The 288358-nt window shown below is 28.7% G+C and overlaps 1 protein-coding gene and 5 long non-coding RNA genes across 39 annotated transcripts in view; 4 read left to right on the forward strand and 2 right to left on the reverse strand.

Moving 5' to 3' along the window:
* Nucleotides 1–10071: 10071 nt before the first annotated feature.
* Nucleotides 10072–14068, reverse strand: LOC147816107 (uncharacterized). Of its 2 annotated transcripts, none has more exons than XR_015431734.1 (3): nucleotides 13878–14068; nucleotides 11241–11327; nucleotides 10072–10207 (listed from the first exon to the last, which is right to left on the reverse strand). It is a non-coding gene; the product is annotated as an uncharacterized LOC147816107 (long non-coding RNA). The 2 variants fall into 2 exon arrangements; XR_015431733.1 differs by having other exon boundaries at nucleotides 10101–10218.
* A 780-nt stretch (nucleotides 14069–14848) lies between these two features.
* Nucleotides 14849–80315, forward strand: LOC122272739 (uncharacterized). Of its 26 annotated transcripts, XR_015431736.1 has the most exons (16): nucleotides 14852–15095; nucleotides 17051–17153; nucleotides 19062–19160; nucleotides 26635–26765; nucleotides 32536–32644; nucleotides 33309–33371; nucleotides 48035–48149; nucleotides 57478–57671; nucleotides 60495–60597; nucleotides 62348–62411; nucleotides 63883–63998; nucleotides 65388–65511; nucleotides 69645–69723; nucleotides 69805–69855; nucleotides 72840–72988; nucleotides 80015–80315. It is a non-coding gene; the product is annotated as an uncharacterized LOC122272739 (long non-coding RNA). The 26 variants fall into 26 exon arrangements; XR_015431735.1 differs by lacking the exon at nucleotides 63883–63998; XR_015431741.1 differs by lacking the exon at nucleotides 60495–60597.
* Nucleotides 80316–95875: 15560 nt separating this feature from the next.
* On the forward strand, nucleotides 95876–181523 carry LOC147816108 (uncharacterized). 6 transcript variants are annotated; one of them, XR_015431766.1, is made up of 12 exons: nucleotides 95876–97629; nucleotides 105650–105763; nucleotides 119070–119187; nucleotides 126961–127049; nucleotides 135531–135567; nucleotides 141428–141540; nucleotides 160618–160685; nucleotides 162616–162749; nucleotides 166690–166801; nucleotides 169212–169333; nucleotides 171744–171860; nucleotides 181228–181512. It is a non-coding gene; the product is annotated as an uncharacterized LOC147816108 (long non-coding RNA). The 6 variants fall into 6 exon arrangements; XR_015431765.1 differs by lacking the exons at nucleotides 160618–160685; nucleotides 162616–162749 and adding an exon at nucleotides 163760–163911 and having other exon boundaries at nucleotides 95887–97629; nucleotides 119067–119187; nucleotides 181228–181507; XR_015431763.1 differs by lacking the exon at nucleotides 160618–160685 and having other exon boundaries at nucleotides 95898–97629; nucleotides 119067–119187; nucleotides 181228–181504.
* Nucleotides 181524–221743: 40220 nt separating this feature from the next.
* On the forward strand, nucleotides 221744–236980 carry LOC147816109 (uncharacterized). Of its 2 annotated transcripts, XR_015431768.1 has the most exons (5): nucleotides 221744–222363; nucleotides 223924–224113; nucleotides 227254–227372; nucleotides 230002–230174; nucleotides 235299–236980. It is a non-coding gene; the product is annotated as an uncharacterized LOC147816109 (long non-coding RNA). The 2 variants fall into 2 exon arrangements; XR_015431767.1 differs by lacking the exon at nucleotides 235299–236980 and having other exon boundaries at nucleotides 221748–222363; nucleotides 230002–231523.
* A 12659-nt stretch (nucleotides 236981–249639) lies between these two features.
* On the forward strand, nucleotides 249640–254231 carry LOC147816110 (uncharacterized). The gene is made up of 3 exons (XR_015431035.1): nucleotides 249640–249734; nucleotides 253199–253388; nucleotides 253943–254231. It is a non-coding gene; the product is annotated as an uncharacterized LOC147816110 (long non-coding RNA).
* A 26732-nt stretch (nucleotides 254232–280963) lies between these two features.
* The window catches only part of LOC147816111 (maestro heat-like repeat-containing protein family member 1), an 8587-nt gene continuing 1192 nt past the window's right edge, over nucleotides 280964–288358 (reverse strand). The window contains exons 2-5 of one of the 2 annotated variants that reach the window (XR_015431036.1): nucleotides 288144–288222; nucleotides 285004–285110; nucleotides 284849–284919; nucleotides 280971–281087 (exon numbers count right to left, since the gene is read on the reverse strand). Coding sequence is in view for 1 of the 2 variants with exons in the window: in XM_087156231.1 (XP_087012357.1) it covers nucleotides 285016–285110; nucleotides 288144–288222 (174 nt within the window). In the remaining variant the exon portion in view is untranslated. Of the gene's footprint in view, nucleotides 281088–284848; nucleotides 284920–285003; nucleotides 285111–288143; nucleotides 288223–288358 lie in introns of both variants that reach the window. The other variant, XM_087156231.1, reaches the window with a different exon arrangement.

The raw sequence follows: 288358 nt of genomic DNA on the forward strand, positions 1-288358 counted from the left end.
TGGTACCCTATCTATTAAGGATAATAACAATGAAAAAATGTTTATCTATAATTTTTACTCCGATACTTAAATTGCAAATTATTTTATTTTATATACCAATAACAGCGATCTGAAAAACATTTTTGTCTGTTTTTCATAGCGTGTAACGCGAAATTTGATAATTTTAATTTCAATTTAATCTTGATTATAATTAATTATTTTTACAACTTAATTATTTATTAACTTAATTATTTTAACTTAATTTATAATTAATTAATTAAAATAATTAATTAACTTAATTATTTTAACTTTAATTTATTTATAACTTAATTATTTTTATAAACATAATTATTTTTATAACGTAAATATGGTTTTATTCCGATACTAAAATAGCGAGTTACTTTGATTTTCGGTTAAAAACTACAAAAATTTGAATAACATCTCGTTATAGTCACAAAGAAGTCTCTCAAAGATGCTGAAAAATGATTCATTATAAAAAAAAATTCATTGCGATTACTGAACTTCTAAATGGAATCAAGCCACCTGAAAGATATTTTCGTGGTTTCCCTTCACGTATAATGCAAAATATGATTGTTTTCTCAAATTTTTATTCAAGCAAGGAAGAAAAATATTTATACCATTATTAACCACTCCAAAAACCAGAGTAAATGCTTTATTATAAAACTGATACGTCCAGAATTTGGAATTATGATGAACTTGCCTGTATAATTTGATTCAATAAACTGATTTATTTTCTGCTTCCCTTCTTACCATTATTATTATTTTTTCTTAAGTGAAAAATGATTCTTCTACATTACTGTTAGAAAATTTGACGGTTCATCAGGTTGTTTTTTGTCAACATCTGAATAAAATTCGAGCAAATAGTATTATATTTGTAATGGCGAAAATATCCAAATGATAAAATAAACATGAACTTTTTTTACAGTGTTAAAATTAAAAAACTTAAGTACTCGGGTTCCTATGATTTTATTATTTTACTAATAACTTATTCTAGTATGTTATATTGAAATATCTGATATATGTTATATTGAAATATCTGATATATGTATTTTGAAATATCTGATATATGTATATTGAAATATCTGATATATCTGGAGAAAAAAAAATTTCTAACCAAATGTTCTTTGAGTCAGGAAGAGACAAAAAATACCTGTTGATTTTTTTGAAATATGCTTTCTATCACAAACGCCTTAAAACTTTGTTCTCGATAAAAATAATTTCAGATGATTTTAATCCTTCATCTCTTATTAACCTCGTTATATCATGCTTTTGATCAAAGTTCAGCAGCGTGTGCGTTCTTTCTCTCCTAAATATTAATTTGATCCCTACACACGTTTTTTATTCCATTACTTATAAGGATTCGTAAAATATATATTAACTGCCCGGATTAGAGAACAACTGAATTATCTTCTTCAAAAATGGCAGTTATTTAATTTAAATTTGATACTTTTGTGTGTGATCATATCTCAGTGTCAACCATATCGGTGTCACGTATCAATGACATCCATTAAAAATCTAACTGTCAATGAACTTAACTGAGGAGAAGGAATTAACTGAATGCTTAATAAAATAAGAGCTTTCTTTGATGATATGTTTTTTAAATTAGTGGTGAAATCGTCTAATAATTATTTTTAAAAATCGTTGCAAGAAAGGTTTGCAAGCGTATTTTTTTTTTCAGACTCATGCGAGTTAATTCAAATCAAATAAATATACTATATGTACTCTCTTTTTCTTTCTTCCGGATTCTAACGAATTAAATAGTATTCATACTTATCAAGGTATTTTACAACAAAGTGCTAACATAGTACAAAGGTACATATACTTGTATTGATTTCTGTGTATAGATTTTTTTTTCCTTCTATATTTGCTTTCGGAAATTTAGCTGTATAATATTTTATACCCAATTATGTAATTCTGTTGCGATCGTAATTTTTCTTAGAAAATTATTATTTAGATGATTAGTTGAATATTCATAAAGTACGTTAAGAAGAGGTTTGAAAAAAAAAGTAATCAATTTCATGCGTAAATGCTTTGGTTTTTTTTCCTTCTTTTTTTAATAATGTGTTACGTTTGTTTTTTTAAATCATTTATTGCCTCTTATTTAATTTAATTACATATAATGCCAGGATAAAAGCATATCTCAGTTTTTACATAAGCACGTGAGAATGTTTTTTTTCATGAAGTTTTCCTGCTGGTTTGTGTTTAGAGTGATAAATATTTGTTTCAAAACTATAATTTATGTATCTGCAACTGTATCTCAGGACTGACGTTTAGCAGTTAATTCAATAACTAGCATTTTATTCAAGTGTTCCACACGCACCCGTAACTCTCTAGAAACTACATTAAGAGGCACTACTCATGCTTGTTCGTATCATATGCTAAATGAACACCAGTTATTTATTCTTCTAAGAATATGGTGTTTGTTTTACTTGCAAATTTCAGATCCCCATTTGTAGAGCACCCTGTTGACATGAATGAAATATTGTAAAACTCATATTGAATATAACTGTATGATATATTCTATATAGTGATTAACTCTTCTTTACTTGAATTTTTTTTCTAGTTAGCTAACTCTAGCAGAGATGACTTATGTGTCTTTTTTTTAGAATTGAACCTTTATCAATAATAATGATTTTTTATATGATTGGTCTGGGCATTAAATGAAATAAATATAAGTATATCGATTATCACTAAATGTCAAGTTTACTACGATGTATTGCAAATTTATTCAATTTCTTTTATTCGTTATGCAAGTCAATTTCCTGAAATTTTGAAATTTTTTTTATTCAAATTGACACTATTTAGCGATAAAAAAATCTTTGGATGCATTCTCAGATGTATAAAACAAGCTTTTAAAAATTTTATATAAATATTACTCAGGTATTTGATAACTTCTTTAATATTTACATGATTTCGCTATAATTTTTTTCTACAAATAACTAATTAATAACTGTTGTTATATTCATTTAGTAAAGTTAATAAACAGTATACGATTTGATAATTAAGAGTTCATTTAGAGCAGAAAACATAACAGGAATAAATTTAACTTCATCATAGTTATATTCTCTAAACAATAACTGCCTTTTTTTTTTCCGTAAAAAAATCACTGAATTTTAAAAATAAAACTATTTTTTTTAAGAAAATAAGATCAAGGCAGAAGAGATTAGATAAACAATATATAATTGATTTTAACAAATTAAATTTAGATATTAAAAAAAAAAATGGAAAATTTCTTTCTGAAATTAGATATTTGCGTAGATAAACTATTTCAGCTTAAAAATTGGGTTTTAACTTCTAAAATAAATTGATATAAATTAATACATTTAGTTATATTTTTTAATCAAACCATTTTATGTAAAATAATATGTTTCTTAAAAATCTAGCAAATCTTTTTCGTGCATAACATGACCCTGTTTAATCATAACGAACAACTGAAAATGTGTTTCGCTCATTATAATTATGTAAAGTCAAGCGTTAAGGCTAAATTAAATACTATATAAAAATATTTAAAAAATTTTCGCTTTTTTTTTAATTGTTATGTCTTTCTGTCTTGTGCATATTCCACAATGTGGTTAAGCACTGATTAATTCATTGTTTGCTTTTTTCAGTCCATACGAAGAAAAGGTATTCTGCTCACATGCTATAAATAAAAAGTGAATTTTGCAATCGTTCTTGAGGCACATTTCAGGATTTAAAAAAAAAAAAAAAAAAAAAAAAAAAACGAGTAACTCCTTAAATTTTCAGAGTACAAAGAACAATAAAAAATACATACTCTAAATATTCCTCTACCGGTAATTTAAGAGTTTACGGTCTTCAGTAACACGGCTGAAAAGGAGACATGAAAACCTTTTTGTAAAGTTATATCACAAAAATTTTACTACATTTTTAATTAATACTAGAAAGACTGAAACTTAGTATTACCTATATTGCACTCTGAAAAAGTATTACTATGCATTCTGAAGGAGTAACTAATGCGTAAAAAAATTAATTTATGTAATTTTCACCCATACTGCCCTTTTACCTATAGTATTTTTACCTATATACCTATATTGCCCAAAAGCAGTCAAAATGATTGCATTCTGAAAGAATGGCTAATGTGTAAAAAAATTAATTTATGTAATTTTTATAATTTTTTATATTATCTACAGTTATATAACAAGCTAATAATAAATATTAAGGGAATAAAAATTACTTCACTTGGGAAAAAAATTTATGCATTATTATTCGTACAATTTTTGAAAATGAAAAAGCGGTCAAAATGACTTCCTTAGGCAATCTAGTGTTAAGTAAGATTTGTATATGCATTTTACACGGCATGAATATTACTTTTTTATGCGCAATGAATCTGAAATAAAGTTAATTAAGTTTTAGTGCTACTTAAAGGGAGAAAGAAAAAAAAATTTTTAATTAAGAAATTTTCTACTTTACTATTAAGTTATAGTATAATGTTTAAATTTAGGATACATTTATCCTATTAAATATTAATAGCGGATTGTAAATTTGAGATGTTATAAACTGGTTAAAATCACAGAGCTTAAATTAACTTTGTATATACACAGCGTGCGGTCCTCAAGTTTGATTTATTAGATTTTGCTATTTTTACTAGCACTATTATGCGAATAAAAAGATGTTAGATCAAAATTCTAAATCTTTTGATTCTTCAAATCGATTTTTACAAAATCTTTGAATTGATATTTTCTATCAACAAAGATCTTCTGAAGAGATGACTGAAAACTAAATATCAGGACAAATGAGGATAGTTTTATATGCAACCAATTTATCAATTTTGTTCGTATCCATCCTTTTATTATTGTTTTGTCTTAAATTTCTCCTTAAATCATCTTAGAGGCTATGTAAACAAGAAATTATTGGTTGTAGACAAGACATTAATATATAATTTATTAAAGAAATACATAAAATAATAAAAAAATTATTTAAAATTATCAAGATTTCTGGAGAAGTTTATTTTTTATACACTCAAGAGCCAAAACATTATGACCACCCCTACATTTTGCAACGAACTCTCCTGGATGACGTGGAAGGTACGTGATCAGGTGGAAGTGGTATTAACTGTTGCTGGAGAGTTTGAAGAATCATTCTTTCACTTACTTCTGTGTGTGATAGGAAAGGCTGCGGATCTAAGCGACTTTGATAGAGAGCAGATTGTAAGGGCTCGAAGGCTCGGAACAAGTATTTCCGAAACTGCATGACTCGTGGGTTGTTCGCGATCTACAGTTGTTAGTGCTTATGCAAAGTGGATGAATGACGGTGAAGCCAGCAGTAGACGACATGGTGTTGGACTTTCACACGCTATCAAAGAAAGAGGTCGTCGGGGATTGTTTCGCTTGGTGAAGCAAAACCGGAGCCAGACAGTGGCTCAGCTGACAGCCCAATACAATGCAGGGTCAAGTAGAGTAGTATCAGAGCACACTGTTCAGCGGGCACTGTTGGATATGGGGCTACGCAGCAAACGTCCCACTCGTGTGCCTTTGCTAACCAAGCGTCATCGCCAACTACGCCTGCGCTGGGCCCGGGAACATCGCGACTGGTCCATGAATCAGTGGCAGAGAGTTGCCTGGTCAGATGAATCACGGTTTATCATTCATCCCACCGTGGCAGTGTCAGGATACGCTGTCTTCCAGGCGAACAGTTGCTCCCTCAATGTACTGTAGGTCATACACAGGCAGTGGTGACGGTATCATGCTTTGGGGGACGTTCTCTTGGGCGTCACTGGGGCCCGTGGTTGTGGCAGAGCAGACCATGAATGCTACAGGGTATCTGAACATCATTGCGGACCAGTTGCACCCTTACATGGCCTCTGTTTTTCCAGCTAGAAATGGAATTTTCCTACAGGTCAACGCTCCGTGTCACAAGGCTCAAATTGTGTTGGACTGGTTCCAGGAACATGACGCTGAATTCCAGTTAATGTCCTGGCCACTTATCTCACCGGATCTCAATCCGATAGAACACATTTGGGATGTCATGAAACGGCAGCTCAGAGTTCAAAGACCACTGAGTCGCAATATCTCGGATTTGTGTGACCGTTGCTTAAACATCTGGTACAATCTGTCTCCGGCCATCTACCAAGGACTTGTGGCATCCATGCCAAGGCGGGTTGCAACTGTGTTACGGGCTAAAGGTGAGCCAACTCGTTATTAAGAGGTGGTCATAATGTTTTGGCTCTTGAGTGTATCATTACAACGTTAATTATTATACCGGTTGTTCATTCATTAGTTCGATAACGAATCCGTAAAAACTTGTTGCAACATTTCCCATATTTCAATAGCATTTCGGAGCATACTTCTACGAATTTGATATCTGGTCCTAAACTTTTTGTTACAATAAATTTCAGTTGTAATGTAAAATTTAATTTTAAATGAACAATTTTTTTTAAATTAGAATATTACACCCATAAGGAAATTCAAACATTGATAATATAATTTGAACTTTTATTCCTTAATATTTATATTTTTCGTAGGATGTGAAAATATTCTAAGTCTAATATTCTAACTAATATTTACAAATAAATTCATTCTAATGAAACTCTACATAAAAGGCATTGTATGCTATTTTGTAATATTATTAAAATTTTTACCGTCCCGCAGTGGACGTTAAGACACGGTTCCCAGCAGATCACCGAAGTCAAGCATCACTGGCTACGGTCAGTGTGCGGGTGGGTGACCACTTGGATCAGTCTGCGTAGGGACCGAGGGTGTGCGGTATTGGTCCTCGCTAAACTGTGCTACCGTAAAGTGCTCGACTTCGCGCGCAGGTCGTCGGGCTACCGAAGCGGGGTGCCATCCCTTCCGCAGAGGATCAAAATTGTGATGGCATGTCTTCGGATCATCCTCCGGGATGTTTCCCGACCGTCGCCAATAGCCCATTGTGCAGCTCTAGTGCGACGTAAATTAACAACAACCAAGTAAAAAACTTTATTTGAATTAAAATAAATAATTTAATTCTTTGTTAAAACATTTAGCAGTTTTTTTTTATAATTCTATTTTAAAACAGAATAGGTAAATCCTACAAAGGTAATTGGACCTTTTTACTCTCATTTAAAATAGTATTGTTACTTGTGACTAATGACATAGATAATGAAATGTTTAAATAATTATTATTAATGGCTTGGTTAGGAATAAAATTTATGGTATTTATTTATGCAGCAAGACTAAACTACAAAAATTTAAAGAAATGAAGACAAAATCAGACGAAATTGGAAAAACCCATTCCTTGAAAAAACCTGAATCGGTTCTTTCAGGGATTCGATATTTTCTTTATTTTTTTTTTAAAGTTTTTTAAAGTAATAAATGCATTTATCCAATACTGCATTATTTATAAGTATATTGTGTTATGCCTAAAAGTTTCATAAGAATTTCCATGTTCTTTAATATTAAAACTTTCATTATGTCAAGAGAAAAATAAAACAAGATATCTTTAATTTATAAGTAATTGAACTATATACCTACCCTGGAAAAAGGACATTATATAATTCTGAAGGACAGCATTTTTATGTATAGAACTGAGGAGCAAAGAGCCAGCATAACTCACTCCTATACATATGCTTCCAATACATTTATATTTGTAAGTAGACTTGTTAACATAATGTATAGGAAAAAGGGAAATTTCTTACTTTTTATTAAAATATTAATGGTAGAAAACGTTTTTATGAAATACTTTTTAAATAGTCCAATAAAACAACTTTAATTAATTGCCTAAAATATTTTACCACTGAAAAAATTAAGTTAAAAATTCCCAACCCTGGTTTTTTGCTCCATAATTAGCTGAATTTCATGGCCCTGATAAATTTTTTTAATAAATATTTTAGAACTTTCGTTCAATCATTATGGAAAGAGATACACACACACACACACATATATATTATTTATAAAATAATTTGTGGTACATTGTTAGTATGCATTTGCATTTCATATTAAAATATTGATACTGATAATATTGATATTGAGCTAATTGATAATGTTCATGAAAAATCATAGCAATTGTTAAATTTTCTACACTTTAATTACAGCCTAGCATAAATTTTTATAAATAGTGAAGCAAACAGATTCTTCTAATTAGAAGAAAACGATCACAGTACAGCTTACAAAAAAGTCACTTAAGTTCTAAAATTCCACTCATGATAAGATTCCTGAAAATTGTAATAATCTGTAAAAAAAAAAAAAAATTAAAAGCATTATATTTATAAAGATAACCCTGAATCAATTTTCTTAACTCAATCAAATTAATATAGAGTCAATATAAAATATACTACTATATAATATATAAATTCTGTAAATAACCCATGCATTATTAAATATATCTTTAAAACTAATTTAAATGTATACTAAATCAATATTTCCACTTCCTTCATAATGTTGATTTGGAGTACCCAGAATTTTTGAAGAATCAAAACTAGAATTTCAACAAGCACTGACCTGGCAATTCTGATAATTCTCAGGTCAGAGTAGTTAAAAATTCAGTGGATGAAAGAGCCTTTTTTTCTACATTTAAGGATGCATCACATTAACTGATGATCATAACAACCTGGAACAAAACTATTAGCATTGCAACTGCATATACAAAACATGAAACACAACTTGTGCTTTTTCAATTATTAAAATTAATGAGCTCTTAATATTAATTTAAAAGTATTATTTATAGTAGTAATGTAATCATAGCATCATTAAACAAGTAATGAAGTATGTAAACAGAAAACTTTAACACATGTAATCTAAATTTTAAAAAGTAGCAATATAATAAAATGTAAAACAATTTTTTATACCATTTGAAGATATTTATACAAAGAAAATTGGTAACTTATTAATGGTAACTTTAAATTTAGGGTCTAATATACTAATTTAACCTTCAAAAGAGGAAAAAAAAAAACTGATTTCTTCCCAACCGTGTATTATTAAAGTATAACTTATTAGTCATTCATATTTCCTTTCAAATAATATTCAATATACACAAGTAACTAATTCAAATATGCATATTTTCATACTATGATAAGTAACTATATCCAATATAATAATTAGAAGCACAAAAAATTGCTTTACCCCACATAGATATAATGCAATGAAAAAGATACCTAATTAATTATAATGTAAGAGATTAAAATATCTACAAATATAAAATATGTCGGAGGTGCATACCAATTTTAGATTTATGCAGAGAGGCAGCAACAATAAATGACTAGCAAGTGAAATTGTCACACTAACAATTATTTAGGCAAGAAATGTGACACTTATACTTACTCAGCATCAACACAAGTCTTTGACAGCATGTATTCCAGTAGGTATTTCTATTCCGACAAATTATGGTCATAACAAGCAATTTCATCACTCCCATTTAAGACAAAGACATGCTGAAGGAGCTTTTAAAGGATACACCTGATTAGTTGATGAAAAGAAAGTCTCAACTTGCAACAAATCTAGATATGCAAAACACGAAGACGCACAAATTACAATTTGTGATACAATTGCTACTTACTTGTGCTTCTTCTCAACTATTCAAATTCTATACTAGTCTCTCCATATTATTCTGAACTATAATATTAGATTTAAAAATGTCATTTACAGAAATGTTTAATAAGTAGAATCTTACAAATAATAAAAAACGTAAACACAAAATCTAAAACTTTAATGTATGTAAAATTTAATAAAGGCAATAAGACATAGTAAAAGTACATTGAAATTCTTCATATTTCTTGCAATTAATTGTTTTACTCACTACAACAAAAAATAATTTGGACTTTTAACCACAAAAAATTTGTAAAAAATAATGATGCGACAATAATGAAACAAAATTTGATGAGATACCATATTAATAATTATGTAAGATATTAAAATACATATAAATTATATATACATATATTTTTAATAGAATTTTCTTTATATAAAACTATAAATATTAATAATAGATAAGGTTAATATAAAATATAGTACAACGTAATATATTAACTCCGTAAACAAACCAAGATTAAATATATCTTTAAAACAAATTAAAATTTATACTTATTCAATATCATAACTTCCTTCTTAATGTTGATTTGACAGAAAACTGGACACGACGGATCAAAACTGGAATTTCAACAAGCACTGACCTGGAAATCGTAATAATTCTCAGGCCAGCATGGTTGAAAATTCAGTCGATGAAGGAGCCTTCTCTCTACATTTAAGGATGCATCACAATAACTGATGATCATAACAACCTGGAAGAAAACTAAAAGCATTACAACTGGATAAACAAAACATGAAGCACAAATTGTGATACAACAGAACTTGTTCTTTTCGATTATTGATTCATGAACCCTTAATATTATTCAAAATTTTAATATTAATTTAAAAATATCATTTTGATTGATTCATGAACCCTTAATATTATTCAAAATTTTAATATTAATTTAAAAATATCATTTATAGTAGTAATGTTATTCTTGCATCATCAAACAAATAATGAAGTATGTAAGCATAAAAACTTTAGCACATGTAATCCAAATGTCAAAAACTAGCAATATAATAAAATCTACATTTTAAATTACCAAGTCCATGATTAATTCCAAGAATTTTTCAAAACTTTACAAAACACAACACTCTGACAAAAACACAACAGCAAATTTAAAAAAGCATTATAATAACATTAATTGAAATGATTGGTATAGCCAAAACTGTTGTAATCTGCATCCTCAGTTGATTTTTAATTTAAAAAACAGAATAAATAAAGAGTTGAAGCAATAAAATAGCTGAAAAATACAAAAGCAATTAATTTCTTTTTTGCAAAATTATATTCTAAAAATACTTTTCTTGCTCATTGATAAGGAAAGAAATACTTGATTTTTCAGTTCTAATTTTAGAATAAAAAAAATAAAAAAATTGCCAATGACTGGCTTGCTTCAACTTGCTAAATCAAGGAAAGTTGATAACTTCTTATTGGTAACTTTAAGTTTAGGGTGTAACATACTATTAATTTAACCTTTTATTCAAAAGAGAAAAAAAGGGGCTTCTTTTCAACTTTGTATTGTTAAAGTATAACTTAAGAAATAAATAAATAATGGTTTCAAGAGAAATAAATAATGGTTTCTACATCTAAACTGCTAGTAATAAACTGTGCTACTGGATAACTATGCCCAAACTATGTAACTGTAGTTTATTTGAAAACATGATAAATATTTGTGTTATGAATTATGCTAATACTACTAAATCAGCAAGTAAAATTTAAATAGAATCAAATATTAAAAAACAAACCTCATATTTCTTTTAGACTGCCTCTTATACCACACAACTTGCAAACTTAATTCTGGTTTTTCCGATCAGACAGTAACAGACTGATGGCTGAAATAAGAAATTTTTAAAAAAATAACATAAACAACTAACTTTCTGATACAAGAACTATGTTAACCTTAAAGGGGAAAATACAAATCTTTAAAAAATAACCACAGCATCAAACCAATATTAACAAAAATATGGTTTAATAATAAAAGTTTATAAACTTTTCATTGCTTTTTTTTTCTGTTTTCTTCTTTAGCCCATATGTCATTTAGGGAGAAAAGAGAGACCTTACATTACTTTGAAAGTTTTATAAGTAAAAATCAACCATGTTGAATACTTATGCATGATAATTCATTTATTAAGAGGTAAGATTTAAATACTTTTAAAATCTTTCACCATTTTTAGAGATTGAATGCTAAAATAATAAATTTCTAAAATTGATAAAGCAAATAGAATAAATAATTTTTAAAATAATTAATATAAAAAAATATTAATAAATTTATTGTTTAATAATAATAGAGGAAGATAATAACCAGCAAAACATTGACTTTTTCTTAACCTACATTTGATTAAAGACAAATACTGATAAACATTAAAAGATATTTATTTTGACTTTTATTATTTTATTAAAATTTTAATTTGCAAACAGAATACTACAACAATATAGTTGAAGAAAAAAAACTAAAACACTTAAAATGCCACAATTAATATACAATTAGTTGAATAATCAAAATAAAAAACATTATACTAGTAGCAATAGTACTAACTACTGATACTAACTGAAATACTCGTATTGGCTCCTCTTAATCTGTCTGTCATTTAAGCTAAAAAAAGAATAAAATTAGATGAATCTCTGTGCAATAGACAAATTTTTATTACAGTAATCTCTCTACTTAGTTTTGTATAAAGTTACTTTGTATATACCAAATATATTTAAAGTGAAAGAGTATTTATAATTCAGGGGCAATGTTCTTAGCGATCTTCCCTCTGTCCCTCAGGGGCAGAACCACAACCGTTGTGAGAATTAGTACTTAAATTAACTCATAACATTCTATTGCCTCTAAACATTTTTCTCCATTGTGTAAAGTAGTACAAAGAAGAATATCAGGGAAAAAAACACTTTCTACTGAATATTTTTCCTTACAGCATCAAAGTGCTAAGTCTGATGCAGTTCTTTGACTACTCTCTCTTGTTTGAATGGGCTGAGTTGTGGTGATCAGGCTTAAATGTCAAGACAAGAGTACAATGTTTTCATGAATCTAGTTAACATATATATAAGTAAACATAAAGTCGTGTATACATACACTTTCTTTTTAGCAACTTAGTCATGCATTCTTCACAGACTGAATATTGCCCTGTCAGTTTTAATGAATGCCATCTTTGCTAATACATTCATCTGCGACAACATCAATATCTCAATAAGGTTAAACATTTAAGAAAACAGTTAAATATGTCACCATGGAATCCCTTAGTAAAAAGAGTAAAGGGGACAGAAGTACAGAAGAAATAAGCAAGGTTTGGTTTACATAGTAGTTTTTGACTTAAACATTAACTGTAAAAAATCTTGGAATTTTGAGAAAATAAAAATTATAGATAGAAAAAAATATAAATAGTTTGTAGTAAATGAAAAATTTAATTTCAAATTAAAATCTAAATAAGTTAATTTAAATTGTTATTAATTTGTTAATATGAGTTATATTCTAAAGAAATATAATAATTTTATATGCATTTGAAATAAAAATTAAATTATGTGTACAAATTGTTTTGCACATAAATGTGATACATATAGAATAAAATTTCTTGATTATAGTATGCATGCTCATAATTTATGTAATAGTTTAGACAATCTAAAAGAATAATAAGAGCAGTAATTGTGAACGAAAATGATAAATATTATCTAAAATTCAAAATAAGAATTTTTCTGTTTCTTTACAGATTCATATTTAGAATTTCTTTTTAACATAAGTTTATAATAAAATTGAAACAAAACTATTTTGAATATGATTTAAGAACTCTCCCCTGTTATGAAGAAAATTCAATACAAAAGCTTCCTATCAAAATAAAATTTAATTAATATATTTTCTAGAAAAAAAATCTCTTTGTATTATGTCTCTGAAATAAACGTAAATCAACTCATCATTTAAATTTAAGAAATTTCATTACTAAACTGCGTTGCTAATTTTAGACAATCTAACTAAAGACTTCTGGAAACATGGAAAAACTTTGACAAATGAAATTTTTTTCTTTTGGTTTATGAATTTCAAAAATACATAAATTTTACACATAAAGGAAAACAAACTATGTAATTTAAATTCTAAATCTTTGCATTTTCAGGAAATTTAGTATGATCTCTTAATATTAACAAAATCTCATGATTTTTTAAAATATAATGCTTTTAAAACATACACTTATATTATAAATCTTTAATTAATAAGAATTACCTGTAAATAAAATTTTCATGATGACAAAATATAAAATCCAGCTCAATCAAATCTAGAAAATGGCTTTGAAAACCAAGGCATTTTGAATTAATTGAGCAAATGGTGCAGCTCTTAGCATTCGAAAGAACATTGGAGATAATATAGTAAATTTACAATTAAAAATATGACTTACCTAGCGAATTCGTTTCATTGCTTAATCATTCCGAGTACGTCCAGCTCAAACATTTTCGCCATTTTCAATCACGTTCAAAAAGCGGGCATCCAAGCAGTTGGCGATAGATTTCGTTTGGCAATCACCCATTTCAGCTGATCGCCAAAGTTTAGGGTTATAAGAGGGCGGTCAGCCAAGACAGTGCGTTAAATTTTAGTTAGAACACCCCTTTCGACATTTCTTTAGACCAAGTGTAAGTGTTTGGAAACTTAGAGTTAAAAGAAAAGTTTTAAATACGTTTGTAAAAGTAAGTTAAATAAGAGAAAGTTAAAAAAAAAAAAAGAATAGTTTTAATACCACTCTTTTTGAGTGAAAATTGTGAACAGGATCTTGTTCATAATTTTTAGATTTTAAGTTTCAATAGTTTTCTGCATTTTTTGTAATAATTATATTTGTGAATTTTTTTGTATTAATGTTCTAAACAAGTCATGGAGTGACTCTTCAAAGGTATTTCCCTCTTCAAAGAAAAGATAAATTACAATTTAATTACAAAAAGGGATATTTCTAGGTAATATATTTTTATTATTAAAAAATAAAACGTAATAATTTATGTCATTTTCTTTAATCTTTAGGTCAGCGAAATCCCCCTACTATACTCCAAACCACCTTATTTCGATAGGGCTGTCAAAAAGCACGCGAACCTATGATCCCAGCCAGTGTCATGGAAACATCTAACCCCCTCTCCAAAAGGTCCAAACTGTGATGGCAAGTCTGAAAAACTTTTAAATACATATTTTCGCTGCCTCTTTTAGTACTTCTCTATACCCAAGTGTTTTGTTTTAGCCTTTCCCGCTAAAAGATTTCCTTTACCAGGTTACGCTTCAAATCTCTGTCTCCCATTCGTGAATTTTTCTTAATCAGTGAGAATGTCCCTTGAGGGTAAACAACGGGTGAGCCAGTTGCTTTAGGTTAGGCTGACCATATAATTTAAAATTAAAGAACTCATGTAACAGAAATAGAAGTTCAGAAACGTCTTAATCAAAACAAATAGTATATAAATTTGGCAAAATATTAAATTTTTTGTTTTTTCAATAAGTTTTGAGAAATGAGATTAAAATGTTCTCTTTTTAAAAGTCTATGAAGAATGGACCTCATTTAAGAACTCCTTAGACTGCACCAAAACTATTGCTGATCAGTTATGAGATTTATCTATTTATATCATGATAACATCATATGCAGGTTTGAGTTTTTGTATTTTGAAATAAAAAAAGTTAATTTTAGAAGTAAATCATCTTTATAGATAAAACAACAAAAACAATCAAATTACTAAAATCAACTCTTAAATATAAATCATTTCTAACATTTATGTATAGTTTTTATGTTTTGTAAATGTATTTGATTATAACGAATCTTTCTCCAGGTCAAAGGAAAGGAAAAAGACCCTTAATACTTGTTATATTTTCTTTTTAATATAGGATGCAAGGGAAGACAATATTTGTTCAATATATGTCAACAAATAGTTCGCAGCCAGTAGTACACAAATATTTATTTCACAATTTTTAATAAATTTATTTATAATTTTTAAAATAAATGTTTATTTTACTTTATCTATTTACCTATATTTTTCTTATTTCAAATTTTTTTTTGTGTGTGTTTAAATTAGTATATTTTTATAAAAAATACTCAGAACTTTGAAAATTTTTTTAAAAGTTTTTATTTTAAATATTTTTCATAAAACTTTTTTTCAACTTTTTAGTACTTATTAGTAATTTCTTAGTGTGATCTATAATGTCATTTCATTTTTAATATATAACTGTGTTTGTTTCAGTTTTTTTCCCTTTTAATATTATGAAATGAGAAAAAGGTATTGTAGCTTTTTTTTATTTTACATATTTGACCCAATTTTTCGCAACTTTAATTTGTCTCATATGAAAGGGAAAACTGTTCTTTTCTAATAAATTAGATGTAGAATTTTTCTTTAATTTATTTTTCTATTTCGATCCTTATGAAACATACACTTAATTGTAAAACTTATACTTAACATTTTAATTTTATTTATTTACTTTTAGTTTTTCTTTTCTTGATATTTATAATGCATATCATTATTATTAAAAAGATTTTATTTTTCATATATTATGCACACACAAAGCCACCAGAACATCATAGTGGCCCCACTCTCTTTCTTTTTGTTATCCAGCACAAAACTTGTTGAGAATAACCAAGAAAACCTTTCAGGGGCCTCAAACTAAATAGCACATTTAAATTCAGTGCCACATAATGTAATAAAACTTTGTTTGATATTAAGATTTTACACTCTACACACAGTGTGCGATTATTATTATGCCTTATTAGTGTGTGAAAAATTAATCATTAGATCTGAAGTTATTCAGTTTTTTTATTTATTTTTTGTAAATGTTTTTCTTATTTGCAGTTACCTAAAAAACTGCATTATATTTTCTGAGACTACTAGCTTTTGGGAATTAGGTATTAAGTCTTTTTTCTTTTCTAAGTGCATTAATGTGTGGATCCATGCACACATTTTATACAACTCCCAACACTGTTTCTTCTAGATTAGCAATTTTGTAGTATGAGTGATGAATAAAAATGTCATGATGAATAAATGCGAAAAAATTCACAATTATTTTTAAAAATTATAGTTTGTATTTTAAAAAGTAAAATAAAAATCACCTAAAATTTCCTAGAATTAAAAAAATTATTGTAAGACATCCCACAAAGTCAAATTGTTTTTTTACTTTAAAGTTCATTAATATTTTTAATCATTAAATTGTTTCATTAATAACTGTTTTAATAATATGCCAATTTTTTCTAAGTTAAAACTTGCCAGCCATTTTTCAATAATAAAAAAAATTAATTTTAAAGTGTGTTCATCAATAATTTCTACAGGAAGTTGTAACTAACTTCCTAGAAAAATTTTTATGAGTATCTTTACGAAATCTTATGTTCCAATTTTGTTTTATAGTATTTGTGGCAATGATACTTTTTTATGCTAATATGCTTGATTTGATACTATATCAATATTCTCAAACCAATTAATGTTGCACCTTAGTAAGTGAAAATCTGTTCACCAGTTCACACAATTATTCACAGTCTTCTTTTTGTGCATTCTCCATAGTCTATGCTAATATATTCTTTTACTGAATTGTTATTAAATTGTTAGTATGAATTTTTTACAGACTTATTCTGAAGCTTTGTGTGATTTTTGGAAAAATTTGTTTAAGCTAAATGAAAGAAGAAAAGAAAACAACATAATTGTTCATTCTAATCCAGTTAACAAAGGTATTAATTCCCTTATTATTTTAAATATTAAAAGGGAGAGTAGGGGGAAACTGGGTACCTTGATTGTGTCAAAATTAATTCTGTTTTTCAGTGGGCAAACTCTGAATTACATGTCACTTGTCAAAAAGATGCACCTATCATATTGTTGGTGATTAATTCAATGCATCTGTGTAGATAAACTTGTTTTTCTGTATCAACTTTAATGTTCTTTTGTTTTTAAATCTAGCGTTATTACAATTATTTTTAGTACAGCTTAATGAACGTAATTATTAACGATTCATAACAAACAATAAGGTTCATTAGTATCACTCTTCAGTATACTCTTGGCGGGGTTAGACAGGGTAACACCCAATCTTTCCCTACGACAAGCTACAAAACATTGAAGGAAGAAAATAACTGCATTCAAGATTGAACAAAAGTTTCATGGAACAAAGTTTATTGCTTCTATTTTCATATTTTGTGTAGTTTTTGAAGACAGCAGAATTGTAGTTTATGCTTTGATATAAAAAATTCTCTGCAATTTTCTTTTAAAAAAATGCTATAGTTTTCGTAATGAATTTTGGTCAGACCCCTAGATGTTTTGTCCCCCTCCCTTGAGTACAGTCTTGACTACATCACATGTAAATTGCCTGCGTAATTTCCGTAAATTTCCTTATAAAATGGAAATGTCTGCTACTTTTTCATTGAAATTCTAGTATTTCTAAATTTCCCATAGAGTTAGCATTTATTCCTGGTCTTATTAATGGGGTGATTTGACTTTTTCTAGAAAAAAATCATTTATAACATAAGTTATATATGTGTGACTTTTCGTGACTGTTGTCTTGTACAAAACTAAACAAGAGATATCTGACAGTTTCTATGTTGAGCAGATCAACTCCAACACCCTTTAAATCTTAGCTAAGCGATCTTTCCCCACTTTTCCTTATATCTGAGAATGAAACACTATGATATTGAACTAAATTTATGTATTATCTTTTTAATTATCCTTTTTTTTTAATAAAGTTTTATAATTTAATAATATCTCACTGCCATGTATATTTTTTCCATAAAATTTTAATTCTCTATTTTGGTTGTGTTTTGTGGATAAATTTACAAATTAGGTCATTGAAATGTAACATCACAAAATTACTTATGTATGATCTTTTGTGATGACTACTTGTTGTCATTCTGTAATCTGGTCACTATAAAACAAAGATGGCAAACCTACAGCATTCGTGGCACTAGGTGTTCAGATGTAATGGTGGTACACAACAAGTATACTATAAATTACTTTATTTGCTTACATTTACTGCAAAGCGTTTTTAAAAAATCTTTAAGACTGACAACAGCAAAGGTAGATTCAGAAACGAGCATTATTGTGTGCATAAGTTAATATGCATTTATTTTATGATCTTTTGTCTATTTTAACTGGAATTCTTAAAATTTATATCTGAATGTGCTTTAAAAAATCACAAGTTCTCTGAGTAGTTACATGACATAGAATCTCAATAGGACAAACTTTTTACGTTGTATACAGTTTCTTCTCAAATTTGATTTTTCATACCAAAAAAAGAATTTACTTAATTTATGGGTTCAATTAAACTGTGTGATTTCATGTTTTTTTTTTACATTTGCAGCACTATCAACTGATTTAAATTAGAAATTGAGAAGAAAAGTTTAAACTGGAAATATGTTGTTTGAGATCCCTGAAGTGCAAACTTGATAATTCCTGAAAAGAATAACGAGTTTCGCTGATTTATCTTCTAAAGGCAGAAAAATATTTTTAAGAGCTGTTTGGATATTATAAAATTCTGATGAAATATTATCAAAGCTATTTTCTCTATTTTGTAAATTTTAGAAAACATAAAAGTTTTGTTTTAAGATCTCCCTTTGCTAAAATGAATGATCATAAAATGTCACTTTTTTTAGTGGTTTGATATTTTGGAAAGGAAACTGACAGAATGGTCTTGGTAAAGCATTAGAAAAACTTGAGAATGCAGATTAGAAGAATTGAACACTAAAAATAGGGTAATTTAATCCTTAGAAAATTGAATATTTTCATACTTGTTTTTAATGTGATATTATATATTTATTTATAATGTAATATAAATGCATTTTGAAATGTAATAAGTGCATTAAGTTCTTAAATTGAATTGAACAAAATTTTTTTAGAAACTGAAAGAAAATAAAGGAAGATTAAAATAATATTTTCAGCTGTATTGATGCATTTAATTTTTTCATGCTATAAAAAATTCAAAACTTTAAACATTAACTATTTTTTTCGCTTATAACTGTCTTCTTCAGTGCAATTTAAAAATCTTAATATTAAATTGAAATATTTTCAAAAAAATTTATTCAACTTATATCTGATACAATTTAACCCTTAAACAGAAAATTCAGTAATAAAACATAATTTGATAATTTAAAATCACAGTAAGGGTTTAAATATGAGTTTTAAAACGAAATACAATTTGTGGTATACTGAACACTTAAAAATAACAATCCAGAACCATAGTTTTCATTGGTAAAAAAAGATTCATTATCCATGTTTATAGCTTAATTATGAAATATGTTTTTCATGGATCACTTTTGAAATCACCTTAACTCTATTGTTGAGATTTAAAAGCGTTTAAGTTTTAACAAAAATTTTTAACCATTCATTTTATGAATTTATAATTTTGTTATGAAAATTTCTTATTTGAAATTTTGATTAAAGGATTTAAAATAAGGAAGTTCTATAATTGCAGAAACTCTTTATTATTATTTAATAACAAATGTATAGTATATTGCACATTTACAACATCATGAGTATGCTGAACATATTCTGTGGAATTCAATTTGCATGAAAACTATGGAAGCAGCTCTTATTCTTTGTGAGGTAAAACCCACATTTAAAATTCCTAATTGAGACCCGAAGACCATATATTGGACACTAGATGAACATTTTCAAATTCAAGAGGATTGATTCAAACATGATACACAATGAACGAAACAATTGTTTCATTTATATTCAAATGCATATCATTAGTATTGAAATCAGTGTTATAAATTTACAACTGCATAAAATGAAGGGTTGAAAACTTTAAAATGCTTTCAAATATAATTGAAATAAGCTATGTTAGGCCAGAAACTGTAATTGCCTTATAACTAATAGATAATAAGTTGAGTATCTACTGATAGGGACAGCTTTTTGTTCTCTCTTACATCAAATATGCTGCAATTTATTGTTAACTAAGTGATGATCAGTCAAGATCAGGACATACTTCCTTTATATTCTATTGAAAGAATTTCTTAAAATTTTTGAATTATCATTGATAAAAGTAATGTTAATCTAGAGGGTCTGATTCAGTAGCCATTTCAGCATTCTTGCTCTTAATTCAGACGATAAAAAAATTAGTTAAAGATATTATGAAATTGTAGGTTTGATGAAAAAATCCTTCCATCTCAATTGTCGAAGGGATTGATTGACTTTGACAAGAAAAACTGTTAGAAATTAGATATAATAAATATAAATTCAGTGATGATGAGTATAAAAACATTTGGTAAAAACAAAAAACCCTTTCTTATGTCCAAGTGTGTAGTATATCGATATTTCCATGAAACTATTTATTTTTAGAGAATAATTAAAAGTCAACCACTAAAGGGTTTTCTTAAGGGTACTTGACTTTACATGTTTCAAAAGGATAAACAGAAATTATTGTATTTCTCTTGAAGGTGACGTTGATGAGAACAAGTAAATGAGACATAAATACAATAAGCAGAATTTTATTTAACATCTGCAACTACTTGGAATCTCCCTCTATATTAACCACAAGTAAAGAAAGTATAGTTGTGAAAGAAGTTTTTTTTATAAAAAGAAATCCAAAAATCCTATCTAAAACTATATGAAAAATATCCATTTAGATTTTTTTATATACAGTACCCTTCCAAATTATTAGGGACACTTAAAATTTCTAAAAAATTGTCATTTCTCAAAGTGTCATAACTTTTTCAAAAATGAATCAATTTTCATAAAAATTTCAGGATATCATGTTCAGGTCTTCTACTTTCACCTAAAAATTACTAATTTAATTTATCTCAATTTTTTGCAAAATTTTACATTTTTGAACAAAGCAATTTTTTTTTTAAAAAAAAATGTCAAGCCTGACAAGTTGCTTCTTTGTAACAAAATTTTTTGCATGAAAATTATTATTTGAACATTAAAGTACAAGTCATTAACTTTAAAACGCGCTAAAGTAAATGACTTTATGATTTTATTTGACCGAGATATGAGATTTTGAAAATTTTTTGTCATTTATAGTGAAAACGAAATTATTGTGAATTCGAAAATTTATTTAGTATTTATTCTTCAGCTTAAAGAGATCAACATATTGACTATTTTCTGTTGAAAATTTGTTAGTTATCAATTATTTATTTGTTACGTAATGTTCGCATAAGTTTATATTTATCACAGTTGAGAAAAGTGTAAATTTTGTATAAAAATAGGTGGCAAAATAAAGTTAAATTTCTTAAAAATTTCTTGAGTCGTTCTTTAAAATTTTTATTGCAAATTTATAAATAATGTTCTTATTTGTAATAATGTTTTAAATAAAAAACTTAATTAATCCGAATAAGAAAGTTGCAAAAAATACTAAATAATTTTCGAATTGGCAATAATTTCGTTTTTACTATAAATGACAAAAAATTTTCAAAATCTCACATCTCGGTCAAAAAAAATCGTAAAGTCATTTACTTTAGCCCGTTTTAAAGTTAATGACTTGTACTTTAATGTGTAAATAATAATTTTTATGCAAAAAATTTTGTTACAAAGTAGCTACTTGTCAGATTTGACATTTTTTTTTTTAAAAGTTGCTTTGTTCAAATGTGAAATTTTTTCCAAAAAATTAAGATAAATTAAATTAGTAATTTTTAGGTGAAAGTAGAAGACCTGATCATGATATCCTGAAATTTTTATGAAAATTGATTCATTTTTGAAAAAGTTATGACACTTTGAAAAATGACAATTTTTTAGAAATTTTAAGTGTCCCTAATAATTTGGAAGGGTACTGTACATATAATTTTTTTATGTAGTAGATAAGCACATTTTGTCAATCTTCTTTGTTTATGGTGCCTTGGGCTTCTTTAAGCCATGCATTTGGCAATCTCTGATAATAAATCCAAAACTTTTTCAATAAATTGTTTAAAAATTATTCTTACATTAAAAATATTTTCTTGCATACAAATTACTTATCTTTTGAAATTGTAATCTTGTTCCCAAACTGTTGAGCTGTAATGTATCTTAATTTTAAGTGAACTGATTGTTCATATTTTAGTGTTTTATCTACAAAGTGCTTGCAAAATTCAATTTTTAAACTCTATTAATTTACTATTTGTATATGAGCCCTGCTAATGTGTCTGGAATATATTTATGCTTTGAAATTAAATCGAGTGCATACCTGATAGCTCTTACTTTCATAAAATTAATATAGTCATATTTGCTTTTTGTAGTAATGATCTTGATGACTTTTTTCTTTTCATCACAATCTTGTTATTTCAAAGGTTCAATATATCACAGATTTTAGATCATAACTGTTATTATAGTTTATTTCAACTGTATGATGCAATTCATTTTTATGATACATCATACATTCATAACTGCAGTTGTATAAATGTATAAGAAGGGTGCAAAAAAGTAATGCAAAATAAATTTGTAGCAACTTTTTGCAACAAACTTTTTTTAGCTTACTTTTTTCAAGCCTTTTGTGTAGTGCTAATAAAGCTCTTCTGTTATGTGTACAAATGAACTGTTCTTTGAATGATATTTCAGTCCTCACATACTTGGTGGATCAACTATGTGATTGTTTTCCTTTCTATTTTTTACATATAATGGACCAATTACTATGTATTCTCCAAAATGCTATCTTACCTCTTAGTATAAACTAATTTTTGTCTCTCCAGTAATTTTTTTACTGATACTGAAGGATTTTAAAATGAAAAAATAATAATACGGTTTTTTTATTCCTTCTAATTAAAAGAAATCTTAATTTAGAAAAATATGTAAAATACTTCTAGTACACTTTTCCACAATAAAAAACATAAATGAGCCATGCAAGCACATTAATTCCTGTTGCCATTCTTTCCTTTGGCTTTGAAAGAATTAACAGGTTACTTCAAACTATTTAGTCAATTGCAGTCTGTGTGTTGTATCCTTTTACTAAGTTACAAACTCACAAATAGATTTTCTATCTACAGAAGAAAAACTCAAAAGTATATTTTAAGTGTTTTATTTTGCTAATTTTGTGTTCTGATTATTTTTATTTCGTGAATTTTTAATTATTTTAAAATTTGTTTGCTGGTTTTAGAAAAAAAAAAACATTTCACACTATTGAAATGGTGTAATTATTAGTTGTTGTGTATTATTGAATCGAGATTATATATTATTCATTTCTAAGAATATGTAAAAATAAACATTCATTATGTAACAAATGAAAGTGCTGTCGGAAACTTAAAGACTCATATCAATAAGAATACCTATGCCTTATCAATTCAAAGAAATAAGAAATATTAGTTATTTGTACTTTTTCCTAACTTTGTCATTTGAGTAGTTGAATGATTGTTCTGGTAACTGAATTTTCTTTTTAAATAATTTTAAATACAAAAGGAAAATTTAAGACTCCTGCTTTTTATATATATTTTGTTCTAGTGTATATCATTGAGCAATATTTTAAAAAGGTATTAAATTTGTCAAAATGTATATTCCAACATTGTATTAATTTTTCTAGGCAAAATTCCTTTAAATGTTTTATTTTTTTAAATTCAATCAAATTAGATTATAGATGTGTGCAAATAATTTTTTTACAACTCATTCAAGTTCTTTGCTAGATTTAATTGTTATTCAACAATACTATTCACTAAGCTGGCAATATTTAATTACATATTTTTTAATTAAAATTACTGTTGTTTAAATATATTGTACATAGATTGTACAATGTTGTTTTTAGTTAATTTTTTTAAAGAAATTCTATAATATTGTATTTGAAAGAAAAATCGTGTAATTCTTTGCTTAGGTGATGATAGTTCAATATTATGATTTTTACATTACATTTATCTTTTTGCATCTAGTTTAAAAACTTGCTTAAACAACTTCAACCAGCCATTACTGGCAGTACAGTTTATTTTATTTACGCTTTGAAATTTACAATGTGAGTTAAATATTATAAAATAGTAACCTGAAGAAATACAATAATTTATATACATATTGAAATCAAAAGTTTTTATTTTAATTAATGTTACGAAATTTATCCTTAAAATATAAACTAAATAATGTGCCTTCACACCATAGTTACCTCTCAAACTAATTCCGAAACAATGATTTACATGATATATAAAACTATAGTATGCTGGTATGATGAGCTAGCTAGGTGAGGCATTGTTTCAGACCTTGCCAGAAGTTCGAGAATGGCTTACTTAAAAGTATTTTTAGAAAAGTGGGACAAGAAGATAAAAATGCCTTAAATTTGAGCTTTTTTTTCTTGAATTCTTAAAACTAGGGATTGTAAATAACCACTGTTCTCCCAAAACAATACCATTACTATCTAAGTTTTGTTCTTTTGGACTTAAGTGGAGAAGTCTATGATACCCTTATGAAAGATCAAGGCTGGCTGTCGAAAATGTATTTAATGAAATGTTAGCCAATATTTTAAAATCTATGTATTGATTTTTGAGATGTCAGGCATAGAAAATTAAAAATCTCTACGTCAATAGAGCTGAAAGTGAGGTATATACACTGGTGGACAAAATTAAGACAACATCAGAATTGGCCACAGCTTCAATGGGCTAATGTTCTCTTCACCGATGAGTCCAGATTCAGTCTACAACCTGATTCTGGATGGTTATTGATATGGAGGGAACCTGGAACCTGATACCATCCCAGCAACATTATCGAAAGGGACCATTATGCTGGTGGAGGACTCATGGTTTGGGCAGGGATCATGCAAGATACCTGCACACCGCTCCATGTGTTTGACAAAGGTTCCGTGAATGCCCAGAGGTACAGGCAGGAGGTCCTAGAGCCCTATGTGCGTCTTTTCAGGGGTGCTGTTGGCCCTGAGTTCATTTTTATGGACGACAATGCGCGATCACATAGGGCTCTCATGGTTGACGAGTGTCTGGAAAGCGAGGATATTCAACGAATGGGTTGACCAGCCAAATACCCTGACCAGATTTACAGTTACAAATCATTCATCACTCAAAAATTATTCCAATAATTTACTTTATTGAAAGTAAACAAAAAATGTAAACTACTTTTCTTGTAGCAGTTATTTTAAAAATTTAAACAATGGTGCATCAAACTTTGAGTTTTTGTTTGATATCTCAACTTTATTAAATGAATGAAGAAAAATTGAATAAAACTGGGTGACAAATTTTATTTATGTGTAACCATAATTTAAGTTAAATATTTTAAATTTTAATTTAAGGAACTTTTGTCATTTGTTTTTCAAAAGCAGATTGCTAGCTTATTTTTATTTGCTCACTCCCAATGAAATATTATCCATGTTGCTCGATGAAAATGAGAGGGAATGTTGTTTATAGGTCTTAGAATTTTGTTAAAAAACTATCTGTTAACTTTTGAAAAGAAGCATAATATTTTTACAGAAATAAAGATTTTGAAGTTATATAAATTTTGTACAGAAAAAATAAAATTCTGAAAACAAATAAATTATCCACTTTTTTCAATGATTTTTATTACTGTAAAATATGTTTTATAAAATAATTTTTTGATAATCAAATTTACAACATCGAATTACTGTGTTTTATAGAATCAACCTCTCTTTTTTAGTAATTTATAAAATAGCAACCTCCTGTGTTTTTCACATTTTGTAATAATTATGAAGCAACAATACTGTGAATTCTGTTTTTTATTTAATTACTTAAATCAGGTTGGAAGATAAGACAAAATAATGATAAGTGGATAGTTGAAACCCTTTGAATGTAGTAATCATTGATAAAGGAAGGACAGTAGAAGAAAGTGAATTTTTATTTCTGTCTAAAAATAACCTTTAAAAGAACATTTTCTTTTCTTTTTTATTGTGGGCACCCATTTTTTCTTATTTAGATAAAAAATACAAAAATTATTAAAGAGCATTATGCCTGAAAACTGAGATAAAAGCACATATATTGATAGTTATGATGTGATAAATATGTGTTCAGTTATATATTTAGATTATTTTATGGGTGAATAAACCCTTGATGCTTATTACAGCTTAGAAAATTTTAAATTTTGACTTACTGACCTCTTGGTAGACACTCTAACTAAATGTATCATTAAGAATTAATCTTCTCTATTCTGGGATTAAAGAAAAATTATATGATTATAGTCATTACATGTTTATAATCACTGTTAACTTTCCACTGCAATAAAGTTTCTCATTCAAACTTTTTATTCTTTCACGGGAATGGACAGCAGGTGAATGTATACCAGAATTTTTTTCTGATCCTCTGATTTTTAATTCTATTCACTCAGACTTAAATGATCTTGGCATTCCATGGTGTGATAGTCCAGAAGATTTTGTGGCAAAGCATAGAAATGCTTTAGAAAGTTCTCATGTATCTGAGTCGCTTCATCACTGGATGGATTTAACTTTTGGTTGTATAGTATGTATTCTTAATATTTCTCTTTTAAACTAATGGATTTATGTTTTTGGTGTGTTGAAAATTGTATTAATTTTCTGTACTGTGATTTTTAAGTAGCTTTTAAACTTACCATTATTTACATACATCAGTTTTTCAGCTAAAAATTTAAATAAATAATGTGAGAGTACTAATTTTAACCACAAATCATTTTTTTTTTTTTTAAATTGTTTGTTACACATTTTTTCAAAAAAATAAATAAATAAATAAAATAGGAAAAAAAAAGATTAAACTTAATAAAAGTAGATGTAAAATTTTTACTGATATTATAGCCTTTTTGTAACCAATGAAAGAAAATTAAAAAAATTTTATTAATTTTTTCTATTAAATTTTTAAAAACATTCTGGGAAAATTTTTTCAACCATGACTTCAAAAAATTTTTCTATTGTTGGGTTATTAATTTTTAAAGGGTAACCTAAATATCCTTACATATTGTTGCAGAAAATCTGGTTTTGTAAGCTCTAATAACTCAAACAGTGAAAATGATGCAATCTTAGTTAAGACTTGGAACTGAATTGTCTAAGTTTTTCATGTGATCAACATTTAGTTAACATATTATGTTACTTATTACTTTTTACATTTGATAAACATATTACGTTATTTTTTTAAAAAAAAAAATCTATTTTTTTAGTATTTAAATATCATTTTTAAGTTTATTTTTACTGTGAATTTTAACGTTTTATTTTAAACTGCATACATCATAATCCTATGAGACAGGAGACTTAAGCTTTTTTGAAAATGTTTATTTTTTAAGGTCATTTTTCATTGGTGAGGTAGAAAAGAAGTTTTACATAATGTTGCTTAAATGTATCATACTTGTTATTTCTTATTAATTTGCTCTATGATGCAAATAATGAAGGGTGTTGCCCTTAAAAATAATAGTATTGAAATTTTATTTCTAAAAGTATTGAGACCTTAATTCCTGAAAGTTGTATATTTGTAAGGAAATGAAAGAAGGGGACAAATATTTCCTTTTGAGGTAAACAATGAAATTAAAAGGAATAATGTATACATCTACTAAATATTTCATGACAATATTATTCTAGAAAACATAGAAGAGAAAAACTAAATTCTTTAAAATAGATTGAGTTTGTGCAGTAATATTGTAAAATTATATAGTACCTAATATAGTAATATTATAAAAATGGCCAAGCTGTTGTTATTCTTAATATGCAGAAATCGTGAAAAAAGGGAGGGAGTGTAGTAAGCTAAGGAAGTAATCAACATGTATAACTTCATTCTTGAAAATTGCATGTATTTTTTTATTTGTGAACCTATCTTTATTTTTTTTTAGTTTTAAAATAAATTTTTCTTATCATTATTTAAGTAATTTTTTCCATTCCAATGACAGTGCAAACACATTAACTGAAAAATAAATATGTCAAAATTAGTTTCCTTTTATTTTTAGTATTAAAGCGTTCAAAACAAATCTTTGTGAGAAAAAAAAATTCAAATAATTTTTGGTTAAAGCAAAATATGGATTGAGCTAATTTTCGTTTAAATTTAGGTCTATATAGTTTTAAAGTAAAATCTAATAGTGAGCTATAAATGGATGAATTAATTTATCACTCAATCTGACTGCCTTGAATTCTGAGTTTTATAAAAAGTCAATTAGCACTGCTTTATGCATATTTAGAAGTCCAGCATAGACGCAATGTTTCAGATAATTGGTTTTTAACTATAGCAGTAAATATTAAAAACAAAGTAATCTTATTTTGGTTTTATTAACATTTTAAAATAGGTAGGTAATTTCTTTGTTGGAGCAATGAACTTAATATGGTTAAAAAATCAAATATGCTTTAAATATTTTTGTTTTGTTCCATAGGTAATCTAATTTTTTTTTTTTTTCAAGAGATTTTTCAGATCTCATAACGAGTTATCTTAAAAATATGAACTCTCCCAAATAATGTCAAACACCTCAATGAAAATGAAAAATAATCTTTTTGAGTGCTAAAAATAGATAATAAAATTACGATTAAGAATAAGAATAATCAGGTAATTTTCCTTACAAATATTATTATTTTTCTGTTCTTACAGTTTCAAACTAATATTGTTTTAGTAATGTTGTAATACTAAAAAATTATAGTTAGGCAAAGAAAAAAAAAACATAAGATAAAATTTTAAGTTCAGAAGGCGAAAGTTGATTCACATTATTTAATAAATTGATTTAAAGATTTTAAGTTATGAAAAAGCAATTTAAACTTTAGGTGAGATTTTTGGGTGTGATTTTAAAATTCATTTAAGTTATAGAACTGCCAAAGTCTGAAATTGCTGGGGCTTTATTTAAAAAGTATAATTTTTTTATTAAAAAAAGTACTTAACAGGACATTTTCTTGATTGTAGCAGAAAAGAGAATATACTCTTTTCGTTAAAATAATAACATTTTAAGGATTGGCATCTGAAAGCTATAAATATGACCGTGTTATTTATTTATTTATTTTTTTGTATCTTACTAATTATTTAGGAAAACTAAGTGTGAAATAAAATTTGCCTAACAAAATGCTTATTTTTCATACCTGGCATGTATCATGATATTTTATAACTAAGATTAAACATAAGAAGAAAATGATTTCCAGATGTGAAAAAATATATAATTTGGAATTAAGTCTAGTCAGAGCTTATTCTAGGCAGGGTTAAGAGGGCGCAGCACCCTGTTGCCCTTTTAGTCAAAAGGATCCACCCTGTTGCCCCCTGAAGTAAGTTAATGGCTTGATGTAAAAGACTCTATACCCTTTTTGCCTTTCTTTCCTCAACCTTTCTTCATTTTTTCCCCAAACTCTACAATGGATTTCTTAAGCTTTTGTTATTTTCAACTCTTTTTATTTAGTTTGTCAGTGCTGTCAATACATAGATTTATATGGGAAAGGAAAAATAGCCATCACGCCCCCCTGTTGCACTTGTCTTTGAGTTGCCTTGAGTCCCTGTTGCAGTTACTTCCACTATCTTCCAGAGCAGAACAGTTCAATAGAGGCCTCTCAGTTGCCCATCAGGAATTCATTAGTGGGGAGAGGGATAATAAGATGCCTTTCTCTAATTCTTGGTTTACTCTTTTCCCTAAAAGAACATAAATCTTTTTTTCTCAAGCAATGTTCTATTGTAAGATTTGGAGAGTGGTCAGCAGGTGTGGAAGGGCATCCTTTTGGTATACCAGAACTATCTTTTGGAAAACTCACAGTTTTAGCAAGCAATCAAAATTCTTATGACTGTACTTAAACTACCATAAATTCAGGAACACCACTTACAATTCAACTCCACACAACAAAATATCACTATAAAATATGTTCATTTGAGCAGATTTTAGGTTCAGGCTTATCTAAAAAATGGTGGAAATGAAATAGATAATTTTTTTAATAGGTTTAATGTAATTATTTAAGAAAAACTTTTTATTTTATTTTAACAATATGCTTACTGTAATCAAAAGCATAAATGGTAGTAAGATGCTTTATTGAATTTTGTATGTTATTTTTCAATTAATCTTAAATTTTTTTTAAAAAAATTTGCATGGTATTGAAAACTGTTTTTATGAAAATATTTTTAATAATTTAAATTCTTATTTCTGTTACTGGCATAAATAGGTTTAAATTTAATATAATCAAAGAAATATATATATATTTTTTTTTTAAATTTGAACTTTACTACTAAATATTACTATAAAATGTGTTCATTCAAGCAGATTTTAGCTTTAGACTTATCTAAACAATGCTGGGAATAAAAATAGACCATCATTAAGGCCATGTTTTGATAGTTTCTTAAATTAGTTTAATATAATATTGAAGAAAAACTGAGTAAGATGCTTCATAGAGTTTTGTATGCTATTTTTTAATTAATCTTTAGAATTTTTTTTTGATTTGTATGGTATTAAAAACATAAGTTTTAAATTATTTTTAATGTATAATATTTTCAATGTATATTATTTAATTTAATGTTGCATTTTTAATTATGTTGTTATACTATTTAAAGCGCCTATAATAAAATTAATAACTGAAAAGTTAATTATTTATTAAATCATAACTACAGACACTTAAAAACATACATTTATTATTTTATTAATATATGCATGCATTTTAAATAAATTACTATGCTAATTAGCTCATTAACTTGATTTATATGTTAATTTATTAATAAAAATTAGTAATTAATATGTTTTCTTTGCTACTTTTTGTAAAGTAAAAAGTTTTTCTTCTTCTTCTGACAATGTTTTAATGACAATAATCTGACAATGTTTAAAGAATTGACAATGTTTTTTAATAGAACGTGTAAAGTCATAGAAAGAAATTATTGCCTTTTTAAAATAATAAACTTTTGCACCCTGCCCCCCCTTTTTTTTGCCTAGAATGAACTCTGAGTCTAGTAATTCTTGTATTGGACATTTTTTGTAAATTTTATATATATTTTTAATTCTTTTTTTAGTATGGATTAGAAATGTTGTGTAAAGCAAAGGCTTAAAAATATTTAGCATCTTTATAATTAATTATTTGTTTGTATTTAACTCTTATTTTGAAAGAAGAAAAAAAACTTATTTCTTATACTTTTTGCAAAATTTTCAAAAAAGTTTTTTTCTTTTTTAACAGAAAAATATTTAATTCTTGGTAGTACCATTAGTTTTAAAATTTCCCTTTCTGTTGTTTATTTAGAAAATTACTAGACTTTAAAAGTTAAATCAACACTTCCTTTGCAAAGTATTTTAATGAAAACTATAAAGTCTGTGAATTTTGTTGCTAAGGCTCTTTTGAGTAGTTTTAGTATTTAGTAAAGTTTTGAGTAGTTTAGTAAAGTATTTTCAAAAATGTTGTAGTTTTATATATTTAAACTAGTACTTCCTTTTGTAAAAAAGTTTTCAGGGCATGTTTTTAAATGTATTGAAAATCATTATGAAATAAGTTTTAAAAAAATATGAAGGATGAAGTTCTCTTAAACATATTCATTAAACAACTTTTTAAAGAGTGAACACAAAATTATAGAACAGTCATCTTTAATAAATTTTATTTTAAATTTTAACTTCATGCATAAAACTTCAGTTTTGTAATTTTGTTTACCCATGATGAATTAAAAATGGTAGACTTTTGACATCTAAATTCTAAAATAACATTGATTTATGAATTAATATTGGGACAGAAGATTTCCTTATAATATAGGGTACTACTGAGAGTTCAAATTATATTTTTCTTATCACGTAACGCTATTTCTTTCTCTTATTTATTTTTAAAATTTTGAAATGGAAAAACTAGGAAAATAATTTTTTTTTCTTTTCAAAATTATCTAAAATTATTCACGTACACTATATTTGAAAAATCATTTCAAAATTTGAACAAAAGAAGCTTAAAGGTACAATTTTATATCTGGTGAAATTCAATTTTATTTAGGGAGTTAAAAAGAAGGATGTTAATTAAAATTTTGATGCAATTAAAAAACGAAAAAGATTTTGTTTTTTAAGGAATATTAAAATTTTGTATATGTTTTAAAGTTATTCATGTATAAAAACCAAACAAAGATATTGTAAAACAATATATTTGTAGTTATTATTGTAGTAAAACACTTTTTAAAAACTATTCAGAGCTATTTTTTTTTAATTAATCAAGCAAGCCTCCTTAATATATGCAGGTCCAAGGCTCCTAAAAGTGGCCCTTTTGTCAAGCTAAAAAAGTATAATCATGAATGTTGGTGTTTTATCTTAAATTAACATTCAATATCTGGACAATAAAAAATAAAAAAATTAATTGTTTTTGGCTTTCAGGTTCAGCTGCTGTCAAAGCAAAATATGTCTGCTTACCATTCGTTGATCAGCATACAACAGTTCAAAGTTATGGAATGGTTCAGTTATTTACGCATCCTCATCCCCATAAGTTGATCAAATCTTTATTTTTGAGAACTCCTTGAATTTTAAAAGAATTCAATTTGTTTAGTTTTATTATTTTATAATAATTAGATTTCAGCAAAAGAAACATCGGTTCAATACGATATAAAATTTAAAAATATTTAAGTTTCTGAACTGTCATTATGAAAAACTTGGGCTCGATCCCCTGTGATGTCTTAAACTCCACCCAGCTTCAGATTGATGGGTACCAGCTTGTCTGGGAAGTAAAAGTGACCTGTGTGCAGTGCTGACCACATTGCCGCAATCATGTCGTTGGTCACAAAAATTAGAAATTAAAACATATTTATTGCATTTAAAAGTACTATTAATTGATGAAAAAGAATTGTAAAGACTTCTAATTACATGTTTTCTAATTAGAAAAAGCTAGTTAATTTTCAAATTAGAAAAATAACATGTTTTCTGATATTTCTTTACTTCTAGATTGTTACAATATTAATTTTTTTCAGGCACTGCTATCTTAGGACCACTGCATATTGTTATCTGCAGTGTTATTTGCCTTAATTAAATCCGTGAAATAAAAATAATTAAAAATTTTCTGGTCGAAGCTTAACAAAAATACTTTCTGAACGGTAGTATGAACGTTAGTTTTAAAATGTCGACATCTGATTGTATACCAAAATAAAATGTTACAGGTGTCTGACACAAAAGAGAGTGGTGATGAGGAAGGACAAGTCCAGCTTTTTTAAAACATTTAGGTAGTATAAATAAATATTTTAATTTTAAATAATACATTTTTAAATTGTTATTCTTTGATTACTATTTGATTAACTTGTATTATAATTATATTGATTGAAATTATGTAAAATGTGGATTAAGACAATTTCAAAGAATAATTTTATAAAAAGCATTTTTGTCTTGAGAGTAAATATGTTGAATTGCTCTGAGCATGTTGAATTTTTATCGATTTCAATAATAACGAAAATAAGAATATTGTTTTTAAAAGTATTTTTTGCTATTTTTGTTTTTAAAAGTATTTTTTGTATTAGTTTTCTTGAAATTATTTATCAAATACAGTGTGCTTATTTGTGTTCAAAACTAATGCAAAAAATAAACAAAACATCCTGAATTACTTTAGATGTAATGGTTGGATTTTTACATACTGAAACTTAATCCTTTCCCAATGGGAGAAGTTCAAATCTATTGGTATTTGAAATCCTATGGAGATGCAATGCTATCATGTGCCTAAAATTACAGTTTTTAAAACATTCTAAGACACTGTCAAAAATATGGGATGGTCGGAGCTGCCACCGTCATGTTCGCTGCCACCGAGGCACTAGCGCGTAAGAGCGGCAATTCCTGGTATGCCGTTGGCGCGCTAGCGCGTCAATCGGCTATGATAAGTTCTGTGCTCTGTGTTTAGTGTGGCTTTGGGAGTTTAACGGAGAGGTTGTTTTGGCACGTTAGTGAAGCATTATTATTTTTATTTTTTGTGGTTGGTTTTCAAAATTTTTGTTTGAATTTTTTTATGTGCGTGACTGCCAATATCTGCATATTGTGCTTATTATTTGTAAATATTTTCAATTCTATTTCATACATGGTACTTCATATACTTGAATGGTATTCCGCTTTATTCCTTTTAAACTGCTATTTTATGCAATATGCCATTAATTTCTGAGAATATTGGTCAGACGCGCTGGAGCATCAGTGGCACTGACGAAGACAGGTTGTGTCTGTGTGCCACTGACGCTTCGGAGCATCGGAAAAAAAACGCTCTCTAAACAGCAAAATAATATGTTTCTTCGTTTTTCTGGTTTTCCTAGTAAAATATAAGGAACATTTGAACCATTAAAACCCTGTTTTGTAATCCGGCTTCTGAGAATGGAAATATCATTTTTAGTGGCAGTGAATGTGTTAACGAGAAAGTGCATGGCAGTGTGTCGGCCGGAAAATGAGAGCGTTTCATTCTTTCTTGTGTATATGACAGTCAGATCCAAACTGTTCAAGGAAGTGACTTCAGATATCTTAATTAATTAATGCATATGATTTTTTAGTTACAAAACCAGACACAAAACATACTCTCTCTGAATAAACTTACCTTTTTTGGGCAAATTTTTACCTTGTCCTCAAAATATTGGGGGTAGTTGTTATCTTGGAATAATGGTCAGGAAAGTGGTTAAAATTTTGGACCCTTTAATGTTAATTTTACTTTTTGCTTAGTTTGGAATTTGAGAATTTCTTAAGTGAATGGAAAGATTTTTGCACACAATTATGGAATTGGTTTATCCAGAACTGATTTCTTGCAAAAGATAATTTTTATCCTTATTAATTGTTTTTTATTGTTTTATTTAATAATAGTTGAAAACATTTTGAATGGTAAGGTGTAAAATTTTTTTTATCTCTTTAAGAATGTAATTGTATTTAGAAACATACAAACTTGGAACAAAATTAGTTGAATAGTTCCTGAGAAATGGAATTTTAAAGAAGTCTTTTATTTGAAATTCGAATTTCTACCGAAATATTTGACCAATTTCATTTAAATTTTGTATTTTATCATGAATTACATTTTTTAAAATGATGTAAAATTGTGTTTATCTTATCTATCTAACAATGTTTATCTTATATTTCTGTATCTTATATACCTTACACTTCAAAATTTTTCAACTCTTATTAAATAAAATAATAAAAAAAGACATAATTATTAAAAATTATTTTTGAATTATTAAAAATTATCTTTGGAAGTTATCTTCAGTGGATCGATAAATGAGTACCAAGCATGCCTGGGAAATAAACACTGGGGGTTTTGACCACTTAACCAGAACATCTGTTCTTGCACCTCAGAGCCCAAAGGTCAAGAAAACTGAGATGGGCACAGTAGGCCTTGGCCCTCTATGGGCTGCCACGCCTCTGAGTTTATCTTTGGATAAACAAATTTATTACTGTGTGCAAAAATCTTTCAATTCGCTTCAAAGAATTCTCGAGATGTAGCAAAATACGCAAAAAGAAGAATTAACATTGGACCGCTCTCCTAACTTGGACCATGCTCCAAACTTTGGACTGTTCTCATGGCAAAACTGTTGGGACCATATTTTCTAGATAGTGGCTTCTCCCTATATTCTGAAGGTCAGAATCCAAACCAATTGGAAAAAAAAGAGTGTTTTTATTCAGAGGAGGTACATTTTTGTATTTGTGTCTGGTTTCATAACCTAAATTGTCATCTGCACTAACTAATTAGCATAATAGAGATCATCCCCTTGAACTAATAAGATTTAGTCCTAGTGATGAAAATATGATCATTGGGTAAGATATTCAGGGTATTTCATGTATTTGTTATGCACTGCACATAGCTTTTTCATTAATGCAATTTGAATGAAACAGCAATAGCATATTAATTAAGGACCAGCATTTATGTATAGTTAAAGCAGAAGTACTTTTAAGGCTTGTCCCATGGGAATCCTAACTAATCCTATAATGCAGTATCTTCCTTAAATAAAATTTGCGAAACTTTTTTACTTAAGCTTTTTTCTTTCAAATAGTTTTAAAAATTAAAGAGGAAAATAAAACGAGCTGCATTTGTTTATCTAGGAATTTATAAAAACTTTTTTAAAAAAATGAAATTTATAATATAATTTTTTTTAAGAGTTATTATCTTATCTGAAATCCTTATCTTATTTAAAATTGATTTTTCTTTTAAGCAATATTTTTTTTTTTTAAATGTAAGTATGTACTATTTATAAAACTTTTCATTATAAACTAATGTCAGAACATGCTCTTTAAAGACAAACATATTTTTGTTTATAATCGACTTATATATTTATTTTTATTATTTAGATCAAAATCTTCATCTGATCGCTCAGAATCTTGACCGGAAAACCAAATTATTGTTTTACCCAAGGATCCATTATCTTCCCATCTTGAAGCTCTGCATACTTTTCTATCTTGGTTTGATGGAGAATATCATCATTTTAATGAATTTAAGGTCAGTCTTTAAGTACCGATTCAAACACTGAAAAGGGTTTATTATATACTTTTTAAATTAAAGGGTTCATTAACATTATAAGTTGAAAACATTCACCTTTTCATGTTTTTATGCTTCCCTTAATTGGCTCGTAAAACAGGTATGTCATTAGGAAACGTGGCTTAGCATGCATTCCCTAAAAATGTTTGGTTATTGCTTAAAGCTCATTCTAGATCTGGTGTTAACTTTAAAACTAACGTAATTTCTTCTTCCTTATTGACGCTACAGCCCAGGGTGAACCTTATCCTGTTGCACAATATTTTGCCAATCAGCTCTGTCCCTGACCTTGATCTTCCAGTAGGAGATCTTGAATGTTTTGAAATCATCCTTCGGTCTCTCTCTTGGCCTAATGTAATGAAATTCAAACAATGTATTTTTATTGTTTGATAATATAATCTCTGTTATTCTGCTATACAGTTTTCCATCTAGGCATAAGCATTGTCATGAATGACAATATTTATTTAAAAGAAGATTGTTCTCTATATTTATTTAACAGAATCATTTCGCCATGTTGTAGTTGGTTAAAATGAATTATTTAGTTTGTCTTCTTAATGTACCTTAAAAAATTTAAAGAGTTGTCCAGCTTTTGCAACCAGGTTCTTAATCTTCACCCTCTTTTTTCACTGTTCTTAAGTGCTGAATGTTGTTTTATTTCATGCTATTACTTGATTAAAACTTATTTTATATAGGATGATGATTGGGTTATGAATGTTAAGTTTCTTGCAATATACTCAGTTGCAGGGAACTTTTTCCGTTTTCTTCCTCTGTAGCACTCACATTACTAGCATAAATCTCCAATAGTTGTCTTGATTTAACTTCTAGTATAAAAGCACCCTGCAAAAATTTATCAAAAAATTTTGAACAGTTTGTAGTGTCAAATCACTGTCTAAATAAACTGCCAAATTCCTCTCGTGTGTAGTTACATTACTCACACATTTCTGAAATTCATAGAACATTACAAATTGTAAATTAACCTTTTTATTGTCCATTTTTGGAACATCAATATTCAATCTTCTAGAGGCAAAGCACACTTTCCAGTACTGGCAACACAACAGCCAAACAAAAAAGTGTCCACATCACCTAATAAAATATACTCTAGCGCCATCTCTAAGCACTGGACAAAAACTTTTTAAATGACCTCACACACGCATACTCATATATATCTGTTATATATGTATATGACAGTGGCGTGAAAATTTTCGGTGGTCATCGCAATTATTTAAGCTTGTGGTGAAAAATTATTAACTCTAAAATGCAATGGTTGAATGTTCAAAAAAGAAACTTGAAATCTTACCTTCACTTATAAATGAACTCCAGCCTTCTTGTTTTTGAAGCGAATTTGTTAGTGATTTTGATGTAGAAGTCTTCCTTCTCCTTTAAAGACATCAACAGTTCCTTTTCAATGTACAACAAAGCCAAATTACTGAGCCTGTCTTCTGTTTGTGTGGACCTCTTGCATGTATGAATCCTTTTAAGGGCGGAAAAACTCCTTTCTACTGGTGCTATTGTTGCAGGAATGGTCGAAATTAATTTGGAGAGTTTAAAACTTTCCTTGAAAGAACAGTGTAAATTTTCTTCTTTCAGAAATTTTATTAGTTCTTGTGGGCATTTGTCGTTAAATGTAGAAGTCCAGTAAAATACAATCAGTTCATTTTTCCACCCTGTCATATCAAAGGTTTGTGGATATAATTCTCCTAGATTAGTTAAAAGTTGTTCAGGGAAGCTATTTTTTTCTGAAAAATTCTTGGAACTGTTTAGGATTTAGTAAATCAAAGAATGCCAGTTTTTTTCAGAGAAGAAAACCGGCTGCATAAGTGGCTAAGTAAATTATCTGTTGCTTCATAAAACAGCTTTCTATATAGTTGCTCTAAAGTCAGAGAACTTTCGTTGTTAGCATGAACTTTTCTTTTTCTTTTCAGTAATCCTGCCACTGAAACAGTTTTTTTTCCCAAATTATGGGAAATCCGATAATGTCACTTTCTTGCATTCTCCAAGACTTCTTGAAAGTCTCTGATAACATTTAAGCAGGACAATATATTGATACTGTCTGCCTGCAACATTTGAAATAATAAATCTGTTCGGGTAAACTCGAACTTCTTCAAAAACAAGGAGTACCCATTGGCAACACAGCGATCTGGACCATCCCAGGTATCATCAGAACTTTCATAATTGCTTTTAAAAAAATCAATAATTTGTTCACGGTACTGTTCTACCGTATTCACCAGTCTTGAGGTAAAGCGCCATCTTGTAGTAGCAAAAGAAGGAATACTTTTTTTTAAGTATTCCTGCATTGGAAATGATCGCTTACTAGAAGGCGATGAAAATTTTGCAATAGCGCTTAGTGTTGAAAAGAATGTGTTGCATTCTAAAATATCTTTCATGCCCTGAGATAAAACCAAGTTTAATACATGAGCATAACAGTGCGTTAATAGAGCTTTTGGATATATATCTGTAACCTTTTTGTGCAAACCTGACAAATGGACTGACATTACAGCAGCACCATCGTACGTCTGAGCAATGAATTGATTTGCCAGTTTATATTCACTTACGGTTTTCTGTACATGCTCGAGCAAACCATTAGATGTACGGTCTGCACTTACGTCGGTAAATCCAACGAACCTCTCTGTAACACTGCTGTTTCCCTTCACTACATATCTCTAAACTGTAGAGAGCTGTGACCTTCTTCTAATATCCAACGCTTCATCTAATATTAAAGCTACAAAATCTGCTTCCTCAACTTCTCGTTTAATAGTTTCTATCAGTTCTTCACTAATAATACTAATTAGTTCGTTTTGTATATCATTTGAAGTGCCTTTAAAAATGTTCTGCTAAAAATGTTCTGCTAAAACTGGATCGTAGAGTTTTAAGAGATTTAAAGTTTCAACATAATTTCCTTGATTCAGAGAGGAAGTTTTTTCATTGTGCCCTCGGAAAGGTAATTCTTGTTTGGCAAGAAAACATGTCACATCTATGAGTCGCTTTAAAACTTCACGATTTTTCTTAACTGTTTGGTTATGCAAATTGCTATTAACTTTGAGGGTTTTGTCTATTCTTTCATCTATTCGTTTGCTTTCCAAAATTATACAGGTCTGCTACACACTGAAGATGTGATTTAGAATTTTTGTGTTCCTTGGTTGATTTGGTTAATCCATTCAAATTACTGAAACCACTAAAATTCCAAACGTTTTTGGATTTGGAAAATAAAAGACAGGGCCAGCAAAAAAGTTTGGACAAACTTTCACTGCCACAGAGCCAAGTATGAGAATCATAATTAGAAACTGTAAAGTGTCTGGTATATTCTCTGCCTCTTTCTTTTACTTTAGACGATAAATTTTTGAGTGATGGACAAGGTCTACCATTTTGGACAATATTAAGTTTATCCTCAAATCTTAAGTTTTTTCTGGAGTTCTTGTATAATATCCAATTCAGCCATGTTTGAATCAGTAAAATGGGCATCAATGGGGAAAAAATTTCAGTTCATTTAATGAAAATACTGAATTATCACATACGAATATTCAAAGAGGATGCAAAAACTTACCAAAAAATAATCAAAGCACCATCTCAATTAATAAAAATATCTATGACACAGCAAGACAAAAAAATCACTGAACAACAAACCCGCCAAACAAACAGAAATATTTAAAAAAAACTCGTGCACATCGGTAGTTGGCTGTTCTAACTTACGATCTAACTCCCTCGCCAAAACTTTCAATCTATTAACTAAGCCATCTCAGTTAAAAAGCAGAATATACAATACAATGAAAGAGAAAAATTAATCAAAAAGTCCTGCAAAATAAAAAAATACCCTTTAAGAAAAGAGAAATTTTAATTGAATAACATTTCATAACAACAGGGAAGTACAGCGGATAACGGAACAGCAACGCTGTTCTAGTTTGAAATCCAACCCCTTCACTTGAAAGTGCGAGAGCTTCTTGGCTTCTGTCCAACAGAAGCGCAAAAATCTGCGGTGAGTAGCGTTACTTTTAGTTAGGTAAAAAGATACGGTGGGGACGGGGGATGAATGACTGAGGCAGGTAAAAAAACGTTATTTGGATGTGCTAAAGTTTGCGGATCGCACAAGGTTTCTCTTTGGTTTTTACAAATTTTTGATCTGGATTTTTTTTTGTTTTTTGGAAAAATCATATTTTTTAAATTATATTTAAACTCAAAATACTCTATCTAATTCTCTGAAATATTACTTGGTCATCGCCGCATCGTCCGATGATCGGACGCCACGCCACTGATATATGAGTATATATATATATATATTATACAGACCTTCTAACTGCTATTTTTTGCAAAACTATGTTATAGAGTAGAGGCAATCAACATTTAAAAACTATAGCTTCCAAAAATTTTTTTGGTAATTTTGCTAACATCTTAAAAGCCTCCCCATGAGAGAGTCTGAACAAAGTTACATTACGTATGAACTTTTAAATCATTTATATGTAGTAGTTTTGAAAATAACTTTGAATCAAATTTATAAAACAAAGAATCATACATAAAACTTAGCTACGATCACCATCTCTGGTGACACAACAGCCCTATGTCGCCTTCTTTAGAGTATTTTTCCATTCCACTCTTTTGCAGGCAGCTGTTCTCCAGTTCCTTACTTTAATTATAGAAATCTGAACAGCTTGTCTATTGTTGTTATTCTTATCTTAGCCTTTTATTACCGTAATTTCACAGAGAAGCGCCGCCCTGGTATATATGCCGCACCCTCAAAAATCGGCTGAAAGCAAAAAGCTTTTCACCGGACACGACGCGCCGAATTTTTAACAATTAACGAATTTTGAACTTAACGCAGGTATTGATTAAAGACTTAACACATGCTCTAAATACGCATATGTATATAATTTAAATAGTTAAACCAAAGCCAATAAAAGGATATTGAATATACAAAAAAAATAGAAACAATCCTAGTATATAAATTAGATTTCAATAACTTTCTAAGTAAAAGTAAGCATTTTTAAAGTGAAGTAACCATTAAAATATAAATAAAATAATTAATATATGAAAAACTATTAAAATAAGTATGGAAATATTTAAAACTAAAACGATCTTACTTTTGAATCAACAATTCAATATCCTGTTTTGGAAATAAACGATAAATCCAAACAAATCTTGTTCATAGAAAAGCTTAAGAATAATTTATTTAGATATCACCTATCACTATATATTCATATCACTGCATTTAAAAATCCCTCAAAATCAGAACTCTCTGTATCAGAGCAAATTAGGTTTACTAGTTAATTGTTTATTTCGGGTTAGTCTTTGTCACTCACACTTTCAGCCTCACTTTCGGTTTCATTTTGTCCCAGAATGATTTCTGCTTTTTTGAAGTCATATATCACAGTTTCTTTTTCTCTTTTAATTGCTGACAGCTTAAACTCAGAGGTATAATTTTTCCTCTTTATGGGAGGCATTTAAAATGGATAACTTAAATATAACTTATGTTAAAACGAAACAAAAATAGTCTAAGCGAAACAAAATATTAACGAAAATAAAATATTAGTAAAACAAAAACTTATCAGAATTGAAGATTAAAAAAAATCATAAGTTGAGGAAGATGATCGAAATCAGACAGAAATATGAGCAATGAAAAAAAGCTCTCTCCCAAGCATATAAAACAAGTTTCTATTTTTAGAAAATTCCTCCCCCTATTTTCTCTTCTCAAATCAGGTTTCTTTTTTTAACTGAATCCGCCTAGGACGCTCTTTCTTTTATCCCTGTCTATAATTCTCACACACTTTGCTTTTTTCCCTCTTCACTGAGCCTCAGTTGAAAGTTAGAAATTCTTTTTGAACATTCTAATTGCAAGATTATTGAAGGTCATTCCAAGCTCAACAGCACCCTTTATTCAACAAACATTCACATGTTTGTAACAACCAGCTGAAGAAAAAAGGGGAGTGGAGAGAGGCATCCATGACAAGTGGAAGAGACATATTTCCTGGAAAAAACAGAGGGGGGGGGGAGTGTTTGTTTTACAGTTGAGGTTATAACTGGCCCCACCCTGATTTTCTTCATTCATTCCTTTCTGATTTATGCTTCTCCACTCCGCGCCCATTTCCTACACTCAACAACTGTTCATATGGCAGAAGGGAAAGAGAGACTTTGTTCTCTTGTGGATAGTGGTCTCCAGAAAGTGATTCCAAGGAAGGATTGGGGAGTGTGGGGAGGGAAAAATTCCAGGTGCACTGACTATTCCTTGGAGTAACATTAGGCATGAAAAAATAAATTAAAAGCACAGTAACAGGTGGAAAAAATGATGATGAAATTTCCAGTGGGGTTTCTAAAAAGCAAAATTTTTTAAAGGAAAAAAAGTAATACTATATAGGCTGCCCCGTTAGATACGCATTCCTACTAAATTTTCAAGCTTTATATCATAAACGCTGTGGCCAATCTCCGTGAAATTACGGTATATTGAGTGGCACTTAAAACTTTCAAGGCAGTTCTGTTTGAGTTCATCCTTACCATCTCCTTCTGTTTAGTCTTATTAATTTTATCATATCTTTTTCATATAACTTGTATATTTCCTAGATGTATCTTTCTCTTCAGACACCATTGTCTCCATCAAAAATAGTTCTGTGGACTCTTCTTTCAAATATCAAGATAGCATTTTCAGCTTTTCTTATGAGTAGACAGCAGATTATATGCACTAAAAAACGGACAAAATATGCATTTCAAATATGCACTAAAAAACTTGAATATATGCTCTTAAAACTAGAAATATGCATTTAAAATAGAAATTAAAAGTTCAACTTATTTAAATACTACTTACTTACTTTTTCCAACAAACACAGCTAAAACATTTTTTTGTTAAAAGAAAGAAAATCAAAATATTTCTTACTTGAATCTACACATTTCTGAAGAAAAAGCCTAAAACTGAAGTATGATAAATGAGAGAAGAAAAATCATCGCATTTTCCGGAAAGATTTTATTAAACTGAATAATTTTTGTTGCAATACACAACTAAGTGTTTTTCCAAATTTTCAAGGTTGAATTGATGTCGTCGGTCATCAAAGATCATTTTGAAAGCAGAAAATGACCTCTCCACGTCAACCGATGTTATTGGACAAAACTTGTACAATTTCGTACTCGTTGGTTTTACTTTCTCTGGAAGTTCAGTTCTGTTTCCATTAAGAAAATCTTTTATCTTCTTCACTGCTTCAAAACCTGAATTTTTGTTTTGAACGAAACACCATTTTTCTTTTACTTTCTTCCCAACTGAGTCTGGAAGAGCATTGATGCACTGTTGAATTTTTTCAATTTCGAATATGGCCTCAGCCAGGGGAAAACCTCATGTTTCGAGCTTTGTTATTGCTCCACTTAAGAAAGAAAAGTGAGTGTCAATTATGGCCAAGTCCTTCTACAAAGAGATATCCTGTAGTAATTCTTTTGTGACATAAACTGAAGAAGCACAGGAACTGTCAATTGCATCTACAACTGACTTTATTAAATCAAAATTATTAGCATAAAAACGTGCAGCTTCAATCCATGTACCCCACCTAGTTATCACAGGCTGTGGAGGTAGGGGCAAATCAGGATACATTTCTTTATACAATTTTATGCACACAGGTGCCTTGAGAAAAACTTTCTTGATACTAGAAATTAAATCATTCACAGAGGAGAATACTTCTCGAACAGTCTCAGCCAGTCTGTGAACAGTATGAGCCAAACATGTAATATGAAGCATTCTGGGATAAAAAAAATTTCCTGTGCTGCTGCAGATTTGACCATATACGGAGCGACATCACTGACAAAAATCAAAACATCTTCAGAACCATCTCTATCAGGCCTTAATAATCTGATAGAATCACTGACAAACCTTGCTATGGTTGAATGATTGACTTTTTCAAGGGCTTTGCTTGCTAGAAGATGTGGTCGAGTAGGAATATTATCCATTTTTCCACAAATAAAATTAGCAATATAGCGACTGCACTTATCTGTCGTCTCATCGACTTCAATCCATATAGGGCCTCGTCGAATATCATCCAGTACTTCGTTATATATCGGTTGAAGGTAATTCTTTCTAAAAGTCGATTCATCGGGAATGATCTGATTGTTTTTTTTTTATCTGAATATTTTTTTAAAAACTGTCTTAAGTTTGGATTATTTAACTTTTTTAAAGGAATATTGCTGCTTACTAAGGCTTTGCATAAATCACTAGAAAAATCACTTTCCTTTTTAGCTGCTTGAACAGGAATAGTTAATAAACTTTGAACAAATCCTTTTGTATTCTGCTTTTTCTTCGCGGAGTGAGCATTAGTCTTTATATGTTGATCGATTTGGTACTTTTTTCACAGAAAATGTGTTTTTGACAACTCACACAAAATACTATTTCCCCATCGGACGTAAAGTCCTTCCCATAGTCCGAAATCCATGTCTTCATTAAATTTGATTTAGTCGACTTAATTTTTGGCATATTATGAAATTCAGCAGTCAAAAATCACGTCCGAACCTTCACTAACTACGTATTCAACTGATGGATGTCAAAACTATCTATCGGATGAACTATCGAAATATGTTAGAATAGCAGCTCTCTCCGAAAATGTATTCACTCCACCTTTTAACTAATCAGTCTCAGGAAGGGAGGTCATTTTCTACCTACCACAGAAGTCTTATTTTTCCCACACAGATTGACAATTATTAATTCCAGGAAAAGACATCCCTTCATAGAATATCTGACCATCCCTTTCTGAGGTTTCTATGACGAATATCTGTTTGGGTGGGCCCTTTGTACCCCCCGTCCCTACACGCACCTCATTTCTACATCTTTTTCACGTGATTGCAATCACTCCCAGCAACATCAATCCAGCTGACCCTTTCTGGAGATGAAGAACGACAAAATAAAATTTAAAGAATAGTGATATGGTTTTAGGAGGGAAAAGCCATAAAATGCTGAAAATATGCATTTATAAGAGCAAATATACCTTTTTATGCATTTATATGCACAAATGGCAAAAAGTGCTAAAATATGCAATTGCATATGCACGTAAGCAGTTGCATATTATCCGCTGTCTACTTATGAGGGTCCATATTTTCGAAGCATATGTTAAAACTGGTTTTATAAGTGTTATGTAAAGTGGTACTTTAGTTTTATTTTGATAAAGTGGGATTTTAAGAGTCTTCTGAGTCCATAAACGCATTAAATAGCTGTTAAAATTCTCTTTTTTATTTCCATATTAACTTATATTTTGATAAATTAATTTTTGATTCTAAATCAGTGAATGGTATGCAGGTTCAAATTTATGGTTCCAATTTCAAATTACATTTCCAATTGTACATATATATTTTTGTGACAAAAATCTAGGAGTACTTTTCATTTTGGCAAAAGAATTTATTATTATATTTTGCCAAGTTGAGTGATTTTTATGGTATTTTTCAGTTCCCTTAAAAACATTGAATTCTTTTTTATCGACACATGTTAAATTAGCATACTAAAATTTGTAAGAAATTATTATTCATCAAAAAATGTGTCTACATTTTTTTTAAAATTAAGTAATTTATATAGTAATGCTAAACTCTAAAATTTTTGTTTGCATTGAGAATTTTTTTGTAATAAATTTAATTATTGCTTCCTATGAAAATAAGTTTCAGTTAATCAAGTTTAATAATTTATCATCAGTTTTTTCTTAGGTTGTTTTTAAGTTTTCAATGTAAATAAAAATTACACTTTAACATAAAAAGATATATGTTCTATTACAATAAGTCAAGCATTGAAAGCAATGACTGTCTTTAAATCTTATACTGATTAGTAAGTATTTGTAATCAAATATTATTATTTCCAACGAGAAAATGAAGGAATCAACTTTGTTACACTTTTGTGGGATTATTATCAGTATACAAAGTACATTTTATTATTGTAAATGTAAAAAGAATTATATTATTATAAATATCAAAAAATTGTATCTGTTACAAATTTTGTTGCTTACATATTTATTATTTTAGTTTAAAACTCCTTCACTGTTTCTTATATGAATTTTTAAACTGTATTTGTTGTTACTTTTTAATATTATTCAACTTTTTAAACAAACAAAAAAACGGGCACACAGTATTAACCAAAAAATCTGGTTTAAACAAAAAAAATAATGTTTTTTTTTTTCAACTCTGCTTTAAGAACTTCAAATAAAATGTAAATGTAAATTTTTTTTTTCTAAATTTATTTATACTGAGATGTATGGGAAATATATGAAAGATGGCTAATACATTTAACAACAAAAAGTAACAGCAGAATTGCATACAATTCAAAATTCTTTATTAAATTGGTTGTCAGCAAATCAATGATATTTATGTTGCTTTTCAAACAAAAAACTTATTGCAGTTTGTTTTAATATTTATTTTTCATAAGTTTCTTTTTTGCAGTTTTTGAGCAGTCATAACTTCTGGCTACAAAATAAAATTAAACCTTTGAATCAAAGACAGATGTTTTACACCAGACGTTAAACCTTCCTCGAAATTGTTGACCGAATATTCTCAATAATACTCCATTTTTATTTTTCTTCACTCCTAATAATGCTTTGTTTTCCTTTACTGAAAGCTATTTCTTTGCTAAGTTTTGCTTTGCTAAGTTGACAAAAATCAATTCAACTGTTAAATATTGTATTAAAAACAAATTTATGCAATGTTCTTAAAAGCAGCCATAATTTCCAAACATAAATTATTATTTGAAGGAAGGGAACTGAATTTAAAACAGAGTTCAATAAAGAAATCATAAAATAATAATAAGTTACTTAAAAATATAAAAAATTGCTGACAGTATTGATGAAATGAATTTTTGTTTTCGATTAAGTAAGCGTAAATTGATTTGACTATAATTAAACATTCCTATGCTCATCACCGTATGATCATTGATACTTTCCTAAATATTTAATTAAATTATTATCAAAGTATTTGAAGCCAATGATATTTTTAAATTTTTAAAAAAAAATTTTATTAGCGTGGTAGTTATTTGTTTTGTTCTAAATTCTCATCCATTTTTAGAGGATTTCAGAGAGATTACTGTGTAGTTGGATAACAGAGATATTTTGCATCATGCTCTGTCTAGTCAACTTTTTTCATCCACTGAACTAGCTTAATTATCTACATATGGACCCGTTATCCATAATTGAGTGTTTCTTATGTACTTCTTTTTTATTTTAAATCCAATTAAATCAAAGAATTGAACTGATAGAACTCATAGTTTAGTAGTTATAAGATTTGTATGTGAAAGAAAGAAATCCATACTTATTAGAAATTTAAAAAAAGTATCTTTTAATAAGACTTAGATAATTCATTTAAATATTTTGAAATGGAACCTTTTCTACCAAAAATATTTTGAATATTATAGTTCAAATCTTAATTAATTCGAATTCAATAACAATTATATCTCAAAATTAATATCAATGTTATGCTTTTTTCTAGAAATGAGGAGTCCATACAAATTGAAGAAGAAACATTTGAAAAAGGATGTCACGATACAAATGTATTAGATGGAAGTTCAACTGTTGAAAATAACGAAATAGATTTGAGTGAAGAGGTATTTTAATGTCTTAGCACTGTAAAGATTATTTCATTACCCTTTCGGTCAGGGGTTTCCAACTTACATGAGGCTAGAAGCCAAAATTAAAAACGCAAATGAAATGGCGGGCTGCAACTTTATCAAAATTTTATGTAGGACTCTTTTATGTTTGAAGGAACATTAAATATTACAGTCAGATTTTAACCAAGTTGTACAAAACAAAAGTATTGAATTACAAATTAAAATAAGAAGTAGATTTTTAAAAATACTTAATTGTTACTAATAATATTTTTTAAAATATTAAATAAATAATAAAAATTCGGGCTACAATAACTTTAATGTGCACCTATGTATTAAACAATGAATGTGCAACAGATATCTAATTGTTAAGATATAAAACTTTAAAAAGGTTGGTATTAAAATTTACATAGTACCACACAAAATGTTCAATGAGAAAATTGAGGTTTGTCTGCTGGAACCACCAGAGAATAGATATTTACGTTTAAAATTTACAAATGTGAATGTAAATATTTTCGTTCCAAAATGAGTGGTTTCAAAAAGTTAAATTGGAGAATTTCTTTGAGAAAATTTATGATATGCACACGCTGAATTATATTCACAAAATACAAAAAAGTGAAATAAAAAAGAGCAACATACATGATTATTTTGGTATTTGAATAAATATTTTCTTGGCTGCAAAACCCAAGAAATAAATTTTTTTGCATCGTTGGTATGTTAAATTTCACAGAAACGAAAAAATTAGGTTTCTATTAACAAGAAAACTATTTTAAACCCATGTTGATTTTTAAGAAAATTGTCTGCAAAAAAAAAATGACAACTAATATATTTTAGTTCGCGGGCCACAAAAAAAGCGAGCCGGATGTGGTCCTTGGGCCGCCAGTTGGAAACCTCTGCTTTAGGTTATTAACCTGTTAACTGATAATATACTTTTTGTTATAACTTTAACTGTCATTATAAAACCAAAAATATTTAATGTTATAAATATATTGTTGAATTATATTATAAGACTTTGAAATGCCTTTTTCAGAAATAGTATCATTAAACTCTTTCATTGCGACAGACAAGATAATTTGTCTTCTGAGAATAATAGCTCTGCTCCAGTGTTGTACATGGTTATTGATTGCAACTAAATATTATAATATAATATTATTTATTAAAGTAAAATAATCAAATTTTCAAGGAATATGCATTTTATTTCAATTTTAGTGCTGCAGAGGGTGGGATGCATCATTGCCGCAGTGCAAGTGTTTAAGTTAAAACTTAACCAACACAAAAACATTATAAATGTAACCTATAAATAATATTTCAAAAACTAAAAAAATATCAGAAATATCAGTTTTAATTATAAATACTTCTTTCAGAGTGCACAGAAATAAAAAATGAACACATGTATTGCCAAGAAATATGAAAACTAAGCCATTATCTAGTTAGCTGCTTTAACTGCTATATTAATATAACATTGTGTGTTCCATTCACATATTTTTTTTCAACCATTCTGAAGTTGGAAACTAATGTTTTGTTATGAAATTAGCTTATTATTTTATTTTGAACAGAGAAAAGTAGAATCTAAATAGAGAAAAGTCAAAAATAGATATCGTAGTTTTTAAAACTAAATTTTTTACCAAAAATAGTATGTTTAAAATGTGCATTTAGTAATTACTTTGAATAGCTTAGATTAACTCCAAAAGAAATAAAATAACATTTAATGCCATCATTCTAACATTGAACTGGAAAGATATCTTAGCAAAACTGTCCATTCTAGGGAAGAAATTCCATAAGTGCTTCCTGTAGTGTATTTTCACTTTCAGCTAATCATAAATCTTTGTTTTGAAGTTACTTCAGTTAGTTATGACCTTAGAACAAACAAAAGAAAATTGGAAGTGATTATAAGAATACCGGACAAGTCCATGTTTTCAGATTGTTAAAAAAGGATAACTTATTTCTTTATCTACTTCAATAGAACAGGTATCAAATAAAATGTTTCTTACCTTGTTCTTCTACCCGGGTCGGTACGTACCTAAATAAATCAAAACAGTGACCACAAACTCAATAAATATACTCCATCGAATTGGTTAACATGTGTATATTAACAGCACTAAACACTACAAAAACAACATGATCTCTCCAACGACAGTAACATAATCAAACTAACTAAAAAATTGTTGTTCTTAAGGAGTTCTAAATCTCGTCGCGCCATCTAGTTTGTTTTCTATCAAAGGAAAATGGTATTCTGTTTTTAACACTCCCCTTTTTGAGTTTCAAGGCATGTTGAACCGAATCTCAATACTTCATTGTCCAAATCTGGATGGTGGGCGAACAACACATCCAACTCTGGTAGTAGCAGGAACTGAATCAGGAATGTCCGATGATGTTCTTTCTGGCTCATATTTGGAAGTCTCTGGCAACTGATCTTCGCTGTTGAGATTCTCCTCGTCCAGTTCTAATGGGCAGAGATTTTGAATTGGTCTGATCAGAATTCCGGATTTGGTCTTAACTTTGGCTCTTCTGATCAGTCCATCTTTACTTGTGTAAACTGAGAGTATTCTTCCCAAGGGCCAATGTATTCTTTTGAGACTATCATTCCAAATCAAGATGATATCTCCAACTTTAGGATGGTATGTTGGTTTTCGAACTGTCAGTCTATGATGTAGCTGACTCAGATATTCACTACGGAATCTTGCTCGTAAATCTGTCATCAGTCTTCTTCTATACGCAAATCTTTTGCTTAATTCCGTCTTGTCAGTTAGCTTTAATCTATCCAAGTCCGTAGTACTACTAGTACGAGTGTCTTTCAGGAATAAATCAGGTGTTAAAAAACATAAATCATCGGGATCATCGCTAACATATGTTAAAGGTCTTGAATTGAGTTGGCTTTCACAATCACACAAAACAGTTTCAATTTCCTGGTAATTTAAGGATGTATGACCTAGGACCTTCCTCAAAATTGTTTTCAAAAGTCCTATTAACCTCTCAAAAAATCCTCCCCACCATGGAGCAGTCGGAGGTAGGAATCTCCATAAAATTGGAGAAAAGGTTGTCTTTAGTCTTTCTAGGTTGATATTCTTCAGAGAGTTGTTAGTTCCAATAAAATTAGTACCATTGTCGGAGTAGATAATTGACGGACGTCCTCTGCATGCGATAAATCTTCTCAGGGCAAGTATGAAATTATCTGTGGTAAGTGATGTCAATAGTTCTAAGTGTACTGCCCTATAAATCGCACAGGTGAAAATTGCGATCCACACTTTCTTGTTGTCCTTCGTAAGCAACGGGCCAGCAACATGCACTCCTATAACTTCAAAAATTGAGGCGTTTTTTACTCTGTCTTCCGGGTGTATTCCTTCTGGTATTTCAGGTCTTTTCACATTAAATCGTTGACAAGTTATGTCAGGTTTTCAGTACCTTTTTTACAGTTCTTCTAGCATTCAATATCCAATAATCTTCTCTCAGAGCTACCATTAAAGATTGTACTCCAGGATGTCCGAGTTCTTGGTGTTTGTGTAAAATAAGGCTCTTAACAACATGATGATCAGATGGTAAAATAATTGGAACTTTAAAGTTTTCATTGTCTTCTCGCATAATGATTTTTGTTTTAATTCTCACAAGTCCATTAACGTCTGTAAATATCGACAGGAGTTTCAGACTCTTCAATTTTTCGCCTTGCAATGAGTCCTCCTGAACCTTTTTCAAGATTTTGAGTTCAGCTTTAATAAGCTCTTCTACAGATAATTTTCCGGTTTTCTTACTGCTTGCTCTGGAATTTTCAAAAAATCTATATATCCAGCCTGTAATTCTGATTATTTTCTTGTAGGAAGATATGTTGTAGTAAAATTCGTCATTTTTCATACTTAAAGATGGTACAATGATTTTCTTCTTCTCGGCATACACTATTTTTTCATCAGGAACTAGATCAAAATTAGGCCAGTTTTCTCTTGATTCTTTAAGCCAAGATGTTCCTTCGTGCCATTGTCTCTTCAATAGGGTGCAACCTCTTGAAGGCAAATCTGCTGGATTTTGAGTTCCCGGAACAAACTTCCAGTCACTAGCTTTTGAAAGTCTTCTAATTTTGTCAACTCGATTGGATACGAAAATCGTCCAAGGACCTTCTTTCCTTATGCAATAAAGAGCGTCCATGGAGTCGCTCCAAAAAAATGTTTCAATATCTTCCAATCTTAAATCCTTTTTTACTGTATCAGCCAATCTAGCTCCAATGTTACATGCAAGTAATTCTAATCTTGGTATCGACACTTTTTTCGATGGGGCAACTCTAGATCTTGCTTGAATAAGTTGGCAAGTAACTTTTCCATCCCTTTCAGCCCTCAAAAAGATGCAAGTCGCATATGCCACCATGGAAGCGTCACAAAAGATGTGTGCTTCATTTAGAAAGATTTAAGCTTGAAAGTCTACGAGGAATTTTGAAGTTGCTCAATTCTTTTAATTCTTCTTTCCATTTTTCGAATTTTTTAATTATTTCGTCGGGCAATTTTGAATCCCAAGAAATTCCAATCTTCCAGCATTCTTGTAGAAGAAGTTTCGGGACCAACGTTATAGGACAAGTGAACCCTATAGGATCGAATAGCTGGTGTGCCATAGATAGGATTTTTCTCTTGGTAACTGGCTCACTATTGTTTCCTTCTTTAACCAACTCACAGGATAAAGTGTCATTTTGTTTGTCCCATTTTAGCCCCATACTGACACTTCCTTTTCACAGTTGGAATTATATTGCACTAATTCGTTCATCTCAAGTAGGTTGTTATTTTCCCAGCCACGTAAATCAAATTAAGCAGCTTTCAGAATTCTCTGAGATTCAGATCTAAAATGTTCCAATTCTGAAACTGAGTCTACACTTGCAATGCAATTATCAACATACATAAAGTCTTTGATCTTCACTGCAAGACTTTTCAATGGCTCTTCTACCTGATCTAATACATGATTCAGAACAGTCGCAAGTAAGAAGGGGCTACATGATATTCCGAATACTACTATACTGTCTATATGTAATTATCTTTTGAGGATCTCTGTCTTTCAACCACATGAATCGTAAACAATCCCTATCAGATTCGTTAAGAGATATTTGTAAAAATGCCTGTTTGACATCCGATATTACTCCGATCTTTCCCCATCTAAACCTATTACATACAGCTGGGATAATTTCTATTAGATTTGGGCCCTTTTCTATGCATTCATTTACTGATACGGAGTTTTTGGTTTTAGCTGATCCGTCAAAAACAGGACGTACTTTAGTGGTTGAATTATCTTTAAAAATTGCCCTATGTGGCAAATAATGCATTCCAAAGCTTTTAGAATAATCATTACCCTCATTAACTTCCTCTATTATACCTTCTTTTTCCCATTGGTTAAAAACCTCTCGATAATCATTTAACCGATTCGCTGATTTAACTGTGTATTTTAGTCTTTTATAAGTAAACTCTTTGTTGTCGGGTAAAGGAGGATGACCATCTAACCAGGGTAAATTAACCGTATATCTGCCCGTACTGTCTCTACTAACCGTTTCTCTGAAATGTTTCAAAGCAAGTTCTTGGGTCTGTGTTTTAGAGCGCTTTGCACTACTATCTTTAATACCCAAGGTATCTAAATTCCAGAGATCTTCAATTTTTGCATTATTTACATGCAATGACAATACTAACATTGAGCTAGTTGTAGATGTTCCCTCTACCTCAGATTTACCCATTACTGTCCACCCTAACAAAGTGTGTACAGCAACCAAACCTCCCTTAAGGTGTTTTACTTTTCCCGTCAATATCTTTCCAGCGTAGTCAGCTCCAATGAGCAAATGAATCTCGCCAGAATCTCTTTCATATAAACAGGACCTATCATTAATCATCGTATCACTAATAGAAATACCCAGATCTTTTAATTCGTTTAAACAATATGCATCATTCATTTTGGGTAAAAAAGCACAAATCTTTTTCTCATCTAAAACCTCTAACTCACAATTATAGCTTCCATCGACATTTAATAAGTTTAGACAATATTTTTGATGCATTTCAGTATGTTCGATTCCACCGAATAATCCATGATTCACGGATTCTTTCCCGAACCCTTTTAAACCCATTTTGTGACATACGATCTCTGACTATCTTGATCGATTATTACCCTTACTAACTGTTTCAAATTATTTTCTTTAACGCATACTATTAAAGTTTGAAGATAAACTTCCCACGAACAGTTATTATTCGAAAGTGTAGTATTTTCTATTATTTCTTTATTTTCATGTTGTGAATATTTATTATCCTGAAAACAAATAATTTCAACGTGTCTTTTATTGCAATGAGAGCATTTAACCTTTGCATTGCACATTGAGCTCATGTGATTTTTCCCAAGACATCTAAAACAAATGCCCCTTTTTAATAAAATCGATTTTCTTTTATCTAAAGATAAACTTTTTCCATATTCACAATTTAAACCAGAACAATTTAACTCACCGCAAAACGGACACGACCTTGCTTTAGAAGTAGAATCATGAACAAATAATTCATTGGCAGTAGGATTTCTTTCGCGATCATATTTCACTTCCCGCTCCCCCCTTTTGTGGTGGCGCCAACTACCTTCATTAATATTCGGATACAGCGACGAATTTTGTTTTTCTTTCACTCTCATTAAATCAGTCTTCTCTTTTGCTATCAATTGCTTATTCAAAAAATTTATCAAATCAGTTAAAGAATATTTTTCTCTGAATTCTTTATTAAATTCAAATATTAAATCGTTTGGGATTGACTTAAGTATTACAGGAGATAATAAAGTACTAAAAGTATCTGATGAAATACCTAATGATTCTAAACTTCTTATATGGATTTGTATTTTATCAAATAATTGCCGAAAATTTTTTACATCCCCAGAACGCTTTAAAGGGGTAATTTCTAATAATTGACTCATGTGGTTGTTTATCAATATTTCCTTTCTTCCGAAACGCTGTTCTAGCAAATCAATAGCTTTAACATAATTTTCTGAGGAAATAGCAAAACCTCCTATCGCTTCTAAAGCTGTTCCACATAGATGAGCTTTTAAATAGTTAAATTTACTACAGACAGATAGTAATTTTGCATACCTGCTCAGTTATTTATTATCCCTAGGTAAAAAAATTAAGTAACTTGTCTTGAAAATTATTTCTTATTAACTTTTCAATGATTTTCATCATCTATAAAGCAAAAAGTAACATAATAAGCAAAAAAAATATTTTTCTTGGAAATATTCTTAAGATTAATACATTTTTCCTTCATTAATATTAATTGGCGAGACATAGTTTTGAGTACCTGCTCACTTTTTTTTTCTAAATCAACCAAACTTTAAGTGCTTGTGTTTGCATATTAACTTAAAGTTTATTTTTGCTTTTAGCTACAGCAAAAGAATTCCAGCTCTTATACCAAACGTTTAAAACGAAACAGAAAAATATTTTTTTTAGTTGGAAGATCTTTATTTCTGTGTTTTATGTTTTGCTTTCTGTTTCAATTAATTTAAACTTTAAATCGTTTTGTCTCAAATTGTTTGTTTTTTGTTCAAACTATTTCTTTCTTTTTCTTTCTATTTATCTAAGCTAAATTTTAGCATTATTTTATAGAAATTGTAGCACATTAATTAATTCCAAGCTTGGCAACAAGAATAATCAGATCATTGTTTTTATCCTAACTCAGTGAAGGCTCAAACTATCTGAAATTTAACTGACCAGAGTTTTTAAAATTTAAGTATTGTTATTATTTGCAAAAAATCAACCAGAATAATATGTTTTAGTAAAAACTACATTATGAAAAATTAATCACACCAAAACTTTCAGAAATATCAAAACATGAGATCATTTTCAGCATAGTGAACTTTTGTTTAGCTTTTATAACTGATAAAAATATCTGAAAACAAAAGCTTTTTTATGGTAAGTTTAAATTTTTATAGTTTGTATGTTTGTTAAGAATTTCATATTTTACTATAAAATTTTGCTATGTATTTTTTATTTACAATGCACCAAAAAAAACGGACCATCCTGAATAACTTTTGATCCAATGGTCAGATTTTCACATTTTAGGACTCAATTTTGATGGTTTGAAGGCATGACCTCAAATATGCTAATTAATTGGTGCAGACGATATTTTAAGCTACAATATGAGTCACAAAAACGTATCTTCTTTAAATAAACATACCTTTTGCAAATTTGGCCATATCTCTAGAACTTTTTAAACAAACTAAAAAATCTTTCCAGAAGACAAGGAACTCATCTCCAGAAGAAACTCATAAATCAGTATCCCCAGAGGTATGATTTATGGGAGAATGAAGAACTTTGTAACTTGACAGATTTAATGTGCACCAGTCACCATTTATAACGCGGAGAGTCTAGGGTTTGCGGAGATCGAACCCATGACCTCTTGGACATGGGCCCGGTGTCCTACCAACCTGGCTTTCTGGCCCTTTGGTATAAATCTTGTCATTTTTTGGAGTGCAATTTGTTTTTAGGTTTGTTCAGTATGAAATGAACTAATTTATTCTTCAGATTGTTTTTATCTCCCCAGGATCTGAGATGAATCACCAGTTAATGTTTCATAATAAAATTAATCTTCATTAATGTGATAGTGATTTTAAAAAATTACTCATAGTTAATGGTGTTCTAACTAGTTTTGCTTCCTTTTCATTTAATTAAAAGTGTCTTCTGAAATCTGTTACTGTTATCTGGAGAAAATCTGTTGCTGTAATATTTTTATTAATCTTATTCAGGGTTGCGAAAAAAAACCCACTTGCCCAGAGAAACCCGGTCAGGTTTTACTAGGTAAAACCCACCCTGAAAAGCCCAGTAAAACCCACCCTAAAGTGGGTTTTTCTAAGATTGATTTCTTTTTTATCCTCTGTTATATTAAAGAGCTATTCTATTGAAATATATATGTAGTCTAGCCTAAGAAAATGAATCTATGGTAAAAAAAAACTAACAACAATCTGCAAAGAAAAATTATGTGTGGAATTCATGAAAAAAAATTTATTTAAAAAACAGAATAATTTGACTATAAATCATACAATAAAAGTTATTCCATAAGGGTTTTAATTAATTTTAATTAAATTTAAGGACTGAGGAAATACATTAAAAATTCATCAGGTTATCAGTGTTATAATTCATCTATCTTAAATGTCTATGTATTTTAACGCCTTTTGTACACCCAGATTTTGTATCCAAGATTCTTATTAAAATTAATGAAATAGAATTTGGTAAATTGAATATTTAGAGCAACTTCAGTTAGTGCAAAAAAAAAAGATGGCATCTCTGAACTAGAATCTACTTTTGTTTGAATAAAATCTCTTTTCCTGTTTTGTTTAATGCTACTTTAAATTTTAGATCTTAAAGGTGGGAGATTTTTCTTCAATGTGAAGGAGGAAGGTAATAGCGGACTTTATGCCAGTGGCGATGAAAATGAGTGCCATCTATGGATCATGGCCATGTACAGGGCTACAGGACTATCTCGTAAACCAATTCCCCTCGTTTAACCTCAAACCAGCAAAAACTTCAAACCATATCTAGGTTACAAGGAGGTATGTAGCAATATTTGGCTTCAAAAATTAGCTCATATGATTGACACTGTAAAAAATGGATATTTTATCTCCTCTAACGTTTAGAGTAGAGATAGGACATAACTCCTTCCCAATTATTTTAAGATAGTTCTCATCTCACAAAAAAATATTTTAATCTACTGATAAGATAGACTTTAAGCAAGTTTTTATACAAAATACATTTTTCTTCAACTATGGTAGAAAAACCTTTTAAATATTTGTTTAGAAAATTAAAGAATGAAGAAGAAAAAAATCTGAGTTTGATCATTTTTTCTTAAATATAAGAAAAAGCAGCTGTTTTTAATCAAAACTGTTTTTAGTAAAAACTACTGAATTACAGAAACAGGGGGAAAAGAGTAACTGGTTCAAAAAGAAGTTAAATATTATTAAGTTTATATTGTATTATTAGGCATATATATGTGTTATTTTTCATTGAAAAGCATTGCTTCTTTTTCCTTTTTAGAACTAGTGCCCCCTTCAATATTTTTCAGTGAAATGAACTTATACAGGTTTAAAAAATTAGATACAAAGAAACTTGTTTTAGATTGACACTTATTATTTAATATTTATATGTAAAAAAATCTTTAATTTCTTTCACATGGTAGAAAAATTATTTTATAGTATTATGTGATATTGTTTATCCTTTTACGTGTCTACACTCTGCCATCAAAGCTTTTTATATAGTCCAGTCACATGTCTGATCACGGTAAACTGAAACAAGTAGGTTTTAAAATCAGTTTTACTTGCAATTGATTACAATTTACTCTTTCTCGTTCCCCCAAAAATAACGAGACAAAATTTTGCCTTCTAAAGTTTTATTGTGATATTTCTAGGCTGAAATAATGTTCCAAAAGGATTGAAACAATCTGTTGCTTATGCCTGTAAACATGTTGATTTCTCTATGTTTCAGATAGCAACACTAGACTATTTTTAATGCGTTTTGAGAAAGTTTATTTTAAACTAGATATCAGCATGCATCGAACATGTAGATTTGCAATTAAACCATAAATTAAGAATGAATACATATTGTAAGTGCAATTCGTTTTTTATATAATTTTCTTGAATAAAAAAAATTTGGCAATTATATGATTGTTTTCAAAATTATGCAACCATTACAGGGTTAATAGACAGATTAATAGCTATGTAGATTGAAAAGATTTAATAAAATTTCTCCAAACTTAATTACTTTTCTAGTCTTTTAGTTACTGATAATCTCATAATTTCCATTTATGCCTCTAATTTTCCATCAGCTGTGTGAGCAACATCTAAATCTACTGTGCCAATAAGTACCTAAGCTATTATTGTTGCATAAGTGCTTGAAACAAATTTTCTCCTGAAATTTAGAATCACTGATTTATATTTAAAAATCAAATTTATAATAAGTTTTATTTAGAGTTATTTCAAACTTAAATTTTGTTATGGTATCCTTACCTAGTGTTAAGAATTAAACTTATCGAGAAAGCACTTTTTTTTAATAAATTAGTTTTTGGATGAATAGGAACTGTGATAAGGAACATTAAAAAATAGTATTTATTGTAAGGAGGGCAAAAAAGCAAAACAAATTGGTAAAATTTTTCCTTCATTATATTTAATTTTTGGGGTAAAAACAAAAATACTTTTTTCCTTTATAATAATTTCATGTTATTATTTTCGTTTGAAATCTAATAAAATAATGTACTTAATTTAAATTTAGGAATTAAAGTTATACTACACAACATTTTCAAAATAATGTTTGTTTTTTTTCTTTAAAAAAATTATCAACACCAATAAATGTATTCCAAAATTATCATTGTTGATAATAATTTCACATTAGTTTTTTCATTTAACAGCTCAGTTTCTTTATATTGTATTCTTTTCTATTGTAGCTCATTAATCGATTATATGTGCTAAAAAAATAAACATTTTTTTCCATTATTCTGTTAAGTTCTAAGTACTTTTAAAGAAAAAAAATTCTTTTAGAAAAGTTATAGTTGTACTGCGCTTTTTTTTTTTTTTTTTGGATACATCTTTAGTTTAAATATTAAGAGAAGAAAAAAAAACTATTTAGCCTATTAGAACCTTGATAATTTTGTAGTTCTTTAGATTTATACTGTGAGTTTTGTAAAATAAAATGTTTTAGTTGCATAGGTTAGTAGTAGAGAACAATTGCAGTGTAAAGAATTTTTTACAAAAAGTTTTACTATTCTTTGAAAAGTTGTTCAACTAATTAAACTTCTTTTTGCAATGAAGTTTTATTGTGCGTATTTATTAAATATTGAAAACTGATTTAGAAATCGGTGGTAAAAATGGAAAATCATCTCAAAAATATAAATTATTTACATTAATACTAGTATCGTTTTCAATTTAATTTAAAATTTGCATTATCATTCAATACTTTACATGAAAATAAATTGTTATACTATAAAAGTTAATTTTTCTACTTATGCATTACATTTGGATAGTTTGCTCAGTGTCTAAAATATTGTCGAAACATACCTAAGTTATTTTTAAAAGCTTAAATTGTATGAAACAGTGAGACATGAATGTATAAATTACATATTAAAAGAAATCTAAAGCTTTTTTATGTATCATTTACTTTATATGAATGATGCTTGATAAAAATTTATAAGAAACAATATTTTTTTAATTAATTTTTTAATTGTTAGCCATTTTTAAATACACTTCATAGCTTATTATGAAGATTGTATCAATGCTAAGAACAAGTTTATGTATATTATAAATAATTAAGTATACTAATTTTATTGTAATATTGTGTGTGCTTTACGAAAATAATATTCTAAAAAAGTGAGTTATTTTCTACCTAAGGCCGGACGGCATTGGAACTGCGACTGTTGAAGAGAAAGATTTTTTTTGCCGATATTAATGAACAATAAAGAATACTTCTCGAAAACCAAATTACTCATTTTAGGTAAATATATTACTCTTTTCTTTATAATTTACTCTAAATTAGCTTATTGTTTAAAATCCACTCTCAAATTTGTTTTTCAGTTATCCTCTTAGAGGTTTTCTCTAATATACTCACTTTTTTTTCTCGCTCTAGACTTAGTTAATAGCAAACTTTTATCAGTTTTCCCCGAAGCAGCTAATATTGTTTACATTTCATTCAGTATAGCTAATTTTTGAAGCTCTTCTCATAACTCAACTTTTTTTTTAAATTTAAAATATTGTATATAAGAGAGCCATTCACTCTATTCAGAAGTTATTTTATTCATCTATCGTAACTTTTGATTTAGTATCTGCTGTGGAGCTGCAGAACAAGAAACTTTGTGGATTTTTCCTTGAATTGAATTTCCCTTTTCTTTAGAGTTCATACGTACCTTAAATGTGCTTAATAGAGTATAATTTTGCATCATGGAAATTAAGCACTGTTAAAAGTGCTTAAAAGTTCTTACTTGTTCTTTAAAAGAAAAAACGTAAATAAAAGCTTAACTTTTAAGTTATATTTTGTATTATTATTTTTTTCCCTTTTCAAAAATTTGATTCTTTTTTAATAAGTTGTTATTATGTCATGCAAATTTCTGTAATGTATTTTTGACACATATTTTCTAGCTTTATAATATAAAAAAAATATTTGCTAGTTTTAGATTTGTTCAATCCAAGCTGTGCTGCTGACAGGCTAAACGTGGGTGCTATTCTAGGTTAACCCACGAAAAAAAATCTGCATAAATCAAAAATCATAAATCTGAAGGGGAAAAAAATTATGGCTTTTGAGAATATCTGTAATAATCTGTTTCAAACCAAATTTTCTAAAGTTATGAAATTTTATTGTTTGCAACTAATCTACGATAATTTTTTCTACTTTTTGCGTAATTTTAGAAGGAATTAATAAAAAACCAAAACAATTAGATTGAAACGACTGTATTTTTGTATGGAAATACTGTATTGTTTTTATGGAAATTAAATCATCATCAAAATTAAATAAATGCTGAACATTTTGTTCTTTCATAAACAACAAATCTTTCCAAAAAATAAACAAAGAGGAATTTCATTTTTTTCTAGCTTTCATGAAACTAACTTTCTCTCTTTATAATGTAAACTTAAATCTGTAATTTTGTGAGGGAAAGTTTTTAGTGCTTCAAGTATAGGATGCTAGAGAGACTAATTTAACTTTAAGTTGCAACATTGGAACAATTTTATATTGAACTATAAGTTTTAATTTTCAATATAGTACCGATATCTAAATGTTACTTTTTTTATTTAATTATAAATTCATGCATAATTTTATTAATATTACATACCTGTGAAGAATTAAGCTGCATGTGCATCTTAAAATTGTGCTGAATTAAGCTTCGTAAACGCTAACTAGTAGATATTTTTGTGTTTATTTATTTTTTAAAATTTATTTTTTAAACCCTGAGCATATTCATAATTACACAAATATACATTTAAAAATTAGAAGATAGTGTCTACTAGCATCGAATGATTGCTTCCCTATTTGATAAAAGTGGGCTTTTTCTAAATTAATACAGTTATAAGTACAAAAGAAAAAGTTTTAGTAAAACGATTCACTGTTTATTTTGTTAATACTTATTTTATATAAGTATTTAATTTATTTTGTGTAATTGGAAAATGTTAATTCAAAAAATTTTGTTGTTAAGCTTTGTGTTTTTCTTGTTATTAATAATCTGTTTTTAAAATACTTTTTACTTTTTTTTTAGTTTTGATGCAATTGCCCCTACCTTGATGATGAAAGTGCTTACAAAAATTAATAACTCACCAAAGGTAAGGGGTCTTTTATACTTCAGATCTCATTGAAGGAGACAAATGAATATGTTTCATTTCTTTTAAATTTTAGGTGTATTCCAGCTACAAAAAACTAAGCAAGTCTGAAATTGAAAATATTGTTGGATGTATACGGAATGCCATAAATTCTATGCATCTCTTATACATTATTTAGATAATGATTCACATTTTAATAAACATGTGATTCTCATTTTGTGTGCAATAAAGACACTATGGAATTGATAGGGTTATCTTGGAGTTGACTTTTATTTTTATTGCAATTTTTTGAAATCACTTAGAAACATTAGTAAAGACTGTCATTTAAAAATAAAGAAACTTTAAATTTATTCCCTTAAATGTTTTTATATTTCTAAGAGTTTTTTTTCCAGTTAGTACAAAAACTTAGAGAGTGCAATACAAATGTTTGAGAGTATAGAGTGATATGAATATTGTTTGTTTGTAAAGTGCAAAAGATAACTTTTTAAACTTCATGCCTATGCAGAAATGCTATGATACACTTATTACATAATGACTAAAACATTTCAGAAGCTCTTAGCGATATGTTATCTAAAACAAAAAGAAGAAGAAATGTGTGAAAAATCTTAAGTTGAAATTAAATATATTTAAAGCATAAAAAATATTAGATAAAAGAAGAAAATTCTCTAAATTACTTAGTTTTTAACATAAAAGAGAAAGAAAAGAAATTCCCATTTAAAAGTGAGAAAGTAAAGTTACGAAATTTATTCAATAACTTGTGTGCAAAAATATCCAGATGGAAAAAAAAGAAAATATAAATAAAGTTAAAAGGAATACAAAAATGGCTGAATAATATTACAGTTGACTTTTAATTGAAGAAATTAAATGTTAACAGAAAAAGTGGATAGAGAATTTGTCTTTCTTCGTTCATTAAGCTTTTGAAATTAAAGTTATATTTTTTTCTGACGTTTAAAAAGCCACATAATATTTTTTGGCATTTCTGTTTTAAATCAGAGTACAAATATTATTCTTATGTGAATTTCATGGCTGTTGTAGATTCTTGTATGTCGCAATTTAAAACATTTTAAGAAAAGGTAGATTTTTCAAATTATTTTGCCGAAAATCGACGTGAGGAAAATGAGATGCTTTGTGTAATAAATTGTGTGAACTTCATGATGAGAAAAAAAACATGACCTTTAGGATGTTTAACACTTTATTTTGTACAATTTAGTTAATAGAATGTCTTAATTTGTAAAAATACTGCACATATTAGAAAACAATCTTAACATATTGTGTCAGGAAAAATTAATTAATCTTCGAAAATTTTTCTTTCTCTTACTTTTAAGAGTTTCAATATTTATTTTCACATTAAATTTGATGTCTCTAACTGCAACTGTTTGCACTCACTCCACCCATAAAAATCTTGTGTGGATTATCAGCTTCATTTTGCTGTTAATTTTCTTTTCCTGTTTTAAAATTATCAATATTTTTTTAGACTTTAAAAAGCCCTTAGCAAGAGAGTGTTTCTTCCTCTTAAGATGGGAGTAAAAGGGATGATAAGATGGGAGTCCTCTCTGTTTCATGCAATGGGAAAAATTCTTTACCCAAAGCGTAGGTTTAGTTTATTTCCTATGGGATTCAATATTGATTTTGGCACTTGCTAAATAATTTAGATGATGTTGTTTATTTTATTTAGGTGATGCTTCAAATATGTCAAATTACAATGTACTTCCTACTTGTCTAAAAATGTTTGAGAAGAATCCTTTCATTTCTAATCCTGAAATAAACAATTCAGAAATAAATACTCAATACAAATCTAAACTGCTTTCAAGTCTAAGCCACACTCCAAATTCTTAACACGTTTTGTTTCACGCAAAAAATAGTTTAAAAGGTTTTATTGATATCAGACATGGACTTCAGGAATTGAAAGCAGGATAGCCTGGTTGGTATGGCACTGCACTCAATTTCGTGAGAATGGGAATCCGAATCCAGCCTGCTGAAGACCCTCTGTATTGTAAATGGTGACTGGTGCACGTTAAATCTGCCAGGTCACAAAGTCTTCCATGTCCCGATGACAAATTACACCTCTGGGGGTTTTGGAAAGGAGATTGATCATTCTATGATTCTGGTCAAAATTACGATATGACACAGAAGACTGCAAAAGAATGCATTACACATTTTTAATTCTTAATAATGAAGAGTAACTTAAATTCCACCATCCTTTTCACCATAGAATGCGTTGTGGGATTTATTTATAGACTATGTCAACCGTCATCTATCTAAAGGTACCTCATGATAGAGTCAAGTTAACATGTCTTATATAATAGTGAATTGGTATTTAATATTTATAGTGGTAGTTATGCCACAACGTCTAATTTAAGAAATTATGGTTCTTTTGTACTTTCGTATGGAATTCAATATGCTCTATGTTCATTTGCTCTAATGTCAAAAAAATAGGTGGACTTCCATGAAACTTTTGCTATCCATTGAATTTTTGCCTATGAAAAAAAATTTTTTTTGAACAAGCAAAAATATTTAACTCCTGTTTTTGACGTGGTTTTCTTACAAAAAATTTAACAAAAATTTCTTGTTATATTGGAATGAATAGTTCAACATTTATCAAAAGTAAGATTAACTTTCATATTGAAAATATACCAAAATGTTGCATATATATGAAAACATCTGCTATTTTTGTTGTTTTTGAAAATATTATGATTTTTACTACTACTGAGTGCTTTCATATTTTCATTATTTTAAAACCAAATGTTTAAAAGCGCAAAAATATTTAGCACCTGTATTTGATGTGATTTTCTTATAAAAAATTAAACAAAAATTTCATATTATATTGGAATCAACAGTTCAATTCAGATTTTCTAACTCGCGTTAAAATAACATTGTGTCTATAAAATAGATGTATTGGTCGCAGTAATGACTGTATCTAATAATTATAGCCTTAATTCACTTACTGGTGTTTTCTAATCTTGTATTGTATATTTTTAGGAGGTGTTTTATATGACATCAATTTCTGCAGAATCTTTTTCTTTGTTTTTGAAAGAAAATTCCTTTTGTTGATGACATTGAAGCAAACTTTGAATGTGCACTTTGGTTAAGTGATGCTGATTATGTGAGTGCTCCATAGATTGTTTGTATCTTTTTTGAAACTACTAATAATATAATTAAAATTTTTGAGAAATAGTGATCAAAGCTCTTATGTATCTTTCAGTTCACAAATTTTTGAGAACAATAACCCCCAAAATAATTCTCTTCTGAAAGCCAATCACTCTGTTTTTATGGTTACATTTGCTTAAATTTCAATGGAGTGCCCTTTAGCTTTTCCAAACTTTCTTCTACTCAATTTTTGCTTTAACAATTACTACTCAATTAACAATTACTAACGCTCTACTCAATTTTAACTTTACTCATTTAGAAAGTAATGTAAGAATTTCAATACCCAAAGGCTCTATGATTGAGGAGTTTTTTTAATGTTATATGTTCATTAAAGAAACCATTTCGTAGAAACTTTCTTGAAAAATTCTTGTTTCTTAATCGATTTGTTTCTTGTTAAAAAAAAATCTGCGACTGAAACTCATGTGACATTTGACTTATTTGCAGTACTCCACTCCCTAATTTTAGAATTACTTGTTTCTGTTGAATTTTTTTTTCTGCGTTATTTAATTTAGTTAAGGAAAATCTCTGAGCAGTATAATAAGGAGTTTTTAAAGTCACATATTCATATGTCTGATGATATGCATTACATTTTTCTTCCTTTTAAAAAACATCAAATTGGTCTTAGAGTTATTAAATTTAGTTTAATCATTATTTTCTTAAGAAAAACTTATCTTGATCATAAAAAATCATGTCATATCAAATCATATCACAATCAGAACTTATCATAAAACTAATCACATAAAAATTATAATTTCTTGCAGCCATGTACTCTTTTGTCTGAAGACTAAATAATCTTTGCCTTTTTTTAAAAAAATTTCGAAATATTTAACGAACAACTAATCTTAATATTTACTTCATTTATTCATTTCTTTTTTTTGGGGGGGGGGAGGGTTTCTCAATTAAACTCATTTATGTAATTTTGAAAAGTTAGCTGAAAATTCCTTTTTTCCATTTTCGGAAGTTATCATAACTATACGGTCTACCTTCAATATGAATTTTCTTGAATTAGTTTAATCGGAAAACTAAATCATTTATATTTATTTAAATGTAGAGAGATTTTTAACTTATCAAATAGAAGGATTTTTTTGTTCTGACCTCCCATCACCATAACATTGCATTAGTCACATGTCAGCTGATAACAGAAGGAAACTCATTTTATTTGTATCAATCTATCTTCTTTTTAATTTCTATATATATTTAAAAATAACTCATCTTTTCATGTAAGGTTATTTATAACCAGAATGAGTCTTATTCCTTCAATTTATGAATTATACAATGATCTTTGCATTCAGATTGTTTTCAAATTACTTATCATGATTTTTATTCTAGCAAATTTAGGAATTTTACATTCTGACATGAAGACACATTGCATTTCATTTTGACATGAATTATAAATAGCACACATCATGTTTGAGAATTTATAAATCAGTGATTTAGCTGATTATAGAAAACCATAATGAAGATTAAATAGGTTTTAAATGAAATCTTTAGCAATGTACTGAGTGTCTGTTGCTACTATTGCCAACTGGCAGGGGGGTTAAATTACAGAGTATGTAATATAATTTGAATCAAGATAACTGATTTTCTGTTATAATCAGGCATCTCCTGTTGTAAATGTTTTTATTAGCCTCAATGTGAAAATAAATAAAATCCTTTTTTTTTCCTTCATTTAAAAAAGTAATCAGATTTAGTTTGTTAATATATACACACTACCCTAAAATAATGGTAGAGACACTTTCTGTTTTTGACATTTTTTAAAATTTCTCAATAAATGCTTAGAAAACTATTTATTAACTTTAGAGATGTTTAATTTGTGTGATTTTTCTTACTTAGCAATGAAGGTTAATGCTTTCAGAGATTTGAGGGACTGACAATAAATTACAAAAGAAAACAAGTATTTTTAAACATCCTATGACAGATAATCAAGAACTAAACTTGTATCAATTACTTTGATTGGTATTTTACTTTGAAATAGCAACACAAAATTTCCTAAACTTAGCCTAAATATTTCTGGAAATATGGACAATTTTGTAAAAAATGTATCTTTTTGTTTTACGTTATTAACTTTAAGATTATTCTATAAAATTAAGCAAATTTTTTGGAACATTTTAAAATTTATTACAAAATTATAGTTTTAAAATTTGAAATAAATTTGACAAAAACTGCATAAAATATGAGTTTATAAAGTAATTTTTTTATACTATAATTTTGTAAGGAATTGTATTTAGCTACTAATGAAAAGAGTATTTCAATATCTTAAAAATTTAAAATGTTTCAACCAATTTTCTAAGTAATTTTTGTACTTTTTTAAAAAAATTACAAAACCATTAGGAGTTTTCACAAATTTCATTTTGAAGCCGCAGCTGTTTTTGCCGGTGACATTTTTAATAAATCTTGTTTCATAATACAAAATGAAACTTGTAGAAAAACCCTTATCGTTTTGAGCTTACTTTTAAAGAGTACAAAAACTACTTAGAAAATTGCCTGAAATTTTTAAAATTTTTAAGATACTCAAATCAGAATATTTTCATTAGTTGCCAAATACAATTCACTACAAAATTCTGAAATTTTTGTTAAAAAATTTTCTCTGCATGCGCAGTATTAAAGAACTACTTTAAATACTCATATCTTAAGCAGTTTTTATGGAAGTTTTTTAAGATATTAAATCAATAGTTTTGTAAATAATCTGAAATATCTCTAAAAATTTTGTTTACTTGTGTAGAATATTTTTAAAGTTATAGCAAAAAAACATGGGACAAGGAAAAAAGTTTTTTATAATCTCCATAAATATTTAGCATAATATAAATAATGATAACCAAAATAATCAATACAAATTAAAAGCTTCTTAACTGATTTCCTGGCATAGGGTGATCAAAAATACTAATTTTCTTTTTGTAATTTATTGTTGGTGTCTCAAACTTCTGAAAGCTCTAAATTTTATTGCTAAGTATAAAAAATTTAATGAACTAAAAAACCCTGAAGTTACTAAATAATGCTCTAAGTATTTCTCGAGAAATTTTAAAAAAATGCCAAAAATTGAAAGTGAAAAAACTAAAAACTCTTCCATTACTGTAGGATTGTTTATATATATTTGTTTCAAAGTCATGACACAATGAATGATTATATGGTGTCTTTGGCATCTAGAGGTCTGATGTTCAATTTATTCTCTGTGAATAATAGGAGGTGTAGAGGACTGCACAAACCTCAGTTTTATGAAAGTTTTACTATGAAGATTCTTTGCCCAAATTAATATTATGTAATTTTACATCTGCTTTAATTTTTTTGTTTTTTATTAATTTATTTATTATTTTTTTTTTTTTTACCTTCCAGCAAAGGCGATTGCAAAAATCTCTGTAACATGCTTATAGAGGTGAAACTTTATTTTGATAGATACCCCCCTTTTTGTTTTCCTTCCAGGAATGAAAAATTATAAACCCAAAGGCTGTCCCTCTTAATAAAAAATATCTGAACTTCACTGTACTTATGTGAGTGGTTGAAGGTTAATTGTCGTTTTGTAATATGAATTTTGTTATTTTTGTTTTCATAATATTACAATCAATGCTTCCTTGCTTGAAAATATTCATTAAATTCTATGAAAAAAGTTTTTTTTTTCTTCAAAAAAAAATTATTGTTTTATTTTTTCTACTACTAAAACAGATACTTTGTCATACTGCCTCAATTCAAAAGGAACCAAAGATCATTTCAAAAGCTACTAAATCTTCAGGACATTATAGTTGGTATAAAATTTGTATGGGCATAAATAACATCATTTTTTTAATAAAGTTTCATTATGCTCAAAATCTTTTAAAATATTCTTACTATGTCTTGAAATTCTCAGAGAAAATATTTCTGGAGTTAATTTTCATTATAAGGAAGCATTGATCTTTCTGGAAAGCTTTAAATTTTTTAGACTTGTGAATTTTATGCTAGATTCCTAGATCCAGCTAAAATATTCAAAATTTTCATTTATTTGTTTTTAAAATGGGTATTTATGGTTATGAATTGTTGGTAACTTTTTAATTTGTATTTTATTAGACAACTTGGATTTTTTGCAGCTTATGAATTAAGTGTTTTATATATTCTTTTCAGGTTCTTCTCTTAGTATGAGACAGCTACAAGTTGACTTAGTTCCTTATCTTTCAAAATTCCAATTGAAAGATTTAAACTGGTATTAACGCTTTAATATTGTATTTGAAGAAAAAAAAATTATAGATAAAAAAAATTTCTTTAATTTCTTTTTTTAACTTAGGTAGCACTAACGAAAGAATTAGGAAATATGAAAATAAAAAAAGTTTTTTAGGTAATTAATTGTAATTTTATGTTCTAATTTTTTAATTTTAATCCTTGTAGTGATACAATCTACTAATTAAGCTATATTAAGTCAATTATTCTTTGAGACAATTAAATTCTCTTCAATTTGGTTTTTATTGTTATTTATTTTGTTTTAAAACATATCAATTATATTTTAACAAAAATGTAAAATATGTTTTGAAAAAATATGCATTACTAGTTATTTTTACGTCTAAAAATATTTAGACTTGTCTTAAAGGTGAACACATATGATTGCTATTACTTTGTACTTGCATATTTACTATCTTTCTTTTATTCTCTAATGTAGTGTATTTGCCTGTAAAATATTGTCTTTTTTGCGGAATTTTGTTTTTAGTTACTTTTTCTCGGTAACTAAACAGTACGGTAATATAATACGTGGTCCAATTTGAATACAGGGTGTTTATAAAGTCCCGGACCCATTTTGATGTTTAATAACTCATAAAATAATAAAGATAGATTAAAATTAATAACATAAATGGTTAGATAGACTCAAAAAGTTTCCACCCTTGTCAATGAACTTCCACGTGTGCCCCCTTCTTTTTTAGAGGTTTACAACAGATATGGTAGGAAGGATAGAAGATGGTGCCGATTTTCTGAAGTGCATAATGTTCTCCGACGAAGCATCCTTTCATGTTTCTGGCATTGTTAATTGCCATAATGTATGCATATGGGGATCTGAAAACCCCATGAGTACCATGAGACACAAAGGGACACCCCAAAGATTAATGTGTGGTGTGGACTAATGCACGACCGAGTCATTGGGCCTTTCTTTTTTACAGAAAAGACAGCCTCATTAGTCGTATACTTAGACATGTTGGAAAATTTCGTATTTCCACAACTAGAAGAGCTTCAGCCACATGTCTTTTTGCAACAAGATGGTGCACCACCTCATTGGGGTATCATCGTTCGTTGTTCTTTGAATGACCATTTTTCAGGAAGATGGATTGGGCGAGGAGATCCAATTCCTTGGCCACCCAGATCACCTGATATAACGCCGCTGGTTTTATGTTTACAGGAGAATCGTGTTGAACATTGATGACCTAAAAGCCAGAATTACAACCGCAATAGCTTCTGTGGATGCCGACATACTTGCCGCTAACCTGATGTGAAATTGACTATCAACTTAATATTCTCCGTGCGATGAAGGGGCACACATGGAAGTTCATTGACAAGGGTCATGAAACTTTTTGAGTCTATCTAACCATTTATGTTATTAATTTTAATCTATCTTTATTATTTTATGAATTATTAAACATTAAAATGGGTCCAGAACTTTATAAACACCTTGTATTATGGACAATATTGTTATACATAATATTGACTATGAATTTCTTCATTTTAAGGCTATTACATATATACATACATTGTAACCTATAGGGTGACATTGTGGGCCCCCTATTAGGCCTATAATTATTTCCTCTTGTAGGGTTCACTAGTTTCTGGTACTGACTTCGAATTTCTTCATTTTAACGCTTTTCAAAACATTATTATATATAAAATGTTATAAATTTATTTATAACATTCAGTTATGCTTTATTCTGTACCCATTATTTACAATACATACTCATTACATGACCCAGCCATACTGAAGCACCTTGCTTAGTTTTACTGTCCTTTACAGCTTGGGCAGCCCTGGACACACAATCTCACCATTCCATCAAACGATGGGTAGTGTATTGGTAATGGGGTCGAATCCCATTGTAACCATCTTTGAGATGATGTTATTTAATTTATGTTATCTATTCTTCAACTAAAGCTTATAAGCCATGACATGCAGCCAACAATAAATAACTTAATTTAACGGCAGTAATTGGAATGAAACATTATTTTAGGCCTAGTCAGATAACGTGAACAGTTATTGTTGCGTGAATGCGATGCATGCACTTGTTGCGTGAATGCGATGAGGTTAGTTTGACGCTAAGATGGAATTAACGAACCTGCCCTGTCTCACAGCGATGTCCTTAGAAAATACGTCACCGGAGTACTTACATACACCTGTGCTTAAAAGACTAGTGAGTCTTTGCCAAATTTCAAGAACAGATTGTACAAGCTACGGAAGTTGATCGAAATAGTATAAGAGATCAGGAGAGGCTTCCTTAAATCAAATATCTTCAGTGATCAAGGGGAAACGAACCAGCTACCAATTTTGTTGCATTTCAAATTTCACCCATCCCGGGCTCGTCTTAGAAAGGTTTAGGAATCCTCTATTGTAAGACATTTTTATGATTTAAAAAAGTTCTTAAATGTGGGATAGAATAAAGCACATTATATTGAGGTACCACAATATTTTTCCAGTGTTGGGATTTTGGACTTCCTAAACTTATTTTGGACACGACACGTGGATTTTACTGCCCTAAACTGACTAAAACTGTCTTAAAGTGTCCAAAACCTTGAACATTGGTAAAAGGTAATTTAGTTCTATATGCGTAACAATTGTAGGCATAATAATTGTATAGATTAATAAATATTTGATACTTTTTACACAATTTGCTTTAACTTGTTAAATTAGAATGATATAATAGGAAAAGATTTATAATTTGTGAATCTCCACAATTCAATGAACAACAAAAGTGAATACCTTTAAATATGACTAAATATGCTTTTAATACTGTTAAATAATGTTTTTGCATAAGGATAAATAATACAGTATTAAAAATAATACTAAACTTTTTTTAATAAAACAAAAACTTTGGCTTCATTTTTCCTGTGCAAAAAGTAACTTTATTTTCCACAACACTTATTTTTAATTGCGACATAATTTGAATAAAAGGATTTTTTTCGGGTTAAAAAAGTTTTGAGCAAGCAGATTTTAGACAGGACAGTTTAAACCGTGGTTTAATCCATTTTGTCCTAAACCTTGCCAACTCAGTATTTTTCTCTAACTTTAGTAATTTTATTCTATGACATGTTATACAGAGTTTTTTTTTTTTTTTTAAATGTTTATTATTTTAGAAAAGGAAGGACATGCTGAGGAAAAAGTAAAAGTTCCTCCCCGAGTGTTCACCTGTCATTTTCGAACCATAAATGTTACCCGTGATAATGATTACATCCAGATGGTTTTGAAAATCACCAGAGGGAAATCTATATTCCTCACTCATGAGGTAATATTATTATTATTATTATTTGCAGCATTGATACAATTTAATTAGCTCTTGTAATATCTCATTCATGCGTAAAAAGTGTTTTTCAAAGGAAAAAAAATACTCTAATACAGGGTTGGGTTCCCATGGTCCTTAAAAGTCCTTAAAAACTGCTTAATTTTTATTTTAGAAGATAAGGTCCCTTAAAAGTACTTACAGGGTATCCGCGCACCTGGAAAGTCTGAATTTCGGTATTTAACAAAATATGTCATGATTTTAACTATTTTTTTTATAAAAAAAATCATGGATTTAGGTCGCCGAAAAATTTTATTTTTAAATGGAATCCCCCCCCCCAATTTCATGGTGTTCCGAATATCTGAATTTGTGACAAAATCCCCAGAGTCATATTTTATTAAAATGTAAAAAGTTTTTATCATGTTCTTCAAATATTATGGTGTTCTTTCAAAAAATGAAAGGAAAAACATAATTTCTGGAGCGAAGTATCTTTTAAACTTCTGTGATTTCAGAATTATTATAATTTTTTATTTTATTAATTTAAAATTCTAGTTGGAGCAAGCCAGTCATTGGCATTTTTTTTAAAATTCCGAAATGAAAACAGAAAAATCAGGAGTATTTCTTTCCTTTATGATGAGCGAGAAAAGTATCTTTAGAATATAATTCTGCAAAAGAAAAAAAATTTGCTCAGCTATTATTTTTTCAGCTATTTTATTGCTTCAACTCTTTCTTTGCTCCATTTTTTTTAAAATTTGAAATCAATAAATATGAAGATGCAGAATATAACAGTTTTGGTTATACCTATCATTTTAATTAATGTTATTATAATACTTTTTAAATTTATTATTCTGTTTTTGTCGGAGAAAATAGTAGCTTCATTAAGTCATGAAAAGTTCTTGGAATTAGTCATGAAAAGTCATGAATTTGAAAATCTAAAGTATAGCAGATACCCTGTACTTAATTTTGGTACAAGGTTTTTAAAAGTCCTTAATTTTTCTGCATCACTATTACTTGATAGGAACAATTTTTTCAGTCTTACAAAAATATTTTTTTTTTTTTTAAAAAAAAGTCATTCTTTTATCACCTAGAATGAGACCATGCATTGAGGGTAGAACATTTTAGGAAGACAAACTTTTTGTCATAGCTTAATATTTAGCATGATTGGCCCACAACTGAATATGTGATGCGTGCCCAACAGCGAAATATAGAAACTTGTGTTAATAATTATTTCAATGTTTTTCTCAAATTTCTTTATTTGCCCTTTTTTTAAATGTTCTTTTTTTAAATGAAAAAAATTGGGAATCTTGATTTCTGCCCTTAATTTTACAATTCAATTTCAATAAAATGATTAAGAATGGAATATGGTTTAGTTTCACAGATGTTGTTAACATTTAACAATCTGAAAATATTTTTTTAAGAAAACACAACTCGGGTTTGCAGAAATTACCTGATCCTACTTTGGCGAACCCTGTTAATTAATTCAATTATATCTGTACATGCGTTATAATAAAATTGTTTTTTATTTGTTGATGTTTTTAAGAACTGTCACTGGTGGTATATGCGATGATAAACAATCATACTATTTTAAAGTCTTTAATTTTTCGAAAAAGTCCTTAATTTTTTCAAAAAAAAATTTGCTACTCATTTATCTGAAGACTACTCTCTGCAACAAATTGCTATCAATTATACTTCTTATTTTTTATTATTTGATTGAGTATTTGCTGAAAAAGTTTTTTAATTATTGGCTATTGTGAGTTTATTTCTCATACTTTTATTACGAAATAATATCATCATAAAACTAACAGTTTCTGCCAACTCTTCTAGTATTAGTCTTCTTAGAAAATTTCAAACCAGAAGTATCGCGCTGCTAGTAGTTGCTGCTATTTTTCGTAGTTTGTGTTGTAGTGTGCTACTTTGTTACAAAAGTAGTGTAGTGAATAGTGCGATAAAATAAAGTAATAGTTTCTTGGCAACTTCTTTTAACATTACTTTAGAAAAGAAACCCGGTTCTAACGTAACTAATTTTTTCGTCCAATCAATGAAAATGACCCTGTAGCTGAGCTTTAACAGAAATTAAGTGCTTGAAAATCTTGTTAAAGTATTTAAGCTACCCATTATAAAAAATGGATAATTAATGTCACACTTTCACATACAAATACTCACTCATGAAATATTGATGCAACATGGATAGGAAAAAATCCAGTAGATTTTATGAAACAATAGAAATTTTATGATAATTGTTGCAAAGTATATTTTACATTTAGAAAATTTTAGGGATTTTTATAGTCATCAAAATAGAAAAACTGCAATATTTTTTAGTTATGACTAACATTAAATGAACTTGATTCTCTAAAATTAGAACTCCTCTAGCCATTCGTCTGGACTGGTGGCAGTGACTATGGTAATGAGGTGTATAACTATTTCAAGTAGGGTTGTGGGTTATTTGCGTAGACAAACTATATTATGTTTACTTGTATTTTTGAACAGTAATAACCATTTAATTCATCAAGGACGGTTGACTGATTTTTATAAATGAGGCTCGCTTCATTATGGATTAGTAACACTTATTTAAATATTCAAGCAAGCAATAGGCTGCACAAAAATTTTATTTCAGTAAGGAATTTTTAAGAAAATTTACTCAATTTTAGGGAATTTTCTAAAATGGACAAAATCCAGTATAGTATGCAGCTATGTTGATGTTATTTCAAAGGAAAGGAACTCATTTTCGGTGTACCTAGTTTCTGAGAGGAAATAAAAGAGCATTAAACAACTAAAAAATTTGGAATTATTTGATAATTTTGCATTTCTTAAAATAAATATCCACTGTCGAAAAAGACAAAAGCTTGAGGGTTAAATGAACGAAAAAATTTTAGGATTAGCAAACTGGCTCATGTATACAGCAATAAATATTTTTTAATTATTACTCCCTTACATTTAATGTAAGTTCGTCTCCTTAAAGCAATGAAATACAATTCAAAAGTAGTTGGTAGTCACTACATTTAAAAAAAAAAGTAGTTATAGTAAACTAATAAATTAATGTAGTTTTTCTGACCACTGGTGTGGATAATTTTTATGAATAAGTCAACCTAGCATTTAAATTTCAATGTCAATTAAATACTGAGTATTGTAGTTTAAACTATCTGTTTCAATGCTGTACAGAGATAAATTGTTAATTATAAATTATTTTTTGTAATATATTGAGCTAATTATAATAGATTTAGTTACTGAATAAATTAAGAAAACTGTCTTAAGATGCATAATAACTCCTTTTAGAAATTTTGTTTAATAACTTGGTATACATCAATGATTTTTGGGTCATTCACTACAAATAAGCTATTTTGCTATTTTCAGGTAGTGATAGCTAAAAAAAAATTGTGTCTAAAATTTCTAATTTTTTTGTAGTAAGATATGACAGAAGGTTCAAAAACAATAAAAAAACATGGCTGTCACTCTTTAATATTTAAAAAATATTATTTTTAAAGTGTAGGAATGATAATTTTTGTTTATGATAAGTTATAAAAAATAATTTTAATGAATGTATTTAATTATATGACAATCCTTTGCTTTAAAAAGTATTAAAAAAGAACAAAAATATCTTTCTTAACTAGTCATTAGAAACATAAAATCAATCCCTCACAAGTGTTATTTTTTTCTTTGTAAAGGAATGATAATAGTTAGGGAGTGAGAAAATAGTGTTGTTTATACCCACAAATCGAATGAAATAGCAGTGTCTATTCTTAAACCATCCCATTAAAGGACATTAAAACTTTCTTAAATACATTTTTAGAAAATAAATTACCTTCATAAATTTAAATGAAGGAATAAAAATGTTATCTTAACATCTGTCCAATTTGCTCATTCAGTTTCTTTTTACATACTGTAGCCCAATTTAAATGAAATTTCTTTTGCAGTTTTCTCAGAAACATTTCAAATCACTATGAGTGTAGGAATCATGAGTTTTGAACTATTTTGCCAAATAAAAATCCATTTTTTCTTCTTCTTCGTCAGCGCAACAGCCCCTTGCGAGCCTTGGCTACCTCACAGCTGACAAATGCCAGCGCCTCCTATCCAGAGCAACTCCCTTCCAATTTCTTATCTTTAGGGTTTTCAAATTATTTTCGATGTCCTTGAGCCATCTAGTAGGGGGTCTGTCTCTGAGGCGTGATCCCTCAGGATTCTCAAAGTGACATTTCTCATGGCTCTATTTTCAGAACTTCTCTATTGATAGCCCAACCATCTCAGCCTATTAATACAGATTATTTGTGAAATTTGGGGCTGCTCTTAGAGTCGGTAGAGCTCGAAGTTATTGCCCTTTCTTGAATTGCGCCAAAGATGGCTCTCAGGACTTTTCTTTCAAAGGTATCTAGTGTCTGCTGTATATCTGAGTTTAGGGTCCAAGTTTCGCTTCCATAAAGTAGCACAAGAAGTATGAGTGTCTTATAGAGTTTTAACTTTGTTTTTCGGCTGAGAAGATTATATCTTAGCTGTCCTCGATCCAAAGAAGCGCTTATTAGCCATTTTGATTCTATTGTCGATTTCTGATTTAAGTATGTTTGGATCGTTAACATCAGTGCCAAGGTATTTGAATTCGTTAACCCTTTCAAAGGTATAACCATTAATATATAAAGGGCACTGTAATTTACAGTTAAGGACGAAAATTCCACAAATTTTGTCTTATCTTCGTTAATAGAAAGGCCCATATTTGTGGCAGCAGCTACGAGAGCTCGGAAAGCCTCTTTGACATCCCTTTTTGACCTTCCAGAAAATCCTTCTGAAAATTCATTGACGGACCAAAAAATTTACATAATGCATAGGTAGAATGCTACAAGCGTTGATTTTAAGGATAAAAATCGAAAAGAAAAGTATATGTATTTGTAAGATGCTAAGAGTTGCATGCGAGGAAATGAGATTTTATAGATTTCAAAATTGATGAAAAATATTAAATTCAAGTAATACTTCCATAGCTGTCAACTCTACTGGATTTTGCCAGTTCCTCCTTGTCTACTGGTACAATAAGAATTTTTCTGATATTTGTACATTTTTGAAAATTTCCTAAAATTGAGAAGGTATTCGAAAAAAAATCCCTGGTGAAATAAATTTTTTACTCAGTTTATTGCTTGCTTGACTATTTAAATAAGTATTACTAATACATAATGAAGCAAGCCTCACTTTTAGAAATCAGTTTAAAGCTTTTCTTTGTTCTGAAATTTTCAGATTATTTTTATACAGAACTCCCTTTTTAAATTACAAAATATTTTAATCATCAATAATGTCTACTACTATTTAAAATTATATGTTACCATAATGAAAAAACATTTCAAATTCATCTATTGTCAACCATTTATAGTTATATTGTCAACCAATATTGCAGACCATTTATAGTTTTTAGGGTAATCAAATTTTTGTATTTTGATGACGATAAAGATCCCTAAAATTCCCTATATGTAAAATATTTTGTATACTATGCAACAGTTATGAAATTTATATTATTCCGTAAAATCAACTGGATTGTTTTCCTATCCATGTTGGCAGCTATGTACTTCAGACTTAGGGGATAATCTAAAAAGGACAATTTTCAAACAATATGAAACTACATTCATTTATCTATAGTTAAAACTGAAGTACGTCATTTTAGTCTATTTGTGTGCAGAGAATTACGCTTTTCTCAAAAATGCTATACTACTACATTACATAACATGATTCTTGTACACAAGTTAATTTTTTATGTAGGGATATTAAAGACGAAGCCACTCAATATGTTGTTTCTTCATTTTTCTAACTATATTTTGGGACTCAAATGCTGATAAATCATTAGTTGTTCTGTTAGATCTAATGTAACATTATTTAAAATTCATTTTAATTTCAAAAATTAAATTTCACCAGTGAATTCAACTAAAGAAAAGACAATAAACCAACAGAAAATGTTTTTTTTTTTAAATGTGTATTTTTTGTGAACTTTTTTTTTTTCATTTCCTATTATTAGAGTTCACACTCTCCTCTTGTTCAAATTTTCAATTGTTAATAAAATATGTTTTATTCATCCACTCAAATTCAAATACATTTTTTAAAACTTATATTGGATGACACTCGATGTTAATATAATATATATATATATATATATATATATATATATATATATATATATATATATATATATATATATATATATATATATATATGTATATATATATACAAGTATATATATATACAAGTATATATATATATATATATATATATATATATATATATATATATATATATATATATATATATATATATATATATATATATTGTTTTATAGTAGTTGACTGCAAAATCCTGAGGTTTGGTGTCTCTAATCTTAAACATAAATGGCCTTTTAAATTCTTTTTCCTTAAATTTACAAAAATATTTGTTCTGATTTTTCAGATTAGCATTTGATTCTTAAATACTTTTTTTTTTTTTAAGTAAATGATGTTTTGAAATTTTTATCTTCAATAAAAATTTAGAATGATGTTATATAACACAATAGCCTTTACCTCTGCTTTAAAATTTCATTTAAAGAATAATTATTTTTCTCTTTTAAATATTTTTTCATTATTTCTTACACCTAAGCATGTTTTGTATAATATTATTAAACAAAAAAATTTTGATTTAATTTTCTTCATTATTGAATTCCTTTTTTCTGATTTATAATTTTGTAGTATATTTTTTCTCTATACCTTGTTAAAAGATTTGAAAGTTTAATGTAGGGAATACGTTTAAAATTCTAAAAAATTTGGAGAAACTTTTTGCTGTCAACCTCAAAATCTAAATAATTTTTTTTCTCTATTACATTTTTTTATCTGCACCCTATTTAGAGAGTTAATATTTTTATACTGAGAATTAATGTAGAATTTTAGTCAAAAAATTTCTTTTACAGTTAACTTCAAAGTCTTAAGTTAATTTCTTTTGAAAACTTCATTTCGATAAAATATGTAGTAATTGAATTTAAATTTTTTTTAAATATTTTACTTGTTTAAGAATATGATTTTATTTTTTAATATTGATTAGAGTGTGCAAGCAACGAAAGCAATGATAAAGATGCGATTGCACATTCAACTCCCCCTGGTGTTGGAGACGGAGGCGATGCTTCTACCGCAAATGTGGCTTTCTCCCACCTGCCAAAAAGCCATTCAAAGTGCATTGAATTCTGGATTCTTTGAGGACTGTTGATGATATTTCGATGTTCCTCGTTTCATCCTATAATCAGTAAAAGTATATTTTAAATAAACATTATTTTATTATCAGAAATGTAAATAATAATGCTTTTATCAATATGTTCTATTGTGTAAATAAACTATATCTCAATGTAGACTCTGTCTCTCTTATTTATAATTAGTTGTGTGTAAGTTTTCTGGCAAATAAATTCAGTGTTACCACAGGGCAACTAAAGTGCCGTTGAATTCAAGGTTGCAAAAAAACCACCTACCCGGTTAAGCCCGGGTGGCTTTTACTGGGTAAAACCCACCCTAAAGAGGGTTTTGATTAGTAAGAATATAAATAAAAAAATATCTTGTGTCAAAATAAGTTTCAAATGTGTGATGTATGTGAGTGCATATAACATTTTGAGATGTCAGAAGAAACTTCTTTCAGACTTTTGCATCAATTTATTTGTATTAATTACTTATATGTGAAGTCAATTCATAAAATTAAACTTAATTATTACTAGTAAAATAAGCTTTTTTGAAATAAGATACTTACTTATCCTTGCCTTCTCTTTTGAAAAAAACCCCAATAAAACATGAAAAGCCCAATAAAACCCACCTGGGTATTTTGCAACCCTGGTTGAATTGCATGCCAACTGAAACCAGTATTGAATTTTCAATGTTTCAGCTATATCCTTGTATTTGGTATCATTTTAAAGAAAATTTGTTGTAATTTATAAATTCAAAAGTTGTTTTTTGGAGTTGTGCATGATTATAGTAAAATTTATCATAAATAGAGAGCATTCATGATTTTGATTTATTGTACCAAATAAAAACTCTATTTTAAAGAAGAATAAGTTATTAAAAATATTACAATTTTACAAATAGTTTGATTTATATTGTAAAATAAACTGTTCCTGAGTCTAATTATGCAGTGATTACCGTCAAAAAAAATTTTTTTTCTTATTATTCTTTTAAGTTTATTTTATTCATTACACAAAAAACTTTTTTAACTTAATATTTGGTTTTTACAATAAAGTCTATTAATACAATCATGTTATGTTATATGTTTGAAATTTTTTTTTTAAAGTTTCTCATGTAACAGAGAGGGCAAAACTCAATTACACAAAATTGATAGGTTGATAATTCAAAAGGAACTCTAGGAATGTAAACAAGTGCCAATGCATCTTGATTCAACTAGTTTAAACCAGTTTCTCCATTATAAGAGCACACTTTTTATACAACGCTGTGCCGTTTTTATTTCATAGTGTGTTTAGTTTATAGTTAAAAGTTTTTTTAAGTGAGTAATTAATATGGGGAAAACAGCAGCTGAAAGAATGAGAGAATATAGAATGTTCCAAGTAAAAAAGATATTTGTATGAAGAAAGCTAAAGAATATAAAACGAAAATTTAAGAGAAAATTTAAATTTAAAAAAATAAAAAGGCACTGATACAAGCAGAAGAAATTCAGGAAGGATATTCTCTTTATAATATTTCATAGGCATTGAAGAAAGCTATTATAAAAACAAACCGTGTATTACCTGTATCTCCAAGAAAACATTGTACTGTTCTATGCATACTCTGTAACCTTACTACCAAAACAAAAGAAATAGCCTAGTAACAAAGTTTCTGATGAAACAAAAATAAATTTTTATTCATCTGATGAACTTTCTTGCCAGACTTCTGGTAGAGCTGAGTGCATGATTATCAACGAAAATGGACAGAAAGTCCGCAAAGCCAAATGTGCACCTTGATGGAAGCATATCAAGTATCAAGGCAGATGCACCAAACTTAAAAATTGACGAAGTTTTGCTGTACTATGACCTATCCATATTTTATGCATAGGTAAACACCATATAAAATGCGTATGCGCTATTCACGAAAATGTGAATTTTCTATTAAAATCACAATTGTTTGCCTAACACTTGCATAAAATTACTAAATATAACGACTTGCAACAATCGCTCAATTGACTTTTTATTTTATAACCGTCGTTGAACAGCAGATCCAAATTTGAGTTAACGGTTCCCAATGTTTAGCTTCATAGCCTTGAAATTTTGAATCTATTCCAAAATACAAGGATACTCCTCGATCAGTACCCACAGAAGTATTGATTTGTTTTGGGAACTTGGAGGACTTTGGGACCCGACATATTTAATGTACACCAGTCACCATTTAAAACACTGGGATTCTTTTGATGTTGCTGTAGATAGTTTTGCAAGTGTAAAATTGTAAGGAAAAAATTGAGTAATTAATTTTGTTGTCCAAATAACTGAAATTGAGAAAGAAACAAAGAATGCACTTTTTGTTTTTTTAAACAGGGATGGTAAAATAAAAACTTTCAAATATAACTACAAAGAAGTAGCATGGGTTTCAATTATAGCAGTGCTGCCAACTTCAACTTTAAATAACATAAGAGTATGATGATTTATTTTACCTTGAAATGTGATAATTAAAGAGAAAAAAAATTTACAGATAGTGTTTAGGATAGTCCAAATCACAGAATTAAGCATCAATGGCAGTGCATGTTAAAAATGTGGTATTTTATTTGTCCCCTCTGTTACAACTACATATAATTAACGAACAATTTAATTATGAGGCTATTTTATGCCTATTAATTAAACACTGCACCTTAAAGTAGCATATTCTAGAAGAGTTTTTGTTTTCAAAAATATTTAATACATTTTTTAGAATAAAATGCTTGTGTGATTTACCCTCTGTTACAATTTGAATTCAACTGCAACTATTTTCAGCATGAGGCGAGTATGGCAACTTTTTTGCATTAAAAGACTAAAAAAGAAACTGTTATCAGGAAAAGTAGACTATTGGAAGACTTTTCCATACTCCTGGCGATGTTTGTTTTTTTTTAGCATAAATTGAATTTAAAACACCAGTCACCATTTAAAACACTGGGATTCTTTTGATGTTGCTGTAAATAGTTTTGCAACTGCAAAATAGTAATGAAAAAATTGAGTAATTAATTCTGTTGCCCAAATAACTGAAATTGAGAAAGAAACAAAGAATGCTTCTAGCTATTCTATTGTTATATACAGAACACTTTATTTACGTTAAAATATCGAAAAAAATATTATAAAATAATTTGAAAGTCAACCATCGCAGGGTTTCGTACCCAGAACCTCCGGGACTACATATCTAACTTGCCCACAGCGCCACCAACTGTGCGACGCTTCACGTGTCAGTCCAGCGAATATTTAGATGAAAAACACCACCTCCGGTTTAGTCAACAAACTTATTTTGGCCCTTTGTCGGCCTACTAAACAGTCTATAAAAATTTCCATTGGTACAATAGCTTGTTGCATTAAACTCTAATTTCAATCCGAGTTTGAAATTTATAGGTTAATATTATAGGGAGTTACGGGATGTGATGTGTGCGTGCCTCCTGATATGAATTTTGTCCCTTTTTCAGCCATTATTCGCGCTTTAACAAAGAAAAATAATTCTTTTCATATATAGAACACTTTATTCACTTAAAAATATTGAAAAAGAAGTTAAAAAAATAACATAAAATAAAATAAATAAAAATTATTCAAAATTTATTCGTTTATTAGCTATTATTCGATACTTCCCAAAAAAAAATAGTTATTTTTATATACAGAACACTTGATGCGCGTTATAATATCGAAAAGTATTTTTAAAAAATCAATATAATGTAAATAAAAAAAATTTAAAATCGACCATCACAGAGTTTCGAACCCAGGACCTCCGGGATTACACGTCAACCTTGTACACAGCGCTACCAACTGCGCCACTCTTCACATGCCAGCCTCACGAATATTTAGCTTAATACACCTACTTCCGGTTAGTCAACAAAACTTATTTTGGCCCTTTGAGGACCTACTAAATAGTCTATAAAAAATTCCATTGGTACAATAGCTAGTTGCATTAAACTCTAATTTCTGGCTGAGTTTGAAATTTATAGGATAATATTATAGGGAGTTAAGGGGTGTGATAAGTGCGTGCCTCCTGATACGACTTTTGTCCCTTCTTCAGTCATTATTCGCTCTTTAACAAAGAAAATTAATTCTTTTTACATATAGAACACTTTATTCACTTGAAAATATTGAAAAGGAAGTTTAAAAAATAACATAAAATGAAATAAATGAATAAATAAAAAATATCCAAAATTTATTCGTTTATTAGCTATTTTTCGCTATTTTCCAAAGAAAAAATAGTTATTTTTATACACAGAACACTTGATTCGCGTTATAATACCGAAAAGTATTTTTAAAAAAATAATATGAAATAAATAAAAAAATTTAAAATCGACCATCACAGAGTTTCGAACCCCGGACCTCCGTGATTACACATCAGCCTTGTACACAGCGCTACCAACTGCGCCACTCTTCACATGCCAGCCTCACGAATATTTAGCTTAATACACCTACTTCCGGTTAGTCAACAAAACTTATTTTGGCCCTTTGAGGGCCTACTAAATAGTCTATAAAAAATTCCATTGGTACAATAGCTAGTTGCATTAAACTCTAATTTCTGGCTGAGTTTGAAATTTATAGGTTAATATTATAGGGAGTTAAGGGGTGTGATGAGTGCGTGCCTCCTGATATGACTTTTGTCCCTTCTTCAGTCATTATTCGCTCTTTAACAAAGAAAAATAATTCTTTTCACATATAGAACACTTTATTCACTTGAAAATATTGAAAAAGAAGTTTAAAAAATAACATAAAATGAAATAAATGAATAAATAAAAAATATCCAAAATTTATTCGTTTATTAGCTATTTTTCGCTATTTTCCAAAGAAAAAATAGTTATTTTTATATACAGAACACTTGATTCGCGTTATAATACCGAAAAGTATTTTTAAAAAATAATATAAAATAAATAAAAAAAATTTAAAATCGACCATCACAGAGTTTCGAACCCCGGACCTAAGTGATTACACATCAGCCTTGTACACAGCGCTACCAACTGCGCCACTCTTCACATGCCAGCCTAACGAATATTTAGCTAAATACACCTACTCCCGGTCAGTCAACAAAACTTATTTTGGCCCTTTGTGGGCCTATTAAATAGTCTATAAAAAATCCCATTGGTACAATAGCTTGTTGCATTAAACTCTAATTACAGGCCGAGTTTGAAATTTATAGGTTAATATTATAGGGAGTTACGGGGTGTGATGTGTGCGTGCCTCCTGATATGAATTTTGTCTCTTTTTCAGTCATTATTCGCTCTTTAACAAAGAAAAATAATTCTTTTCACATATAGAACACTTTATTCACTTGAAAATATTGAAAAAGAAGTTTAAAAAATAACATAAAATGAAATAAATGAATAAATAAAAAATATCCAAAATTTATTCGTTTATTAGCTATTATTCGCTATTTCCCAAATAAAAAATAGTTATTTTTATATACAGAACACTTGATTCGCGTTATAATATCGAAAAGTATTTTTAAAAAATCAATATAATATAAATAAAAAAAATTTAAAATCGACCATCACAGGGTTTCGAACCCAGGACCTCTGGGACTACACATCAACCTTGACACAGCGCTGCCAACAGCGCCACGCTTCACATTCCCGCTTCGCGAATCTTTAGCCTAATACACCTACTCCCGGTTAGTCAACAAAACTTATTTTGATCCTTTGTGGGCCTTCTAAATAGTATATAAAAAATTCCATTGGTACAATAGTTAGTTGCATTAAACTCTAATTACAGGCCGAGTTTGAAATTTATAGGTTAATATTATAGGGAGTTACGGGGTGTGATGTGTGCGTGCCTCCTGATATGAATTTTGTCTCTTTTTCAGTCATTATTCGCTCTTTAACAAAGAAAAATAATTCTTTTCACATATAGAACACTTTATTCACTTAAAAATATTGAAAAAGAAGTTTAAAAAATAACATAAAATGAAATAAATGAATAAATAAAAAATATCCAAAATGTATTCGTTTATTAGCTATTTTTCGCGATTTTCCAAAGAAAAAATAGTTATTTTTATATACAGAACACTTGATTCGCGTTATAATACCGAAAAGTATTTTTAAAAAAATAATATAAAATAAATAAAAAAATTTAAAATCGACCATCACAGAGTTTCGAACCCCTGACCTCCGTGATTACACATCAGCCTTGTACAAAGCGCTACCAACTGCGCCACTCTTCACATGCCAGCCTCACGAATATTTAGCTAAATACACCTACTCCCGGTCAGTCAGCAAAACTTATTTTGGCCCTTTGTGGGCCTATTAAATAGTCTATAAAAAATCCCATTGGTACAATAGCTTGTTGCATTAAACTCTAATTACAGGCCGAGTTTGAAATTTATAGGTTAATATTATAGGGAGTTACGGGGTGTGATGTGTGCGTGCCTCCTGATATGAATTTTGTCTCTTTTTCAGCCATTATTCGCTCTTTAACAAAGAAAAATAATTCTTTTCACATATAGAACACTTTATTCACTTAAAAATATTGAAAAAGAAGTTTAAAAAAATAACATAAAATAAAATAAATGAATAAATAAAAAATATCCAAAATTTATTCGTTTATTAGCTATTATTCGCTATTTCCCAAATAAAAAATAGTTATTTTTATATACAGAACACTTGATTCGCGTTATAATATCGAAAAGTATTTTTAAAAAATCAATATAATATAAATAAAAAAAATTTAAAATCGACCATCACAGGGTTTCGAACCCAGGACCTCTGGGACTACACATCAACCTTGACACAGCGCTGCCAACAGCGCCACGCTTCACATTCCCGCTTCGCGAATCTTTAGCCTAATACACCTACTCCCGGTTAGTCAACAAAACTTATTTTGATCCTTTGTGGGCCTTCTAAATAGTATATAAAAAATTCCATTGGTACAATAGTTAGTTGCATTAAACTCTAATTACAGGCCGAGTTTGAAATTTATAGGTTAATATTATAGGGAGTTACGGGGTGTGATGTGTGCGTGCCTCCTGATATGAATTTTGTCTCTTTTTCAGTCATTATTCGCTCTTTAACAAAGAAAAATAATTCTTTTCACATATAGAACACTTTATTCACTTAAAAATATTGAAAAAGAAGTTTAAAAAATAACATAAAATGAAATAAATGAATAAATAAAAAATATCCAAAATGTATTCGTTTATTAGCTATTTTTCGCGATTTTCCAAAGAAAAAATAGTTATTTTTATATACAGAACACTTGATTCGCGTTATAATACCGAAAAGTATTTTTAAAAAAATAATATAAAATAAATAAAAAAATTTAAAATCGACCATCACAGAGTTTCGAACCCCTGACCTCCGTGATTACACATCAGCCTTATACAAAGCGCTACCAACTGCGCCACTCTTCACATGCCAGCCTCACGAATATTTAGCTAAATACACCTACTCCCGGTCAGTCAGCAAAACTTATTTTGGCCCTTTGTGGGCCTATTAAATAGTCTATAAAAAATCCCATTGGTACAATAGCTTGTTGCATTAAACTCTAATTACAGGCCGAGTTTGAAATTTATAGGTTAATATTATAGGGAGTTACGGGGTGTGATGTGTGCGTGCCTCCTGATATGAATTTTGTCTCTTTTTCAGCCATTATTCGCTCTTTAACAAAGAAAAATAATTCTTTTCACATATAGAACACTTTATTCACTTAAAAATATTGAAAAAGAAGTTTAAAAAAATAACATAAAATAAAATAAATGAATAAATAAAAATTATCCAAAATTTATTCGTTTATTAGCTATTTTTCGCTATTTTCCAAAGAAAAAATAGTTATTTTTATATACAGAACACTTGATTCGCGTTATAATACCGAAAAGTATTTTTAAAAAAATAATATAAAATAAATAAAAAAATTTAAAATCGACAATCACAGAGTTTCGAACCCCGGACCTCCGGGTTTACACATCAACCTTGTACACAGCGCTACCAACTGCGCCACTCGTCATATGCCAGCCTCACGAATATTTAGCTAAATACACCTACTCCCGGTCAGTCAACAAAACTTATTTTGGCCCTTTGTGGGCCTACTAAATAGTCTATAAAAAATCCCATTGGTACAATAGCTTGTTGCATTAAACTCTAATTTCAGGCCGAGTTTGAAATTTATAGGTTAATATTATAGGGAGTTACGGGGTGTGATGTGTGCGTGCCTCCTGATATGAATTTTGTCTCTTTTTCAGCCAGTATTCGCTCTTTAACAAAGAAAAATAATTCTTTTCGCATATAGAACACTTTATTCACTTAAAAATATTGAAAAAGAAGTTAAAAAAATAACATAAAATTAAATATATGAATAAATAAAAATTATCCAAAATTTATTCGTTTATTAGCTATTTTTCGCTATTTTCCAAAGAAAAAATTGTTATTCTTATATACAGAACACTTGATTCGCGTTATAATATCGAAAAGTATTTTTTTAAAAAAATATATAAAATAAATAAAAAAAACTTGAAATCGACCATCACAGGGTTTCGAACCCAGGACCTCCTTGACTACACATCAACCTTGCACATGGCGCTACCAACCATGCCTCGCTTCACATGCCAACTTCGCGAATATTTAGCTAAATACACCTACTCCCGGTTAGTCAACAAAACTTATTTGGGCCCTTTGTAGGCCTACTAAATAGTCTATAAAAAATTTCATTGGGACAATTCTTTGTTACATTAAACTCTAATTTCAGGCCGAGTTTGAAATCTATAGGTTAATATTATAGGTAGTTACGGGGTGTGATGTGTGCGTGCCTCCTGATATGACTTTTGTCCCTTTTTCAGCCATTATTCGCTCTTTAACAAAGAAAAATAATTCTTTTCACATATAGAACACTTTATTCACTTAAAAATATTTTAAAAGAAGTTAGAAAAATAACATAAAATAAAATAAATGAATAAATAAAAATTATCCAAAATGGATTCGTTTATTAACTATTATTCGCTATTTCCCAAATAAAAAATAGTTATTTTTATATACAGAACACTTGATTCGCGTTATAATATCGAAAAGTATTTTTAAAAAATCAATATAATATAAATAAAAAAAATTTAAAATCGACCATCACAGGGTTTCGAACCCAGGACCTCTGGGACTACACATCAACCTTGCACACAGCGCTGCCAACAGCGCCACGCTTCACATTCCCGCTTCGCGAATCTTTAGCTTAATACACCTACTCCCGGTTAGTCAACAAAACTTATTTTGGTCCTTTGTGGGCCTTCTAAATAGTATATAAAAAATTCCATTGGTACAATAGTTAGTTGCATTAAACTCTAATTTCTGGCCGAGTTTGAAATTTATAGGTTAATATTATAGGGAGTTACGGGGTGTGATGTGTGCGTGCCTCCTGATATGAATTTTGCCTCTGTTTCAGCCATTATTCGCTCTTTAACAAAGAAAAATAATTCTTTTCACATATAGAACACTTTATTCACTTAAAAATATTGAAAAAGAAGTTAAAAAAAAATCACATAAAATAAAATAAATGAATAAATAAAAATTATCCAAAATTTATTCGTTTATTAGCTATTTTTCGCTATTTTCCAAAGAAAAAATTTTTATTCTTATATACAAAACACTTGATTCGCGTTATAATATCGAAAAGTATTTTTTAAAAAATAATATAAAATAAATAAAAAAATTTAAAATCGACCATCACAGAGTTTCGAACCCCGGACCTCCGTGATTACACATCAGCCTTGTACACAGCGCTACCAACTGCGCCATTCTTCACATGCCAGCCTCACGAATATTTAGCTAAATACACCTACTCCCGGTCAGTCAACAAAACTTATTTTGGCACTTTGTGGGCCTATTAAATAGTCTATAAAAAATCCCATTGGTACAATAGCTTGTTGCATTAAACTCTAATTACAGGCCGAGTTTGAAATTTATAGGTTAATATTATAGGGAGTTACGGGGTGTGATGTGTGCGTGCCTCCTGATATGAATTTTGTCTCTTTTTCAGCCATTATTCGCTCTTTAACAAAGAAAAATAATTCTTTTCACATATAGAACACTTTATTCACTTAAAAATATTGAAAAAGAAGTTTAAAAAAATAACATAAAATAAAATAAATGAATAAATAAAAATTATCCAAAATTTATTCGTTTATTAGCTATTTTTCGCTATTTTCCAAAGAAAAAATAGTTATTTTTATATACAGAACACTTGATTCGCGTTATAATACCGAAAAGTATTTTTAAAAAAATAATATAAAATAAATAAAAAAATTTAAAATCGACAATCACAGAGTTTCGAACCCCGGACCTCAGGGTTTACACATCAACCTTGTACACAGCGCTACCAACTGCGCCACTCGTCATATGCCAGCCTCACGAATATTTAGCTAAATACACCTACTCCCGGTCAGTCAACAAAACTTATTTTGGCCCTTTGTGGGCCTACTAAATAGTCTATAAAAAATCCCATTGGTACAATAGCTTGTTGCATTAAACTCTAATTTCAGGCCGAGTTTGAAATTTATAGGTTAATATTATAGGGAGTTACGGGGTGTGATGTGTGCGTGCCTCCTGATATGAATTTTGTCTCTTTTTCAGCCATTATTCGCTCTTTAACAAAGAAAAATAATTCTTTTCGCATATAGAACACTTTATTCACTTAAAAATATTGAAAAAGAAGTTAAAGAAATAACATAAAATTAAATATATGAATAAATAAAAATTATCCAAAATTTATTCGTTTATTAGCTATTTTTCGCTATTTTCCAAAGAAAAAATTGTTATTCTTATATACAGAACACTTGATTCGCGTTATAATATCGAAAAGTATTTTTAAAAAAAAATATATAAAATAAATAAAAAAAACTTGAAATCGACCATCACAGGGTTTCGAACCCAGGACCTCCTTGACTACACATCAACCTTGCACATGGCGCTACCAACCATGCCTCGCTTCACATGCCAACTGCGCGAATATTTAGCTAAATACACCTACTCCCGTTTAGTCAACAAAACTTATTTGGGCCCTTTGTGGGCCTACTAAATAGTCTATAAAAAATTTCATTGGGACAATTCTTTGTTACATTAAACTCTAATTTCAGGCCGAGTTTGAAATATATAGGTTAATATTATAGGTGGTTACGGGGTGTGATGTGTGCGTGCCTCCTGATATGACTTTTGTCCCTTTTTCAGCCATTATTCGCTCTTTAACAAAGAAAAATAATTCTTTTCACATATAGAACACTTTATTCACTTAAAAATATTTTAAAAGAAGTTAGAAAAATAACATAAAATAAAATAAATGAATAAATAAAAATTATCCAAAATGGATTCGTTTATTAACTATTATTCGCTATTTCCCAAATAAAAAATAGTTATTTTTATATACAGAACACTTGATTCGCGTTATAATATCGAAAAGTATTTTTAAAAAATCAATATAATATAAATAAAAAAAATTTAAAATCGACCATCACAGGGTTTCGAACCCAGGACCTCTGGGACTACACATCAACCTTGCACACAGCGCTGCCAACAGCGCCACGCTTCACATTCCCGCTTCGCGAATCTTTAGCTTAATACACCTACTCCCGGTTAGTCAACAAAACTTATTTTGGTCCTTTGTGGGCCTTCTAAATAGTATATAAAAAATTCCATTGGTACAATAGTTAGTTGCATTAAACTCTAATTTCTGGCCGAGTTTGAAATTTATAGGTTAATATTATAGGGAGTTACGGGGTGTGATGTGTGCGTGCCTCCTGATATGAATTTTGCCTCTGTTTCAGCCATTATTCGCTCTTTAACAAAGAAAAATAATTCTTTTCACATATAGAACACTTTATTCACTTAAAAATATTGAAAAAGAAGTTAAAAAAAAATCACATAAAATAAAATAAATGAATAAATAAAAATTATCCAAAATTTATTCGTTTATTAGCTATTTTTCGCTATTTTCCAAAGAAAAAATTTTTATTCTTATATACAGAACACTTGATTCGCGTTATAATATCGAAAAGTATTTTTTAAAAAATAATATAAAATAAATAAAAAAATTTAAAATCGACCATCACAGAGTTTCGAACCCCGGACCTCCGTGATTACACATCAGCCTTGTACACAGCGCTACCAACTGCGCCACTCTTCACATGCCAGCCTCACGAATATTTAGCTAAATACACCTACTCCCGGTCAGTCAACAAAACTTATTTTGGCCCTTTGTGGGCCTATTAAATAGTCTATAAAAAATCCCATTGGTACAATAGCTTGTTGCATTAAACTCTAATTACAGGCCGAGTTTGAAATTTATAGGTTAATATTATAGGGAGTTACGGGGTGTGATGTGTGCGTGCCTCCTGATATGAATTTTGTCTCTTTTTCAGCCATTATTCGCTCTTTAACAAAGAAAAATAATTCTTTTCACATATAGAACACTTTATTCACTTAAAAATATTGAAAAAGAAGTTTAAAAAAATAACATAAAATAAAATAAATGAATAAATAAAAATTATCCAAAATTTATTCGTTTATTAGCTATTTTTCGCTATTTTCCAAAGAAAAAATAGTTATTTTTATATACAGAACACTTGATTCGCGTTATAATACCGAAAAGTATTTTTAAAAAAATAATATAAAATAAATAAAAAAATTTAAAATCGACAATCACAGAGTTTCGAACCCCGGACCTCCGGGTTTACACATCAACCTTGTACACAGCGCTACCAACTGCGCCACTCGTCATATGCCAGCCTCACGAATATTTAGCTAAATACACCTACTCCCGGTCAGTCAACAAAACTTATTTTGGCCCTTTGTGGGCCTACTAAATAGTCTATAAAAAATCCCATTGGTACAATAGCTTGTTGCATTAAACTCTAATTTCAGGCCGAGTTTGAAATTTATAGGTTAATATTATAGGGAGTTACGGGGTGTGATGTGTGCGTGCCTCCTGATATGAATTTTGTCTCTTTTTCAGCCATTATTCGCTCTTTAACAAAGAAAAACAATTCTTTTCGCATATAGAACACTTTATTCACTTAAAAATATTGAAAAAGAAGTTAAAAAAATAACATAAAATTAAATATATGAATAAATAAAAATTATCCAAAATTTATTCGTTTATTAGCTATTTTTCGCTATTTTCCAAAGAAAAAATTGTTATTCTTATATACAGAACACTTGATTCGCGTTATAATATCGAAAAGTATTTTTAAAAAAAAATATATAAAATAAATAAAAAAAACTTGAAATCGTCCATCACAGGGTTTCGAACCCAGGACCTCCTTGACTACACATCAACCTTGCACATGGCGATACCAACCATGCCTCGCTTCACATGCCAACTGCGCGAATATTTAGCTAAATACACCTACTCCCGGTTAGTCAACAAAACTTATTTGGGCCCTTTGTGGGCCTACTAAATAGTCTATAAAAAATTTCATTGGGACAATTCTTTGTTACATTAAACTCTAATTTCAGGCCGAGTTTGAAATCTATAGGTTAATATTATAGGTGGTTACGGGGTGTGATGTGTGCGTGCCTCCTGATATGACTTTTGTCCCTTTTTCAGCCATTATTCGCTCTTTAACAAAGAAAAATAATTCTTTTCACATATAGAACACTTTATTCACTTAAAAATATTTTAAAAGAAGTTAGAAAAATAACATAAAATGAAATAAATGAATAAATAAAAATTATCCAAAATGGATTCGTTTATTAACTATTATTCGCTATTTCCCAAAGAAAAATTTTTTATTCTTATATACAGAACACTTGATTCGCGTTATAATATCGAAAAGTATTTGTTAAAAAAGAATATAAAATAAATAAAAAAAAACTTGAAATCGACCATCACAGGGTTTTGAACCCAAAAGCTCCGGGACGACGCATCAACCTTGCACACAGCGCTACCAACAGTGCCACGCTTCACATTCCAGCTTCGCGAATATTTAGCTTAATACACCTACTCCCGGTTTGTCAACAAAACTTATTTTGGCCCCTTTTGGGCCTTCTAAATAGTATATAAAAAATTCCATTGGTACAATAGCTTGTTGCATTAAACTCTAATTTTAGGCCGAGTTTGAAATTTATAGGTTAATATTATAGGGAGTTACAGGGTGTGATGTGTGCGTGCCTCCTGACATGACTTTTGTCCCTTTTCCCGCCTTTATTCGTTCTTTAAGAAAGAAAAATAATTCTTTTGATATATAGAACACTTTATTCACTTAAAAATATTTTAAAAGAAGTTAAAAAAATAACATAAAATAAAATATATGAATAAATAAAAATTATCCAAAATTTATTCGTTTATTAGCTATTATTCGCTATTTCCCAAAGGAAAAATAGTTCTTTTTATATACAGAACACTTGATTCGCGTTATAATATCGAAAAGTATTTTTAAAAAAATCAATATAATATAAATAAAAAAATTTTAAAATCGAACATCACAGGGTACCGAACCCAGGACCTCCGGGACTACACATCAACCTTGCACACAGCGCTACCAACTGTGCCACGCTTCACATTCCAGCTTCGCGAATATTTAGCTTAATACACCTACTCCCGGTTAGTCAACAAAACTTATTTTTGCCCTTTGTGGGCCAACTAAATAGAAATAACTATTTTTCCTTCATGAAATATCGAATAATAGCTAATAAACAGATAAATTTTGATTATTTTTTATTTATTTATTTATTTAATGTTATTTTTTTAACTTCTTTCTCAATATTTTTAAGTGAATGAAGTGTTTTATATATGAAAAGAATTATTTTTCTTTGTTAAAGAGCGAATAATGGATGAAAAAAAGACAAAAGTCGTATTAGGAGGCACGCAAACATTACACCCCGTTACTCCCTATAATATTAACCTATAAATTTCAAACTCGGCCTGAAATTAGAGTCTAATGTAACAAACAATTGTATTGAAGGAATTTTTTATAGACTAATTAGTGGGCCCACAATGTTCCAAAATATTATTTGTTGATTAACCGTGAGGAGGTGCTTAAAGCTAAATATACGCGGAGCAGGTAAGTGAATCGTGGGGCAGTTGGTAGCGCTATGGACAAGGATGATTTGTAGTCCCGGAAGTCCTGGGTTCGATACTCTGCAAGGGTCGACTTTAAATTTTTTTATTTATTTTATATTATGTTTTTTAATATACTTTTCGACAATTTAGCGTGAATGAAGTGTTCTGTATATAGAAATAACTATTTATCCTTTATGAAATTGCGAATAATAGCGAATAAACAGATAAATTTTGATTATTTTTTGTTTATTTATTTATTTTATTTAATGTTATTTTTTAAACTTCTTTTTCAATATTTGTAAGTGAATAAAGTATTCTATGTATGAAGAGAATTATTTTTCTCTGTTAAAGAGCGAATAATTGCTGAAAAAGGGACAAAAGTCGTATCATGAGGAACACACATCACACTCCGTTACTCCCTATAATATTAACCTATAATTTTCAAACTCTTCCCGAAATTAGAGTTTAATATACCAAACAATTGCACCAAAGGAATTTTTTATAGACCAATTAGTGTTCCCACAATTGGCCAAAATATGTTTTGTTGACTTACTGGGAGTAGGTGCTTTAAGCTAAATATACGCGGGGCAGATATGTGAAGCGTGACGCAGTTGGTAGCGCTGTGGGCAAGGTTGATACGTAGTCCCGCAAGTCCTGGGTTCGAAACCCTGCACAATGTCGTCTTTAATTTTTTTTATTTATTTTATATTATGTTTTTTAATATACTTTTCAACAATTTAACGTGAATCAAGTGTTCTGTATATAGAAATAACTATTTTTCCTTTCTGAAATAGCGAATAATGGCTAATAAGCAGATACATTTTGATTATTTTTTATTAAAGAAAACAAATAGTTTGGGCAGACCGTCACCAATAGCCCATTGTGCAACTCTACTGCGACGTAAATGCGACTACACCCAAAAAATCTAAAAACGTCATAGAAAACAAGTAAGCTAAGAGCGTGAAAATATTTTCACACAATCTTTCGAAATTAATTCAAAGCCAACAATTTTTTTTTTATTTGCAGCATTTGAATTTGCTTTTAGCATTGGTTGATATAATTACCAAAAGAGTATTTTTAAATCAAAAATTTGACTAAAATTAAAAAAGGTTTTTGAAACTTAACTAAATTGTAATAGCTCTGCTGAGGTTGACCCGTGTTAAAGTTCTTGTGCTTGTCCTGCTGGATGTTTCTTGTGACTGCATTGTTGATCATGAATTTTTAATGCGCTAATGAATTTAATTTATGTGAATGTTCGTGAAATTATGTAAACATGTCATTTAAGCCCAGCAAAATTAGTTTTTAAGTAAAAGTGCTATTTTAGATTTTATCATTTCGGTTGTTTCAAGTAGCAGTTTAAATTGTGCAGGGATATATTCGTAATCTGACCTGTGAAGCCAACTAAATTTGCCAAGACCCAGGTTATCCAGGAAATACATCCAGAAATAAAAGTATATGCTGGGATGGGGCGTATATGGATATCATCAGATCGAAATAGTATTTCGATTTTTTCTTTATTTTTAAGCTAGTTTTAGTTTAAATTTATTATAACTGCTCTCTTTTATTTTGAAGTTTTATTTGGGGGTAAATTACCGAACTGTGTAGGATATTATAAATGGTGTAAACCTAATTAGTGTGATCTTGGCAAACAATAATATACAATAATATAATACCTTAATTCTGGTGGCCAAGGGTGTGATAAATATGTATTATATTCTGTAACGATGTAAACAAGAAATTTACTCAATCCGGAAAGATAACAAAACTCAAATAATTCATTTGCTAGTTTAAGACAGTGCTAAACATTCAAGGAACTAGCTCATTTGTTTATTTTTTTTCTGAATAAATTTGTGTGTATTCTGTAATACTTAGCTTTGTTAATCTGAAATGTTCTGATGTTTTTAAACATTATTATTTCTCAGAATTCCAATTGCTATTTTTAATTGAAAGATAATCTATATTTCATTGTTCTGTAACTTTTATATTAAGATACTAAGAAAATGTTCATTCTAGACCTTAAAAAGGGCAGAGCACAAGAAGCTTGAAAGAGCCCCTAAAAAAGGGCTCACATCATAAAAAAGAGCATTATTTAAAAATATTTACTTTACTTTTAGGACACCCAAAATATAAAAAGTTTTTAATTTTATCACTAAAAAAATTTTTTGTTGTTGAGGTAATTAGTTTAAAATAATTCCCTTAATTCAATTGGTACATTCTATAAGTTGATTTTAAAGTGAGCGTAATTATGAAATTTTGAAGCGCATGATAAAATATCTATATGGTTCAAGAGTTGGTGCGAAATTTACATTTTTGTAAAATCCTAATATTGTTTTTCTTTTCATGTTGCTTATTTATACACTATTATACTATGCTTATTTATACACTTAATTTAAAATATATTTTTCCTTCCTATCTAGATGATGAAAATCTTGGACATCCTTTTTGGAAGCTGAAGATTGTAAGCATGAAAAAATTGATGGTGGTATCCTTGGTTGTCAAAAACAAGAAGCTATCAGCTGATATAATGGTTAGTCAGTAATTAACAATAAATTTAATTTTTACATTCATTTTGGTGTACTTACCCATTGCAAGAGTAAATACCCTACCCACTGGATATTTACCTGACCCTGATTTATAGTTGCAATCTCAATAAATCGAACCTCATCTTAACTATAAGAGTTTTTGTTGAAGATTTTTCTTTCAAAGTTTTTACTACAAAATCAAAAGATTTACCCATTGTTATAAATTTAAGAAAAATTTATTAGTTACAAATTTTATGAATAAAAAACTATAAATTAGTTAATTTGAAAGAAATAATGTAATTTTTTTTTACTGAAACGAGAATTTTTTTTTTTTTTTGGTGTTTTCTTTCTTTTTTGAATTTATTTGAGACATTATTTTATTTCGTATAAAATTTTTTTTAGGTCCTTATTTTTAAGTACTAGTTCCCTAAACCAATACCTCCTAGATGGAAGAAAGCCGAAGGACGCAAAACGATGACTCATACAGTTAGGCCCAGATTTGCTGATCACTTCTGACGAAGCTTCTCTTTTTCCCTTCTGTTTCTCGACACTTTTTCGTTACTCTTCTACTAATTTTTTACTTTCTACAAATTATTATTATTATTTTTTTGTCTAGATTAAATGTTTATAAATTGTGTAAAAATGCTTAATATATTTATTTGCTTTCAGAAATGATTAACAATAAATCAATTCTAACAAAAATAACTGTTGTGTGAATGAAAAAAAAAATATTTTTAAGCATTAAATATCAGTTTTATTTTATAAATTGGAAAATTTTATCTAACTTTTTGTTATAAAATGTATGGATTAAAAACAAAGAAATATATTTTTAAAGGGATTTTACACATTTATTATTATTATAGTTTTGACATAAAACTAAGAAAGGGGTCTAATTTTTATAATATGATACTTACATTTTTAGCAGATGATTATTTTGGATTTTGATGATTATGTTTTGCATGTTATTAGAACTAGAGCATACGAAATAAAATAGAAATTGTTTATAAACAATGACATAAAATGAGCTTAAAAAAATTTAGAAAATCAAATGCAGTCTTCAAACAAGGTTTAGATAGTAAAAAAAAACATATCAAAAGCATGATTATAATTTGTATTTTTTTCCTGTGGAAGTGTGATTGTTAGAAGTGATAAACTAAAATTAAAGTAAGCAACCTTAGATAACAAATATTTTATTAAATAGCAAATTCAAAAAACGATAAATAAAATGTAAACACAAATTTTACTGAAATATGTTAAAACTTTCAGTAACATTTAAAAAAGTATAATTTTTACCATCACACTGATAAACTAAAATAAAGTAAGCAACTTTAGAAACAAATATTTTATTAAATAGCAAAAATTCAAAAAAAAATGATAAATAAAATGTAAACACAAATTTTACTGAAACTTTCAGTAACATTTAAAAAAGTATAATTTTTACCCATCACACTGATAAACTAAAATAAAGTAAGCAACCTTAGATAACAAATATTTTATTAAGTAGCAAATTCAAAAAATGATAAATAAAATGTATTTACTGAAATATGTTAAACTTTCAGTAACATTTAAAAAAGTATAATTTTTACCCGTCACACTGATAAACTAAAATAAAGTAAGTAACCTTAGATAATAAATATTTTATTAAATAGCAAATTCAAAAAATGATAAATAAAATGTAAACATAAATTTTACTGATATATGTTTAACTTTCAGTAGCATTTAAAAATAATTCTAATGTCATTTAATATCTCTTTTCTAATGTCATTTTCCTTGAAATGCATCTCACATACCTATAACAAAATGAATACAATATTTATATGTGCATTTAAAATAAATAGTACATGCTATATTCATGTATGAAAAATTAATAGATTTTTGTAGAAAAATTAATAGATTTAAATTTCATAATCAAATAAAAAAAATTTTGCTTTAAGCAGTTACAATATATTATGGTCAAACAAAAATGTTTAAAGTTTCAGCAAAAATTTAATAAAATACTAAAATTATTAATATTTTTATAAAATAAAACTCTATAAAAATAACTATATATTACTATATATAAACTAACTACTATATACTAACTATATATAAAATTCTCAATAATTCCCATTAAACTTTGTTCAGCAGTTTAAGCTTCTAAAAATGTTTTGAAGAACCTAATTTTATTATTGATTTTCTGAAAAATGTATTTTCTCCTACAGAATTTAAAAGAATAAGTTTTATTTGGATAACGAAATAGCAGGGTCTAATACTAATTCTTATTATCGGCATTGCAACAGATTTGTGACTTGAAATATTTGTACAAATATTTTAAAAGCAAAATACGCAAATACAAAATTGAAAAAGTCATTATAATGATCTATTATATAGCTCTTATAAAATTATAAAGTTTCTAAAAAACCTCAAAATTTAGATTTTTTGTCTTCTATATTTTTATATATTTCTTTTTATTCTTCTCAACAAAATCCTTCTTAAATTAAAGAAATTTCTTATTTAATAACAAATCCTTTTAGTTAGTTTACTTTGACTTATATAGTGACTTATTCATTTGAATTTTGTTTATTAATATGAATTTGAAACAAATGAGATTTTTAAAAAAAAGAATCACTTCTGACTCGTGTCTATATAAATAGGAAATATATTGTATTACAGAGTTCTCCCTACGAATAAAATAGGGTTGGGCGCTTCCTCTCTGAAAAAAGCTTTTTGAGTTTTGAAAGGAACTCACATTAAAAATTAAAATTGGTAATATTATGTTATAAGTGAATTTTATTCACAACAATTTTTAAATTACCTCATACTATCATAAATTGTCTCATACTATCTTATAAGTATATTTCAAAGGTAATTCTCTCTCATTATCAAAATCTGAGAAGAGATTGTTGTTAATGAAAATAATTAAAGGTATGCTAACAAACAAACTCTGTGCTTATTTTTTTTCAATTAAAAGTAAACTAACAAAAAATGATTAATTGATAAACAGCTTGAGAGCGTTTTTTAATAATTTTAACTAAAAATTATAAGAAAATAAACTTTAAAATGTGCATTTTTTGAAAAAAAAAATATTTAGAAATTAGTTTTAAAATTACTTAAAAAAAATTATTAATATGCTCCTCCCCGACCTCCCCCTAAAAAGATATTTCTATTATAGAATGTTAGCCAGTAGAGAATAGTCCAAACAAAGTAAATGTTTGTAAAAGTAATCTGAATTTAACCTATAAACGCATAATTTTACCAATGTGTAATTGTTATTTAAGCAATGAATTAATTTTTTTCAAAATGGAATCTGAATAAAAAGACAATATTTTTAAAAGAGAGTGTCTTATTTTTATAAAAAGGGCAAAGAGCATTTATTGGGGTCAAAGGGCAAGCTGAAAGGGTTGCCCTTCACAAAAGGGTTAAGGAGAACACTGGTATTAAAATATACTGTTAATGAATTTCTTATAACAAAATAACTAAATGTTGCGTTTTTAGAATGTTTTTAATCCCCTTGAAAAATTATAATTATTGGAGATAAGATTTTGTTTTTTCCGATCAATAATATAAAAAATGTTGTTTAGTGTGTCTTAAGGAGAATTCTCAAGCTCTTCCAACACTTATGTATCTTTGAATTATTAGGTATGCTCTATCATTAATATTGTTAAAAGTATCATTGTTGTATTAATTTTAAAAGAAAAGTTTTAAATTACCTTTTTTCAAACTTGTGAAGTTTCTAATAGTGTTCTAACAGCTGAACCTTGATTATTTCCATTCTATTTATCGTTTTACTGTTATTTCCAAAGAGTGAATGTAAGCAATTGATAACTGTTTTTCCAAGTTTATAGCTTCTTGGTAAAGCTCAACATTATTTAATAATTTCGACCAATTTTTTAAAAATCCATTTTGATGTTCATTTGATCCTTTTACTGTTACATTATTTGGGCAAATTATTAATGGTTGTCCCTGCCATTATCGCATTATCATTACTTTAAATTAGAAGTCATTCAAATATTATATAAGCATAGTTTTGGCAATTTCAAACACCTCCCTTATCAGCAAAATTAAACAAATTTCAAACCTTATTCCATGTGTCAGGATATTGCATCACCCTCTGGTTTTTACTTTCTTTTCAGTACTAATTTAATTTAAGGATAAAATTCTAATAAAAGATATTAACTTTATGTTAAACAACTGTTGTATACAACTAATAAAAGCTAATATAAAAACACTCCCTTTTATTTCGTCGTTTTTTTTTTTTACTTTAAAAATAGTTCAAGGTCAGTTAAATGGGAGTCTGTTTTAAATTTGGAAAAAGACCCTTATCCTTATCTACCCCTCTCCTGTGATTGGATATCAAAATAAAAGTAGGATGTGGGAAAACCAACAGGGAAAAGGAAATCTTCAACGAAACCATGTCTAATATTAGTCTTGTTTTAACCATGCATAGCATGCACTATTTTTAATGTGTGCAACTTTTTATTTATTTGCTTACGTGTGAAAAGGGAAGTTTTATTCCGATTCAAAAATCTGGTAATTTCTGATGTATTGAATTTATATACTCATAATTATGAAATGGTAAAAAAATTTGCAATGTAGTTTTCAAAAAGCTCCAATGAGTAAATTCTTGAAGGTGAAAAGGGAATACATAATTTTCCCCTTTGACTTTTTCTTGTTGGATTATTTCCAAATATCACTTTGATATTTGGAAAGCCAGAATTTTTTGCAGACAAGTTTTGTTTCTGTACACGGCTTTAGTTACCAATCGATATGCAGTATTTTTTTCAAAGTTTAAATATAATCATTGCATTAACTTCATTTAACTTTTTTATCATTTTATGAATTTGGATTTAATATAAAGATTGAATATTAAGCGATTCGTCCTTTTCTTTGGGAATTAAGGTAGGAAATAAGTGGAATAAAGAAATTAAAAAAAACTTTTAATTTTATAGAATTTTTATTAATGTTTTTGTCATGATTAGCATTTTCTCAGTTTCTGTAAATATATAAAATATTGACAATGAAACAGCAAAATACATAAGTACAGTTAAGTTGGGAGTTATTGCTTTGAGTTTAAGTCACTTATAATTGAGACTGTTCATTCATAAATCTTTTATCTTCATAATTTCTTATATTCATAATTGATTCCTCAATTTGTATATAGTTTGTAAATTACTCCAATTTTCTTAAGTATTTTTATTTGACGAAAAATTGCATCATATTATAACTTCCGAATTCTCATTTTTTATGTATATATATTTTGCTTTAATTGTAAGTACTATTTTATATTTGATTGATAATTCATATTCTCTAATTCTTAAGATAGGATAAAAGTATAAAGCAAATAATTCAAAAATAATTTTACAACTATGGCACACAAAAATGCCTAATGTAAAAAGTTAAGATTGTGCATGTTTTACAAGGAGATGCCCCAAGGGTAAAATATTACCCTTTAAAGTTTCAGTTCATTTACCTTTAAATTCAGAAAAACTTTGAAACTCACCTGCAGTTGTGGTGCAGCATTTAGACTTTCCATTTTCTGTTGAGAGGTTCGGATTTCGATAGAATATTTATTATCTTTAACTTTCTTTTCTAAAAATGAACTATTTAACATGTTTTATGCAATTTATAAATTATTTTAAAAACAAAAAATATCAGTATCTGTTTAATTTTATCTTATTAAAATATATGGATTAATTAAAAAATGTGTAATTCAAGTTAAAATTTTGTTGTTATTTTTTTAAATTACAAATTTAAGTTAAGAAATTTTGTAATTTAAAATTTGCATTGAAATGTTATAATTAGTTAAAAATTAATTCAAATATTTTGATTAAAAAATAAGAAAAATAAAACATTTATAAATTTTTGTCTTAAAAATTTAATTTTTTAAACAAATTAATTTTGATTAAAAAAATTATAATTTATAACTTGAATAAAACTTATTAAATAGTTATTACCTTTTTAGATAAAGAAATTTGAATTGAACTCCTAACCTCACAGGTAGAAGGTGAACAGCCTAACTGTTACACCACGAAAGAAAAAAAAATTAAACTAAACCAATATTAACTTAGTTTTAAAATAAACTAAAATATGCATTTGAAAATAATGAAGTTATATTTCTTGAAACTAATAAGAAATCAATTATAAATGATTAAATAAAAATAAATAAAAAAACTTATTTTAAGAAAAGGTTTTCAACGATTTTTCAAAATTGCCTCATGCAATACCCACCATCTCCCTCCCCACAAACTGTGATGACATTTTCGACCAATAACTTGTCTTGGCTATTCTTAAATATTATCACACGTTTAATTTGTGCCCTATCTTAGCCACATGCTCTTTAATTTAAGCTTAATTTTGTTTTAATAGGAATTTTCTAGATGTGTTCCACCCTTGTTAGATACAAACTTGTGTGCATGCAATCGCTTGTGAGAACTAAACAACAATATTTGAGCATAAGCTTACTTTTCTGTGTTACACCAAAAATCGCAATTGAAATTGCAAGCATTCTCTAAAATGTTTAATCCTCTTTGAATAGAATTAAATTAATTTTGTTCAGTATATTATGAACTGATAACATATCGATAAGACTGCTTTAAAACTCTACTGCGCTTTTTAGTTTGTCTCAGAAAGATATTTTTGAGCAATTATATAGTTTTTTTTTGCAAATTCAAGAATGGTATTTATTATAAGGATATTTTTTGTGCTGTCTAATTTAAACATTTTTAGATTTTGTCCGTTTTATTTTCTAAGTATTCCTTTTGTGTATGTGGATAAACAATTCAATACTGCTGTTTGCATTACTTTGTTGTTTTTGAAAATTTTTATTTTATACTTCAATTAAACTTATTTAATTCTTTCCATTATGAAATATTTCCATTATTTCACAATGATTTGTTAATAATAAATATTTCTATCAGGTGGAATATTTTTCTAACTTGTATTTAAAATTTAACAAGAGTTAACTTAGAAGTTGCAATTGCTAATGTGTCTTTTGAAGACTTTTATTTATCTTTCAGGTTTTGAAGAGGTTATTAACTTGTTATTTCTTAAATTAAAAGTTCATGTATTTTTCTTAATATGGTCACATACATTTTTCTTAATATGGTCATATATTTTTCTTAATATGGTCATATATTTTTCTTAATATGGTTATTAAAAAAATCATATAGTATTTTGATGAATATAGAACCATAGTTTTTGATATATATAATTTTCACAAGATTTTTAAAATAAGATCCTTAATGCGTTGACCTCTAATAATGTTTTAAGATTTGCTATTCCTTTTTCTCTTCAATAAGAATTTCTCTTCACTTTTTATATTGACACTTTAAAATATATATATATATATATATTTTTTTTAACAACAAGCTGTAAAGTTTCACATTTATCAAAAGCTTCTTATTTTCTATGTTTGCAGTAAATTTTAGTTGAATTTTAAATAACTGGTAGATTCTTAAACTGATATTCAAAGAAACATTTAAAATATATTTTAAAATTTCTCTTAAATACTTTTTAGAGAAGGGTTTAAGCACTTCTAACAGAGAGCTTGATGACATTTTTTAATTCTGTTACATTTGTTTGAATATTATAAATAGTATAAATATCAAAAAATCAAAAATACATGTTACAAATTGAAAATTGTATGCAAGTTTCAATTAGAGTGCACAATTGTATACAGTTACATTAAATCATCTTTAATGCAAAGTACAATGCAGAAAACATTGCAAAAGCAAATGTTACAAATAGTGTGGAATATTTTAATCAGCCTATGAGAAAGGGCTTAAATACTTAAGAAAAATCAGCCTAAATTTTTTTTTACTGCTCTTTTTATTTTTTTAAATTCAGTTATATTTGTTTTCAAATTTTTTTTATACCTGTTTGTAATGTTTTTCTGTATAATTTTTCTGTAATGTGCTTTTTACCAAATATAATGCTCCATCATAGTTTTGATGCTTGTGTATTATTTTCATGGTTTTAATTTGTTTTGATTTTTTGTATCTCTTTTATACTTATCAATCTTTATATCATAATATTAATTACTTGTAGGACTCATCTTCACAATCCTGCTTCACCTATAATTAAATTGTTTTGTTGGAAAAAGATGATCAACTTGAGATTAATCATGAAACAGTCTGGGAGAGGATAAAGAATACCTCTACAGTAAGTTTTAAATAATATAAAACTTGTAAATTTCTTTATTACATATACAGATAACCCAAGTGTTGTGCAGACTTGGGTGACCTCCTTATTACAATATTCCCACACTCCTTAGAAGTCCTTAAAAACTGCTTAATTTTTATTTTGGGAAATAAGGGCTATTAAAAGTACTTAATTTTGGTACAAGGTTTTTAAAAATATTTAATTTTTCAGCATCATTATAGTTGATGGGAACAATTTTTTCAGTTAAATTTTTTAAAACAAAAAGTTTATCTTTTATCACCTAGAATTAGACTATGATAGAGCATTCAAGAAAGACAAGAAAGGGTGTGTCTGAGCAAGGGGGGTAAGCATATTTCATTCATATACTGGTTCTTTCATTAATATATTCTGCATTTTGTCTAAAATCTGTCCCTAACCTTTTGTTATAAATGTCGATTAGAATAAAATTCTAACTTAGATTTTAATAATCATTTTATTGAGTTAACATTGCAACTTAAAATGTTTCTTCTTCTTCTTTTAAAATTTCTAATTAACTTTTGGTAGTAAAATTAGTTCATGTTTTTCATCAGATTGTTTAGCAATCCTATGTAAAGTTAATTCCTAATAACAGTTTTAGCTGGAAATAATTTTATGTAATCCTCATTATAAAAGTTGAGGTACCATAAACATAATATGATAAGGTGATATTGCAGGATAAGAAAATGCCAGTAATAATGAAGAATACTGTTTTGTTTTAAACTGTTAATTTGCAATAAAAATAAAATATCAAATCATAGTAATAGTAGAGAGTAATATTAAGAATGATAGAGGATAATAAAAAATATTACAAGTAAATGTCTATAAATGATTAAAAATTAAATAATTTATCAGTATTTATTAATTAAGTAACCATATCAATTTTCTGCCTAAGGAATGTGTTGATACCCTTAAAAAATGGTTTTAGAACCTTTCATTTATAAATTTCAGTGAAAACTAATAAAAAACATTGGTTTGAAAATTATAAATCTTTTGAACATAATTGTGTTTTTGTTCTATAAAAATTTTCATAAAAATATTTATTTCAATAAATTTTAAAAAAAGAGCTAAGCAAAATGAAAAAAAGTGAATGATTTAAGGTGCTTAAATACCAGCATTGTCTGTTTTTACTTGAAGAAGGACTTAATTTGACATGGCATATTAAGAAAACTACTATCATGCATGACTCTAATTATACTTTTTAGTATTAATTCTTTTAATATTCATTTGAAACATTTTATTAATGGAAAAGAAAGAATTTTTTCGGCATAACTGAATATTTAGCGAGATTGGCCCACAACTAAATATGTGATGCATGTCTGGCAAAGTTGCTAACTGTTCCGGTTAAATCGCGTTTGTTCCGATTTTTTAGCTTTGTTTTGAAACTACGGTTTTAGGCCAAAATGTTCTGATTTTTCGACATTCTAGTGCCTTTTCACTCCTTATACCAATTTTCTTTCAACCCAGGGCAGGTCTAAAAACGAGAAGCAGGGCATGTGATTTTTCCGCAAATATCACGGAATTCTGTTAGACCATTGGTTAGCGCGCTTCGTGAATCAAAGTTTTATAATCCGACGGGATTTTGAAACTATTGCTAAATCACATTGACGAGACGTTTATGATTCTTCTGCCAATTTGATTCCTTTGATTTGGCTGATTTTCGCCGTTCTGAATGTTAGGAACTCCATCGGAATCTGCTAATATCACAATTCTCATTCACACGATTTTAATATCAATCTTCAATTTTGATATTTAGCTAATTTAAAAGTTATGCGATGTGATTCATATTCTCGTGATTTAAAAGTTATGCATCATGATTCCTATTTACGCGATTTAAAAATTCAGTATTGTAATTTGTATTTTCGCTTTTTTAAAATCCAATTTCACGATTCATATTCACTCAATTTTTTTAAAATCAAGTATTATGATTCATGCAAGAAGTAAGTTTTTTCTTGAATTAATTACTATAAACATGTGATATTCTTTATTAGTAAGTAATTTAATTAAAACTGTTTGCTCAAAAAATTATTTTCAGCATGAAACATTTATAAATTGATATTTTTATATCAATAGTTTAGTTTTTGATATTTTGTTTTCACTTTGTGTCATAATTTCCCATGATTAGCTTATCAAGCTTTGTGTTCCTCTTTTTGTTTTTAACAAGTAGGCAGCTCTTTTCTAGAAACCGCAATATAAAAACTTGTTGTAATAATTTTTTCTCAACTTTCTTTATTTTTTTAAATATATGAAAAGAAAATTGCAAATCTTGATTTCACCAATTAATTTTACAATTCAATTTCAATGAAATTATTAAAGATGGAATACTGATTAGTTTCATAGATATTGTTAACCGTGAACAGTCTGAAAAATTTTTTTTTTTTCCCTTCAAAAATCCGACTTAGGTTTGCAAAAATTACTCGGTCTCACTTTGACGAACCTTGTTAGTAAATACAATTTTATCAGTACTTATATTATAATAAAGTTGCCTTTTATTGTTTTTTTTTATTGATTGATTTTCTTTTCCAAGAAAGGTCAATAATTGGCACTGTCACTGGTGGTATATATGCATATTCGATGATAAACAATCCTATTATCAGGGTTCCCACGGGTCAGGGAGAACAGGGAAAACCTGGAATTGTCAGGGAATTTTATTTCAACTCCAAAAATCAGGGAATAGTCAGGGAAATTTGCAATTTTCTTACAAAAACCTGGAAAATTCCTTCATTATACCTGGAAAAAAACCAGTCTTAAAATACTCAGTTATTGAGATTCGAGTTAAATAATTCTAGCATTTATTACAGTTATTTGTTGAAAAAATTTTACATTTTAGACATACTGAAATGCTTCCTTCCTCATATAATGATATTTATTTTACACAAAAAATCTAATACTTGGCATAGCAAATAAAAGAATCCAAATTTTCTGATGAAAAATTTCATAGTATAGATAAAACATGGTATGGATTTTCATTGAAATTTACCTGGAATACCTGGAAAAGTCAGGGATTTTTTTTTCTGAAATTGAGTGGGAACCCTGTATTATTTTTAAAGTCCTTTATTTTTGCTTTCTTAAAAGAGTGAGAATCCTGTATTAAGTACATTTGAATATTTTTTTTAAAATTCATTCAATTACTTTTGTAAAATTGTACTACATTATTACATACAAAAACTTTATATATTAAATTCCATGTAGTGTAGCCCTTGTTGCTGAACTTTATTCAGCCCAGCATTTGCTCTGTTTAATAGCATGTACAAGAGTAACTGTAATCTGGTACAAAATTTTTTTTAATTGATTATATAAAATTCATCATTCAATTTACTTCTGCAAATGTTTTCATATTTTGCAATATAATATGAGTTCACTCTTTGCATCTTTTTCCACCAATGTACCCTATATGTCATTCTCAGTCAATTAGGAATTCATATCATAATTAACTAAATGTTGATAATTTTTACATTAAAACTGTTGATTGAAGTCTGCAAATCAATGACTAGCAATAAAGAAACTTTAAGACAAAAATTTAGTTAAAGTTTTAAATTGCCATTGCATGAGAAAATGTAATTAATTACTGCATGCTCACTTAAATGCTTTTAAAACATACAAAGAAAATAATTAACTTTTTTCTTATCAATAAATAATTTATTAAAAAAACATGAAAAATATTTTAAATGATATTTTTTTGAAAAGTTATTGAATATTTTTAAGAAAATAAATAATATTGCTAGGAAATATGTAAATGACAGTTCATTTCACTTTTTGAAAATTTGTCATATATTTTGTGCCTACAACCAGTAAACATTTTCATTCAAACAACCCATTAATGATAATCTTATCTCCTTCATTTTCTTGTGCATTATACACAATACCTAAACACATAGTAAAATATACTTTTACTTTATTGTCTAAACAATTTAATATAAAAAAATAAGAATGTTTTTGAATCTGTATTACTAAGTACTTGATTACAAATTGCTATCGTAAATAATCGCAACCACTAACCACATATTTTTTCTTAAAAATGAAACAAATATTTTTGAATTTATTACAATATATTCTTGAAAACCAATTCCTATTATTATTATTATTTCCAATTGCAGTCGAACCCCGCTATAGTTAACCGTCTGCGGACTCAGTAATGTGTCCACTGTAACCGATGGTTCACTATATCCAAATTTTTTGAAGAATATTTTTTGCATAAGACAGTTGAATGATTGAAAATTGGCTTTGCAATTTTGCATAAGTTATTTAAAAAATTATTATCTAATTAACAGATAATAAAGTAAAATTGATGGAAAAAGTAATTACGTCGCTAAATATTAGTTTTATTTTCACTTTTTATGAAAAAAATTTTTGATTTTTGATTGAACACAATTTGATTTTAAATTGAGTTCATCAATTTTCTTATCTACAATGTGCAAAGAATGCAAGATTTTTACATTTTGAACAAGATTTCGAACCATCTTAACAAAGCATCTTCTACGTTTTCTCTTTCAGCTCCACGCAGTTTTTTCAATGAAACCATGTTTTTGTCGTATGCCGCAAGAATTGCACTTCGATTTTTCCAAATGTTTGAAACTGTAGATTTTGACAAGGAAATTCCTTACACAGTGTCGATTGATTGGTTCCATCATCAATACGCTTTACAATTTTAACTTTGTCCTCTATCGAAAACGCTTTTCTCTTTAGAGAATTTGCCATTTTCACTGCTTTTGAAATAAAAATCTTGTCTCAAATAGATAATGTAAGAATATGAAGAGAGCAGCTGTAGAATGAGTTAAATTGTTCCCCTTCTTGATTGTCAAGGGGTGATTTGTAAAGAATATGGTTTGAACAGATAAGAAAATTCCAAAAATTCAGCAGGTGGCCAAGTTAACTAGTTGTAGAGCAAGCTTGGGGAAAAGAGATAAAGCAAGGCTTGTCAGGGATGGGGGAGTATAAGATAAATGATCTGTTTGACATTTATTACAGTATAGTTAAAAGTGATAAGCATAAAGGAGAGTAATATGATACATTTTATTGGAATGCATTCATTTTCAGTCCCAACACCTACAAATTTAAAGATGGAGGACTGAAAAAGATATTTAAAGAAATGAAATTTGTGTTCACTATAACCGAGTTTCCGAGTTCTAAGCTGTTCACTATAAGCGTTAAAAATAACATTATTTAAATAGGAATAAGTACGGGACCGCTAAAAAAGTTCACTACATCCGAGTGTTCACTATATCCCAGGTTCACTATAGCGGGGTTCGACTGTATTATTATTATTTCTTGAATAAAATGTAGACTTTTGATGAAAGTAAAGCATAATGTTTATAAATTAAAATTATTTTCCAAGTGAGTACTTGCAAACCTAACACTGATTTATTTGCTTTATTCCATACTATCTGTTGGAGTTTCAGGATGTTTGGAATAAAGTTCATTTGGCAATAATGACTCAGGATTTTCAGTGCCATTCTTCGTTACTGTAAAAAGTCATACCTCTAATTAACTATGCAGGTATTTGCATCGATTTTTATGAGGATATTAATGTTAACTTATTCTTAAAGGGCCTAGCCTATTTTTTTCTAACAATTCTTGCTACTCTTTTTTTTTCCAAACTAGCACATTGTGGATTCTTCCTATTTATATGTTAACTTAGAAGCTCATAAGTTAACTCTTTTGATAAATATGCATGCTTTGTGTAATCTTTTTATTTATGCCACGTTTGTTCTTCACTTTTGGAATAAGTAGAACTTTTATTCTTGATATTGATTTTATTACCCATATTTATGCAATTGTTTTACAGTAAACTTCCGATTATCCACAGGTAGAGAATTCAGATCATCAGCGCTTCATCTTTTTTCACAAGGACAAACAACATAACGTTTAGAATTGAGAACTAATAAATTCATAGAGATGAAACTATTTCAAGACTTTTGAGAACAACATACTAGCAAAGATTCATGTTTGTAGTCTAGATGTTCGCAACTAATCAAATAATAGGTCTACACTGAAACATTGCAGCTTCAAGTGCAATAAATTAGTAATAAAGAGCACTGAAAATGGTGAGAAACAGCAAAACAATGTGAGTCATGATTTACAGTTGTGGAACTACGAATACAGGATGAAGTTTAAATTTCAATGAATAGATTCCATCAAAGCAGTTTCTTCTCCTGGATGGTATTGTTGCTATTCAAAGCAATAATATTGATAGCAAAGTTTTTCCATCTTGCCTTAATTTGATGACTGGGAATGTATTATCCTCATGGTCATTTATTTAGTCAACACATTCTTGGAACCCTTAACAGATTATCCCCAAATTTGCTTATCCGCGCTTCAGGGGTCACTCAATTCAGTAAATAATCGGGAGGTTACTGTATAGTTAAAAACTATCAACAAATTACTAATGCTGAAATTGCTAACTTCTAGGTCATGGGGAAATTGTTTTTCTTTTTTTAAAGGAACCGAATCTTTGTTTATTATATGTAAAAATAAAAAATATATAATATTAATAACTTTTTATAAGTAGAGCTAACTAAAAGATCCAAATTGAAATTACAACATTTAGATCTTAATCTAGTTAAAACTATAAGTGAAACTTTTTATGCAAATATTCTAAATTTTTTTTGGTGCAAAAAAGAAAGAAATATATGTTGAGCAAACTTCCAATAAAAATTATGAAGATAAATTTAAAAAAATACATCTAATTTTGGATATAGTTTTTTTAGCTATTCAGTTTATTTGTTTTTTACAAAGCTCACGTTTTTAAATCAAAACTATCTGTGGGACACAAAAAATCATGTATTCATAATTATCCAAACACTTTTAATTAAATTTTTTTAACGTTTTCTCAATTAATAATATTTATTTCTTATTTGAATACAATCCCTTATTCGGCAGTCATTTTCCTAATGTAATTATTTCGGTAATTATACATTGAAAGAAATTGCTATAAAGGTAAGTTATTATATAGTTTGTACAAATAAAATTTTTTTTTACTCCCAATTTATTGAAGAAAGCTGGGGGGACAGTAATTACACTCAATAAAGTAACACATGGAGTTTTTTAAGATTAAGTAAAACTTATATACTATAAAAGCAAACTTTAATATTCTTTCAAGAAAAATGCTCTTTATAACCCGGGAATTTTATTTTATTCATCTAAAGCCACCAATTGAGTTTTATTGCCACTTTATGTATTTGGGATAGTTTATACACAAATATTGGGGATATATTCAAAATTATGTGTAGAACAAAGTACTCAAATTAATCTATGAATATGAATCATGTATACTTAAATCAATTAGAAATTCATACTAAATCAGATTAGATGTGAATTCATCTATAGATTTCTTGATTAATGTAATAAATTACTTAAAAGTTCAAAATTCCATTTTGGGAACAAAGGAACAGTTATGATATTTCATCTGCATTATTTTCTTAAAAATATAATTTAAATACAAAGTGTAATTGGTGCATATTTTTTTTTGTTGCTCATTTAGAATTTTTAATCACAGTTTAACATGAAATAATAGTAATTAAAAAAATAAGACAAATAAAAAAGAATGCTTTAGCATGGACAAGTTAAAGAAAAGAATTGAGAAAAATGACTCTTTTAATTTTTGACATGTATGAATTTGGTGACACGATTTTCCTGCTCATTATAAAGCATCAATATAAACAAGATTTAACCCTTCTACTAAGTTTTTTACAGTTCTTTAAAATTTGTTTATTTTGTAAATAATAATAGAATATTTTTTTGTGAAAATTTTTTTCTATCACTTTAATAAGATTCCATTACTTTTCATTATTTTTTAAGCATGCTACCTTTTTTCAATTAGTCAATATAACATTTTCATGAAATAGTAATGTAATACATTTAATTAATTGTGTTAAGCAAGATCAAATACAGGGAAACTTTAAATATTAGTTAAAGTAGTGCAAATATCAAACAATTCTTTATTCTATTGCCTTAAAGTCAAATTTAATATTTATTCATTCACTGTGATCATAATTATTGATAGGCTTGCTAGGGGTTAAATCTTTATTTAAAAAATTGTAATTAAATCTGAAGAATTGAAATATATTTTGTCTCCTGAAATCTTAAGTAATATTCTGTGGATACCTGAAAAATGAGCAAAATAAAATCTTCATTTTAAACTCTGCTGAATTTCTCTTAACATAGTACAATTTTGATATTCTGAATCTCTTCTGGCAAGAAATTTTTTTTAAATATCTTATGCTATTAGCAAATAAGTTTAGTTAAATTTAATATAGTTACTAATATCAAAATAACTTTCCTTTCTTACTATGCAACTTGCAAAATGTATATCACTCATTAAAAAAAATTTTTTTATTCATAAAAATCATTTTATCAGTTATATTAACATTTACATGAATGAAATAGTTTAGTTTTCACTATTTAAATTATGAATTCTAAAAGAAATAAAACTTATTTCTCATTGTTTAATACTGTTTATTTTTAGTATAATTTTTTTTATTAAAGCATTTAATGAATTTTTCAAAATTCTTATGCAATATTTAAAAATTTTTCTTTTTTTAATTAAGTTATAACTCAGGAAACTGATTTATTTGTAAATCTATATATATATATATTTCTCTTACACGGCGACAAAAAAAGCCTCATTACAACTTCCCGAATGGCAACGCTAGAAAATCAACCAATGATTGCCGCTAAAAATTTCACATGCCAAATCTAGCTGAAGTGGCTCGACATATAGCCCTTTTAAAAACGGAAACTGGAATAACCAGAGAGAGCATCAGCAGGTTGTTCAATTCAGCTGCGGCAATCTCATACTATTAAGCTAGGCAGAAGTGAGTAGTCTTTGTTGATAGATCTCCATTTTAATATTTTGTCAAAAGCGCTTTTTTTCACGAATTTATATAGACTGAACCAGTTTTTAGTCATGGGCAACATTATGTTGTCCTCTCTAGGGTTAGATCATTTGACAGCCTAACAGTGATAGCTCCAAGTCCAGAAATTTATAATTGTGTGTTTAAGGAAGTTCTTAATCTTTAATAGTAATTATTTTTTGTTATTAACAAAGCCCTTAATCTTTCTCAGTATTTGTTCGTATTTAGTATTTATTTCAAATTAATGTTTAGTATCTGCAAGTTTTTCTTATGTATGTCAAAGTTCAAAGATTTATTCTTATGTTTTTAACAAAGTTGTGAATCTTTCATGGTTATTATTTTTTAAAAACATAATGTTTTGTTTATGCAGGTTTTTCCATTGCAATTCACTTATTTAAATTTTTAATAGACTTAATTATAGCCAAAATTTTAACCTTTTTAAAGAGATATCAGTTTTAGAAATTTTATCTTAAGATTTTATACTATAGCACATTTATAATGGGCTTAACGAATTGCATGTCATTTATTTGAATTCAAATTTATTTTAATGACTTAGTATTTACTACAAAGATGTAATTTAAAAAAAAAAGTTGTTATATGGATTTGAATGATTGTTTTAAGAATTTCGCGCATTTGCAATGTACCTAAGTTAGTAGCGAGCAAAACGAGCTTGGCTTGCGAAGCAAACCATTTAAGATTGCGTAGCAATTTGCGGGGGTTGGTGAGCGTTAGCGAGCAGGGGGCGCAGCCCACTTGTATATTTCAATTCTTTAATAACTTGTTCCATATATATATATAACTTATGTTGCCTACTTTTAAATAAAATTAATTTTGTAGCAGATTTTCTATGCACTCTTGAGAGTAATGGGCATTTCTACATCAATCATTCAATTAAAAAATTAAGGTCAATAATTTGGATAAGCTAAACATGTTTGAAATTTTGAAAATTTACAAATTTTTTACAATTTGTAAATTAATAGATAGAGAGTTGACCTAGAGAGCTAAATTGTGTGATATTTTGTTAAGATTTTCAGAGCATTTTATGGCATGTAGTATAGCTAAACTATGAAAAAAATTATTTTTTGCTTAAATTTAAATATTAAAGCTTTAAATTTTTTTAAAATAATAAAATTTAATTTCCTTTCTCTGTTTTGGAAAAGTTGACACCAAAAAAATAAATTAATAAATAAAAAAACAGCCAAACTAGTCTTTAGTTTATCATTTACATAAACCAAATAGTAGTTAAAATCGCAAAATTCGCTATTAAAAAGAAGTTTTATTAAAAAGTGGCTTCTTCATTTGAACTACTAATTTTTATAACCTTTTCTGGTCAAAATTGTGATATTTGTTATTCCTTTTATTAAATAACTCATAATAAAATAATTATACCCTAGGGAACAAATTTTTTGTTCAGTTTATACAAGTACTTGATCTTAATTAATTCCAATGTATGAATTTCATATATGTAATTTCCAGTTTTGTTTCTTTAAAGCTGAGTTCACAACTATATAAAGAATGTATTGTGTATATATATATATATATATATATATATATATATATATATATATATATATATATATATATTATTTTGTAACTGTTTTGTAACTTATTGTTATTTTTAAACATTGAAAAAATTAAAAAGTAACATGAAAATTAAAAGTAACATTGCACAATGTATTTTTGAATGAAATAATAACATAACATAAGAATAAAAATTGATGTGGTCCAAAATATTAAAATATTTTATTATAAGCACTACAATTCATTTATAAAAGGAGAAAAAAAATTACTTATTTTTTAACATCACCTTTAGCTTTGATCACTGCATATAAACAATTACATGGAATAAACAAGTGTTTGACAATTTTCTTTCAAGTCTTAGTAGTCCTAATGCTTTTCGCTTTTTGTTAATTAGAGCAACTTCTTATAGTTCTTTCTTTATTATCCATTAACTATCAGTTGGGTAAGATCTGGGGAATTAACTGGCTACGGTGCCGTTGTGATTTTGTATTAAGCAAGATCTTGAAATATTTTAGTGTATGGTGTGAGGCTAGTTGAAAAATAAAATCATCTTCATTTGTGCTCATGCAATTCCATACTATCACACCAGCTTCACGCACTTTTTCCGATACTATTGTATAAATGCATATCCAAACTCAAATGCCTTGATTTTCATAAGAGGCACAGAACATAGTTTCGTCACTAATATTTTCTTTCAGTCTTTCAATCCTCATAACAAACTTGATTTGTATTATCACTTTCTTTTAAGGTTTTGTTTTATGGTCTTAAATAGTTTTGTTTGAGAGAAATATGAAATTGAAGGTGCTGAATTGATTTTTTTTTAACTTCACCATTCAGTTTTTTTTTTTTTCAATTTATGTTTGATTTTTGGTAACCATTAAAATTATTATTTCTTTTTATTCTACTGATACTGCTATATGATTTTTGGTGAGAATAATCTGAACTGTTAGCTATATATATTTGAATTTTACTTGTTTGATATGAGTTATTAACTCTAAGTTTTATTGATTCTGAAATATCAGGAAAAACGTTCCCTTTTGAAACAAGCATAAAACACAGAAAATCAAAATAATCGTTTAACAAATCAATAAATTAGTTTTTTTCTTGGATATTTAATATATATTTCAGTAAAACAAATTTTTTTTTTTAGTTTGCCCGTTGTCTTTTTTAAACGTAGTCTGGCATATATCTGCTGTTATAAAAAATTTCCTTATTTTTTTCTTTAATTTTTCCTTAGCCCATTATAAAGCCTGTATTGTATGACATATTCTGTTTTTCTATGTTTTAATTTATTTTTTCTCGAGTGCAGTCTCACTTTTCAAGTCAAGATCATTATAAATAAAATACATCGTTCATATCGTTATAAATAAAATATTAAGAAACTATTCCAACATAAAATTATAATAACTATGTATTTGACTAGTAAAATAAGCTTATTTCGCAAAAAATATCGACCTTTAAAAGAAAAGTTTATTTGAAAATTGACTAACCCTGAATTTTTATTATAAAAACTTTTTGTTCGACTTCTAAACTTATAAGTCCATATTCAAATACTAACTAAATGTATAACTTTAAATTTATAATTTTTATTCAGTAAAGGTCATATATTCCATTTAAATGTTTGACTTATGTTTATTTTGTCCTAAATTGAAGTACATCAAAATCAGAGGAGCTTCATTATAAAGTAATAAACTAATGCAGTATATATACCTGAAACTCAGTAAAGTTGAAGTCTCTATGCACTCTTTTAACTTTCAAACAGCTGCAGCTATTTTAAAATGTCTGTGGCTATTATTGTGTCTAGGTATTGTAAAATAGCTAGTCTAGGTATTGTAAAGGGTATCTAGGTATTGTAAAATAGCTAGTACTGCATGATTATATTATTTAGAATGCCAACCCGAAGAAAGTTGGGGATTTGTCTCGACAAGATATTAGCTCTATCCTTAAGAGATATGGGGAAAAGTAATGATAATGTAAAGTCTTTGAAAATTATTTCTCATTTTGATAACGTATATAGTGCTTAAAAATATTTTTTAAGTACTTAAAAATTACTTTTACTTATTTTCGTGTGATTACGCTACACACCCTGGAAAAGCTCTTTGAGTACTTAAACTGATCATAGTACAATAAAAATTGCTAAATCCCAACTCTTTCATAAAAAGTAAATATGTTCAGTTAAACCTATTTGCACATAAAAACCCTTATAACTTCCAAACTTCATTATCTTTACTTGTCTTTATGTCTGACTTTACTTGTCTGCTGCAGAAACTCACTTTAAACTTAAAATATCTGCATTTTGCTTTAAACTATAACTTTTGAAACATTTAACAGCTTTGTTCTAAATATTTTTATGTTCACTTATTTTGGTAGAATGATTCTAGAATTTATTTTTCTTCCAATTTTAAGTAATAAAGTCTCCTAGTTTTACTAGTTCCTTAGCTTTGTGATTACATATTTGAGATTAAAGGAGTAAATATGATGTAAGTACTCATTTTTCCAAACATAGAAGTTATTTAAAATTTTAATAATGTCACTGGGAAATAAAATTATATATATATAGGAATGAATGTTTGTATGTCTTTGTGCTAAGTCTGTGTTCCAAAAATAATGAAATTTGGCATATTTATAACTTGCAGCACTAAGAAGGTCAGTGTCATAGCATTCTATGACGAACTGTTCAAGCGGGATAAGCCAGCGACAAATTTCATAGTTAATTTGTCTTGCAAGGCACAAGAAACGTTACTGTTATAAATGTTAAACTGGCTAATAATGAAACCCAAAAACCATAAGATAGTGTGATTCTCCAAAAATGCCTTTTATTTAAAAGTATTCTTGTTCTGAAGGTTATATTTTTCTTCAAATTGTATTTTCATGTATCTGACATTCATTGCTTGAAAATATTTTACGTTTTTCAGCAGGCGAGCTACACTGATTCGCTTCTAACAGATCAGCATTTGAATCCCAGCCCTCCTTCTACCAGTTCCTCTTGCTGGTCAATGTCTTCTTCTGTATCCTTACCTCCAGGCAGAGTCAGAAGTAAGTTAGTTATTTGTCTATTTTGTTTAAAATTTAATTCTAAAGGCTTTTTCTTATTCCATTATAGAAAAAAAAATTTTTTTCATAAGATTTTTTTTTTCTTATTGTAATTTAAACAATAGCTTTCTTGATTTTTTGGTGGTCAGCCAACAATTATCTAATCCGAATTCAACTAAATTAAAGAGCATTTTTACGCTAAATTAATTTATGCATTTTATAAGGTATTAATCATAAACTTTTGTAGAGAAGAAAAGGAAATTCTTACTTTTACGTATTTCACCATCTGTCTTAGAACTTTTTAAGCGAATTCAAAAGTTTTTGCTTATAATTATGTTAAAAAAAAATTATGAAGATTCTATACAAAATACAACTTTTAGTATATATAACTTTTTTTTAAAATTTAATAGTAATAGTCAAAAAACTATTGGATTGTAAGGTATATAAGTTTTTAGATAATTTTAAAGAATGCAGTTGTAAATTGCGAAATGCAAAAATTTAGCAAAATTGTTCGATTAGTTTTTGGGAAATCAATTGCATTACTGTTAAGTAATATTATATATTATTTGTGCATTTTAGAGTTCAGATCCTTAATAGTTAAAATAATTTAAAATAAAAAATCTTATTGAAGTAAAATTTATAATATTTAATATATATATCTTTCTTTTAAACAAAATCTGATTTTTATGTACCCTGATAAAATTGTCCTCTGATGTTTCGTTCAAGGCTGCTACAACCCTAAACACGAAATCACCTGGTATATTTCTTTGCTTAGCAAGTTAATTATTTGTTTGCTAAAACTACTTCGGCAGAGAGACCTTATAAAAAAAAGTTCTTTATATATCATTGTTAATAAGTCGGGTTGATTTTGGTTAATTAGTTTTAAATGGTTTGCATTAATTAAATAATATTAACCTTTTTTTTATTACTAATATTAAGAATTTTAGTGTAGTTTTATAGTTAAATGGTATTTAGTATTTATACATTTTATTAGAATTTTAATCATTAAACGCAAAAAGAATTTAAAAAAAATTCTGATTGAAATAAAATGTCACACTGTTAAATCTGTATTTCTTAAACAAAACATGATTTTAACACTGATAAAATGTACACAGCATAAGTTAATTATTATTTTCTTTTTTTTTACTAAAATTACTAATGCAGAAAAATCTTAAATACTAATTTTGTTAATTTGTATAACAGAACAGGAAAACTTAAAAGATAGTTTATGTTTTCTCAGAATTAAGAAGAAACTTCAAAAACCCATTTTTTTCAAAATAGATTAAAATAAATGTAAAATCTGCCTCATTGATTTAGATTTTTTTTAAAACTCAAAAGAAAATGTTTTTGTTCATTATATATTTGATTACTTGATTATTTATTTCGTTATTTATTTGATTTGCTGATTAAACAAAGTATTTTTAGTCATCGAAATTAAATTTTTGAATGATCAAAATGTAAAAATAAAAATTTAAAATGCAAAATGTCAAAGTGAAGTATACATTGATGTACAGTCCGCAAAAAAAACAAAAACGAATCACCCTGAATAACTTTTGTTCTAATGATTGGATTTTCACGAACTAAGTGTCAATCTTAAAGGTTCCGGGGGGTGACCTCAAATATGCTAATTAATTAGTGCTAATCAATTAAGTTACGAAATCAGACACAAAAACGTACTTTCTCTGACTAAACATAAATTTTTTTTTACATATTTGGATTCTTAACCTTCGAAATATAGGGGGTAGCCGCAATCTGGGAAACATGGTTCCCGTAGTTTGATCAGGAGAGCGATTCAAAGTTCGTACCCCTTAATGTTAATTTCACTTTTTACGTTTTTAGTCATATTTTTAAAACTAATGAAGCAATTCAAAGAAAATTGCACCCACTCATAAAACTCACTTACCCAAAGATAATTTCATGAAAAAAATAATTTTTAATAATTATTAATTATTTTTTATTATTTAATTAAATTGAGGATGAAAAAAATTTTGAATTATAAGGTATGAATTTTTTTATGCCATATTAATCTACATATTTTTCAATTGAAAAATCTAAAGTTTCAACTGTTTTTATTTATTAGAAGCTTAAAAAAATTAAAATTAATTATTTTTAAAAAAATAATTTGGCGACCATAAAGAAATGATTAAATGAGGCGATTAATATTAAAATGTGATAAACTTGCAAGGAGCTTGACTTCGCGCGCATAGCGTAAAATTTCATTCATATTTTTTTCCCTAATAATCGTTTGCTAATCTTTTTATTTTAATTTCTTTCAAAACATAAGATATAATGTTTCTTTTTTATTCGTTTAATAATTTATTTACAATTTAGTAAAGAAATTTGAATGAAGCATTTTGAATAAAAAACACTTTATTCAACGAATGCCTAGGTTTATAAAAGCGTGCATCTGATAGAATATGATTTTACATCAGATTGTGCTTATTTAATGTGATTATTTTTTATTTTTTGATTTTGTTTTTCAAACACTGATACAATTTCAATAATATACATACGTATGCATAGATTTGGAATAATATATTTATCAATTTCTTGAATATATATTTCATAAATACTAATAAAAATACACAGTCAACATTTTTAAGCATCTCTCACATCACAAATTTCTCAACATCTTATAGGGTAAACTAACCAATGAAGGAACATTTAAGCTTAGCTTGCCTTTAAAAAAATCATGAACATTTCAAAATTTTTAATTTTAGCTAAATGATGTTGTCGACATATTTGTTATTAAATGAGAATTGGGTAAAAAAAAAATTTGATAACTTACATAATATTGTTTTAAGCTTTTGGTGGTTTAAATAATAAGTAGTAAGATAACCAAGTGAAGGAACAGTTCTTACCAGTGAATAAACACTAAATTTTCCAGTGAATGAACACTTAATTTTGAGAATGTTTGATGCTCGTTAGGAATTCATAGGCCACACAAGTGTCTAAAAACAAGATTTTACTTGGAATTACAACATATAACCACAGTTAACGTGGAAAATGTTACTATTTTTTCAGTCATGGAATGGAAAGTAAAATATGTTTGAATACATAATTTAAAAAAAAAAATATTTCATTTTTTTTTCTCACAGTTTAATAGTCTATTCTAAATTATGAATGTTTATTTTTTTGTTTACTCTTTTCCCCATATTTTTTGAAGCTTTTTTAAAATCTTTTTAAGTATTTTTTTTCTCTTTGTCATACTTTCTGCTTGAACTTTTTTTCAGCTCTTTCAATCTCTTTAAATTTTCGTTCTTTTTCTGAAGTTAATGCAAAAAAGTAATTTATTTCTTTTTCTTTTGATTTGACCTTCCTCTTTTTTCCAAATATTTGGCTAATGTAAATGTATCTTCGAAATTTCTTTTGATTTTTCAGTACCATTTCTAGAATTCCTCACTGGATAATAAATGAGAAAAAGGAGTTTCGAAGTTTGAGTAAAATCCATCTCTCATTGACTTATATCTAGTAGGTCTTCAGCAGTACTTACCATTTACTTATGGAACCAATTGTTTTTGCAACTAACAATGCCTTAAGAGGACTTATCTCAAAATCAGTTTTCAAGATACTTTCATTATCAATGCTAGTTGTATCAGCTTCAGTGCCAAAATTTGATTAACCAAATGTTCTTTTTGAAATAAATTCTTCCATATGGAGAAAAGCACAGGCTATTGGATATTTGGGAGATTAAACTTTTCTGTCAATTTGCAACGGAACTTGTGAGATTTCCTTCTCAAGCTCCTGAAGAAATAGTGCATCGTTACTCTCGAAGCACGTGTTTTGTTGATAAGCTGTCTTGCTCATTAAATCTTGGTGTCTGTTTTGCATGCATTTGTTAAAATCAAAGTTTTCTACATCGAATGGAAAAATATCGCATTTCATAAAAGCATTTTAACTTCATCAGTTGATGCCTCAAAATCTTATTTAAAAATGGATGTAAAACTTTCTCGACATATTGTTTTACAATTCTTTTGTTTTCAAGAATTTCCATGAATTAGGTAGAAAACTAAACCAGAAAATTTGTTTTGATGAACGAAACTTGCTCAGTTTCAAATTGATATGAGTTTTATATCTAGGGAATAGGGAATTTAATAGCATTTTTAATTACCCATGGGTAGTAACATTTGCAATATATTTGTAAAATGTTGCTGCAGTCATCGTTTTATTTCATGAATCGCTTTTTCCAATGAAATATTTAGCAGGGACTGATTCTGTAATATCTCAAAGGATTCTTCAGTAATTCTTTTATTCTTTTGAATTCTTTTCTGAAGTTATTCAAGCCTGACAAGTCTTGAGAATGGGTGATTATATTTGAACTCTCGAAACATGTCGACTTTTACTTCCCTCTTCATATTCTAATGCACATTCGTAAGGTTTTCTATAATCTACGATATTTCTATAACTCAAAGAATTGCTGAATGCTTAGTGGCATTTTAAAAGCATTGAAGTATGTTATGTTTAAGAATAAGATATTGAAATATACGATAAAAGCCAGATGAGTTTTTATCGTCAATTATACTGTTTTACATTTGGATCTTGATCATTATTTTGATAAGGATTTTACACTCGTTAAAGTAAACATATGCATTTCAATATTTTAACAGGATTCATGTGGTCTTTAAAAACGTAAGAGCATCAATATTGTAAAAGTTATATTTAACTTAAAAATTAAAGTTTTGAGACCAGATACTTTGAGTTAATGAAATTAAATATTTTAACTTTTAAGTTTTTGTGCCCCCATTTCAGTATCTTAAGGATCTTACGAGCTCTGTTTAAAAAGAGAGTATCAGATATATACAGGGTGATTCTAAAAAGATAGGCAAAATTTTAGTAAGTGATAGTACACACCCAAGCAAACAATTTTCATCAAAGGATGCATGCTCGAAAACAAAACGCAAAACCGCTAAAGGGCGTCAAAGTTCATGTTCTTATATGAGGCAAAAACACACAAAGAACGATGAAATTAAGTTATAAAAGCAAATTTAATGGCATGTGATTACAATAAATGTTCAAAACAGTGGCCGGCAGTGACTATGCACGCAGTACAACAGCGAAGAAAAGATAGGTGAACATTCTGAAAACACCAGGCATATCACGAACTTTCCCTGCAGCGGCCGAAAGCTTGGCGACAAGTTCTTCTGCAGTTTCAATGGGAGTCTTATACATAAGACGTTTGCATCAAACAACTTTCCAAATGCGCCAGCACCTTTGCGTTTTGTTTTCGACCATGCATTCTTTGATAAAAATTGTTTGTTTGGGTGTGTACTATCACTTCCTAAAATTTTGCCCATCTTTTTAGAATCACCCTGTATAAGAAAACGAAAATAATCATAGTAGCAGTATTTGGTGGTAAATGTAGCTTATCGTAATTGAAGAATATGCTGTGTGACATTTTATGGTGAATTTACGAACGTAAGTTTCGGAATGTATCGAAACATGAGGATGCTATTTGCTAATCATCTTTATCCAAAGAAAACCATGTAACCTAAATATCTAGCAGAATGAAGCGATTTTTTGAACAATGAATCTTACAATATGCAACATTATTTCAATATCTTATTCTTAAACATAACATATTTCAATGTTTTTAAAATGCCGCTAAACATTCAGCAATTCCTTGAGTTATAGAAAAAAGAAATATCGTAAATTATAGAAAACCTTGTTAATGTGCATTAGAATTACTATACAATCTACATTTAATTTTCAAGCACTTTTTTCCTTCAAACTTTCTTGCCTCGAAGACTCTATTAAAGCTGTAAAAATGATTATCCCTAAAATTTTTTATATAGCTATAATAAGTTATGTTAATTTGATTTTAGTATGAGATCCTCTAATAAATATAGCAAAAGCAGCATAATGTAAATAATATCAGATGAAAAGTTCATGTATTTAAATTCTAAAAACTTAGAAAATCATAAATAATTTATAAATCAATTCAAATTTTCTTTTCAAATAGGATTAAAATTTTTTTTTTTTTGCATTTTGGACAGAAATCAGCTTAAAAATTGTCTATTGCCTAGAAACTACGAGATATTTACTATTAACAACTAATTAAACCTCTCCGAGCAATCACAAAACATTATTTCATTTTTTTTACAGTCAGGGATTGGTTGCCTAGCAATCTAGTAAAATTAAGCATTCCTCTTTTGAATTAGTCAATGGGTTATCTTAAAATAATCATTTGCGCAGGCGACTTTTTTTGGCGGTTTTCTGGACTATCGCCAAATATATAAACCTTTATTGCGACCCAATTTACTACCCAATTTTTTTAAATTTTATCTACCCCCCCTAATTTACATGTCTAGATTCCAAATATGTAAAAAAAAAAATATATGTTTATTCAGAGAAAGTGCGTTTTTGTGTCCGATTTCGAAACTTAATTAATAGTTAGCACTAATTAATTAGCATGTTTGAGGTCACCCCCAGAAACCATTAAGATTGACACTTAGTTCGTGAAAATCCGATCATTAGAACGAAAGTTATTCAGGGTGATTCTTCTTTTTTTTTGCGGACTGTACACTTCCATGCAATTGTAAAGTTAGACTGAATATTTTTGTTTAAATTTGTAAAAGAGGGTTTTTAAGGTGAAAAAGAAACTTTTATATTTTCTCTTTTATAGCATATTTTATTTTCATTAGTTCAAAAGAGGTGCCAATAAGTTTAAAATTATACATTTTTGCCTATTTTGATATTACCTTTTGCTCTGTATATTTTCAATTAATCAGTATTAAGCTTAAACAAATACAACATGTCTTCATGCTACTAGTGTAGACAAATGGTGGTATGGGTAGTGTGGACAATGACTCTGTTCAACTTCCAATGGAATAAATGTTTATTGGTTAAATATATAATTCATTTGATATTGGTTAAATATATAATTCATTTGATATTGATTAAATATATAATTCATTCATTTCCTAAATCAAAATGATTTTGCAAAATAATATACCTTTACAATTAATGATTTCAATATTTAGCACAAAACCTTTAGATTAATTCATCCCTTAAAAGTTTTAAGAAAATTTAAAGGTGGTGTTTTATCAAGTTTGATAAAAGAATACCATTCAATATAGATAAATTAAAGAATTTTTGCCATACGTTAAATTAAAACAACAAATGGTTCTCTTTTGCCAGTGGTTTTCATTACCCCAGTGAGGGAAATATCACTAAACCATGCTCTCTTCATGTTATCCATTCAAACCATTACATCATCAAGTTAAAATTATGGTTATTAAAACTGATTCAATTTTAAGTTGATTCAATGCTATCAAATAAATCGAATGAAATAGTAATTTTTAATGTATTGATTTTGTTTAAAATGTCTTTTTTAGTTAAGTGAAATGCCCTCCAATAAGGCTTAGATTGTAATTGATTTCATTTTTGCTTTAGATATACCATTCTGAGTTATGATAAATGACTACTTAATAAATTATCAAATTCGTAACTAGCACCTTAACTTGTCCACATTAGTCCGGTGTAGTAAAGATAGCGAGGGGGGAAATTACTACAGAAAACTTAAACAACTTTGTAATTCTAGATATAAACCTGAATACAGGTTCAGATTATTATTGAAAAAAATTCTTGACTAGTTAAAAACTATATTTAATAAGATTTTTAGACAAATTTGTAAGGAATGTATCTCTCCAAAACTAACCACCAGAAGGGTGTATGTTAACACACATAACCAAACCCTCACCTCCTATATAATATTTCACCTTAAAAAGTTCATTAATAATGTTTGAATTGTAAACTAAAAAATGTTTATGTTTTCAGCACAATTTGGACACTCCTCTGACACTCCTTCTGGCGTTCTCTTCCTTTTTTATGATCATGATACTTAAAAGGTGTATCTTGCTGGAAAGGTCAAATATTTGCTTGATTTTCTTTCTTTTAAAGTCTTAAACAAAATAATGCTTTTTAATGAATAATATGCTATTTTTATAACTATTAAGAGTTTGGAACATCTCAGGGTTCTTAGTTGTCCTGATATTCTTGATATTTTTGATCATATATTGTCCTGATTTTTATCTACTTTGTCATGATATTCCTGATTTTTGAGTGTTCAGAACATTCCATTTTCTACAAATACAAATCATGTTTATAATTACTGAACTGCCCATAAGAGAGTTTGAATTTTCTATTATTTTGGGAATGGTTAAATTATTTTGAAAAAATTGAATTTTCAATCCAACATCTTTTAAAACGCACACTATTCGATGGTTCAAATTTATGAACCACTAACTTATATACACTATTAAGTCATACAACCTTACCTGCAGGATACTTTGTTTCAAATTATTTAGGAATGCAGTCACTTTTAAAAAAGATACTCAATAAATCTTATGTAGTATCAAATTTTTATGGTAAATAATTCACGGTTCATACACTTATTTATGCAAATACAATAACAAACATTAAAGTGTTGATTTTTGTAGTTTTAAATGTTATGTTGATTTATCTCTTTCATCTAATTTAAAAAATAATCAATACTTATCATGTCGTAACATTTTCAAATGGGAAATTGAGGTATTATCCACTAAATTACTTTTGTACAAAAGTGTTAAGAAACACATTCACTGCGCTTTTGTTTCAAGATTTGTATCAAGAAACCCTACTTTAAACTTTTTTGTTTAATATGTTGACTGCCACATCACCCATATTCAGATATCAGCTTTGTTTCTGATCAGACCACGTCACCCATATTGGGGTGACGCTTATTTAACTCCTTGTGAAGGTTATTCGTATGTATTTGAAAAGATATTTCACAGGACGTAACAAAACCACCGAATTTTTATAAAAGTAGTACAAAAATGATTTATTAAAGGAAATTATTGTGAGCCTCATAAAAGCTTTCTTCTTCACTTCTATTTGACTCGCTAAGAAATAAGTTTTCCATTTTCTTTTCGAAAGTTTAACTAGTTAGAGTAAAGATTTTAAGTAATATTCCTCATTGATCCGAACTGATTGTGTGAAGTGGCGAGATAAGAAGCAACGGACACAAATAAACAGACATGATACTATGGAAACACACAGAGCGATATATTATTCTCGTGATCTCCAGAGACTCACGTTATTAAAATATCATTGGAAGCAGAATACGCTTTACTCATGGCGTGAAGGTGATTTCACTGTAAATGCGTGTCTATGTGTTAAGGAAGTCTTGAACTCTATTATAAAATTTAATTAAACATTGGTATAAGAGAATGTTAACTGATTGATACTGATTATTTATTTTTTTATTTCAATGTAACAGCACTGTAAAATTGTATATGTATTGATCTCTAAATCTTATGAATTGTTCAGTACTCCATTAATGGAATTATACTGGATACTGTTAAACTATCTGACTAAGCAAAGTTTTGAAACTAAAAATAGTATATTGTGTAATTCTTTTGCTATAAAATTCACTTTTAATGTATTTAAGTTAATCAAAATGTGCTTCTTTTTTTTTTTTTTTATTAGTTTGGTATATAAATACTTTGCAAAAAAAAATGTTCTGAATTTTTTTTTCTTTCGCTGTCACAAAGACAGAACAACTGTTAGTTCACCATTTGAGTATTCTTAGTCTGCACTCTTTATGCTAATTATGAAAATGGGACAAAATGTCAATATGAAGAAGAGTCACAGTTAATGGAAATATAAAGCAATTGTAATCTAATTTTTTAATATTTGAAAAATTACTGTAGATTGCATTTTCTAAGTTTGCAGAACTTTGAGAAGAATTTAAGAATTATTCTTTGATTTTTTATAATTTTCTTGTTGGTAGAAAAATCTGGCCAAATTAAAGGCTTTTAAAAAAAAAGTTTAAGATTCTTTTTTTTTTTTTTTAATATTTAAACTTTTTTTTGTAAAACATTGACACTTCTTTACAGCAAGATAATTTCTCTTTCTCTCTTTATAAATATATAACACACAGTGCTCAAAATAAAAGACAAACCACCATGAATAATTTTTGATTTGATGATTCAGATCTTCACATTCTAGGGGTTAATCTTAATGACTTCAAAAAAGGACTTCAATTATGCTAATTAATTAGTGCAAATGATATTTTAAATTATGAAATAAGACACAAAAATGTACTTTCTCTAAATAAACATATCTTTTTCGATGAATTAAAATTTCTGTCCCCCAAAATTATTGGGGGTAGCTGCAATATGGTCTCAATAGTTTGACAGGAGAATGCTCCAAAGATTTGAACCCCTTAATATTTTACCTTTTTGCTTAATTCGCCATATCTGGAGAAAGTTTTAAGTGAAAAAAGGAAAAAATTTGCTCGCAGTTATAAAGTTCGTTTAGCCTTAGATAAATCCGTGTAAGCAATAATATTTAGGCAATATTTATTAATTTTTATTACTTTATTTAATAATAATCGGAAGAAAAATTTAACATTAAGACATGCAATTTTTTACATTGTTTTTAAGAATGTATTTTTGAATTGCAAATTACAACATTTGAGCAAATTTGGTCAAATGTTTCCTGAGAAATCGAATTTTAAAAATACAAAATCTTCAGAGGAGGATTTCTCGGAAACCATTGGACCGATTTCACTCAAACTGCGTAGTTTGGCTTTTAAAATTACATTCTTTAAAATAATGCAAATAACGGTATACCTTACAATTCATAAGTTTCTTGACTCTTTCTTGACTTCTTTCTCGCTAAAATTTATTTTTTGCATGGAATTATCTGTGTCTAAACGGATTTTATAATTGCGTCCAACAATTTTTTTAATTTGCATAACAATTTCTGTTCCTATGGGGAAATATGCAAATAGTAAAATTAACATTAAGGGTCCAAATTTAGACCGCTCTCCTGATCAAACTTTAGTGACCATATTTCCAAGATAGCGAGAAATATTCCCCTTCATTTAGGGGGTAAATAATTCTAATTCGTCAGAAAAAGGGTGTGTTTGTTCAGAGAAAGTATGTTTATGTGTCTGATTTTGTGACCTAAACTATTATCTGCTCAAATAATTTAGCATATTTGAGGTCACCCACTCAAACCATTGAGTCCTAGAATATGAAGATCTGATCATTAGATAAAAAGTTATTCAGGGTGCTCTGTTTATTGGTTTATGCAATGCACATTAGGTAATTTTCTATGGATTTTGAAATTTTAAGCATTTAAAATTATAACTTTCATGTTTGCTGCACTGGCTTTTATTTATTTTCCTTTGTAAAAGAATTTCCGAAAACACTCTTAATCTTGTAGGGCAAGAGTTTTTAATTGATAAACAAAAAATTGTCTGAAAAACTTATTTTTAAAAAATATTTTGGAAATCATTCCTTGTTCAGAAAGGTCTTTAGCAGTTAAGAAATAAAAAATCAGACAGACATGTATGCAATTTTACAACAGTAATTATTGAAAAAATCGCTGGTGCCATGCCAGGAAAATGGTTTTTGAAACTTAGCATGCATTTTAATCACATATAATTTTTAAGATCATTCATTCTAAAACGGTAAAAACGTTTAAATTTTTAAGTGTACAAAATCATTTTAAAATGTAATCAATAATGGTATTAACTCAAAGTTTAATAAAATTTATAATTTATTGTATAATATTAGAGGTCTGTGGCAATCACACTAAATTGTCGCATTGGGTTATAATCATCCACAAGGAATGCTTCAAAATTTTGTAGAAAACGTAACCTGTGAAACATGCCAAACAGAGAGGTGAAAAAAATCTTCAATATCTTCATCAATATTTCCCTCCTTTCTATTTTGCTGTCCTCACTCAAAGTTTTTAACATTATGAAATCGCCCTCCCCCTAGCCCTTGTTTGGATATGACTTTGATTCTCGTATATATTTCTGAGTTATTGTAAGTAAAGTCCTCGTATAGTCTTTCACTCCCTTTTTGCTTGAGATGGTAGAAAATTTTTTTTTTTTTGGGGGGGGGGGGAAGTATAGAATGTATGTAAGCAGCTTATAAATAATAATTTTTTATTATAATAATAACAGAATATCTGATGAACAGAAAATTATCTAGATCTGAACATAGGCAATAAAAAGGTATGATTTTGTTAAAGAAAATTTCTTGAAATTTTTTTTGGCTTGTTTTTGACTCATTTCATGGTTGTATACTAACATGACTTTTTTCGATTGTTTTTTTTTTTTAATCCAGTGTCATACTCCCTTTTAGAGTTTAGAAAAATGACCAAATCATTTCTGTTATTTCTAAAAGTAATTTTCTGTTAATAAAAAATGCCCATAAATGCTCTTAAAATGAAATAAATAAATCCTTTGTAATTAAATAAAAATTTTAATCTGAGACATGGTTTCTTTTCTGAACTTTCATATAACATACAATTGTATTTAAATACTTGAAAAAAATGAGATGTAATTTCTATTATACTTTGAAATTAATATGAAGATCTAAAATAACAAAAGACTAAAGAAAGAAGAATTGTTTTGATACATATGCACCGTTGAATATTGTTCATAAATAAACTTTCACAAAAGGCTAGATTTAGAGGGTTTAGATTCATATTTAAATAGACTGTACTTTTGTATCAGCTATAAGTTAACTTCGAAGTTATTTATAACTAGAATAGTCTTCTAGACTTAATTTCTGTTTAAGGTGTAAGAATAATATTGGTATTTCCAAAAAATTAAAAAAAAAAGACATTTGCTCTAAAAAGGAAAAATTACCTTCCAGAAACAAATAATGTGCCCCAAAAATTGAAAAACTTTCTCTAATATTGTAGAAGTATCCAAAACTGCAAATGCCATCAAAATCTTTATTTTAACTATAATATGTTGTAGGCCAAAAATGGACCATATGCCATTGAAATTTACAATGCCTTTAAAATTATTGATAATCATTTTTAGTTTCATCAAATAAATTTTATGAAGTAGCTGTTCCTACATTTAATGACTGTGCCTAATATTTGTCATATGATATATGAAGCATTAAAAAAGCTTCATTAATTATGAATTATAACTATTTAATTTCTGAAAAGAGTTTAGTTAAAATAATAATAATTAACTGCATTTTTAAGCATATTTTAAAAGTATGAATTCATTTATGATTTGTAAAATTATTTTGTTAAAATTATTTTCTCCAGCAACTGTGCTTAAATTACTGTTTTGTTCATAATATTTTGATGAACTTTAAGGCCTGCTGCAATTGTTAAAGAATTGGATTTATTTTTTTCTTATAAAATTTCCTTTTTATTGTGAAGTTTCTCAAATTTTCTATTAATAATTCCTTTCTTATTTTAAAAGCATTGTTGAAAAGCATACATTTTATTTGCTATTTCTTTTTAATTTTTTTTTTCATTACTAAAAATTACATTTATACATTAACCATCATTACTCTAAAAATAGATTTGTACCAAAAAATATGCATTTGATGTCTAATTTACATTAAAATGATTATTTCTATTTACTCTACAGATACTGTTATATGATTCTTGATGAGAATAATCTGAATTGTTAGCTATATATGTTTGAATTTTACCTGTTTGATATGAGTCATTAACTCTGAGTTTTATTGATTCTGAAATATCAGGAAAAACTTTCAATTTTGAAACAAGCATAAAACACAGAAAATCAAATTAATTGTTTTGCAAATCAATAAATTATTTTTTTATATATTTCTATATATAAAAAACCAAATTATATGTTTTTTAATTTGCCCTTTGTCTTTTTTAAAAGTAGTCTGGCATATGTCTTCTGTTCAAAAAAATTTTCTTATTTTTTCTTAAATTTTTCCTTAGCTCACTATAAAGCCTGTATTGTATGACATATTCTGTTTTCCTACATTTTAATTTATTTTTTCTCAAGTGCAGTCTACTGTTTTTCAAGTCAAGATAATCGATCATATGATTTTAAATAAAATATTAAGAAAATATTCCAACATAAAATTATAATAATCATGTACTTTACTAGTTAAACAAGCTTATTTTGCAAAAAATATCTACCTTCAAAAGAAAAGTTTATTTGAAAATTGACTTACCCTAAATTTTTATTATAAAAACTTTTTGTTAGATTTCTAAACTTATAAGTCCGTATTCAAATACTAATTAAATGTATAATTTTTAATGGATAATTTTTATTTAGTAAGAGTCAGATATAATTAAACCATTTAAATGTTTGGCATATGTTTATTTTGTCCTAAATTAAAGTACATCAAAATCAGGGGAGCTTCTATATAACGAAATAAACTAATACAGTATATATACATAGTGCTCAGTAAAGTTAAAGTATCAATGCACCCTTTTAACTTCCAAACAGCTGCAGCTATTTTAAAATGTCTGCAGCTATTAAAGTGTCTAGGTATTGTAAAATAGGCAGGTACTGCATGATTATATTACTTAGAATGCCAACTGGAAGAAAGTTGTGGATTTGTGTTCCTATCTTTACAAGATATGGGATCTATCCTTATGAGATATGGGGAAAAGTAATGAGGATGATAATAATTTTACAATTTGGAGTTCTTTGTTAGAAACTAGTTATTTTATCTGGATCATGTAAGGTCTTTAAAAATTATTTCACATTTTGTGAAAGTATATAGGGCTTAAAAATATTTTTTGAGTGCTTAAAAAGTACTTTTTTGACTTATTTTTGAGATGTTTAACTACACACCCTGGAAAAGTTCGTTGAGTACTTAAAATGATCATAGTACAATAAAAATTGCTAAATCCAAACCTGTGCATAAAAAGTAAATATGTTTAGTTAAACCTATTTGCATATAAAAACCCTTATAACTTCCAAACTATGAAACTTTCAAACTTCAATACCTTTACTTGTTTTTATATCTGATGCATATTAATTAATTTTTTTTAGATAAATAGTAATTTAAAAGTTTTTATACGTAAACTTTTAGTTTTGTATTCTTGGCTTTTTTTAAAAATCATATTCAGAACAAAACAATATGCAGGACCTATTTAATAGCAATTTTAAGCACACAAATGCGTAAAATTGTATTTTTTTACACACTTATTTCTTTTCTCTCTTATTTTCTTATTACTTCTAAATTTTAAAATCTAGGTTTTTGGATCTTGCCTTTTTTGATATTACTTTAAAAAAAAAAGCAAATGAAAAAATACATAACTTCGCTTGACAGCTAAGCGTTGAAAAGTGCAAATTAAAATACAAAGCTTTTAAAGCTCTTGTCTTTTGAGAGAAATTATTATTTCATCATTGACTATTTGAATGTCTTCAAATTCTGTTCTGGCGCCAACTACTTGGTTCAGATTTAAAAACAACATTTTTATTTATTTATTTTCTTTTGATCATGTTCAATTTAGAATAAAGGAAACTTACGAAACATTACCTCACTTGCCCAGACAGCAGCGTCTGATGCTTAAATATTTATCAGTCTAAATTTGTATTGTTTTTTTCTTCATTAAATCATATTAACTATTAAACTTTTGGTTCTATTGACATGAACAAATTCATCAGAAACTACACCTCCCTGTCTAGATAGCATAGTTTAAGTTTTGTACCACTCTGACCTCTTCTGTAAATTCAAGATAGCTTCAAAAGCTCACATTGAACTTAAAATATCTACATTTTTCTATAACTTTTGAAACAATTAACAGCTTTACTCTAAATATTTTCATGTTCACTTATTTTGGTAGAATTATTTTAGAAATTTTTTTCCAATTTTAAGTAATAAAGACTCCTATTTTTACTAGTCCCATAGCTTTGTGATTAACGGAGTAAATATGATGTAAGTACTCATTTTTCCACACATAAAAGTTATTTTAAATTTCAATAACGTCGCTAGGAAATAAAATTATGTATATATAATATTGGATCATTAAATCAAGCATCAGCATTGGCACAACAGCTCTTTGTGAGCCTGGGCCTTACTCAGAAGCTTTTCCCATTCTGCCCTTCTCCCAGCAATTGATTTCCAGTTCTTTGCTTTAAGGATGGCAAAATCCTCATCTACACCATCTTTCTATCTCTTTTTGGGCCTTCCTCTTGGCCTTTTATTGGAGGGGGTTGCAATAAAGACTCTTTATGCTGTACGTTCTGGGCTCATTCTCATTACATGCCCAGCCCATCTCATTCTACTTAGTTTAATAGATTTAATGATATCATCACTATTAAGGATCTTATATATTTCAAAATTATATCTTTTTCTCCAGTTGTTGTTATTGAGGATAGCGCCAAAGATGGTTCGTAGGACCTTCCTTTGGAAGGTTGCTAATAACTTCTCTTCCCTTTTTGTTAAAGTCCATGTCTCTGAAGCATAAGTCAAAACTGACCTGATTAATACCTTATAAAGTAAAGTAAAATCTTCGTCTTTCTTTTTCTTAAGTGAGATTTCAATATTGATATTAAACCATAGAAACAGCGATTGACTGTGATTATTTTTTTTTTCTGATTTCAGGATTAATGTCGTTTTGATAGTTTATTTCTGAACCTAGGTAAGTAAATTCTTTTACAGATTCAAATTTAAAGGAATCTATTTCAAACAATTTAGGGATGGTTTCAATTGTACCACAATACATATATTTTGTTTTCTCCACATTCACTCTTAAGTTCATTTTTCTAGCTGATTTTTCCACTGCCAAAAATACCACTGCTTTTGATTTAATATTATCCGATCTTCACCTTTTAGGACTCAATCCTAATGGTTCAAGGGTGATTAATTAGTGCAGACGATATTTTAAGTCACACACATAAATGTATTTTCTCTGTATGAACATACTTTTTTTGTTGATGGTTTTGAATTTCAGACTCCTAGAATATAGGATCTAGCGGTATTCTGGAAAATATAGTCCCAATAGTCTGGTCAAGAGACCCATCCAAAGTTTAAACCCCTTAATGTTAATTTTACCTTTTGTGTATTTCACCTTCAGTCTGAGAACTTTTTAAGCGAATTGAAAAGTTTTTGCTTATAATTATTAAATTTTTTTTAAAGATTCCATGTAAAATATAGCTTTTAGTATGCATATATTATTTTTTTTATTTAATAGTAATAGTCAAAAAAACTATTGAATTGTAAAATATCTAAATTTTTAGATCATTTTAAAGAATGCAGTTGTAAATTTCGAAATGCAAAATTTTAGCGAAATCATTCAAATAGTTTCTGAAAAATCAAATTTTGACGAAGATTTATTTTTAAAATTTAATTTTTCTAGAAAGTATTCGATCAATTTTGCTCAATTTTTTTTCCAGGCAAAAATACAATCTATCTTTAAAATAATGTTAAAATTGTATACCATACGATTCAATTTTTTTTACTACTAAATAAAATAATAAAAAATAGTGAGTACTCACTAAAAATATTTGTTGCATGGAATTATCTTTGGCTAAACTAAGTTAATAATTATAAGTAAAATTCTTCAATTTGCTTAAATATTTTTCGAGATATGGCAAAATACGCTAAAAGTAAAATTAACATTAAAGGGTCGAAACTATTGAGGCCATATTTCCCAGACTGCTGCTACTCCTATATTTTAAGTGTCAAAAATTCAAATCCATTAAGTTTAGTTCTAGAACTGATCATTAAATCAAAAGTTATTCAAGGTGGTCCATTTACTTTTTTGCGCACTGTATATATTCATCATCTTTGTAGTTATTAAAATAAAATAAAATAGCCTAACAATCCCTGAAACATTATTTTATATAAATTTAATGGTAATAAGATACAAATCTTTCAGTCTATAGAACTAAGCAGCACTTGTTTTTATAAGTTCTGGAAATAACTCTTAGATTACCTCTGAATTTGAGAATCTAGATACTGTTAAAACTATATGACTAAACAAAGCTTTAAAACTAAAAATAGTATATTTTGTAATTTTTTTGCGATAAAATTCACTTTTAATGTACTTAAATGAAGAAAATTATTATTATTTTTCTTTTTAAAAATAGTCTGGTATATAAATACTTTACAAAAGAAATGTTCTGAATTTTTTTCTTTGGTTATCACAAGGACAGAACAACTGTTAGTTTACAATTTTTGCCATAGATGAGACCTTTCAAATAATTATACTTAGTGAGTATTTATTAATTTTTATTATATTATTCAATAATAATCAAAAAAATTTTTAACAGTAAGACATACAATTTTTTACATCATTTTTAAGAATGTATTTTTGCATTACATATTCCTGAGAAATCGAATTTTAACAATACAAAGTTTTCAAAAGATGATTTCTCGGAAACCATTGGACCGATATAACTGAATTGTTGTACTTAGCCCTTTAAAATAATGCAAATAACTGCATACCTTACAATTCAAAAGTTTTTTTACTATTAAATAAAATAATAAAAAATAATAAATACTCACTAAAATTTATTTTTTGCATGGTATTATGTGTGTCTAAACCGATTTTATAATTGTGTCCAAGATTTTTTTTAATTCGCACAAAAATTTCTGGTCATATGGAGAAATATGCAAAAAGTAAAATGAACATTAAGGATCCAAGCATTTATCATCATATTTCCCAGATAGCGAGAAATATTCCCCTTCATTTTGGGATCAATAATTCGAGTTCATTAGAAAAAGGGTGTGTTTGTTCAGAGAAAGTACGTTTTTGTGTCTGATTTCGCAACTTAAAATATCATCTGCACAAATTAATTAGCATATTTGAGGTCACCCACTCAAACCATTAAGATTGAGTCCTCGAACGTGAAAATCCGATCATTGGATCAAATATTACTCAAGGTGCTTTGTTTATTGATTTGCGCCCTGCAGATTAGGTAGTTTTTCTATGGACTTTTAAATTTTATGGCATTTAAAATTTTAACTTTCATGTTTGAGGCACCCAGGCTACAGCTTTTTTTTCTTTTTCTGTGTAAAAGAGTTTCCAAAAACACTCTTAATCTCGCAGGGCGAGAGTTTTTTATTGGTAGACAAATAATTGTCTGAAAAACTTATTTAAAAAAAATTATTTTGGCAATCATTCCTTGTTCAGGAAGATCTTTTGCAGTTAAGAAATAAAGAATCTGACAGACATGTATGCACTATTAAAAAGCAGCAATTATTGAAAAGATCACTAGTGACATGCCCGGAAAATGTTTTTTGAAACTTAGCATACATTTTTAATCACATTTAATTTTTAAAATCATTCATTCTAAAACATTAAAAAAATTTTAAATTTTTAAACGTGTAAACTCATTTTAAAATGTTTACAATAATGGTATTAATTCAAAGTTTAATAAAATTAATAATTTATTGTATGATATTAGAGGTCTGTGGCAATCACACTAAATTGTCGCATTGGGTTATAATCATCCACAAGGAATGTTTCAAAATTTTGTAGAAAACGTAACCTGTGAAACATGTCAAACAGAGAGGTGAAAAAAATCTTCATCAATATTTCCCTCCTTTCTATTTTGCTGTCCTCACTCAAAGTTTTTAACGTTATGAAATCGCCCTCCCCCTAGCCCTTGTTTGGATAGGACTTTGATTCGGTATATATTTCTCAGTTATTGTAAGTCCTCGTATAGTCTTTCACTCCCTTTTTGCTTGAGATAGTAAACAATTTTTTGGTGGGAAAGTATAGAATGTATGTAAGCAGTTTATAAATAATAATTTTATAATAGGCAATATATAATAATAATTTTATAATAGGCAATAAAGAGCTATGATTTTGTTGAAAGAAATTTCTTGAATTTTTCTTAGCTTGATTTTAACTCATTTCATGGTTTGATACTAACATGATTTGTTTCAAATATTTTTTTTTTTAATCCAGTGTCATACTTCCTTTTAATGTTCAGAAAAATGACCAAATTATTTCTGTTATTTCTAAAAGTAATTCTCTAATATAAAATGCCCATGAAAAACATACCTTAAATGCTCTTAAAATGAAATAAAAAAATAAATAAATCCTTTGTAATTAAATAAAAATTTTAATCTGAGACATGGTTTCTTTCCTGAAATTTCATATAACATACAATTGTATTTAAAAAATTGAAAAAATGAGATGTAATTTGCATTAAACTTTGAAATTAATATGAAGATCTGAAATAACAAAAGACTAAAGAAAGAAAATTTTTTTTTGCACCGTCAAACATAGTTCGTAAATCAACTTCCACAAAAGGCTAGATTTAGAGGGTTTCGATTTCTATTTAAATAGACTGTACTTTTATATCAGCTGTAAATTAACTTAAGCTCTTTGAAGTTATTTATAACTGGAATAGTCTACTGGTGTTGAATTCTGTGGAAGGTGTAAAAGTGAGATTAGTACTTTCAAAATTTAAAAAAAAAAGTACCCTAAAATTAAAATATATATATATATATATATATACATATACATTTGCTCTAAAAAGAAAATTGCTTTCCAAAAACTTATAATATGCCCCATTAATCAGAAGACTTTCTCTAATATTGCATAAGAAGTATCCAAAAATGCAATCATTATTTAAATAAATTTTTGACTGGCCTCCTTCAGTATGGCCTCTGCATTATATCCAAAAGAGATCTGGGTGTTTTGAATGTGAAATATTTTGTTTCTACAAACTGCATGCTGTCAAACCACTCTGTGAAACGATTTCTATGATTGTGCCAAGAAAAATAAGTTGTTAATAAGTCATATTAAGTAAAGTATTTATTTTTATTTATGATACAATATCCTTATAAAATTCATATAAAAGTATATCAGTTTTAAAATTATAAGAAGCTTGAAAATCTAATAAATTTTGTGGATAATATGCTGTATAACGATTGAGTTATTGTTTAGAACTTTAACTATCTGGAAATTCAACTTTCTTGGATATAATGAAAAACTTTCTTCCTGAAAAGAATAGTTCTACAGATGTTTATACTAATATTTGAGTAGCCAGGATATTAATTGGGAAGGGCTGATATATTGATATGTTCCTATCTATTACTTTATATTTTATTTTTATCTCTCTAACTAGATCATAATATGATCTGGGGCTAAAAATATTTAAATGAAAGTAAATAGAAAAATTTATTTACAGATTTTAACGAAAGGGCATTTTTTTTTCTTCATGAAATTCACAGATCTAAAGAAAGAAATTTCATAAATCTAAAAAATATGCATATGCTGTCTAATTTATTGCATATTATAAAATCAATGAAATTTTGCGTGTTTCTTGGCCTTAATTTCACTATAAAATGTTTTTGGGGTTACTGAGGCGTTATCTTAGGGTAGCTTAGGCAGAGTAATCCAGGTCAGAGGGAAGATACTGTACAAAGGTAACTTTGGGAGTTTAGCACAAGGTTGATCACTTTACTAAACCAAATTTCCCCAACTACTTAATAAGGAAAACAGTGAAAAGAAACAAAGGTTACCCACAAGATAGCCAGATCTAAAACAGATGGAGATTCATAGTGTTCGATTATTGTCAGGTGAAGAAAATGAAGGGTTGATGTACAACAGGCTGTAGTGCTTACAAGGTAGAAGTGCTGAAATACCTTTAGTAAAATATCACATCAACTACTAAGGATGCTTTTGTTTCTTAAAAGAAAACATTCAATAATTTAAAAAATTGGTACCGAAAAAAATTTCCTCCTCCGAATTTGAATTTACTTCCTCGAAAACTCCTTCCGAACCTTGTTAATGCAAAATTGGCCGGACTATCATAATTATTTTTGTTAACCAGTTTTCATCTTATCCGATATCTTATGAAAACAATTTATTACGTACTATTTATACTATGCATATGTACCAAACAAATTAAAATAAGCTTACAAATTTTAATAACTTTATTTAACTATTTTATTTATTTGCCCATCTGTTACTCCTAACAAACATGGATAATAGAAATATTCCTTAAAATGAATAATTGACACATGCTTCTTTTCTGTGTTGTGACCTTTCACATAAAGTGATAAACAGCTTGAAAATTTCATGTTAAATACAGTAATAATTGATTGCTGACTCACGGGACCAAACATATATTTCATGTAAAGCGATATTTCACGCTAAGTCATTTCGCATTAATGAGGTTAGACAGTATTTCCTTTTTTTTTCATATGAAAAAACTTTGATATTTTTACCTTTTTCGTTCATGTGGGAAGTGATAAACACAAAGGAATAAAAGATATTGTAATCAACATGTTTGCAACTAACTTCGTAACTACACTTGGAAATTCTCTTTAAGTTCTACTTTTGAACACAGAATTCCGTTTTTGATTTTAGTTACTATTTTAACCTCTGCCTGACAATGTATTCCTGTCATAATATCTTATTGTAATTGTTGCTTAACTTGATGGTATTTCTTGATTTTGCACACTAAGTAACAAAAATATATTGTAACTAGTTTTATATATTTACTTACATATCATACTCAAAACTTATATTTAATTAGTCTGAACAATTTCAAGAAGATTTGTTCCTGACACTGCTGCATCTACTCCATCACTTACAGCTAGAGAATGGCTGAATGGAAAAAACGGAAATCCTATTCTGATATCTATGAAGGTAAATTAATAGTCATTGTGTGTTTCGTTATAACTCTAGATGTAAAAAATTTTTTTAAAATGCATAGCTGCCAGCTTTCATATAAAGATTAGAGAATTCAGAAATTTTGAATTATACTTATATATAGGTATTTTGTGGGAAAAAATATAAATTGATTTTTCGAAACACAAGAAACATTAATAAACAAATCTATATTTCATCTCTATATATATTCAATTTCATTGAAGATATTTAGCGATATCACTATTGACAAAAAAATATCTAGATTCATAATTGTAAATATTTTGTAATTTCAAAAATATATTTTCAAAATGTTTCAAAATAATCAGTCACTTTTTCAATGATAATATGATAAAACAAAGAAAACTAATGAACTTTTCTGAAACACAATTAATTAACTTTTAAAAAGAAACATCTATGTAAATAGCATGTTAATTTCTCTCTGTGTATTAGTTATGGATTAAAAGTATGTGTAATGAAATATTCTTGCTGCATTTTGTATTTTTTAAGTTTGAAAATTTATACATTATTTAAAAAGTTGATATATTTAAAAAATATATATATTTTTATCAGAATTATTTATTAATGAGAAAAAAAAGGTATAAACTTGATAAGATATGTACTAAAAAATAGTATTATCTAGTAACATATTTTTAAATTAATGAAAGTTATCAAAAAAATTAATTATGTGTATAAGAAACTAATTCAGTTCAGTTTTATCCATACCAATGTTGATACATTTAAAATAATAAGTTAATTGTGTGATTAGTTTAATTGCCTTAGAACCAGTTGTCCTAGAGTTTCTGATTCTAAGTGAGTTTTTATAGTATCAAACTTTTTCAGTTTTACTTTCTAGCCGATAATCTCCATTTCATTCCTGTTAGTAAATTGAAAATTATGTGCATTGTCAGGGGTCTGTTTAGAAGAAATTTGGGTCCGTTAACGGACCCTTCAAGAAATATTTTTTCATAAAAACCGACCCTTCATAAAATGATTTTTCTTTTAATCAGACCCTTCACAAATTTGTTTATCTCCATTATTGTTTTGTTAATTGAATAAACCCTTCCCAGTGGCGAAAACAAGAAAGCCAGATGTAAACGAATTAAGTTTTTTTTTCGGCAGCCGCTTCTTTTATTCGTCCGAAATGAATATTCTAAGTTCTGCAGTATAGGCTAAATACCAAATATTTGTATGTTACATCTCTAATTTTGAAGCAGCGATTGCTGTTTATTTTTGAAATTTTAAATTTTTTAAAATTATAATTTTACAGTGCTGAGCATAATCTTGTATCTATTTACAATTTAAAAACTCCTTGAAAAAGTGTTTTGCAATAATTGCACAATGCCTATTTGCACTAATTCATAAAAACAGGACCCTGGTTGAAAGAATGTGACCTAACGCTTATTTCATATTCACAAATTACGAGTCATTTTTTTCACAATTTTGCAAAAACCAGACCTTTTACAAAATGTCTGAACAGACCCCTGATTGTATATACATAATATGAAGTGGACTGTTTCGTTTTGATTATACATTTATTAGATGAAGATTAATAAAATAAATAAACTATATGCATGAAGAAAATTATTGGGGCTGCTGCAATCGCAGTAAACAATGAAAAACAGTTCATGTAACAGTAAACAGTTTATGAGAGAACTTCCCAAAGTTGAAAGATGCTTGATTCTCTCACAGCAATGCAAAGTGTGGTGGGGGGGGCAGTGATGAAGATAAGAGAGGTAATCGTACATTTTTGATACCTAACATATTAAGAGAAAAGTCCCGAAATTCTTAATTAACTGTCTATTTTTTTCTGTAGAATAATCTATTTTAGTCAGTCATTGCTCTGCAACACCTCATGTAGACAGCTCTGTGCTATTGATGTCATTATTATAATTATTTTCTTTCTTCAATAAATTTGTTACATTAATAATTGTCTTTTTTTTCCTCCTTTGCTCTACAAATCAAGGCCTTCGCGTTTTCATTTCAATTAATTGTAACCATAACAAGTAAATGAAAAACTTAGAAATAATTTTGTTTCGTTTTTAAATTGAATTTTTTTTTTTATGCTATGAAATATTATATACTGGGGCTGGTAGTTTTACTATTTACTAAACATTTTCTTTGTTAATTGATATAATTTTCCCATGTGCAAATCCATTTTGGGTAAATCCATTGCCAAAATTATTTACTAAATAATTTCTTTGTTAATTTGTATAATTTTTCCATGTGCAAATCCATTTCGGGCCAATCCGTGGCTAAAATTATCTACTAGAAATTTTTTTATTAATTTATAAAATTTTTCCATATGCAAATCCGAGGGTAAAATTATTTACTAAAAATTTCTTTATTAATTTATACAATTTTTCCATGTGCAAATCCATTTCGGGCAAATCCGTGGCTGAAATTATCTACTAAAATTTTTTTTCTTTGTTAATTTTTCCATGTGCAAATCCATTTTGGGCAAATCCGTGTTAAAATTATGTATTGAAATTTTTTTTCTTTGATAATTTATATAATTTTTCCATGTGCAAATCCATTTTGGGCAAATCCGTGACTAAAATTATTTGCAAAACAGGCAATTTATGTTTCTCTTTTCTATTTTATATTTGTTCTTAAATAAACATCTATTTTCTAAAACTATTTATGGTCAACTTTTTTAAATTATTCAGTATAATATTACCTTGCTCACATCCTTTTCGGAACCATCCTTGGTAACTAACAAATCAATGCACAGAATAACAAATCACTTCAGCAGTGCAGTAAGAACGGCACTTTAAAACCCTCTAGTTACACTCAATTTGCGCTTTTATTTTCATATTTTGTAATCTGGCAATCATGTTGCGAAAACATTTTAAAATCATTCTTGAAAAATTTCCCGTCCATGTAAGTACATCTGATTTGCTACTCGCTTTATAGTCTATGTTTCATACTGTTTTTTCTTTTTCTTTTATTTTACTTTCTGTTTTTTAGTACATGTTATTTTTACATATTGTGTTCGATTTTATTTGTTGTAATTTTTGTAAAAACATTTTTTGAGTGCTCCTCACACTATTGTATTAATATATTTTGATTTGGCTATATTGATACAATATCAGAAAGTATTCTTTTTTGCGGATGTAATCGTGTGGGCTTGAAAAGATTATATCTTTTTTTTCTGTTTTTTTTTTAAATAAAATTTCATCTTTTTTTTTTTTTTTTTAAACTGTCTGTTATTTTTTTTACTTATTATTCCCCCCCTTTTTTTTCATATGTCTATCATTTTTCTTTGTTTTATTTTCATTTTGAACTATATATATATATATATATATATATATATATATATATATATATATATATATATATATATATATATATATATATATATATATATATATATATATATATATATACATATATATATATATATATATATAAAAGTTCATAACGAAGAATAAAACAAAGAAAAATAATAGACATACGAAAAAGGGGGGGAAATAATAAGTAAAAAATAACAAACAACAGTTTATTAAAAATAATAATAAATAAAAAAAAATTAAAAAAATTTAAAAAAAAAAAAAATCATGAAATGTTATATATATATATATATATATATATATATATATATATATATATATATATATATATATATATATATATATATATATATAATACAATAGCAGATTTATATTAATATGTTATACTCGTTAAAGCTTTTACTGTATTCATAATTCCATATTTAAAAAAAAAAATTGTTTCTGATATGGAACTTACTCATAAGTTTGAAAAATATCTACTATAAAGCATAATATTATTCTATTGAAATGTGTTACATCTTTATCAAAATAATTGAATATATACATCCCGCTCTACCTGTACATAATAAAAACTGAATTAATAATTTTAGTGATTCAAATAATTTTTGTACAAAATAAATGATTTCTGCATGAGATATACCCATATTTCTAAAGTAACTTAAGTATCTAATCTTACAGATATCTTTTGTGTATTTCTGCATAAATATCGTTCTTGAATATAATAGAAATATTCAACATTGCAGATTCTTTTATGTTTTCTTTTTAATTATTATATTTTTTTATAATATATATTATGTGTATATTTGATAAATTATTAAACCCAAACCAATTTAAATAATTACTATTTTATAAGAATTTAGTTTTTAAACTGATGCTGTTCATTTTTGGCAATTTCAGTATTGTTTTATTATTTTGTTTGCCAAATAAGCTTGCTATAAGCTATGCTTTAATCGCAATATTGTAGTTTTCTGTGTATGAACCTTATATTTACCATTCCAATAAAATATTGGAAATTTCCTGAATTTTAATATAACATTCAAAAATGTATAGATTTCAAATTCAAAAATTTTTTTAAAAAAAGTTTCTGTGGGTGAAAATATTTCTTAAAATAATATAAATCAAATATTTATTTACAAATATGAGATATAAATAAATTTTTTGTAAAAGTTATCAAGAGAAAAAATGTGCTAAGAACTTACTATAATGTAATTTGATTATAGGAGAAAATGTTATATACTGTTTTATTTTTCACTGTTTCAAACACTGATATTGAATATCAGTGTTCCATATTAAAAAAATACTTTGTTTCCGATATGGAATTTACTTAAAAGTTTGCAAAGCAAAGGGACTAATCTTTTAGGATTCTCCAGTTCGAGCAACAAATATATTAAAGTATTTTGATTAGATATAAGTCTAGAAAAGTTAAGTCGTTGTAAGAGTGAGAAATTTTAAAATGTACAATGAATCCTTGTATTTATCAATTCCCCAGGGGCTCATTCTTTAATAGATATGGGAAAATAATGAACGTGAGTCAACATAAAAGACTCTAAATAATGTCTTAATTAAATAAATTTACTATAAATATAAAAAATTGAAATTTAAAAAGTATATACTTCAAAATTATTTACCATGCAAAAAAAAAGCAAGCCACATTTAAAAACACAAATCAATTGGTAGACCTCAACTTTATCAAAATTTTATGTGGGACTCTTTTATGTTTGAAGGAACATTAAATATTACTGTCAGATTTTTACCAAGTTGTACAAAATAAAAGTATTGAATTACAAATTAAAATAAGTAGATTTTTAAAAATATTTAATTGCTACTAATATTATTTTTAAAAATATTAAATAAATAATAAAAATTTGGGCTACAATAACTTTAATGTGCACCTATGTATTAAACAATGAATGTGCAACAGATTGTTAAGATATAAAAATTTAGAAAGGTTGGTACTAAAATGTACATATTAGCATACAAAATGTTCAACGAGAAGATTGAGGTTAGTCTGCTGGAACCACCAGAGAATAGAAATTTTGCATTTAAAATTTATAAATGTGTGTGTAAATATTTCCGTCCAAAATGAGTGGTTTCAAAAAGTTAATTCGAAGAATTTCTTCGAGAAAATTTATGATACACACACGATGAATTATATTCCCAAAATACAAGAAAATGAAATAAAAAAGAGCAACATACATGATTATTTTGGTATTGGAATAAATATTTTCTTGAATGCAAAACCCGAGAAATAGATTTTTTTGCACTGTTGGTATGTTAAATTTCACAGAAACGAAGAAATTAGGTTTTTATTAACGACAATAGTATTTTAAACCCATATAGATTTTTACGAAAATTGTCCGCACAAAAAATGACAACTAATATATTTTAGTTCGCGGGCCTCAAAAAAAGGCTTCGCAGGCCAGATGCGGTCCCCGAGCCGCCAGTTGGAAACCCCTGCTTTAGGTTATTAACCTGTTAACTGATAATATACTTTTTGTTATAACTTTAACTGTCAATTTAAAACCAAAAATATTATTTAATGAGACATATGTTATAAATATATTCTTGAGGAATCTTGAATTATATTATTAGACTTTGAAATGCCTTTTTCAGAAATAGTATCATTAAACTCTTTCATTGCGACAGACAAGATAACTTGTCTCCTGAGAATAATCTCTGTACTCCAGTGTTGTATTAGTGAATATGGTTATTGATTGCATTTAAATATTATAATATTATTTATTAAAGTAAAATAATCAAATTTTCAAGGAATATGCATTTTATTTCAATTTTAGTGCTGCAGGGGGAACACTAAGTGCAGAGGGTGGGATGCATCATTGCCGTTAGGTTAAAACTTTAACAACACAAAAACATTATAAATGTAACCTATAAATAATATTTCAAAAGCTAAAAAAAATTTAAAAAAAATCAGAAATATCAGTTTCAATTAGAAATACTTCTTTCAGAGTGCGCAAAAATAAAAAATGAACACATGTATTGCCAAGAAATATGAAAACTAAGCCAATATCTAGTTAGCTGATTTAACTGCTATATTAATATAACATTGTGTGTTCCATTCACATATTTTTTTCAACCAATAAATTCTAATGTTTTGTTATGAAATTAACTTATTATTTTATTTTGAACAGAGAAAAGTAGAATCTGAATGGAAAAAAGTCAAAAATAGATATCATAGTTTTTACAGGGTGCATACAGACTCCTTATACTCCTTAGAAACTTCTTTGAAATAAAAAAGTCTCCAAGGAGTACTTGGAACTACTTAGAATTCTAAATTGGTACTTAGATTATTGTGTTGCATAAATGAACTTACTAAGTATGCTGATGATTTTGTTGTCCAAACAGGGAAACTAAATGATATGTCTTAGCTGTCAAAATCTAATAGTTTAAGAAAAATTTTAAAAGAAAAAAAATTGAATTGCAAGAGTTAGAAGAAAAAAATAACAGCAAATAATTTTTATTTTACATGTTACAAGCAAACTTAATTAATAATTTACTGAGATTTTTTTTGTTGTTGTATAAAATGCCTTAGATTTTCTTATGTATTCAAATTTAAAAATATAAGATTTGTAGGTTTTTATGTTAATCTTTAACATCTGTACTTTAACAAGATTTATTTAAATATTTAAAACTGGAAATTGTATTTATGTGTAAAAGTGATAACTTTATTTATTTTTCTTGATGAAGTTTGACAAAATTTATTTCAAAAGGGGTAAAAAAAATATGCAAACTATAAATGTTTGCAAGTTCCTTATAATAACTGCTTTTTAATTAAAAAAAACAAACTGTCTAGTTATCTTTTACACAAAGTTTTTTAATTTCTGATAAGTCCTTAAACTATTGAACTCCTTGGATCTCTTCTTCTGATCTCTGTTTGAACCCTGTTTTTAAAACTAAATTTTTTACAAAAAATAGTATGTTTAAAATGTGCATTTAGTAATTACTTTGAATAGTTTAGATTAACTCCAAAAGAAATAAAATAATGCCATCATTCTAACATTGAACTGTAAAGATATCTTAGCAGAACTGCTTCCTGTGGTGTATTTTCACTTTCAGCTAATCATAAATCTCTGTTTTGACGTCTCTTCAGTTAGTTATGACTCTAAAACAAACAAAAGAAAATAGAAAGAGAATACCGGATTATAAGAATACCGGACAAGTCCATGTTTTCAGATAGTAATTTTGCATACCTGCTCAGTTATTTATTATCCCTAGGTAAAAAAATTATGTAGCTTGCCTTGAAAATTATTTCTTATTAAATTTTCAATGATTTTCATCATCTATAAAGCAGAAAGTAACATAATAAGCAGCAAAAAAAAATGTTTTAGGAAATATTTTTAAGATTAATACATTTTTCCTTCATTAAAATTAATTGGCTAGACATAGTTCATTTTTTCTTTTAACTACCACAAAAGAATTCCAGCACTTATAACAAATGTTTAAAACGAAACAGAAATTTTTTTTTTTTTTAGTTGGAAGATCTTTATTTCTCTGTATTATGTTTTGCTTTCTGTTTCAAATCATTTAAACTGTTTAAATTGTTTTGTCTCAAATCATTTGTTTTTTGTTCAAACTATTTCTTTCTTTAATGCTATTTATCTAAGCTAAATTTTAGCATTACTTTATAGAGATTGTAGCACATTAATTAATTCCAAGCTTGGCAACAAGAATCAGATCATTGTTTTTATCCTAACTCAGTGAATGCCCAAACTATCTGAAATTTAACTGACCAGAATTTTTAAAATTTTAAGTATTGTTATTATTTGCAAAAAATCAACCAGAATAATATGTTTTAGTAAAAACTACATTGTGAAAAATTAATCACACCAAAACTTTCAGAAATAATAAAACCTGAGATCATTTTCACCATAGTGGACTTTTGTTTAGCTTTTAGAACTGATAAAAACATCTTAAAACAAAAGCTTTTGTATGGTAAGTTTAAATTTTTATAGTTAGTTTGTGTGTTAAGAATTTCATATTTTACTATAAAATTTTTCTATTTATTTTTTATTTACAATGCACCAAAAAAACCGGACCATCCTGAATAACTTTTGATCTAATGGTCAGATTTTCACATTTTAGGACTCAATTTTAATGGTTTGATGGGGTGACCTCAAATATGCTAATTAATTGGTGCAGACGATATTTTAAGCTACAAAATCAGTCTCAAAAACGTATCTTCTCTGAATAAACATACCTTTTGCAAATTTGGCCATATCTCAAGAACTTTTTAAACAAACTGAAAATTCTTTACTAACAATTATAAAAATCGTTTATCCTAAAATAAATTCATGCTAAAAATATTTATTATTTTTAATTATTTTAATTAGTAATAGTCAAAAAAATTTTGAATTGTTAAGGTATACAATTTTCTACATCATTTTAAAGTATCTAATTTTACATGGCAAAATAAAACTTTTTGAGCAAAATCGGTTGAATAGTTCCTGAGAAATCAAATTATGAAAAAATAATACATTTAAAATTCCATTTCTCATAAACTGATTGATTTTCCTCAAATTTTGTATTTTGCCATGTAAAATTAGATATTTTAAAATTACTGTAAACTTTATTCTTTGCATGGAATTATCATTGGATAAATGAAGTTTACAATTCTGTCCAAAGATTTTTAAATTTGCTTTAAATGCAAAAGTTGAATTTCTTACCTAGGGCTATACATTTTAGCAATGCTTTGGTCCATTCTTGCTTCATAATTATAGTATAAATGCAACAGAAATTTTCTAAATTATTTTAAAGCATATTACAAAAAATTGAAACAAAATTTATTTCTCTATATGAAGTTTTATTAGTTGAAAAATAATATCTTAAAAATTTGAAAAGAAATCTGGATAACTTAAACTACTTGGACAATGTTTCACGAAAATTTCCTTTCCAGGCTTAGAATCAGCAATTCCAATAGTACATATTTTAACATATTAGAAATGGCATGTTACGAATTTAATTTTTTAACTTTTAATAAGAACTTATGATATAATGATCGACTTCATAGGTTCCTTACCTTTTTTGGATTACCGCCACTTTGCAAGTCAAAAAATATTCAGTGCGTTCTTGCAAAATAATAATAATAATAATAATAAAAAATTTTTGTCTCATTTTACGAATTTTAATATTTTTGTATGGATACTCTAATAATTATGCCTAACAGGTTTAATGATCAATGTATTTGTTTGGAAACATCTTTTACTTTAATTTTGGTGAACTAACTAATATGTAAAATTTTTAAGTACTTGCTCATCACTTTAAAGTTTAAATTAAATACTTAAAAAGATGTGAATGAAGTGATGTTATGTAAGAATGTAACCAAGTAAACCTGCAATTCATTTTGTGTGTTTAGTACAGAGAAACATGTTTCAAAATTAAATTAGAGAATTATATGTTATAAATTGACAATAGGAAATTCCAAAATAATTATGTTTTAATTTATTTCTTTTGAATGTTAAAAAAGAAAATGGATTTATTAAAAATATTCGAAACTTCTTTTTAAAATTTGTCAAAATTAAAAGAAGAAAAAAAATTCAATACTTTCAAGTTCTCAAATAAAAAATTTATGAGCTTCTGAAGGGTAATATAAATAAACCACAGTCACAAAAGTTGAATTGATACTAAGATCTCAGAGCCATTTAACATTAAAATTGTTTAGTGTGTTTTACAGTATTTTCTACACATGTATTTATCTGTTTTTATTATGATATATACAGTGTGTATTACAGTATTTAAAAAGCGTTTTTTTAATTCAAACAACTTTAACAAAATAACTGCTTTGATAACAAATATTATATGCTGAGTTAGACATTTATATAATTCTTCAATATAAAACAAAAAATGACTGAAATTTTAAATGTACTAATTTTATTTATATTCATTAAATACCTTCTAAAAGTAATACTGCTCTAATGCCCCCAATTGTGCTAGCACCACATTAAAAGTCATCATCGATTACTGGGGGGGGGGGATAATGCCCATGTTTTGAACCTATGTGATCTTTAAAATATCATTTTTTTTATCTTTTTTCTTGTTGAATACTGATCTAAAGTTTCAAATCTAATGTTTTTAGTATCATATAGAGTTGTTGTGTCAATGCCATATTCAATTGCTATTTTGTTTCTTTTAATGTCTTTCTTCCATATTTTAACAATCTCAATTTTTTTATGTAATGATAGAGAGACTATTTTGTGCTTTTCAAACATGTTGGAAAAGTCCTCTTACACCTACAAAATTAATTCGAAAAAGTAACATGTGTGCTCTAGAATGGGCTTTGAAATAACTTGAAACTGGAAAAAAAAAAAAACTTTCCTGTCTAATTTTAGAAGGAAAAAAAAAACTTGTTCCTTTATTTATGAAACTGGTTCTCCTTATTACGAACCCTCATTGAAACTAGGAATTACAAACACGCTTGAAGAAGAGGTCCTTTTTTTCCTAGGATACTAAGACACAAAAACAATTTTTTTTTTACTTCTTCCAGGGAATCTGAAGATAAAGATCGATTTATGGGAAAAGTGAGAACAACTTTTGGGTTTTGATTGGTACAGTTAATTAGACAATTCGGTTAGACTTCTTCTTCTTGGGCACTACAGCCTATGATAGGCCCAGGCCGTCCCAATTAGTTTTTGTCATCTTGATCTATTCTGTGCCATGGCCTTCTAGTCAGTTATTCCCATTCTCTTTAGGTCCCTCTCAACTGCGTCCAGCCACTTAGTCGGTAGATGACTCCTTTTTTTCGTACCTGCTGGTTTAAAAAATTTTACTTTTCTTACAGGGTCTTCAGATCTATAAAGGTGTCCCAGCTATCGAATGCCTTAATAACATGAACGATATCTGGTTGTTTATATAACTCAGGGTGCCCCATTTGTTATTCTCATAGACTGCACCAGAGTTGGCCAAAAATGTAATCGATTGCATTTTTTGATTACAGTAATCAATTGTTTGTAATCATGATTACAATTTTCAAAAATTTTGATTACAGCTGTAATCATGATTACAATATTGATTACAGTAATCAATTACTTGTAATCGTGATTACAAAGTTTGATTACAGCTGTAATCATGATTACATAGTCGATTACAGTAATCAATTACTTGTAATCATGATTACAACTTTCAAAAAATTTTGATTACAGCTGTAATCATGATTACAACTTTCAAAAAATTTTGATTACAGCTGTAATCATGATTACAATTTTGATTACAGTAATCAATTACTTGTAATCATGATTCCAATTAATTGCGATTACAAGTAATCACAACAAAAACGTTTACGAGTAATTATGATTACAAGTAATCAAAATATATGATTACATGTAATCATGATTACATGTAATTTGATTACATGTAATTATGATTACATGTAATCTAAATACACGATTACAAGACTATTGTATTCTTATAAATGTTATATTTTACAGTAGATAGTAGAATGTATTTTATAATGATACATTTTGCACGTATTAACATGTACTGCATTTTGTACGTATTTGTATACGTACAAATGAATGTAACTAAAATGTATGTACATATGATTTTATCTAGCGCGTATGTTCAGACATTTTAGTTTCACACACATGTACATGCACATATATTGTAGGTTTAAAATATATGTGCGTATGTATATAGATAATAATTACGTATGTATGAGCAAGCAATGTAGACATGTACATTTATACACAATGAAACTATGCATTTTATGCAAATATTTGTGTATCTAAAATGTTCTGTGCTCATGTACGCATGTATATACAAGTACTTGCGTTTGTACGAACATACATACATTGCCGAACATTGAAAAATTATTTTCAGGTATTTTCATGAAATGTTTGATAATACAGATTTTTTTTTTATAACATAATGCATGATTCATAGAAATTTTTTAAATGGTAAGAAAAACGGTAAATTTTATGTGTGGAATTAATATTTAGAAATTCAAAATAAAATTATCGTTTGCTTTCTAAAAAATATGTGGTCGAGTTTCATATGCCTTAGAATAAATTTTAAAACAAATTTTAATAACTTTACTCATATAAATTTTTTTAATGTATGCACAATGTATGTGTATATCGTAATTACATATATTTAAATGTACGCATGTATTTGTACATTACTTGTAATTATGTACATGTATACGTTGCATGTACATGCGTACATTGTGCATATAACTATTTTTTTTGTACATCCATGCATTACATGCGCATAAGTATTAACGAAGTATGTAGTTATACAAGTACATAGTTTGCGTTCACATATATCGATGTACATATAAATATGCATGTATACATGTACGTATTTTATTTACGCAACTATGTGCATATATTGCACCTTTAAATAACATTCTTACATATTTTATCTAAATGCGTACAATTTTATATACATACGCACATTGTATATACGTGCTATTATCGTAAATTTATACAATATATGTACTTAAGTACATAAAAGCATGCAAACGCATAAACGTTCATACAAAGATACAAAAGATACAAAACATTGCCCTTTTGCAATGTTTGCGTACATGTATCATAAATGCATAATTATATGTACTAAACATATGCGCATTGCATTAAGTATGTTACAATATAATTATGAATATTGTATGTACAAACAACGTTTGTGCATACATTGTATGTATAGGAATCGCAAATTGTACGCTCATGCGTGCGTACATTCTATGTACATAAAAGTATGTAAACACATGAATACTTACATAAAAAATTTGACTATAGTATACAATCGTAATAACTTGTAATCATATAGTTTGATTACAAGTAATCACAATTACATGTAATCAAATTACGTGTAATCATATATTTTGATTACTTGTAATCATAATTACTCGTAATCGTTTTTGTTGTGATTACTTGTAATCGCAATTACTTGGAATCATGATTACAAGTAATTGATTACTGTAATCAAAATTGTAATCATGATTATAGCTGTAATCAAAATTTTTTGAAAGTTGTAATCACGATTACAAGTAATTGATTACTTGTAATCGTGATTACAAGTAATTGATTACATAGCTGTAATTATCTGTAATCAATTACAGTTGTAATCGATTACTGTAATCAATGGCCAACTCTGTCAGAAGGTACCTCAAGATAGATTCAAGTTAACAAATCTTATATACTAGTGCTTTGGTATTTAATATTTGTAGTATTAGTTACGCCACATTATTCCCCTTCCAAAATTTTATCTGTGATAGAATTCGATTAATGGATAATACTAGTTGATTCATGCTTTTTTTTATTTTTATCAATTTGCTCCTTATTTTTTTTTTCTTCATTTTTTTGTTTATAGCATTTCGCTCATTCAAAGATTTAATAGGCATTTTAATTCGTAATACAATAATTTATTGACGATCTTAAAATAAATTGGCATTAATTTAGAAGTTTAAAAAAAGTAGCTGAGTACTGTTCCCTGCAGTATATTATTCGGCTTAACCTAATATTCGATTTGTACTTTGAATACCGAAAACTATCCTAAAATTTTTTATATCACACTTAGGAAAAAAAATTACATTGTATATTGCATGATTGACATTATTTAAAAATTGGAATATGAAATTTAAGATTGAAATTGTCTGTAAAAATTGTAAAAAAATTAAAAATTTTATGTAAAAGAAAAAATATTTTTTACTCCATAACATTGGTACACATTACAAATGAGAAAAATATGCTTCATATATTACATATTTGTTTATTCAAGAAATAGGTTTACAGAACTGTTTGTTAACAGAATGTCATTATACTTTCAATCAGAGGCTTGATAAATTTATTTAATTACTATTATTTATATGTTTCACATTTTATGAAGAAAGGATTTAGTACAATATAGTAATAAGTAACTTTTTGTTCCAAATGTAATATTTTTGCTGTTTTTGTTAACTGTTTAAAAGATATTTTCAACATGCTTCCCGAAGTTCCAATAAATGACAATAAATGTTAAATATATTTTTTTTACCTAAACAGAAAACCTTATATGATTAGCCCAACGATTTTAACCCTTGACCCATTAACAGTGATAATCTTACACTTAACTTTCTGGTCGGTGCAAACCGGGAGTAAAACCCACATAGACCAATCATTGAACCCGGGACACCTCATTGGGAGTTGAATTTCTTTTCCGCTGCACCATCGTGATTCCTCCTTGACAATTTTATTTTATATTGTCATTTGATACAGTCATGAAACAGCAGATCCAGTTTTGGATTTACGACTATCAATGTTCAAATACGTAGATTTGTAATTTTGCGCCCAATCCAGAAAACAAGATATCAAGTATAGGGGGAAATTGCCTCCATTGAGGACTTTTTTTGATAAAACTAAACCGCATTTGCGTTACACGGCGAAGAAAACCACTAAAACCTCCCACTGTTAATCTGGCCGCAATGGGACTCAAACCAGAGTGACCACCCACCTCGAAAACCTGGAATTATGAGGGAATTTTTTTATACTGGAAAAAAACTGGAAAAGTCAGGGAAATTTGGATTAAGACCTGGAAAAATCAGGGAATTCCAAAGAAAAGCTGGAATTTTTCTCTTAATTAAAATTATTTTACCATCCATTACATCCACGCTTATTTAGACGTAAATTTATCGTAAAAAAGTTGAAATATCATCAACTCAGTAATACTTTTCTTGCATTAAAATTCTCTTCATTAAAATTCCTGCGAAACTGGAATACCATTGCAAACTCTTTTGTGTTGGGAAATGAATGGAGAAATCTTTTTCCTCTTTGGAGATTATGGGACTATGCAGTTTAAGAAAGGCAAAAATGTGGATGAAAGGATTAGGATATTTGCTTCTGTTTATAAAAGTAGCGTTTAATTTTTTTTTTCTTTAAATCTTCTTTTAATCTGTGGGCTGAATTCATTAATTGTTCAAGTTTGTTCCGATACTTTGGGAGTATTTTTTTCTTTTAACAAAATTATTCAAAACGTTTTAGTATTTTTAACTTTATAAAATTCTCCAAAAAATAATTGTTCATAATTTAATTAGAGATTTTATCTTGAAAATTTGAAAAGTAAAAAAAGATGAAATTGAAATCTTGAAAAGATTTTTATCTTTTTTTGAAAGCTTTTGTCCATTGAATTATTTTTTTCTGGATTTCATGATAAATTTTATTTTGATATTTCTGAAATTGTTTCTCCTTTTACCCTGTAAAGCTGCCGAAACCAAGGAATGTATGGAAAACATGTTAAATGACATATAAACTTAGAATGGAATTTTTTTTATTTATATTTGTTTGTTAGAAAGAAGGAAAACAAGACTTTGCTTTTTTGTTCTGCACTGTACAGGGAAAGGTTTCAAGTTGGGCAACCAGATGACCAAAATTTTATACTTAATATTAAGTGAACTAAGTATTATTTCCAAGGTAAAAAGTTGAAGATTTAGAAATAAAGATTTTTAACTTATAAATATCAGTTTTCAATAAGTCATAGGCTGTTAAATGAAGGGCAACATCATTTGAAATTTTCATCCATGGTAAGAGAATCTGTAGCAAAGTACAGTTTTTTTTAAAAGAATTCACACTAATAAGAGAAAATAGAAAGAATAATAATTAAAGTAAACTATAACAAAACAGGTTATCATGCACAAATATGTAGAAACATTTCTTATTTTGATTTACAAAAAAATTTCTCAAGATATACATTTGATGTTTTTCGTGTTATACCAAAACACATCATTAATTGTACTGTAGCACTAGGATTTAATATAATAAAAAAAAAATTCTGTTTAAAGCAAGATTTGATAATAATATGTATGTTTATTTTAAATTAATAGTTAATTATTTTTACACACCACTCAGACACCACTGCTTTTTTTTCCATTACATTTGTTTTTTATTTATTTTCATCTTTTATTTCACTTTTTCTTTATAAAATGAAGTAAAATATGAAGAGAAACAATATAAATATTCCTTAAGGTTAATTTAAAATAATGTATTTCACCTCAGTAACCTAATTTTTGCAACTATGTTGTACTTTGAGTTATTTATGTTATAACTTAAAATTGATCAATGAAGTTTTAATATATTTTTTTAATTTAATTTAATTTATTTATTTAAGGTAACTATCTCAGTTTTAATTTTATTTTTTTATTTATTTATTTAAGATAAGCATCTCGGTTTTAATTTTTTTAGTAACAATTTAATTTCATTTAGAACACTTTAAATCAATCATTTTGCTTAGAGCTTGAAAAATGTGTGTATTGAGAGAAAAAATAATTTCAGAACATTCTATAGTTATTTATTTTGAGTAAAGAAGAGAAATAATTTTATGGGGGGAAAATATTAAAGCTACTTGCATAGCAAACTACAACAATAACTCACATCCTATTCAATCTTTAGGTAAATGGGGTAAAAATTATTAGTTATTTATTGGGCCTGTAATTAGTCAACAAAACTGGAGAAGGGGTATTAAAAAGAGACAAAAATTTATTCGGGAATTCATATAAAAATTTATTCCAAAAATTTGACCCATCTTTTATACTACAGCCGGACATATGTTCTTTCTTGTTCAATGCTAGCTATGCCACTAAATGGAAGTAAAAGCCATATCGGTTAATATTGTCTGCTACAAAAAGATTATTTAATTTTATGCAGGCAATAAATAAAGCTATGATTATAATTTTTCCTGTGCCCAGAAAAATTTGTTATAGGCTAACAATACAGTAAAAAAATTGTCGTTTTTTTTCCTTTTAATGTACAGTGATTTTTTTTTCTTCAATATAATTATTTTTATTCCAATATAAAACTAATGAATTTTTTCAACTTTTTTTCCCATATTTAAAAAAAAAGTTTTTTATTCCATGTTTTTTAAAATGATATTGCTTAAATATGAGTTTTATTTATATTGCTGTTAATATATTACATTGATGTTAATATATTACATTGTTGTTAATATATGTTGCATAGCTAAAATGAGTGATTTTTCAACAAACTTTTATAAGGTGGAAAATGTTATAAAACATATTAATCTGACCATTCCAACAGGGAATAGAAAGCAATTAAAAGAAGCTATTTAATTAAAAAATAATATTTGTAGCATTAAGATTAAAATTAAAGTAATTTTCAGTCATTATAATGGTTAGCATTGACTTAAATTTCTATCCAATTTGAGTAATTTACGTCTGGCACAGAAGTAAAAATTTTCAAATTAATTATGTATCCTATTTCACAAACAACTGCATAGAATTTTTTATTCAAATGTCAGCTTCAAAATTCAGACAAGTTTACATTTAAATTACAAACAAATTCAGAGTTTTTCAAATTAGTAATCATTTTTGCTTTTGCGCCTTTCACATTTAATCCATTTAATTTGAACTGTTAATAATCAGTTTTTATAAAACAAATTGTTTTTTGATAAGTTATGATATACTAAATATTTAATGTAAAAGTTTGATTATAAACTTTTGTTTTATAGGATAGTTTTTCTAAGAAATTTATGTACATTTTTTTCTGACACCATGGAATTGCCCAGATGTAAAAACAAAACTATTTAACTCATCTGAACTAGAAAACAATGTTAAATTGGAATTTTTAATATATTCTAATTTCCAATAAGAAAGAAAGAAAAAAGAATAAAATTTAAGGAATTTTATCTTGTTTTTTTTTCTATAGAATGTACAACAAGAAATTGAAAATTTTTTCCTTTACAAGTGAGGAATACGTCTTAAAATAATAATGCTAATTTGAAATAAAAAATTTTATTTAAACATTTGACTTATGATATTGGTTTAAAGAAAATTATTTCAGTGAATTTTATAAAGCGCATTGTCTGGATAAAATTAAGTATAAAATGGCTCTATATTGAAAGTAAAGAAATGTAAAAATTTATTGGTTTCTAATCACGTGGAATTATTTTCTTTTGCTTAATAAAAATATATTAAACAGTACTTATCCAAAGTTGCTTTGGGTCATTGCTATTAGGTACATTTTGTGCAAAAACTATCTAACACATAAAAAAAATTTTATTCATTAAAAGCGTTCTTCAAGTTAGACATATTGTTTCCTTCACATCTATTCGAGATGATATATTTAAAACATAACATTTTAAATGAAATACTACGCTATTATACTGACTAATACACTAATATTGACACTTTTCTTGTACTACACTCCAGGAGGAAAAAAAACAACCTGACCCGGAAATTGTCAGATTTTTACTGGAAAAATCAGGGGAATTTGAAACCTGATTTGAGTGGCCACCCTGAGTTATGATTATGAGGGCTTCACCTTTTTAGCTCAATTTATGTTTCTATTTTAGTCTCCTAGAAATTCAAATTTTTCTCTTATCAAAATTGCGCAAAGAGTGACATTCCATATAAGAATAACATTAATGTAGCTTGTAATATTAACCTGACTTTAACTCTGTATCTCTTTTTATGTAATTTTCAGTTTAGGAAGCATTATTTTTGGCCATTCTCTATATTAAACACTTTTACATGCATTTCAAAATGTATCACATTTTTATACTAACATGTTTAGCTATGTATATTTTAAATTTCAGTTTTCTTTATTATGACAAATGCAACTTTAAATCTTAAAAAAAAAAAAATCTTTTGGTTATACTATATAATTTTTAAATTTGGCATTTTTTTTAAAAAGTTGTAATTTCCTTAAGATTTGTTTATATTCATTTATATAACCATATGTAAGGTTTTTATTTTGAATGTTTTATACTTTCAGATTTTATTTCAGAACAACATTTATTCAATGTATTTTGAAGTTATAAAATTCAATATTGATGTTTATTCCAGACTGTGGAGATGGCGATATAGAAACATCAGAGAAAATAGTACAAGAAATTCTCTCCAGATACTCAGAAGTAAGTTTTCATCCAACTTTTAATTTTTGGATATGTCTGTATTCTCTTTAATCATAATTTATTTTTGAAAGTTAACAGTTTGTTTGACTGTCTAAGTACAAAGTAAAAAGGCTTTATATAAGTATGCAAATAATTTAAATGTTTTCTTTTGCGTAAATTATTACACAAATATGTTTTTTTTTTTATTATTTTAGTTGATAGGTCATTTAAGATTTTTTTTTCCTACTCTTATGCCTGAGATAAATGTACGTGTATTTGCTGTTATTTCTCATCGTTATTAACTGTTCTTTTGACCCTATCTAAAATATTAAGTATGTAATCCATTCTTCCAAATTTGAGCAATTCTGTTACTTTGCATAAAATGATACTGCAACATTAAATCTATATAATTTAGAATTAAGTGCACTACATTTTAGAGGATAACATGAACTAAGGAAAAATCCCAAGCAAATGATTATATCAATAATCATATTTTTACTATCAGCTATTTTTCCTTCTTGCCTAAAATTGGAAATATGAAAAAACAAAGTTTTAATTTAGTCTTTTATCTCAAAGTTGAAGACAAGCAAAAACATTAGTGACAGGTTTGCTGATATATCGAGTTTTTCTTTTATTTTCTATCAACTATTAGTTACTGATGTGAAAAATAATTATGTCCTATTAAAATAAGTCTCCATTTAGTTGTTACTTTTAATAATATGCATTTTAAAGATTATTTTTTCATTATATCATTTTTATTAATATTTGTATTCCTTGCTTTTAGAAGTTGAGATTTTTTAATTAATTATGCTTTATATTATTCACATAATTATAGATGATAAATTATCTAAAATACACTGGTCGACAAAATTAAGAGATGGAAGACATTTTCCCAAATATCTCAAAAAATACTGAATGTAAATAAATGAAATTTGGTATGGATATAGCTTATTCCATGATAATAAAGTATGCAAAACAAAAATGAAAGTGCCATTCACTGGCAAGACCTATTGCCAATAAATCCAATGTAGTCTGAACTTAAGGATAAAAGATGACAATAAAAGTGAGGCTTGTACAGTGTGTGTTGCCTCTAGTATGGTGTATGTTCACCCCTGACAAACAGACAGCATGCGCAACGAGTATGCATGCTGTTAATAAGGGAGTTAAGGAGGACTTTTGGAAGACCCTCCCATTCTTCCACCAGAGCAATTTTTAACTCCAGAATAGTTCTGGGGGAGGTTGGCGCATCGCTATAGCTCTCCCAAGAGCATCCCAAGCATGTTCAATAGGATTCAAGTCAGGGGATTTGGCTGGCCAATCCATTTGTTGAATATCCTCGCTTTCCAGATACTCATCAACCATGAGAGCCCTATGTGGTCGCGCATTGTCGTCCATAAAAATTAACTCAGGGCCATCAGCGTCCCTGAAAAGACGCACATAGGGCTCTAGGACCTCCTGCCTGTACCTCTGGGCATTCACGGAACCATTGTCAAACACATGGGAGCGGTGTGCGGGTATCTTGCATGATCCCTGCCCAAACCATGAGTCCTCCATCAGCATAATGGTCCCTTTCGATAATGTTGCTGGGATGGTATCTGGTTCCAGGTTCCCTCCATATCAATAACCATCCAGAATTAGCGTCATAAAAATGTGCGGCATAGAAGAACATAGCGTCATAGAAATGTGCGAAAATGCTTTCCATCTCTTAATTTTGTCCACCAGTGTAGATAGTATTTATCATCTTGTACTAAAAATTACATTTTGGGTATCTAGGCCATTGACACATATCAACTGTCTATTAATGTTCAGCAAGAGTGTAAAAAATTTCATAATCTTTGTTATTGGGAATTGCTGTAGTGCCACCGGTAACATTCAGAATTAATTATCTTCTTGCTTTTATAATTGTGAACATACATTGTTTATATGATAAACTTTATTATATTTCGATTAGCTTTGAATGTGATTGGAAAGAAGCAGCAAAATGTTCTGATATATTGAGATTAGAGTGGTCTCCGGCGGTTTATACTTATGTTCATGCTTCAATTCTCTTTATGATGGTAGAAGAAGGAAAAACAGAATTACAAGGTACTATTTCAGAAATGATGGAGTAAGATTTATTTTAGTAATGATTATAGAAATGCTTGTCTTTATCTGTAAATGTAATCTATTAAGAATTCTTGCATCTTACATAGTTTCTTAGATATCTTTAGTTAATAAATGAATAATATTTTCAAATTTTCTTGAAACTGCTTAATCATTGTCTTTTTTTTAAAGAATTAAAAAATTAAAAAAAAATTTTTAACTATACAAACATAATTAAAAATGTTAAAATAATTAAAAATGTTTTCTAATTATACAAACAGGTTCTTAGGACACTCTTAATGACATAAGAAATTTAGAGGAGCATGATTCTGATGATCTTTTTTTATTTAAAAAATAATTTTTGTTCTCAAATATTGTTTGTTAACATGCGTTCAGTGATTATTTGAAATTTGAATAATTTAAACTGAAAAAAACATTAAAATATTTTTAGAATTTAATTTTTTTCTGTTTGTTTTTTATGTTCATAAATTACCAGGCTGATATGCCTTCCAATTATACCTTTATAGCTGTGTTATAAATAAAAGAAGTTTGAGGAAAAGTAAACTACTGCTGTTGTGTATATTTTATGTACTTGCAATGTTGTTTATTTCGTCATATCCTTACTTGTTCATCATTGATTATGTGGTCATCAACAATTTATAATGATAGTAAAGTTTAAAAACACTATTATTTAAGTTGGTTAGGGCTATTGTTTAAGAACTGAAATATATATTATGAAGCAATTATTCAGGCAGTTACAAAAATAAGTGCTTATGTTAATTATTTTTTTTAATTTCCATTCTATGTTAGGTTATTCTTATTTTCCATTAAAGGTCTTGCTTATAAAACAAGACTACATTTAAATATCATTGCGGAAAACTTTTTATGATCATAAGTTTTTAAAGTAATATAATTTTATCTCATTTTGGAACTTTAGCTCTTTTTTTCTGCAACGTAGCATTTAAATTATTTTTCTTGAATTTTAAAAATATTAAGCAGCTGTGCTGTTTTAGGAAAGTTCCAAGCTTAAAACAGCGATTAGCTGGTAAATCAATACCTTTAGAAAAGTATGTAGTATGAAAATCTGTCAAGTTTGTGTCCCAGAAAGGTCGTCTGATTGTTCCAGCATTATTAAGTTTAATGACTTAAAACATTATTTTCATTGGTAAATCCAAAACCAATATTTGATACACATGATGATATTAATTAATATCTGATACACATGATATTTGTATTTATAATTTAATAATAAATCAAAATTATAAATAAAAAATAAGTAATTATTTGTATATACAAGAGGTAGTGTGAACTATTTCTCTTGTTATTTCTACTTCATTTTTTGAAAGAAAAAAATTTTTGAAAAAAATTAAAGTTTAGTTTTTATATTAAATTTTTGAAAATAAAAGAATATAATCTTTGACCAAGTTTTTTTTAAATTCTTTTTTCTAAATATCATTTAACCATATTCCTTTGTTATAAACTCTTTATTTCTTTATATTGGCTATTAAATTACCAGTCAAAAATATTCAATGAGTCTGTTTATATTCAGTTTCAGTATTTTTTAACATATATTCTTCATGTGATGTCAATTTATATAAAAATGTAACAATTATCTTATGTTTATTTTTAGCTTTTATTTTAATTATACCATATTTCATAAATTAAATTTTTTTGTTAAAATCAAATTGAAATATCAAAATTAAAATCTGTTAGTTATTAATTGTAATTGTTAAGATTTTATTGAATTAGATTTAAAAAAAACTTGTTTTGTTTAGTGAAAGCTTATTTATTATTACTTTAGTTATAATCTAATTTTTTATTTTAATATTTGGTACCTTTCAAATAATGGCAAATTATTTTGTTTTTAAAAATGAAATTGATTGCTTAAGAAAAAAGTGAAAATTAAATATTTTAAAATTAAGTGTAGTATAATGAATTTCTTTGAAAGTATATTTGCCTAAGTTAAAATAATTTTTTGTTTACAAACATTATTTTTAAACCTTTAAGTTTAGCCTAATTAAACTTTGATTATTTTCTGTTACATTCTTAAAATATCAAACAATTTTAAAAAGTTTACATTTTACAAGTTCTACTCTCTTTATTCTCTACTAGCATTATTTAAATAAAGATTCTTGATATTAATTTTTTTTTAAATAAATTGATTATTTACTTATGAGCTCATTGTTGTAAAAAAATTTGTAAATTGAATATTTTACACACATTCTTTCTTTTAAACTAAGTCATTTATCTAAATGTTGTAAATATTTTCAAATTTCGTTTAATAACAAGTTTTTATTTCTAAACACAGATAAATATTAAAATGAAAATGTAAAGAAATATTTATTGCATTTCTAAATTTTTAGTATATCATGAGTTTTGTTAGTATATCATAGGTATCACAAGTTTTTCATATTATCTTTGAATTATATCACTTATTTTTTTTAAAAGAAAAGAATCTGTGTTCTTAAGCTTTATAATTAGTTTTTTTAAAAACAATTTTTTACCTACTACTTGTTAGTTTCTAAAATTATTTTCATAATTTGTTTTTCAATGAGAAGTTTCATATTCTGTATTTTGTAAATTTGGTGTTTATTCATACGTGAAGAAGATGGCGTTTTGGCTAAAGTTTTCAGTTTTTCACCTGCCTAATATTATACCCAACTACAATTTTTGTGTTGATGAATTTTTTAACAAAATATAATTATAATTTAAATGTAAGTATAATTTTTAAAGATAAGTTTTAATTAGGGAAATAATTACTTTAAACCTCAGTGATTTTAAAATAATATTTAAATTGCAATTTTTATTCTGGTCATATGATTCATTTTTTATGATTGGCCATGAGAAACATGAAGAAAATATTAGGTGTTACAACTTTAGAAAATTGAAGGAAAAGAAATTTATGTTAGGAAATTTGTTAATAAAGACTTTTTAAACTGTATTCTAAATTAGCTTTCAGATTTATTTTTGATGTATCTAGAGAAAAAAAAATCTGAAGTCTATACTTTGAAGGGAAATTTATTTCAAAAAACAGTAATTATTTTGACACATCAGTTCACTGAGTTCACTTCATTGCTCACTGAGATCTGTATTATTTATTTTAATGAATTCATGAATTAAGTATAAATAATTACCTTATTTTTATTCAATATGTGATTTAAAACTATCCATTTTTTTGTTGTAAATGTTTTACATAATGAATGTAAATGTTTAGTATTATTTTAGTAATAAATGAGAAAACAAGATAACAAAGAGTATTATGAAAATATTTCTAAATTTAATATACTTCTATTTTTTATGAGATAATGGCAAAGTTGATATTTCCAAAAAAAAATGTTCTTTTGCGTAAAAAAAAAACTTCTGGGGGGAACTTTTTCAGAAAAAAAAAAAAAAAACATTATTTGGCGAAATTTTTTACATGCTTTATGTGTATTTTTAATAGGTTATTTGTCTTAATTTAGGACAATTACTTGTTACCTAATCTTTCCCCCGGTGGGTCAATATATTGTTTTTGAGCTATTTTTTGTTAAATTGAATTTGATTTTTTTTGTGCAGAATTTATTTTTATTATTGTAATTTTTTTATTTAAAAATGTTTAGCAAAAATCTGCATTACACACAAAAAGAAATCTTATGGGTAACTAATGTGTCTAGAGCTGCCGTTTTTACTAAATATTCAAATTGCATTTTTAATCTCTAGAATGCAATTGTTATATATATATATATATATATATATATATATATATATATATATATATATATATATATATATATATATATATATATATATATATATATATATATATATATATATATATATGCTGATTAAATGTGTTAAACTGTTTTATTCATTACACTATAAATTATTTTTTTAACATTTATTCATAACATTATAATTTTGTAACTTGTAATATTTCATTACAGCTATATATTGTTTCTTTTAGGAATTGGTGTATAATTGGAACAGTTTTCCAATGATAGCAAAATCTCGTGAACTTACTGAAAATATTCTTTGTAAAATCAAAACTATATTTTCTAGTCTTTGAGATGCCAAAGGTATGTTTTTTTTTAAGATAAATTCATTGCAGTTTTGAATGTAACCAGTAAGGGCTAATAATGTATAGGTAGAATCCTTTTTATTTATCTACTATTATTTTTTTAATATATTTGACTTATTCAATTTGATTTTTAAAATTCATTTTAAATTGGGATTATTTGGAATTTTTGTTCTTATTAGGCATGTGTTTCTTCTGTTAATTTACAGAATTCCGCGATTCTCAAGATTATTGATTCACGGACTTTCGTAAATCAATAATTTATATTTCAGCAAAATTTTCTCGGAATTTCGCTAATCAAAAACTTAAATTTTACCACTTACGCAAAATCTAGTCAACATGAAATTTATACCTCCTTTACAAGCACCTCTTTTTTTCTTTTTGAGTACTTAATGAGATGCAAAAGAACTTTTTTTCAGCAGATTTGTTTGAGTTTCTATGCTTTATATCTGTAATAACTAACTCTTATAAAACTTTGTATCTGTAATAACTTCTTCGGTAAAAAGTAATGAACCACGGAGGCGAATAGAAAAATAATTAAGTTGACGGTCTTCAAAGTAATTCTGAAATAGAAACATTTCAATTATCGTTCCCTAGAAAAAAAATGGTGTTTTTTTTTTCATTCCTTTTAAACTTTGATTTTAAATATGTAATAAATTCCGATTTGTAATAAAGGAATTATTTAGTCAATATTATATATTTGCTCTCGTTTTTTAATTGGATGCAATTAGATTGAATTTTTCATATGATAACTGTAGATGGAGATTTCAACTCGCTGGATATCATTATAATTCCTGATTTCGATGTTTTATCTTTTCTTTTGCAGTTACTGCTACTGATTTTCTCATGGTTTTTAAAATTCCAATATTATTGTGACACGCAAAATTCAATTCATGTATTTATTATTATCGTTTGTTTTACGAGGACACTACCAAGTTTTAGTTGAGGTTTTTAAAGTTTTTGCTACTTGATATCGTCAGGATTTTTTAAATCGTGATATTTTCATACAATATTATTAAGAAGCGAGAAATTCTAATCACGTATTTATTTGTGTAATTGATTTTTCGCAAACTTGATTTAAGTTTTTTTTTTTTTTTTTTTTTTTTTTTTTTTTTTTTTTTTTTTTTTTTTTAAGTTATTGCTGTTGATTTTCACATGATATCTTTAAACACAGATATTACTATGATATAGAAAATTCAAATTGCGCAACTGAATATTAATAATCTTATATGATAATTCTACTGTTGTTTTTCTATCAATTTTTCAGCAGTTGTCACTGCTAAATTTTGAATATTTTTAAAATCTCAATATTTTTAATACAGTATTATTAATTATAATATGTGAATCTCGAAACATACATTTGATTAACTTCTTTTTCACCTGCTCAATTTGTGCGATTTCGTAGTAAATACTTGAGGTTTTTATCATCAATCTTTTTTCAGTTATTGCAATAGATTTTACAAACTTTAATATCTTTTTTTCTTCTTTTTTTTTAAAGCCACACTTAGTTCAACTATGGAGGAATTTGTTTGTTTTAATGTTTCTTTTGTCTGTAAGTCTTTTATTTATTTTTTATATACGAAAAGAAAAAAAATTAAGCACTAAAAGAAAAAAACATTGAAGAAAATTCAGATAATTTCTTCTTTCAGGAATCATTTGTCTATCTTATAAATAAAAAAAATACACTAACATTTATCATGTCTGAGATTGATACTTTGGTTCCTCAGTGAAAAATACAGTATTGTTCTCAAGTACTAATTTCCATTCTTTGGAGTCTGGTGTGGGGCTCATTTTTTTTTAAAGTTCTTATTCCTTAAAATCTTTCTTCATGCATTCTTTTTAATTTCTTAAAACATTTTTCCTCCTTGATTCTTATTTTTATTAATTTTTTAAGTACTAAAATTGTTTTATTCTTTTTAATTTTCAAAAATATTTATGTGTAGTCTATTGTACTGTCACTTAGTTTTTGTGCATCGGTCATTTTGCCACATTTGACATATATTTTGCATTCGCTCTCATAACTCAGCCTGATTGTGATAAAAAATAGTTTTTAAACTTATATCAAAAACGTTGAATATCGAAGTGAAATTTTCCCTAAGAAATATATATATATATATATATATATATATATATATATATATATATATATATATATATAAAAGCACTAGTTTTATCACAGTTGAAAACTTGTTGCATCTTGACTCATTGTGTAACACTTAGCTGGCAGAATCAGTTTTAGATAAAATTTATTTAAAACTTCATCTTGTAAAATACTCATAAATCAAGTTTCTTGTGAAGTTTCAAAATTAATGACATTACACTTTTTAAAATGTTCTTACTTAACCAATTCAGTGAATTTTGTGTGTTTTTAGTTATTGTCTCTAATTTTTTTCATATTCATATTTATCTAGATATAGCGGGCACACGACATGATTAATATTACTGAGAGCTGTATATAATTTGGTCGAGTCAGCGGTACTAATTTGGGTCGCATCAATCAAGTTGAAGATTGTTTCCGTGGAGTCATTTCTTGGTACGATTTTAAACGACTGTATTTTAAAATTATTTGAATGAAGTAATTATTGGTAATTAGCTTTATTTGCTATTGTGTTTTTTTTATTTGCACATGCAATATTATAGAATGACTCATTTCATTTGCGTTTTTATAAATAGCTTACCTTCTTTTTTGTAGGCTTCCCTATTGCATAGACCTCTTCATTAAAATGTAAGATACGAAAGTCCCATTTGATGCATGCAATGTTATTTTACTGTTCATTATACTTGCTGTCAGAAAAATGACCTAGAATTTGAAATATTAACTAAAGAAAAAATGAAGGTGATAGAATTACTTGCTTTTCTACTGTTCTTAAGAAACTAGGTAATTTTTTAGTTTTAAAATTAGTTGCACATAATTGAACAAAAGTTCTGATAATATTAAAAGACAACAGAAGGAAATTTTTCTAAATGACTACCATATGCAGCAAAACCTGGCCAAGTTTAAGGACATTAATTTAGACATGACATTCTTGCAAATACTTTTTTAGTTGGAACAATGGTGTTTGTAGCCATAGATTCCATCTGCTGACAATCTTAGTATCTAATTTTGAAATTAAACAAGAAAAATGTTTTAGTAAATATCCACCGTTCTTTGCTTAATTTTTCAAATCATACGGAATTTTTGGCACACCTGGTTCCATGAAACTTTCCATAATAGCATTTGAAATTAAATGTCTTCATTCCTAAAAGAAGTATTTAAAGAGAAGTGTTTTATCTATTTTTTAAATTACAGAAAAAAATGTATCTACCTCGCAAGAATTATTAACAATTAAATTTTTAGAACCTTTATTTTATATATGTTACCTCACTATACTATAATTTAAGTGCTCTGTTTAAGTCAGCAAGAGTCCTTATATTGATTGTTGGCTGTTTGGGTTTAAATAAAAACTCGGATTAAAATACTGAATAAAAGTACTTAAGTATTATAGTCTTTAGTTAACATGCACGTAATTTACCGCTGAATACTAGAGTGATTTACAAATTAACGAATAAAAATAAAAGCACAAATACAGTTCAATTAATATAATCTAGAAACAATGTACATGTGCTTATTTCTATAACTTGGCTAAAAACTAAATCTGTAGATCATATTGCAAAATTTTAAAATCTTTAATGCAAGTTGATCAATTTCTAACAATAACAATTTCTGCAATAACAATTTAATTACAAGAGAATGTATCTTTAAAAATATTCACTCTAAAATATAGTTCAATCAGTAGACCAGAGTCCATCAGTGGTCTACTGATCTTGACTGATAATTGTCTCAATTAAATTACAATTATTACAATAATGAAAACCAGTGTTAGTTTTTTTGTTAATTTAATTTGTATATTAAAGTAAAATACGTTGATTGAAATTTATTTTAAAATTATTGATAGCTAATTTATAATTAATGTGACTAATTCATCAATCCCATTTGTTTTATTAGATTCTGACGCCTATGTAATTACTGGCAGTTTTTAATTTGTGATTAATTACTTAAATAAATTAGTTCATATTAGCTTTCTTATAAATTTTAATCAAAGTGTTTTCCACAATTTACATTTTAATAAGAATTATGCACAGCTTTCTCCCAGCTTCTTGATATAAAGATTTATATTAGTAAAATTAATGTTGATAAAAGTTTAAAAATGGTTGTTGCATTATTTAAAAATATCTTGTTGAAATAGACTTTATTAATTTTCATGCTTTGAAAATTTAATTTCTATTTTTGTAATATTTTTTCTATGTTTTTAAGCTATATTTAGTGTCCATTATTTTTTCAAACTTTTGTTATACTCTAAAAAAGATGATAATAAGCATAAACATATGAATCACAAAGTAGTTGGTTGATTTTGATTTACTTATTAACATAAAGTTTTAAGAAATTTTGTTTTAAAAGAAACTTTTTACTTCCTTTCCAAATAATAGTTTTCCCTAGATAAGAAAAAGAATGTTGGATATTTTTCTACAAAAGGTAACCATTAATATTTACTGAGTTTATTTAACTAAAGACAAGAAAGTTTATGGAAGTGGAGAAAAATTTCTAATTTCTAATGAAGTATTATGATTAAGCGAAAATTTGATTCAAAAAAGAGGAAGAAAAAAACTATTTAGTGAAGGATTAACATTATACATTATAAGACTTATATTACATGTTATTATTTAAAAACTTCTTTTTATGAATTTTTATGAATATTTTCAAACAAAATATAAATTAGTTGCATTTTGACCTCAAAAGAATAATAAAAATACTAAAATATAAGAAATAATTATTTCGTGCTATATGTGAATGAATAAAGCTAAACAGTACAGAAAAACTTATGATTTCATTTCAAAAGTCCTTTAGGATTTTTTGGTTGTTTAATTATATTTTTTGTGATCCTAAACAATTGGAAATATTTCAGTGAAAAGTGAGTTAAAGATGATATGTATTTGATACCTTTCACTGTGACTGAATTGGCATTGATCAAGTTAGAGCAGGGAGATGGTGTAACTGCTAAAAAACTCTTGGAACCAGCTCGGTATGTTGCTTAACATGTTAAATTTATTGTTGTAACTTTCATACCTGTTTGTTCTTATTATTATTATCTGACTCTAAATAATTTTCTTTAATAAATTTATGTCTATATGCATAAATTTATAGATATTTTTTAAAAATAACGCTAACCCATTATTTTTGTGTGTTATTCAGGATCTCCTAGTGCTTAAAAAATTTCAACATTTTAATACATGCCCTGCTTAGCATGTTGGATTAAAGAATACATGTCTGAATGAGACTTTTGCATGCACCAACATCTTTTCTTAATGCCTATTTAAAATATATGAATGTACCAGTTATTAATATGTTAAAAAGATAACATTATTGTATTTATTTCGGTATGAATCAGAAATATCAAGCATTGTTAACAAGGAATTATTTAACATGAATAGGTATTGAAAGAGGAAAAATCATAATTTAAACCACTTGGATTTTTTTTTTTAAATGTCACTGATTTAAATTTAAAAATTTTTTTTAATCTAATTTGTAGCTAGTTATCATTTTTGAGTAAAATTTAATGCTACTTAAACCTATTTATCATTTATATAAAATCTGTATTTATAAGTTTATATATTTTTGGAAGGTAGGGGAAACCATTTTCAAATTCTTTTATGTTCAACGGCAACAAAATACCTTTCTCTTCATGTGTTCTATTCCAGCGGCGGTGCCAGAATTGTTCCTTTTCATTTGTTGTTATCATACCAGAACTGCTCTTCACTACAAATAAAAAAGAAAAAGTGATAGGACTTCCATTTCTTAGCCTTTTATTATAATTATTATAATTAGTTTACATTTCAGAGTTAAAAGGAAAAAAATATTTTTTAACTAAGTTCACAAGAAATATTTTAGTAATTTCATGACATTAATTATGAAATCACAATAACATTTATTATGCAGATCTTTTCTATGAATATTTTTGAGGATGTTGTTGCATCTCAAATGCTTCCAATTTAATGATGAACCATATATTTAGCCATCTAATATTGAACAGATAACAGAAGAAAAGCTTACTTATGTCTCTGTGAGAGGCTTGCTTTTTTAATTTTGGTAAATGTCCTAGTATACTCAAATGAAAAATAAAGTGGAAAATGAAAAAGCCAGGAAGATAATATTTTTAATTTAAAGTCCACTCCTTAATTATTTTTAGAATAAACTAAATACATCTGAATTATTTGATTTGCTCTGAAATTTTTATTAGTTTTTATCAATATTGCAAATGACATATTGGACAATAATTACTATTATCAAATAATTAACTTTATAATGTGATATTTAAATTATTTTAATACATGTATATTTAAAAGAAATATTATTTCTAAGACCTTTGAGTAATACTTGAAATTTTAGTCAAATATTTCAATTGCATTTAAAATACATTTATTCTTTTATGTTCATTATTTTCCATTTCAATCACAGGCTTTATGTCTGCAAAAAAATTTTATATTTTTTTTAAGAGGTCACAGTACCCAAAAAATGACCAAAGTATCGAACTTTTTTTATTGCTTATAATAAAACTTTAAACTATTTCAAATTCACTGAAAAAAAATCATCTATCTATCTACATTTTTAAAAAAGTTATGACTGATTTTAGATTGTCCTAATACAGAAACTTGCACAGCAGACAGATTTTAGAGTGCTTTTACTCATTGATGATAATTTTGTGTTTTTATCTTAATTAAATCCCTAAGGAATTTTTTCTATTTAAGTATTATTACTTTTTTATCTTGAGTATAATACACTTATTTAAACTGTGCATGGAATAAGCATTTTATGAGGTATTAAAATTTTTACAGCATGTTATATATACCTAACAGGAATTTTTGACCTTTTTTTCTACATTTTTACAAAATAATCTATCAAAAATATTCTAATTGATTAATCAACAAATGAATGCACAAAATTGTTAAGATGAATATTGTAAGCACCAAGGAAAAAAAAATTTTTTTGAAAATATGTTCAAATAAAAAAGGCTTAGGGATTTAAAATTTTTGAATTTTTTCAAATTTTTTTAAAATTTTTAAAAAATTAAACAGATTAATTATTTTTTTAAAATAAATTATTGATTATAAGTTAAATGAGCATGTAAAGCATCCACAAAATGAATGATTATATCTTTATCTAAAAGAATTGTTGCGAAGGTACTGTGACCCCTTAAAAACATACTAGACATCTAATAGAAATTAACTTAATTAGTGCCTGGGTGATTGTAAATAGCATAATTAGAAAATATCTCACTTTCTCCCTAAAAGATTTCAAATCATAAATTATTTAAAATCCTATTATAGAGTAATGCTTTACATAACATCATTTTGAATGAATTTCATGTATTATTTACTCAACAGCTAGCAATATTTTGTTACATAGCTTAATTATACTTAATTATTTCAATTAGATTAATAAATGTATTATGAATTATTAGCTCGTATAATCAGACTGAAAAGTTTTTTTTCTCCAATGGCAGGCACTGAATTTGAATTTAGACTGAAAAGTAGAATAGACAAAATTTAAATAATAGTTAAATCACTTAAATGTTGTGTCCCGCAGTGGACTGATCCTTAAGACACGGTTCCCAGCAGATCACGTCAAGCATCACTGGCTGCGGTCAGTGTGCGGGTGGGTGACCACTTGGATCAGTCTGCGTAGGGACCGAGGGTGTGCGGCATTGGTCCTCGTTAAACTGTGCTACCGTAAAGTGCTCGACTTCGCGCAGGTCGTCGGGCTACCGAAGCGGGGGTGCCATCCCCTCCGCAGAGGATCAAAATTGTGATGGCATGTCTTCGGATCATCCTCCGGGATGTTTCCCAGACCGTCGCCAATAGCCCATTGTGCAGCTCTAGTGCGACGTAAATTAACAACAACAACACTTAAATGTTGCAATTTCTTTTTATGTACTTTCTATCAGTAAGCTATTTTTACAAGAATTTAAATGACTTATGGAAGATAGCGTATTATCCTTCTGAACAATGACTTTAAGTTTATGCAATCGCTTTATAGCCTTTCTTGCATACTTCACATCCTCTTCCCTTACGATAACAAAGCTTTCCTTATCGTAATATAGTTTTCTGTACTGATGCGCTCGACTTGAAATTCTACAATTTTTGTTTAGAATAAACTTTGTACAACTCGACCAAGTGAGCTTAACAATGTTCGGATGAATGTTGTTTTCCTTTCCCAGAATAAGATCAACTTGTTTAGGTGCAAGTTGATTCAACACTATTTTGATTGCGATTCTACATTCCAATTTGAATTTCTCTCTAATCGACCGATAACACATCTCGGTCAGTCTCTCCCTGACCCTCGTCCTAAATTCGGTTTCAGAGAGTGACGTGAAGTCACTTTTCAAGACTTGAAAGATTTCGCTTAAATCAAATCTGACATTGTGCGATTGAATATTATTAACGGTGGCATTTAACCTTAAGTATTTTTTTTAAAAACTGTATTGTTATAGTGTTCTGTTTGTAAATTAAAATTTTAATAAAATAATTAAGTTCAGAATAAATATCTTTTGATGTTTCCCTGTATTTGTCTTTAATCAAATGCAGGCTAAGAAAAAGACATTAAGCTGGTTGATTAGAAAGAAAGGCTGGCTAGTATTTTCCTCTTTTATTAATAAACAATAAATGTATTAATATATTGTTTTTTTATATTGATTATTTAAAAAAAAATATTTCTTTTTTCTTTATCAATTTTTAAAAATTTATTATTTTAGCATTCAATTTCTAATAATAGGGAGAAATAAAATTAATTAATGTCATTTTTAAAAGTATTTAAATCTTACTTCATAATAAATGATGAATTGTCATGTATCAATATTCAGTAGGATTGATTTTGACTTATAAAACATTCAAAATAATATAAGGTCTCTCTTTTTCACCCTAAATCAAATGCGGGCTGAAGAAGAGAGGAAGAAAAAAAACTATGTCTGGAAGTTAATAAACTTTTATTACACAGGCCTTCGATGAAAAAAATTCAAGGGGTCTGATAGCTGAACTTAATGTATTTTTTGGTGCTGAAATGGAAAATAATAATGAAAACTTTCTATCACGTTGCGTTTTTTTAAAAAATTCAGTTTTACTGGAATTTTTATGAACATTTACCATAAAAAAATTTCGTTTTTGAATTGCTTAACTTCTTGACTGACCAGCATTCTACTTAGGTTAAATCTGCAAAAGCAGCCCTCTATGACTACTCTGTCACAATCTCTCTCTAACAATAGCGTCGCGAGAATTTTTATCTAGGTTCGCTAACCTCTCAGAAACACTAGCAAACGTAATAGGGAGTGACTTTAACGTCTGCTTTTTTTCTGTGTGTTTCGTGAAACATGACTTCGAGTTCGAGACATTGTAAAACTTTCCCAGGTGGCTTTTGTTATGTATGCGGCGAGTATAGTGTTGTTAAAAATTGCATGAGGAGCATTACAGACTATGTAAGACAACTAATGGGGCATATTTTGGCATGAAATTAGGAGACCAGGACAAATCGTGGGCTCTCCATAAATTTTGTGTGCAGTGTCATTTTGTGTCATTTGGAATTCCTATGACATGGAGGGAGCCCAAAACCACTTTGATGATTGTTATTTTTGTTCCTGCCATGTTCGTGGGTATAACCAGAAAAATCAAAGGCTAATATCTTATCCTGATAGTATTAAATCGGCTATATGCCTCGTTCCTTATGGACCTGGTGTGCCTGCGCCTCCAACTGAATTGCCAATCATCTCTTCAGACTTGGAACATCCAGAAGTTCAAAACTCCAATATTGAATATAAGCCACCTGTAGCCGGTTCACCTCAGCCCTTCTCTCAGGTTGAACTTAATTATCTGAGCAGAGATCTTGGCCTTTTGAAAGAGGCAGATGAATTGTTAGGCTCCAGACAGAAAGAAAAAAAAACTTATTGGCCAAAGGAACATCACTTTATTGGTACAGGAATCGTGAAAAGGAATTTATTAAGTACTTTGATGAAGAGGAGAACTTTGTATATTGTTCTGATGTTCCTGGATTGATGAGCAAATTTAATGTCATCTACGAAAAAGATGAGTGGAGGCTGTTTATAGATTCATCTAAAAGAAGCCTCAAAGCTGTTCATCATGGGAGCCAGTATGCATCTGTACCAGTTGGACACTCAGTATATTTAAAAGAATGCTATGAAAGCCTGGCATTCGTCCTGGACAAACTAAAATACATCGATCACAATTGGACCATCTCCTGTGATTTGAAAGTTATCTCCATGCTTCTTGGTCAACAAGGTGGATTTACAAAGTTCCCATGTTTCATTTGTGAATGGGACAGCCGTGACAAGACTCAACATTGGGTAAAAAAAAGAATGACTGAAAAGACAAAATCTTGACCCAGGCACCAAGAACGTTATTCGAAACAGCTAAGTTTATTCGAAAAAAGTATTGTTACTTCCGCTACATATAAAATTAGGTGTAATGAAGCAGTTTGTCAAGGCTGTTCCAAAAGATGGCGATTGTTTCAAATACCCGTTCGAAAAGTTTTCAGGTTTATCCCAAGCCAAGTTGAACGGAGGAATCTTTGTTGGTCCAGATATCTGCAAACTCATGAAGGATAAAGAATTTGAGACACGTCAGCAACGGAAAAAGAAACTTGGGTTGCTTTCAAAGATGTCGTGAGTAAATTTCTGGGTAATTACAAGGATCCTGATTATTAGGAAATTGTAATGAAAATGCTGGACAAATTTAAAACTTTGGGTAGCTTCATGAGTGTAAAAATGCATTTCCTTTGCTCACATGTGAACTTTTTACCCGATAATTTAGGAGCAGTCAGCGAAGAACAAGAAGAAAGGTTCCATCAAGATATCAGATATATGGAGCGTAAATATCAAGGAAGATGGGACAAGAACATGCTCGCCGACTACTGTTGAATGATAGATCTGAGATTTAGCATAAAAGAAGATCATCAAAAATAAGTTTCAGAGGAAAACGAGTATATCCTTAAATAGAAACTTTTCTCTTTTTTACGTTACCTTTAAATTACCAATAAGTTTTTTGCTTGTTTTGTATTTGTTTCAAACTTTCATGTACACATACACAATATTTGCTATTTTTGGTCAATCGTCATTTTTACGTAAGCTATCTTAATAAAAAAAAATTAATTAAAATTGTATGTTGGTGATTTTCTTCCAGAAACTGATATAAAATGTTTAAACGCAAGGAACTTATTGTTTTTCTCTCGACCAGAGGTGACTTGTGCGGTCTGGTAACAGTACTTTTTATTCATTTTGACCAATAAAAAATTAGCTGATAGCTCAAAAATCAATTTTCTTTCACAAGATTAAATTTTACATAGATCAAAATGAATGAAGAGAGCAGTTACCGGACAGTACATGCAAAATTGTTTGAGAGAATTCTTTTCCAAATAGGATTTTAGTAAAAACATTAATATCGATTTTACAAAAAATCCTAATGTGATTAGGAAAAATGAAGATCATTTTCGAAATCAGCACATCAAATAACATATAAATCAACAATAACTTCTCTTGTATTTTTCAAAAACTTCAATTTCGCAGGCTTGTGTTATTAAACCATATTTTTGTTAATATTGGTGTAATGCTTTAGTTATTTTTTGAAGATTTATTTTTTCTCCTTTAAGGTTAACATTGTTCTTGTATCAGAAAGTTAAGTTAGTTGCTTATGTTAATTTTTTAAAAAGTTAGTTATTTCTGCCATCAGTCTGTAAATGTGTCTGTTCTAAAAGATCAAAATAAAGAATTAAGTTTGCAAGTTGTGAGATATAAGAGCAGTCTAAAAGAAATGTGGGTTTTCTTGTTTAATGAAAGAAATGTGGGTTTTCTTGTTTAATGTTCTATTTAAGTTTTACTTGATGATGTAGTAAAGTCTCTTTAGCTTAATTCATAACACAAATATTTATCATATTTTTAGATAAAATTCAGTTACAGAGTTTGGACATAGTTATCCAGTTGCACATTTTATTACTAGCAGTTTAGATGCAGAAACCATTAAGTATTTCTTTCTCTAAAATCTAAAATTCCAAACCTAAATTGTAATTGTATAATGACTAATAATAAATTTACAGCTGATCCATTCAATACGATTTTTGAAAAGGTTTCACATTTGCTGTGTAAATGGCACATTCACAGGACCTGGCAAAGACAATCATCAGCCAAGGTTAAAGATGTATATTTACAAAATGAACTATACACAGACTTATTATTTCTTACAAAAGCGAAATCTTTTATCATTTTTAAATAAACTTCAGTTGTTTATACAAAAGCACAAAATTGTTGCTCTGCTGTTTACCTCTTATTTTGTACAAAATTATTGCTCACCACAGTTCTGCAACTAAGTTCTACCGTAGGCAGTGCACCCGCCGATCAAGCAGTTGGCCGTGAGCTCATTTATGTCATATGCAAAGAAAATAAATTTTAAAAAATCTGTGCTGTGACTAACTATTAAATGTTGTGATGTAATATCCTGTGATTGTCTTGTTCTTTGAATGCTGTTATTTATGTCTAAACTCTGATGGATTCTGCAATCGAAATATTAAATAAGATTAATCAGACACTACCCCTCTCTTTCAGACGTAAATAACCTGACTAAATTGAAGACCTGCAAAAGAGTTGAAAATAAGAAACCGAGCAGCAAACCTCTCGTAACAATAATTTATTTAATTTTAGCAATTTAACTCTCAATGTAACTTTGTAACCCAGTAACCTATCAACACTTAGACATAACTTAAAATTGTAACAATGAGAACTATCTTCCTTTAGTTTTTACTTCTTTTACTAGACTGTAACTATGTGATTCAAAAATTCATTTTTGCAAAACCCATTATAACTATAATACTTGAGTGAACACCTGAATGCTAGAAGATTGAGTTGAGAGAATTAGTTCTACCTCATGACAAGTTAAACATGCATGGAGGAAGTGGGCCAATTTTTTATTGTTAATAAAAGCTTTTTGGTCGACTAGCAAAGCACGAGAGCGATTGCCTAATTGTGGATGTGTGCTCCAATGTTCTGTTAACTGCGTCAACATGCCTTCAGATATTAACACCCTTTTCAACTCCTTTTTTATGTTTTGATTTTTTAAGTGACGAATGCACCAAATCCCAAAGTATGAGTTGGAGTAGCGCTTCCACCCAAAAGTGTAGTGAAACTACTCTGAAGGTGTTGCAAGTATTCCCGGAAGATGTTGGATGAGCCAGGTTTAATAAATCGTGGGCATTTTTTATTTTATATATATATAAATGTATGTGTGCATGCTTATAACACTTTCCTGGTTATTAAAAATGTTCTCTTAAAATGTATACTTCTGTGTTAAATGATCCTCTTTCACTCTGTAATTCAAGTTGTAATTCAGATTTACAATTTGAAAAGTTGTGTTTTGAACTATATACTCAACCATCAGTTGAAATCTTAACAAGATATCTTGATTGCAATTCAAGATATCTTGTTATCTAATTGAAGCAACTTGTTCTCGTCTGTCTTTTGCCGAGAAAAAAATATTTAACATTTCTATGAATGAATGTTACTGCTTATATATAATGTGATATATTTAACATTACTGCTTTGTAATAATGTTTATTATGCTTTTTAATAACGAGTAGTGAAACTTCTCTGAAGGTGTCGGAAGTTTAATAATTTATGGGTATTTTTCTTATATATGTAATTGTATGTGTGCATGCTTATAACACTCTTCTGCTAATTAAAAATGTTCTCTTAAAATGTATACTTCTGTGTTAAATGTCCCTCTTTCACTCTGTTACTCAAGTTGATTCGAAGTAATGTATTCAATCCATTTTAGATTTACAATTTAAAAAGCTGTGCTTTTAGTTATATACTTAGCCATTGATTGAAATTTTCACAAGGTATCTTGAGTGCAATACTAATTTGAAGCAACTTGTTCTCTTCTAGCTTTTGCCTGGATTATATAATGAATTATTCTTTAAATATTTAATATAATTTGTTTTTAATAAAAAAATTTTATTAGTATTCACATTGCCGTTTGTTCTACTGATGATTTACATTTGTCCCGGAGAATAATCTCACAGCATTGTCTGCTTAAAGCTTTTCTGTGAGATATGTTTACCAGGACTTCATGTTTCTACTATGATTTATGCAGATTTTCATTCGCTTTGAAGAATATCTCTGTGGCATAACAAGTCAAAATTTAGTCATTAATTTTGTTATATGTATTAGATATAATTGTAAATTTTTTAAATTCATAAAAAATAATTAAGCTCTTTATTATTTGGCATAGTTGTCAGATATTAATATAATTTATGTCTTAGATTAGATTCTGACCCACTGCAGAACTTTAAGGTAACATGATTTAAATTTTTTTAACAAGAAAAATGCTTCTATTTTACAGCTGAATAAGCAGACAAGACTTTTAGCTGCTCCTTTTCTCAGGATGTTGCCACTAGTAGCTGTCATAAACCTTATGTGATTGCAGCATCATACAGTCAAGCTGGCTACCAATACTCTTTGTCTATTGTATAAGAACGAAAAAAAATAGACATACTTCAAATTTTCTCATTTTACTTTATTATATTTTTTTTTTGTGTCCTATTTTGTACTTTTTACATATATGCTGTACACTTACTTACCACTAAAAAATAAATAAAAAGGTAAAAATAAAAATTATCAAAAGAAAATGTATCTCATTTATTTATCATTTCTTGAAGATATATTTTAAGGGAAAGCTGCTATTTTATAGAATATCTATCCAAGGTACTTAGTTCACTTTATATACAAGCTTACTACTATTTCACTGAAACTGTTTCAGTTTAAATAAATTTGAATTTAGAATTTATTGCTACTGTATTTAATTAAAAACTTCTTAAATTTAGAAAATATGTTCAATAGTACGTTAGTAGAAGTCATTTGATTGAAACACTGATAAATATTGAACAATAGAAGCTAGCACTTGAAGAAAAGCCACAGTTTTGGGAAACTAACTTTTATCGAAGAACGCAAGGATTTTGTGTCACTTTGATGATTTTTCTCTCTCTAAAAATTAAATATTGTGCCCTCTTTCCCTGCCTAAGACCTGTTTTTATCCTTCCTCTCGGCAACGACGTTATATATATATATGTGTATATATATATATATGTATATATATATATATGTATATATATATATATGTATATATATATATATGTATATATATATGTATATATATATATATGTATATATATATGTATATATATATATGTATATATATATATGTATATATATATGTATATATATATGTATAAAAGAGTGCATCAACGTGACACATAACAAAAAGCAAGATACTGAAAGAAAGAGACAGAACAGATTTAAAAAGACATATTGTTACCTCAAAAGGCATAATATAAAATTTATCATTTAATTCAGTCAATTGAGCATAAAAATATTATACAATCGTATAAACTTAAAATACAATATTCTGTTAATCTTTAAAGACATTCTAATTTATAAAATTGGAAACGCAAGAAAGATTTTTTTTAAAAAGTAGCTGACTCAATTTTAACTGTTAGTCTTCAAGATGACTTTGTATGAATGATGTGCAAGACTATTATTTCAATGCCCACCACTTTTGGCAACCTATGGCACGTGACAGGCACTATTGTTTATTTCTGTTTTGTGGGTCCCATTAAGATGGATCAATGTCACCCTTAAAAGGACAGATAGATTACACCTATGCACTAAGCGGGATTCGAACCCAGAACCTTCCTGGTACAAGACCAATTACAGCTTGGTCAACACTTTAAAAAACATAAAACACCATATTTGAATTAATTGCATTAATTTATTAACACAGAAACTGTTCTACACGAACAGTTTCTGTGTTAATAAAATCGATTAAAACACAATAAAATTGGACATACATCCAAATTTTAGTACAGTATTTATTTCAGATCAATGCTTGAAATTGGTTAGGATCAGTGACTTTGATTTTGAACCAATATGAAATTTAAACATAAAAGGCCAATTCTCTACATGTAATTATATTCTTCTCAACAAAAATTACAAATTCAATAGTATACAAATCTTAATTTCTGTCTTAAATTAATTATAATAAAAAAAAAGTTGTGTTACCTGCCATAGTAGGCAAAAAGAAACGAATGAAATGAGGTCAAGAATCTCCAAGGACAGTATTTGGCCGCTTTTAATTAATCAAATAGTAAAGGAATAGAATATAAATGCCCTTTTAACACAAAAAAGACAGTCTTACAGTAACAATATTTTACGAAATCAGACACAAAAATGCACTTTCTCTGAGTAAACCAACTTTTTTTTTTTTAGTGATGTAGATGTCTGACCCCCAAGATATTGGGGGCAGCCGGAACTCTGGAATTACGGTTCCAATAGTTTGGACAGAAGAGAATTCCAAAATTTGAATCCCTTCATGTTAATTTTTTTTTGTTCAGTACTTTTTAAACGAATTGAAAGATTTTTGTTCACAATTGTTAAATTCGTTTATTTAAATTTAATTCCACTCAAAATATACCTTTTAGTAAATGATCATTGTTTTTTTCTTTAATATAAGTCTTAAAATTTTTGAATTGTATAGTGGATAATTTTTTTACATCATTTTAAAGAATGCAATTTTAAATAGCAAAATTTCAGTGAAATCAGTCAATTAGTGAAAAGTTAAATTTTGAAAAAAATTTCTACCTTGCAGTTCAATTTTTCGACTATTATTAAATAAAATAATTACCATTTACTATAAGTTATATTTTGCATAGAATTTTCTTTTGGATAAACGAATTTTATAACTAAGAGCAAAAATGTTTGAAATTCTTTCTATAAGTTTTCGAGATATCGTGAAGTACACAAAAAGTAAAATATTAACATTTATTGTTCTAAACTTTGGACTGCTCTCTTGACGAAACTATTGGGACATTACCTCCCAGAACTATAACGTACTGTTGTGCTAGTTTTGGAGCTCCGTCTTTCGATAGCGCTATGCATACTCTCCAGAAAAACTTTAGTTATATAGCAGATAAATGAGAACGATAAAGTGTAAGCTCGGTCACATTTTCATTATTTATTCATTTTGTACAAGAAACTAGCGTTAAGGCAATATATTAAACTTTTTTAAATGAAAATGTATAATACAAAAAGCAGAGCCGTTTTGGGGGCCCTCGGCCTGCCTTCAGGCTCTCAGGCTTAGGGGGCTCTTTATGAGTAATTTCAAAGAAAAAATTTTGCTTTTGAATAATTTTTATTTTAAGAAAGTAAAACATTGATACATTATTATAAAAGCTTTAATTACATTATTTTCACCAAAAGTTTAAGGTAGCAATACTTTTTACGCGTTTTGAGAGGTGAAGCCCTCTATCACATTGCTAAAATCAATTTCCAGCACATCATTTTCAATGCACATGGAAAATCATTCTTTCATTTTTAGTTCATTTTTTATCAAGATTAGTATGGAGAATGAACGTGCGCCACTACATCTAGTTATCATGAGTGACAATTGTCCAATGTCACGCTTGAAAAAAATATGACAAACGTCAATGTATGGAAACGTGTCTCCGAGATTGTTGTTTTTTACTATTTTATGCATCTATTCCAAATTTATCTAACTTATTCTACTAGGCCAAATCATGCTTGAAATGTTCTAATTATAGCTCTAGTTCTTTTTCGTTTATATCACTGGCATAAAATGTTCAAAATTTATAACGGTGAAGCGTTAGTTCCTTGCTCTTTATTTTTTATTCCATTATGCGATCTTTCACTAAGAAAGACACTTGATTTTAAACACAGAACACATTTCGCATGCTAAACTATAGTGAAAATATTGTAAAAGGAGTAAAAAAAAATATAATAAAAATAAACTAATTTTCCAGGAATTTTCGAGTTTCTAAGCATTATTTGAAATTTCCCGAATAAAAAAAATAATTTTTTTGTACAGGATTTTTTAATATATCGAAAAACACAATAAATAAATAATATAATGTAAAAAAAAAAAATAAATAAAAAATTTTAAAAATTAACCTCTGCCGGGGTTCGAACCCGCACCACCTCGCTTAAGGCGCAAGTCACCAGCACGCTTTCTTAGCCGTTGAACCACGTTTATACGGAGATGGGGCTACTACATAGCTTCAAGTACCCTCTCCCGGTGAGCTAAACAAAAGACTTAAGGGGCGCTTGCAGCCCCCTAATAGGCCTATAAAAATTTTCCTCTGTAGGGTGGTTCGGCTCTTAGAGGCCAAATTTCCGCCCGAGTTTGGAATTTATAGCTTAATATTAAAGGGAGTTAGATGGGCTTGAAATTTGAACCTTTTTCCCGCCATTTTATTTTATTTTTTATTCCATTATGCGTTCTTTCACCAAGAAAGACACTTGATTTCAAACACAGAACACATTTCACATGCTAAACAATCGTGAAAATATTGTAAAAGAAATTTTAAAAAATAATATCATTAAAATAAACTAATTTTCCGGGATTTTTCGAGTTTTTGAGCATTATTTGAAATTTCCAGGAAAAAAAATATTTTTTACATATAGGATCCTTTAATATATCGAAAAACACAATAAATAAATAATATAAAGTAAAAAAAAAAGACAAAAGAAAAAAATATAAGAAATTTTAAAAATTGCCCTCGGCCGGGGTTCGAACCTGCACCACCTTGCTTAAGGCGTAAGTCACGAGCAAGCGGTCTTAGCCGTTGAACCACGTTTACACGGTCATCGAGCTACTACATAGATTCAAGTACCTTCCCTCGGTTAGCTAAACAAAAGACTTGAGGGGCTTTTCTGGCCCTCTAATTGGTCTATAAAAATTTCCAATGGTAGGGTTATTCGGCTCATCGAGGCCAACTTTCGATCCGAGTTTGAAATTTATAGCTTAATATTAAAGAGAGTTAGATAGACTTGAAATTTGAATCTTTTCCCGCCATTTTATTTTATTTTTTATTCCATTATGCGTTCTTTCACCAAGAAAGACACTTGATCAAGAGGACACCACAGAGACCACCAAGGACACCAAGAAGACACCTCAGATGGGGTTCGAACCCGCACCCCATCGTTTAAGGCGTAAGTCACTAGCATGCAGTCTTAGCCGTTGAAATACGTTTATACGGATATCAGACTACTTCATAGCTTCAAGTACTCTCTCCCGGTGAGCTAAAGAAAAGACTTAAGGGGCGTTTGCAGCCCCCCCCCTAATAGGTCTATAAATATTTTCCATTGTAGGGTGGTTCGGTTCACAGAGGCCAAATTTCCGCCCGAGTTTAAAATTTATAGCTTAATATTAGAGGGAGTTAGACGGACTTGAAATTTGAACCTATCTCCCGTCATTTTATTTTATTTTATTTTTTATTCCATTATGCGTTCTTTAACCAAGAAAGACATTTGATTTCAAACACAGAACACATTTCGCAACCTATAATTTTCAAACTCTGCCAGAAATTAGAGTTTTATATACCAAACAATCGTACCAAAGGCGATTTTTATACACTAATTAGGGGGCACATAAAGGGCCAAAATAGAGTCTGTCAATTTACCGGAAGGAAGTTTTTTTAAGCTATATATTCGTGGAAGCATCGTGTGAGTCGTGGCGTGGTTGTTGCCGCATGGGTAAAGAAGTTTGTAGACGCGGTGGTCAGGGGTTCGGTCCAGGTCACGGATTAATTTTTAATTTTTTTTTTCTATTTACGTTATTTTATTTTTTGAAATTTATTTTTCGATATTTCAACGCGAATAAAGTGTTATATAGATTAAAATAATTATTTTTCCCTGGGAAAGTGGGATTAATAGCTGAAAAGGGGATAAATTTCGTCTCCGGAGCTACGCGCACCACTCACTCCGTAACTCCCTTTAATATTAACTTATAATTTTCAAACTCTGCCAGAAAATAGAGTTTTATATACCAAACAATCGTACCAAAGGCGATTTTTATACACTAATTAGGGGGCGCATAAAGGTCCAAAATAGAGTTTGTCAATTAACCGGAAGGAAGTTTTTTTAAGCTATATATTCGTGGAAGCATCGCGTGAGTCATGGTCCGGTAGTTAGCGCTATGGGTAAAGAAGTTTGTTGACGCGGTGGTCAGGGGTTCGGTCCAGGTCACGGATTAATTTTTAATTTTTTTTTTCTATTTGCATTATTTTATTTTATGAAATTTATTTTTCGATATTTCAACGTGAAAAAAGTGTTATATAGATAAAAATAATTATTTTTCCTTGGGAAAGTGGGATTAATAGCTGAAAAAGGGATAAATTTCGTCTCCGGAGCTACGCACACCACTCACTCCGTAACTCCCTTTAATATTAACTCTTAATTTTCAAACTCTGCCAGAAAATAGAGTTTTATATACCAAACAATCATACCAAAGGCGATTTTTATACACTAATTAGGGGGCGCATAAAGGGCCAAAATAGAGTTTGTCAATTAACCGGAAGGAAGTTTTTTTAAGCTATATATTCGTGGAAGCATCGTGTGAGTCGTGGCGTGGTTGTTACCGCTATGGGTAAAGAAGTTTGTAGACGCGGTGGTCAGGGGTTCGGTCCAGGTTACGGATTAATTTTTTAATTTTTTTTTCTATTTACCTTATTTTATTTTTTGAAATTTATTTTTCGACATTTCAACGTGAATAAAGTGAATAAAAATAGTGAGGTGATAAAAATAATTATTTTTCCTAGGGAAAGTGGGATTAATAGCTGAAAAAGGGATAAATTTCGTCTCCGGAGCTACGCACACCACTCACTCCGTAACTCCCTTTAATATTAACTCTTAATTTTCAAACTCTGCCAGAAAATAGAGTTTTATATACCAAACAATCGTACCAAAGGCGAGTTTTATACACTAATTAGGGGGCGCATAAAGGGCCAAAATAGAGTTTGTCAATTAACCGGAAGGAAGTTTTTTTAAGCTATATATTCGTGGAAGCATCGCGTGAGTCGTGGTCCGGTAGTTAGCGCTATGGGTAAAGAAGTTTGTTGACGCGGTGGTCAGGGGTTCGGTCCAGGTCACGGATTAATTTTTAATTTTTTTTTTTCTATTTACATTATTTTATTTTTTGAAATTTATTTTTCGATATTTCAACGTGAATAAAGTGTTATATAGATTAAAATAATTATTTTTCCTTGGGAAAGTGGGATTAATAGCTGAAAAAGGGATAAATTTCGTCTCCGGAGCTACGCACACCACTCACTCCGTAACTCCCTTTAATATTAACTTATAATTTTCAAACTCTGCCAGAAAATAGAGTTTTATATACCAAACAATCGTACAAAAGGCGATTTTTATACACTAATTAGGAGGCGCATAAAGGGCCAAAATAGAGTTTGTCAATTAACCGGAAGAAAGTTTTTTTAAGCTATATATTCGTGGAAGCATCGTGTGAGTCGTGGCGTGGTTGTTACCGCTATGGGTAAAGAAGTTTGTAGACGCGGTGGTCAGGGGTTCGGTCCAGGTTACGGATTAATTTTTTATTTTTTTTTTCTATTTACCTTATTTTATTTTTTGAAATTTATTTTTCGATATTTCAACGTGAATAAAGTGTTATATAGATAAAAATAATTATTTTTCTTTGGGAAAGTGGGATTAATAGCTGAAAAGGGGTTAAATTTCGTCTCCGGAGCTACGCGCACCACTCACTCCGTAACTCCCTTTAATATTAACTTATAATTTTCAAACTTTGCCAGAAAATAGAGTTTTATATACCAAACAATCGTACCAAAGGCGATTTTTATACACTAATTAGGGGGCACATAAAGGGCCAAAATAGAGTTTGTCAATTAACCGGAAGAAAGTTTTTTTAAGCTATATATTCGAGGAAGCATCGTGTGAGTCGTGGCGTGGTTGTTAGCGCTATGGGTAAAGAAGTTTGTTGACGCGGTGGTCAGGGGTTCGGTCCAGGTCACGGATTAATTTTTAATTTTTTTTTTCTATTTACATTATTTTATTTTTTGAAATTTATTTTTCGATATTTCAACGTGAATAAAGTGTTATATAGATAAAAATAATTATTTTTCCTAGGGAAAGTGGGATTAATAGCTGAAAAAGGGATAAATTTCGTCTCCGGAGCTACGCACACCACACACTCCGTAACTCCCTTTAATATTAACTTATAATTTTCAAACTCTGCCAGAAAATAGAGTTTTATATACCAAACAATCGTACCAAAGGCGATTTTTATACACTAATTAGGGGGCACATAAAGGGCCAAAATAGAGTCTGTCAATTTACCGGAAGGAAGTTTTTTTAAGCTATATATTCGTGGAAGCATCGTGTGAGTCGTGGCGTGGTTGTTACCGCATGGGTAAAGAAGTTTGTAGACGCGGTGGTCAGGGGTTCGGTCCAGGTCACGGTTTAATTTTTAATTTTTTTTTCTATTTACGTTATTTTATTTTTTTAAATTTATTTTTCGATATTTCAACGCGAATAAAGTGTTATATAGATTAAAATAATTATTTTTCACTGGGAAAGTGGGATTAATAGCTGAAAAGGGGATAAATTTCGTCTCCGGAGCTACGCGCACCACTCACTCCGTAACTCCCTTTAATATTGACTTATAATTTTCAAACTCAGCCAGAAAATAGAGTTTTATATACCAAACAATCGTACCAAAGGCGATTTTTATACACTAATTAGGGGGCGCATAAAGGTCCAAAATAGAGTTTGTCAATTAACCGGAAGGAAGTTTTTTTAAGCTATATATTCGTGGAAGCATCGTGTGAGTCGTGGCGTGGTTGTTACCGCTATGCGTAAAGAAGTTTGTAGACGCGGAGGTCAGGGGTTCGGTCCAGGTCACGGATTAATTTTTTATTTTTTTTTTCTATTTACCTTATTTATTTTTTGAAATTTATTTTTCGATATTTCAACGTGAAAAAAGTGTTATATAGATTAAAATAATTATTTTTCCTTGGGAAAGTGGGATTAATAGCTGAAAAAGGGATAAATTTCGTCTCCGGAGCTACGCACACCACTCACTCCGTAACTCCCTTTAATATTAACTCTTAATTTTCAAACTCTGCCAGAAAATAGAGTTTTATATACCAAACAATCGTACCAAAGGCGAGTTTTATACACTAATTAGGGGGCGCATAAAGGGCCAAAATAGAGTTTGTCAATTAACCGGAAGGAAGTTTTTTTAAGCTATATATTCGTGGAAGCATCGTGTGAGTCGTGGCGTGGTTGTTACCGCTATGGGTAAAGAAGTTTGTAGACGCGGTGGTCAGGGGTTCGGTCCAGGTTACGGATTAATTTTTTAATTTTTTTTTCTATTTACCTTATTTTATTTTTTGAAATTTATTTTTCGACATTTCAACGTGAATAAAGTGAATAAAAATAGTGAGGTGATAAAAATAATTATTTTTCCTAGGGAAAGTGGGATTAATAGCTGAAAAAGGGATAAATTTCGTCTCCGGAGCTACGCACACCACTCACTCCGTAACTCCCTTTAATATTAACCTATAATTTTCAAACTCTGCCAGAAAATAGAGTTTTATATACCAAACAATCGTACAAAAGGCGATTTTTATACACTAATTAGGAGGCGCATAAAGGGCCAAAATAGAGTTTGTCAATTAACCGGAAGGAAGTTTTATTAAGCTATATATTCGTGGAAGCATCGCGTGAGTCGTGGTCCGGTAGTTAGCGCTATGGGTAAAGAAGTTTGTTGACGCGGTGGTCAGGGGTTCGGTCCAGGTCACGGATTAATTTTTAATTTTTTTTTTCTATTTACATTATTTTATTTTTTGAAATTTATTTTTCAATATTTCAACGTGAATAAAGTGTTATATAGATTAAAATAATTATTTTTCCTTGGGAAAGTGGGATTAATAGCTGAAAAAGGGTAAAATTTCGTCTCCGGAGCTACGCACACCACTCACTCCGTAACTCCCTTTAATATTAACTTATAATTTTCAAACTCTGCCAGAAGATAGAGTTTTATATACCAAGCAATCGTACAAAAGGCGATTTTTATACACTAATTAGGAGGCGCATAAAGGGCCAAAATAGAGTTTGTCAATTAACCGGAAGAAAGTTTTTTTAAGCTATATATTCGTGGAAGCATCGTGTGAGTCATGGCGTGGTTGTTACCGCTATGGGTAAAGAAGTTTGTAGACGCGGTGGTCAGGGGTTCGGTCCAGGTTATGGATTAATTTTTTTTTTTTTTTTTCTATTTACCTTATTTTATTTTTTGAAATTTATTTTTCGATATTTCAACGTGAATAAAGTGTTATATAGATAAAAATAATTATTTTTCTTTGGGAAAGTGGGATTAATAGCTGAAAAGGGGTTAAATTTCGTCTCCGGAGCTACGCGCACCACTCACTCCGTAACTCCCTTTAATATTAACTTATAATTTTCAAACTTTGCCAGAAAATAGAGTTTTATATACCAAACAATCGTACCAAAGGCGATTTTTATACACTAATTAGGGGGCACATAAAGGGCCAAAATAGAGTCTGTCAATTAAACGGAAGGAAGTTTTTTTAAGCTATATATTCGTAAAAGCATCGTGTGAGTCGTGGCGTGGTTGTTACCGCTATGGGTAAAGAAGTTTGCTGACGCGGTGGTCAGGGGTTCGGTCCAGGTCACGGATTAATTTTTAATTTTTTTTTCTATTTACCTTATTTTATTTTTTGAAATTTATTTTTCGATATTTCAACGTGAATAAAGTGTTATATAGATAAAAATAATTATTTTTCTTTGGGAAAGGGGGATTAATAGCTGAAAAAGGGATAAATTTCGTCTCCGGAGCTACGCACACCACTCACTCCCTAACTCCCTTTAATATTAACTTATAATTTTCAAACTCTGTCAGAAAATAGAGTTTTATATATCAAACAATCGTACCAAAGGCGATTTTTATACACTAATTAGGGGGCACATAAAGGGCCAAAATAGAGTTTGTCAATTAACCGGAAGGAATTTTTTTAAGCTATATATTCGTGGAAGCATCGTGTGAGTCGTGGCGTGGTTGTTACCGCTATGGGTAAAGAAGTTTGCTGACGCGGTGGTCAGGGGTTCGGTCCAGGTCACGGATTAATTTTTAATTTTTTTTTCCTATTTACCTTAATTTATTTTTTCAAATTTATTTTTCGATATTTCAACGTGAATAAAGTGTTATATAGATAAAAATAATTATTTTTCCTTCGGAAAGTGGGATTAATAGCTGAAAAAGGGATAAATTTCCTCTCCGGAGCTACGCACACCACTCACTCCGCAACTCCCTTTAATATTAACTTATAATTTTCAAACTCTGCCAGAAAATAGAGTTTTATATACCAAACAATCGTACCAAAGGCGATTTTTATACACTAATTAGGGGGCACATAAAAGGCCAAAATAGAGTTTGTCAATTAACCAGAAGGAATTTTTTTAAGCTATATATTCGTGGAAGCATCGTGTGAGTCGTGGCGTGGTTGTTACCGCTATGGGTAAAGAAGTTTGCTGACGCGGTGGTCAGGGGTTCGGTCCAGGTCACGGATTAATTTTTAATTTTTTTTTCCTATTTACCTTAATTTATTTTTTCAAATTTATTCTTCGATATTTCAACGTGAATAAAGTGTTATATAGATAAAAATAATTATTTTTCCTTCGGAAAGTGGGATTAATAGCTGAAAAAGGGATAAATTTCCTCTCCGGAGCTACGCACACCACTCACTCCGCAACTCCCTTTAATATTAACTTATAATTTTCAAACTCTGCCAGAAAATAGAGTTTTATATACCAAACAATCGTACCAAAGGCGATTTTTATACACTAATTAGGGGGCACATAAAGGGCCAAAATAGAGTTTGTCAATTAACCGGAAGGAAGTTTTTTTAAGCTATATATTCGTGGAAGCATCGTGTGAGTCGTGGCGGGGTTGTTACCGCTATGGGTAAAGAAGTTTGTAGACGCGGTGGTCAGGGGTTCGGTAAAGGTCACGGATTAATTTTTTATTTTTTTTTCTATTTACCTTATTTTATTTTTTGAAATTTATTTTTCGATATTTCAACGTGAATAAAGTGTTATATAGATAAAAATAATTATTTTTCCTTGGGAAAGTGGGGTTAATAGCTGAAAAAGGGATAAATTTCGTCTCCGGAGCTACGCACACCACTCACTCCGTAACTCCCTTTAATATTAACTTATAATTTTCAAACTCTGCCTGAAAATAGAGTTTTATATACCAAACAATCGTACCAAAGGCGATTTTTATACACTAGTTAGGGGGCACATAAAGGGCCAAAATAGAGTTTTTCAATTAACCGGAGGGAAGTTTTTTAAGCTATATATTCGTGGAAGCATCGTGTGAGTCGTGGCGTGGTTGTCACCGCAATGGGTAAAGAAGTTTGTAGACGCGTTGGTCAGGGGTTCGGTCCAGGTCGCGGTTTAATTTTTAATTTTTTTTTTCTATTTACCTTATTTTATTTTTTGAAATTTATTTTTCGATATTTCAACGTGAATAAAGTGTTATATAGATAAAAATAATTATTTTTCTTTGGGAAAGGGGGATTAATAGCTGAAAAAGGGATAAATTTCGTCTCCGGAGCTACGCACACCACTCACTCCGTAACTCCCTTTAATATTAACTTATAATTTTCAAACTCTGTCAGAAAATAGAGTTTTATATATCAAACAATCGTTCCAAAGGCGATTTTTATACACTAATTAGGGGGCACATAAAGGGCCAAAATAGAGTTTGTCAATTAACCGGAAGGAATTTTTTTAAGCTATATATTCGTGGAAGCATCGTGTGAGTCGTGGCGTGGTTGTTACCGCCATGGGTAAAGAAGTTTGCTGACGAGGTGGTCAGGGGTTCGGTCCAGGTCACGGATTAATTTTTAATTTTTTTTTCCTATTTACCTTATTTTATTTTTTGAAATTTATTTTTCGATATTTCATCGTGAATAAAGTGTTATATAGATAAAAATAATTATTTTTCCTTCGGAAAGTGGGATTAATAGCTGAAAAAGGGATAAATTTCGTCTCCGGAGCTACGCACACCACTCACTCCGCAACTCCCTTTAATATTAACTTATAATTTTCAAACTCTGCCAGAAAATAGAGTTTTATATACCAAACAATCGTTCCAAAGGCGATTTTTATACACTAATTAGGGGGCACATAAAGGGCCAAAATAGAGTTTGTCAATTAACCGGAAGGAAGTTTTTTTAAGCTATATATTCGTGGAAGCATCGTGTGAGTCGTGGCGGGGTTGTTACCGCTATGGGTAAAGAAGTTTGTAGACGCGGTGGTCAGGGGTTCGGTCCAGGTCACGGATTAATTTTTTATTTTTTTTTCTATTTACCTTATTTTATTTTTTGAAATTTATTTTTCGATATTTCAACGTGAATAAAGTGTTATATAGATAAAAATAATTATTTTTCCTTCGGAAAGTGGGATTAATAGCTGAAAAAGGGATAAATTTCGTCTCCGGAGCTACGCACACCACTCACTCCGCAACTCCCTTTAATATTAACTTATAATTTTCAAACTCTGCCAGAAAATAGAGTTTTATATACCAAACAATCGTACCAAAGGCAATTTTTATACACTAATTAGGGGGCACATAAAGGGCCAAAATAGTGTTTGTCAATTAACCGGAAGGAAGTTTTTTTAAGCTATATATTCGTGGAAACATCGTGTGAGTCGTGGCCTGGTTGTTACCGCTATGGGTAAAGAAGTTTGTAGACGCGGTGGTCAGGGGATCGGTCCAGGTCACGGATCAATTTTTAATTTTTTTTTCCTATTTACCTTAATTTATTTTTTCAAATTTATTCTTCGATATTTCAACGTGAATAAAGTGTTATATAGATAAAAATAATTATTTTTCCTTCGGAAAGTGGGATTAATAGCTGAAAAAGGGATAAATTTCCTCTCCGGAGCTACGCACACCACTCACTCCGCAACTCCCTTTAATATTAACTTATAATTTTCAAACTCTGCCAGAAAATAGAGTTTTATATACCAAACAATCGTTCCAAAGGCGATTTTTATACACTAATTAGGGGGCACATAAAGGGCCAAAATAGAGTTTGTGAATTAACCGGAAGGAAGTTTTTTTAAGCTATATATTCGTGGAAGCATCGTGTGAGTCGTGGCGGGGTTGTTACCGCTATGGGTAAAGAAGTTTGTAGACGCGGTGGTCAGGGGTTCGGTCCAGGTCACGGATTAATTTTTAATTTTTTTTTCCTATTTACCTTATTTTATTTTTTGAAATTTATTTTTCGATATTTCAACGTGAATAAAGTGTTATATAGATAAAAATAATTATTTTTCCTTCGGAAAGTGGGATTAATAGCTGAAAAAGGGATAAATTTCGTCTCCGGAGCTACGCACACCACTCACTCCGCAACTCCCTTTAATATTAACTTATAATTTTCAAACTCTGCCAGAAAATAGAGTTTTATATACCAAACAATCGTACCGAAGGCGATTTTTATACACTAATTAGGGGGCACATAAAGGGCCAAAATAGAGTTTGTCAATTAACCGGAAGGAAGTTTTTTTAAGCTATATATTCGTGGAAGCATCGTGTGAGTCGTGGCCTGGTTGTTACCGCTATGGGTAAAGAAGTTTGTAGACGCGGTGGTCAGGGGATCGGTCCAGGTCACGGATCAATTTTTAATTCTTTTTTTCCTATTTACCTTAATTTATTTTTTCAAATTTATTCTTCGATATTTCAACGTGAATAAAGTGTTATATAGATAAAAATAATTATTTTTCCTTCGGAAAGTGGGATTAATAGCTGAAAAAGGGATAAATTTCCTCTCCGGAGCTACGCACGCCACACACTCCGCAACTCCCTTTAATATTAACTTATAATTTTCAAACTCTGCCAGAAAATAGAGTTTTATATACCAAACAATCGTTCCAAAGGCGATTTTTATACACTTATTAGGGGGCACATAAAGGGCCAAAATAGAGTTTGTCAATTAACCGGAAGGAAGTTTTTTTAAGCTATATATTCGTGGAAGCATCGTGTGAGTCGTGGCGGGGTTGTTACCGCTATGGGTAAAGAAGTTTGTAGACGCGGTGGTCAGGGGTTCGGTCCAGGTCACGGATTAATTTTTAATTTTTTTTTCCTATTTACCTTATTTTATTTTTTGAAATTTATTTTTCGATATTTCAACGTGAATAAAGTGTTATATAGATAAAAATAATTATTTTTCCTTCGGAAAGTGGGATTAATAGCTGAAAAAGGGATAAATTTCCTCTCCGGAGCTACGCACACCACTCACTACGCAACTCCCTTTAATATTAACTTATAATTTTCAAACTCTGCCAGAAAATAGAGTTTTATATACCAAACAATCGTTCCAAAGGCGATTTTTATACACTAATTAGGGGGCACATAAAGGGCCAAAATAGAGTTTGTCAATTAACCGGAAGGAAGTTTTTTTAAGCTATATATTCGTGGAAGCATGGTGTGAGTCGTGGCGGGGTTGTTACCGCTATGGGTAAAGAAGTTTGTAGACGCGGTGGTCAGGGGTTCGGTCCAGGTCACGGATTAATTTTTAATTTTTTTTTCCTATTTACCTTACTTTATTTTTTGAAATTTATTTTTCGATATTTCAACGTGAATAAAGTGTTATATAGATAAAAATAATTATTTTTCCTTCGGAAAGTGGGATTAATAGCTGAAAAAGGGATAAATTTCGTCTCCGGAGCTACGCACACCACTCACTCCGCAACTCCCTTTAATATTAACTTATAATTTTCAAACTCTGCCAGAAAATAGAGTTTTATATACCAAACAATCGTTCCAAAGGCGATTTTTATACACTAATTAGGGGGCACATAAAGGGCCAAAATAGAGTTTGTCAATTAACCGGAAGGAAGTTTTTTTAAGCTATATATTCGTGGAAGCATCGTGTGAGTCGTGGCGGGGTTGTTACCGCTATGGGTAAAGAAGTTTGTAGACGCGGTGGTCAGGGGTTCGGTCCAGGTCACGGATTAATTTTTAATTTTTTTTTCCTATTTACCTTATTTTATTTTTTGAAATTTATTTTTCGATATTTCAACGTGAATAAAGTGTTATATAGATAAAAATAATTATTTTTCCTTCGGAAAGTGGGATTAATAGCTGAAAAAGGGATAAATTTCGTCTCCGGAGCTACGCACACCACTCACTCCGCAACTCCCTTTAATATTAACTTATAATTTTCAAACTCTGCCAGAAAATAGAGTTTTATATACCAAACAATCGTACCAAAGGCGATTTTTATACACTAATTAGGGGGCACATAAAGGGCCAAAATAGAGTTTGTCAATTAACCGGAAGGAAGTTTTTTTAAGCTATATATTCGTGGAAGCATCGTGTGAGTCGTGGCCTGGTTGTTACCGCTATGGGTAAAGAAGTTTGTAGACGCGGTGGTCAGGGGATCGGTCCAGGTCACGGATCAATTTTTAATTTTTTTTTCCTATTTACCTTAATTTATTTTTTCAAATTTATTCTTCGATATTTCAACGTGAATAAAGTGTTATATAGATAAAAATAATTATTTTTCCTTCGGAAAGTGGGATTAATAGCTGAAAAAGGGATAAATTTCCTCTCCGGAGCTACGCACACCACTCACTACGCAACTCCCTTTAATATTAACTTATAATTTTCAAACTCTGCCAGAAAATAGAGTTTTATATACCAAACAATCGTTCCAAAGGCGATTTTTATACACTAATTAGGGGGCACATAAAGGGCCAAAATAGAGTTTGTCAATTAACCGGAAGGAAGTTTTTTTAAGCTATATATTCGTGGAAGCATCGTGTGAGTCGTGGCGGGGTTGTTACCGCTATGGGTAAAGAAGTTTGTAGACGCGGTGGTCAGGGGTTCGGTCCAGGTCACGGATTAATTTTTAATTTTTTTTTCCTATTTACCTTATTTTATTTTTTGAAATTTATTTTTCGATATTTCAACGTGAATAAAGTGTTATATAGATAAAAATAATTATTTTTCCTTCGGAAAGTGGGATTAATAGCTGAAAAAGGGATAAATTTCGTCTCCGGAGCTACGCACACCACTCACTCCGCAACTCCCTTTAATATTAACTTATAATTTTCAAACTCTGCCAGAAAATAGAGTTTTATATACCAAACAATCGTACCAAAGGCGATTTTTATACACTAATTAGGGGGCACATAAAGGGCCAAAATAGAGTTTGTCAATTAACCGGAAGGAAGTTTTTTTAAGCTATATATTCGTGGAAGCATCGTGTGAGTCGTGGCCTGGTTGTTACCGCTATGGGTAAAGAAGTTTGTAGACGCGGTGGTCAGGGGATCGGTCCAGGTCACGGATCAATTTTTAATTTTTTTTTCCTATTTACCTTAATTTATTTTTTCAAATTTATTCTTCGATATTTCAACGTGAATAAAGTGTTATATAGATAAAAATAATTATTTTTCCTTCGGAAAGTGGGATTAATAGCTGAAAAAGGGATAAATTTCCTCTCCGGAGCTACGCACACCACTCACTCCGCAACTCCCTTTAATATTAACTTATAATTTTCAAACTCTGCCAGAAAATAGAGTTTTATATACCAAACAATCGTTCCAAAGGCGATTTTTATACACTAATTAGGGGGCACATAAAGGGCCAAAATAGAGTTTGTCAATTAACCGGAAGGAAGTTTTTTTAAGCTATATATTCGTGGAAGCATCGTGTGAGTCGTGGCGGGGTTGTTACCGCCATGGGTAAAGAAGTTTGTAGACGCGGTGGTCAGGGGTTCGGTCCAGGTCACGGATTAATTTTTTATTTTTTTTTCTATTTACCTTATTTTATTTTTTGAAATTTATTTTTCGATATTTCAACGTGAATAAAGTGTTATATAGATAAAAATAATTATTTTTCTTTGGGAAAGGGGGATTAATAGCTGAAAAAGGGATAAATTTCGTCTCCGGAGCTACGCACACCACTCGGAGCTACGCACACCACTCACTCCTTAACTCCCTTTAATATTAACTTATAATTTTCAAACTCTGTCAGAAAATAGAGTTTTATATATCAAACAATCGTTCCAAAGGCGATTTTTATACACTAATTAGGGGGCACATAAAGGGCCAAAATAGAGTTTGTCAATTAACCGGAAGGAAGTTTTTTTAAGCTATATATTCGTGGAAGCATCGTGTGAGTCGTGGCCTGGTTGTTACCGCTATGGGTAAAGAAGTTTGTAGACGCGGTGGTCAGGGGATCGGTCCAGGTCACGGATCAATTTTTAATTTTTTTTTCCTATTTACCTTAATTTATTTTTTCAAATTTATTCTTCGATATTTCAACGTGAATAAAGTGTTATATAGATAAAAATAATTATTTTTCCTTCGGAAAGTGGGATTAATAGCTGAAAAAGGGATAAATTTCCTCTCCGGAGCTACGCACACCACTCACTCCGCAACTCCCTTTAATATTAACTTATAATTTTCAAACTCTGCCAGAAAATAGAGTTTTATATACCAAACAATCGTTCCAAAGGCGATTTTTATACACTAATTTGGGGGCACATAAAGGGCCAAAATAGAGTTTGTCAATTAACCGGAAGGAAGTTTTTTTAAGCTATATATTCGTGGAAGCATCGTGTGAGTCGTGGCGGGGTTGTTACCGCTATGGGTAAAGAAGTTTGTAGACGCGGTGGTCAGGGGTTCGGTCCAGGTCACGGATTAATTTTTAATTTTTTTTTCCTATTTACCTTATTTTATTTTTTGAAATTTATTTTTCGATATTTCAACGTGAATAAAGTGTTATATAGATAAAAATAATTATTTTTCCTTCGGAAAGTGGGATTAATAGCTGAAAAAGGGATAAATTTCCTCTCCGGAGCTACGCACACCACTCACTACGCAACTCCCTTTAATATTAACTTATAATTTTCAAACTCTGCCAGAAAATAGAGTTTTATATACCAAACAATCGTTCCAAAGGCGATTTTTATACACTAATTAGGGGGCACATAAAGGGCCAAAATAGAGTTTGTCAATTAACCGGAAGGAAGTTTTTTTAAGCTATATATTCGTGGAAGCATCGTGTGAGTCGTGGCGGGGTTGTTACCGCTATGGGTAAAGAAGTTTGTAGACGCGGTGGTCAGGGGTTCGGTCCAGGTCACGGATTAATTTTTAATTTTTTTTTCCTATTTACCTTATTTTATTTTTTGAAATTTATTTTTCGATATTTCAACGTGAATAAAGTGTTATATAGATAAAAATAATTATTTTTCCTTCGGAAAGTGGGATTAATAGCTGAAAAAGGGATAAATTTCGTCTCCGGAGCTACGCACACCACTCACTCCGCAACTCCCTTTAATATTAACTTATAATTTTCAAACTCTGCCAGAAAATAGAGTTTTATATACCAAACAATCGTACCAAAGGCGATTTTTATACACTAATTAGGGGGCACATAAAGGGCCAAAATAGAGTTTGTCAATTAACCGGAAGGAAGTTTTTTTAAGCTATATATTCGTGGAAGCATCGTGTGAGTCGTGGCCTGGTTGTTACCGCTATGGGTAAAGAAGTTTGTAGACGCGGTGGTCAGGGGATCGGTCCAGGTCACGGATCAATTTTTAATTTTTTTTTCCTATTTACCTTAATTTATTTTTTCAAATTTATTCTTCGATATTTCAACGTGAATAAAGTGTTATATAGATAAAAATAATTATTTTTCCTTCGGAAAGTGGGATTAATAGCTGAAAAAGGGATAAATTTCCTCTCCGGAGCTACGCACACCACTCACTCCGCAACTCCCTTTAATATTAACTTATAATTTTCAAACTCTGCCAGAAAATAGAGTTTTATATACCAAACAATCGTTCCAAAGGCGATTTTTATACACTAATTAGGGGGCACATAAAGGGCCAAAATAGAGTTTGTCAATTAACCGGAAGGAAGTTTTTTTAAGCTATATATTCGTGGAAGCATCGTGTGAGTCGTGGCGGGGTTGTTACCGCCATGGGTAAAGAAGTTTGTAGACGCGGTGGTCAGGGGTTCGGTCCAGGTCACGGATTAATTTTTTATTTTTTTTTCTATTTACCTTATTTTATTTTTTGAAATTTATTTTTCGATATTTCAACGTGAATAAAGTGTTATATAGATAAAAATAATTATTTTTCTTTGGGAAAGGGGGATTAATAGCTGAAAAAGGGATAAATTTCGTCTCCGGAGCTACGCACACCACTCGGAGCTACGCACACCACTCACTCCTTAACTCCCTTTAATATTAACTTATAATTTTCAAACTCTGTCAGAAAATAGAGTTTTATATATCAAACAATCGTTCCAAAGGCGATATTTATACACTAATTAGGGGGCACATAAAGGGCCAAAATAGAGTTTGTCAATTAACCGGAAGGAAGTTTTTTTAAGCTATATATTCGTGGAAGCATCGTGTGAGTCGTGGCCTGGTTGTTACCGCTATGGGTAAAGAAGTTTGTAGACGCGGTGGTCAGGGGATCGGTCCAGCTCACGGATCAATTTTTATTTTTTTTTTCCTATTTACCTTAATTTATTTTTTCAAATTTATTCTTCGATATTTCAACGTGAATAAAGTGTTATATAGATAAAAATAATTATTTTTCCTTCGGAAAGTGGGATTAATAGCTGAAAAAGGGATAAATTTCCTCTCCGGAGCTACGCACACCACTCACTCCGCAACTCCCTTTAATATTAACTTATAATTTTCAAACTCTGCCAGAAAATAGAGTTTTATATACCAAACAATCGTTCCAAAGGCGATTTTTATACACTAATTTGGGGGCACATAAAGGGCCAAAATAGAGTTTGTCAATTAACCGGAAGGAAGTTTTTTTAAGCTATATATTCGTGGAAGCATCGTGTGAGTCGTGGCGGGGTTGTTACCGCTATGGGTAAAGAAGTTTGTAGACGCGGTGGTCAGGGGTTCGGTCCAGGTCACGGATTAATTTTTAATTTTTTTTTCCTATTTACCTTATTTTATTTTTTGAAATTTATTTTTCGATATTTCAACGTGAATAAAGTGTTATATAGATAAAAATAATTATTTTTCCTTCGGAAAGTGGGATTAATAGCTGAAAAAGGGATAAATTTCCTCTCCGGAGCTACGCACACCACTCACTACGCAACTCCCTTTAATATTAACTTATAATTTTCAAACTCTGCCAGAAAATAGAGTTTTATATACCAAACAATCGTTCCAAAGGCGATTTTTATACACTAATTAGGGGGCACATAAAGGGCCAAAATAGAGTTTGTCAATTAACCGGAAGGAAGTTTTTTTAAGCTATATATTCGTGGAAGCATCGTGTGAGTCGTGGCGGGGTTGTTACCGCTATGGGTAAAGAAGTTTGTAGACGCGGTGGTCAGGGGTTCGGTCCAGGTCACGGATTAATTTTTAATTTTTTTTTCCTATTTACCTTATTTTATTTTTTGAAATTTATTTTTCGATATTTCAACGTGAATAAAGTGTTATATAGATAAAAATAATTATTTTTCCTTCGGAAAGTGGGATTAATAGCTGAAAAAGGGATAAATTTCGTCTCCGGAGCTACGCACACCACTCACTCCGCAACTCCCTTTAATATTAACTTATAATTTTCAAACTCTGCCAGAAAATAGAGTTTTATATACCAAACAATCGTACCAAAGGCGATTTTTATACACTAATTAGGGGGCACATAAAGGGCCAAAATAGAGTTTGTCAATTAACCGGAAGGAAGTTTTTTTAAGCTATATATTCGTGGAAGCATCGTGTGAGTCGTGGCCTGGTTGTTACCGCTATGGGTAAAGAAGTTTGTAGACGCGGTGGGCAGGGGATCGGTCCAGGTCACGGATCAATTTTTAATTTTTTTTTTCCTATTTACCTTAATTTATTTTTTCAAATTTATTCTTCGATATTTCAACGTGAATAAAGTGTTATATAGATAAAAATAATTATTTTTCCTTCGGAAAGTGGGATTAATAGCTGAAAAAGGGATAAATTTCCTCTCCGGAGCTACGCACACCACTCACTCCGCAACTCCCTTTAATATTAACTTATAATTTTCAAACTCTGCCAGAAAATAGAGTTTTATATACCAAACAATCGTTCCAAAGGCGATTTTTATACACTAATTAGGGGGCACATAAAGGGCCAAAATAGAGTTTGTCAATTAACCGGAAGGAAGTTTTTTTAAGCTATATATTCGTGGAAGCATCGTGTGAGTCGTGGCGGGGTTGTTACCGCCATGGGTAAAGAAGTTTGTAGACGCGGTGGTCAGGGGTTCGGTCCAGGTCACGGATTAATTTTTTATTTTTTTTTCTATTTACCTTATTTTATTTTTTGAAATTTATTTTTCGATATTTCAACGTGAATAAAGTGTTATATAGATAAAAATAATTATTTTTCTTTGGGAAAGGGGGATTAATAGCTGAAAAAGGGATAAATTTCGTCTCCGGAGCTACGCACACCACTCGGAGCTACGCACACCACTCACTCCTTAACTCCCTTTAATATTAACTTATAATTTTCAAACTCTGTCAGAAAATAGAGTTTTATATATCAAACAATCGTTCCAAAGGCGATTTTTATACACTAATTAGGGGGCACATAAAGGGCCAAAATAGAGTTTGTCAATTAACCGGAAGGAATTTTTTTAAGCTATATATTCGTGGAAGCACCGTGTGAGTCGTGGCGTGGTTGTTACCGCCATGGGTAAAGAAGTTTGCTGACGCGGTGGTCAGGGGTTCGGTCCAGGTCACGGATTAATTTTTAATTTTTTTTTCCTATTTACCTTATTTTATTTTTTGAAATTTATTTTTCGATATTTCAACGTGAATAAAGTGTTATATAGATAAATAAATAATTATTTTTCCTTCGGAAAGTGGGATTAATAGCTAAAAAAGGGATAAATTTCGTCTCCGGAGCTACGCACACCACTCACTCCGCAACTCCCTTTAATATTAACTTATAATTTTCAAACTCTGCCAGAAAATAGAGTTTTATATACCAAAAAATCGTACCAAAGGCGATTTTTATACACTAATTAGGGGGCACATAAAGGGCCAAAATAGAGTTTGTCAATTAACCGGAAGGAAGTTTTTTTAAGCTATATATTCGTGGAAGCATTGTGTGAGTCGTGGCCTGGTTGTTACCGCTATGGGTAAAGAAGTTTGTAGACGCGGTGGTCAGGGGATCGGTCCAGGTCACGGATTAGTTTTTTATTTTTTTTTTCTATTTACCTTATTTTATTTTTTGAAATTTATTTTTCGATATTTCAACGTGAATAAAGTGTTATATAGATAAAAATAATTATTTTTCCATCGGAAAGAGGGATTAATAGCTAAAAAAGGGAAAAATTTCGTCTCCGGAGCTACGCACACCACTCACTCCGTAACTCCCTTTAATAGTAACTTATAATTTTCAAACTCTGCCAGAAAATAGAGTTTTATATACCAAACAATCGTACCAAAGGCGATTTTTATACACTAATTAGGGGGCACATAAAGGGCCAAAATAGAGTTTGTCAATTAACCGGAAGGAAGTTTTTTTAAGCTATATATTCGTGGAAGCATCGTGTGAGTCGTGGCGTGGTTGTTACCGCTATGGGTAAAGAAGTTTGTAGACGCGGTGGTCAGGGGTTCGGTCCAGGTCACGGATTAATTTATTATTTTTTTTTCTATTTACCTTATTTTATTTTTTGAAATTTATTTTTCGATATTTCAACGTGAATAAAGTGTTATATAGATAAAAATAATTATTTTTCTTTGGGAAAGTGGGAGTAATAGCTGAAAAAGGGATAAATTTCGTCTCCGGAGCTACGCACACCACTCACTCCGTAACTCCCTTTAATATTAACTTATAATTTTCAAACTCTGCCAGAAAATAGAGTTTTATATACCAAACAATCGTCCCAAAGGGGATTTTAATACACTAATTAGGGGGCACATAAAGGGCCAAAATAGAGTTTGTCAATTAACCAGAAGGAAGTTTTTTTAAGCTATATATTCGTGGAAGCATCGTGTGAGTCGTGGCGTGGTTGATACCGCTATGGGTTAAGAAGTTTGTAGACGCGTTGGTTCGGTCCAGGTCGCGGATTAATTTTTAATTTTTTTTTTCTTTTTACCTTATTTTATTTTTTGAAATTTACTTTTCGATATTTCAACGTGAATAAAGTGTTATATAGATAAAAATAATTATTTTTCTTTGGGAAAGTGGGAGTAATAGCTGAAAAAGGGATAAATTTCGTCTCCGAAGCACACCACTCACTCCGTAACTCCCTTTAATATTAACTTATAATTTTCAAACTCTGCCAGAAAATAGAGTTTTATATTTCAAACAATCGTACCAAAGGGGATTTTTATACACTAATTAGGGGGCACATAAAGGGCCAAAATAGAGTTTGTCAATTAACCGGAAGGAAGTTTTTTTAAGCTATATTTTCGTGGAAGCATCGTGTGAGTCGTGGCGTGGTTGTTACCGCTATGGGTAAAGAAGTTTGTAGACGCGGTGGTCAGGGGTTCGGTCCAGGTCACGGATTAATTTTTTATTATTTTTTTTCAATTTACCTTATTTTATTTTTTGAAATTTATTTTTCGATATTTCAACGTGAATAAAGTGTTATATAGATAAAAATAATTATTTTTCCTTGGGAAAGTGGGATTAATAGCTGAAAAAGGGATAAATTTCGTCTCCGGAGCTACGCACACCACTCACTCCGCAACTCCCTCTAATATTAACTTATAATTTTCAAACTCTGCCAGAAAATAGAGTTTTATATACCAAACAATCGTACCAAAGGCGATTTTTATACACTAGTTAGGGGGCACATAAAGGGCCAAAATAGAGTTTGTCAATTAACCGGAAGGAAGTTTTTTTAAGCTATATTTTCGTGGAAGCATCGTGTGAGTCGTGGCGTGGTTGTTACCGCTATGGGTAAAGAAGTTTGTAGACGCGGTGGTCAGGGGTTCGGTCCAGGTCACGGATTAATTTTTTATTATTTTTTTTCAATTTACCTTATTTTATTTTTTGAAATTTATTTTTCGATATTTCAACGTGAATAAAGTGTTATATAGATAAAAATAATTATTTTTCCTTGGGAAAGTGGGGTTAATAGCTGAAAAAGGGATAAATTTCGTCTCCGGAGCTACGCACACCACTCACTCCGCAACTCCCTCTAATATTAACTTATAATTTTCAAACTCTGCCAGAAAATAGAGTTTTATATACCAAACAATCGTACCAAAGGCGATTTTTATACACTAATTAGGGGGCACATAAAGGGCCAAAAAAAAGTTTGTCAATTAACCGGAAGGAAGTTTTTTGAACCTATATATTCGTGGAAGCATCGTGTGAGTCGTGGCGTGGTTGTTACCGCTATGGGTAAAGAAGTTTGTAGACGCGGTGGTCAGGGGTTCGGTCCAGGTCACGGATTAATTTTTAATTTTCTTTTTCTATTTACCTTATTTTATTTTTTTAAATTTATTTTTCGATATTTCAACGTGAATAAAGTGTTATATAGATAAAAATAATTATTTTTCTTTGGGAAAGTGGGATAAATAGCTGAAAAAGGGATAAATTTCGTCTCCAGAGCTACGCACACCACTCACTCCGCAACTCCCTTTAATATTAACTTATAATTTTCAAACTCTGCCAGAAAATAGAGTTTTATATACAAAACAATCGTTCCGAAGGCGATTTTTATACACTAATTAGGGGGCACATAAAGGGCCAAAATAGAGTTTGTCAATTAACCGGAAGGAAGTTTTTTTAAGCTATATATTCGTGGAAGCATCGTGTGAGTCGTGGCGTGGTTGTTACCGCTATGGGTAAAGAAGTTTGTAGACGCGGTGGTCAGGGGTTCGGTCCAGGTGACGGATTAATTTTTTATTTTTTTTTCTATTTACCTTATTTTATTTTTTGAAATTTATTTTTCGATATTTCAACGTGAATAAAGTGTTATATAGATAAAAATAATTATTTTTCCTTGGGAAAGTGGGGTTAATAGCTGAAAAAGGGATAAATTTCGTCTCCGGAGCTACGCACACCACTCACTCCGTAACTCCCTTTAATAATAACTTATAATTTTCAAACTCTGCCTGAAAATAGAGTTTTATATACCAAACAATCGTACCAAAGGCGATTTTTGTACACTAATTAGGGGGCACATAAAGGGCCAAAATAGAGTTTGTGTATTAACCGGAAGGAAGTTTTTTTAAGCTATATTTTCGTGGAAGCATCGTGTGAGTCGTGGCGTGGTTGTTACCGCTATGGGTTAAGAAGTTTTTAGACGCGTTGGTCAGGGGTTCGGTCCAGGTCGCGGATTAATTTTTAATTTTTTTTTTCTATTTACCTTATTTTATTTTTTGAAATTTATTTTTCGATATTTCAACGAGAATAAAGTGTTATATAGATAAAAATAATTATTTTTCCTTCGGAAAGTGGGATTAATAGCTGAAAAAGGGATAAATTTCGTCTCGGGAGCTACGCACACCACTCACTCCGCAACTCCCTTTAATATTAACTTATAATTTTCAAACTCTGCCAGAAAATAGAGTTTTATATACCAAACAATCGTACCAAAGGCGATTTTTATACACTAATTAGGGGGCACATAAAGGGCCAAAATAGAGTTTGTCAATTAACCGGAAGGAAGTTTTTTTAAGCTATATTTTCGTGGAAGCATCGTGTGAGTCGTGGCGTGGTTGTTACCGCTATGGGTAAAGAAGTTTGTAGACGCGGTGGTCAGGGGTTCGGTCCAGGTCACGGATTAATTTTTTATTATTTTTTTTCAATTTACCTTATTTTATTTTTTGAAATTTATTTTTCGATATTTCAACGTGAATAAAGTGTTATATAGATAAAAATAATTATTTTTCCTTGGGAAAGTGGGGTTAATAGCTGAAAAAGGGATAAATTTCGTCTCCGGAGCTACGCACACCACTCACTCCGCAACTCCCTCTAATATTAACTTATAATTTTCAAACTCTGCCAGAAAATAGAGTTTTATATACCAAACAATCGTACCAAAGGCGATTTTTATACACTAATTAGGGGGCACATAAAGGGCCAAAAAAAAGTTTGTCAATTAACCGGAAGGAAGTTTTTTGAACCTATATATTCGTGGAAGCATCGTGTGAGTCGTGGCGTGGTTGTTACCGCTATGGGTAAAGAAGTTTGTAGACGCGGTGGTCAGGGGTTCGGTCCAGGTCACGGATTAATTTTTAATTTTCTTTTTCTATTTACCTTATTTTATTTTTTTAAATTTATTTTTCGATATTTCAACGTGAATAAAGTGTTATATAGATAAAAATAATTATTTTTCTTTGGGAAAGTGGGATAAATAGCTGAAAAAGGGATAAATTTCGTCTCCAGAGCTACGCACACCACTCACTCCGCAACTCCCTTTAATATTAACTTATAATTTTCAAACTCTGCCAGAAAATAGAGTTTTATATACAAAACAATCGTTCCGAAGGCGATTTTTATACACTAATTAGGGGGCACATAAAGGGCCAAAATAGAGTTTGTCAATTAACCGGAAGGAAGTTTTTTTAAGCTATATATTCGTGGAAGCATCGTGTGAGTCGTGGCGTGGTTGTTACCGCTATGGGTAAAGAAGTTTGTAGACGCGGTGGTCAGGGGTTCGGTCCAGGTGACGGATTAATTTTTTATTTTTTTTTCTATTTACCTTATTTTATTTTTTGAAATTTATTTTTCGATATTTCAACGTGAATAAAGTGTTATATAGATAAAAATAATTATTTTTCCTTGGGAAAGTGGGGTTAATAGCTGAAAAAGGGATAAATTTCGTCTCCGGAGCTACGCACACCACTCACTCCGTAACTCCCTTTAATAATAACTTATAATTTTCAAACTCTGCCTGAAAATAGAGTTTTATATACCAAACAATCGTACCAAAGGCGATTTTTGTACACTAATTAGGGGGCACATAAAGGGCCAAAATAGAGTTTGTGTATTAACCGGAAGGAAGTTTTTTTAAGCTATATTTTCGTGGAAGCATCGTGTGAGTCGTGGCGTGGTTGTTACCGCTATGGGTTAAGAAGTTTTTAGACGCGTTGGTCAGGGGTTCGGTCCAGGTCGCGGATTAATTTTTAATTTTTTTTTTCTATTTACCTTATTTTATTTTTTGAAATTTATTTTTCGATATTTCAACGAGAATAAAGTGTTATATAGATAAAAATAATTATTTTTCCTTCGGAAAGTGGGATTAATAGCTGAAAAAGGGATAAATTTCGTCTCGGGAGCTACGCACACCACTCACTCCGCAACTCCCTTTAATATTAACTTATAATTTTCAAACTCTGCCAGAAAATAGAGTTTTATATACCAAACAATCGTACCAAAGGCGATTTTTATACACTAATTAGGGGGCACATAAAGGGCCAAAATAGAGTTTGTCAATTAACCGGAAGGAAGTTTTTTTAAGCTATATTTTCGTGGAAGCATCGTGTGAGTCGTGGCGTGGTTGTTACCGCTATGGGTAAAGAAGTTTGTAGACGCGGTGGTCAGGGGTTCGGTCCAGGTCACGGATTAATTTTTTATTATTTTTTTTCAATTTACCTTATTTTATTTTTTGAAATTTATTTTTCGATATTTCAACGTGAATAAAGTGTTATATAGATAAAAATAATTATTTTTCCTTGGGAAAGTGGGGTTAATAGCTGAAAAAGGGATAAATTTCGTCTCCGGAGCTACGCACACCACTCACTCCGCAACTCCCTCTAATATTAACTTATAATTTTCAAACTCTGCCAGAAAATAGAGTTTTATATACCAAACAATCGTACCAAAGGCGATTTTTATACACTAATTAGGGGGCACATAAAGGGCCAAAAAAAAGTTTGTCAATTAACCGGAAGGAAGTTTTTTGAACCTATATATTCGTGGAAGCATCGTGTGAGTCGTGGCGTGGTTGTTACCGCTATGGGTAAAGAAGTTTGTAGACGCGGTGGTCAGGGGTTCGGTCCAGGTCACGGATTAATTTTAATTTTTTTTTTCCTATTTACCTTATTTTATTTTTTTAAATTTATTTTTCGATATTTCAACGAGAATAAAGTGTTATATAGATAAAAATAATTATTTTTCCTTCGGAAAGTGGAATTAATAGCTGAAAAAGGGATAAATTTCGTCTCGGGAGCTACGCACACCACTCACTCCGCAACTCCCTTTAATATTAACTTATAATTTTCAAACTCTGCCAGAAAATAGAGTTTTATATACCAAACAATCGTACCAAAGGCGATTTTTATACACTAATTAGGGGGCACATAAAGGGCCAAAATAGAGTTTGTCAATTAACCGGAAGGAAGTTTTTTTAAGCTATATATTCGTGGAAGCATCGTGTGAGTCGTGGCGTGGTTGTTACCGCTATGGGTAAAGAAGTTTGTAGACGCGGTGGTCAGGGGTTCGGTCCAGGTCACGGATTAATTTTTAATTTTCTTTTTCTATTTACCTTATTTTATTTTTTTAAATTTATTTTTCGATATTTCAACGTGAATAAAGTGTTATATAGATAAAAATAATTATTTTTCTTTGGGAAAGTGGGATAAATAGCTGAAAAAGGGATAAATTTCGTCTCCAGAGCTACGCACACCACTCACTCCGCAACTCCCTTTAATATTAACTTATAATTTTCAAACTCTGCCAGAAAATAGAGTTTTATATACAAAACAATCGTTCCGAAGGCGATTTTTATACACTAATTAGGGGGCACATAAAGGGCCAAAATAGAGTTTGTCAATTAACCGGAAGGAAGTTTTTTTAAGCTATATATTCGTGGAAGCATCGTGTGAGTCGTGGCGTGGTTGTTACCGCTATGGGTAAAGAAGTTTGTAGACGCGGTGGTCAGGGGTTCGGTCCAGGTGACGGATTAATTTTTTATTTTTTTTTCTATTTACCTTATTTTATTTTTTGAAATTTATTTTTCGATATTTCAACGTGAATAAAGTGTTATATAGATAAAAATAATTATTTTTCCTTGGGAAAGTGGGGTTAATAGCTGAAAAAGGGATAAATTTCGTCTCCGGAGCTACGCACACCACTCACTCCGTAACTCCCTTTAATAATAACTTATAATTTTCAAACTCTGCCTGAAAATAGAGTTTTATATACCAAACAATCGTACCAAAGGCGATTTTTGTACACTAATTAGGGGGCACATAAAGGGCCAAAATAGAGTTTGTGTATTAACCGGAAGGAAGTTTTTTTAAGCTATATTTTCGTGGAAGCATCGTGTGAGTCGTGGCGTGGTTGTTACCGCTATGGGTTAAGAAGTTTTTAGACGCGTTGGTCAGGGGTTCGGTCCAGGTCGCGGATTAATTTTTAATTTTTTTTTTCTATTTACCTTATTTTATTTTTTGAAATTTATTTTTCGATATTTCAACGAGAATAAAGTGTTATATAGATAAAAATAATTATTTTTCCTTCGGAAAGTGGGATTAATAGCTGAAAAAGGGATAAATTTCGTCTCGGGAGCTACGCACACCACTCACTCCGCAACTCCCTTTAATATTAACTTATAATTTTCAAACTCTGCCAGAAAATAGAGTTTTATATACCAAACAATCGTACCAAAGGCGATTTTTATACACTAATTAGGGGGCACATAAAGGGCCAAAAAAAGTTTGTCAATTAACCGGAAGGAAGTTTTTTGAACCTATATATTCGTGGAAGCATCGTGTGAGTCGTGGCGTGGTTGTTACCGCTATGGGTAAAGAAGTTTGTAGACGCGGTGGTCAGGGGTTCGGTCCAGGTCACGGATTAATTTTAATTTTTTTTTTCCTATTTACCTTATTTTATTTTTTGAAATTTATTTTTCGATATTTCAACGAGAATAAAGTGTTATATAGATAAAAATAATTATTTTTCCTTCGGAAAGTGGAATTAATAGCTGAAAAAGGGATAAATTTCGTCTCGGGAGCTACGCACACCACTCACTCCGCAACTCCCTTTAATATTAACTTATAATTTTCAAACTCTGCCAGAAAATAGAGTTTTATATACCAAACAATCGTACCAAAGGCGATTTTTATACACTAATTAGGGGGCACATAAAGGGCCAAAATAGAGTTTGTCAATTAACCGGAAGGAAGTTTTTTTAAGCTATATATTCGTGGAAGCATCGTGTGAGTCGTGGCGTGGTTGTTACCGCTATGGGTAAAGAAGTTTGTAGACGCGGTGGTCAGGGGTTCGGTCCAGGTCACGGATTAATTTTTAATTTTCTTTTTCTATTTACCTTATTTTATTTTTTTAAATTTATTTTTCGATATTTCAACGTGAATAAAGTGTTATATAGATAAAAATAATTATTTTTCTTTGGGAAAGTGGGATTAATAGCTGAAAAAGGGATAAATTTCGTCTCCAGAGCTACGCACACCACTCACTCCGCAACTCCCTTTAATATTAACTTATAATTTTCAAACTCTGCCAGAAAATAGAGTTTTATATACAAAACAATCGTTCCGAAGGCGATTTTTATACACTAATTAGGGGGCACATAAAGGGCCAAAATAGAGTTTGTCAATTAACCGGAAGGAAGTTTTTTTAAGCTATATATTCGTGGAAGCATCGTGTGAGTCGTGGCGTGGTTGTTACCGCTATGGGTAAAGAAGTTTGTAGACGCGGTGGTCAGGGGTTCGGTCCAGGTCACGGATTAATTTTAATTTTTTTTTTCCTATTTACCTTATTTTATTTTTTGAAATTTATTTTTCGATATTTCAACGAGAATAAAGTGTTATATAGATAAAAATAATTATTTTTCCTTCGGAAAGTGGGATTAATAGCTGAAAAAGGGATAAATTTCGTCTCCAGAGCTACGCACACCACTCACTCCGCAACTCCCTTTAATATTAACTTATAATTTTCAAACTCTGCCAGAAAATAGAGTTTTATATACAAAACAATCGTTCCGAAGGCGATTTTTATACACTAATTAGGGGGCACATAAAGGGCCAAAATAGAGTTTGTCAATTAACCGGAAGGAAGTTTTTTGAACCTATATATTCGTGGAAGCATCGTGTGAGTCGTGGCGTGGTTGTTACCGCTATGGGTAAAGAAGTTTGTAGACGCGGTGGTCAGGGGTTCGGTCCAGGTCACGGATTAATTTTAATTTTTTTTTTCCTATTTACCTTATTTTATTTTTTGAAATTTATTTTTCGATATTTCAACGAGAATAAAGTGTTATATAGATAAAAATAATTATTTTTCCTTCGGAAAGTGGAATTAATAGCTGAAAAAGGGATAAATTTCGTCTCGGGAGCTACGCACACCACTCACTCCGCAACTCCCTTTAATATTAACTTATAATTTTCAAACTCTGCCAGAAAATAGAGTTTTATATACCAAACAATCGTACCAAAGGCGATTTTTATACACTAATTAGGGGGCACATAAAGGGCCAAAATAGAGTTTGTCAATTAACCGGAAGGAAGTTTTTTTAAGCTATATATTCGTGGAAGCATCGTGTGAGTCGTGGCGTGGTTGTTACCGCTATGGGTAAAGAAGTTTGTAGACGCGGTGGTCAGGGGTTCGGTCCAGGTCACGGATTAATTTTTAATTTTCTTTTTCTATTTACCTTATTTTATTTTTTTAAATTTATTTTTCGATATTTCAACGTGAATAAAGTGTTATATAGATAAAAATAATTATTTTTCTTTGGGAAAGTGGGATTAATAGCTGAAAAAGGGATAAATTTCGTCTCCAGAGCTACGCACACCACTCACTCCGCAACTCCCTTTAATATTAACTTATAATTTTCAAACTCTGCCAGAAAATAGAGTTTTATATACAAAACAATCGTTCCGAAGGCGATTTTTATACACTAATTAGGGGGCACATAAAGGGCCAAAATAGAGTTTGTCAATTAACCGGAAGGAAGTTTTTTTAAGCTATATATTCGTGGAAGCATCGTGTGAGTCGTGGCGTGGTTGTTACCGCTATGGGTAAAGAAGTTTGTAGACGCGGTGGTCAGGGGTTCGGTCCAGGTGACGGATTAATTTTTTATTTTTTTTTTCTATTTACCTTATTTTATTTTTTGAAATTTACTTTTCGATATTTCAACGTGAATAAAGTGTTATATAGATAAAAATAATTATTTTTCTTTGGGAAAGTGGGAGTAATAGCTGAAAAAGGGATAAATTTCGTCTCGGGAGCTACGCACACCACTCACTCCGCAACTCCCTTTAATATTAACTTATAATTTTCAAACTCTGCCAGAAAATAGAGTTTTATATACCAAACAATCGTCCCAAAGGGGATTTTAATACACTAATTAGGGGGCACATAAAGGGCCAAAATAGAGTTTGTCAATTAACCAGAAGGAAGTTTTTTTAAGCTATATATTCGTGGAAGCATCGTGTGAGTCGTGGCGTGGTTGATACCGCTATGGGTTAAGAAGTTTGTAGACGCGTTGGTTCGGTCCAGGTCGCGGATTAATTTTTAATTTTTTTTTTCTTTTTACCTTATTTTATTTTTTGAAATTTACTTTTCGATATTTCAACGTGAATAAAGTGTTATATAGATAAAAATAATTATTTTTCTTTGGGAAAGTGGGAGTAATAGCTGAAAAAGGGATAAATTTCGTCTCCGAAGCACACCACTCACTCCGTAACTCCCTTTAATATTAACTTATAATTTTCAAACTCTGCCAGAAAATAGAGTTTTATATTTCAAACAATCGTACCAAAGGGGATTTTTATACACTAATTAGGGGGCACATAAAGGGCCAAAATAGAGTTTGTCAATTAACCGGAAGGAAGTTTTTTTAAGCTATATTTTCGTGGAAGCATCGTGTGAGTCGTGGCGTGGTTGTTACCGCTATGGGTAAAGAAGTTTGTAGACGCGGTGGTCAGGGGTTCGGTCCAGGTCACGGATTAATTTTTTATTATTTTTTTTCAATTTACCTTATTTTATTTTTTGAAATTTATTTTTCGATATTTCAACGTGAATAAAGTGTTATATAGATAAAAATAATTATTTTTCCTTGGGAAAGTGGGATTAATAGCTGAAAAAGGGATAAATTTCGTCTCCGGAGCTACGCACACCACTCACTCCGCAACTCCCTCTAATATTAACTTATAATTTTCAAACTCTGCCAGAAAATAGAGTTTTATATACCAAACAATCGTACCAAAGGCGATTTTTATACACTAGTTAGGGGGCACATAAAGGGCCAAAATAGAGTTTGTCAATTAACCGGAAGGAAGTTTTTTTAAGCTATATTTTCGTGGAAGCATCGTGTGAGTCGTGGCGTGGTTGTTACCGCTATGGGTAAAGAAGTTTGTAGACGCGGTGGTCAGGGGTTCGGTCCAGGTCACGGATTAATTTTTTATTATTTTTTTTCAATTTACCTTATTTTATTTTTTGAAATTTATTTTTCGATATTTCAACGTGAATAAAGTGTTATATAGATAAAAATAATTATTTTTCCTTGGGAAAGTGGGGTTAATAGCTGAAAAAGGGATAAATTTCGTCTCCGGAGCTACGCACACCACTCACTCCGCAACTCCCTCTAATATTAACTTATAATTTTCAAACTCTGCCAGAAAATAGAGTTTTATATACCAAACAATCGTACCAAAGGCGATTTTTATACACTAATTAGGGGGCACATAAAGGGCCAAAAAAAAGTTTGTCAATTAACCGGAAGGAAGTTTTTTGAACCTATATATTCGTGGAAGCATCGTGTGAGTCGTGGCGTGGTTGTTACCGCTATGGGTAAAGAAGTTTGTAGACGCGGTGGTCAGGGGTTCGGTCCAGGTCACGGATTAATTTTTAATTTTCTTTTTCTATTTACCTTATTTTATTTTTTTAAATTTATTTTTCGATATTTCAACGTGAATAAAGTGTTATATAGATAAAAATAATTATTTTTCTTTGGGAAAGTGGGATAAATAGCTGAAAAAGGGATAAATTTCGTCTCCAGAGCTACGCACACCACTCACTCCGCAACTCCCTTTAATATTAACTTATAATTTTCAAACTCTGCCAGAAAATAGAGTTTTATATACAAAACAATCGTTCCGAAGGCGATTTTTATACACTAATTAGGGGGCACATAAAGGGCCAAAATAGAGTTTGTCAATTAACCGGAAGGAAGTTTTTTTAAGCTATATATTCGTGGAAGCATCGTGTGAGTCGTGGCGTGGTTGTTACCGCTATGGGTAAAGAAGTTTGTAGACGCGGTGGTCAGGGGTTCGGTCCAGGTGACGGATTAATTTTTTATTTTTTTTTCTATTTACCTTATTTTATTTTTTGAAATTTATTTTTCGATATTTCAACGTGAATAAAGTGTTATATAGATAAAAATAATTATTTTTCCTTGGGAAAGTGGGGTTAATAGCTGAAAAAGGGATAAATTTCGTCTCCGGAGCTACGCACACCACTCACTCCGTAACTCCCTTTAATAATAACTTATAATTTTCAAACTCTGCCTGAAAATAGAGTTTTATATACCAAACAATCGTACCAAAGGCGATTTTTGTACACTAATTAGGGGGCACATAAAGGGCCAAAATAGAGTTTGTGTATTAACCGGAAGGAAGTTTTTTTAAGCTATATTTTCGTGGAAGCATCGTGTGAGTCGTGGCGTGGTTGTTACCGCTATGGGTTAAGAAGTTTTTAGACGCGTTGGTCAGGGGTTCGGTCCAGGTCGCGGATTAATTTTTAATTTTTTTTTTCTATTTACCTTATTTTATTTTTTGAAATTTATTTTTCGATATTTCAACGAGAATAAAGTGTTATATAGATAAAAATAATTATTTTTCCTTCGGAAAGTGGGATTAATAGCTGAAAAAGGGATAAATTTCGTCTCGGGAGCTACGCACACCACTCACTCCGCAACTCCCTTTAATATTAACTTATAATTTTCAAACTCTGCCAGAAAATAGAGTTTTATATACCAAACAATCGTACCAAAGGCGATTTTTATACACTAATTAGGGGGCACATAAAGGGCCAAAATAGAGTTTGTCAATTAACCGGAAGGAAGTTTTTTTAAGCTATATTTTCGTGGAAGCATCGTGTGAGTCGTGGCGTGGTTGTTACCGCTATGGGTAAAGAAGTTTGTAGACGCGGTGGTCAGGGGTTCGGTCCAGGTCACGGATTAATTTTTTATTATTTTTTTTCAATTTACCTTATTTTATTTTTTGAAATTTATTTTTCGATATTTCAACGTGAATAAAGTGTTATATAGATAAAAATAATTATTTTTCCTTGGGAAAGTGGGGTTAATAGCTGAAAAAGGGATAAATTTCGTCTCCGGAGCTACGCACACCACTCACTCCGCAACTCCCTCTAATATTAACTTATAATTTTCAAACTCTGCCAGAAAATAGAGTTTTATATACCAAACAATCGTACCAAAGGCGATTTTTATACACTAATTAGGGGGCACATAAAGGGCCAAAAAAAAGTTTGTCAATTAACCGGAAGGAAGTTTTTTGAACCTATATATTCGTGGAAGCATCGTGTGAGTCGTGGCGTGGTTGTTACCGCTATGGGTAAAGAAGTTTGTAGACGCGGTGGTCAGGGGTTCGGTCCAGGTCACGGATTAATTTTAATTTTTTTTTTCCTATTTACCTTATTTTATTTTTTTAAATTTATTTTTCGATATTTCAACGAGAATAAAGTGTTATATAGATAAAAATAATTATTTTTCCTTCGGAAAGTGGAATTAATAGCTGAAAAAGGGATAAATTTCGTCTCGGGAGCTACGCACACCACTCACTCCGCAACTCCCTTTAATATTAACTTATAATTTTCAAACTCTGCCAGAAAATAGAGTTTTATATACCAAACAATCGTACCAAAGGCGATTTTTATACACTAATTAGGGGGCACATAAAGGGCCAAAATAGAGTTTGTCAATTAACCGGAAGGAAGTTTTTTTAAGCTATATATTCGTGGAAGCATCGTGTGAGTCGTGGCGTGGTTGTTACCGCTATGGGTAAAGAAGTTTGTAGACGCGGTGGTCAGGGGTTCGGTCCAGGTCACGGATTAATTTTTAATTTTCTTTTTCTATTTACCTTATTTTATTTTTTTAAATTTATTTTTCGATATTTCAACGTGAATAAAGTGTTATATAGATAAAAATAATTATTTTTCTTTGGGAAAGTGGGATAAATAGCTGAAAAAGGGATAAATTTCGTCTCCAGAGCTACGCACACCACTCACTCCGCAACTCCCTTTAATATTAACTTATAATTTTCAAACTCTGCCAGAAAATAGAGTTTTATATACAAAACAATCGTTCCGAAGGCGATTTTTATACACTAATTAGGGGGCACATAAAGGGCCAAAATAGAGTTTGTCAATTAACCGGAAGGAAGTTTTTTTAAGCTATATATTCGTGGAAGCATCGTGTGAGTCGTGGCGTGGTTGTTACCGCTATGGGTAAAGAAGTTTGTAGACGCGGTGGTCAGGGGTTCGGTCCAGGTCACGGATTAATTTTTTATTATTTTTTTTCTATTTACCTTATTTTATTTTTTGAAATTTATTTTTCGATATTTCAACGTGAATAAAGTGTTATATAGATAAAAATAATTATTTTTCCTTGGGAAAGTGGGGTTAATAGCTGAAAAAGGGATAAATTTCGTCTCCGGAGCTACGCACACCACTCACTCCGTAACTCCCTTTAATAATAACTTATAATTTTCAAACTCTGCCTGAAAATAGAGTTTTATATACCAAACAATCGTACCAAAGGCGATTTTTGTACACTAATTAGGGGGCACATAAAGGGCCAAAATAGAGTTTGTGTATTAACCGGAAGGAAGTTTTTTTAAGCTATATTTTCGTGGAAGCATCGTGTGAGTCGTGGCGTGGTTGTTACCGCTATGGGTTAAGAAGTTTTTAGACGCGTTGGTCAGGGGTTCGGTCCAGGTCGCGGATTAATTTTTAATTTTTTTTTTCTATTTACCTTATTTTATTTTTTGAAATTTATTTTTCGATATTTCAACGAGAATAAAGTGTTATATAGATAAAAATAATTATTTTTCCTTCGGAAAGTGGGATTAATAGCTGAAAAAGGGATAAATTTCGTCTCGGGAGCTACGCACACCACTCACTCCGCAACTCCCTTTAATATTAACTTATAATTTTCAAACTCTGCCAGAAAATAGAGTTTTATATACCAAACAATCGTACCAAAGGCGATTTTTATACACTAATTAGGGGGCACATAAAGGGCCAAAAAAAGTTTGTCAATTAACCGGAAGGAAGTTTTTTGAACCTATATATTCGTGGAAGCATCGTGTGAGTCGTGGCGTGGTTGTTACCGCTATGGGTAAAGAAGTTTGTAGACGCGGTGGTCAGGGGTTCGGTCCAGGTCACGGATTAATTTTAATTTTTTTTTTCCTATTTACCTTATTTTATTTTTTGAAATTTATTTTTCGATATTTCAACGAGAATAAAGTGTTATATAGATAAAAATAATTATTTTTCCTTCGGAAAGTGGAATTAATAGCTGAAAAAGGGATAAATTTCGTCTCGGGAGCTACGCACACCACTCACTCCGCAACTCCCTTTAATATTAACTTATAATTTTCAAACTCTGCCAGAAAATAGAGTTTTATATACCAAACAATCGTACCAAAGGCGATTTTTATACACTAATTAGGGGGCACATAAAGGGCCAAAATAGAGTTTGTCAATTAACCGGAAGGAAGTTTTTTTAAGCTATATATTCGTGGAAGCATCGTGTGAGTCGTGGCGTGGTTGTTACCGCTATGGGTAAAGAAGTTTGTAGACGCGGTGGTCAGGGGTTCGGTCCAGGTCACGGATTAATTTTTAATTTTCTTTTTCTATTTACCTTATTTTATTTTTTTAAATTTATTTTTCGATATTTCAACGTGAATAAAGTGTTATATAGATAAAAATAATTATTTTTCTTTGGGAAAGTGGGATTAATAGCTGAAAAAGGGATAAATTTCGTCTCCAGAGCTACGCACACCACTCACTCCGCAACTCCCTTTAATATTAACTTATAATTTTCAAACTCTGCCAGAAAATAGAGTTTTATATACAAAACAATCGTTCCGAAGGCGATTTTTATACACTAATTAGGGGGCACATAAAGGGCCAAAATAGAGTTTGTCAATTAACCGGAAGGAAGTTTTTTTAAGCTATATATTCGTGGAAGCATCGTGTGAGTCGTGGCGTGGTTGTTACCGCTATGGGTAAAGAAGTTTGTAGACGCGGTGGTCAGGGGTTCGGTCCAGGTGACGGATTAATTTTTTATTTTTTTTTTCTATTTACCTTATTTTATTTTTTGAAATTTATTTTTCGATATTTCAACGTGAATAAAGTGTTATATAGATAAAAATAATTATTTTTCCTTGGGAAAGTGGGGTTAATAGCTGAAAAAGGGATAAATTTCGTCTCCGGAGCTACGCACACCACTCTTTCCGTAACTCCCTTTAATATTAACTTATAATTTTCAAACTCTGCCTGAAAATAGAGTTTTATATACCAAACAATCGTACCAAAGGCGATTTTTATACACTAATTAGGGGGCACATAAAGGGCCAAAATAGAGTTTGTGAATTAACCGGAAGGAAGTTTTTTTAAGCTGTATATTCGTTGAAGCATCGTGTGAGTCGTGGCGTGGTTGTTACCGCTATGGGAAAAGAAGTTTGTTGACGCGGTGGTCAGGGGTTCGGTCCAGGTCACGGATTAATTTTTAATTTTTTTTTCCTATTTACCTTATTTTACTTTTTGAAATTTTTTTTTCGATATTTCAACGTGAATAAAGTGTTATATAGATAAAAATAATTATTTTTCCTTGGGAAAGTGGGGTTAAAAAAGGGATAAATTTCGTCTCCGGAGCTACGCACACCACTCACTCCGTAACTCCCTTTAATATTAACTTATAATTTTCAAACTCTGCCTGAAAATAGAGTTTTATATTCCAAACAATCGTACCAAAGGCTATTTTTATACATTAATTAGGGGGCACATGGAGGGCCAAAATAGAGTTTTTCAATTAACCGGAAGGAAGTTTTTTAAGCTATATATTCGTGGAAGCATCGTGTGAGTCGTGGCGTGGTTGTTACCGCTATGGGCAAAGAAGTTTGTAGACGCGGTGGTCAGGGTTTCGGTCCAGGTCACGGATTAATTTTTAATTTTTTTTTCTATTTACCTTATTTTATTTCTTGAAATTTACTTTTCGATATTTCAACGTGAATAAAGTGTTTTCAACGTGAATTTTTTTTTCTATGTCCCTTATTTTATTTTTTGAAATTTATTTTTCGATATTTCAACGTGAATAAAGTGTTATATAGATAAAAATAATTATTTTCCTTCGGAAAGTGGGATTAATAGCTGAAAAAGGGATAAATTTCGTCTCCGGAGCTACGCACACCACTCACTCCACAACTCCCTTTAATATTAACTTATAATTTTCAAACTCTGCCAGAAAATAGAGTTTTATATACCAAACAATCGTACCAAAGGGGATTTTTATACACTAATTAGGGGGCACATAAAGGCCCAAAATAGAGTTTGTCAATTAACCGGAAGGAAGTTTTTTTAAGCTATATATTCGTGGAAGCATCATGTGAGTCGTGGTGTGGTTGTTACCGCTATAGGAAAAGAAGTTCTTAAATCTATATATATATTAATAGGCTAGCAATATTTTGTCTCGCTAAAAACTCCCAAACTACGCAACAGAATTAAACAAGTAAGGTGTCGTTTTAAAGGTATTGTTATGTAGATGTGCAATAAGGTCTTAAATTATGAAAATTTTCTTTAATTAATTAATAAAATTAATAATTTAGTTTCAACCAATGAGAATTCAGCAAATCCTTTTTCGGGTGGTTCGCATAAGCATTGTTTCCGCAAGCATCGTTTGATTTAAAGCATTTTTGAATTTATATATTGATAAACAAAAATAAGAGTGGATAAAAAAAATGGAACTGAATTTCTTAAAAAAAAGAGTTCAATATCTTTAGTTCCTTTGATAAATTTTTAGTTTCATGATAAATTTTTTGTTTCGTTACAATAGAATGGCAATGGCATCGTACGAATATTCAAACCAAAACAAACGTGCGAATATTCAAACCAAAACAAACTTTCAACAAACAATTATTTTGATTTGAGATTTAAAATGATATCTTAGTTATTTAGTTCTATTTTTATTTATTTAGTGCCTGCTGCCTTAATAAAATGCCTGCTATCAGGCGTCGAAATATCTCTGGCAGACGTCAGAGAAATGAATGGCGGAATTCTAAACGGGAAAGCATTTCTCCCCGAAGGGAATCGCCACCTCTACAAATTCGAGATTTTTACTAATCTGCATTGACTGTTCATGACGATTGTGACCCCTTTACTATTGGATCTATGACTTTTATTTGTAACTTTTGTCATGCTAAGCATTTTATGTTAGAGAAGACAGGAAGTAGCAATAAACAAATCCTCATAAAATGACGCTTACCCAAAACATGCGAACCTTGCAAAGTTAATGGGATTGTATTAAATTTCTAAATAAAATTGGCAATGGTACATTTGGTGATCTTATTGAGATATATTCTTTGCTACAGCTCCAAATTTCTCAGCTACATGAAGAAAAGATAATCAAATTGTGAAGGGGGCAGAGAAGTGTATAAATTTCATTAAGTAATTGATTTCAATATCTGGCATTTTTATTTTAAAATTTAAATTTGTAAAAATGTTTTTATAAGATTGCGAAGCAATATGCAATGGAACTGCGAAGCAGTTCTGGGGGTTGGCGAGCAGGGGGCGGAGCCCCCTAGTTTGTTCTTAATAGTCGTTCTGTCTGTACACAACGTAAATCACTCTGTAATTTTTGCAATCTATTATTAACCTTTGCACCTTTAATAAGCGAAACTAATTTTGTGTCATGTCATCGTTTATTTATCATGAACGAGGATTAAGGGTCTGGATTGACCCAGGGACCTCTCTACTCCAAGGCTAAGCTAGCCACCGTTACTTCTGTACATCTGTCTTTATTTCCAGGCAGATATATTAATTTTATTTTTGTAAATACAGTAGAATATCACATCCGTTATTTTAAATAAAGTGTTTTTATTTACAATTTTATGTATTTACAATTAGTATTTCTCAGTTACTGCTGCCATAATGAAACAATTCATGAAATCTTTAAATTAAAAAGCACTCTTTTTATTGCTTAACTATTATAGTATTGACCATTTTATTTCAGTAACAAATTGACTTTTTGTTATTGGATGAAGTTAGTTCATAAGCTTAACTTTGCAAATCTACTATTTGAAATGTCTGTTGTTTCTTGTGTTTTATTTACTTTCCTATATACTACTATGATCAGTGGTGGTCTAAATTGAGTTTTAAAACTGTTTACATTTTCAAATATAATAAAATGTTTTTATTTTCCGGTAATTTTACAACACTCAAATTTAAAGAATACTTTTTTATAGTTTAGCTACATAGAATTAACCATTTAATTTGAATAACAAGTAAGCTTTCTGTTAGTTGCTTTGGTTTCACATTGCAAATCTGCAATTTGTAATTTTTGTTACTTCTTTTGTTTTTTATTCTTTCTATCTACTAATTTGCTGACCCTTGGCCTAAATTAAATTTTAATATAGCTTGCATTGTGAAATATATTAAAATGCAATAGGTATTTCATGATTTAATTTTAAGGTTAATTATTCTTGAGCTCAGTTTAACCATTTATTATACTAGTAAATATTTTATGCATTTCTATATTGATTTTCTTAAAAGATATAAAATGTAATAATTTTCATTTTTAAATTTTTCTAAAATGTAGGTGTAATATCAGTAGTATATTATATTTAAAATTTCGTTTAAGTATTCATACTTAACATTATATGATTATAAAAATTTCTATGCTATTAGTAGTTGTGAATTAAATTTGTGATTTGGAGTTGTGTACCTGTTATATTTAGTTGTATTAAATAAAATTAATTATATTTTAATAATTCTTTAGATCATAATTTTTTTAAAAAAAAGTCTTTATATTGTTTATGTAAAATATTAAAGGATTACAGCTGTTTTAAGCCGTTAAATTTATTTTTCTTGCTTATTGTATTTTAGTTATCACATATTTGAAAAAGATTTATTATAGCTTGAAAATCTTTATTACAATCTATATTATCAATTAGATTGTAATTATAAGATGCTTTAAAAAAAGTTGTTTTAATTTTGATATTTCTCTAGGAAAAAGTGTTACTCGGAAGAAGAAAAAAACATATATTCTTGGGCAATGGGAAGATTTCCCTATCATGATCTGTAGCTGAATAATCTCCAAATATTTGCAACTTCCGGGCAGTGGTTTACAAGGTACTGGACACATTACAGACGAGGACCAACTTGAAGGATATATATCTCATGACCTCCAATCAAGCTTGTATATCTTTTTTTCTTTAAATTGAGATTTTAAAATCTATTAAATCAGTGTTTTCATCTCAGAAAAAAAATGGGTGAGAATTTCTCACCCTTTCTCAAAAACAGGGTGAGATTTCAAAAAGTTAAGTGAGATTTCAAAAATTAAAAAAAAAAAAAAAAAAAAAAAACGCAAAGAGACTTGAAAAGAAAAATAATTTCTTTAATTATGATGCATTTTTAACATCTTCTTATTTTTAAAGCATTGAATATTTTTGCTGCATAATCATATGGAAAATGCTCTACATCTACTTTTTCATCAGCTATTCTCATTAGGTTGCTCAAATGCGTATTTGTTTCGTTTTGATCGCTTCTACCCACATTTGTTTCATTTTCATTTGTCCGTTTCGGAGTAGAAGATATTGGCTTCACAAGGTATTTGTCCATCTTACATTAACGAGCAAAAACTTTTAACGTCTTACATGAAGAAACCTTACCTACGGTAAACACGTGGTTGCAGAGAAATGCGTTCTGAAAGAGGTTCCGTGGTTCGGAAGGATGGTGTTCTGTTGTTCTTAAAGGTTCTCAACAATACTGGTAAATAGGGAAGCTAGATAATGGGGCAGATGTTGAAAATAATAAAAGATCCAGGAAGAAAAGTGAAACGGATTTTATTCTAAATGGCGCAAAAGAGAAATTTTTTTCAAAATGCGAGAAATTCGCGAATTTTGAAATTTTTTTATAGAATGCGCGAATTTCTCGCGGAAATCATTTTTTAATGTGAGAATACAAAAAAATATGCGAGATTCTCGCGTTCTCGCGCTGTAGTGAAAACACTGATTAAATGCATTGGCAATTGCAGTTTGCACGACAGGTTCTTGTGATATGGAAAAATTCCTGGAGAGATTTCATTTACTATCCAGGGTTTTAGTTTTTGCATCAAAAGCTGGTTTTGACACGACATGTCAAAAACCTGTCGAAAAGTATAATAAACTGTTTGTCGAAATGTGGCAAAAACTTATAAAAACCAGTGACATGTTTCTTTTTTGTCATTAAAGATATTTTATTAAACATCCATCTACATAATTATTTCAATCATGCATAATATTTGCATTTTAATTACTAATATAATTATTATTCATATTATACATCATATATTAAAAATGTATCTAAAATAATTTATTTGCTTTCTTAATGACTAATGTATTATTTATATTTTAAGGTTATTATGTTTGATATATTATAACTGTTAAGTTTACATTACAGATAATTACTATTTTTCTAATTGTTGAGTTGGTAGTTGTTATTCGTCTGAATATTGATGGTACAATTTAGACAGATTTCTTAGCTTTCTTAAAACTAAAGTTGTCACTAATAATTGTATAATCTTAACCTGCATATTTTTTTTTAATTCGCATTATTTGTTTTTCATGCTTATGTGTGCAGCTTGAAAAAAATAATCAGACCACCCAATATGATTTTTGATCTAATGATCAGATCTTCACATTCTCTGACTCAGTCCTCATGGTTTGAAAGGGTGATCTCAAATATGGCAATTAATTAGTGCAGATGACATTTTAAGGTACAAAATCAGATGGATTAACGTATTCTGAAGAATTAGGATTTCTGACCCACAATCGTGGAAAAGGTCCCAATAGTTTGGTCAGGAGAGTAGTCCAAAATTTGTACCCCTTGATGTTAAGTTTTATATTTCGAATATTTAGTCATATCTGAAGAACTTTTTAGTCGAATTGAAAATGTTTTGCCCACAATTATTAAGTTTGTTTATCCAATGATAATTCGATGCAAAAAATAACTTGCATATTTTATTTAGCAATAATAATCTAAAAAATTTTATACTGTAATGTGCACAATTATATTTATTTTTACGGAATAATTTTGCTATGTAATCATTATATCATTTACTCGTATAAATCGATTAATTTTTTTCAATCAATCGGTTAAAGTGCTTTATCAAGTTGATAACAATATTTAGTACAGTTATTAAAATAAATTTCCCAATACTCCGGTGATTTCACTAGCTTTGATGAAACTGCAGATCTTTAGAAGCCTGTAATTCTAAATTTCTGTTTTTTTTTTTTTTTTTTTTGCTCTATTTGAAATTATTTAAGTATCTCTATTTTAAGAATCTGCATAAAATGTAAAAATTTGAAAAACTGTGATTTGCAACTAATTCCGTAATAGTTCAACTAAGAATTTTAACAAGAAGCACTTTGCTAAGCATAAGATAAAACTAAATCTGTCCATTGCTTGAATGCAAAATAATTTAAAAATGAGTGCATAATATTTGGTAGCTTCAGCATAACTTAATATGAAAATATTGTATTCACACAAATTTAATCAAATAGATTATTTTCAATAAATTTTAGTTATCATATAGGTAATTCGAATGAAATATACTACTAATAAACTGCAATAGATTTGAAGTGAAAATTAAAAATTTGACTGTAGCAACTGTTACATCTGTTAAACTCTGACTTATTTTATTAGATCTGTGGGGAGGAAACAAAATTTACTTCTATTTTTTTTTTTATTTCATAACTTTATTTATTATACTTTGTATATTTCAGTGACTGCACTTTGTGCTGAAAAAAAAAATCATAATTTTTTTCAATTTCTATATATTTTTTTAGTAGTAAATTAGATAAATTGCAATTTTGCAAATTCTTAGTCATAATTATTCAACATTTATTATTGATAATCAATCATCCTCTTCACCAAAACTTATGATTTTTGACAGTGATTGTCGAAACTAAAAGGGGGGTTAATGTCAGAACAATTGAACATCATAGTTGATCACTTGTTATTTTCTATGTTTATTTATTTATAATTACTTCACATTCATATTAGCTAATAAGTATTTTCTTACCTAAAATTTTAGGTTTCTGATATGAGTGTTAAAACTGTGGTTAAATCTGGATAAAACAGTCAATTGTCTAATTCGTGCCAACTTTGACTTTAGCGTTTTCTCCACTGTGAATAAACCTTGTCCTCTTTGCTTCAATTTTGATTTTTTTCCCCAGGCATGAAAATTTACTTCATTTCAATGAAGTAAGTTGTCATGTCTTTAGTCGAAAACATTGTTATATACTTTTCTATGGATGTTTAGTTGAAATTTTAGAACATTTTTCTATTCTCTTTCAGAGCATATTCTCAGTTAAATAGTTTGAAATTACTTTTTTTAAAGTGCACTGGATGATGAACAGAGGTTCTGTATCTATTTATCCTTGTGGTATAGGTGGACAAGAGGGTACAAAAGCAAGGTATGTTTCAGTTAGCTAGGTGCAAGAAATTTAATTATTTAATTTAATTTTTATGTGTTAAAAAAAAGTTGGAGGTCTACATTTTTCATCAAAAATATTTGTTTATGCAGGTGTAATTATTTCTTATTTTTTTGCTGTTTACTTGTATTTTGTGGCTTTTTCTTTTAAACATAATATTTACTTTGTGAGAGGGAGATATAATAATTTATATTTATTAAACATTTCTATATTTAAAATTTTTGTTTTTCTTTTAAATTGTAGTTTTTGACTAAGTATGGTAAAATAATAAGCATTTCATTCAAATTATTTGTTGAAGAAAGTATTTTATTTAAAGCCTGTTTATTTTTATAGATTAGTTTTTAGTTTTCACATACAATTTATTTAATGTTTCTTTTGCTTTTGTTACATTGCTTCAGCTAAAAAAATTTTAAATCTTTACAAAAATTAACGATCAATTTAATAATTTATGCTCACCATTTTTAAGTTTTTATAATATTTTTCTCAATGTTTTCTGTCCATTAAGTAAATAATTCTATTGTGTATTAAGTGCAAAATTTGCATGAAATACGAAATATTTTCAAGTCAAAATCTACCATATTTTTTTTTTTTTTAAACTCTTAATTATTAAAGATTGTTACTAAATGAAGATTATTATGGTCTTTGGTGTAATATGTTCATAACATTTCAGTTTTATAGCTGATTTCTTTTATAGCCAGGCAAGAGATTCATCTGACTTGTCCCTGGACAAAATTTCAAACTTTTTAAACTTTAGAAAAAAGTTCCTGAATAAAAAATAAAAAAATCTTTAGTGTCTATTTTTCTTAATATTTCTGCATTATTTTGTTTTACTTTACTATGTTATCCTATTTAATCATGATAATCTTTGGTTTGTTAGACTGTTAATGTGCACAAATTATAACTTTAAATAAGTATGTAAATTTTGAAAATGAGTTTTGCATACTTTTTTTAAATTATTTTTTCACGAGTTGATATGTGTATTTTAGCTTTTTTATTCTTTTCTCACTCTTATAACAAGCCTAGGTAGTGACTATAATAAGCTATCTGATTGGAGGAAATAGTCATCCCTGGGTCGGGGAAGCCTGTTTCCGATGCTTCAGACTTTTCTGTTATCTAGTAGAACTTAGTCAGGCATAAATTATAGTATTATAAGTTTTTAAAGTCACACCAAACAATAAAAATTTAGTAGACCAATGGGAGTACTATTCTTTTAGTGTACCGAGATCTTAATATGGTTGATAAACTTGAAGGGGAAAAATAAAACTTTATGTTTGCATAATTTATGTTATGGTACACAGGCTATGAGATAAGAGACAGCTGCATAGAATAAAAAAGAGTAATCGGGACACATATAATAATGAAACTTCCCTAGAATTTATTTTCAATAATAAATATTATTAAAAAAATTGCATTAAAAGCTCTCTGTTTTTAGATAAATGCAGTTTTCATTGACTTCTATCAACATAAAAATTAAAACCATACACATCAATATCATTACACTGCAATGCATCTTATACATAAAAGGGAACTTAACTTTTTTTTTGTTGACAAATACATTGTCCAAAATAGTAAATATCATGTAAAGTAATTTTTATCAGCAACATTAAGAATAATTATTCTAAACATTAAGTATGCTTTTACCATTGTTATAATATAAGCTATGTAAAATGATTTTTCCTCACTATCCTGTTCCTCGCTATCCAAAAGATTTAAAAAACTTACTCCATAATGATTTAGGAGTACTGTTTATTAAAATTTAGTAAAAAAAAAAAACTATAACATTTGTAAATAAATTCAACATACTGAGTAAAATGTTGAGATTAGATAATAAGAAAAACTGTGAAATTAACAAAATATACTAAAAATTAATTATCTAAAAATTCCTAAATAAAGTACATTCTCAAAGCCCAAAAGATATTTCTTTTAGCTGATAGACAAATCTTGCTGTCAGTCCACAGAAAGCATGTAAATTTTAAATTTAAACATTTCAATTTTAAATGCTTCATCTCATGGAAAAGGGGGGTGGGTGGAGAAACCTTCCAAGTGTAGCCACTTTCCAGAAAAATTTAAAAGCTGGTAGCAATTGTCATCCAAAAATATTTGTAAATTTATGTTACAGCTGACAAATTGTATTCCTGAAATTTCCCTAAAATTAAAGCCTTTGAAACTTACAATAACCTCATTAAGTAATTGGCATCTCTTTTAAAAATTTTCCAGACTGTGGCCACCCTGCAACGCGCGAAAGAACTTATTTATTTCTATAATATTCGCTACCGAAACCTTCAGCTTAGAATAATAAAATTAGAATTTTTTTTAACACATGGAATTCAATATAAAAAAAACTTTTTCATTATTATTTTGCTAATTCCTAACATTTCGACAAATTTGGCACCCATGCATATGGGTGACATTTATAGAACATTTTACGAAGATTGTTGCCATATTGGCATAAACCTTATAAATTTTAATCAAGTTCGTTGCAGTATTTAGTTCTTATGATGCCGATCTATTTAATCAATCCAAAAAGTTAGAAATTTCAAAATGTTGATAGTTTCCCACAACATATATTTATTTTATTATATATTTTATTAATAATATATTTTATTTTTAGGATTAAATGGGCCTTAATAGACTTCATCCTAATGGCTGTGATAACGTTGAGGCTTCATAACTATTGTTTTGCATAGCTGCAAATGCACTGAGAGTCCCGCAGTGAACTGACTAATCATCAAGATCCCAATAAAACACTGAAGTCAAGCATCACTGGCTGCGGTCAGTGTGCGGGTGAGTAATCTCTTTGATCAGCGTGCAAAGGGACCGAGAGTGTGCTGTATCGGTCCTCGTTAAACTGTTTTAAGCAAAGTGATTGACTTCGCATGTCATCAGGCTACCGAAGCAGAGGTCATCCCCTCTCCAGAGGATGAAAAATGGTGATGGCTTGTCTTCGGATCATCCTCTGCTATGTTTCCCAGATTGTCGCTAATAGCCCATAGTTCAGATCTAGTGGGACGTAAACCAACAACAACTGAGACTCAGATGTTCTGTATTTTAAAAAATTTAATTTAGAACTACCTATGTATAATCATTTGTGTGGATCGACTCTTTGTCGCTTTGTTTTCGCTCTCACTTTTGTGTCATTAATTTATGTAAATGCCATCTTTAATGTAAATTTAACTTCCTACGTTTGCTTTAAAATTAAGTTATTTTAAATGACCTCGGCACATAGTGATTTATTATTTCTTATTTAGCTACCTCTGAGTGTAAATTTTTTTTTACCCTTAAGTTTATATTTTATTAATTTCCCATATATATTTTATTTACCTGTCTGCAGTAAATTTTCATTTCAAGATCATTTAAAAAAAAGATCATTTAAAAAAAAAAAAAAATTCTGTTTTCAGTTGTTTAATAGCAATTTGTTTTGTTCATTAGTATATTTCCCGTAATTTCTTTCATGAATCATAGTTTGTCCGTTTAAAACAAGGTCAGAACCAAAAAAACATTTTTTTTTTTGAAAAAGATAAAGCCTGGTTTTCTTATAATTTTTTTTTTTTTTTAATAAACATCTTTTTAAATAAATTTTCTGCTATTTATGTGAATGTTTTCAGTTTGAATATTGAAAAATGAAATAGAAATTCTCACATTTGTTACAATTTTGAGTTTAATTGATAATTGGAATTCACCTACTTGAAATAGACATAAATCTGCAATTTTTAATTGTTTATGTAAAATTAATTTTGTCCCCCCCCCCCGAAAAAAAGCCTATGTAAAAGAAATTAATGCAATCAATTTTTAGATAAAATCATAACTCTTAAAATGTTTAAAATAAAATAGATTTTTAGTTATTTCCTGTTATGTTAGTTTTTTTGTATTAGTTAAATTGTGTGAATTAAAGACTGAAAGAATTAAAGTTTTTCAAACTTTATTTTTACAAACTTGTAAAAGATACATTTTTGCTGCAGTCAAACGTATAAACAGGAATGAATTACTTTTCTAAATTTTATTTTAACAGTTTAATTTCAGAATTATTTTTTATTATTTAGGTGAACAAATTTGTATTGTATTTATGCAGTATGCTTATATTTATTATTATAATATTTAAAAATGCTATTTTTATGCTTTATTTAAAAAAAAAAGTTTGAGAAATTTTTTAAAAATATTTTTTAAAAATTTAAGCCCATTTAAAAATTTGAGCCCATTTATCAATTTTATTCTTTTCATCATTTTAATTACATTATTTAGTTGAAATATTACATTGTCTTGTTTCTCTCATGATGCTGCATTTTAAAATTGCATTGATTTTACATTTTCTCGATCACATTAATTCGAAGCAACCAGGTTCTATAATTTTTATTTGACCTATATCAGTTCATAAAAGCATGTCTAAGCAATAACAAAAATTATCTAAAGACGAATGTTATAACTATAAACTTATGCTCACAGTAATTTGGTTGATATGTTTTATTAGTATTCATTATACATACAAAATGTTTTGTTGCTTAATAATTTAAAAAATATGCCGCGACAAATTTCTTTTAAAAAAATAAATAACCAAGATGATAGACATAATAAAATGAAAATCTTAAAATTAATAAATATTCATATTTTTCTTTACAACAAAAGATGTATAGTCATTCATAGATTCAGTTAAATTTTGAGAACTATGGGTCTCTAAGACTTAGAAAGTTTGCTGTTAAAGAAAATCGTTACATATGTTTGAGAAATCAAGGCTGATTAAGATTGGTCAAACACCTGCATCTAGGAAAAACTGTGTGATGCTGAAAATTATTCTAATTTTCTCGTTAAGCTATTTAATTAAATAGCTTAATTAATTAAATATTTAAAGTTTTGTCTACCATCTCAGATAAAAATATTTTAGTGGATCTGTTGATAACCATTTCTTTTTAAAAACTAATTCCAATTTCTCAACATTACTTTTGTTGAAGAAAAAAAATAGTTACCTCAAAAGTCCTTGAAAATCATTAAATAGGGAGTTAAGGTTACTGAAATTTTTCGCGACTGGTATACAGGGTTTAAAAAGCTATTTTTTTCTTCATAAAAACCCAAAAACCAGGTGTTTTTTTAATTTTTTTATATTTTAAACGAAAGGTTAAATAGTATTTTATATCTAAATGTTATCTTAGTAATGTGTGAATATGTATATATATTGTGACGAATTTTAATATAAAGGAGAATGAAATATTCATGAAAATGTATTTTTTTAAATAAGAAATATTTCATAACTGATTGATGAAAAGAAATAAAATTGATAAATGTGTTACATAAATATATACACACGTATTATAGTAAAGGTGGTGTCACAGTGATGTGTGACGTTTTTTTTTTCTAATTGTTTAATTTTTTTAATTGTTTAATTTAACCACCCCAAAGCCATTTTTTTTGCAATTTTTTTTCTGATTTTATCATTTTCATTGGATATATTTCTTTTTGCGATGCCTAAATGTATTTTTATATTAATATATGACGGACCACCCATCCCATTCACGTGGCAAACTGATATTGTTGTGAGATGATGAACTGTTAAAAATAAAAAAAATTGTGAGCGAGTAGAGCGTTGTATCTCCTTTTGATTATAATCACTTCAGAATGTCCGACGGTAGACCTGTCTCCAGGATGTAAATAATTTGTGGTGAGTAACATTCTCATATTTTTTCCTTTTTTTGACCAGTGTTTATTTGCACAAATGTAGAATTTCATAGTTGTTATTCAGTCGTCCCCTAACTTTATTTTGACCACGAGCCCTTGCTGTTGGGTTAAATTCACGTGGCACTTAAGCAATTGTCCTCCCACTATTTTCGATCACTTTTGGCCTTTCCTTTACATCAATTTATGATGCTCAAAATTTATCATCAAAATTTATTATTTAATTAATATTTCATTTTTTTAATTATCTTAAACTTTATCGACTGAATACCAGCTATCAAAATTTACAACCCAATTCTCTGTAATATACTTTAATCACTTAATTTACTACGGTATTTTATTTTTTAATTTATAATTACTTTAAATTTCGGTACAATGAGTAATAAAATAATAATTTTTCATTGGTACAGGTGGGTTTTAGTTTTGACGTTAGAAAAACAAAGAGCTGTTTACTTTTGTGTCATTTATTTTAACATAATTGAGCTTTAAATATGACAATGTTCTTATTGACATATTGCAAAATTATGAAACATTTACTTAAAAAATATTTTAAAATAATGAATGTAAGCATAAAATTCAAATTTGTTTATCTAAGTAACAGAAAACAAATATGAAATTGAACTGAAAAAATAAAATTTAGAAAAGCACCTTATTCTTGTTTATACTTTTGTTACAACAAGAATTACTTTTGAATTAGTTATGGTCTCATTTATTTTAAGCATTTTTACAAAATCACATGTTTTTATTTTAAATTTGCTTACAATACTTTATTTCACATTGGTATTTTTGTGAAAACTCAAATTCTACCTAAACATTTGAAAATTGCAGTTTTGTGTTTATTTAAAATAACGGAATTTAATTCAAAATTTCCAAAAAGGTGAGAAAACCATCTTGTCACTTTGCAATATTTAAACAAATAAAAAAATCATTATAAATACAGGAAAATTTATTTATTAAAAAGATTCTTTTAAAAAAATATTCTGACTTTCTTTTTTTTTTACTCTTTTAAATCATTTGGTTTAAAACGGCATTGTTTTAAACCAGCTAAGTCTGCTAAAGAGGTGATTGTGCTCCAGAAAAATACCGGATTTTTCGCTAACAACACTCCTGAAGTTGGTGGAAATCCTAGGTCCAGAAGCTTCAAGAAATCATCGATCATGTGTAAAAATTCTTGTCCATTTTATTTAAAAATATTAGAACTAGAATTTATACTTGGCGTCTTTCATTTGTAAATATTTTTTCTGGCAGAATAATAAATGTGATTAGAGATAAAAGTAAACTTATACACAATTATTCATTTAAATTATGCTGTAAATAATTTATTTAGAATTTAATGTTTTGAAAATATAAATGATTTAACTTTATAAAGACATTAATTTTTTGAAATGTGTCATTAATGATTTTAATAAGAAATTTTCAGGATTTTTGAGTTGGGATCACAATCACCCCTGAATAGTTCAACAATACATCGGAATAAAAATCCAGATAAAAAAAATATATTTAGGAAGAGAAATGAGACAAATGATTGTTACAGTGATCAATCGTTTTATGGATGAAATGTGATAATTTTCATTTCTAAACATATGAATGTTGAACATTGTTTGATTGACATAGTCTTTTGACATTTGCTTAAAAACTTATATAATAGTTGGTATCTAACGTCTAAAATTAAATTAAGGAAATGAAAATAAAATACAGGGTCGCCACTCCACGGGGAGAATAGGGGAAACCTGGAAAATAAAGGGAATTAAAAAATCAACTAAATTAACAGGGAAAATGCAAGGAATATTTATTTCTTATTTTCTTTTTTTACAAAATGTTGTCCTCTTTAAGTGCAATCTGTGGGGTATTTTAATATAGTTCAGTTATACTTTACTATTTTATTTGCTGTATTTTTATTTTTTTTATGTATGTTAAACTGTTCCTTATTTAAGTTTTTCTAGCAATTAAAGCTAGTATTAGTTATCCTGATATAGCATACAAATTTGTGCAGTAAATGTGTGTTTCCTCTTAGTATATTGTGTATAATATATACAGGGAAAACGCAGGGAGCTTTTTTTTTCTTCCCAGATTTGAGTAGCAACCCTGTAATAAATCTATAAAAAAATTTTTTTGCTCTATGATTTATTCTTAATTATTTCTTTTAAATTAAATTTAGTAATTTTAAACTATATTTGTGAACAAAATGTCATTCTTTTTCTCGTGTCTTTAAGTAGATATCTCATTTTATCAATTTTTGGCATCTAGCTGAACAAGTCAAAAGGGGGCGAGCAGTGACAGCTTAACAAATAAAGTCTTGGCCATATACTCAACTGATGTTATTTCTTGACAAGATTGGATGCAAAAAAAATGAGTATGTTTATTTTAATTATCTCATAAATTAGTTGTAGTATTTTAGTTTACAATTTTTTAATATAGTCTTGAACAAAATCCCTGAATTAAATTACACTTGTTTCAGATTGGATAAATTAGAATAGTTATGAGTGTAAATTAAATAATTTGGTTTCAAAGCTCAAAAGATTTTGAAATTTTTTTTGAGGTTTTACAGTTGTGTACTGTTAATTATATTTAATAACTGTTAGGCAATTATCTTTGGTGTTCATTTAGTTTTGACTTCTAATTGATCTTGCTTTTTTGAATAGCAAATGGGGAAAAAATGTTCACAAGTTCAAAAACTTTTTCAATTTATGATCAATACAGAAACAGGTTTAAGTTCATGGTATCTGCACACCAGGAAAGTCTTGAATCTTGGTATTGAACAAAATTTGTCATGAAATGTCTTGATTTTAACTATTTATTTTTAAAAAATCATGGATTCAGGGCGCCCAAAAGTCTCTCTTTTTAAAATAGAATTTACCCCCTCACACACACAAAATTTCATGATGTACCGAATATCTGAATTTGTAACAAAATCCCCACTCACAGTCATATTTTATTAAAATATAAAATGTTTTTATTGCGTTCTTTAAGAATTATGGTGTTCTTTATAAAAATGAAAGATAAAACATCATTTCTAGAGCGAATTATCTTTTAAACTTCTGTAATTTCAGAATTTTTGTTATTATTTTTATTTTATTTTATCAATTTAAAATTCTAGCTGAAGCAAGCCAGTCATTGGCCATTTTTTTATTCCGAAAAGAGAACAGAAATATCAGGAGTACTTCTTTAATCTCCGATACACAAGAAAAGCATCTTTAAAATATATTTCTGCAGTAAAAAAGAGGAGAAACAAATTGCTTTTGTATTTTTTTTCAGCTATTTTATTGCTTCAACTTTTTCTTTACTCTGTTTTTTAAATTTAAAATAAATATGAAGATGCAGAGTATGAATTTTCGTTATACCTATCATTTCAATTAATGTTATAATGCTTTTTTAAATTTATTGTTGTGCTTTTGTCTGAGAAAATAGTAGCTTCGTTAAGTCATGGAATATTCTTGGAATTAGTCATGGAAAGTCATGAATTTGAAAATTTAAAATGTAGTAGATACCCTGTAAGTTGCAGCTTATTAAACAAAATAATTCATGAAACAAAGATTTTTTTCTGTTTGGAAAGTTATGATGTCCAATATTTCTGTGATGGACAATCAAATATCTAAGTAGGCCAGGCCCACCGTAGCCCTTTGAATAAATGTACATGTTAAAATTCCTGTTTGTGTGTAAATAAGAGCAATAATTTACACTTATTATGATTTTTATCTTATTCATTAATTTATCCTTACTATATTCTCCATAAAACATTTCTTAGTTAAAACTTTATTGATCTTTCTTTTTTTTTTCTTTTATGATAATATCTCAAAATGGGCTAATACGAAATGCTATTTAATAAAGTGATGAAATTAAAACAAAATAGAAATTTCGCAAACTTATATGAAAATGACTTAAAGAATTGTGATAATATCAATCTAAAGCTCAAAATATATTTTTATAAATCAGAAAATTAAAAATGATACACCATTAGTATGAAAAAAAGTAAAAAGTTTTAAAATATCTTTTTGTAATTTTTTATAAAAATATAAATTTTAGATAATTTTTTATTTCTGTACATTTTTGTATTTCCAACAAAGTTTATTTCAATAGTTGTATTGAAGTTTGTATGATATGGAAGAAATATATATTATGATTTTTTTTTCTTTATTAATGTTTTCTTCATTGGGATTTTTTTTTGTTTTGTTTTTTGCATGAAATAAAAAATTACATAACTCCGATGCATAGATGAGTTTCTGTTAACTGTAAAAACAGTTACATTTTAGAACTATAATTGATTTGAAAGAGTGAAACGTTTTGAATAAGATTCAGTTTGTGTTTTTTCTAATCATATATTTTTTTAAATGTAAATAATTATTAAGATCTATCAAAAAAGTCAAACATGGATGAAATGAGTCCAGTTTTATTTTGATAAAAGTATCTATTGTTTATTACCACTGTCTCCCTTTATACTTTTTCCTTTGAGTTTGTATAGCATTTTAAATTTTTACTTTTTGTTCTTATTTCAGTTCTTATACATACTTTCTCAAACAAAATATTGAGTCAATCACTTAAAAACAAAGCATGCCAATAATTATTGCATTAATGCTCCTGAAGATTTTGCTCAATATGAGTGTGGGCTCTTTACATGTTCTTCTCATGACATAGTGCAAAAAGTTACACTGGTTGTTATAAATTAAGGAAAAAAGATCAAAAATTATATCTCAAAAAGTTAAGTACAAAATGTAGTACATGTAGAAAAGTTCAATAAAATTGACACGCTGGAGTGCACATATTAATGTATAAAATAACATGAAGTGATAATCCCTGTGTCAGAATCATAGAGACACGCGTCTGAGCATGTTAGAGTTCTTGCAAAAAGATCTTACTTTTGAAAAGTAAAAAAAATATATATTTAATTTTCTTTTTAGGAATTTACACATAATATTTGAATTATGCATATAGATAACCAATTTTTGACATGCTCAATTTACGCCGATAGTATCGTAAATCAATATAAGGTTTTAATTGTATTTTCAGCAGTTATTGATATTGATTTTCACTTGGATATTAAATATTCCCATATATTTGAAACAATATGGAACATTCGTATCGTGCATTTGAGTATTTACTTTTTAAGGTGATAATTCTATCCTACTTTTTGCAGTTATTGCTATTGATTTCTCCATTTTTTTGAAATCTGATATTTTTTTATGCGCTGTTATTTATTACAATAAGGTAATCTTGAAACGAAGCATTTAAGGAGCCTGATTCGAAACACGCATTTGTGGAGCCGGATTCGCATGATTTTGTCGATCTTTGGATTTCATACTTTTTATTAATTTTTTTATTGTGATGATTATTTACAAAATGCAAAGTAGGAAATAATTTGTGTCCACCCCACCCCTACAAAATGAGAGAATATCACCCATAATATTAAAATTAAAAATTATTGCATGTTTTATTTAAAAAATATATAAATTTTTTTTTTTGTAAACACAGCGATTTTGTTATCTTAAATTTGAAACATATATGTTTGTTATTCTTAAAAGTGTCTTGCAGAAAGATATTAGTGCTAGAGAGTTTTGTCGCAGATAGCTCGAAAAAATTCTGCCGTAAGGGTGATAATTATTATGGTATTACAGAAATGACCTGTGCAGCATCAAATATTCCCAAAAAATCTCTGAGACGTATACTAAAAGGCTGGATATTTCCAAATCTTCTGAATATCGATGAAATGCTCCTCTGAAATCCAGGAGTTACAACTGTTAGATATCAAACAGATATTTGGGTATTGTGACATCTGTTGTATATCCCAGAAACATCTGACACATACACGTGACTTATCACAGATATCCATGAGATATGTGAGGGACTTCTTTCATTTATGAATTGTATGTTTTATCTGGATATCTGAGATATATTCTTATTGGATATTAGAGCAATGTTTTAATTGTTCAAAAACTTTATTCTATTAAATTTAATGATCCTATACAAATAGTAATTTTAAGTTTTATATTCCATAATTTTATGAGTAAAACTGGTATTACATCATTTAATTTTGCAGAATAAGTTCATTAACTCTAAGCATACTATCACTACCTATTTCTACCATAGCCGGTCAAATGACTGTATGTTTCTTGATTGAATGAATAAAATATGGATGTTAGGAAAGAAATAAACTAAAAAAAACTTTATTATGATTAAATAAAATTGTATATTGGCAATTTTTATGGATTACAAACGTGAAGAATAAAATTTTTTAATTCATTATTAAACTCATTTTTTACATATACAAAGTGTTTCCACTGTGCATTTTCCACAGACATATTTCTTGTAATTATTATTATTTCTATAATTCTTATTATTATTCTTATAATTATAAGAATTATAATTCTTATAATTAATATTATTTCTTATAAGAACTTGTGCTGTCTTGATTGTTTTGACATTTTCCTTTTAAAAACTAACAATTAGTTAGAAATGAAATATAGCTATCAAAATAAAATATAAGCTACTTACGAAAGCAGTTTTTGCCACTTTTTCTTTCACAAAAATGTCAAAATCTAAAATTTTAGGTACTTTCTTGAAATTTGAATTCACAGTTATTCTGATTGAACTAATATGCAACAATCTTAGTAGAAATGTGCAACTCACCGAACGCAATACATTGAACGCGTATTACATCGTAATTTCTGATCCGATAACCTTATAAAGCAATAAATTGTTCTCCCGGTCAAATGACTGGCTGTGGTAGAAACAGGTATATGACAAGTATTATTCGAAACAGACAAAATACCAAAAGAAAAATATAATATTAACTGTATATAATTGTTAGAAAAAGTCATGAAGTCAAGTGTTAAAAAATTATAACATTATAAGCACATTTTCGATGCAAAAATTCTTAAATGGTCATTTTACCGGTAATGGTATGTTTAGTGTTAAATTTGAAGTTCTGCGAATTATTCATGATTTATAAATAACGATGTTGGAGAGATGTGTAAAATAAAGTGTTTATGATAAAAAAGAATTTAGTGTATTTTGGAAACTTTTGCATGTAGAGAAAGAATCAAATTAGTAATTTTTTTTACTGACTGGGATATTTTTTATCATAAAATCAAACAAAATTATGTAAACATTTCAAGGCTAGATGGTCATTCGTGATCATACTAGTTTTATTTATTTTATTTCAAATTTATAATTGCAATAACTTTTTTTTATAATGATTTTTTATAAAGCATCAGTAATTGTAAATCTGTGTCTGTTTAACATTTGGCTTTGTGTATTTGGTAACAGAAAATTTGTTTTCAGATAAATCTGTTACAGTGAATTCTGTAATATGAAATTGTATCTTCAACAAGATAAAATACACTTTAATTAAATAATATTTATGGTAACATGGCCCTAATATTTTGAATAGAAGTACAAACTGAATAAAATTTTCAGTACAAATTCAGCAAAGTAATTAAAATTTATACTTTTTAAACTAGATGAGAGAAAAGTTAATGACAATACTGTTTCAATAAAAAAAAAATGCTTAATTTTAAACTAAATACTTTGAAATTATCTGAAACCATTTGTTTTTACTTTGTTTTGGCAATTTTGTAAATGAACAAATTTCAATTATATTTCCAGTCTTAATAATTATTAGGTAATAATTTGTAATAAATCTTTTTTAAAATAATTAATATAAAAATTTTGTAACAAATATAAGTGCCTAGTTCCATTATCCTTAGAGCATAAAAAATTTTACATCAACTTATAATGCTGTATGAATTTAAATTAACAACTACTTTCTAAATTTACCGTAAAAAAAATGAATTTTTTTAACAAACTTTTATTTAAGTTCTATATCAAGTTCACTTACTTAATACTTGGATTCTTAAATTTGTTTAAATGAACTACGAAAATCATAATGTGTTTTAACCACCAATATTATGGTATAAGTGTTTTTCTTTTAATTTAGACTGTTTCAATTGTGTCCAATTTAAGATGCTTAATTTTAACACTTACCTGTATAATAAATTTGAAGAAAAAAAACGTAAAATAAAGTATGCTTATCTTTTTCATGGGTGGAGCATAAAACAAAATATTATTGATGCCAGTGATTATTTTTTAATGGTGTTATTATTAGTTGCTACGGGTTTTGTGTTAATAGGCACTGTTATAAAAGGTACCCTGATGTAGCTAATGTTTTAATATACTTCTTGAATTGTGTGAAAAAGCATAAAAGATCAAAAATGCTTTCAAAAAGAATTGATCCAATAAATATTTAGTGTTAAATTTTCTTTTTTTAGAAATATTTTTTTATTTTCTTTCTTTCTTTTTTTTAAATTTTTTTTATTCATACTTTATATACTGCTGCAGTAATAGGCTGAAAATTAATTAACTAATTAGCAATTTTTTTATAATTAACCTTTTTAAATATTGACTTTTCTCTTACTTAAAAATGATTTATTAAATGACTTGGAAATAATACAATTGTTTAAACTAGATTATAGTTATGGATTTCTTAAAGTTTTGTTTTAAATTCATACTTGATATTTCTTTATTGAAAAAAAGGTTTCTTCCTCTTATGTGAGAGGAAACCTTTTTCTTTCACTGTGGTTAAAACTTTTCATTCCTGGTTTCAAGTTCCCTTTTAATTTTCTTTTCTGTGAATGTTTTTCATGTTGTGCCTTATTAAATTTTCTCAATCATAAACTGAGAATCTAGCTGTTGCAATTTTAATGTTATGACTTACTGATATTCCTGAAGACTGTTGTTTCTCTCAAAATAATACAGCTTCTAAAAATAATACTAGATTATAGGGTTCAGAAAAGAACCAGCGCACAAAGATTTTTTCTTCTTTCCCCATAAAACAACTTAATTTTGCCCAGAAATAAGTATTTTTCTATTATATTCTACGTGTTACTTTTACATACTAAATATAAAAGTTAAGTAAAGTAAAAACTGAAAAAAATATTGCTTGCCTATTACCAAAGGGATTAATTAAAAAAATTATTATGAAAATAACTATTTCAGTTATATTTCTGCATTTTAAATGTATAATGCATTGCATAATGAAGTTACAGAAATGGTTCTTTGTAGAATGTAAAGCATAATGTTCTGGAATTATTTTTAAATTTAAAAAAAAACGAGAAAAAATAAACGCCTAGTTTGCTTTAAAAGTAATGAATAGAATTTTTAACAGTATTGTATACATATTTTTCAATGTATTCGTTCTCTGTATGTCTTAGAATTTACAAAAAATTATTAATTTGTTTGTTGTTTATGCTTTTTGCTTTAGAGAGGCAGGAAAAGAGAGAATAAATTTTAAACATTTGTTTTCTCTGTTATTTAACATTTGTTGTTCATTTCAAGTACATAATTTATGATTTTTACGAGCTTGTAAAAATGCTTCTTAAATTTAGCTAATAATTATGCAGTCCATAGCGTATGAAAGCGCCAATCATTTTACATGTTTGGTGAAATACTTGCCAGTCTGCATATCCGTCTACTGACTGAGTTTGGTGAGATTCTTGTACTCTCATGTGCAACTCTGCTACATTTTGAAGATATTCTCAATTTCAGGCTTCATTTTCCACCCTCTGATATCAAACTGAAAAATCTCCTGATCCTTTTATAATGGCTAATATAATCAAGAAAAGAGTGTCAGAAACTATTTATTTTATTATGATCATGTAAAGTCTTTGAAAATTAATTTGCATTTTGTTAATATATATATTGCTTAAAAATATTGTTTCTAGTGCTTAAGAAGTACTTAAAAGGTGCTTATTTCTTGTTGAAGCATTTGGCTATGCAATCTGATTTACATAAAGTATGGGTTCACAACCTGCGTCCCGTCGGAGCTTTTAAATACAATGATTTTTGTTTTTTGAAGAAAAAAAAACCCATAAGTTAGAATTGCTCATTTGAGTTATCACTTTTTGTTGCCATTAATTCTATGTTTCTTGATTGCTTTTTTTGGCAGTTATTGCTACAAAATTCTGCATGCTTTTAGTTATAAATTTTTCAATGTGTAAATGCAGAGCGGCGATAGCTCAGGGGATTAAGCGTTCGCCTTCCAATGAGCTGAAACGTCCTCCTCAAAACGAAACAAAAAGTCCTCCACAAAGGCAAATTTCTCCCGATCCCTTGTCTTCTGGAATGGGTTCAAAATTACAAGGCTATAAGAGAATTGTAACAAAATTTTGTTTCATATGAACTTTTCAATCATTTACATGTGGTGTTATGGAAAATAATTTTAAATGAGATTTATGAAACAGAGATCATACATCAAAACATAAACTTAGCTACCACAAGGCGTCTAGAGTTTTTTGAAAAGTGCTTGCATGATTTTCACAATTTTCTCTGCAGCATTTATCAGAAACTAGTTATTTCATCATCATTATGTAAAGTTTGAAAATGTTTCCAAATTTATTGACTTCATGTTTATAAACTAAGAACTTTAAATGATAGGAAAAAAAATTATTACTGCTGAGATCCTAATTATGTTTTTAGAAAGTGATTAAAAATATTTGATTGCTTAAAAAGTACTTAAAAGGTGCTTATTTTTCATTGAAAAATCTGGCTGCGCACCCTGTAACAAAAAATTTTGACCCTCGAATATTTTATGATTTCTTACTGTAAACAGTTGTATCTCCTCAGCGCCAAATGTAATAATTGCTTGAAAACGATAAATATTGGTTGCACAGTATTTTTATAATTAGCATTTATCTTGGCTAACTAAATTATTTTGATTTGTTTTCATATATTCATTACGATAAATATTATAGTGTAGTTTTCAAACAGTGGACAGGGTTGCAAGAGAAGACTAAAATGCGACTATTTGCAACTATTTTCGGTCTGAGACAACTATGGCAACTTTTTTTGCCTGAAAAGGCTAAAAAAGCAACTATTTTTCTGGAACAGGAGACTATTTAGAAACTTTTCTGTACTGCTAGCGATGTTTTTTTTTAAACAGAACTTAGTTTGACAACCTGCGGCCATCAGGATTCTAAACACAATGAATTTTTGTTCCCCCCCCCCCAAAAAAAAAGCAAAATATTTTAAAAATTTTGAATTTCAAATTTAAGTTGTCTCTTTTTAATGCTCTCAATTTCCATTGTAAGTCTGTTTTGTTTCTCGATCGCCTTTTCAACGGTTATTGCTACAAAATTCTGCATGATTTAAATAAATATATATATTTTTAATACAATATTACGATCAGCGAATTTGAGTAACCACTTTTCATAATGTATATGTTCATATATATATAAATAGTAAATGGGTCTGTTTTGCAGTTTTTTGATCAACGGAGTTGAGTAACTTCAGGAGTAGGACTTGGGCGATATTAGAAATTATATATTGTGATGCATCGTCAGTTTTGCATCGCAACAAGATTTAAAATCAGTAATAAAAACTCGTTAATTTATTAGAAGTTTCATCCAAAAAGCTTTTAATAAATTAAGAGAAAGTAAAGAAAAAACCTAACAAATTCAATTCTTTATGGGCGCCTAAATTAGACTGCCGATAATTTTCACTTTTAAAAATAAAAAGAAGTTTTTTTTAAAAAAAACTTATCTAATTAATGAAGAAACTTTTTATATATTCTTTTTCAATAATAGATTGCCTTCAGAACAAGGTAACATCGGCGATCACAAAGTTAATCCCACTGAAAATAATCTACACGAAAAGTCCCGACATAGAGAAAAAAAAGCTAAAAGGAACATGCAATATAATGATGTGTGTTCTCAAAACTCTGATTCTGATTCTACAGCTCACCAATCAAGGCCATTTCAACCTAACGAAACGAACATTGTCTTCCACAGCGCGAGTCGACATCTGAACGTAAGAGAAGAGTCTTATATCGTTATCTTATATCCTTGCGTGTCTTATATCGCTATATTGTTTTGCGCTCGTTGTCTTTACTCGACGGCTTAAATCAGATTTCTGATACATCGCCTTGAATGAAAGTCGCTGTATCGTCTTGCCGATGTATGCGTTAAATCGATATGTCTCGATACATTGATTTATAGCCCAGTCCTATTCAGGAGCTGATTTCTGGCAACTCGCCCCCTTCAATTTTGAAAATATTTTAGTCAAAGATATTTGAAAGTGCAAACTAACTTTTGATATAAAAATTTTGATGGGCGGTTCACTCATTTTTTTTTAAAAAATATTTTTCTTATGAGTTATTATGCGTTAAAAGTACTGGTAGTTTGAAGATTTATAGTCCTTAATTGTAATTGTAACTAGAGTATAATAAAATTATGTAAAAAAATTGGAATGATAGAATATGATGTAAAACAAATAGTGATAATTTATTAAAAATTTTTTTTCCTTCCTTCTTCCCCCCCTCAAAAAAGAACAGAAGAAAGGAAATAATTTGAGAATGAACAAGAGAAACACAATTTCTGCATCAGGAACACAATTTCTGCATCAGGAACACAATTTCTGGTCAGGGACTGCTGAAATTTGCAATTTAGCTCTATATGTTTTAGCCTGATCTACACTTATGACATGAAGGGAGACTTTTTTGGTCTTATTGGAAGGAGAATTAAATAAGTCGCAACATTTTTTAATTATTTTTTTTATAAGTATTTCATACTAATACAAGATATGCTCCTTATGTATGAGGAGTATATCTTGTATCAGTATGAAATACTTATAAGCACTTACTTGAGGCATATAGTGGAACTTTCCTTAAAATTTAAATTGCTCCTTAATAAAATAAGTTCTATATTCTCAAAAGAAAGTTCCAAAATCTTCTCTGAGATAAACTGCATTTAAAATCTTTCAAAGTTAATCCAATTCTACATAATACTTGGGTTTCCATAATAAAACTCTTCTTTAAATATCAAATTGATACATATAAAATTTTTGAAAACTTATTTCTATTCTGTTCTAAATTAATGGAAACACCATTTTATTGATTTGAAAGAAAATAAATTTTACATGACACTCAATTCTGTTTGGAACAAACAGAAATGTTCTGGCAAATGTTACATTCTGATTAGTCAAATTTCTTTTTTGGGAAGGTAGGGATGGAGTGTGTCAATAGTTTTCAGTATTTTTTTTTCTATACAGGAGTTTTTTTCAAAAAAAATTGTATGTATATAATTATAATAAAAGTCTTACAGAATAAAAAAGGCCTGCAGGTGTTAGTGATGAAATAAGGGCATACAAATTATCAGATAGTTGATGATTTAAAATCATTTCAATATAATTAAAATAAATAGAAAATATATATTTTGAGCTTTATCAGTGTTTTAAATTAAATTTTTTAGGAGTGTCTCATTACCATAACAATCATTATGACAAATAAAAGGATAAAATTAACTATAAATATTCATAATTTGGTCTTGAATTACATTTTAGAATCAAACAAAATGTTTGAATTAAAATAAAGTGTACAATGGTTTTCTCTCTGATATTATTAAACACATCATAAATTCTCCTTCCATAATTCCCATAATTATTTTTCCATATTTCCATTCCATAATTTTCTCCTTCCATAAAGATCAAAGTTAGTTCAATTAAAAAAAAATATAATGGCTGCTTTTTATTATTTGGTATTGCCTTCTACTCTTTTAGAGAAATTTTTATTTAGGGTGACCTGGGGTAATTCACGATCACTCTGTTTCTGGGGAAAATAATGATCACCTAAGTTTTATTTTTAAAATTTTTTTTTTTTTTTTTTAAATTTGAGGCATGGACAAGAATGCTTGTACACTTTACTAAAGTATAACTACATTTACTTAATAATAGTGTTTTGTTTAATCTAACCAAATAAGTATCTTGTAAATTGCTTTCTGTATTTTCCATTTTAAAGATGGGTTTCAAAATGTGCTCTTCCCCCTCCTTCTCTTAATAATAAATATTTTGAGTCACTTTCTTTTTCTTTGATATAAAAATAGTGTAAGCTTTTGTTTAATTGTTTCACATCTACGTAAACATTATTATTGATTATATGAAACTATATCAAATGTTGCCCCCTACAGATGGGGTAATTATTGATCACAGGGGTAATTCCTGATCATTATCATTTCTGCTTATAAATGGCATTAAAAAATAGCTTATAAACAGCTAATTGTCTTCTCTTAAATAACAGTTCGTATTTATTAAGTGGAACAACTATAAAATATATTTTAACTGTAATCACAAAATTTGTTTTTAACTCTGTACAAGACAAATGTGTTCTGGTTTGTCTTACCTTGCTTCTAAATTTATGTGTGTACATTGTTAGAATAATTTTTAAGTTTATAAATTAACTTAATGTAAATATGGTGAGAAATTATAAGCCTAAAAAGAATACTAAGCTTTTAGATAGCAAAATCAGTGAATTTCTTTTAATGATTGAAAATTTCAGTGTGAGAGCTGTTGACAAACCTAATTTAATTTTACATTTTCACTTAATGAAGTTAAAAAGTTCAACGAAAGTTACCCATGTGGGAACTCTTTTTTTTTTTTTTTATATGTATATTCCTGCAGAACATGAGAATGAGTTGGCTGCTTGACTAAAATGTATGGCACAATGCAAAGGTTTTTGGAAAATTTGAAGTGTTAATCTTTATTCTTGCTTTTAAATAAATCATTTTATTAGCCGCTTAAACATATATTTTTGGTTTTTTTGTATGATCTTGATGTCTTATTTGTTAATTACATTTGTATAATTATTTTTAAACAGCCCCTTTACTATAAAAACTGGTGATCAGTAATTACCCCAGAAATGATCAAGAGAAGGGATAATTCCTGATCACTAAAAATTTAAAATCTTTTGAATTCTAATTATATTTTCAAACAAAAGAAGGTAGCATAGGACTCATCTCATAAACCCTAAAACTTCCAGTCAATATTGAAATTCTATCTTGAATAGTTTTTTCACAAAATAGATGTCTGCATTTTTTGATCAGGAATTACCCTAGGTCACTCTATCTTTTTTTAGATTCTGATCACTCTCATTTACCAAAGCTATATGATTCTGGATAAATTTGTTTACAAAAAAGGGGAAATTTTGTTCATTCTCAAATTTTTTCCTTTCTTTTCTTTTTCGAGGGGGGGGCTCAAATAAAGAGGGAAAAAATAATTTAATGAATGATTACTTTATTTTATATATTTTTCTACCATTCTCATTTTATTATACTCTAGGTACAATTACAATTAAGGACTATAAATCATCAAACTACCAGTACTTTTAACGCATAATAATTCACAAGAAAAATATTTTTTTTTTAAAAAGTAAGTGAACCGCCCATCAAAATTTTTATATCAGATGTTAGTTTGCACTTTCAACTATCTTTGACTAAAATATTTTCGAAATTGGAGGGGGCGAGTTGCCAGAAATCAGCTCCTGAAGTTACTCAACTCTGTTGATCAAAAAACTGCAAAACAGACCCATTTACTAAATAAGTAAGATAATTATTTGCAAACAAATGTGTTTAAATGACAGATTACTTTATTCTGAACAATATATAAAAAAAATTATTGCTCTATGGCAAATATAAGGGGAGTTACAATCATTAATAACCTTTGATGTATGAATCAAAATGGCGGCAAAATGTGTCATCTTGTCAAAAATATAAATGCTTATAACTTTTAAACCCCACAACTGATTTAAATATAGTTGATATTTTTGAAATCAGCATCAAAAATTGTGTAAATGTACAAATTTTCATCAAAATCTGAGATGGTGGGTGCCATTTTTGTAAAATCCTGTATGATTTGATGTGGAATGACCCTACCATAATCTCTACATCCAATATGTGAAACCCAAATAACAAACTTCAACGTCAGAAAACGTTGCATTGGCAACGATTGTTTTTAACCCGGCTAGATTTTTCTTCAAATACTTTCATCTTTATTGTGATTATGTCAAAAATTACCATTTGTGTATATAGAGCAGCCAAAGAGCAGGAAAAAGTCAGAATTTTATCAATCTGGAAAAATTCGAGAAATGTCTAGGATTTTAACTAAAATAACTTAAAAGTCGCAGAAAAGGAAAACTTTTTTTCCTTTCTGCAGAATTGTATTAAAAAAATGTCTTTATCGCATATCGGAGGAGAAAAAATTGGCTCGTGATTTTTTTTTCTACTTTTTTTTAGAATAAAAAAATTTTGTAATGACTGGCTTTAGCTAGAATTTCAGATGAATATTATAAAAAAGTAATTTCCTAATAGCAAAAATTTAAAAAAGATTAACTTTACAAATATTTTGTAGAACAGGAGAATATAGCCAAAAATATTAAACATTTATAATTAAAATACAAACTTTTATAATTAAACTATATATAATGTTGTATGCTATACATGAAGACTTTTTTTTTATATATTTTTATTTTTGTTAACAGAAAGCGCTTCTGTTACTTTAAATTAATTGCATATGTATTTGCTACTATTAAAAATATCTTTCAGAAAGGAATTAGTATTAGAGAGAATTGTCGCAGATAGCTCGAAAAAAGTCTGCCACAGGGGTCAAAACTGTTCTCTAACTTTTGCTAATGGTTGACCGAATCAGAAATGGTTGATTCTGTCCATTTTATAATCTGGTATTTTAAAATTAGCTATATACACATACTAATATTTGTCTTAATCTGTAATTTATCTTAATCTTTTTTTTTTTTTTTTTTTAACAATTCAGATCTTTCAGCAGTTGAGCCTCAAGCAATGACTCCAAATTTTGTCCTTGAAGTACCTTTTAGTGCTGCATTTCCTGTGGTTCAACAAGCTGATACAGGAGGTAACCTATATTGTCCACCAATTCGCTTATAAATTTCTTTTTTTAACTGTATGTTTACAATATTTTGTTCAATAAGTAATAATCTTTATTTTTAATTCAGTTAAAATGGTTTTCTTTTTTGAAAATAACTGAATTATTTTTTACATGATTTGTTTCACATGTTTAGAAATGTTTGCATAATAAATAGGCAGAATGTGATGGGTGGAGCATCTTCACTCCAAAAAGCAGGACACATAGACCAGAGGTCTATTGTACCCATATCCCTAAATCATGATTAACAAGAAAGTCTTATAGCTGAAATGTAGTTCACCAAACACCGGACAGGAACGTCTTGCAGCTCACAGGCCTTCATGCAATGTTGCCCTAAATGCTCAAATACAGGGCTGCCATTGGAGACTAAAAAGGCGACTATAACGACTATTTTAAAGCAATAGCAACTATGGCGACTATTTTAGTAGAAATATGAGTAAAAACAACTAATTTGCAATGATTTGCGTAAAATCGGCGACTTTATTAAGCCAAAGCGACTAAAATTAAGAATAGCTTCATGAGTTTCCCCCTTCCCCACTTTTTTTTGCCGTGCTTTCGTTTTATCCTAACTTTATTATTTCTCACTGTCTGATGTCAAAAGCATGACAGACATATTTAACCAATCAGACTGATGGAATTGGAATTCGCACTACATGAATGCTCCTCCTTTTTCAGAAAGCTAATGTAATATCTCTGAGGATTAAGTTTTTTCCCCTCTTTTAATTTGAACGAAGTAGCAAAATTAGAAAAATTGTCTTTAATTACACAAAATGTGTTGTTAATTTTTTTAGAGCTATTTAGAATAGAAAGAAAGGTACATGGTGATATTCGTTTTGTCGAGTTGTGATCATAATTTTTTTGATAAACATTAAAATTTGGAAATGTGTCAGTTATGAAAAATAAGCAAAATAAAATGGAATTAAATTGCAATATTTATTTTTTTAATGTCTAAACTAAGCAGCTGCAAATTGGAACCGAGAAAGGACATTCAAGTTTCAAATTCAACTGTTCTGTAACAGATAAAAATACCTGTTTTTATGCGTAGTGTGAAAGAATATATTGTTGGAAAATCCACAAATAAATGTACATTTTTTATAAAATATGAGTATCTAAATGCATGTTATTTGAATTTTATGCTATTACAGCACAAATAATTAAAATTATATTAGAGGAGGATATGATGTTAGCAACTATTTTATATATCTTTGAGACTATTTAGGAGACTTTTTTTCATATATGATGCAACTATTTTTCTTGTTTTCATCCAGTAGCAGCCCTGCAAATAATGCCTAAATGCTCAAGTGAGCAGAATAGACCTCACAATCACAAAGTATATGTCATGAAGTCTCCTCTTCAAGATGACAACCTCGACAAAGAGGATTAGATTTAACCAATGATTTTCCTCAAACTGTTCCTCTTTAGCTTAAGGAGCTCTTTTTGACATACACTAGGACAGTCACAATTCAGCTCTTTAGCTTGTCTCTGAGCATCCGAGTTGTGCTAATGCTTACGAGCAATTTTGCCACAGAGCTTGAATATAGATGCCCTGAATGATGTGGGAGAAATTCCAAAAGCTGATTCAGGGCCCCAGAAAATCACACTAGAGCCAGCAAGTGCTGCTTCATCAGCCAGCTCAGTTCCAAGACTGCCCATACGTCCTGGTATCCAATGTAGATATACCTTGTTATGAGTAGAGAGGTCACAGAGCACCGAGAAGCACTCCCACACTAATGACTCTTGAGTGTTTCATTTAAGTAAATATTTGCTTTAACTTTTGTTGATATTTTGTGTCAGGAAAGAAATTCTAACAGTTCTGTTACCCTGCGTGCATTTTTAGGAGACATGGAGATGCAGTCTTCAAAACTGATTTTGATTTGGAACCAAGTTGTGACAAATATTTACAATTTTGGCTGTAAGTTTGGTTAACAGTCTACTTTGCTACATCACAAAAAGAAAAACTAGCCAGTTGTCTAATGAGTTACAAGTTAAATAATATAGATATAGTGTGCAAAAAAAAAATTATGCCAATATTAGCTTTTACCTAAGATTAACATACCAAGATACTTTGCTAATTAATTTCAGTTAGTGCAAAAAATAATTTAAGTTATGCTTTTTTTTTCCTGCTAGATTTTCTCTTATTTATCTCTTTACATTTTGTACATCATCTTTGGGACTAATTTTTGTTCAAATTAAAACAATTTAAAACTCATTTACCTAATAAATATTTCAAGCAAAAAAATAATATCAAATAATTATTTCTTAGTATTGTTTAATCGTGATGTATGCAGATTTTGCTTTTAATATATTCATAAAAAATAAAAAAATTTGCTACTTTTTTTTGGAAAATTTCCCTTTAATTTTTATTTTGGGTAGATGAGTTTTATAAATGAGAAGTTAAAATGTTTTGCAATTACTGCTCAGAAGTATAATGTGTAAAATATATAGGTCAAGTGTAAAATCCTACTTCTCTCTTGTAAAAAATATGACAACTACAGTTTCCAGTTTTTATATGCACCCTCCTCTTCTCTTGATTCAAGTGCCAAAATTTGGTTCCATTAAAATAAATAAAAATGAGTGTCCATTTGAAAATCTTTTCATCTAATGTCATTAGTTAAACAGGGTTGCCACTCCGCAGAGAAAACCTGGAAAATACAAGGAATTTGAAAATCAGCTAAAATAACAGGGAAAATGCAGGGAATTTTAAAATTTTCCTTACAAAGTGGGAATTTTATTTCTTATTTTTGTCTTATAAAAATTGCTGTTATTGTTGTTAATTTACGTCGCACTAGAGCTGTACAATGGGCTATTGGCGACGGTCTGGGAAACATCACGGAGGATGATCCGAAGACATGCCATCACAATTTTGATCCTCTGCGGAGGGGATGGCACCCCCGCTTCGGTAGCCCGACGACCTGCGCTCAAAGTTGAGCACTTTACGGTTGCACAGTTTAACGAGGACCAATACCGCACACCCTCGGTCCCTACGCAGGCTGATCCAAGTGGTCACCCACCCGCGCACCAACCGTAGCCAGTGATGCTTGACTTGAGTGATCTGCTGGGAACCGTGTCTTAACGATCAGTCCACTGTGGGACCTTATAAAAATTGCAGACCTCTCAAAGTGTAATCTATGGTATATTTAAAGATGATATTTCAGCTATATTATGTTGTTTCATTTATTATAGCATTATTTGTTTTATCTTGAGCTGTTTCTTAATTCTCCAAATTTTTCCAGCAACTAAAACTAGCATCTTTATCCTAATATAGTTAACAAAAGCGAAGTGAATGTGTGTTTCCTCTTAATGTATTGTGTATGCAATATGAGCAGGGAAAACAGTTTTTTTTACAGATATCAGTGGCAACCTGTTAAATGATCATCTGCCCTAATTATCATTTGTGAGAGAGTCATATGCTTAAGTTTTGAATCGTTTTATAGGTTTTGATGCATTTGAGGATGTGTTGCAGCCTCAGGCAACCAGTACTCCTGTTCCCCCCGAAGAGTGTGATCCAAAGTCATCTCCCACATCTACAGCAGGGGGAAGACTCATATCATCCGACTTAGATTCAAGCCTTCAAACTTGAGTCCAAAATCTAGACATCAATGGACCAAAGAAATCTCCTGCCAAGTAAGTTTTTTTATTTTAAATATCTTACGACGTTTATCTTGAAATATTGCTCTGTTTAAAAACCCTCCTCAATTCTATTTCAAATACATAACAGGGTTACTACTCCACAGGGGATTTAAAAATCACCGGAATAATACAATAGCAGGAAAAATGCGGGAAATTTCAAGTTTTTATTTAGAAATTGGGAAAATACAAGGAATTTTGTTTCTTATTTTCGTCTTTTAAAAAGTGGTAACTTCTCCAAGTGCGATCTATGAGATATATAAAGATATTTCAGCTATAATAAACTATTTCATTTACTATAGAATTATTTGTTTTAATTAAGTTCAGCTGTTCCTTTTTTCTCTAAAGTTTTGTCAGCAATTATAACTAGTGTAGTTAATACAGCTCACACAAGAGCTTGCATATATTATGTCATATATTTTTGTACAAATTTTATTAAATTATTTATAATTAATGGTGATAATTAAATTGCAAATTCTTTTACCAAAACTTATATTTTGGTTATTATAATTAAAAATATTTAAAGATCGTCATTTTATTTCAAAATTTAGAACTGGTGGTCATCAGTGGGGTTCTCTAAAAATTTCTTCTAGAACTGGTGGTGTGAACTGGAGTCCAAATACACCTGTGTCAAACTATTTTTGTGTGCCACAGAATGTGCCACCTGTGGTAAGAAAGATATTTTTATAAAAATTGATTTTAATATCTTTTTAAGGTTGCTTCAATTTTTTATTTTTAAAAAAAAATGAAACAAACTTGTATTTTTGCCCTCTATGTTACCTTACCTGTTAGGCATGAATTTATACTTAAAAAAGCGTATATCAAGTTTAATTAAGTTTGCATAAGTGAAATTTCAAGAATGATAATTATAGCATGTGTCTTTGTAAAAATCTAATATTACATTAACTTGCATATTGTATGACTTTAAAAAAAGTGTTTATAAAATTTTGTTTGATTTTTTAAGATGTTTGCGCACTTCAAATTTCAGAAACATTTTTCACTTTTGTCCTCAGAGAAAGTTATTTCTTTTATTTTCTAACAGTTATTGATATGACCTCTCTTCAGAACTCCTGAGGACTGAAATTAGTCTTGAGAAAATGCAAGAGACCAGAATGTCTTAGGACAATTAATATCTTTCCAATTTGATTTTTGAATTTATCATGAAAACAAATTATTTCTTCCTTAAAAAATTAAACAAACATACCTGCCAAGTCTCCTGTATTTTACGACTATCTCCTGTTAACCCATATGTTCTCAAATTTCTCCGTATTTGTTCAAGAAATTTAAGAAAGAAAATTTGGTCATAAAATATCCACTGATGGCAAAAATAATTATCTTATTACTCAACAGATGATACTATTGCTAGTACTGTAGTATGCTGAATGTTAATAGTTTAAGAAGAGGCCGGGATAGCCTGGTTGGTAGGGCACTGGGCCCATGTCCTACAGTTTGTCGGTTCGATCCCAAGCCGACCTAAGACTCCCTGTGTAGTGAATGGTGATTGATGTACGTTAAATCTGTCGAGTCGCAAAGTCCTACATGTTCCCATAACAAATCAATATCTCTGGGGGTACTGATCCAGGAGCTCCCTCGTCTTCTGGATTGGGATCAAAATTATGAGAATACAGAGTTGAACATCAGCAATCGTAAACCCAGAATTAGGTCAGCTGTTCAAATAAAATAGTTTAAGTACTTATAAATAATGGTTTTAAAAAATCTTCTTTAAATTAAGATTTGTATGCATATTTTTTACTTTGCTAACTGTAAGTGCTTATATTATTTCTAAATTTGAATTTTTACTTTTTGACTTACATGATTATGCATCATGTAATAAATAGTTAATAGTCTTTGTCTTACTTACAAATGGAACTTAAAAACAAGCTTGACTCAGAATCACAGCTTCAGGTCAACATAAACATGATATTTTTAGGTTTTTATGGCTGGTTATTTAAAAATTATGTACTTCTACTTTTAATTTTATGTCTGTCAGTTTGATCAAAAGTAACTGGCAAGAAGTAAAATTTTATTTATTGATACGATATCCGTTTACTTTCAGATAAGTAAATTTGTCATTACTCGCTAGGCTATTTGGTTAAATAAATTTTTTTTTAATCGCAGGCCTCCCAACATATTTTAGACAAGGAAAAAGAGGACCATTTGTAGCTAAAAAGAAGACCTATGAGAACCACTTCAAGACTGAAAAAAAAGAAAGAAAAGAATTTAGTTCTTAGTACCATTTACAATTAAAACAATTATTATTCCGGGACCCCTGAATACAGTTTGGTTCGATATCTTTACCAATATTAAAAATGTCATAAAAATTTAAAAACAGAATCCTACAAAAAATCTTGACTGTTTCAATCAACAATCTTACGTTTATTACTTCTCTCTTTTTAGCTTTATCTTTCTCATTTAAAATACTTGTGTAGAAGTATTTTATTAGCTTGTAGTTCACTTATCTGTTAAAGGCATTTTTAGTTTTTTGAAATTCATATTTTATAGAGAGTTAGATGAAAACGTTCAAAAGAGTGTTTACTAAATAATTTGAAATGAGGCAGAAATAGGAGTAAACAAATAACTTTATACCAATTTAACATTTTCTCATTCAATTATTTAATTTTTTTTAGCCACCACAATTCTTTATCAGCTTACTTTTTTTTTATTAAATCTGCAATCTTCTATATTTAAACTAGTTTCACGAAACTGAGTTCCTAAAAAATCAGATCCTATTGCTATGAGCTCATGCATGCTCCCTCAAAACGTTTTAGTGGCATGTGTTATTATAAATTTAATTTGTAATAATTTTGTAAGCTTAAAAGTAATTAGTCTTAGATTTCTGAAAGGAATGTTTGAATTCTTAACAATTTTTCCCGTGCTTATGTCTCAGCGCCATGTTTTTTTCTTATTCTTACATTACTTTAATTTAAATAATACAGATTTTAAAAAATCTTTCTTTTCAGATCTTTCTTTTCTGATATGCATGTGCACATTTTTTTAAAAGTATATTTTTTAGACTGGTACCTGTAGAAATTATATTGACAGTTACAGTATAAAACTCTATTTTATGTATAAAAATATAGATTTTTATTTCATTTTTGATATTTACAAATAAGTAAATGAAGCTGTTTATATCTTTGATTCAATTATTTGTAGCCAAAATGTACATATTATTGACAATTCTTATTTTATATTATTATATATTCTTACTTATACTCAAACAAATACTATTTACCATAAATTTAAAAAAAGAGCATAGCTATTTTTTTTAAAATTTTCAGTTATTACCCTTCTCTTTGCGTGTAATCCTAATAATTTTATTTCTAAATATGTTTCTTAATTCATTAAATAGTATTTTTTGTCATGAAATTGTATAAAAAAATAAATAGTTGTAAATAAATTGTATAAAAAAATAAAATAACCTTTATACCAAAAGATATTTTAATAATAATAAAAAAACATGGATAATCATATTTTTAAATAATTTGTTAAAAAAATTAACACATACATCTTGGAAAATAAATTTGATTTTTGTTGAATAATATTACCCTTTTTCAAAGGTTAAAATTTAAAATATATTTAATTGAGTAAAAAAAAGAATATATTTAGTGGTTAAATTTCATTTGTAAGAATTCAGTTAAACAAATTTGCTGCAGCAATTTGAATTAATTCCTAGAGTAAATATTTTAAGCTATGCACTCTTTTAATTATGTATCTTTATTGACCTTTATTTATTTTTCATTAAAATAAATGCTCGCAGTTATAAGCAATTTTAGGTTTTAAACATTTTTTTAAATAAACAATTCAATCTCATTAGAATGTTATAGAATATAATGTTTATTCAATTGACAAGTTTTATGAGTACAGTATTTATCACATAATTTTTGAAAAGAAAAATTTAAAACTTATTGTAATATCAATGACATGATTACCATAATTTTTATAAATTTTTTGTAGCCTATTGCAATCTAACCAAAAAAAAGTAACTGAAAAAAAAATCACATTAAAATATCCTTAGAATGACGAAAAACAACATAATCATCCTAATGCTTAGTGAATATCTTTTTATAATTTAGAAAATTTCTTTGCCAGCAAAAAGAGAAGTAAATGCATGAATTAATAAACAATTGTAAGTTTTAAAAATTTATTAAGTAATTTTTTTTTTATCTTAATGGCAGGCACTGAGCTTTCATCCTTCACCTTGAAAGATGCCGGAAGTGTTGCTCATTTAAAGTTACCCAATGGGCACCTGTTAAACTAATTTACGGAGGAGAGCAACATTACCCATGCTACACTGTCACAGATACCTGTTTATAGGTTGAGCCACGTTCACACAACAGAGAATAGCCCACTCAGAGAAACATCCATGCACTAAGTTGGATGCGAACCCGCAACCATTGGTTTCGCAGTCAGGCATGCTGACCACTCGGCCACCTGGCCGGCATTTATTAAGTAAGTAATTTAATCTATGAATGTTTTAGTATATGAGGTATTTTCAACCAACAAGTTTTGCAATTACAGTATTTATTGAAGAGAAAAATCAAATATTAATAATAAGATCCAATGCATTCCATTCCCCGATCCAATTATGCAATCCATTCCCTTTTTTTTTTTTAACATTTTGCAGTCAATAGAAACCCTAACCAAGAAAGAGTACACAAAGAACAATAAAATAAAAATGTCTGAAAGCTGATCAAAACAACTTAATAATTCATAGCTAATAGATATTTGTTTTATAATCAATTCAAGTATTCTTAATGAAAAGTGTCATTGCAAGTAGAAATTCATCAAAAAAATAGAAAAAAAAAATTAAAATTTTAAAACATAACAATTTATTTTTAACAATTATTTAATTATTAATTTAATTATTAATTTATTTTTAACAAACATAACAATTTTTTAAACAATTTATTTAAGTTTTAATATTGTTAGTAACATGGTAACAATGAGGGCCAAAATCAATTGGACTGTTCAGATCTGCATAACAATGGGAGACGAGAATAGGGAGAATTTGTTTCCTCGATAGCTATTCCAATTTCAAAAGCTTCTTCGGAGCACATGCATTAGCTCATAATAATAGGAGTCGTTTTTGACGGTGCTCTATCTTTAAAAACTAGTAGTATTCAGCTTTTTGCCCCAGATGTCTTACAAAAGGGCTCATGCTTGATAAACTCTCATAGATGTTTAAGCTGAGCATGTATTGTGTAATTTTCTCTCCTAGCTATTTGCTTCTCCTGTTTTCTCCTTAACTTCATGGAGTCTTGGTATATATTTTTCATATTATTGGTTTTTAGATTTCAATTAGTTGTTAACAGTTTTTAAATAAATTTAGGTATATTTCTATTTTGCCAGGGTAGGCGATAAAGTCATCAATGCAGATTTACTTAGTGCAAATAAATTAAACAGTTTTTTTTAATTATTATTATTTATAAGTAATGTTTTTAAAAAAAAAAAAAATAGATAAGTTAGTTGCTGAAATTACTTGCGCAATCGAAATGAAAAAGTACCTAGATTAGTTTCAATCTGTTTCCGTCCTTTGCTTAATATTATTCTGAAGTATGTATCTGTGAATCTTGATTATCAGAGCCTGGTTTGCATCTGTATTATAATAACAAGATTAAAATGGTCATGTTAAAGCACAGTATTGAACCTATAACCTAGCATATACCATTACATGAAATACGACTCATTAGGTCAACATTTATCTGTATTTTTGTCGTCTCTGCAAGCAGGATATGCCAGTAGATAAATGTAGGAAAATTGAAGTGATTATTACAATGAATTGAAAAATGAATGATTAAACAGCTTGAAACAATTATCAAAGTCCATTATTTTGGTATAAAAATTATTAACACTTAAATTAATTATAATATGAAAGTAAGCAGATACATTTATCATGATTTGGGCAGATTTTAGTTTCAACTATTAGGTGGTAGATAAAAAAATTAAAAAAAAAAAAGCTTAATAGTTGAAACTTATTTATTAGAAAATTATATTTTTAATATAATTTCTAAACTTTAATTTCTTGATATTTTTTAATGGCCCCTAATTTTAATAGTTCTTTTTGAACTTGGAGACTGATATTTTTTTAATGAACAAACTTGATTATTTGTATATTAAATTTATATCTATGCTTCCAAAATTTTTTTATAAAACTTTAAAAGTTGGTTATGAATTTTTTTTACATGAATAAAGAGCATATAATAAATTGTTTTGTATGAAATTTACTTAATTTTTACTTTGGTACTTCACTTGTTACCTCACTCAGTCCTCTTGTTTATGGCAGTATTCAAGGGGTGATGGAGAAGGACATAGTTCTGGGGTTGGGTCTGCTTAGGGCTCTATCAAAAAAAAATTTCAAAACGTTTAGTTTTTATTAATTATAGTTTTTTAAAGAAAATTTTTTATATCTAAGTAAAAACTGCAATTTTGTATTAAAAGTAAAGTATTCTGCAAATATTCTACGTATTTTACAAATATTCTATAAATTTTACAAAACATTCTACAAATATGAAAATTGGATTTTTGTATTTTGAGGAATGGGTCTGTAGTAGATCTTGACCAGAGGCACATAAAACCTCTGTTCAGTCTTGCGTATCATTCATTCAATTTAGAAATTGCTTAAAGCAAAAGTTTTGAACAAATTTTTCTCATTAGTTGGTCAGATAAAAAGTTACATTGATTGAGAATGTTAGAAGTAAAAAGTAAATCATATGTAATAAATTTTTACTTGCCAGCCAATTTTGTAAAAATTTGAAATATTTGCAGTAATAAAAAATGCAGCACGTTATTAAAAATAAAATAAAAAATAACATTGCTTGAATTTGTTAATTATAACTTGTATGAAACTATGTGATTCTCATTTTGGTATTCATCGTTCGTTATTTTTGGATCATTTTATTTTATACAGGACTTTAATTTAGTAAAAATTATAGATTAGATGTTATATATTTGCTAAAAATTTTGCACTATTTTATTTTTGGCTTGCAATCCTTATTTTTATGTACTAGTATTTTTTTGAACATGGAAAAAACTGTCATTTTCAATTTTTATTGCTTACATGGTTTTTAATTTTGGTGATAATTTTGAATTGCTAATTATTTCCATACTTTAAATATTTCTTTTTACAGTCTAATGAAATAACTATTGATGTTACTTTCTGACAATTAAAACTTTCAAGGTATGCAAAAATGTATAATAACAATTTGAGACACATAGGTGTACTTATTTATTCTACATAATGAATGGAGAGTGTATTTAAAATTATTATATTTTAAAGCGGCAACTTAGATTTTTACTATTTTTCTGTGATCATAAACTGCAAGCAAATCTGTAGACTTTCATTCATGCATTACAATACAGAATCTGTGCAAATGTTTTAACTGTTAAATGTTTAAAAGCATATTGGCAATATTAAATCTGTGTAAAGTAGAAAGTTTTGACTCTTGTCTAATTTTTTGTAACATTAAAATTAAATTTAAATTAAGAAAAATTAACTTAGAATTCAATATGTAACATTTAAATAAAGGCTAACACAAATCATTATCTTGAAAAAATAATAATGAGTAGATTTGTTGAGTTATGTACGCTTACTCAATAATATTCAGTGTCAAGGCTTCTTAAAATAAGGTATTTTTATTTTTTGAAATAATATGGCTTGCAATTTTTTTTAATTTCTGTTTATTTTTACTTTAAGATATTTCACTAAAAAGAATTTACTCTAATCAGGATATATTTATGCTCCTTACATGTACTTTTTTCCTTGTTAAGAATTTTTACCAACATTTGATAAAAATATTGAAATTAATTTGTTTTGAGAAGCCAAACAATATCTTCTGAATCCTAATGCTAATAGTGAAAGAAAAAGTGTGGATTTATTACAATTTGGGTAAAACACCTGAAGCAACAGGTTTGATGTTTATGCATCAATTGATAAAAACATTGTGATGTAGTCGGTTAAAGAAGTAGTTGTAAAAGTAGGAGAAGTGCAATATAATTCCAATGAAGACTGAACTTAACACAACTAATTAAAGCAAACATTTGCAGGAGGTCTGAAAGCCTTAAAAACAATAAGGAGCTTTCTGTAGTCACAGGAACTTTCAGAAAATGAACTACAATCTGTAACAGCTGTTAAAAATTTATTGTTTGTCCTAAGAAAAAAGAAAACCGAAATTTCCAAATATTTATTTAAATAAACTGTGATATAATACAATATTATCCAAATTACAATATTATACAATATTATCCAAATATTTAAATAAACTGTGATATAATACAATAAAAATAAACTGGGAAATTAATTACTCTTCAAGTTAATTTTTTTACACTGTTTGAAAACATACATTTTTTTTATTTCCCCTTTGCATGTAGATATTTAATATGATATTCTATATTTATAATACTTTATTATTCTATAATGTTATGTTAACTTTTAGGTTAACCTTTGTATATTGGGATAAACTGTGTATGTTAAATTATAATTTATAAGATATACGTGTTCATGTCTGGAATTGCTTGTGTATGTGATTTATAAACAAAACATTTTCCTGGAAACTTTTTACAGAGATTTATACCTACTGCTTTTTCTTTTTTTTTCTATTAAGAATAACTTTTATAATATTTTCTTTTTCAATGCATGCTTTCATTAATGTTTGAAATTTTTCATCAAGATTTTATTATATATAAATATAATAATAATTAATTATAGGTTGCATATCATTTTTACATCTGGCTGGAGCCTGGAAACTTTGTACAGAGATTTATACCTTTTGTTTTTTCTTTTCTTTTAAGAATTACTTTTGTAATATTTTCTTTTTCAGTGCATCCTTTTATTAATGTTTGAAATTTTTCATCATTGCTTTTATTATATATAAATATAATAATAATTAATTTTATATTGCGTGTGATTTTTACATCTGGCTGGAGCCTGTAAACTTTGTACAGAGATTTATACCTACTGTTTTTTCTTTTAAGAATTACTTTTATATTTTCTTTTTCAGTGCATGCTTTTATCAATGTTTGAAATTTTTCATCATTGATTTTATTATAAATAAATATAATAATAATTAATTTTATATTGCGTGTGATTTTAGCATCAGGCTGAAGCTGGAAAATTATAGGTTTAAATACAGTTTTGTTATTTATTTATTTTGAAGAATTTTATAATATTTTCTTTCTTAATGCATGCTTTTATTAGCGTCTGGAACTTTGATATTATTAATTGTTGTTATTATTATTGTTTGCCATAATTTCTAGAATGTGGTGAAAATTACTTTCCTGTATGATGTTTTACTTTGGTATGTATTTAACAATATTCATAGTGTAACGGATAGTTAATTCGTAGAACCAGAAGGCGCTACCCCTCTATCCGCAAAAGCAGTAACAATAATCTTCATTCTGACTTAATTGGAGATGATGCAAGACGAGCTCTGCGAACCATCATGGTTCCCTTTTTCCCACTCATTTGAGTAAAACTTTCAAGTTCTTTTTTTTTGTTGTTAGTTAATGTTATGTTATTACCCTTTATTGTTAAATGTTTAATGTGAAAGTATGATTAAAAATACTGAACTCTTTATAATGGTGTTTTTCTGCCATCATCTTGCGTCCTTACAATAGTTTATTTTTAAAATGAATTCTTTGATAATTGAATAAATTGCAAGATTTTTAGTAATTTTTTTTCAAAACTACTAGTTTTTTTAAAATTAATTTTGTCCTACATTTTATTATATTTTCACATAGTATTATATTTTTACATAGTCCTATATGTTATTATATTTTTGCATAGCATATTTTTTTATGTAAAACTACACTTTTTTATTTAATTTTTAGTTTCTGCTTGAAAATTATTTTATAAAATCCCAGTAGATTTAAGCTATATTTTCAGATTTTTAACATATCCAAACGTGAACTAAATGGTGAACTATATTAGGGTTTCAGTGAAATTGCCAAAGATCCAATATAGTTTAAATATTTAGTTGGATTACTTCTTGGCCAAATGGTGGACAGTGAAGCAAGAGCTATTGCTTGGTTTAATTGTAATCTGAGTATATACTATATCCTAGCTGAATGAGTTTTATAAGTAGAGTTTTATGGAAAAGGTTGGTATAGAAGGTTAGAAATTATTATCCTTCCTGATTTTAAATCTAGGTATGTATACAATAATCATAAGATATTTAACAAAATTATTATGTTTTTGTTAATTTTTAACCTTGTTTGCAGGGCCATGCAACTTTTGCTATTTTTCAAAATCATATGATTAAGTCAATTAAACAAATAGATAGAGATAACAGCATAATTTGTATGACCTTAAAAATTTGTCCTGAAAGTTTTAAAAAAGGTCTTAAATGTAACAAGTGACTATAAGTTTAGAAAATTTATATTATATGAAAAGTTTTTATGATGTGAGGAAAAATATTATCCTTCCTAAGAATGAGTCATGGTATCCATACATTATTATTATTATTTATAGTATGTGTAGAGTTTGAAATTGTGTTAGTTACACTAATACTCTATGGCAATAAATATAAGTTTTTTTTATTGTAAGGTATGATATATTGTGAGAAACGATTTTTAACAACTTTTTAAAGGAACTTAATTATGATTAATAATAATTGGGCATTAATTTATTTTTCTTGGTATTAAGTCAAAATAAAGTTTTCTCTTTAATTTTTTAAACAAAAAAACTTAAATACACTTTAGTTTTAATAAAAATACATTGTTAGAGTAAAGGAATTAACAATTGAATAAAAGTACCATTAAAACTGAAATAATAAAGCAATCCAAACTTATATTGTAAAGCAATTCCAAATATGCCAATTGTGTAAATTTCTTGCAAGAAAACTTAGTATTCTTATTAGCCTTTAATTTCTTTTAAATAAAATCATAAGGTATAATTACAAAAATGTCAGCTCTAAAGAAATTTTTTTAAAACTATTGTAAACATATTAATTTTTTTGTTTCATTTTATTTTTCATATAGATGATTATTTAATTTAAAAACGTTTTATGTATTCCTTAATTTATGAATTAACTGATTTGCCTTGACTTAATTTTGACCTTTTTATTTTTGAACGAAAAGAATTTTCTTTGAAATTTGCGAACAAATAAAAAACAATTTACGAAAAATACTTTGATATTTGGTAATTTTATTTGGAAATTGTGGAAAATGTTAAAATACGAAGTGTTCAATAAAAAAAAAATATTATTTCGCACCGTCGTTCCTTATAAATAAATATCATTTTGAACAATGATATCGTTGAAGATTCAATTTTTAAAAATTATTTACATTATATTGTTATGTTCAAAACCAAGCTCTTCGATAATTCTTTAAAAATATTTGAGAACAAAATGTTATATAAATTATCATTAGATGGCGCGAATATAGAGTAAAGACTACAATGTTCAAGTTTACCCTGACGCCCTTCAGGTGAACTGATTCGTCTTCCCCGTCTACATCTATGGGTTGAGTGTTAGGAAACAAGTAATTTCTAGTTCCGAGGGTTCGGGACTCGAGCTTCGGTCATGTTCAATATTTAAAAATTATATTTAATGAAAATAAATGTGCTTTTTTTTTATTTATTTTTAAATCTTGTAACTTAAATAAAACATTTTTTTAAAAACTATTATTTTTAATCACATACAATTGCAGTAAAATGGAGAAATTCTTGCTCAGATACTGTACATATAAATGGCCCCATATCTCCCTTCAATATTTAACTATAATTTCCAAACTCGACCTGTCCCGCAGTGGACTGATCGTTAAGACACGGTTCCCAGCAGATCACCGAAATCAAGCATCACTGGCTGCGGTCAGTGTGCGGGTGGGTGACCACTTGGATCAGTCTGCGTAGGGACCGAGGGTGTGCGATATTAGTCCTCGTTAAACTGTGCTACCGTAAAGTGCTCGACTTCGCGCGCAGGTCGTCGGGCTACCGAAGCGGGGGTGCCATCCCCTCCGCAGAGGATCAAAATTGTGATGGCATGTCTTCGGATCATCCTCCGGAATGCTTCCCAGACCGTCGCCAATAGCCCATTGTGCAGCTCTAGTGCGACGTAAATTAACAACAACAACAAACTCGACCTGATATTATATTAAAGACAAGGAAATTCGTGGATCAGTACCCCCAAAGGTATGATTTGTTTTGTGAATAGGGAGGACCTTGTGACTCGACAGATTTAACGTGCACCAGTCACCATTTACTACACAGGGAGTCTACGGCCGGCGGGGATCGAATCCACAACCTCTTGAACATGGGCCCAGTGCCCTACCAACCAGGCTATCCTACGGCCTTTAATAACTTCCTACGCACTTTTTTTTTCATTCATTAGAACGTTAATCTTACCGATGGTCACCTGAAGGTGGGGCGCTCTGTAATATTCAACTTAAGTGCAATAAAACTTATAGTAAAAAATACATGAAGTATATTATGTTGATTGAATATTTGTCCACTGTAGAGCATTTTTAACCGAAAGTTTGGTGATTCGAGCCCACGGGACCGCCATCATTTTAGAGTCTCAAAATGAGGTGAAATCCGCGTATGCATTTAGAATATGGCTCGGTTGTTCTCGAACTCATCCGCTACCCCTACTAAACTAGAGCGAGGCGTGCTTGCTGTTTCGTTTATATCTTTCGAACAAAGTGTCTTACCATTCCAAAAATTTGCAATTAATATCATTATTGATTATACTTCACACTGTCGAAATATTAAAAAAATCAAAGATGTCCAAATTGCAAAAAAAAAATTGTTTTTTTTCTTCAAAAAATGAATTTTTTTATGTCAAAAACAAAAAATTTTATATTTTAATGTTGTTTTTCTTAAAATTTGAGAAAAATCACTTCAAGAAAGTGTATTTAAATATTTTTGTTGTTGGGTGACAATGCGTTAAAAAATAACTTGCAAAGTCGTGCGCTCAAAAAAGCGAAATTTTAAAAAATTCGTTTAGTCAAAAATATGCAATTTAAACAAAAACGCAAAAATACGTGTCGATTTATTTTCAGTAAAGAACAATAAAAAAAAAAAAATTAGTAACTTATAGGGCCACATTGTGGGCCCCCTATTAAGCATGTAATTATCTCCTTTAAAATCAAGTAGGGTACACTAGTACCCGGTAATATAATACGTGGTTCAATTTCAATATTAAGGGGAGAAATAGGACCATGCTGTAATACAAAATATTGGTTTCGAGTTTCCTCATTTTAACGCTATTTAGCACACTCATATATATATATATATATATATATATATATATATATATATATATATATATATATATATATATATATATACACATAGTAACCTATAGGGCAGCAACATTGTGTAGCCTATAATTATTTCCTCTGGTAGGGCACACTATTACAAGTAATTTTGATCCCAATCCAGAGCCCAAGGGAACTCTTGTATCACGTATTTGGAGAAATTTACCTTCGTGGAGGATTTTTTGATGCAACTAACCCTCATTGGCGCAATATGGAGAAGAAAAGTTCCCACAGTTAGCCTGACAACAAGGTGGCCAATGATCCGCCTACCACTGAGGGCATTTTATGTCAGCACTGTAGTCGGTGCGGATTTTGTATCGACTTGTCACAGTTGGCATTCGAACCAGATTCACCTCGTTAGAAGGCGGGCGCTTTATCCCCTGAGCCACCACGGCTCATCTACTTTATAGTACATTATCAAAAAACGCGTTTATGTTTTGGAGATTTCACGAATTTAAGCTTAAAGAGCCGCGATGACTAAGGGTTCGCCTTCCAATGAGGCGAACCGGGTCCGAATCCCGCTTGCACTGACCACAATACTAACAAGAAATATTCTCAGTAGTAGACGATTCATGGGTTCCCTTTGCCGTCAGGTTATCAATGCGAGGTTCTCGCGGTCTTCCTCTCCATGTAGCGCAGATGCGGGATAGCTCCATCACGAAGGCAAATTTCTCCCAATACTCAATCCAGGAGTTACCTTGTCTTCTGGATTGGGCTAAAAATTACAAGGCTGCGGAGTTGAACATTAGTAGTCGTAAACCCATAAAATTGGGTTGGCTGTTCAACCACGGTTATAAAATTTAACCTTAAAAGAAAAAACTCCGACCTTGAACCATAGCCTCCGAGAAATAAGGCCGTTGAGATCTCCAAGGTCTTTTAGCGACTGCTCTTAGTACAGTAGCTCTTAACTGATTAAAACCGACAATTTTAAATATTTGTTATTGAACAACAGCTTCGGTATGTCCGTCGGATATGCTATTCTTTATATCATTGTATAAATAATATTATATTTATACATGTACAGTACCGAAATGTAAAAGTTATTATAAAAATGGGCCTAATGTTTTAGATTACAAATTCCCCGTCAATAAGGAGTTTATACAAAAGTGGAACCATTCAATTCTCTCTCGCAGGGGCGTACGCAGAATTTTTTCAAGGGGGGTGTTCATAATTTTCTGAAACTACTAAAAGAAATTCGAGTCTGTAATAAAGCACTATTATCTCCCTAATTTAGACAGCTGGGCGATTTTGACAACATTTAACCAACATTGTTTAGTTAAATTTTAATTTGATTTTTTAAGTTTAAGAACATAATGTAATATCTTCTAAAAAAAGTCCAATGTCATATGGGTGGGAAGTAACACTTTGAGGGCCACTTTCACATTCATCAGATTTTGTTATGCTAGAAACGTTTTCTTCAACGGAAGTATCACATTTCTGTACAACAGAAAAACTTACATTGGTACTAGATGCTGTCACCTCACTAATGTCAGATCGTGATTTTTTCTCAAAGTAATTAAAAATTGTTAAATTCTTGCCTTTTGACATCCTAAAGATCCAAGAACAGCAAATATATATATATCACGTGATTTTGGTTTCAAAAGTACAACCCTATTACAGTAAATGTTTTTTCTGTATTCTGAGAAATACCATGAGAAAAAAAAGTGGGCATAAGGCACATAAAAATATATAGTCTTACAAACTAATAGCTCGCATAATTTCTACTAAAATTTTTATTTTTTCCATTTTGTCCGAGCTCAAGGGGGGTGTTTAAACCCCTCCCTTGCGTACGCCACTGCTCTCTCGTATGCTTGTTAAGGTAGAAGGGTGCGATTGCTCTTGTTTTCCAGAAGCGCCATCTATGGCCAAGAATTCGACTTCTGCCACACCATACGTCACACCTGTTTATAGGGCGGATCCGTTCATACATCCACAGATCGTAATTTAGACCTAAAGCAGAGAACGATCCATCTCCAGTTCTGTACCCTCAGTATGTACCCAGTTCTGTATCTTAAGCACAATGAAAAACCATTTGTTGTTTTATTCGAATTTAATTTCGAGGATATAAAACAGTTCAAAAAACTTTATTATTGGTGTGTACACTTTTGTCAGTAGAAAATTATCTTGGTCGACATTGCTTAGCATAATGGAGAACTTATATAGCTAGAATATTACGCTCGTGTAATAATGAAGATTAAGATTTAATAATGGTTTTGACAAGGTCTTTTTCCACCCCTTCAGCATTTGGAAAATTAGAATTCTGAAGAAACTAAGTGAACCATTTGAATAGTTGATTGTATTCAGTAAATTTTGTTCTATTTGACCTATTTATAAAATTTAACTAAGTTTTTAAAATGCTCTAAAATTTCAGAAACTTCATTAGTCTAATTTTTAAATACAAAAACTTTTTAAATTTGGTAACGAGGTGCATAAAGAGCTTTCAATGAATAAAAAGGATTACATAAAATAACGGAATTTAGTTTGTTAACATATTAGAACGCAATGAGAAAAATTCTTTAACCGACGCAGATCGGACACAGGTATTCTTTATACATATTTTCAAGCTCTCTAATTATAAGTAAAAATATTTTTTTTTTATGGCGGGCACTTGGGTTTTGTCCCATTGGCCACAGAAATGCCAGAACTGCTACTCTTTTTACGTTACCCAGTGGGCACCTGTAGCGAAGCCACGGCGGTGGAGCAGCGTCGCCCACGTCACACAACCCCAAACCCGTTTATAGGACGGGTCACATTCACACAAAGAGGAAATGATATAGAACACAGAGAGAGAGAAAGAAACATCCATGCCCTGAGCAGGATTCGAACCCGCGGCCAATGGCTCTGCAGTCAGACACGCTGACCACCTGGTCGGCACAAGTAAAAATATGTTTTGAATTCTAAAAACAATTCAATAGTTACTAAAAAATCGGTACTTTATACTAAAATATAAAATCCATATACAAAATATTCAGTCATAATTCAAAAATGTGATTTTATAAATTACCTGTAATATCGGAAAATTAAGATTGATATTTAATAATGGTCTTAAAAAGATTTCTACCCTCCACCTCAGCATTTAGAAAATTCTGAATTAAACTAAGGGAACCATTTGAACAGTTAATTTAATTCCTTAAATTTTGTTCTATTGAACCTAGACACAAAATTTAAGTAACTTTAATAGTCTAATTTTTAAATACAAAAACTTTTTAAATTTGGAAACTAGGTGTAAAAGAGCTTTCACTGAATAAAAAGAATGACATAAAATAACGGAATTTAGTTTTGTTAACCTACCAATACGACGAAGGCGAACGCTCTATTCCCATTGGGGTAGTCACGGCTCATTGCTGGTTATTTTACTTTATAGCTGTCGGTGAGCAGCCGACCCAAATTTGAGTCTACCAATCTTTAACTCTGTAGCCTTGTAATTAAGAACTCAGTCATCTAGTATTAAGAGAAATTTGGTTTCAAGGAGGACTTTTTGATGGAACTAACCCGCATTTGCGTTACATGCAGAGGTATATTTCCCAAAGTTAGCCTGGTGGCAAGAGGACTCTAACCCATGATCCATCTACCATTGATGATAAATTACGTAACAATACAGGTTATTAGGGAGAATACAATTACTATAAAATCAGGAGAGAAAATAAACTTACTATTAAGATATTTTTATAGTAGTTTATCGACGCCTCGTTATACATGAAATAAGCTTTCGGAAAGTTTAAATGTGGTTTGATTTATAGATAAATTCATGAAATTTAACAGAATGTTTAATTTATGCATGTTTCTAATGTAGCGTACTTTTTATTTATTTATCGCATTTTTGTTATAATTGTCATATTGATTTTAATAGAAATTCTTTCACCCATGAGTATTTTGACAGTCCTAAAGGACAAAATAATTTTCGTATTTCTTCCCCTTATGCCAGGGTTACAAAAGCCTTAGTTTAAAATTTAATGATATTGAGGGAATTTTAAAACTGAGTTAAAATTGATATATTTTTAAGAATTCCACATTATAAATTTTATCTTTAAGTAATTTTTGTAATGGAATTTCAAACCTTTAACGATCGGTAAATTTTCAAGAAAACGGTCATCAAAGTGCCTATTTTATTGTATTACGTATTTGATTACTGCTACAACTAGTTTAAAATAAACTATCTACCCATTACCTTAAAAATATCCTGGTACTGCCATCAGGTGTGTAAAATGAGAAATAAATTTTTTTCCGAGCGAAAGAAATGAATTAGTTTCATTCTTATTGGCGCGTTACTACTGAACACTCCAGCCCGTCAATATCACGGGAGCGAGAAATAACGGGCGAAATGTCACCCCGTCATTTTCACGGGAGCGAGAAGGAAGGGTTTAATGGTTCAGGGTCTCCCTACCCTTTGAGAATTTTATATCTTATTGCTAAGTATGACAAATCGCATGATTCCTAAAGTTATTAAATAATCTTTTAAGTATTTCTTGAGAAATTATAAAAAAATGTCAAAAACGGAAAGTGTCTCTTCTATTATTGTAGGGTTAGTGTGTATGGTCCTTAATAAAGTTCTGTTAACCCATAGCTTTTACACTCGTTCAAGTGTTATGTTATAACATACTACATACGCAGCAAGTCAAGTCACAAACTGCTGGTTCCGAAGGTCCGGGGATCAATATTGAAAAACCTTATTTCGTAAACAAAAAATTTGTGTATTTATTTTAATGAATTGAAACGTATACTTAAAAGTATTGTGACGGACATAAATTAAAATAGGGAATCACGCAGAAGCACAACTTTTGACTTCAAATGAGTTTTCCGCAGGATAACCATATTTCTTGGTCGTTTAGTAATAAGAGTTACTTATTCGCTATACTAAAAATACTCTTCAAGCCATTTAGTCTCTTTTAGGGGGTAAGTGAAACTAATATCTTCTTTAAAATATCAAATCTCGCAATTTATGTAAGCATTAATTATTTAACGTTGTGTTATAAATAAAAGTTGAATTGTAAGAGTTTTTTTTATATAATTAAAGAAATTCTGCCAAAACTTTCTTATAACAATATCACTCGATTTTTTAATGAAAGGTCAAAGATTTATATGTTTCGAAGAAATTTAAAATTATCAGCTTCTCCTAATTTTTAATTAGCGCAACTCTAAAATATTTATAATACATTATAAAACTATTGAGTTCTACTGTGCCTTTAGTCATGCTGCACAAAATATCCCATATAAGAACAAATATATGCTAGTCTAATTCATAAAGAGTTTATGACCGTCACTCCAGAGGTCAAGTTATAAGATGACAGCCGCTTTAATATTATCATACTATTTTGTATAAATTATAGATTGGCTCATACGAAACGATTAGCTTGCGCCTGCCTATTTGACCGCTTTATCTTGAAGATTAAAACACAAGCGTTTTTAAATGATAGTTTTACGACTCTCAGACAAAGTGAAAATTATTTGAGGTTTGCTATCACTTCTAAACTCTTAAAATATTTTAAACAGACAATTATTTTCCGATATAAATTAGACTTCTTCTTGCTTGAATAAAAATCTTGACAAAGGAAAACTATGGTTTATAAGGTGTTTGTGTTTCATTAGCAAAATAAGTTTTGTCTCTATATTAAATACTAAATAAATCTATTGTTGCCACCACTATCATTTCAGAAAATTTTTACCGAGCGCACTTTTCTCTGTCATAACTCAAAAACTATTAAATGAAATTTTACACACTTACAGAAAAATGTTAAAAAAAAAAATCTTTTATCAAAATGTTGGATTAGTTGAGTTGTTATACGTCAAAGATGAAAATCGCTGTTTTACGTCGCGTAATTCAGTTTAGTGAAAACTGTTAACAAAAGAATTGTGATTGTGTTAAATTCAAACACTTCTATAGTTAGAGAAATTGAATCACTGGTCTCAGTTTGTATTTCAAATTAGTTGTAGAGTTATTAAATAGGTCATATCGGCTGCATTTTGGATTTTTCAGTGAAAAGGAAAAATTAATAGCAGCCACTTTTGACTAAAAAAAAAAATTTCTTATTTAATAATTAACCATTTCTAGTGCAATTTTTATACTATCCCGAAAGGTTAAGTAATATGATTTTTTAAAATTTATTTGGCGAACCAAAACCAATCATCTATTTAAAGATTTATTTTAATTAGTGGACTCGATGACGCATGTTATGTGTGATGACATCAGTAAGAGGATAAATTTCTGCTTTTTTCTTTTAATTCATTTGCAAGGAATAATTTTTCACTTCTAAATTTTAGTTATTTGAATTTGTAAACATATCTAGGTATATGCGATATTTAAAATTTTCCTTCAGGTGGAATTTGATTATTTAAACGTACTGATTTACTAACGGGAAAAAAAAGTTCTTTTTAACATTAAACTAATTCCAATTGAGTTTTTATTTTGTTTTTCCAATTTGAATTTTTCATTCTTTATTCTAAATTTGCGTAGTTTTGAATTTCATTTTTAAAGGTTACATTTAATAATCGGGGGTGATGGTGAGCCCATGTCGAAATTCCGGAAAATTTCTTGTGTTCATAAAAAAAAAGGAGTTTAAATAGAAAAAAATTTAAACAAGGTTTTTTGCCTTTTTCTCAATATTCCTTGTTTACTTAAAATATACTTATACATACCTATGATGACCTGGAGAGGTAATTAAAATTTACAAATATGTCTTTCTTCTTGAGTTTATGATTATAACAACTATTTACTGATAAAAAATTTATATTAATCATGAATATAAGCTTATAAAGTATATCTCTGGCTCTCCCTTACAAACAAATAAAATAAACTGTGTTTTTAAGTTCCGCCTTTGAAAATTTGATTTTCGGAAACTTCTGTGATCAATGATTTTTTGAAACGTCTGGACATTCGATCTCCGGAAACTTCCGGATCACTGTTAGCGAAAATTCCGGATTCTTTCCGGAGCACAATCAACCCTGAATAATTCAAACAAAGAATAATTAAAAGAAAAAATGTATTAAAACAACGCTTTTTTCGTATGAATTCCAAAACCTTATAGAAAACTGAAATACATAAGTACTTCTAGAATTCCTCTAACTCAAGTAAAATAAAAACTTCAAATTGTCTCATTTTCTTGGACGTTTAACATGTAGCAGCATGTGTTTCGATGGTTACCGTGATGACAAAAGAATAAATTCCCATTTAAAGTGAAAACATGTGCCTTCTTTTAACATTTTAAAAGCAGCTGTCTTGGTTCTTTTAAAACATTATTTAAACCTGCAAAACCTTTTTTTAAAATATAAATATTGTAATTTTAGTGTTTAACAATTTTTCAGGCAGGTTAAGTTAAGATTTTCCTCACATAATAAATTAATCGTTATCTTTATGCGCTGCTTTTAAGCATTTAACTTTTGCTTTTTTTGTATGTCTTATAATTTTCTCGTTTACAGAAACCATAATTTTCAAATATTTATTACATAATTTGCTAGAAGCAGTTGTTAGATATTTTGTATTTAACGATATGATCGGTTATTTAGAGAGTAAGTCTCTCTTTATATTGCAATTAATCAATTTCTAATATGTTCAGAATTATTAATATCTGATATAATATACAGCTTATCTAACTAAGCATGATTACTTGTAATAAAGCTACAAAATGAGAAAGTGAATTCCAATTTGATACTATCTCACATAAATTGCGTATAAGTTAAAAAAAGGGTCTTTTTTGTTCCAATAGCAATTTAACTATTACTTCTATAAAATTAAGATGCTGTTAAATTATGATATTTCAAGAGTAATTTAGTTTAAAGATATTCTTTTTTCAATACCTTATTTCATGTTTTAGGGGTAAAGTAAGAAACACACACGTAATACATTTTAATTAAATTCACAAGAATCAGAAGATTAAATATAAAGTATAAATAATAATAATAAAATTGTAAGTATAAATAAAATATAAATAAACATTTTAGTAAGTTAACTTGGCTGCCTTTACAGTTCTCGTTTACTTCTTCGAAAATAATCTTCTTTCCATGGAGCTTTCTCACTCAAACCTCTCCAGTGACGTGAATTGTTCAGCATCATAACATGTTTCAGTTTCTAGAAGATTTTAAATATTATTATTCTTTCATATGTAGGAATAATGCGCAGGAGAATATTTAGAGTACGTTGGAGACTGTAACGAACACGGGTTAAATTATAACATCATCTTCTAAATGGTTTTGCGACACTCACCTTTCCAAGATCCTGTAATGAAAGTATAATATTTTACCTCTTTATAACATGCTTTTACAATTCATAATGTTTGCAAAAACTCTTCTTTCTTATTCATAGAGTAAAGAGACAACTTCAGAAAAGTGACTGCCATACCCTCTCGAGACCACCATATTGTGTGGTCCAAGGCAAAAAGCTTTCCCTCTACCGTAACTGAATAAAGGTACCGTATATTCCGGCGTATAACGCGCACTTTTAATACAAAAAATAACATTGGAATTTACGGGTGCCGGTATACGCCGTTCATAAATTATTGTATTGCAAATTAAAATGCTTTTAAAATCTTTCGTTAATAAATTATTGCATTACAAATTAAAATGCTTATAAAATCTTGAGAAGGATATTAACACAAAATCTATAAACTAGACAAGAACCTAAAAGAGGGCCGTAATGGCACTGGGGACAGAGCTTTCTCCCACCAATGAGGTGAACGGGTATAGAGTATCTGCTACATTTTAGATTTTCAAATCCATGACTTTCCATGACTAATTCCAAGAATTTTTCATTACTTAACGAAGTTACTATTTTCTGTGACAAAAACACAACACTAAATTAAAAAAAGCATTATAATAACATTAATTGAAATGATAGATATAACCAAAACTGTAATACTCTGCATCTTCATATTTATAGATTTAAAATTTAAAAACCAGAGTAAAGAAAGAGTTGAAGCAATAAAATAGCGGAAAAAAATGCAAAAGAAATTAATTATTTTTCTTTTTTTCTGCAGAATTACATTCTAAAGATACTTTTCTTGTTCATCGGAAAGGAAAGAAATACTCCTGATTTTTCTGTTCTCATTGAGGAATAAAAAATGTCATCAATAACTGGCTTGCTTCAGCTAAAATTTTAAATTGATGAAATAAAAAAATAATAATAAAAAATTCTGAAATCACAGATGTTTAAAAGATAATTCACTCTCGATCCCTTTTATTTCATTTTTAAAAAGAACACCATAATTTTTAAAGAACATGATAAAAACATTTTATATTTTAATAAAACATGACAGTGAGTGGGGATTTTGTTACACATTCAGACATTCGAACAATTGGGGGGGAGGGGTAAAATCCATTTTGAAAATAAGATTTTTCGTCGACTTAAATCCACGATTTTTTTTTTAAAAAAATAGTTAAAATCATGACATTTCATGACAAATTTTGTCCAATACCGAAATTCATGATTTTTCATGACTTTCCAGGTGCGCTGATACCCTGCATTTGCCTTGCCAATGAAGTGAACCAGGTTCAAATCCCAGTGGTGGTTATTTGATTGGAGTTTTGCTCCTGGATTGTGTTGACCACAGTGCTGAGGTATCCCCAGTGGTAGACAGATCATGTGCTAGAATTCATTTGTTATCAGGCTAACCCTAGGAGGCTTTCCTCCTCATATAACACAAATGCAAGCTAATTCTATTTAAAAAAAAGTTCAGCAGCTAACATTTACATTAAGAGGTGCTTACCATCAAGTGAATTATTAAAAGATAGCGAGTTAAGATAGTCTTCCCACATCAAATGTTGCTCTAGTGTAGGAGTTCGGGAAGTACACGTTTTTTCAATAACATAAAATAAAATTTGAAGGATTCAGTTGAAAAATACTTCCTTACAAGTAAAAAGTAAGAATCATTCCGGTACTTACTCTATTTAATCGGCTAATAACTTTTAATGCAACTAGTTGAACATTAGATGAGGCTAATGCTAGGGCAGTGTCGGTCATTATTTCGGACTGTGCTGAGAGACCATCAGTAACACTCCTCTGCAAAAAGAGCAATGGTTATAAAAAAATTCAAACTCGAAAATATGGATATTATGTAATCTTGAATTCACAGAGACAGCAAATTCATTACAACTAATATTAAATCGGCACTTCTATCTCAATTTAAATCCTGATGAATATATAATATTTTTAACGCAACTTCCACACTAAATAACCAATAAATACAATAGATTGAGAGAAAGTGAAATAATTTATAACATACTGATTAATTAAAATTGACAGATAATTGTAATATATGTTAATAATCGTACTAATGAATCGCCATTTTTTTAAAAAGCAATTCATATTTAAGATTCCGTTGATTCACTTAACTTAAATGCTTTTCAACTATTTAAATTTCACACTTAATAAAAACCAACATCCTTTAATATATCTTATTTCAAGAATGCTCTTATTTGAAAAATTTCTAGGATATGTCTCTAGGCAATAATAATATAATGATAAATAACATTTTCAAAATGTGAACATTTCCTATCGGCTCTATGAGCTTATACAATGTACAAAAATATTTTAATAGTTAAGTGTCATTGTACTTAATCTTTAAAAAAGATTAAAAAGTATTGAATTTGATATATTTTTGTATCTGTATATATACTTGAATATTCACTTCAATTGAAAAGGGCTTAAGCGTATTGAACTATAATTTCTTCTTTTTTAAAAAAAGTAATAATAATTAAGAAAGAATAAAATTGTTATTTGAAAGCGGTTATAAGTGAAGTAATTTTCTATTCTTGCTCGGTCATACTGAGATTTTTTGGTGCAGGTATTGTTACGGAAATCTACCCATTAAATTGTAAACATTTTCAAATGAAATGATTTAAATTTTAAAGAAATATTCAATGCTTAATAGTTTTAATTTAACTTTAACTAATTTGATGTTTTCAGTACAAAGTAATGTAGAGATTTAAATTTAGTGTTTTCAATGTAAAGTTAACTTTTCTCTCTTATAATTTTAGCTTCGTCTGCTGGATAAACAAGCTTATCTACCAAGAAGGAGCCATTCATTTTTGAGCTTGGGTGCTGTACAATGCAAACGGAAATTAATACTGGGAGCCATATATTCGATCCTGACAGAAAATAAAACGACTGGAGGTTCTCTTTAAATCTGCCGGAGCTGAAAGTTTGAAGAAAGGTGCATCCCTGTGCGAGTCATCCTTGCTGTGTGTTTGTGTGATATGCGCAATTGTTGCGGACCATTTTATAAAATCTTTCCACAAAGCAAAGATTTTCAGTTTATTGCTCTGAAATATAGTTCAGTTGCTCAAAAACAAAAAATTGAATTGGAGAAAAACTTTAAACTGTATGAAATGACTGTAAAGGCTTGGAATTCTTTTAAATTTAAAAATAATAATAATTAAAATGATAACTCATGGTCCTACCGTTGCTTTTTGAAATAAAAATAAAAATTATTTTATTTAATTACAAATACGTGTTCTTAACTTATATTTTAACAAAAGAATATCGATAAGCTTATATTAAACAATGATGATAAGAATGTATTGCTTTTATAGTTGAGTGAAGTTATATTTATATTGTATTTTGTTTTAAAATAAAATAATTTAGTAGCGAAATGTTTGTCATGATTTGATTTAATTAATTTTTTTATTCTTAATTACTGCATTGTGTAATTTATTCTAGTCATTATAGTTATGTTTAAGTATTATGAAAATTCAAGAAATTTTAAAGATATCAGAAGCAATTTTATTTTAACATCATTGTTAAACATTAACTCTAACTTATGAGCAATTATACTACTAGCATTGTATTTATTACTTCAATTTTGCAGTTCAAATTTGAGATAAGTGTATATATATTTTTATGATGTTTAAATTAATGTAATTGTAAAATAATGATAATAGTAAAAATTTATTTGGCTTAATATTTAAAATTTAGCAGAACATTTATTTACATTATTGTAAAAACAGAAAATTTAAATCAAAGAAGAATCTTGTTTAAATTTTTATATATAAGGTTCTTTGCAAAAGCAACTTTTTTAAATGCATAATATATATTTTTTTAAGGCTAATTCTTCATAACGCATACTATATGCTCAGAGAAAAACGTGGAATGGAATTGTCTTAATCAAAAATTCATTTTGCTATAGTAATTATCTCAAAAGAGTAATTGATTGTAGTCAAATTTTGATCTTTAATACTAAAAGCAACTTTTAAAAGATAATGTAAAAAATTTTATTATTTTTTCGTCTCATTCTTGTATGCAATTATATGTTTGTGCAAATTTAATTTAGATATGTGGCAACCACGACAAGGGGGAAAAGAAAGTAGGAGAAAAGGGAGAGGAAAACGAAGGGAGGATAGATCACTAGGGTACCCCGGGGCGTGACTCCCTGTGTTTACCTAAAGAAGGTAAACCCCCTCAGGGGATTTTCTAAAAGGGAAAAATTAAGCACTTTTTTATAACTCCCCATAAAAAAAAACAATTTTAGGATTTTTTAAAAACGAAAATCGAAAATAAGTACCTTTAAACATTTTCTAAAATCGCTAAGCACCATGTGTAATAAGACAATTAATTAATAATCAATCAAATAAATTAATAATCAATCAAATAAATGGATAATAGTGACTCATTTCATGATAACAGAGCTGGTGTATGATCTGGTAAAAAGTATAGAGCCCACTGCCTATTAAAATAACGTCTGTACCAAGAATGTTTGATTTCAAAAGCCTGCCGCTTTTATAAACCAAAATGTCTAAACTTAACAAATAAATTTCAAAGTTGAACTTAACAAATACTGTAAAAGCTCAATTGATTAGTACATTTGTAATTTATATTAAACATGAATTTTAATTAAACATGAGCTATATTTTCTTATAATTTACAAAAGGATTTTAAAATGTTAGCATATTTGATTTGTGAGATTTAATATTAAAAAATCAATAGAGTTGGAAAGCTTATATAAGTTTTTAAAACTTTCAATATTTTCCTTTTCTATCTTAGCTTAATCCCCATCTAGTTTTTTTTTTGTTTGTTGGTGGCACGAGGAACTTTTTTAATTACATGCTTTTGCAACTTAAAATTGAAAAGATTTTAATTATTTTAAGTGTATACCCAAACAAAAATTTGACTTTTAAAAATTTGATAAGAGGATGATTTTAGCATGTTTTGATATTGTTATGATTCCACTCTTACATACATGATTTCAAAAAGAAGATGATTACATAATTCATTGATTTTTTTAGTGGTTGTTACTGTACTTGCAAAAAGCAATGCTGAGATAAACTTAAAAAATATTTTTAGACATTTTAAATTAATTGTAGTTAAACAGTTCTCAGTAATTTTTATTCGGATACTGGAAAAGATTTTCAAATGAGGGGTCCACATTAATTTTCTTTGCCAAAGATAAAAAATAGCATGCATTGATTCAATCAATGCGTGCTAGTGTTTGTGTTGTATAGTCATAGTCGTAACAAAAAAATATAGATGAAAATAAAGGATTCATTAAGATTATACCTATGTATGGCCAATCCTGAAATCAAAAATTATTCAGGCATTCTCTTTTCTGTTTTGCACACTGCATTTTATATCAATCTAATTTTTATGCATATTGAAAGACAAAGAAAAATATCTTACCCAGGTAATATTAAATACTCAGGTAAGAGTGGGTTTAAATTAAATATTTGAAATATATCAGATATAAAATTAATTCAATGAATCATTAATTGTGAAAAATAATGAAAAAAATAACGCAATCAGAGATGAAAAAAAATTTTAAATCTAAAATATATATTTTTAAACCTAAGAGATATGTTCAAAAATTTGAATATTATTGTGAATAAATTTCAATAGCAGTTAATTGAAGTTAAATGGTAATTCACAAGAGATTTTTTTTAAATTACTGATATTTTCTTAACAATCATGTTTTTTCAACTAATTTTTCATATCAGTAGATATAATTTAAGGCAAAGCAAATTTAGTTATTAGGGAATCAGACAAAGTTTCTAAAACCAATGTGGGAAAAAACACAAACGAAATTGCTAACACGGCACTTTCAGTGTCAGCAAAAACTTATCATAAATGTTTACAAATTTTGTACAGAACTGAAGATAAAGATTGTAAAAGTTGCTTTCTTGAGCGACTTCTCATTCACCAAATCACTATTTCAATTGCACAAAAGAGATAAAAAATCAAGCTTTCTGTGTTCATATGCAAGTTATAAATTATTAAGTTAAGCTTTCTGTGCTTAAATGTTCAGTTAACAAAAGTTTATAAGTTTTTTTTTATTAACAACATCAACAATTCTCAAATGTGTGTAAATGGTATAAGAAAGAAAATTATAAATGAAATTAACTTACAGGTGGATCTTCCTAGATGGCACATTGATGAATAATAAGCCAAACCAAATCAATACCACCTTCTTTCTTTAAATTATCATGATGAGCTAAAGTCACTATAACCTGAGCAATCATTTTCTTCACCTAAATGGTAAAGTAAATTTCATAATAATAATAATAGTAATTATAATAAATTCATAACAAAAATCATTATAATAACAATAATTCATAATAACAATAATAATCAATAATAAGAGTAACAATTAATAGCTCCATAATTAGACTTATAGATAAATTTATCAGATAAATATAAATAAATTTATAATTGCAGGTAATTCTGAGCAGGAGCATTACATATAGGCATTCATTAAGAAATAAGACAAACAACACAACTAACAGTTTGAGGGACTCTGAGTATGCAACCTATTGATATCTTTTAGTTAAAAATTAAGCAAAATTATTTTAGCTTTATTAATTGAAAAATTTAGTATAAGAACCAGGTAGGTGACATATTTAGAGAAACTATAATCAGGGTATGAAAAAGTGGCATCGGAACTATTTAATTACCAATTTCTTGAAATAGAGGAAAATAGTTCTTTGCCTTATTTTATTTACCACTGAACTAAATTAAAATAAAAATCATGCAAGCATTACTAAAAACTAATGTGGATTGGTTACGTTAAAATTGAAATGCAAGCAAAAACAACTCTGTTAGATTAAACATACCCATATTGATGCAATCACTTTATATTATATTCTCTGATTCATCAATTCACTCAAAAATGTCACTTCCTAGTTCTTTTACTAAGCTTTTCAGTTGTGTAGGTATAAATCTTTCTGTTTTGAGCATTAATTCGGAATGTTGCTCAGTACTGATTTATTTTTTTTTTTAATTTACTCCATGCAAAAAATGGGTATTCATCTAGTTTATACATTAAATAATTTAGATATTTGCATGAGAGTCTTTTTCATGAAGGGCATTCTCAATAAGCCTCTTTGAAATACAAGTTTATAAGCATGAATTTCTTTGAATGAAACTTTGCCCATAAGTAAACTAATTATAAATAAAAGCAAACTTAACTTTTCATAATTCAAATGTTCAATTATTACATAAACAAATAAAGTTTTAAAAAAATAGCATACGAAACAAGGTTTGAGAAAAGCTTCTGCATACAAATGATTTTTAAAGATTAGTAATAGGGCTATAACCTCAAAAGGATTCCAATAATTTTTTTAAATATTTTTTGACGCTTAAATGACACCTTCTAAATAGCTTGTTTTGGTAGCATAAATAGTTTAACATTTGCATCTAAAGTTATTTTCCTGATTATGAAAAAAAAGTTAAAATTGATTTCGTATGAAATATTGGAATGAATAGTTGAGTTAAAGTAACATCGTATTTATGGGACTTTAGACATTAGTTCTCAAAAATGAAAGGCCGTTGCAATAAGAGTTTTTATAAGAAGCATAAATTTTATAATAATATATAAAATAATAATACAGAAAATAATGACACAAATTATGTTACAAAAAATTTTTAAATTATGGGGTAATTAGAATCAAAATCCTTCTTTTATATTTATTCAATTACTTTTTTTTTAAAAAAAAATCAGGCTAGTTAATATTTAAAAAATAATGAAGAACTTTGCAACAACAGATTTATAACAAAAAATTTAAATTTATAAATGCATATTCCTTAAACAAATGAGTCCTTCATCTATAATTAAAATATCATCAATAGAAAGAATAATAATAAGATTTAACAAAACAGAGAAAAATAAATAAATAAACTACGTAATAAGCACAAATGAAAAGATTTGTAAACTAGTTAGTTACATTTGTTTTAAAATTTATTTCTGCTCCAACTTAATTTACTACCCACTTGAAACGCTCAGTCTTTTTCTTATTGACAAATTTTTGCATTTCTCAATTTTACTGTAAAGATTTAATTTAATAAGTCTTTTATATCATTAATTCCATATTTTTAACGTCTGTAATTGAAGTCAATACTTGTATAAGTAGTTTGTAATTTTTTTCAGCCATGGAGCCCTAAATGATCAATCTTTGCTTGACAGAGCTTCAACTATACAAATAAAGTTCATTAGCAGTTGTAAACAAAAAACTAAAGAGAGAATACCAATTATTTTAAAAATATTTAATGTGAAGAATTACTTTTTTTGTCTTATCATTGTTGAAGCCTTAAAATCAGGTTTTATGTTAGACAGTTTAGTTCACAGATCTAAAATGGCATCTAGTCTAGTTCGTGATTTGTTTTTAACGAATGCATCAGCTAAAAGTGAACAAAATAAGCTGAATTAAGATTTTCATTGAAGCTAAAAAGGAAAATTGATTGATATAAAAGTTGAGAATGGTTATCTCTTATCAATAAAACAAATTTCATCCAATGTTGAATTAATTTTTATTTCGAATTGAAGAGTTTGATGGAAGTAGTAAAAACCAAATTTTCATGAATACATCTTTTACATTGTTTATCAATATATATATTTTTCCCATTTTACTTAAAAAATTTAATGAAAATAACAAAAAATTTTATAAATAGTGGACTATTCATGATCAAAAATTATAATTGGTAAAATAAAAATTCATTGCCCATAGCTCCTGTGACCCTTTCATGGAAACCTAGGGATACATACAGTGTTGTCACAGCAAAAAAGGAACAGAAATAGTTGCTTTTAGTAGCCTCAAGAAAGAAAATAGTTGCCTAAAACTACGAAAATAGTTGCCTGAACAGAGTCAAAAATTTATCAAAAATAGTAGCCAAATAACTAAAATTATAGCTTATTTGTCGTATAGTATGATTAGGACTGGGTGATGTCAGAAATTTTAAATCGAGATATATCGCGATATAGCGAATTTAGCATATGTTCAAAAATTACCTATGGCAAATCTTTAAATCAATAAAAAATAAATAAAAAGAAATTAATCTATTACAAAAGAAAATACTAATTCTAAACATATTCCACTATGACATCAATATCATTGCTTAATATTTTCAATTAAAATAATAAAGAAGTCAAAGTAAAAGCAAACCCAAGTTTTATTTCATTATTCTTAAATTAAAAATGATTTATGATTTATTGGTTTAAAAATAACACTACAACAAAATTTTACATACATGCATTAAAAATTAAAAGAAAAAAAAAACGAAAGTAGAAAACAAACCAAAGAAATGTTCACTTTAGAAAAGAAAAATATTTTTTTAAAATTATTTGTTGAAAAAACAATCATGCTTTTGAAACATCATTAGACCCTCTTTTATTTAAAATAATAAAAAGTAGTATTAACTAATGGTCAAACTCTGTACTTAATAAATGTAAAAATATTTTTTCCTTATTATTTTCTTTTTTGAAAATAAAATCGACTAAAGATTTATTTGTGATGATACTGACTATCTAAAAAATTATAAAACAAACAAGCAATGAAAGAATTTTAATAAAAAATTAAAAAAAAAATGCTTTAAGAACTAATGTTAAATTATTAAAAAGCATCAAAACATTACTAAATTCTTTATTTAATTTGTAAAAAAATTATTTGTTTTAACTGTACTACGCACATGGTAGGCGACAATAAGTACATGTTAGTGAGGGGACTGAAAAGTAAAGTTCATTTTTGAACTTCGCTAGGAGTAAAAAAGTCTCCTAATAGTCGCCTATTACAGAAAATAGTTACTTTTTTAGCCTTTTCAGGCAAAAAAAAAGTAGCCATAGTCGCCTAAGGCCGAAAATAGTAGCAAATAGTCGCATTTTAGTAGTCTGTGGCAACCCTGTACACAGAACACTTTTTGTGAATCGCTGGTCCGTACTATAGTACCAAACAATGGAGTATGCCTTCAACTTTTTTCATTTATGTCTATTATGTTGTTTTCTCTTTAATATATGACATACCTTATTTGAAGAATCTAACACTGGTTTGATGCCTGATATAATAAATGGAATCTTTCCAGAGATATGAGTTTCTAATATACATCAAATTTTTAACTAAAAATGAAATAAATATTAAAATGAACTAAGATGATTGATTATCAATTTGCAAGAATTACCCGATGAGTTGATCAAATGTCTGTAAGGGCTTCAATTTTATAAGATTCGTTTCCACTTTCCAACCTTTGAAGCAAGAACGCAACCAGACGATTGGAATACAAAGATGCTAAAAAAATTGTGAGCAATTTTAATATAAATTTATCAAAAAATTAAATTTGATGAAAGTTCAGGCTTTTGACAAAAAAGAAAACAATTGCTGAGGATTATTCGGTGAATATTAAAAAAAATATTACCCTGTTTAGTTTTTGTTCCAATGATTAAGTTTTTATGGACTAAAACTGATCTTATTAGTTTAAAAGGATGACTAAATAGTGAGAAAAAAAATAGTGAGCAATTTTAATATAAATTTATCAAAAAATTAAATTTGATGAAAGTTCAGGCTTTTGACAAAAAAGAAAACAATTGCTGAGGATTATTCGGTGAATATTAAAAAAAATATTACCCTGTTTAGTTTTTGTTCCAATGATTAAGTTTTTATGGACTAAAACTGATCTTATTAGTTTAAAAGGATGACTAAATAGTGAGAAAAAAAATAGTGAGCAATTTTAATATAAATTTATCAAAAAATTAAATTTGATGAAAGTTCAGGCTTTTGACAAAAAAGAAAACAATTGCTGAGGATCATTCGGTTAATATTAAAAAAAATATTACCCTGTTTAGTTTTTGTTCCAATGATTAAGTTTTTATGGACTAAAACTGATCTTATTAGTTTAAAAGGATGACTTTAATTATGTTATGAAATGAATAATTCTAAGGAACTGAAGGAATATATACTGGTACATATGATTTAAGACTTTTAAGATTTTTTTAAAGATATTTAAAAATTTATGTTTACAATTAGTTAAACATAATTGAATTACTGTTAAAATGAATCATAACAATACATTTCGAATTATATAACTGCTTTAAACATTGTTTTATAATAATATATAATACATGCAAATGCTTGATTCAAATTAATTGAAAATGGAATAAAAATGTATCACAACTCTACTGAAAAATAGGCAAACAAACAAAAATAAATAAATTTCTCATTTACATTTGAAATTTAAAAAAAATAAATTCTTTCTTTATACCTTATTTTTTTTGTAGCTTGACAAATATTTCTATATAGAATGACTTAATTTATATATTAAGCAAATCAAACTTTAAAAAAAGGTAATTTTTTAAAATTTCAAAACTATTAAAACCATTTAAAAAACTTTAAATCTTATATTTACAATGCTTTGTAAATTTATACATCAGTGATTACATTAAAAAAAAAACATTTGATTTAAATAAAGATTTTTTAAAAAAAGAAGTAAATTTAAATGATGATTTGAATTGTGATTCAATTCCACATACGCTTGTAAATGGAAAAAAATTTCATCCACTTCAAAGGTGCATATTTTTGAGTTTCAAAGTATTTGTATCGAGTTTATCTTACAGAATTTTAAAGTAAATCTGTTACAGATATACATTGGCATGTTTTGTAAGTAAGCTTAATAACATGTAAAATGATCCAAATAACACAAACGATCCAAATAACACAAACTTCTACACAACGCACGATGCAAAGCCTCATATTTTAAAATCTGTGCTATAAAGATCTACTATAATATTATTTAAGAATTATTAAGAAATTGGTAATATATTTCCCCTAAATGGAAATATTTGAAATCGCTGCATAGTTTATCATATTTTATAAACCCAAGCATTAAAGTAACTTAACCACTTCCCTTTCCAATTATTTTGAAATAAGAAAAAATGCAAAAAATCAACATGATTTTTTTTTATTTTATTAATAAATACAAGGAACTAAAACAGAGCACAATGTTTGAAGTTGAAATTTGAATTTTTTTTACATGTAAGAAACATTTAACGTAAAATTAGTTTACTATCCAGAATTATCTTGGGCAAATGAAATAAGTCAAATATTAGTCTTTGTATGATAGTTCTTAAAACAAGAGACAACACAAAATGATATGAAATGGCAACACAAATGAAGGAATACGCCTTTCTTTCAATACTCTTATTACTAAGGCCGGGATTTTGATGACTTTTGCACTTTTTTGCATTTTTGAACATTCTTTGTCCTTTAGAGCATTTTTTTAGATTTATAGGGCATTTTTCTTTAAATTTTTCGGCGTATTTTGTATTTTAAAGCATTTTTTTAATTTTTTGTTAATTTTTTCCAATTTTTATTATTTTGTTATAATTTTTTATTATTACACTGGCTTCCAAACAATGAAGAAAATCTCTAAGATATTAACAGGTGAAGCAACATCTTTTCAAATTGAAGAATAATTGTCAGTAAGTGAGACCGTCTTTTTCAAGTACGCACCAATAACATCAGTAGACGTTGAAAGAAGCTTCTCCAGGTATAAAAATTTACACTCAGACAAGAAACGCTCGATTACATTTCAAAATATCAAAGAAAATTTAATAATCCAACGTAATTCTGATATTTAGTAATATTATGAGATGGAAGTTGTTATATTCATTACAGTTTTTTTACAAAATGAAAATGTTTTGTAGTCAATATATTTTCCTTTTTTTTTGTTATTTTAGGATATAAAACATATTTTTCAAACTTTAATGAACAAGTATTGCATTGCTTTATATTTTTTGTAATGACTCATAATAATTTTAATGAGTAAAACATTGTTTTAGTTCAATATTTTTACTTTATTTTAGTCATGTCATAAAGCATTTTCAGCGCAATTTTCTCATTTTTAAGGGCATTTTTCGCACTTTTTAAGGGCATTTTTTGCACTTTTTAAGGGCATTAATTGAAATTTTTTTAGGTCATCAAGATCCGGGCTCTACTTATTACTATGTAAATTCTGCAACCATCATAAATACAATCACACGAAACTCGTGAGCAGTCCCACAGTCCAACAAAACAAAATTTGGCAAACCGAACAAAATTTGGCAAACTTCCAATCACAGCAGATAATCAGGAAAGCGGTTAAACTTTTAAAAAACGGAAAAAAACAACATGGAAACATTTCTATATAGAGAGATGGTTAAAGTTTAACAAATAATAACAGTTATTAATTATAACAGTTGAGAATTCTCAATAGCTTGTTTAAATGCATTATTTCATATAAAGAAAATAAAACTAAAATAGTATAATGGCATTAATATTGTACTTTACCTAAAACTGCAAACCATCGTAAAACTTCATTGTGGTTTCTTACTCCAGATGGTTGGGAATAATCAGGGAAAGAACATATCTACAAAATAACACAGATTTTTATTCAAGCAAATATTTAATCTTGAATAATTTACAGATGTTTCATAAAAAGTTCACTCATTTACTTAGCAATTTTAAACCTTAATTCTTACTTAAATTACTATAGTACATAAAAA

Source organism: Parasteatoda tepidariorum, chromosome 2, assembly GCF_982258835.1.
Source record: "Parasteatoda tepidariorum strain Cologne lab strain chromosome 2, Ptep-v5.0, whole genome shotgun sequence".
NCBI lineage: Eukaryota > Metazoa > Arthropoda > Arachnida > Araneae > Theridiidae > Parasteatoda > Parasteatoda tepidariorum.